This window comes from Oncorhynchus tshawytscha, linkage group LG01 (genome assembly GCF_018296145.1).
Source record: "Oncorhynchus tshawytscha isolate Ot180627B linkage group LG01, Otsh_v2.0, whole genome shotgun sequence".
In the NCBI taxonomy this organism is placed as follows: Eukaryota; Metazoa; Chordata; class Actinopteri; order Salmoniformes; family Salmonidae; genus Oncorhynchus; species Oncorhynchus tshawytscha.
Window position 1 is genome coordinate 44,428,898 of NC_056429.1, and position 288,358 is coordinate 44,717,255.

The window sequence follows — 288,358 nt, forward strand, 5'->3', positions numbered from 1 at the left end:
TCTTCAACGAAAACACAACAAAGGCTGGTCTTCAACGAAAACACAACAAAGGCTGGTCTTGAACAAAAACACAACAAAGGCTGGTCTTCAACGAAAACACAACAAAGGCTGGTCTCCAGCGAAAACACAACGATGACTGGTCTCCAGACCATGCTGGTCTATGCTGTTTCTTTTCTGCAGGGACCCCTGACCTAGACACTAAATCTACTGACATGACAACAATAGGTAGTCAACAACAGTGACATGACAGCCTGACAAACATAAAAGAGACATTACTATTGGAAATATGATCCTTTCCTTATGCAGTATGTTCTCGTGGGAAGAAGGGAGGATGTAATGGTTGCTTTTGTGGAAGAAAGGTAATATTTAAAAATCGTCCTGTGTAGAAGTATTTTGCCCCAGAATCTGTGGTTTTTGGTGGTGTTTTGGATAACATTTGTAAAGAAGGCCCTCTATGGTAGGCATCCATCCATCCATTGTTGGATTGTCATGTCCTTCCTGAGAAGTATTAAGGGCCTGATGGAAATTTAGGTTATCTTTTCTGTTCACTGGGGTTTGTGTAGACTTTGTAACAACAGCATAAAAACAAGAGATCCTAGATGATGCATCCCTTCCAGTGAGTGTATAATGTGTGAGAGCTGGAGGTGGAGGTGGTGCCGATATGATACACATGCAGCAACAGTAGTAGGCCTTTTAACCGTCACGCTGTGTAGGCCTAGGCTTTCTTCTCTGCATCTGATAAGCACCATCTGACACGGGGAGGGAAACATGTCACAAAACCGCCCACGCAGCACAGCCCTTCACTTCCTGTTTGTCATCAGGGTTATTCTGAGATCAGTTAGCTCCTTTTGAAGAAAAAAGGTCCGTTTTGGTCTGTTAGCGGTGAGTGACAGAAATAAACACATTGGCGTTTGGATACCATCCTCATAAAAACATGAAATAAAGTGACAGGGGTATGTATTTAAATAAAAATATGAGGATAGTGGACCCTACGGTCTTGTGAGGGGGGTGCGAAGCATCAGGAGTCAGGTGCAAAATTGTGGTCTTTATTTACAGGTGCAGAAGGTGAATAAAGCTGGATCCAAAATATGTTGATGAACAACACAGAAATAGACTTTCAAAATAGTAACCAAATAAACTAAATGTCCAATTAAGGCAAAGCAACTTTAAAATAGGCAGAGCACCTAGCCTATAACTTTTTACAGTGTCAATCATTCCTCATGCAGATGAGTCTAATAGAGCACGAGGACAATATGTCACTCCTGCCTAAGCTCTCCTGAACATCCGCATAGACTAGAGCAAGGCTGTTCAATTCCGGTCCCGGAGGGCCGAAACGCTTCTGTTCTTTTTCTTCAAGCTGGTAGTTAATTGCACTCATTTGATGTCCCAGGTCAGAATTAGTCCCTTATTAGAAGGAGAGGATGAAAACCAGAAATGTTTTGGCCCTCCAGGACCGACATTGAACAGCCCTGGACTAGAGCAACCTGAACGAAAAAAAGCCCAACCCCTAAAACTGTGATAATCCAAAATCCACTTAAACAGGTATTTCATCATAATATTCCACTCAATAATCAATCAATTTACTCATTTCAATATCAATGGCCAATACATAATACACTACATGGCCACAAGTATGTAAACACCTGCTCATCGAAAATCTCATTCCAAAATCAAATATGTAGTTGGTCCCCCGTTTGCTGCTTTAACATCCTCCACTCTTCCGGGAAGGCTTTCCACTAGATGTTGGAACATTGCTGTAAGGACTTGTTTCCATTCAGCCACAAGAGCATTAGTGAGGTCGGGCACTGATGTTGGGCGATTAGGCCTGGCTCGCAGTCGGCGTTCCAATTCATTCTAAAGGTGTTCGATGGGGTTGAGGTCAGGGCTCTATGCAGGCCAGTCAAGTTCTTCCACACCGATCACAACAAACCATTTCTGTATGGAACTCGCTTTGTGCAATGGGTTATTGTCATGCTGAAACAGGTAAGGGCCTTCCCCAAACTGTTGCCACAAAGTTGGAAGCACAGAATTGTCTATAATGTCATTGCATGCTGTAGCGTTCAGATTTCCCTTCACTGGAGCTAAGGGGCCTTGCCCGAACCATGAAAAACAGCCACCGACCTCATCCACCAAACTTTACAGTTGGCACTATGCATTCGGGCAGGTGACATTCTCCTTGCATCCGCCAAACCCAGATTTGTCCGTCGGACTGCCAGATGGTGAAGCGTGATTCAGAGAACACGTTTACACTGCTCCAGAGTACAAAGGCGACAAGCTTTACACCACTCCAGCTGACGCTTGGCATTGCGCGTGGTGATCTTAGGCATGTGTGCGGCTGCTCGGCCATGGAAACCCATTTCATGAAGCTCCTGACAAACAATTATTGTGCTGATGGTGCTTCCAGAGGGAGTTTGGAACTCGGCAGTGAGTGTTGCAACCGAGGACAGATGCTTTTTACACGCTATGCGCTTCAACACTCGGCATACCCATTCTGTGAGCTTGTGTGGCCTACCACTTGGCAGCTGAGCCGCTGTTGCTCCTAGACATTTCCACTTTACAACAGCAGTACTTACAGTTGACCAGGGCAGCTCTATTAGGCCAGAAATTTGACAAACTGACTTGTTGGAAAGGTGGCATGCTATGGTGGTGCCACGTTGAAAGTCACTGAGCTCTTCAGAATGGGCCATTCTACTGTTAATGTTTGTCTAGGGAGATTGCATGGCTATGTGCTCTGTCAGCAACAGGTATGGCTGAAATAGCTGAATCCACTAATTTCAAGGGGTGTCCACATGCTTTGTTGCATATTCAGGCAGGTAACCTCGAGGTTAGAGCGTTGGGCCAGTAACTGAAAGGTCACTGGTTCAAAATCCCAGAGCTGACAAAGTGATGAACTGTTGCTGGGCCCTTGAGCAAGGCACTTCACCACAATTGCGCTAGGAGTGCTGTAATTGTTGACCCTGGCCATGACCCCACTCCCTGCGGGTGTCTAAGGGGAAGTTGGGATATGCAAAAACACATTTCAATTACATACGTGTGTAACAGGACAAATATAATCACCCACCCAAATTAATATTATTTATACATCATATAATCCAGAATATCAGGTCATAATCGAAACATAAAGATATTAAGAAAACACAAACACCCCTCTTCAACATAGAAGATTTTCATTACTATGCTCACTCACCTGCTGGATGTCTATGGACATGACCGGCGCTCCCTTATCAGTCCACAAGCAATCCACTGCGGTGAGTACAGGTCGGCGACACAAAGTAACTTTCAACTATACACAATGTTACAATTTTGTATCGCCTGTGATCTTTTATGCAACAACTGTAATGCATGTTAAGGCTCTAACAACAGAATTATGCTTATACACACTAGCAAATGACTCACAGAAATGTTAGCAAACATTTTCAATATGTGTTTGGCACCAATGAGGGGTTAGCAATGGAGTGAAATGTCCCACGTGACAAGCACTCTTCAGTCAAGTCTGACTGTTACAGTAATCATCATTAGGCCTGGGATTAAATACACCCACTCTCACTGATCAGAAGACTTTTATAGAGATGTTTTGTTGTTTCTTACTTAGAGTAAGTCCATGTGTGCAGTGCACACATGGAATGACCTGTCCTAGTGTAGAACATAAAAAAATACTATTGTAATGCTCATAAGTGTTATTTAGATCCAGTCCTCTTTAGCAGTGTCATTATAGCCCTGGTCAAACTGGCACATTCACTATGAGGAACACAAAATAAATGAGAAAGGTGTGTGTGTGTGTGTGTGTGTGCATAACTGCATCTATGTGTTTGAGAGTGCGTGTTTGTGTGTCACATGGAAGGACATGAGAAAGGTAGAAAGGAGTGAATCATAATTTGACAGGTCCTTTGTGACTAGAGACTTGGCCTCTAGGTTGAAAAGAGAAAAGAGGAGGGTCGTCTAAGCTTTCCATTCAAAGACAGAGGCTGACATATGACTGGACTGAATAGTCTTGAGATTTCTGTATGCCTCTTAAGCGGTTGCAAAGGTGTACAATACTGTGTCACATTGACTGGCAGCTCTCTCTCTGAAAGGTGTTGCGTGATGTGTTTCTGTCACCATGTGCAAACAACATGTAAACATGTTTTCAATATGGATCAGATGATGGGGATTGGAAGTGTTCACTATGCTTATATAGGTGGGTTTGTCGTGTTCTGTGGTGTTGTGACTATGCTGTTATGGGTTATATTATGTCATGCATTTATATCAATGTTTGTGTGATGGCCTGCCCTGGATCCCTGCCAAGGGATATAGTGTTTAATTAACTCTAATAACTGAGCTCTGCATAGCTAAACTCAGGCTAGTTGTCTGGGAAAACCTTGGCTCTGTCCACAGTCTTGGCTCTGTCATATTGTTGGTTTTACTGGCATTTGTCTCCCTCTTGTGGTCAATAGTATGTTTCAGTGAAACTTATGATCAGTCACAGTCCATAAACTGTCTATTCAATCAGCTAATACACAGCTCTGACAGACATATGTACCTCACCAGGCATGCTACGCCTCTTCCCTTACTGACCTAAATAACTTGTAGATGTTGTGTATGTGTGTAGCTGGTGGGGACTGCTGGGTGTGAATGTGGTGTAGGGGAATGAAAATGGAAATGTAAGACAAGTTGATGAGGTAGAACCATTAAGTTTCAACCATTAAGTTGAAACTTTAGCAGGAGGAAACTCGACACGATTCAAGGTTGCTGCGTTCACGTTAAGGGAATCTAACGGGAGTGATAGACCTACTTCGGTGCAGCTCCATATGATTCAAGGCAAGGGTGAATTTGTGGTGTAGATATTGGGAGGACAAACAGTAGACAGGGTACATTTTTGGGGGACATTTTCAAATGCATTTCCTGCAATTCTACACGGTTTGACATGACTTATTATTCCTCTCTTAATGGGTATTTTAAGGGGTACAGTTGAAGTCGGAAGTTTACATATTCTAAGGTAGGAGTCATTAAAACTTGTTTTTCAACCACTCAACAAATTTCTTGTTAACAAACTATAGTTTTGGCAAGTCGGTTAGGACATCTACTTCACAGACCAGCATCACTGACATGTTTTAGAAACCATTTCAACTGACTCTAGTTTGTGGATTTCTTAACCATTCGTGACATCCGGCTTACCGTGGCTCTCTTTGGCATGAAATGTACATTTTGTCATGAGTGGTTTTATACACTTTTGGGAGAAGAGGCGGTTCATGATGCTGAGGTAATGTCTGTGCTCACGTGGGCGTGGCCACTGACTTAGTTAAGGCTTCATATGAACACAATTTTCTCATTTAGAAGGTTAACATCACATTACATCTTTTCACAAATAGTTTCATATTTAATCATATGCGTTTCACAAAATGTAGATGTAAACACCATAATTGAGAAGTGTACACAATGAAAGACACAGTGATGCGTGTTTCCTGTCCTTCATGAGATCACCAAATGAAACAAACTCGACATGACTTAAATGTCCACGAAGCATTTCAACTGCTTGGTATACAGAAATATGTTCAATTATTCAACCTTTTAATGTCCAAGTGTCTTTCTGTGTTCCACAGTTACATTCTAATCTCAAACACTACAGAGCAAAGAGGCAGTGTATTTTATGACCACAATAAAGTGGCCCCCTCCCCCTCTCCCTCTGTGGGAGAGAGAGAGGGCGCTGTGGAGTGGACCCACTGCAACCCGATCCTTCCGATCTTCACAGGAGAGTTATGACAGTAGGGGTGCGGGTACAGCGGAGGTAAGCCCAGGCAGTGATGATAAGAGAGGTTGTATCTCTGGATAAGCTGGTTATAATGGGTGAGGTCACCGCATGTGTGGGAGGTATCAGAGGTATAATGAGTGGAACTAGGGGCTCCATTGTAAACTTAAACAATGATAACTAACCTAAAGGGGGCAGCAATAGATGGAACAGGGAAGCCGCGGAGTAGTTGCTACTATGATAGCACGCGGGCGACACAGCGTTTAAAGTTAGTAGCCCGGGGCTAGTAGAAGCGGATGCTCCAACGGAGGCCGGTTGAAGGCACAGTGGATGGAGTATACAGATGTCTCTTACTATATGCTTCACATTCTCACCCTGGTCCTCGGGGACACCGTAAAGCCGTAGCCCCCACCTTCTCTGGTATCGCTCTGCTTCCAGATCACCCGCTAGAGGAACCCCAGTCCTAGACAGGTATTAAGCATTTTGAAGTTTGGTCATTTTTTTGTTGATACTATTAGAACTCTGTTAAAATGGTGGCAATAGCTGTATCAAACTCTGTCATGATTTGGAAAACTATTTAGAGTCATTAATGCATATACAAAACAAAATGTCAAAGAAATGTATTCCCTACATGTCTGTATTTGAATTGAAATAATATGGATTCAGGCTTTTTTTTGGGGGGTTCTCCTCTTATTTCTTTGTGGAATCCCTCTGGCTGTTCTGTTTAATGTTTTGGATGTTACTGCTTCATAAAAAATAAAAACAAATAACAAAACATCTGCATGGCACCAATCGTGTCAAGCCTGCCCTATCTGCCACAAAGCTGTCCACTGTTGCTTTGGAAGTGTTAAATGATGACATAAAGGAAGCAGTACAATTTTATTTTCCAGATGAGACTTGTTCAGATGGCAAACACACTTTACTGCAATGATACCAACTCCTCGGTTGGAATGATCCTAACCTACGTATCCACTGGAGGTCTACCAGACAGTGTTGAAATACTCCTAATGATTGTTGTTCATGGTGAATTTGCTTTTACTTCCAAGTGTCAGAATGCTTGGTATAATGAGCACCTCACAGGGTTTGAGCTGTAATCCACACAGAAGCTTAACGTCATTGAGCGAAAGGAATTGGCAGACATCTACCCACTAACAGCATACGCTGTAGGCCAAAAGCACATGGTAACCCTGACACATCATATTTGCCTGCAATATTAGGTAAATATATTTTTTAATTAAATCATTTTAAATGTGGTGATGCTCCAAATACTCAACTAGTCTGAAGAAGGCCAGTTGTATTGCTTCTTTATTTAGCTCAACAGTTTTCAGCTGTGCTAACATAATTGCAAAAGGGTTTTCTAATGATCAATTAGCCTTTAAAACAGTTGTGCACTGGGGCCTTCCACTCCTCTTCCTATTCTGGTTAGAGCCTGTTTGCGCTGTTCTGTGAAGGGAGTAGAACACAGCGTTGTACGAGATCTTCAGTTTCTTGGCAATTTCTCGCATGGAATAGCCTTCATTTCTCAGAACAAGAATAGACTCACAAGTTTCAGAAGAAGGTCCTTTGTTTCTGGCCATTTTGAGCCTGTAATTGAACCCACAAATGCTGATGCTCCAGATACTCAACTAGTCTAAAGAACGGCAGTTTTAATTTTTCTTTAAACAGCACAACAGTTTTCAGCTGTGCTAACATAATTACAAAAGGGTTTTCTAATGATCAATTAGTCTTTTAAAACGATGAACTTGGATTAGCTAACACAACGTGCCATTGGAACACAGGAGTGATGGTTGCTGATAATGTGCCTCTATACGCCTATGTATATAAAAAAAACTGCCGTTTCCAGCTACAAAAGTCATTTACAACATTAACAATGTCTACACTGTATTTGTGATCAATTGTCAATTCCTGTTTAAAAAACAGCTTTGTTTAAAATTTTACTCCATATACATTACTGGATATCTGAGGTTATTTGTCAGATGCAAGCTATCTGGATGTCACTTTACCTAAAGAGGCAAGGTGGAGTTATACCCAGAATGTTTATACCTGTCAAAATAATATGTCCATACGGGCTTCACTAGTGCATATGGAGTCAGGTTTAAGGGACAATTTGGCATATATTTTACAACAATATGTGCAATATATGTTTTGAAAATGTTTTTATTATTTTAAAACAGTTTGAATGAGGTTATATTTTGCAAGACAGTCTACAGAGGTGAGAGCTCTGGGTGTGTAGTGCCTGGAAAACAACCTCTCACTCAACGTCAACAAAACAAAGGAGATGATCGTGGACTTCAGGAAACAGCAAAAGGTGCACCCCCTATCGACATCGACGGAGTACAGTGGAGAAGGTGGAAAGCTTGAAGTTCCTTGGCGTACACATCACTGACAAACTGAAATGGACCACCCACACAGACAGTGTGGTGAAGAAGGCGCAACAGAGCCTGAAGAAGGCGCAACAGAGCCTCTTCAACCTCAGGAGGCTAAAGAAATGTGGCTTGTCACCTAAAACCCTCACAAACATTTACAGAGGCACAATTGAAAGCATCATGTTGGGCTGTATCCCCACCTGGTACGTTCAACTGCACCTCCCGCAACGGCAACTGCACCGCCCACAACCGCAAGGCCCTCCAGAGGGTGGTGCGGTCTTCCCAACACATTACCGGGGGCAAGCTACCCACCCTCCAGGACACCTACAGCACCCGATGTCACAGGAAGGCCAAAAAGATCATCAAGGACATCAACCAGCCGAGCCACTGCCTGTTCACCCCGCTATCATCCAGAAGGCGAGGTCAGTACAGGTGCATCAAAGCAGGGACCGAGAGACTGAAAAACAGCTTCTATCTCAAGGCCATCAGACTGTTAAACAGCCATCACTAGCACATTAGAGGCTGCTGCCTATAGGCATAGACTATAAATCACTCGCCACTTTAAGGAATGGAACACTAATCACTTTAATAATGTTTACATATCTTGCATTACTCATCTCATATGTACATACTGTATTCTATACTATTCTACGATATCTTAGTCCCTTAATGTTTACATATCTTGCATTACTCATCTGATATGTATATACTGTTTTCTATACTATTCCACTGTATCTTAGTCCGTTCCGCTCTGACATCGCTCGTCCATATGTATATAGTCTTAATTCATTCCTACTTAGATTTGTGTGTATTGGGTATATCTTGTATAACTTGTTAGAAATTACTTGTTATTACTGCACTGTCGGAGCTAGAAGCACAAGCATTCGCTACTTCCGCAATTATATCTGCTTATCACGTGTATGTGATAGTTATAGTTAGTTTGTAGTTATACCCAGAATGCTTACAGACTACAAAATAATGAGCTCTCCACAAATGCATAAGGAGTAGGGTTTAAGGGGCAATTTTAGATTGAAGTTTGAAAAAATGATAAAATGCTAACATTTATTTTATTCAATATAAAGGTGTTGAAGTTTGAAGTTGAACACTGTTGTTTCTTTTTGTATATTCCCTTGTATAGAAACAATACTTTTTAGTAAAGTATCCCAAGTATATTGAGGTGACTATTTGCATCAGCTTTTTAAGTATAGTTGTGCGTATATATTTGAGTAGTAGGAACCCAATTTAAATACATTTTACTCACCTGAGTACCATAAGTAACTGAGCAAAAAACATTTGTAGATAAAACATAGAATATCAATTATGATACTGAGTAAATTCAGCAAATTAAACTTACAATATTAGTTCTGTAACTGATTACATTAAGTATATCAAACATATAACATTAGTTCTGGGACTTGAAGGACTTAAGCAGGTAAAAAGAAAAATAAACTGTTCTGAACCTGATAAAATTAAGTTGAATGAAAGGAATTTTTGCGATCCAGTTAATTGTTTGCACATATTATATTTGAGTTTGTAATACACTCAAAGTTAAGTATATTATACTTAAAAGATCCTCCTTGTCGGATTTACTTTGCTGATGCAAAAAGTTACCAAAATGCTTTTATGCTGGAGGAGGTTAGGTACACTGTGCATGGGTCCCGACAAAAGTTCGACTTAACCTTGTCCCCATTAATACAATACGTGGAGAGTCGGTCTTTTACTTAGTGTAACTTGCATGGTTTGGTAAGCAGTCATGTCTGTTTCTAGTGGCCATTTCATCTAATAAGAATTTTTATTGAATTTTTATTTCCATTGTTTTTGTTTCTATTACTGTTTGTTTCTGTTTTTCATTCCTATTTAACTTACTTTTATAGATTCTTTGGAGGTGGGTGGTTTGGGGGGAGGGAGGGAGGGGATGGACAGATGGATGGGAGAATGAGGGTTGGGGTTGTTCTGTTTTTGTTGTTATATCTGAAAATCTATAAGGTGAAAAAAAATAAGAAATAATAATCTTTATCCCAAATACAGATAACTGCTAAAATAAAGGAAACACCATCATAACGTGTCTTAATAGGGCGTTGGGCCACCACAAGCCACCAGAACAGCTTCAATGCACCCTGGCATAGATTCTACATTCAAATGTCTGGAACTCTATTGGAGGGATGCGACACCACTCTACCACATGAAATTCCATAATTTGGTGTTTTGTTAATGATGGTGGAAAACGCTGTCCCAGACGCCGCCCCAGAATCTCTCATAAGTGTTGAATTGGGTTGAGATCTGGTGACTGACACACACACACACACTCACACACCCTTCAAACACCTTATGCTCTTATTACACCGGCCAAACCCTAACCCGGGTGACGCTGGGCCAATTGTGCGCCACCCTATGGGACTCCAAATCATGGCCGATTGTCATACAGCCTGGAAACAAACCAGGGTCTGTAGTTATCCCTCTGCACAGAGATGCAGTGCCTTAGACCGCTGTGTCACTAGGGAAGCAATGCTTTCAATGGACTTTGTATCCCTCATTTAATCAAGTGTGTATTTGGGCATTTACCTGTAGATTGTGATTTGACTGTTTCACTACACTGCTTTCTGTAATGTGTACTATCTTCCAGTAGATGTCAGCACATTATTTACTGTTAGCCAGTACACACAGCAAATGACAACTCAAGTTTGTGTGCATGTGTTCTACTCAGGGCCGGCTCTAACCTTATGGGGGTCCTAAGTGCGATTTGTTTGGTTGGGGGTGGGGGGTGGGTGGGGGGCCTCAAAGCCTCTTGGCTTTCCAAGAGGTGTTGAGTGTTCCTGAATGGTCCAATCTCCATCCTGATTTAAATCTGCAAAACAAAATCAAATGTTATCCCTTTTTAGATGTAATTTTAAGGAAGCAAAATGTGTAGACATTGTGTGTAGACATTCAATAGCACCTGTGTGTAGGTTACAGTATAATGTGTTGTGGGCTGTTGGGTCAGGAAGCTTACAGTGGCTGCTGATCTTAGATTCCCCCAAAGCACACTTCACTGTAAGTAGCTCAGTGTCAAAGAGCACTGCCTGAGAGAGACCACTTTATCTGACATTCTATAGTGACACACATGTGTGTGCGCACGCACACACAAACACACACTAAAGGCTTTGGATTAGGTTACTTTATACAACTGTCTCATTGTAAATGCATGGGGAAGTTTGGAACTGTAGGATTATAGATTAATCCTTTATTGTCTGTTCCCTAATCCCATCACCTTCTCTTCCTCTCTGCCATCTGATTACTCTAATAGCTCTATAATAAGCTCTAAATAAAGCTTTGTGATGGTGAATAATAGTGGTCTAATTCCATTCACTATATGTATTTTCACTTCACCACATGGCTTTGTGTTTGTGCTTCTCTCAGAGGAAGCGGAGGTGTTGTAGTTGGCTGGTTCTCCTCTCTGCTCTGCTCTCTCAGTGGTTATAAGGCTGTGTTGTAAAGGCTGATATTGTTCTGACTAGAGGTCGACCGATTATGATTTTTCAAAGCCGATACCGATGTCGATTATTGGAGGGCCAAAAAAGCCGATACCGATGAACTTCTTAAGGTATAGGGGGCAGCATTTTCACTTTTGGATAAATAGCGTGTCCAATTTCAACTTCCTGCTACTCATGCCAAGAATATAAGATATGCATATTATTAGTAGATGTGGATAGAAAACACTCTGAAGTTTCTAAAACTGTTTGAATCATGTCTGTGAGAATAACAGAACTTATGTAGCAGGCAAAACCCCGATGACTAACCGTTCAGAATTTTTTTTTTTTGAGGTCTCTGTCTGTTCAATGAGGAGGTCTCATTGGGAAACGATATTTCTTAGGCACTTGTTTTCAGTTCCTACCGCTTCCACTGGATGTCACCAGTCTTTGGCATTTGGTTGAGGTTATTCCTCTGTGCAATGAAGAAGTAGGGCCATCTTGGAAAAAGGTAACGCTATTGAGAGCAGGTCATTCACTAGGTCCCCCCGTGTGGTTCTGGGATTTTTGGAGTGGAGGACAGAGGAGCCTCTTAAAGAAGAAGTTACAGGTCTGTGAGAGCCAGACCTCTTGCTTGTTTGACCAAATCCTTATTTTCCACCATAATTTGCAAATAAATTCATTAAAAATCCTATAATGTGATTTTCTGGATTTCTTTCCTCATTTTGTCTGTCATAGTTTAAGTGTACCTATGATGAAAATTACAGGCCTCTCTCATCTTTTTAAGTGGGAGAACTTGCACAATTGGTGGCTGACTAAATACTTTTTTGCCCCACTGTATATGGACGGAATTAATCGAACAAAAGGACCAATTGTGATGTTTATGGGACATATTGGAGTGCCAACAAAAGAAGCTCGTCAAAGGTAAGGCATGTTTTATTTCTGCGTTTTGTGTAGCGCCTGCTGGGTTGAAATATGCTACTCTCTTTGTTTACTGTTGTACCATCATCAGATAATAGCTTCTTATGCTTTCGCCAAAAATACTTTTTAAAATCTGACATGTTGGCTGGATTCACAACCAGTGTAGCTTTAATTTAGTATCTTACATGTGTGATTTAATGAAAGTTAGATTTTTATATCATTTTGTTTGAATTTGCCTGGCTTTTGGCCAAGTGGGACGCAAGCGTCCCCTATACCATAAGAAGTTAATCGGACGATTTAATTTTTAAAATTTGTAATTGTAATGATTGTCATTGGGAGAAGGAGAAGAAGACCAAAGAGCAGCGTTGTACGTATTCATGATGATTTTAATAAAGATGAATACTGGAACAAAAACAACAAACTGACAAACAAACAGTTCTGCAAGGTGCAACAAAAACACTAAACAGAAAATTACTACCCACAAATCATAGTGGGAAAACAGGCTGCCTAAGTATGGTTCTCAATCAGAGACAATGATAAACAGCTGCTTCTGATTGGGAACCATTCCAGGCCAAACACAGAAATACAAAAGCTTCGAACAACACATAGATTGCCCACCCCAACTCACACCCTGAGACATAAAAAAGGAACTAAGGTCAGGACGTGACAGTAATAATGACAATTACAACAATACTGAATTAACACTTTTTTAAAGTTAATATAATACATAAATAAAATCAGTTTAGCCTCAAATAAATAATGAAACATGTTCAATTTGGTTTAAATAATGCAAAAACAAAGTGTTGGAGAAGAAAGTAAAAGTGCAATATGTGCCATGTAAGAAAGCTAACGTTTAAGTTCCTTGCTCAGAACATGAGAACATATGAAAGCTGGTGGTTCCTTTTAACATGAGTCTTCAATATTCCCAGGTAAGAAGTTTTAGGTTGTAGTTATTATAGGAATTATAGGACTATTTCTCTCTATACGATTTGTATATCATATACCTTTGACTATTGGATGTTCTTATAGGCACTTTAGTATTGCCAGTGTAACAGTATAGCTTCCATCTCCCTCCTCGCTCCTACCTGGGCTCGAACCAGGAACACATCGACAACAGCCACCCTTGAAGCAGCGGTACCCATGCAGAGCAAGGGGAACAACTACTCCAGAGCGAGTGACGTTTGAAACGTTATTAGCGTGCACCCCGCTAACTAGCTAGCCATTTCACATCGGTTACACCAGCCTAATCTCGGGAGTTGATACTGTAAGCTTGAAGTCATAAACAGCACAATGCTTGAAGCATTGTGAAGAGCTGCTGGCAAAACACACGAAATTGCTGTTTGAATGAATGCTTACTAGCCTGCTGCTGCCTACCATCGCTCAGTCAGACTGCTCTATCATATTGTAGACTTAATTATAACATAATAACACACAGAAATACGAGCCTTTGGTTTATTAATATGGTCTATTCCAGGAAACTATCATCTCGAAAACAAAACTATTATCCTTTCAGTGAAATACGGAACATTTCCGTAATTTATCTAACGGGTGGCATCCATAAGTCTAAATATTCCTGTTACATTGCACAGCCTTCAATGTTATGTCATAATTACGTAAAATTCCGGCAAATTAGTTCGCAATGAGCCAGGCTGCCCAAACTGTTGCATATACCCTGACTCTACGTGCAATGAACGCAAGAGAAGTTACACAATTTCACCTAGTTAACTTCTTGATGCACCCATCCCGTTAGCGGGATCATTTTCGTCAACATCGGGCTGAATTGCAGAGCGCCAAATTCAAATTAAATTACAAAATTCTTTAATTTTCATGAAATCACAAGTGCAATATAGCAAAACACAGCTTAGCTTGTTGTTAATCCACCTGGGTGTCAGATTTCAAAAAAGCTTTTCGGTGAAAGCATACCAAGCGTTTATGTAAGGACATAAACAGACAAAACATTACAAACAGCTAGCAGCCAAGTAGATTGGTCACGAAAGTCAGAAAAGCAATAAAATGAATCGCTTACCTTTGAAGATCTTCGGATGTTTGCACTCACGAGACTCCCAGTTACACAATAAATGTTCCTTTTGTTCCACAAAGATTATTTTTATATCCAAAATACCTCCATTTGGTTGGCGCGTTATGTTCAGAAATCCATAGGCTCGTGCGGTCACGACCGGGCAGACGAAAATTCCAAATAGTATCCGTAAAGTTCGTAGAAACACGTCAAACGTTTTTTTTTAATAATCAATCCTCAGGTTGTTTTTAGAATATATAATCGATAATATTTCAACGGGACTATAGCTTCTTCAATAGGAGAGAGAGAAAATGTCTGCTCCACTCTGTTGGCGCATGCAACACCTTGCTGGCACCCAGCCATCCAATGACGCGATGTGTTCTTTCTCGCTCATTTTTCAAAATGAAAGCCTGAAACTATGTCTAAAGACTGTTCACAACATATGGAAGCCATAGGAAAAGGAATCTGGTTGATATCCCTTTAAATAGAGCGAAGGCAGGCAATGGAACAGAGCGCTTTCAGGAAAAACAGCATTCTGGGCCTGAGAAATAGGCAGTTTCATTTGGGTACATTTTTCATCCAAACATCAAAATACTTCCCCCTACACTCAACAGGTTAATATTGCCTGCAAACCTGAATTTCTTTTAGCTAAATATGCAGGTTCAAAAATATATACTTAAAAAAAAAAGTTTTATTTTTTAAGTTTACACCCTTTTTTCTCCCCAATTTCGTGGTATCCAATTGTTAGTAGTTACAATCTTGTCTCATCGCTACAAGTCCCGTACCGGCTCGGGAGAGACGAAGGTCGAAAGCCATGCATCCTCCGAAACACAACCCAACCAAGCCGCACTGCTTCTTAACAGAATGCGCATCCAACCCTCCCTAACCCGGATGATGCTAGGCCGATTGTGCATTGCCCCATGGACCTCCCGGTCGCGGGCGGCTGGAACAGAGCCTGGGCTCGAACCCAGAGTCTCTGGTGGCACAGCTAGCACTGCGATGCTGCGCCACTCGGGAGGCCCTTCAAAAATTAATATATACTTCTGTGTATTGATTTTAAGTAAGGCATTTATGTTTATGGTTAGGTACACTTTGGAGCAACGACAGTCCTTTTTCGCGAATGCGCACCGCATCGATTATATGCAATGCAGGACACGCTAGATAAACTAGTAATATCATCAACCATGTGTAGTTATAACTAGTGATTATGATTGATTGATTGTTTTCATAAGATAAGTTTAATGCTAGCTAGAAACTTACCTTGGCTTCTTACTGCATTCGCGTAACAGGCAGGCTCCACGTGAGGCAGGTGGTTAGAGCGTTGGACTAGTTAACCAAAAGGTTGCAAGATTGAATCCCTGAGCTGACAAGGTAAAAATCTGTTGTTCTGCCCCTGAACAAGGCAGTTAACCCACCGTTCCTAGGCCGTCATTGAAAATAAGAATGTGTTCTTAACTGACTTGCCAAGTTATTTTTTTTTTTAAATCGGCATCCAAAAATACTGATTTCTGATTGTTTTGAAAACTTGAAATCGGCCCTAATTGGCCATTCCGATTAATTGGTCGACCTCTAGTTCTGACTGTCAAGTAGCACCCACCAGCAACACTACTGTGTGTTTTAGACCTTGACTACAGTGTTAGTGTGTGTGTGTGTGTGCATGCATGCATGTGTGTGTGTGTGCTTGGAAATGAGTGCGCTCTTCCCCACCCTCTTGTAAGCCCAGCACTGTGGCCATAGAGTCCTCGGAGGGATTGAGTGCTGTGTTGTGCTGGTGTCTGTTGATTGGAGCCTTCTAGACTGTGCATTAGGGTGGGATGGGAACAAAAGACACAAGAGCAGATCAGAACAAGGTGGAGCCATTCACCAGGCTATTACCACATCATAAATTATTAATTTATATCATCATGTAAGTCAGTGATTCTCAACTGGGGGGTCGTGACGCCCATGGGGGTCTCGGGAGGATTTTATGGGGTCGCTGGACTTATTTTGAAAGGATACAGCTGCACTGTTTATTGTTGCTGACTTTACATGTGCAGTGCGTCCACATTGGTGAAATTTCAGACTCCAAGGCTTTTCGCGCTTCACTCACTCACTGACCAATACAATATTCCCCCTTCACTGCCCATCATAGAATATCACAGGGTGGTAATGAGAGCAGGATGATATTTTAGAAAGCAGCGGAAGGTCTATAGTTCCTGAGAGGCTTGAATTTTGCCGTGGTCTCTGGGAGGTTAGAGAACCGTTGAAGATCCCATGATCCAGCTGGGAGTATGTTTGGAGAGCTGCTTCGTAGCTGTGAAGTCCTTGAAAAAACAAATGGAATGGTTGTCGTCAGTACCTAAGGATTTCTTATGTTTTATAAGGATTCTGTGAAGATATGAAAATATGATGAATTGTATGTGTGTATAATCAATTACTAGAGATTTGATTGGGAATATTGTAATATTGGGAATATAATTAGATACAATTTAAACCACCCATACGTAGCCATACGTAGGTTTTGAGTTGATATCTTTAATGGATCATTTTTATAAAGGTGAGGTTTAAGTAACCCTTCACTCATGCTGCCAAACATACCCTCGTAAAACTGACTATCCTAACGATTCTTGACTTCGGCGATGTCATTTATAAAATAGCCTCCAACACTTTACTTAGCAAATTGGATGTGGTCTATCACAGTGCCATCCGTTTTGTCACCAGAGCCCCATATACCACCCACCATTGCGACCTGTATGCTCTCGTTGGCTGGCTTTCGCACATATTCGTCGCCAAACCCATTGGCTCCAGGTCATCTATAAGTCTTTGCTAGGTAAAGCACCGCCTTATCTCAGCTCACTGATCCCCATAGCAACACCCACCCGTAGCACACACTCCAGCAGGTATATTTCACTGGTCATCCCCAAAGCCAACACCTCTTTGGCCGGCTTTCCTACCAGTTCTCAGCTGCCAATGACTGGAACGAATTGCAAAAATTGCTGAAGTTGGAGACATTCTTAACCTTGTTTGAACTCAGTAGTTCACATGACCAAGGAGGTATTGACATTTTTAAGTTTGAAAAATTCAAATAAAAACGTGTGAGATGAAAATGGACAAACTAAAGGGTGTGCAATATAGATGGGTATTCAGTGGACATTCTGAACCTTGTTTGAAGTCAGTAGGTCACATGACCAATGAGCTATTGAAATGTTTAATTTTGAAAAATGTATGTAAAATTCAGTGAGATGAAAATGGACAAACTAAAGGATGTGCAATGTCTAGGCCCACTGAGTGGACATTCTGAAACGTGTTTTAAGTCAGTAAGTCATATGACCAAAGAGCTTTCAAATTCAAAAATGTAAATAAATAGTTTAAAATAGTGTGAGATGTAAATCGACAAAAAAAATATGTGCAATATGGGTCTATGCCATCGGGTTAGCCCCAACCAGTTTTGAAAGTTTTAGGAGTAATTGTTAAAGAGCAGGACAAGCCGAGCAGGACACCTTCTTGTGAAACTGAATTCAAAAAAACAATCATAAAAATTATGGATATTAAACATTTAGGTACATATACAGTATATCACAAAAGTGAGTACATCCCTCACATTTTTGTAAATATTTGAGTATATCTTTTCATGTGACAACACTGAAGAAAGGACACTTTGCTACAATATAATGTAGTGAGTGTACAGCTTGTATAACAGTGTAAATTTGCTGTCCCCTCAAAATAACTCCACACACAGCCATTAATGTCTAAACCGCTGGCATTTACAGTAGCTATTACAATCATGCGATTGTTTGAGGACGGCGCCCCACATTATAATATTTTTCCACCAGCACAGGTTTTATAAATTCACAAATAGCGATTAAATATTACATAATTTTTTGAAAATCTAAAACTGATATTTCTTAATAATTTTGTTAGTTGCATGCCTGAAACCTTGAAAATAGACTGCTGACACCCTGTGGAAGCCATAGGAATTGCATCCTGGGAGCTAATTTTCAGTATGCCCTTATACTTGCCTTTGTAAGAGCATGGTCTCTCCCCCAAAAAAATTATGTTTGGTGTTTCTTTGGATTTTCTCCTACCATATCTATTGTGTTATACTCTCCTACATTTTAATTGTTTTCTTTCCAATGGCCAACGGTACCAATTACAGTGGGGCAAAAAAGTATTTAGTCAGCCACCAATTGTGCAAGTTGTCCCACTTAAAAAGATGAGAGAGGCCTGTAATTTTCATCATAGGTACACTTCAACTATGACAGACAAAATGAGAAAATAACCCAGAAAATCACATTGTAGGATTTTTTATGAATTTATTTGCAAATTATGGTGGAAAACAAGTATTTGGTCACCTACAAACAAGCAAGATTTCTGGCTCTCACAGACCTGTAACTTCTTCTTTAAGAGGGTCCTCTGTCCTCCACTCATTACCTGTATTAATGGCACCTGTTTGAACTTGTTATCAGTATAAAAGACACCTGTCCACAACCTCAAACAGTCACACTCCAAACTCCACTATGGCCAAGACCAAAGAGCTGTCAGAGGACACCAGAAAGAAAATTGTAGAGCTGCACCAGTCTGGGAAGAGTGAATCTGCAATAGGTACGCAGCTTGGTTTGAAGAAATCAACTGTGGGAGCAATTATTAGGAAATGGAAGACATACAAGACCACTGATAATCTCCCTCGATCTGGGGCTCCACGCAAGATCTCACCCCGTGGGGTCAAAATTATCACAAGAACGGTGAGCAAAAATCCCAGAACCACACGGGGGGACCTAGTGAATGACCTGCAGAGAGCTGGGACCAAAGTAACAAAGCCTACCATCAGTAACACACTACGCCGCCAGGGACTCAAATCCTGCAGTGCCAGACGTGTCCCCCTGCTTAAGCCAGTACATGTCCAGGCCCGTCTGAAGTTTGCTAGAGAGCATTGGGATGATCCAGAAGAAGATTGGGAGAATGTCATATGGTCAGATGAAACCAAAATATAACTTTTTGGTAAAAACTCAACTCGTCGTGTTTGGAGGACAAAGAATGCTGAGTTGCATCCAAAGAACACCATACCTACTGTGAAGCATGGGGGTGGAAACATCATGCTTTGGGGCTGTTTTTCTGCAAAGGGACCAGGACGACTGATCCGTGGAAAGGAAAGAATGAATGGGGCCATGTATCGTGAGATTTTGAGTGAAAACCTCCTTCCATCAGCAAGGGCATTGAAGATGAAACGTGGCTGGGTCTTTCAGCATGACAATGATCCCAAACACACCGCCCAGGCAACGAAGGAGTGGCTTCATAAGAAGCATTTCAAGGTCCTGGAGTGGCCTAGCCAGTCTCCAGATCTCAACCCCATACAACATCTTTGGAGGGAGTTGAAAGTCCGTGTTGCCCAGCAACAGCCCCAAAACATCACTGCTCTAGAGGAGATCTGCATGGAGGAATGGGCCAAAATACCAGCAACAGTGTGTGAAAACCTTGTGAAGACTTACAGAAAACATTTGACCTCTGTCATTGCCAACAAAGGGTATATAACAAAGTATTGAGATAAACTTTTGTTATTGACCAAATACTTATTTTCCACCATAATTTGCAAATAAATTCATTAAAAATCCTGGGAATGTGATGAAAGAAATAAAGAAATAAAAGCCGAAATATATAATTCTCTCAACTATTATTCTGACATTTCACATTCTCAAAATAAAGTGGTGATCCTAACTGACCTAAGACAGGGAATTGTTACTTTGATTAAATATCAGGAATTGTGAAAAACTGAGTTTAAATGTATTTGGCTGAGGTGTATGTAAACTTTCGACTTCAACTGAATAATCAACCTCCTCCATATCCTGTAGTTTGAAGAAACTAAATTGAATTAAATAATATCCTAAAAATGCTCACCCAGCTGTCACTTTTCATGTCAATCTCAATCTATCCAACAATGTCACCAACTCACCAAGATTCTGAATCCCACATGCGTTGTATTAGGTTCATTCTCTGATCCTTTGATGTCAGTTCATACTGCAAAAGCTTTGATTGGTTGGAGAACGTCCTCTGGAAGTCACCACAATTACATTGTAGGTTTATGGAAGGGGGTGAGGAGCACGAGCCTCCTAAGCTTTGTATTGAAGTCAATGTAGTCAGAGGATGGGAAAATAGCTGTCCTCCCGCTATACCGTGGTGATACCCTAGAGGTGCTGTTGAGACTACTGTAGAACATTGCAAAACAGTGTGTTTTAATCAGGTTTTTGGTGATGTGAATGTATTTTGTATAGTTTTATCTAAAAAGGATAATTTTTTAAATGTTTTTTATTATTTTTTTATTTTTCTGAAATTCATTGAGTAGGATGGTCCTCCACTTCCTTCTCTGAGGCTTCCACTGACCAACCACACACAGACACCACACTCACTCACAGCAGTAAATGGATAGGAGAGTGATCTAGAATGACTTCTCATTCACTCAGTCACTCGCCCACTGAGGGAGGGGAGATAAGAGGGAAATTAAGTGGCAGGAGAGAAGAGAAGAAAAGGAGAGAAGAAAAGAGGGAACGAGAGGTCTTTGTTACACCCATTTCTCTTCCACTGGGTAATTCATAATTCAAATGCTATGTAGGATAAAACTGCATAATTTAAAATAATTCTATATATTCAAGTCTTCACAATACAGCCATAGAAAGGCAATGATCAAAGTTCTGCTTGATGAACTTACATGCTAAATGTATGGAACTCTTGACTAATGTGTGGCTTTTTCACTAAACCATTTAGTACTCAACATTTTATAGATTTGTCAAAGTGAACCATGTCCTCGATTATATGGAATTTTACAGCCAGGCATTAAGCAACCTTGACAAACTTTCTGTCCATCCTATGCTTTCCTTCTGCATGTGGAAATAGACAAACTTCACAAGGGACACTTCTGCCAAGTAAGAAGATTATAAACCCTGTGAGGTACAGGAGAGGAAGTTGTGCTGAGATGGACTGAACTAACTCCTTCCTATTTTTCTGAGATGGTGGAAGATTTCTCTGAGATGTATCTCTTTGAGATGTTATTTCTCCTTCTCTCTCTCTAATTTTATATATCTTTCTCTCTATTTCTCTCTCTCTCTCCCTGGCTGTGTATCTGTGGTGGCATCAATGTGGCTCAGCACTCTGTGATCTAGATAGAAGCTGATTGGTTGACAGGTCCAGAGCAGCGATTGGGATCTCCCCACACCTGCTTCCTATCTTCTAGCACTGTCATCAGAAAGAGGAGGACTGTATACTGTGTATGTCTGTAATTTTTTTAAAGTGCTGAATACACAAACACACACACACACACACACACCCCTCTGAATATAGCTTTGCCTTGTAACTTTCATTTTCCCCTCACTCAATATCCAAACTTATACATACATACAAACAACAACTTACAGGATGCACACAAACAATGACTACAACGCATCTGCCTAGACCCGCATGCTCACACCCCCATCCCCAGTGCCAGCATTGTTGTTTTCCACTTTTTGCCCATGGTATTTCAATAAGAAATCATTAGATTGTTCCATTGTGTTAATGATGCCTGATTCATTGATTTCCACGTTTTTAGTTTATGTTTTGTCAGGACATGGCCCTTTTTGGGTATAGCTAGTGGCTTCCCCCTCCCCTCTCTCTCTCCTACACCCAGGTTCTGTTATCTCAGGTCATACATTCCTGGAGGAGACTCTCTCCCCCTGGCCATGCAGAAAGAGACAGAGAGAACAAAGGATTTCTAATTTGAACTCCAATATCACCAAAATAATTATTTGATACTCTATGTCCACTCATGAGAAGGTGGGAATGGTCTGTGGACACTTAAGGGACAGGGTATGATGAGTGTGTTTCCTTTGGTGACCTCAGAGAGGACAGGAAACACACATGACTATATCGCTGAATATGTACATTTCTCAATTAGGGGTTTGCATCTACTTGTATAAAATGAATGAGTAAAGATAAAACTATTTGTGAAATGATGTTACATCATGGAAATGATCTGGCATCATGGAACAGCCCTTTTCTACTGTTACAAATAAAAAACCCTCCTGAAGAAATCCTCTTCAGAACATGCTTACTTCGGTCAGCTAAGGGGGCAAAAGTTTGAGTAGAGACCAAAAAAACCTCAGTGTCTGCTAAGGTTACCATGGTTGTTGAATTCCTAACCATACCATGTGGAGCATTGGCTACACAGGTGGAAATGGTTCAACTCTGAGACTATCATTCCCGACAGAATAAGAGAAAATCTTTGATACTTATTACTAGTTTGCAGCTAGAAATTATGTCAACCTGGGATGCGAAGACCAACAACCGCCGAAACAACTATTTTATGAGAACATTTCTGAATGATACTCTGAAGGATACATTCTAACCACCTAAGACTTCAGGGAAGCAGCGAGAGACACGCTCTGATGAACGGACTCTTCGCAGACTGCCGATTCCAACAGAGATCACGACGACACACTGGGCGTAAATATATATTGATTGTAGTTATTCCCGAATGAGTGAGCGTTCATGTGCAAAGGATTAGCATTTCAATGAATATAATGATCAACTGTGTAGTGACTCCTTTTGTCTTTCCCGCCCTTTTCAGTCCACACCCACTTCTCTTTTGTCCGCCAAGCCGTCATATCGGTTTAGCCCACTAGGGAACCTCCCCTATCATTTCCTTGTAATCATATCTACTGTGTTGTTTGTTTATGCATTTCTGTGATTATTTAGTTAGTTAGTAAATAAATGATTAAGACAAATGGTGTATGGATGATTCATAGTAAAGGCTGGGTTCGTGCAGATAACCAACAATTTACGACATTTGGAATAAGACTAACGTGAGGTAAAGAATAATTCATTCATTAGAAGACTAATTTATCAAATATTAAAATATCTGATGAGTTATATTAGGAAAATTATAACTTTGTAATCTGAAGATTTTCGTTGGTGCCCCGACTTCCTAGTTAATTACATTTACATGATTAGTTTAATCACATAATAATAATTACAGAGAATTTATTTGATAAAATAACAGTCTTCACTTTACTGATGCCAAAGACAGGACAGTTTTTTTCAAGATGAGTGATGAGAAGAGAATCGTCCAGCCCATTCGATATCACCCCCATATGCCTTGAAATATGCATTGAGGTGTATTAAAAGTAAGTTTACATTATAATACTTCTAACAGCCAACGCTCTAGCTCCGCCCACAACTTCTGGAGTTTACAGCATTCCCAGAAAGCGTGGATTATTGAGTCATTATTCGTTTTACAATAAAGACAAGACATACCGTTGTATTGTATGATTTGTGGATTTTTTTCTCTTGTATAATATATTCTATACATTAGTTTATCCTGGACTAAACATGCATTTTTTTTTACTGTAATTTCGTTAGTTATGCTCCAACTTTTCCTCCATCTTGTGCCAACCTCAGTCATTTTTAAGTATTTGTTCTAATAGTTAATATTTGTTTCTAAGAGATTGTGAGTTGGATATGCTCTCAACAAGGTTTTGTACAGTTGAAGTCGGAAGTTTACATACACTTAAGGTTGGAGTCATTAAAACTCGTTTTTCAACCACTCCACAAATGTCTTGTCAACAAACTATAGTTTTGGCAAGTCGGTTAGGACATCTACTTTGTGCATGACACAAGTCATTTTTCCAACAATTGTTTACAGACAGATTATTTCACTTATAATTCACTGTATCACAATTCCAGTGGGTCAGAAGTTTACATACACTAAGTTGACTGTGCCTTAAAACAGCTTGGAAAATTCCAGAAAATGAGGTCATGGCTTTAGAAGCTTCTGATAGGCTAATTGAAATCATTTGAATCAATTGGAGGTGTACCTGTGGATGTATTTCAAGCCCTACCTTCAAACTCAGTGCCTATTTGCTTGACATCCCCAAGCATACTTCCAAAGTTGTGGCAAAATGGCTTAAGGACAACAAAGTCAAAGTATTGGAGTGGCCATCACAAAGCCCTGACCTCAATCCGATAGAAAATGTGTGGGCAGAACTGGAAAAGTGTGTGCAAGCAAGGCCTACAAACCTGACTCAGTTACACCAGCTCTGTCAGGAGGAATGGGCCAAAATTCACCCAACTTATTGTGGGAAGCATGTGGAAGGCTACCTGAAACGTTTGACTCAAGTTAAACAATTCAAAGGCAATGCTACCAAATACTAATTGAGTGAATATAAACTTCTGACCCACTGGGAATATGAAGAAATAAATAAAAGCTGAAATAAATCATTCTCTCATCTATTATTCTGACATTTCACATTCTTAAAATAACTGACCCAAGACAAGGAATTTTTACTATGATTAAATGTCAGGAATTGTGAAAAACTGAGTTTAAATGTCTTTGGCTGAGGTGTATGTAAACTTCCAACTCAACTCAAATCCTGCAGTGCCAGACGTGTCCACCTGCTTAAGCGAGTACATGTCCAGGCCCGTCTGAAGTTTGCTAGAGAGCATTTGGATGATCGAGAAGAAGATTGGGAGAATGTCATATGGTCAGATGAAACCAAAATATAACTTTTTGGTAACAACTCAACTCGTCGTGTTTGGAGGACAAAGAATGCTGAGTTGCATCCAAATAACACCATATCTACTGTGCACATGGGGGTGGAAACATCATGCTTTGGGGCTGTTTTTCTGCAAAGGGACCAGGACGACTGATCCATGTAAAGGAAAGTATGAATGGGGCCATGTATCGTGAGATTTTGAGTGAAAACCTCCTTCCATCAGCAAGAGCATTGAAGATGAAACGTGGCTGGGTCTTTCAGCATGACAATGATCCCAAACACACCGCCCGGGCAACGAAGGAGTGGCTTCGTAAGAAGCATTTCAAGGTGCTGGAGAGGCCTAGCCAGTCTCCAGATCTCAACCCCATACAAATTCTTTGGAGGGAGTTGAAAGTCCGTGTTGCCCAGCAACAGCCCCAAAACATCACTGCTCTGGAGGAGATCTGCATGGAGGAATGGGCCAAAATACCAGCAACAGTGTGGGGAAACCTTGTGAAGACTTACAGAAAACGTTTGACCTCTGTCATTGCCAACAAAGGGTATATAACAAAGTTTTGAAATAAACTTTTGTTATTGACCAAATACTTATTTTCCACCATAATTTGCAAATAAATTCATAAAAAATCCTACAATGTGATTTTCTGGATTTTTTTTCTCATTTTGTCTGTCATAGTTGAAGTGTACCTATGATGAAAATTACAGGCCTCTCTCATCTTTTTAAGTGGGAGAACTTGCACAATTGGTGGCTGACTAAATACTTTTTTGCCCCACTGTACATGAAGCTAATCATTATACTAGATTTTGTACATGCTGACATTACATGCTTGGGTGCAAATCCCACCCTTGTAATCTAGGGGGTGAAATGTCTGAAAGCGGGAGATGGGATCCTAAGCTTAAACTTCTTTGGGACTTGGCGGCAGTATTGAGTAGCTTGGATGAATAAGGTGCCCAGGGTAAACTGCCTGCTACTCAGGCCCAGTTGCTAATGTATGCATATTATAATTAGATTTGGATAGAAAACACTCTGAAGTTTCTAAAACTGTTTGAATGATGTCTGTGAGTATAACAGAACTCATATGGCAGGCAAAAACCTGAGAAAAAAATCCAACCAGGAATTGGGAAATCTGAGGTTTGTAGTTTTAAAATCATTGCCTATCGAATATACAGTGTCTATGGGGTCATATTGCACTTCCTAAGGCTTCCACCAGATGTCAACACTCTTTAGAACGTTGTTTGAGGCTTCTACTGTGAGGTGGGGGCTAATGAGAGCTGAATGAGTCAGAGGTCTGGCAGAGTGGCATGAGGTGATCATGCACGCTCATGTGAGTGTTAGCTGCATTCCATCCCATTTCTACTGACAAAGGAATTCTCCGGTTGAAACATTATTGAAGATTTATCATAAAAACATCCCAAAGATTGATTCTATACCTCATCTGACATGTTTCTATAAACTGTAATATGACTTTTTGTCTGAACTTTCGCCTGGACTTGCCCACGCACCGTGAGTTTGGATTGTGTACTAAACACGCAAACAAAAAGGAGGTATTTGGACATAAATTATGGACTTTATCGAACAAATCCAACAATTATTTTCAAACAGGGATTCCTTGGAGTGCATTCTGATGAAGATCATCAAAGGTAAGTGAATATTTACAATGCTATTTCTGACCTCTGTTGACTCCACAACTTGGCGGGTATCTGTATGGCTTGTTTTTGTGTCCGAGCGCTGTACTCGGATTATTGCATGGTGTGCTTTTTCCGTAAGGTTTAAAAGAAAATCTGACACAGCGGTTGCATTAAGGAGAAGTGGATCTAAAATTCCATGCATAACAGTTGTGTCTTTTATCAATGTTTATTTTGAGCATTTCTGTAAATTGATGTGGCTCTCTGCAAAATCACCGGATGTTTTGGAACTACTGAACATAACGGGCCAATGTAAACTTAGATTTGTGGATATAAATATGAACTCTATCGAACAAAACATACATGTATTGTGTAACATGAAGTCCTATGAGTGCCATCTGATGAAGATCATCAAAGGTTAGTGATTCATTTTAACTCTATTTCTGCTTTTTATGACCCCTCTCTTTGGGTGAAAAAATGGCTGTGTTTTTCTGTGACAAGGTACTGACCTAACATAATCATATGGTGTGCTTTCGTCGTAAAACCTTTTTGAAATCGGCTGGAATTACAACAAGTTTATCTTGTTTGAGGAATTTTAATTATGGGATTTCTGTTGTTTTGAATTTGGCGCCCTGCAATATCCCAGAGAGATTAAAACATACTATTGCCAAGTTCAATGCCAGAAACCTTTCTCCAAGAGGGTCTAAGTGGCACTTGGAGGTGCCAATGTGAAAATGAAGAAGGTTTGCCTAAGACTGCCACAACAATTACATTGCCTATGCTAATTGTGTTTAAAATAGTTGGGCTATAAGAAATACGTTTTATTCAATAGGGCTAGAGAAAGCAGAATGACAATATACTTCTCATTTCACCCATACAACAATATAGCTTATTTTTCAAGTACAGTATGTTTACAATATCGTAAACAATAGTCTTTACACGTTCCAAATGACATTTTATATATTCATACGGTTTAAGGGGGCACTTTTGTCATGACGACAAGGTGAAGATGCTCTACACAAATGGCACAACAGAATCGTTCAGATTGACCGAAGCACAGCATATAGCAACCATCTCATATAATTGAGGGATGGTCTCCATTCCTATCTGGAAAAGGACAAAGTAGTAAAGGAGAAATGGATGCTGCTGCAGCATTGCTTCTCTTCATAGTGGGAATCCAGTTGACATGAGTGTCTTGATAAGAGGTCAGCTGGTGAACCTACAGTAGTTCATAAACAAATGAAAAGCAAACCTGATGTTAGAATATCACTTCTTCAGGTCACCTATACCATCAGGGCTCTTAATTATTTGGTTCTGTTTAGTTCATTCAGGTGTCATATAAAGATCACATCTATTGCTGGGGTTGAACAACCAACATAGCAGGTTGTCATATCCCATCGAGACTTTTTTCCTATGCTGTAATGTCCATGCATAACTTTATTCATAAGAGCAGGGAAAATGTATAATTTAGTTATCAATGATAATTAGGGTTTCCTGAAATGCACAAAACCTTATGAATATATGATAACCACTGGAGTCTTTGGGGAAAATAATGTCCTCCGGGCTACATGGACATCACATTGTACCATTTGCGTCTCCCCTTTCATGGTCATGGCTAGAAGCCATCCAGCTTTTGTCAAGTTAACGTCATATTTGACATTTCGTAGCAGATTAGGAGAATTTAGGCAGCAGGTTAGGAGAATTAGGTTATGGTTAGGAAAAGGGTTAGGGTTAGCTAAAATGCACAAAAATGACTTTTGACAATTTGACAAACGCTGGATACCTTTTAGCCAGGAAGCCTTATTCAAGGTCATTTTTATTGATCTGTTGTCAGTGTGAGTAGAGTAGGCCTAGGCTACCATCTTATTAAAAAAGATTCTGCTAATTTCTCTGGTCATATAAAGTGCAGGTAGAATTGCATGAAATGTTTATCTCACGCCACATTTTTCCAGTGCAAAGGAGACGTCCCTGATATAGCCTATAAACCTATGCCACCAAGCACTTACTAATAGCCTAAATTATCACTATCCAATCTACTCATAACATTAGGAATAGTATGATTACATTTGTCTGCAATTGTGATAATAGAGGCGTGCAATCCTTTGTCATAAAGACTAATTTTGATGGTGAAATCATAGCTTCCCCAAAACTTTAAACTCACGCGACACATGCTAATTGCTAGACTACAAGCTATCTAGATAGGTAATTTTGGCTAACGTAGTGTTGTTATTAACACCTGGTTAACTTAAGAGCTAATCTAAACTCGAAATCGATCAGACTTGACTTACCAGTGATGAAATGATCGTAGCAGACCCGTTACTGACAGCTGTCAGGGTTCAGGACTTGACAGGCAAAAAGGTTTATTCGCTTTTTTGACAGTTCTTGAGTCTTATCTCGATGTCACCAATGATGTTTCATGATTGAGGGTAATCTGTACACATCTTGTTTTTCTGTTGTCTTTCCTGCCTTGTTAAAGAAGCCAAATACTCTACAGAAAATGACCGTGGTGACGAATCAACTAGTTTTAGGCAATGTTGTCATGCAGTTTGGGGTAGCCACTTGGTTGCTGTTGTCAGAAGAATTAATGTGGTGGTCTTCCAACATGGCCGCCAGGACGCATTGTACGTCAACTGCAAGCCCTCGATTCCTCTTTGATTTAGAAGATACTGTTGCACAAACAACATGAAGATTTAAGTCTACACCATCACTGGTATTACCAGGCTGTTAGCCAGGTAACTAGCGATTAGCATTAGTGGCTAACCTAGATTTAGGCCAAACTTTCTAAGAAAAGAGAAACTAGCTGTTTGCAGGTGTAAGAGAAACACAAACTAATGGTGTAATTATAGAACACTAGGGGATTCATATTAAGAAGCAAAGTGAAAACAGCATCATTGTTATCAACATTGTTGCATGTGCTGCATTGACCATGGAGACTGGACTCAAGTGTCTCGTGGTTGAGGGACAACAATACCAGTATATCGTCAATACCAGTATATCGTAAAATACGGTATATCGCCCAGCCCCATGTAGAAATAAAAATGTTCAGACTCTTTGGAGGCTCCTTAAGTCTTGTAACTTTTTGCAGGGTTTAACTCCAAGGTGCTCTGCTGGCATGTACTTGCACATTTCCGTAACTTGAGTTATTCTGGCTATAAGGCTAGGTGTAGGTTTAGCTCCCTAGGGGTAGCTGAACATGTTTAACTACACCAAGGTTGTGTGCACAATTTGTTTGGGTCTACTATATCTTTGCAGTCCTCTCCCTCTCCATCCTTCTCTTTCTCCTTTCTACTCTTCGGGCTTCCAGTGTGTGCTATAGGGAGAGGTTCATTTCACTATGAGTGTGCTGCTTTGATTTGCTCTTGGGCAGCAGCGGGTTGTAGAGTGGATAGGTTTCCCTTGACTGCTGAGATCACATCTCCCTTTCCCGGGTAACTTTCTCCTCTCCTCTCTTGTTCAGTTTGTTTGTTTGGTCAGTCCTGTCCACTGGTCTGTGTAATGAGCCCCTTCCCCTCATCTACCCTCTCTCCTCTCCTCTATGTTCCTCTCATCTGTTGTTCAGTGTGTTTGTTTGGTCAGTCCTGTCCACTGGGCTGTGTAATAAGCCCCTCCTCCTCATATACAGTCTCTCTCTCTCTCTTTGCTTGCTGCCCATGTTTGTGTTTTTGTGTGCGTGTGTGTGTGTGTGTGTGTGTGTGTGTGTGTGTGTGTGTGAATGCACAAGTCATGGCAGAGCCTCCACTGCAGCAGGTGGAGAGGTAGTGATGGAATGAGTGGAAACGCAGGATGAGCAAGAACACACATGGTCCCCCCCTACCTCCTTCAACATCCATCCCCCCGGCCCAGGGCTCTCTTTTGCTCTCCCTCTCTCCGCCACCATGGTTCTTCCCTCTCTCTCTCTCCCTCTGAGCTCATTGATCTGACTGCCTCAACGCAAAGCGCGAGTCAGCTGAGCAGAGAGCGAGGGAACGAGAGAGAAGTAGAGTGAGAGGCACAGACACAGCCTTTGATAGCTGAGCTGTGAGCTGGGCTCACAGAGAGAGAACTGGGACTGCTGTGCTGTGTACTAAGTAAGGAGAGAGACGGGGGAGACGGAAGGACAGAGACTGACGGAGGGAGGGAGAGGACGAGAGACTGCCTCTACCTTTGACTGCCTACAAGGATTATGAGGATGGTGGTTGTGATGAAGAAGAGACAGGGGGAGCAGGCTGGAGGCAGGAAGAGCCAGGACTGACAGACCGAAAGAGTGACAGACTGACAGTTGTACAGAGGGTTCCTGGCTCGGGGGTGGGGAGGGTGGGGGTGGGGGTGTGCAGAGAGAGAGAGAGAGAGAGAAACCATGATGGAGGTGCCCAGGCACTGACAACACTATGACACCCAGCATCAAGCACTCGGATTGTTTTACACCAATGTTGTGCCACTGTAAAGTAGCATGCACCAACAGCACCATCTCGCTTATGTTCGGATGCAAGGTAGGAGACAAGCACACACACACACACACACACACACACACACACACACACACACACACACACACACACACACACACACACACACACACACACACTGTCTGAATACTCTCAGTAATGTAGGGAAGCATGGATGAATGGTGGTCAGTATTTGTTTACATGTGTGTGTGTGAGTAAGAGGGAGTCTCTGTGTAATGTACTGTAATAGTCAGCCAGATGGGATCTGTGTGTAATATTTGCCATGTGTGTAAAAGAGAAGAGAGAAAGAGATAAAAGGAACGAGAGAAAGGGAAAGAGAGAGGGAGAAAAAGATGGTGTGACAGAGGGAGAAAGAGAAATGGAGGAAGAGTTGACCCAAACAGAGCTGTGTTAACCCAAACAGAGCTGACGCACATGCTCCAACAACTCTCGTTAGGCTGCTCAGTCTGTGAGCAGAAGGAATCACCGTGTGTGTGTGTGTGTGTGTCTGTGTGTGCATGTATGTGTGTGTGTGTTAAGACCCTCATAGCTTTTAAGATCACATCAAGCATAAATAATGTTTGTATTTCCTCTCTGTGCCTTCACACACGCACACACTAGTGATGTGCTCACTTTAAGAAGCTCAAATTGTTAATCTGGTTGGAGTTTAGTCATGTTTTTCTGGCCACGCTAGACTGAAGCTGAATCCTGACACACTGACATATGACAGCCTCTGTGTGTGTGTCTGTGTGTGTGTGTGTGTGTGTGTGTGTGTGTGTGTGATTAGCTGTTTTTGAGTCTGCTGCATCAAGTCAAGCAGAAACAGAGAATGTATCACTCCCAATGTCCTCGCCAAACCAAGTACGCATGTACTGTAGGATGCTTGCTGCATCATAATTAACATGTCATAATATTGATGCACATAAAGCATGCTACCATGCCGTCAGTAGCACCTCTTAAAATCATCCAAAACAATTATTCTCCATCTTATATGTTTTGCTGCCTTCCTATCGTTCTGTCTGTCTCCTATTTCTGTACATGTTTGTGCTTTTGTGTGTGTGTCCTCCCTGTGTTGTCTTCCGCTTTAGAAAACTCACACAGTAAACCAAACAGCTACTTCAGCTGATTACGCAACAACCTCTCGCTCTGTTCCTCTCCTCTGGGGGGTTCCCTGCCTCCCCCATCCCTCCTCCTCACCCCTCTCACTGTCTTATGTCATAACACTCCAGCTAAAGCACTCTGGCTAAAGGCATCAGCATGGTTCAGTTCGGCTGGCGCCTAGCCGAACTTGGCTAGGCGAACCAAACGAGTGTGCTCACATACTCCCTTAAAAGACCTTTGCTTGAGAAATGAGAAAAAGCAGCAGTGGTACTGTTTGTCCATTTTGAGATGCTGTTGCCTGTATACACTTCCTTAAAATAGTCAGAAATAATCAAAGATAACTCAAGAAATCGGTCATTAACCTGTTGAGTGTAGGGGGCAGTATTTTGATGTTTGGATGAAACACATACCCAAATGAAACTGCCTATTTCTCAGGCCCAGAATCTAGAATATGCATATAATTGTCAGATTAGGATAGAAAACACTCTAAAGTTTCCCAAAGTGTCAAAATATTGTCTGTGAGTATAACAGAACGGATATTGCAGGCAAAAACCTGAGGAAAATCCAACCAGGAAGTGCCTAAGAGAAACAAATCTCCCTGTTCCATTGCATGCCTTCCCTCTATTTAAAGGGATATCAACCAGATTCCTTTCCCTATGGCTTCCACATGGTGTGAACAGTCCTTAGACATAGTTTCAGGCTTTTATTCTGAAAAATTAGCGAGAACGATCACATCGCGTCAGTGGATGGTTGGGTGCCTACAGAGTTTTGCATGCGCAACAGCTTGGAGGAGACATTTTCTCTCTCTCTCCTATTGAAAAAGCTACAGTCCGGTTGAAATATTATCAACCTGAGGATTGATTATAAAAAAGGTTTGACGTGTTTCTACGTACTTTATGGATACTATTTGGAATTTTCATCTGCCCCGTCGTGACCGCTCGAGCCTGTGGATTTCAGAACATAACGCGCCAACCAAATGGAGGTATTTTGGATATAAAAATAATCTTTATGGAACAAAAGGAACATTTATTGTGTAACTGAGAGTCTCGTGAGTGCAAAAATCCGAAGATCATCATAGGTATTTGATTCATTTTATTGCTTTTCTGACTTTCGTGACCAATCTACTTTGCTGCTAGCTGTTTGTAATGTTTTGTCTACATAAACGCTTGGTATGCTTTTGCCGAAAAGCTTTTTTGAAATCTGACACGCCAGGTGGATTAACAACAAGCTAAACTGTGTTTTGCTATATTGCACTTGTGATTTCATGAAAACATTTTTTTTTTGTAATTTAATTTGAATTTGGCACTCTGCAATTCAGCAGATGTTGACTAAAATGATCCCGCTAAAGGGATGGGTGTGCCCAAGATGTTAATTTGGACTTTTTTGCCAAGGAGATCTTAGTTGCATAATTTTACATCCAACTAATATTGTTGGTGCAGTATTTGTCATTGAAAAAAATTGAAAACGAAGACTTTATTGACAAATCCCTACTATTGACCAATCACAGACGAAGGGGCACAGACCTTTGCTACTGACTTCAGCTTGTCTCAAATAAATGTGCCTGAACTATCGAAAAAACCCTTACTGAAGTCCAAAACAAACAAAAAACATCACAATGTGGTCATAATATATGCACAAACTCTTCTGAACTGTTTCTGCTGGGAAGCATGCGGATGCCTTAATTAACACACTCGCCTCGCTCTACACTGGATAAAATGATCTCTCAGAAGTGTTAGTAGGAAGGCAGGCCAGTACAGTGGACTGGTGGTTTTATTTATGTGAGTCTAACTCTTTGTTTCCCAACTGTTTCAGTGAAGAAAGGACCTCCCATAGCAGAGTGATTACCAGAGCTGTGTGGGTAGGATCAATTCAGTGTTAATCTTGGTCTCTGAAATCTAACTGGTAGGGTAGAGCTGAGCAAGGCAGTGTAGTGCAGACCAGAGTACATGTTCATGTAATGCTCTGTACGTAATTGGCTGCTGGGTTGGCGTATGTATATGGGAAGGCTCAGGCTGGGTTGGTGTATAAGGGAAGGCTCAGGATGGGAGTTTGGCTTTTAGAGGAAACATCAGCCATTGGAGAGGAAGAGACTGTTAGCGGCTGAGGTTCACCTGAATATGGAATTGCTGAAGACAAGTAACTTAATTAATAGATGAGCCGAGAGACGAAACTCTTCTGTCTGGGTGTCCTCTGTCTGCTGCTGGAGGTTTCTAAATAAATCACAATTATTCAGTGACTGCAGGTTTACTCTTCCCTCTTCCTCCTCCTCCCGTCTCATTGCTGTCAGTGTGTAGAGAGATTGGGAGGGGAGCTACTGCTCAGAGCGAACAGAGCTGGAGATGAAGAACAGCTCAGAGAGATGAGACAGTTCGATCCATTGCCCATTTCTTCCGTTCCACCAACTCCTCCATAGCTTCAACTGTACAGCTCTACAGGAAACAGACTGAGGCCATTCACTGAAACCAACTTACTGAACTGGGGTGTATGCAGAAAAAAGCTGTGTGTGCCTGCGTCCGTGCGTATGTGTGTACGTACACATGTATCTACAGAACGTGCATATGCATGTACAGTTGAAGTCTACATACACCTTAGCCACATACACTTAAACTCAGTATTTCACAATTCCTGACATTTACTCCTAGTAAAAATGCACTGTCTTAGAGCTAGTTGGGATCACCACTTTATTTTAAGAATGTGAAATGTCAGAATAATAGTATAGAGAATTATTTATTTCAGCTTTTATTTCATCACATTCCCAGTGGGTCAGAATTTGACATACACTCAATTAGTATGTGGTAGCATTGCCTTTAAATTGTTTAATTTGGGTCAAACGTTTTGGTTACCCTTCCACAAGCTTCCCACAATAAGTTGGTTGAATATTGGCCCATTCCTCCTGACAGAGCTGGTGTAACTGAGTCAGGTTTGTAGGCCTCCTTGCTCGCACACGCTTTTCCAGTTCTGCCCACACATTTTCTATAGGATTGAGGTCAGGGCCACTTATTTTTTTTTCAATTTTCGCCTAAAATGACATACCCACATCTAACTGCCTGTAGCTCAGGACCTGAAGCAAGGCTATGCATATTCTTGATACCATTTGAAAGGAAACACTTTGAAGTTTGTGGAAATGTGAAATTAATGTAGGAGAATATAATACATTATATCTGGTAAGAGATAATACAAAGAAAAAAACAACTGTGGCTTTTTTTGTTCCATCATCTTTGAAATGCAAGAGATAGGCAATTATCTGATTTAGGACTAGGCACAATTTAGATGTTGGCCACTAGGTGACAGCAGTGTATGGGCAAAGTTTTAGACTGATCCAATGAACCATTGTATTTCTGATCAAAATGTTGTATCAAGTCTTTTTTTCACCTTTATTTAACTAGGCAAGTCAGTTAAGAACAAATTCTTATTTTCAATGATGGCCTAGGAACAGTGGGTTAACTGCCTGTTCAGGGGCAGAACGCTTTGTATCTTGTCAGCTCGGGGATATGAACTTGCAACCTTTTGTTTACTAGTCCAACGCTCTAACCACTAGGCTACCCTGCCACCCCAGTCTGCCCAAATATGCCTAATTAGTCAATATATACATGTTTCAAGTATATAAATGTGCACTCTCCTCAAACAATAGCATGGCATGTTTTCACTGTAATAGCTATTGTAAATTGGACAGTGCAGTTAGATTAACAAAAAATGTAAGCTTTCGGCCCATATAAGATATGTCTATGTCCTAGGAAATGTTCTTCTTACTTACAACGTCATGCTATTCATATTAGCGCACATTAGCTCAATCGTCTTGAAGGTGGGACACCGATCTGTAGAGATCTTTAAGAGCTTGAGGCCATTCTACTGCCAATGTTTGTCTATGAAGATTGCATGGCTGTATGCTCAATTTTATATACCTGTCAGCAACGGGTGTGGCTGAAATAGTTGAATTTGAAGGAGTGTATAGTGTAGCTGCCATCTGATGGGCCTACCTACCGTACTGTACAGATCCCCCAGCATGTGTGTGCAATGGCAGAGTGGTACAACCTGCCATGTGGCATCCTGTCAAACAGCTAACCACCCACTCAGATGCTCTCAGGTTGTAGCTATAGCAAACCATGATACAAACTGAGCAGGCTACAAACAGACGTACCACTTCTATTCTGTCCTTTGTGAGTCTAGCTGGGCTTGTTATGCCAGGCTATGTGACTGTGTGTGAGAGGCAGGGGCAGAAATAGGCAGGGTTTGCACGTGTGTGTGTGTGTGTATGAGAGAGAGAGAGAGAGATCTGAGGGGGGCGTCCCATAGCCAGAAGGGTACTGAAGGCCTCTCTCTCCTCTCCCTCAATCTCCAGTCACGCAGCCCAAACCAGCCCTGGCACAATGACTCAAAACCTCACACATCATGTCTGCTCCAGTCCTTACACTCTACTGCATGACACTAATTTACATAAGAGCCTGAGCCTCCCACTCAAACATAGGTATATATATGGCTTGTTTCCCCGGTCCTCGAGGTACAGCACACAATACAAGTGAGTGAGTGAGACAAATCCGGAGAGAGGAGTGAGAGGAGAGGAGGAAAAGTGAAAATGGATAGAGAAGGAGAAGATAAGAGAATGAGATGATTAGCAGCATCTGATGTGAGGCTCATTACGGAAGCCAAGAGACAAGGGGTTTTGCTCGCCTGAGATAGAGTATCTCATGATAAGCTGTAGATCACACTATTTACCAAGAGTTTTCATCTTTATTTTTCGTAACTGTCGACATATTACCACAAATGGATGCTGGCACTAAGACCGCACTCAATGAGCTTCATATGGCCATAAGCAAACAGGAAAATGCTCATGCAGAGGTTGGCGCTCCTAGTGGTCGGGGACTTTAATGCAGGGAAACTCAAATCTGTTTTACATCATTTCTACCAGCATGTTAAATGTGCAATCAGAAGGAAAAACAACTCTAGACCACTTTTACTCCACACACAGAGACATGTACAAAGCTCTCCCTCACCCTCCATTTGGCATATCTGACCATACAGTAGTTCTATATTCCTGATTCCTGCTTACAAAGAAAAACGAAAGCATGAAGCACCAGTGACTCGGTCAATAAGAAAGTGGTCAGATGAAGCAGATGCTAAGCTACAGGACTCTTTTGCTAGCCCAGACTGGAATATGTTCTGGGAATCATCCGATGACATTGAGGAGTACATCACATCACTCACTGGCTTCATCAATAACTGCATTGATGATGTCATCCCCACAGTCACCGTACGTACCCCAACCAGAAGCCATGGATTACAGACAACATCTGTACTGAGCTAAAGGGTAGAGCTGCCGCTTTCAAGGAGTGGGACTCTAACCAAGTAGCTTATAAGAAATCCTGCTATGCCCTCTGACGAACCATTAAACAGGAAAAGGGTCAATACAGGACTAAGATCGAATAGTACTACACCGACTCCGAACGCTCATCGGATGTAGCAGGGCTTGCAAACTATTACAGACTACAAAGGGAGGCACAGCCGTGAGCTGCTCAGTGACAGGAGCCTACCAGACGAGATAAACTACTTCTATGCTCGCTTCGAGGCATTTAAAACTGAAGCATGCATGAGAGCATCAGCAGTTATGGACGACTGTGTGACCACGCTCTCTGTAGACGATGTGAGTAAGAACTTTAAACAGGTCAACATTCACAAGGCCGCAGGGCCAGACGGATTACCAGGACATGTACTCTGAGCATGCGCTGACCAACCGGCATGTCTTCACTGATATTTTCAAACTGTCCCTAACTGAGTCTGTAATACCAACATGTTTCAAACAGACCACCATAGTCACTGTTGCCGATGACACAACAGCCTGATCACCAACAATGATGAGACAGACTATAGCAGGGGTGTGCAATTCCAGTCCTCGGGGGTCTGATTGGTGTCACACTTTTCTCCATCCATAGCAAACACAGCTGATTAATCAAATTGCATTCTAAACTGAAGATAATGATTAGGTGATTATTGGAGTCAGGTGTGTGTTAGCTGGGGTTGGGGTAAAACTGTGAAACCAATCGGGCCCCAGAGGACTGGAATTGCCCAACACTGGCCTATAGGGAGGAGGTCAGAGACCTGGCTGTGAGGTGCCAGGACAACAACCTCTCCCTCAACATGATCAAGACAAAGGAGATGATTGTGGAAAAGGAGATGATACAGGAAAAGGAGGACCGAGCGTCGACGGGGCAGCAGTGAAGCAGGTTGAGAACTTCAAGTTCCTTGGTGTCCACATCACCAACAAACTATCATGTCGTGAAGAGTCGTGAAGAGGGAAGCTTTTTCCCCCTCAGGAGACTTGGGGGAATTTGGCATGGGTCCTCAGATCCGCAAAAGGTTCTACAGCTGCACCATCGAGAGCATCCTGATGGGTTGTGTCACTGCCTGGTATGGCAACTGCTCGGCCTCCAAACGCGAGGCACTACAGAGGGTAGTGCATATGGGCCAGTACATCACTGGGGACAAGCTTCCCGCCATCCAGGACCTCTATTCCAGGCGGTGTCAGCGTTTATGTAAGGACATCTCTCTCAGCAGACAAAACATTACAAACACCTAGCAGCAAAGTAGATTGGTCACGAAATTCAGAAAAGCAATAAAATGAATTGCTTACCTTTGATGATCTTCGGATGTTTGCACTCACAAGACTGCCAGTTACACAATAAATGTTCCTTTTGTTCCATAAAGATGATTTTATATCCAATATGGTCCATTTGGTTGGCGCGTTATGTTCAGAATTCCACAGCTCGAGGGGTCACGACGGGGCAGACAAAAATTCCAAATAGTATCCGGAAAATTCGTAGAAACATGTCAAATGTTTTTTATAATCAATCCTCAGGTTGTTTTTACAATATATAATCGATAATATTTCAACCGGACTGTAGCTTCTTCAATAGGAGAGAGAGAGAAAATGTCTGCTCCACTCTGTTGGTGCATGCAAAACGCTGCTGGCACCCAGCCATCCAATGATGCGATGTCATCTTTCTCGCTCATTTTTCAGAATAAAAGCCTGAAACTATGTCTAAAGACTTCACACCATGAGGAAGCCATAGGAAAAGGAATCTGGTTGATATCCCTTTAAATGGAGGGAAAGCATGCAATGGAACAGAGAGCTTTCAGGAAAAATAGCACTTCCTGGTTGGATTTTCCTCAGGTTTTTGCCTGCAATATCAGTTCTGTTATACTCACAGACAATATTTTGACAGTTTTGGAAACTTTAGAGTGTTTTCTATCCTAATCTGACAATTATATGCATATTCTAGATTATGGCCTGAGAAATAGGCAGTTTCATTTGGGTACGATTTTCATCAAAACATCAAAATACTGCCCCCTACACTCAACAAATAAACAGGGATTCAAGCAAATTTGCGCACAACATTTGAGATAAATAAGCTTTTGATGCATATGGAACATTTCTAGGATCTTTTATTTCAGCTCATGAAACATGGGACCAACACTTTACATGTTAAGTTTATATTTTGGTTCAGTATATATATTTCTGAACGACTCTTCAGGTTTGTTTGAGTGCCTTGTCAAAGAAGTCTCTCTTTTCTCTCTTGTTCTTCGAGCACATATTCATTAGGCCTAGTTGATAAGTGAGCGTAGTTTACGACCAATGTTTTATATTAATACACTAGATGACTAACAGGGGGTGCTGTTTTTAAACCCCCATGCCTCCATCTTGGGACTCTCCCACCATTGTAAAGAATTATTTTGTAAGCTATAGAAATGTATTTATTAAAGGGATACTTTGGGATTTTGGCAATTAAGCCCTTTATCTAATTCCATAGAGTCAATGAACTCATGGATACCATTTTTATGTCTGCATCCAGTATGAAGGATGTTATAGGTAGTTTTGCAAGCCAATGCTAATTAGCATGCTAGCAGTTACCATAGACTTCCAATCTTTGCACTAATGCTATATATGTATATAGAAAAATATTTCCTTTAAAGTATAATTTTTTTAAAGGTCTAACGTTACTGTCCCCACTACAACAACAACATGTTTAAATACATGTAATTTTTATTTAATTGAAGTACTGTATAATTCCATTAATTCCTATGGAGGACTGCTCCTTCTGAGGAGTGCCAATACGTCCGACCAGTGGCTTCAAAGCCTCTCATTGGCAAATACATAGCATCAGCAAGCCAGGGTTCGTGTACATCATTGTTTGCAACTCATCAATTAATTCATTCATTCAGTCATGAGAATGCATGTTTAGGCCTATGCCAGGCAGTGTGATAGCTTTATAAATCAACTCCAGCACCCCTGATGAATAGAAGCGTGAGAACTTTCCATTCTCTCTCATCTAATCCTTAAGGCATTCGCATGCTTCCCATCTTCCCATCGGTCTTCAGCAGAGGGGTTTTTCGGCTGTTCGTGCACATCTTTTTTTCTTGAAGCAAGTCAAAGTTCGGTATTTGGAGTCTTTGCCCATTTGTCGGTGATTGGTCAACTGTAGGAATTCTTCAATTAAGTGTTTATTGTCATTCAACGAGAGATCGTTTTCATGCATATTTTTCGACTAAGATCTCCTCTGCAAAAAAATAAAAAATTCATGACAGATTTCTTAAGTTATCTTTGACTAATTTGGACTATTTTGAGGAAGTGTATACTAGCTACAACGTCTGACAATGGACAAACAGCACTATTTTGTCTCATTTTTCAAAGTGAAGATATTTTAAGGAAGTATGTGAGCACACTTGATCGGTTCGGGCTAGGTGCCAGCCAAACTGAAGGCTTTAGTCTGGCTAACACGTAATGCTCAGCTTCTGGCTCTGCTCCTGACTTCAGTCTGCAATGAGTCGGCACAATGCATCGATAATGAAGGGGGCTGTGCTTTTACTGTTTGGCTCTCCGCTGTCATTCTCACTCAAACACCCACAGCAACATACAGCCCCTGAGTCCCACCCCTTTACATTTCAACGGTTGAATTTTCAAATCCAAACAAATCTAAAAATTACATTTTTTTCCAGCTAGGTTATGCACACACTCTTTCACACACAGATGTTACAGTCTAACACAGTGGTATTTCCACTTTTTCAGCGGGGACATACCACCCCATATCTCTTCCACACAACCACACCTTTTTACATCAACAAATAACCTTCAATTAATTACATTTTCATCTCTCTATTCAAAATGAAGAGAACCAATGAATACATTTACTCAATAGCATTTTATTTTTCAATGTTTTTTGATATGATACTTTTTTATGTGCAGAACCCACTGCAATTGCCAGCGACTCCAACTTTGAATGCAGCTGCTCTAACAATGGAATGAACATTATCTCACAAAGCTACAGTATCAGGAGCACCAGTCTGCTTGTGATAATGATGAAGCAGAATGTAAACAGCTCAACTGAGCATACACATTCCCATTCGAACATTAAGTAATTTAGCAGTAGTACACATCCCAGACCTGATGTACTGTATCTTTGTGGGGTGTGTGAATATACCAGGGCATAGTACTGCTGTTTGGGCCCTCTGCTCTAAACCAGATTAGTACTGTGAGCTCACTGAGTCTTATTTTTAGGTGATTGACAGGGCTGGGAGGAGGGGAGAAGAGGAAACTGGAATGGGTTGACCCAGGAAGCAAATACAATACATCTACTTAGTATCCTCTACCATTTGTATACGCTTTTCCTTAATGGCATGCTACATAAGTGTATTTTTAAATGTTTTGGAATGGCCATGTTCCCGTGGCATTTTGAATGTTCTCACAATCAAATGGGAGCCAGCCAAAATGGTTCTGATTGGGTTGTTTCTTATTAGCTGGCATAGCTAATCTGCATAGTAAATTGCATGTCTGTTGTCCATCTAAGCACAAATGGTGTAGTCTTTGGTTAGAGTGCCTTCTATTGACCCCATGAAGCCAGAGTAGCCTTCTGAGGGGTCAGTTAGTTAAAGGTCAGACAGAGTGGATAAATTGCAGTATGGCTAGAGGAGAGGGATGGGATGGCACATACTTCCTGAGGCTGGCAGCTGAGTTGACACCGCAGCCGTAAACGGACTGCATTAAGAGTGTGTTTGAGTGTGTATGTTAGGGCATTTTAAATCATTTCACTATTTTAAATAATTTCCTAAGATGTTTTGGGATATCCGGATAGTTGACAGCGTGTTTTTTGTACCTTTGTTTATACTTGGACACTTGTTTGATGCGCAGCCTGCGCAACTCGAGAGAGACGGTGTGTGCTCCAGAATGGTGGGGGATGGGCAGGGGGCAGTGGTGTGTGTGACACTGGAGGGAGAGAGAGAAGAAATAGCCACTGACTTCCGCTACAAACTTGTAAATGCAACAGGTTATCTCCACTACATGACCAAAAGTTTGTGTACACCTGCTTATCGAACATCTCATTCAAAAATCATGGGCATTCATTTCGAGTTGGTCCCCCGTTTTTTGCGATAACAGGCTCCACTCTTCTGGGAAGACTTTCCACTAGATGTTGGAACATTGCTGTGTGGGCTTGCTTTCATTCAGCCACCAGAGCACTGGTGAGGTCGGGAACTGATGTTGGGCGATTAGGCCTGGATTGCAGTCGGCATTCCAATTCATCCCAAAGGTGTTCAACGGGGTTTGAGGTTAGGGCTCTGTTCAAGCCAGTCAACTTATTCCACACTGATCTCGACAAACCATTTCTCTATGGACCTCACTTTGTGCACACTGGCATTGTCAAGCTGAAGCAGGAACGGGCCTTCCCCAAACTGTTACTACAAGTTGGAAGCAGAGAATCGTCTAGAATGTCATTGTATGTTGTAGCATTAAGATTTCCCGTCATTGGAACTAAGGGGCCTACCACGAACCACGAAAAACAGCCCAAAACCATTATTCCTCCTTCACCAAACTTTACAGTTGGCACTTCATTAGGGCAGGTAGCGTTCTCCTAGCATCCAGCAAACCCAAATTAGTCTGTCGGACTGTCAGATGGGGAAGCGTGATTCATCACTCCAGAGAATGCGTTTCCACTGCTCCAGAGTCCAATGGCGGTGAGCTTTACACCACTCCAGCCGACACTTGGCATTTAGCATGGTGATTTTAGGCTTGTGTGTGGCTGCTCGGCCATGGAAACCCATTTCATGAAGCTCCCAACGAACAGTTCTTGTGGTGACGTTGATTCCAGAGTCAGTTTGGAACTCGGTAGTGAGTGTTGCAAATTAAGAAAACACAATTTTGACGCTCTATGCACTTCAGCACTCAGCAGTCTCGTTCTGTGTGACGAACTGACTTGTTGGAAATTCTACTTGTTGCCATTCTATGACGGTGCCACGTTGAAAGACACTGAGCTCTTCTACTGACAATGTTTGTCTATAGAGATTGTATGGCTTTAGGCTCAATTTTATACACCTGTCAGCAACAGGTGTGGCTCAAATAGCCAAATCCACTAATTTGAAGGAGGGTTAACATACAATACTTTTGTGTATATATAGTATATCATCCACACACACACACACACACACACACACACACACACACACACACACACACACACACACACACACACACACACACACACCTCACACACACACACACACACACACACACACACACACCTCACACACACACACACCTCACACAGCGTGTATGCTCAGCGTGATGGAACAAAGTCTGTTTGATCTTCATACAGTTCTAGCTGAGTGACATTAAGCCCATTTAGAAGTGCTTAGTCCTCTTCCACTGTGACCTGAAAACTAACAGAAACCTGTCCCTCTCCCCTCTTTCCCCTTCACTTCTCTATTTTATCTTTGCCTCTCACTCCCTTTTTATCTCTTCCTTTCCTCTCACTATCCCATCTCTTGCCCTCTTCTCTCTGTCTCCCCCCTCTCTCTCCCCCCTTCATCTACCACTCTGCAGAAGTACAGGATTCAGGATGAAGATAGTTCCACCCCCCATCAGGACCAAGGTCAGTCCCAGGCCTGTCCTCAGCACCCCTACCCTGGCTTGGAGGGCAGAGAGAGGGAGCTGCCGTGTAGCCACCACGGGACCCTCCGCAGCCACCATGGAACCCTGGACAGGCACCACCACAACAGGGGGGAGAGAGAAGGCACGGAGGGCAGGGGAGAGGGACTGCCAGAGCTGGCCCAGGTAGCAGAGAAGAAACTGTCCCGAATAGAGAACGTTCACGGAAACGTCTCCCATGCACACATCTCTCCTACGAAGGTAGGACACAGCTATGTACTGTACATGTGTGAATTGTTAACACAGAGAAACATGCAATACATTATTGCATGCAACATGAAAGTGAAACGTAGCCTTTGTTGATGTACTGTATGACCCTGCTCCCCCTCCGTCCTCTTCTTCTTTCTCTTTATCTGGTCTTCACTTTCCTATTTACACACACTGTACCTTATCCCACACTCTTAGCACACACTCATACACAATATCCCCCTGCAGTGCTTGCATCAACACACAAAGCATAAGAGGAATGAGAAATTCTTCCATGACTGTTTAAACACATCCCAATGTTTGCATAGACTCCCCCCAGCAAACTGGGAACATTCCCAGAACATTAGCTAAGATTATAGTTAAGGTTTTATCAGATAATGGTTTTGACAAAAATATATATTTTTATGTTTTAATTTAAATATTCTCTTTTTTAGTTGTTGAATTTTACACCTTTTTCTCCCCAATTTCGGGGTATCCAATTGTTTTAGTAGCTACTATCTTGTCTCATCGCTACAACTTCCGTACAGGCTCGGGAGAGACAAAGGTTGAAAGTCATGTGTCCTCTGATACACACCCTAACCAAGCTGCACTGCTTCTTAACACAGCGTGCATCCAACCCGGAAGCCAGCCGCACCAATGTGTTGGAGGAAACACCGTGCACCTGGCAACCTTGGTTAGCGCGCACTGCGCCCGGCCCGCCACAGGAGTCTCTGGTGCGCGATGAGACAAGGACATCCCTACCGGCCAAGACCTCCCTAACCCAGACGACGCTAGGCCAATTGTGCATCGCCCCACGGACCTCCCGGTAATGGCCGGTTATGACAGAGCCTGGGCGCGAACCCAGAGTCTCTGATGGCACAGCTGGCGCTGCAGTACCCTTAACCCTTAACCACTGCCCCACCCGGGAGGCCCCCTAATTTAAATAGTCTCTATAACAACCACCACAGAATATTCTAAAAAAAGTTAATTAGGTTTCCAGGTAATGTAATAGCACAATGTACCAGTAATGTTTTCCCAGCAAACCAAAATTGGTTCTGTGAAAGCTCCCACATTTTGTCATATCACAAAAACTGTCCAGTTGTGAAGAACAGCCTTTCAGAGTTCTTTAAATGTTCCCAGAACATGAATTAGGTTGTGGGAATAGTATGAGCGATTGGTTCCCAAAACACAAAATATGCTCAGTTACATTCATACAACGTTTAAGTTAGCTTGCACAGGACATTCCATTAATGTTGCAATAATATTATTGGGATATTGAGACAGGTTGCACAAAACATTCCCACAATGTTGCATACTGTTCCACAATTTCCAAATAAGTAAGTTTTTATGAGATTCATATCATTTTTGTTTTAGGTTTAACATAATATTCCATTGATGTTCACGCTATATACATTTTACTTGTCGTGGAGGTCCTCCAAACATTTCTAGAACATTTAGAAAATGTTTTACCTAACATTCTTAGCATGCATATTTGTAGCTCCTTTTAAAGCAGATTGGGATACATCCCCATTATGTTTCTCTCCAGATTGAATGGCAATTCACATTTGAGGACTGTATTGAAGTCCCACTAGAAGGTGTGAAAGATACACATGGCATTTTAATTTCATTCATATGATACTGAAAAGCATTTAATCATACAAACACAAGTTTTACCATTAATTTGTTGACAAACTGCACATTATTTCATTCATAGAACATTTAATCATACACACAAAACTGTGTTTTTTACACATTATATGTTGACAATATGCACATGTTGGGTTTGAACCTGCACTGTTTGGTTCCCAAGACAGGTCTTTTGTCCTTCACCTGGGAAGCTCTCTTATTTACATTTTTCGGAATATGGCCATAGCAGTATGGACAATCAGGAACTCCATGCTTCTGTTTTAGTCTTCTTAGACATAATTAACCCATGGACATACTGGTAACTGGGTTATTCGTCATCGCTTCACCCATCCTCTCTATACAGTATTCTACATATTTCTGGGCCCATATTTCCAAGGTATCTTGACTGAGTGCTGATCTAGGATAAGTTTTGCTTCTCAGATCGTGAAAAATAAAAGATCTGGCTTAGGAGCCAAACATTGCAGGCTAAAACCCACATGTGCAGATTCTCAAATTATGAAGGGTAAAACATATGGTTGTGTCTGTATGATTAAAATGCTGTTCAAACGTCCTATGAATCAGTGACGTGTGGTGAAATCTGAGGTCAGAGGTCAGACGTGATGACGTGAAATAAATTGGTGCCAAAAAGTGAAAAACATTGTGCCACCAGGGGAAAATGTTAGTCTGGAGCCCTGCTACAAGGGGAATGTTTTAATACTGTAGTGGACAAAGATGAGAAGAATGTTTGTGCGGCCAAATGCAGGCTAATGTGCATTTCGCTATTCAGGTAGGAGGCAATTTTGCTAACATTCATTTATAAATGTTTTCGTATTCATAATTTGTTTTATCATTATTATTATACTGTATATCATTGTTATTATTGTAGGCAAATTTATTAAAACGTAACTACCAAAAAGCGACAAATTACGTGTGATGTCCATAGGCAGGAGCGAGCTCTGCCTATCGTCCTGCCTATCGTCCTGCCTATCTGATTACTTTTTTCACGCCAATACACATGCACATTTATTATTTGAGTGCAAGGTCAGCATCCCAGAGTCGCCTCTTCACTGTTGATGTTGATACTGGTGTTTTGAAGGCACTATTTAATGCAGCTGCCAGTTGAGGACTTGTGAGGCGTCTGTTTCTCAAACTTGACACTCTGATGTACTTGTCCTCTTGCTCAGTTGTGCACCAGGCCTCCCACTCCTCTTTCTATTCTGGTTAGTGCCAGTTGGCGCTGTTCTGTGACGGGAGTAGTACACAGCTTTGTATGAGATCTTCAGTTTCTTGGCAATTTCTCACATGGAATAGCCTTAATTTCTCTGAACAAGAATAGAGTGTCGAGTTTCAGAAGAAAGGTCTTTGTTTCTGGACATTTTGAGCCTGTAATCGAACCCACAAATTCTGATGCTCCAGATACTCAACTAGTCCAAAGAAGGACAGTTTTTTGCTTCTTTAATCTGCACAACCGTTTTCAGCTGTGCTAACATAATTGCAAAAAGGTTTTCTAATGATCAATTAGCCTTTTAAAATTATAAACTTGGAATAGCTAACACAACATGCCATTGGAATACAGGAGTGATGGTTGCTGATAATGGGCCTCTGTACGCCTATGTAGACATTCCAGAAAAAATCTGACATTTCCAGGTACAATAGTAATTTACAACATTAACAATGTCTACACTGTATTTCTGATCAATTTGATGTTATTTTAATGGAAAAATAAATAGCTTTTCTTTCAAAAACAAGGACATTTCTAAGTGACCCCAAACTTTTGAATGGTAGTGTACACAGCAAGGCTACCTTTCCCCTGGCCTCTTTGCACATTTTTACCAGAAATTGGGGAGTAGTAGTTCACAAATCGATTTTATCATGCAGAAAAACATGAAGATGACAAAATTAAAATTAAATAATGTGCAGATTGTCAACATATGTGTAAAAAATATGGTTGTGCTTGTGTGATAAAATGCTGTTCAAATGTCCTATGAATGCGAATTGCCATTAAATCTGGAGAGAAACATAATAGGGATGTATTCCAACCTGCTTTGCTATGCTTTAAGGAGCTACAAATTTGCATGCTGAGAATGTTGTTGTAATATTTGGTAAAACGTATGTTCTTGCAATGTTCTGAGGACCTCCATGTCACGCCCTGGTCTTAGTATTTTGTATTGTCTTTATTATTTTGGTCAGGCCAGGGTGTGACATGGGTATTTATGTGGTGTGTTTTGTCTAGGGTTTTTTTGTAGGTTATGAGATTGTGGTGTAGTATAGTAGTCTAGGAAAGTCTATGGTTGCCTGGAGTGATTCTCAATCAGAGGCAGGTGTTTATCGTTGTCTCTGATTGGGAAGCATATTTAGGCAGCCATATTCTTTGAGTGTGTCGTGTCTGATTGTTCCTGTCTCTGTGTTTGTTTGCACCAGATAGGGCTGTTTCGGTTTTTCACGTTACGTTTATTGTTTTTGTATTGTTCGTCATTATCTTTATTAAAGCTGTATGAAGATAACCACGCTGCATTTTGGTCCTCCGATCCTTCTCGCCTCTCCTCTTCAGATGAAGAGGAGGAAAACCCGAACACAAAGTATAATGTATATTGCATGAACATCAATCAAATATGCTATGAACATCATAAAAACTGACTTATTTGGAAATTGTGCAACATTGTGGGAATGTTCTGTGCAATGATGTGAATGTCACAATAATATTCTTGCAACATCCCAGACAACTCCCATAACTTAATTAACCTTAACCTTTAAAGAACCTAGACCAGGTGTTATGTCAACATTCTTACAGCATTATAGGAATGTCCTGAGCAACATAACTTAAACATTTTATGAACGTCATCACAACTGAGCATATTTTGTGTTTCGTGAACCTATCTCTTGTAATATACCCACACTGTTCCCACAACCAAATTACATGATATGGGAACATTTTAAAAACTCAGTAAGGCTGTTCTGTCAACATTCTTGCAACATCAAAGGAATGTTTTGTGCAACCTGATACAAACATTATCTGAATGTCAGCACAACTGGACAGTTTTAGTGTTGTGGGAACCTATCTCTTGTCATATCCCAACAATGTTGACATATCCTAAAGAAACGTTCTGGGACCTGTTAAAGAACCGCCAAAATGTGTTCTGGGAATGTTCTTGTAACATCAGGTGAATGTTTTTTTTACACCCTAAACGAAACATTGTAGAATCATCCGCACAACTGAAATGTTTTGTATTGGTATTTGTATTTATTAAAGATCCCCATTAGCTGCTGCCAAGGCAGTTATTTAAACAACTGATTATGGCTGCAATCCCGTTAACGGGATTGATATGACAACAGCCAGTGAAAGTGCAGGGCGTCAAATTCAAAACAACAGAAATCTCATAATTAAAATTCCTCAAACATACATGTATTTTATACCGTTTTAAAGGTAATCTTGTTGTTAATCCCACCACAGTGTCCGATTTCAAATAGGCTTTACAGCGAAAGCACCACAAACGATTATGTTAGGTCACCACCAACTCACAGAAAAACACAGCCATTTTTCCAGCCAAAGAGAGGAGTCACAGAAAGCACAAATAGAGAGAAAATGAATCACTAACCTTTAATGATCTTCATCAGATGACACTCATAGGACTTCATGTTACACAATACATGTATGTTTTGTTTGATAAAGTTCATATTTATATTTTAAAAAATCTGAGTATACATTGGCGCGTTACGTTCACTAGTTCCAAAAACATCCAGTGATTTTGCATAGCCACATCAATTCAACAGAAATACTCATCATAAATGTTGACACACAAGTTTTACACGTGGAATTTATGGAAAAAGCAAACCATGCAATAATCTGAGACGGCACTCAGAATTTTTACAATTTTATTCGCCATGTTGGAGTCAACAGAAATCAGAAATAACATTATAAATATTCCCATACCTTTGATGATCTTCATCAGAATGCACTCCCAAGAATCCTAGTTCCACAATAAATGCTTGATTTGTTCGATAATGTCCATTATTTATGTCCAAGTAGCTACTTTTGTTCGGACTTAGGTATACAAATCCAAACGCTCGTGCAGGTCGAGCATAATGTCGGACAAAAACTTCAAAACGTTTTTGGGGGCTGGGTTGAAAGGGGCTGGGGCTGGGTTGAAAATCGACCAACCTCAGATTTCTCACTTCCTGTTTGAATTTCTTCTCAGGTTTTTGCCTGCCATATGAGTTCTGTTATACTCACAGACACCATTCAAACCGTTTTAGAAACTTCAGAGTGTTTCCTATCCAATACTAATAATAATGCATATATTAGCAACTGGGACTGAGGAGCAGGCCGTTTACTCTGGACACCTCTGGGCACCTTTCATCCAAGCTACTCAATACTGGCCCTGCAGCCATAAGAAGTAACATTTTAAGGCAGTTATATACACTTAAAAATATTACATGACATTACATTTCATAACACTTTTCACAACACATTAAATGTGTTCACTCAGGCCACTACTCTACTACCACATATCTACAATGCAAAATCCATTTGTAAGTGTGTGTAGAGTGCATGTATTATCATGTGTATGTGTAAGCGTGTGTCTGTGCCTGTGTGTGTCTCTTTACAGTCCCCGCTTATCCATAAGGTGTATTTTTATCTGTTTAAAAAAAAATCTGATTCAACTGCTTGCATCAGTTATGAAGAGACCTCTAATGGCATGTCTTGTGGGGTATACATGGGTGTCAGAGCCGTGTGCTAGTTGTTTAAACAGATACCTCGTGCATTCAGCATGTCAACACTTCTTATAAAAACAAGTTGTGTTGAAGTCAATCACTCCTCCACTTTGAGCCATGAGCGATTTGCAGGCATATGCACATTTAAGGGCCAGCCGTGCTGCCCTGTTCTGAGCCAATTTTACGAGGTCCCTCTTTGTGACTGAACAGTATTCCAGGTGCGAGAAAACTAGGGCCTGTAGGACCTGCCTTGTTGATAGTGTTGTTATAAAGGCAGTACAGCGCTTTATTCTAGACAGACTTCTCCCTATCTTAGCTACTATACTATTATCTACATGTTTTGACCATGACAGTTTACAATCCAGGGCTACTCCAGGCAGTGTAATCACCTCAACTTGCTCAATTTCCACATTATTTATTACAATATTTAGCTGGGGTTTAATGAATGATTTGTCACAAATAAAATGGTTTTAGTTTTGGAAATATTTAGGACTAACTTATTACTTGTCACCCATTCTGAAACTAACAGCAGCTCTTTGTTAAGTGTTGCAGTGATTCCAGTCGCTGTAGTAGCTGATGTGTATAGTGTTGAATCATCTGCATACATAGACACACTGGCTTTACTCAAAGCCATTGGCATATCATTAGTGTTGATTGAAAAGAGTAAGGGGCCTAGACAGGTGCCCTGGGGAATTCCTGATTATACCTGTATTATGTTTGAGAGGCTTCCATTAAAGAACACCCTCTGTGTTCTGTTAGACAGGTAACTGTTTGTCCACAATATAGCCAGGGGTATAAAGCCATAACACATACTTTTTTTCCAGTAGCAGACTATGATCGATAATGTCAAAATCCACACTGAAGTCTAACAAAACAGCTCCCACAATCTTTTCATCATAAATTTCTCTGTCAATCATCAGTCATTTGTGTAATTGCCGTGCTTTTTGAATGTCCAAATGTTCAAATCCAGGCTGTATCACAACCAGCTGTGATTGGGAGTCCCATAGGGCGGCCCACAATTGTCCCAGGTTTGGCCGGTGTAGGCTGTCATTGTAATATATATATATAAGCATGCTGGATGTTGTCAATTTATGTTGTCAATTTATTTACTGTAAAATACCATTGTATCTGGTCAAACACCATTTTTTCCAAAGGTTTACTAAGGGTTGGTAACAGGCTGATTGGTCGGCTATTTGAGCCAATAAAGGGGCCTTTAAGCTGTCATTGTAAATAAGAATTTGTTCTTAAATGACTTGCCTAGTTAAATAAAGGTTAAATAAAAAAATACATGTTGATGATTTCATTCCTGTGCTGTAAGTACCCTGGTAGGATGACTGATAACCTGAACCAGGTTGCAGGCACAGTTGAAAGTTTTTTCATAAGTGGGCAGCTTGATTAAAGCCAGTCAATATTTAAAATCACCCAGAAAATAAACCTCTATGTTGATATCACATACATTATCAAGCATTTCACACGTTATCCAGATACGGACTGTTAGCACTTGGTGGTCTATAGCAGCTTCCCACAAGAACGGGCTTTAGGTGAGGCAGATTTTCCTGTAGCCATGTTACAACAGTATTTAACATTTTGTGATGTACCCACAATGTTCCCAACAAACCGTTCCCACAACCTAAAGAAATATTCTGGGAACCTTTGAAAAACACATTAAATAATGTTCTAGGAACGTTCTTGCAACATCAGGTGAATGTTTTATACAAATATGATATAATCACAGCATGACTAGACAGTTTTTGTGTAAAGAGAACATTTGCCTTGACCTAACGAATCTTATGGGAACTATCAAAAATACAGTTTTGGTAAGCTGGGCAGGTATTACACATCGTAGACAGCCATGGTAAGAACCAGAGATAGGAACAAGCATTAGCGTATATGTATTCACTTGTTTGTGTGTTTACCATAGACTGTATTGTGTTTACATACTCTGTTGACTATGGTCTCTCTGGAAACATTTAGTCTTCAAGCCAAACCCTTTTAGATTCCAGGTAGAACCCTTTCGGTGTCCATGTAGCTGGAACCAAAAAGGGTTCTTCAAAGGGTTCTCCTATGGGGACGGCCAGAGAACCTATTTAGGTTCTAGATAGCACCTTTCTTTCTGAGTGTAGTGTTGTGTGAGGTTCATTGTCAATAATGGATGCCTTCTCCCACCTAGTGGATCATTCCCGTCACTGCAGCTGTGTGGACAATACTTATATGCAAGTGAAATACTTTGCTGAATCCCATATCGACCACTAGCACCTTGGCACATGTAGTAGCTCAGTCAAGGTTGGATAGGTAAAAGAAATATAATCATAGCTGCACCTAGCCTTTTGAATTCTGGTTATATTTATTAAACTATTGACACAGACACTAAACATTGAAGTTCTGTACTAGATTTTAGCCATAAAGCTAATTTAGTAAACATACTGTCAGTGTTTTTATCAAGTAAACTATTCAATGATGCCTTTGACTCTTTTTAAAGATTCATTGTGACTAGTGTTTTGTTCAGTCTGTGGTCTGTGTGTCTCTCTGTTGGGTTATTTTGGTGGGGCCGCAGCTGGTGTGTTTGTGTTTGTGTGTCACAATATCATCACAGTGGTCTGCTTGGCTCTGTAGGCCCTAACAGATGGAGCAGCCATCTTGTTTCTCTCCAGGACTCTGGTACTGCAGGGCTCATGTACTGGCCAACACAACACACACACAGAGAAGCATAGGAACAACTCTGTCATTTGGGACACACATTTTGCTATGGGGGTCAGGGGACATACCCCCAAATTTTAAATGCTAATTTCTAGTGACTTTTGAGAAAAGGATACAGACAAATATTAACTTACAAATGGGCAAATTTACAAGGCTAAGGGTGGCATTGCAGAGGGTAACTTACTCTGGTACAGTCCAATCAGTCTTAGGGGCCATGGCCATTCATATTGTACTGAATATCAGTGTGACTGTGAATGTGGATATATTCAATTAACCTTTTCACATGTGAGTTCCAAATACACTACCATTCAAAAGTTTGGGGTCACTTAGAAATGTCCTTGCTTTTGAAAGAAAATAACGTTTTTTTGTCCTTTAATATATCATTAATAACATGGAATTGTTTGGTTAGATTACTCGTTGGTTATTACTGCATTGTCGGAACTAGAAGCTCAAGCATTTCACTACACTCGCATTAACATCTGCTAACCATGTGTATGTGACAAATAACATTTGATTTGATTTATATTTGAAGCATGCTATGCTAATGTAAGGCGAGGATTAGCTAGATGAGCCAGACAAATGTCTCTCTTCGATGAGAGCCCAAGGTCAAGTAAGCAGACATTTGCGCATCTCCAGTCAGAACAGAACCTGGCCGAAGATTTTCCCTCTGGCATATTTTCCAGGTGGTGCCCACATTGCCTTCATTGTTGTTTTCCTTACTAATAATTACTTTAGACTTGTGTGCGTTCCTATCAAAGTAAGCGCCTTATTACATTATAATATTAGTTTCTGTGTTGTCGTTTCTACTGTAGCACACGGTATGTATTTATTTATGGAGCACAATGTATTGTACACTCCTTTACAGTTTTACTGAAGGAACAAACAGCAAGAAAAGACATGCCTATATGTGGTTGTCTATTTTATTGAATTAGTAATAGTGGTTGAGCAACAAAAACACGTTTTACTAGAGAATAGAAAACAGCAAGAAAAGACTGACAACTTATAAATATGCATAACCCATATTTCAATATGTAATGATTAAACAACAAAAACTAAATTCCCACCCCTTAAGGCATTTGCATCATGGCAGGTCACCTGTCAAGTCTGTCAGTCATTAATTGCTGCAGATGTGCTCAATAGTGCTTGAGCATTTGGTACTCCCCAAAGCATGGCGAAACACACAAGGGTGTGTCATAAGCTAAACACCTGTACTTTGTCAACCTCCTCTGCTTCCTGGTGCTGGACAGGCAGACTTTGCAGTGCCTCCGTGTGTGATTGTTTGGAGCAGCAGTTTGAGGGACTTCTGGGGGAAAATGCTGTGCATTGAGATGTAGGGGATTGTCCGCAGCAGGACTGCCCCCAGTGGATGGACGCCGAGGGGTGTGGTGCTCCTCCAGCAGCTCTCTCATGAGCTTCTCTCTGTACTTTTGGTAAGTAATCACCTCACCTATGGGGGAGAGGGGAGGATGAGGGAGTGGTAAGGATGATGAGGGAGTGGTTTAGGTGGGTAAGATATTGTCAATATAAATACATAATGGTACTGTATGTGAACTGTATGTCCAATTTTAAAAAACATTGTTCAGTAATCATTTCACCTATTAGCTGGCAGTGGTGAACTATGTGGCCATTGAGGACAGCAGTGTAGATCACATGGGGAAAAAAATCTTATTCCAGTTGTGTGGGCGCATTCCACAAAACTGTTTATCATGTCCACCTTATTTACTGCCCCCATTTGGAGTTAATAGTCAAGCACAAAGTCCGGTTTGATCTTTCTCTCTCTTGTCAGGTGGTTCACCTTCCATGTGACCAACATGGTTGCTGTATGGACAGTGGAGAGGATATGGACATCTAGTTTGCCATGCCATTTTACTGCCAGCTGTTGACCGTTCTCCTTGAACTCCACATCCTCTCTCTGTATCTTCTTGCTTCCAAATTCTAGCATCCCATTCCTTTTTCGGCTAGACTGTGCCACAGGCCCCTGTGCTGTTGGAGAGCAGATGCTGGAAAAGTGTGGGACTGCTGTACCAATTTTCCACATACAAAGTGTGTCCCTTCACGAGACGAGGAGCCAGTAAGCTCATCACCAAGCCCCTCATAATGTTGGATGTCAGTGGTGGACCCTGTGTAGACTAGACTATAATGACCTGGACAGATCCTGTTTTCACAAGACACATAACAAAGAACTAACAAACCTGGCCTTTTGGAGGGAATGTATAGATGGAACTCCAGCAAACCCTTCCATAACATGAGGGACTTGTCAATGAATAGGTCCTTGTATAGCACAAAGGGGCGGCAGCGTAGCCTAGTGGTTAGTGTTGGACTAGTAACCGGAGGGTTGCAAGTTCAAACCCCCGAGTTGACAAGGTACAAATCTGTCGTTCTGCCCATGAACAGGCAGTTAACCCACTGTTCCTAGGCCGTCATTGAAAATAAGAATTAGTTCTTAACTGACTTGCCTAGTTTAATAAAGGTAAAAAAGACGACCAAATGCTTTCCATGAGAAGGACTGTTACCAGGAAGTTATACATTTTGCTGATTGTGGTTGTCACCCATTTAGCAAGCTTCCCCCTCATTCCTGACTCTCTCTTCTCCTGTAGCTACAAAGCATAGCGATTGGTCTCCTCCACTATTTCTCCCACCAGCTCCTCTGTCAGAAACAGTTTGAAGCACTCTGCCTCAACGGGCGATGACAAGGGGTTTGCACTCCAGACTGGGACTCCTCAAAGCCAACAGCAGGGCCAGGAGGGGTGAAATGACTAGCGGCCTTCCAGCTACCTCCGTTCCCTGTATTTCACCCACTGTTGGTCTGCCTCCATCACCAGCATTTTCAGAGAGACCTGGGACTTTGTTGGTGGGCAAGGGGTCCTCCGATTCAGGGTTCTCAATGGCCACAAGGTTTGGGGGGGCAGTTCTTCACTGTCACTGTCAGAATCTGATTCCTCACTTTCATACCCAGAATTTCAGCATTTGTGAGTTGTCTCCTTTTCGAAACATTGCTAATGATACAGCTTAGGCCATTAGCTACATACATAAAACAACAACACTCGCGTAACCTCTGACCCTCACTCGGAGCCATTCAGTGTTGTTGTTATACGTATGTAGCTAATTGTCACGCCCTGGTCTTAGTATTTTGTGTTTTCTTTATTTATTTGGTCAGGCCAGGATGTGACATGGGTTTATTTTGTGTTGTGTTTATGTATGGGGGTTTTTCGTAGGTTTTGGGATTGTGGCTTAGTGGGGTTTTCTAGCATAGTCTATGGTTGCCTGAGGCGGTTCTCAATCAGAGGCAGGTGATTCTCGTTGTCTCTGATTGGGAACCATATTTAGGCAGCCATATTCTTTGAGTGTTCCGTGGGTGATTGTTCATGTCTCTGTGTTAGTTTGCACAAGTTTAGGCTGTTTCGGTTTTCACGTTACGTTTTTGTTTTGTTCTGTTCGTGTTTCATCATCATTAAAGATGTATCGAATTAACCACGCTGCATTTTGGTCCGACTCTCCTTCGACGGAAGAAAACCGTTAAACTAATGGGCTAAGCTGTATCATTGACTGCCGGCACGTGCCAATTGTATCAATAAACGATCAGAAAATGGTTTGTGTGGTAATCATTTATTTATTTACTGTTTTATTCACATGTTTTCAAGTACTGGTGTTGACAAATAATGCATTCTGATTCTTAGATAGATTGTAATGGACACATACTGTATGATGTGTGTAAAACATTTTTTTAAGGTTGTACTGATTATGATGAGTTAATGCTAAGGTAATTGCCAACTATGTGTGGAGCCATGTTTGTTGAGATTATACAAAGATGTTGTAGCAAAACGAGGTGAAGGGAAGGTTCACTCGTCTTTTGAGTAAGAAGTGAATGATTCCACAAGTGAATGATTGTACACGACACACCCCCTTTAACATGCATACTGCAAACAGCCCCAACTCATTTTGTCGCCTCTTCTTTGGTTGAAGCGGAAAAAAAATAACAAGGCGGATTGCACAAACTCTGGGATTACTTTAGACTTTTAGAAAGTGTTTTACTCAATTATTTTGTTCACTGGTGAGCTCACCCGTAATGTGATGAATTGTAAATAGTTATTGCTATTAGCGAATTCATATTATGGTTTCTGTCAGTAGAGAGTTAGCTAACTATGACCGCTTGTGTTATTGCACTCTTTCCTCAATTAGCACTTGGACTAATGTAGCCTGCATGTTCCGATTTGGATGAGAATTGTGTTAAGCTGGTCCAACTTCTGTGAATGTCTGAACATTGTATCCCAAAATAAACTGATCACATTGAGGACATAAAGTTGTCCTCAATATACTAAGTACTGCAGTCCATCTCCTCCTCATGGACTGCACCAGATTTGCCAGTTCTTGCTGTGAGATGTTACTCCACTCTTCCACCAAGGCACAGGCAAGTTCCTGGACATTTCTGGGGGGAATGGCCCTAGCCCTCACGCTCCGATCCAACAGGTCCCAGACGTGCTCAATAGGATTGAGATCTGGACTTTTCGCTGGCCATGGCTGAACACTGGACATTCCTGCCTTGCAGGAAATCATGCACAGAATGAGCAGAATGGCTCGTGGCATTGTCATGCTGGAGGGTCATGTCAGGATGAGCCTGCAGGAAGGGTACCACATGAGGGAGGAGGACATCTTCCCTGTAACGCACAGCGTTGAGATTGGCTGCAATGACAACAAGCTCAGTCCGATGATGCTGTGACACACCGCCCCAGACCATGATGGACCATCCACTTCCAAATCGATCCCGCTCCAGAGTACAGGCCTCGGTGTAATGCTCATTACTTCGACGATAAACACGAATCCAACCATCACCCTTAGTGAGACAAAACCGCGACTCGTCAGTGAAGAGCACTTTTTGCCAGTCCTGTCTGGTCCAGCGACGGTGGGTTTGTGCCCATAGGCAACATTGTGCCAGTGATGTTGGGTGAGAACCTGCCTTACAACAGGCCTACAAGCCCTCAGTCCAGCCTCTCTCAGCCTATTGCGGACAGTCTGAGCACTGATGGAGGGATTGTGCATTCCTGGTGTAACTCAGGTAGTTGTTGTTGCCATCCTGTACCTGTCCACAGGTGTGATGTTCGGATGTACCGATGCTGTTCAGGTGTTGTTACAAGTGGTCTGCCACTGCAAGGATGATCAGCTGTCCATCCTGTCTCCCTGTAGTGTTGGCTTAGGCGTCTCACAGTGCGGACATTGCAATTTATTGCCCTGGCCACATCTGCAGTCCTCATGCCTCCTTGCAGCATGCCTAAGGCACGTTCATGCAGATGCGCAGGGACCCTGGGCATCTTTCTTTTGGTGTTTTTCAGAGTCAGTAGAAAAGCCTCTTTAGTGTCCTAAGTTTTCATAACTGTGACCTTAATTGCCTACCGTCTGTAAGCTGTTAGTGTCTTAATGAACATGCACCTGTGGAACGTTATTAATTGTTTATGGTTCATTGAACAAGCGTAGGAAACAGTGTTTAAACGCTTTACAATGAAGATCTGTGAAATTATTTTGATTTTTCTTTTTTTGCTGAGTTTATGTGAACAGACATTTTCAGTGATAAAATATAACATGTCAAGGCACAGATCAAATCTTACTGACTCTCACCTCTCAGCAATCCTGCGCATAGCAACGTCAGGAACTATACCTGACTTCTCCGCTCTAGTCAATGCCCATCAGAGACTTCACTCCTCACACTGATTGAGTAGTTTTAAATGTAATATTGAACTCTCTCTTTCTTGTGTTTTTGTGCATACCTGTTAACAAGAGTTCTGTCCACGGTGCTGAATGCACAGTGTACTTTTCCCTCCGTGTAGTTCATTGCATGTTTAATAATGAAAATACCTACCAAAAGGAGAACATGGATGTGGTTTATTTCTGTGCATGTTAAAAAAAGTTAAATAAGTAGCATATCTGGACGTGATTTGCAGTTGATATATCTGTCAACATAGTCATACACATGATGTATAATCCTGTAATATGATTCTGGCCCGCAATGGCAAAAATATACTCTTTAGTGGCCTTCCATGGAAAATAATTGCCCAGGCATGGCCTACAGTATCCATCTGAGCAATGAACTCAAAGCAGAGCAGGCAGCATCCTGGCTCATGTCGATTTCATCTCATCATACTGGTCTTCATACTGGCTGGCTGCTCTATGCATGTGGCCCTCTTTCAGTTGTCTCTGTATGTACGTGTAGACTCATTGCAGTAACAGGTTGAGTCCCTGTCCTCTGTACTGTAGATAGTGTCGTTGGAGTGTGTCTTCGACGCTGGGTCACCTGTAGGCTATGAGGTGGTCCCTTTTCCTGACTTCTCTACACTACCAACTACGCCCTTCTACAGGTAACACCCACCGACCAACCACACTGTTAGTTCGCCCCGGAATGATAGCATCACTGTCAATTATGCTTCTCCATTTTGCTTTGTTTTTCTATTCAGTTTGTTCTTTCATTCGTTAATGATGACATTTCTACTGTAGCTCTTCTATTCTCAGTATTCCTGCAAAATGTTGCTGTAACATTTTGAAAGCTCTAGGTGGCACGGTTGCCATAGAGAGTTTGCCAGCTTTCAGATAGATAGAGCAATGTTATTTCTATTTACATGGATGTTCTGGCTTTGGATTGCTCATTTGTGTGGCTTTGTCATCATGTAGCTGGCTGTGCTGTCAGCTACATCCCACCACAAGGAGTCACTAGAGCGCGATGAGCAAGTAAAGCCCCCCCCCCCGGCCAAACCTTCCCCTAACCCAGACGACGCTGGGCCAATGGTGTGCCGCCCTATGGTACTCCCGGTCAAGGCCAGTTGTGACACAGCCTGGGATCAAAACTCGGGCCTGTATTGATGCAGTGCTTTAGACTGCTGCCCCGCTTGGGAGGCCTTCAACTTCATTTTCATCCAGGAAGTAGCCTAAGCTTTGTGTCATGAAAAATGTCCTCCTTGGAAATAGACCGATAAACTGTTTGGCTGATGGTTTCAGCGAACCGGTCATTTTTTGTACGATTTGTATTGCGTGTTCCCTTCCCCTACCCATCAGTAGCCATCTCCTGTCCAGTGAGCCTAGTATATGTAATAGTAGAGGAGTCAGAGCTGTGATAATAGGACTGATGGCTCGTTCAGGTCAATAAGTACATTAATTCTCTTCAACTGCTCCATGTAATGCAGACTGGTGGAGGACACATTTCAGCAGCGCACCACCCTGAATTCCAACGAATTGCTATTCAACAGCCCTCTCTCTCTCTTTTTGCCCTCTCTCTCTCTCTCTCTCTCTCTCTCTCTCTCTATCTCGTTCTATGTTGTATTGTGCTGTGCTCTGGGTCTGAGCCTATTAGGAGATGGTCCTGATGGGCTGGGTGCTATGCAGAGTACAGAGAGAGCACTTAGTGATCCCAGCACCTCTCTCTGTGTCATTAAGCTAAGCTATTAGGAACGCCAAAAAGATGGGCCGGGGCCTAATCAAGACCATAAGGAGAACCAAGGGACTGCAGCGGACCTTACTGGTAGGTAGAGGGGGGATGTATCTGCTGTATTATTGGTAGGTAAGGAGTGTGTCTGTGTCGTAGTGAGACTAACAGCTTGTCATTGACTGACACTCTTAGCTGATGAACTGTCCAGTGTTCACTGCCCACTTACTCTATATGCATGCAGTGAACACGTGGTTTCCAGGCCAGACCTCTTTGTTTTTTTTTTTAACCACTGTGAATGAGCAAACCACAGTGGTGTTTGTAGCTGGGGTTGTTGACTGCTGTATGGAGGTTTGTTGAGTGTTTATGTGCTAGAACTGCTTTTAAAAGTCTGTTTTCTGCTCTAAAAGACTACTTCTATGAAGCAGGCATGTTTGGTTTTGGAAACCACATTGTTATATTCTTATAGGAATGGTCATGCTTTTGCTAAATGTTTAGCAGATTTGTTTTGGCGTCATGACGATGCATTGGTTTAGCTCCCTGTCCTGCTCTCACAACATGAGAACGCTCTCTCTGCTTTTCTAACAACACACACCCACACTATACGCCAGGAGTACCACACACACACACACACATCCCAATCCTTCCACAGTAACACAATGCTCCCATAGCACACAGACCTCAGCCCACTACCGTGGGTGTGATGCTGCTGCTGGACAGACAGACCGAGACAGATAGACAGAGCTGTGCTGCAATGCTACGTGAGCTGAGCTGCAGTAAGTAGCCCTCTGAATGAATTCTAGAGAGCTAAATAAACCCAGTTCAGTGTGCCTATCTGTCTCTGAGGTATGCATGTTGATGGTGAAGAACCAGTAATAGCAGCAGGAAGTGAGGCTTGACTGGGTGATGGATACTGTTCCCGTGCTTCAGTGGCGATGACGTGATGCTTCAGCTAGTGATTGATTAGAAGCGAGAGAGAGAGAGAGAGAGAGATAGATGTTATAGAGCCACTATTTTTTACATGCTCAATTTACACTGAGTGTACAAAACTTTAGGAATACCTGCTCTTTCCATGACGTAGCGCAGGGGAATCCAGGTCAAAGCTATGTTCCCTTATTAATGTCACTTGTTAAATCCACTTCAATCTGTGTAGATGAAAGGGAGGAGACAGGTTAAAGAAGGATTTTTTTTAGAAGGATCTTGAGACATGGAATGTGTATGTGTGCCATTCAGACGGTGAATGGGCAAGACAAAAGATGTGTGCCTTTGAACGGGGTATGGTAGTAGGTGCCATGTGCACAGGTTTGTGTGTTAAGAGAAATGCAACGCTGCTGGGTTTTTCACGCTCAATAGTTGTTTCCCGTGTGCATAAAGAATGGTCCACCACCCAGAGTATATTTACGGTATTATTGTTTTCACTCATAGAATTCCAACATTTTATTCACACTCCAAGTATTTGTATTCATTCAAATGTACTTGCTTCATTAAAATGAGAGCTTTGTCTTGAAGCGAAACCATTTCAGCACCCTGCAATATTATCAGTGAATAAGTGCATGGTGCAACCCATAAAGTGCATAAATAAGTGCAACCCATAAAGTGCATAAATAAGTGCAACCCATAAAGTGCATAAATAAGTGCAACCCATAAAGTGCATAAATAAGTGCAACCCATAAAGTGCATAAATAAGTGCAACCCATAAATCCTTCCATGAACCCATAAATCATTATTAATACAGTAATCCCACCACCATAGCATGGACCCAATGCTTTTCCCAAGTCATCTAACTGAGCATCCACCTTTGATTTATATTCATGTTTGCGAGGTGAGAGACAAATGATTGGTGTGAACAAGAGCTCTGATGTTGACTGACATTAGCTAATAAGGTGACAACGATGTACGCTGGGTGAAGCGGAGTAGCGGTTATGATAAGGTTAGGCTTGGAAAGGTTTTTTCACCTGGTCAGACAGCTGTCGTGTACTGAAGTCCACAAGCGAAGGGAAAAGATGACGGGAGGAGACTGCGTAGTTGCGAGAAGGAATTATACAACTAACAAAGTGATGATGCTGTTTTTATGTGGCTGCTATGAAAGTGAACTGTGTGTGCGGGTGATCAGAGGTGTATTTATTCCGCTGATTCTGTTTCTTAAACATTTCTTAAATGAAAGCAAACAGGGCTAAACCTACCTGAATCTGTTTAATAGAAATTCTTGTTTGCAAATCTTTGGACTAATAATTACACGCTAGATGAGCTAGATGTAAGTAAGAGTGTTCAAGGCAGTGTTGAATGTGTCACTGTCTGCCACCTTGATTACTCCAATTTGTCTCTCGACCTGAGCACCTACTTCATAAACTAGAATTCATAGGCTAGGTTGAAGCAACCTCATGATGAGTAAAGGGAAAATGTTAGTATCATGTAGTATCCTAAACCTATCAATGTTACATTGAGCTGGGTGAATTGAATATAAGAGACAGTCACCCAATATGCTGTAAAAGAAACGAGGCCATGCTCATAAAAAAATAATTGTCCTCCCTAATCTTAAACAACCCCGACTGCCACTGCTCTCGAGGAAGGCTCACCTCCGGAGGTCGCGGTCGAGACGTAAGCAATGTGGACGTTTACATTACAGTGATGTCACTCGTGAATATCTTGTGAATCTCCTTATTAACACTCGTCAGTGTGAAAAGAGCCTAAGGCTGTAGACTGTTGAGCAGACCGTTCACCAGGCAGGCTGTATTGCAGTGTTGGGCTGGGTTACATGGAACAGGAGATTGGAAGGTTCAACCTTACTGTTGTACTGTACCGGAGTACACGTTTCTCTGTTGGGATCACCTTGGAAATCTGACCAATTCGTATGCTAAAGCAATGGGTTACAGTCAAAACATGTTCATTTAATTATGTTGCACCTCCTTGGTTGCGCAGATACAATGTAGTTACACAGTTTACGTGGGGTACTTACACCGTGAACATAATTTGGCCAGCTTCCTTATTATTGTGCTGTATCTGCAACATGGATCAACTCAAAAAACATTCTGGAAAATGTGCATGATGTAAGATCTTAATTTAAACCAGTTTGCTATGTTGGGAAAAAAAATCCTGCAGTACCAGGAAATATGAATTATTCGTGGATATTTTTGTAGCGGTTGATACATGTCAAATATGACATGTCCAAAGTGGAAATTCCAAAAATCAGAAGCCTTTTTAACATGTACTAACACACAGGCGTGATCTTTCTACAGTAGCCCCTGCACCGTACGCTCAAACCGGTGTGAATAGAACGTCCAGTTTCGATTGACGCAACATCCTTTCTCTTGCATCTCAAACATGGTACAAAAGAACGCTTTTTCTTTTTATATTATCTTTTACCAGTTCTAGTGTGTTATATTCTACTAGATTCCTTTCACATGGTACCAAGAATATGCATTTCCTTGCTTCAGTGCCTGAGCTACAGGCAGTTTGATTTATTTGGATATTTCATTTTAGGCAAGAATTGAAAAAAGGGGCTAATCCTTAAGATGTTTTAATGTGAGCTTAGCTAAATGCCTGTGCTTCTAGTTCCTGACAGTGCAGTAATATCTAACAATTCCCCAACAACTACCTAATACACACAAATCTATAGGGATGGAATAAGAATATGTACATAAATATATGGATGAGCGGCATAGGCAAGGTGCAATAGATGGTATATAGATATGAGATGAGAAAATGTAAGAGATGTTAACATTATTAAAGTGGCATTATGTAAAGTGACTAGTGATCCATTTATTAAAAAGTGGCCAGTTATTTGAGTTTCTGTAGACAGAAGCTTCTCTGAGTTAGTGATTTGTGTTTAGCAGTCTGATGGCCTTGAGATAGCTGTTTTTCAGTCTCTCTGCCCCAGCTTTGATGCACCTCGCCTTCTGGATGGTGGAGGGGTGAAAAGGAAGTGGCTCGGGCGTTTGTTGTCCTTCATGATCTTACTCAAAAGATGAGTGAATCATCCCTCACCTCATTTTGTTATAACATCTTTGGTCTGACAGACATTTTCACTCAGAATGCATTGTATAATGTCAACAACATGGCGCCACACATAGCTGGCAAATAGTTTAGCATTAGCTCATCATAATCAGTACATACAACCTTCAAAAAAGTATTTTACACAGATAATGTATGTCCATTCCAATCAATGCAAGAATCAGAATGCATAATTTGTCGTGAATAAAACAATAAATTAAAAAATACTGCATACATACGGTATGCTACAGGAGAAACGACCACACGATATACAGAAATAAGGCACTTACTTTTGATTGGAACACACACACACACATGTCCAAAGTTGCCAGGGGGAAAATGTTTGTGCTAGACTGTGCAAATATCTGCATACCTGATCTGGGAAAACACTGGGGAGGTGCTTAGGCTCTCATCGAAGAGAGATGTTTGTATGGTTTAGTAAAGCCTCTAACATAAATTGTTTGCAACAGTGAAATGGGCTACTTCTATGTGAATTAATGAGGAGGCGCAACACACCTCAATTCAAACTGTTGTTAGAAAATAAAACTTGTTAGAAAATAATTTCAAAACGACAAGTTGAAATATAGCATAGATAATTAGCAGGGAGGGCAGCATGGGTTAACTGTCCTGTTGAGTAACAATCACATTTTGGAACAATCACATTCTGTAACAGGGAGATACAATTTTACTTTGCATAGACACTGAGTATACCAAACAATAGGAACACCTTCCTAATATTGAGTTGTAAATACCCCCATTTTGCCACAAGAACAACCTCAATTTGTCGTGGCATGGACTCTACAAGGTGCCGAAAGCATTCGTCAGGGATGCTGGCCCATGTTGACTCCAATGCTTTCCACAGTTGTCAAGTTGGCTGGATGTCCTTTGGGTGATGGACAATTCTTGATACACACGGGAAACTGCTGAGCTTGAAAAACCCAGCAGTGTTGCAGTTCTTGACAGAAATCGGTGCGCCTGGCACCTACTACCATACCCCGTTCAAAGGCACTTACATTTTTTTGTCTTGCCCATTCACACTCTGAATGGCACACATACACAATCCATGTCTCAAGGCTTAACAATCATTCTTTAACCCGTCTCCTCCCCTTCATCTACACCTGATTGAAGTGGATTTAACAAGTGACATCAATAAGGGATCATAGCTTTCACCTGGTCAGTCTATGTCTTAATGTTTTGTATACTCAGTGTATATCTCTGTCAGTGCTTACAGTGGAGAGCTGAGCTGAGATAACTACTTTTTACTCAGTCGGAAACACTCAGCGGTCTACAGCATCACTCTCATCAAATAAACATGCCCTGTGTACTTATTTAATTGGCAACGCATTATTTAACGGCTCCTATGTTTATAAGGTCAAGTAAGGAGGATGCAGAGACAGACTGTGTGTCAGAGTTTTGACAGCTGTGCTGTCTGCCTGAGTACAGTATGTAACTGATCATTTAGGTACAGGAAAGTGTAACGGCTTGTATGCCTGTGTGTCATTCACATGTATTGTGCACTGGGCACAGATGGTCATGCATACTGTGTGTAAAAGGTCTCAAGAAAAGCCTCCTGTATCATAGCGGGAAGGACTGGGAGGTAGACTCCAATGACACCACCTGTAGCTGTGGTTATCAATGTGCTAGTAACATTCTTTGAGAACACATTCATCTAGCAACATTTTACCTCATATCCATGTACTGTAGCAGTGTATGGACCCAATCAGTGGTGATTTAGCATGTCAATATAGATGGGGCAAACCCCCCCCAAAAAAAAAAAAAAAAAATATGTGATGTACTAAACAATGCATTGGTAAAATAAATACAAAAGTAAAAATGGTACCCACAAACTGTTAGGGCCTACATAAACCTGTCCCAACACCTTACCACTGCTACACCTGGCCATCAGCTGAGCCTTGTCTGACAGCGAAACAGTTATTTCAGCCTCATTTGCTGCCTTTGAAAAAATCATAGCTGATATGGCTGATTTGCTTAAACAAATGTGGTTTCTACTGACAATTGAGATGTACAAACTATGGCATAAGGGGAAGACGAGCTTTTGATTAAGACATTAATGAGCGAATTAGGACGGACGTAGTCAATATATCTATTTGATCAGCACATTTGAAATGTACAGCGACAGAATTCAGAACATGGGTCATTCTTATGGTATTCTCTCTGTACACCCAAGTCAGAACCATAGTATAAATAAAGCGGACATATACAGTGCATTCGGAAAGTATTCAAACCCCTGGACTTTTCCACATTTTGTTATGTTACAGTCTTATTCTATAATGGATTAAATTATTATTTTTCCTCATCAATCTACACACAATACCCCATAATGACAAAGTTAAAAAATCAATTTTGCAAATGTATTAAAAAAATAAAAAATATAATGGATATATTGGAATTAGTGGAACAAGCTTAAATATCCTGACCAAGTGAGATATATACAGTGGGGCAAAAAAATATTTAGTCAGCCACCAATTGTGCAAGTTCTCCCACTTAAAAAGATGAGAGAGGCCTGTAATTTTCATCATAGGTACACTTCAACTATGACAGAAAAAAATGAGAAAAAAATTCCAGAAAATCACATTGTAGGATTTTTAATGAATTTATTTGCAAATTATGGTGGAAAATAAGTATTTGTTCACCTACAAACAAGCAAGATTTCTGGCTCTCACAGACCTGTAACTTCTTCTTTAAGAGGCTCCCCTGTCCTCCACTCGTTACCTTTATTAATGGCACCTGTTTGAACTTGTTATCAGTATAAAAGACACCTGTCCACAACCTCAAACAGTCACACTCCAAACTCCACTATGGCCAAGACCAAAGAGCTGTCAAAGGACACCAGAAACAAAATTGTAGATCTGCACCAGTCTGGGAAGACTGAATCTGCAATAGGTAAGCAGCTTGGTTTGAAGAAACCAACTGTGGGAGCAATTATTAGGAAATTAAAGACATACAAGGCCATTGATAATCTCCCTCGATCTGGGGCTCAACCCGTGGGGTCAAAATGATCACAAGAACCGTGAGCAAAAATCCCAGAACCACACGGGGGGACCTAGTGAATGACCTGCAGAGAGCTGGGACCAAAGTAACAAAGCCTAAAAATTCAACTTGTCGTGTTTGGAGGACAAAGAATGCTGAGTTGCATCCAAAGAACACCATACCTACTGTGAAGCATGGGGGTGAAAACATCATGCTTTGGGGCTGTTTTTCTGCAAAGGGACCAGGACGACTGATCCGTGTAAAAGAAAGAATGAATGGGGACATGTATCGTGAGATTTTGAGTGAAAACCTCCTTCCATCAGCAAGGGCATTGAAGATTAAACGTGGCTGGGTCTTTCAGCATGACAATGATCCCAAACACACCGCCCGGGCAACGAAGGAGTGGCCCAGCAACAGCCCCAAAACATCACTGCTCTAGAGGAGATCTGCATGGAGGAATGGGCCAAAATACCAGCAACAGTGTGTGAAAACCTTGTGAAGACTTAGAGAAAATGTTTGACCTCTGTCATTGCCAACAAAGGGTATATAACAAAGTATTGAGATAAACTTTTGTTATTGACCAAATACTTATTTTCCACCATAATTTGCAAATAAATTCATTAATAATGTACCTATGATGAAAATTACAGGCCTCTCTCATCTTTTTAAGTGGGAGACCTTGCACAATTGGTGGCTGACTAAATACTTTTTTTGCCCCACTGTACATGGTGTAGGGCTCAATCAAGCTAGTCGTCTTGACTACTTTCTTATGTCATTCTTGTTGGCACCAAAAGTTTAAAAGATTTTGATAGGGGATAGAATGCAGTCGTACCACCAGATTAACTGTCCATAAAAGCCCAGAGATCATCTTCAAATGTATGTGTGTGTGGCAAGGTTATTATAGTAAATGAAAACTGAAACTAAGATAAAAACAAAAGTTAACAACTATTTAGTAAATTGAAATAAAAAAATATGATTAGTTTTAGTCTTTTTCTTCTAATCTCTTTTCAAAAATCGAATGGGGTTTTCAAGTAAAACATTTTCTAATGGGTTTTTCGAGCTTTGAATCTGGTGGGTAAATGCTGCCAGTAGATGCCGATGTTTCAAATAGGCCTAGCTTGTGCATCACTATCACTAGCTAACAGGGAAGAAATCTGAGGGCGAGCACAGAGAGGGACTGGGCCAAGCTGAACAGCTTGTGAAGTTCCTAGTGCCATTCGCAATCCATACCGAACAACTTGCTGACCAGTGACTGGACCAAGCTAGAGCAGCTTGTGAAGTTGATGGAGGCGTTCGCAATCCACACCGGACTTCAAACTGACAGCCAGTTCATGTCTGACGTGGTACCGTGCCTTCTCAACTTTGAGGCACACTTACAGTCAACTACTGTTGCAAAACAGTTTGCACAGGTCCTCCCGAAGTCACTGCGTGAGCACTTTGCATGTATACTGAATCCTCTGGTAGCCACCTTCAATCCAACCCCTGCATCAGCTTGCCTGATGGATCCAAGTGTGTCTCTGGCACTTTGCTGAACAGAGATGGAGCCACTGATGAGGGAAGCAAATCAGAGAGTACATACGTGAAACAGCAGGACCCCTGGAAGATGCCAACCCGATGAATCCAGCAAGCATCTCGATCACAGTGCTTCAGAAATATAGTTCTTGCATCGAAGATTGTGTTCCTCCGGTCAACCTGGCGGTGCCCTGTGTGAGCTACAGAAATTCATGGAAGAGGTAGAGGGGGGCATGGTTACAGCGTCACCTCTCCTGTTCTGGCAGGCAAAGATAGCCGTTTATCCAAAGCTGTGCCCTGTGGCACTGGATCTGGTTTCTGCCCTTGTATCCAAGAGTTTGTGGAGAGAATATTCTCTGTCGGTGGGCAACTCTCATCATGCTTGAGAAACCGAATGAACACCCCTCTGGAAGCAGAGTTTTCTTGAAGATCAAACAAGATTTTCTGGTTTGGTAATTAAACAGATTTCTTGTGTTTTTATTAACCCTATTTGAAGGGGTTAGTCAGTGACACAAAATATTACATAACATGTCAAATGTGCCATGACTTCATTTGTTGTTTCCTCTTTTTCTGTCAGATAAAAGTAAATGTACTTGATTCTTCCTCCATCTACTACTAAAGTTAAAAAGCATTGGATTGGTGTAAACATGGGCAAGAGAGTTTCCTTCCGCCATATTTGTTGCACCCGTTTAGGAACTTGTCCTTTAAATCCAAGTCATATTCGGACTGATTTATAATTTAAACCTAACCAAACTATGTCCTGGCCACCTTTAGTGGCCAAAAGCCTGTGTTAGCATAGGCAGTGCCATTGAGGACTTTAGCCATTTTGATTTAGCCAATGGGCGAGACTTCCAACTTCATGGCTGATCCTGGCCCGTCACCATATGTATTACTGGCCCCCAGTGGCAAGAAGTGACATCCCCCCAAAAATAACTATAGGCCTACAACCCAGGCTACTTTCTGTCCCTAACACTAAAACTAAAACAAAATAATATAAAAACAAAATATAAATGTTTTATCAAACTGAAACTAAATAAAAACGAGTAAATCTAGTCTGAAAACGAACTTAAACTAAACTGATTTTCAAATAAAAATCTAAAAACAAATAGAAATAAAAACAAATATTGAATCATATTATCATCCTACCCACAATCCATAGGAATATAAAGAAATATGTAGGACATGACCTGCAGGACGTTTTGCCATATTCCACATAAAAAACTCCACACACAGGCCAATTATGTGTCTAAAGGCAAGTCTGTTTGTGACACCACTTTCACAGACTTTCTTTTACAACCAGACAACCTACACAGAACTGTATAAATGGAAATTGATCACCCCACAACCCCAATACCCCACCAGTCATACAGGAAGGATATTGACATTTTCACTGCAACTTGCCCAGAATGACCAGTTAGCTGTGCAAACTGGTCAGGCCCCAGAACTACAACCACCAGTCTCCTCACCCTGTTAAGATACACTAATTTCCCGGTCACCTCAAATACTTATAATCAATATTGCACACTTAGTTTTAGTGTGAAGAAGAGGGCTGTACATACAGTATACACTCCTAGAGAAGCAGACTGTTGTATTACGGTTGCTTTCCTATAACTTGGTTACGCTACTGTGGGCTCATGTTGTAAGACGCCTGTTATTATATTTTGTGGAATTGCCCGTTGTTGATAAGTGTGTGAATGAGATTAAAACATGAACACACATTGAAAAGCTAGTTGGCTTAGGCAATTCAAACACAACAGAGGCATGGCAGTGCAACATCCTAGATATACCAAGAACCTTATGAAACCCTTTTAAATACAGAATAACACAATACAAAATGAACATGGGCTACTTATATACAGGCAAAGGTGTTTGAGTGTAATCATGTTGGCCATATTGGATTCAGAATACAATTGATTTACGCTAAAAGTCTTTATAGGCATGAGTGTTTTACACAATTCATTTTTACAAGTGATTTAACCTCCATCAAATGTTATTATGGTAGCCGTACTGGATTTTAGGCTAAATATAAAGATAATTGGCCCCCTGACTTAATTGCAAGACTAGGGTCTAAATATACAAAATCATTTAAAAAACCTTGGACCACTAACATTTGTATTTCGATGCTGGAGCCCACTTGTTTTTCTTAGAGTGTATTACAATAGCCACAACATAAAATTTTTTTTTTTAATTGTATGCATTTTTGTCAGGCAAAATGCATCAACAGCACTGAATGAGAGTTGTCTATTGAACAGTAACCAAAAACAAAAGTTAACATTCATTATAGATATTCATAGTTGATATTTCAGTCAATTGTATGTGTTTACAAGTCTATATTTTACAAAAAATGCAATATTAGATTTTAGCAATACCAGAGCTTGCAATATTGGCTTCTATGAGTTTATGAAGGCTCTTACAATATTTAATGATTACATTTCTCTAACACAGGTTACAGGCTACAGTACATGCCTGCATCACCAAGCTAGAACATTAGGCAAAATTAAGAGTTGAAAATAGACCAAATTATTGAACACCGTTTGGGTCTTTGCATGTCAAAAAAGATGCACGTCATATAACACTATTTGACGCGTTAAATAAGCTTTTAATTTGATACGTAAAATAACACAATTCTATTATAGAATGTTGTGTGTTCTGAATTTGCACGTGCAAGCCAAGCACCAACGCTACTATCAGTAGCACTGTCTTGTGAAGGTGGCGTGGTGGTCCTTTGTGGGAAAATTTCGTCATCAAAGTCTGGCATTCTCTGGATTTATGGTGGGGACAAAAAAAACACACAGCCACTCCATTGAATAGCAGGCTAACATTAGTGGTTGCTTTGCAATGATTTCAGTTAGCCACTGATTCCTTCCAAACGACTCATTTTTGAATTTGTTGTGTAATATTTATGTCCAATGGCCGATGAGCACCGATAAGTTTTATCTATAATTTATCTTAATTATTTATCTTCATATGGAAAGGAATAAAAAGGATTTACCAGTAGATTGTCGACTTGATTCATGATGACAGCTAGCTAGGACTTTGAAGTAAAATGTTGACATGATCAGTCCAATCAAAGCTACTGTACATATAACGCGATTTGACGTAATTTTATCTGTGGCCAATGACCTTGAGTCTTCTTGGAAGGGCTCTTGTAATATAACTCTATGGCATGACCCAAAGGGCTGACATTTTTTATGTCTACCCTTACTAAGGACTTAAACTTGCCGATGATGTACTGTCCCCATGAGTGACAAAACACTGAGTCGTTCACGGCTCAATGCTCCTATTTTCTACTGGCTCGTCCCACCAGCACAGAAAGCACTGAGCTAGGCTTAAACACCTGCATTTTGGAGCTGCCTTACTCAAGAAAACAAAAAAGAGACCATGTGTGTATGCAGCTTTATTAGCTTAATGATATATATATATATATTTTACATTGTTTGCAAACAGATATGTGAAAAATATTAATGCCAAAATAACATGCAAATGTAATCAGGTAGTAACCAAAAAACTGTTAAACAAATCTAAATACAGTATATTTTATATTTGACATTCTTCAAATAGCCACCCTTTGCCTTGATGACAGCTTTGCACACTTTTGGCATTCTCTCAACTAGCTTCACCTGGAAAGCTCTTCCAACAGTCTTGAAAGAGTTCGTACATATGCTGAGCACTTGTTGGCTGCTTTTCCATCCAAAACATCTACATTTGGTTGAACTCGGGGGATTGTGGTGGCCAGGTCAACTGATACAGCACTCAATCACTCCTCTTCTTGGTAAAATAGCCCTTACACAGCCTGGAGGTGTGTTGGGTCATTGTCCTGTTGAAAAAGAAATGATGGGTCCCACTAAGCCCAAACCAGATGGGATGGTGTATCGCTGCAGAATGCTGTGGTTAAGTGTGCCTTAATGTAAATAAATCACAGACAGTGTCACCAGCAAAGCACCCCTACACCATGCTTAAGGTGGGAAATACACATGCAGAGATCATCTGTTCACCCACACCATGTCTCACAAAGACACGGCGGTTGGAACCAAAAATCTCAGATTTGGACTCCTGACGAAAGAAAACAATTCCACAGTTCTAATGTCCATTGCTCGTGTTTCTTGGCCCAAGCAAGTCTCTTCTTCTTATTGGTGTCCTTTAGTAGTCGTTTCTTTGCAGCAATTCGACCATGAAGGCCTGATTCACACAGTCTCTTCTGAACAGTTGATGTTGAGATGTGTCTGTTGCTTGAACTCTGTGAAGCATTTATTTGGGCTGCAATTTCTGAGGCTTGTAACTCTAATGAACTTGTCCTCTGCAGCAGAGGTAACTCTGGGTCTACCATTCCTGTGGCAGTCCTCATGAGAGCCAGTTTCATTATAGCGCTTGATGTTTTTTGTGACTGCACTTGAAGAAACTTTAAAAGTTCTTGAAATGTTCCATATTGACTGACCTTCATGTCTTAAACTAATGATGGACTGTCGTTTCTCTTTTCTTATTTAAGCTGTTCTTGCCATAAAATGGACTTGGCCTTTTACCAAATAGGGCTATCTTCTGTTTTACCCCCCTACCTTTTCACAACACAACTGATTGGCTCAAACGCATTAAGAAGGAAAATTGTTCCACAAATGAACTTTTAAGATGGCACACCTGTTCATTTAAATGCATTCCGGATGACTACCTCATGAAGCTGGTTGGAAAATGCCAAGAGTGTGCAAAGCTGTTATCAAGGCAAAGGGTGGCTATTTGAAGAATCTCAAATATAAAATATATTTTGATTTGATTAACACTTTTTTGGTTACTACCTGATTCCACATGTGTTATTTCACGATTTCACTACTGCATATGTGTTATGTCTTCACTATTATTCTACAATGTAGAAAATCGTAAAAATAAACAAAAACCCTTGAATGAGTAGGTGTTCTAAAACTTTTGACCGGTAGTGTATATATTTCAGTGTTCTGTAACTCATGGGGACAGTATGTACACGCCAAGTTTAAGTCCTTAGTAAGGGTAGAAATTCAAAATGTCAGCCCTTTGGCTTATGCTATAGAGTTATATTATAAGTGCCCTTCCAAGAAGGCTCAATAAATAAATAGGTAAAATGACGTCAAATCACATTATACTGTAGCTTTGATTGGACTGATCATTATCCTTTTTGGGGGGGGGCTAAAACTGTGGGGCTCAAAACAGGTGGGTCTCTGCCCCACCTGCCTTGAATGACGGGTCGCCACTGTGCTTTCTTCTACCTCGGGTAGGGGTATCTCAAAAGTTTGGGAGACTTGCCACTATCATAAAGTAACTCCCATGCTGTCAAGATCTCCCCTGGAAACGTGATATGTTAGCCTAACAAATAGATAAACATGTCTTAGTTAGCTAGCTACATTGATAGGAAATGGCCCATTTTAGCCATTTGATCCCTGGTTAATTGAATGAGGGAAATATTTTAGAAAGACATAAGTATTTGGTTATTATTGTAATATTGCCGGGTGCCAACCTTCCTCTAGGAGAGCTACTTGGTGTATAGGCTTTTGCTCCATAGTATTTTAAGTGCCTTGCTCAATGCCACAATGGTAGGAGATATAATACATGGGATCAGCAGCAGGTTTCCATTGTCAATACCAGTGATAATAATGCATTTTATTTTGAAGTGTTTCCTTGCATCATACAACACCATTTTCAGTAACTTTTTTGACTTATGATGTTACAGAACATTGTTAATTTTTGGACAAGTGACTTGAGCTATGTCCTAAGAACAAGTGGCTAAAAAAGTTAATGTCAAGCCCTGAGATGCATTTATTTCTCCTAGTTACAGTACAGCTACAGCGAGGCTGATCTGATAATCCAGACCTGACTGTAGGTGTCTGTACATGTGAATACAGACAGCACAGTGATATGTGGAAGAGGAGTCCTATTTATACTCTCTCCCCCTCTTTGCTGTGCTCTGGATAATATATTTAGAGCAGGAGGAGCAGGAAAGGAGGCAGGAGCTTTGTTGGTGAGGTTGCGGCTCTATTTGATGTGAAAGCTGATTTGCCATGGAGCTGGTCCCCAGGGAGTAGGAGCACAAGCTGTGACAATAGCTCTTACCACATTTGACACCTGTGGTGCAGGCTCCGGCTCTGAATGGAGAAGCAGAAGGATGCTTCTACTAATTCAGTGTGAGAAGAGTAAGAGGAGAAGAAGATAGGGAATCAACAGGCTTTCGCACAGACGTGGATCGTGAGTGTGTCTCTCCTTTTTCTATCTCATATTGGCACAGCCTGTTGTTTTTCCATTCTGGAACGGCAGCAGTGTGTGTGTGTGGGAGACCAGGGAGCCGCAGTGTCTGAAAACACCTAGACTCACCATCACGCAGGACCAAAAGTCAACATTTACCACACTGGACTGGCTAACGGCTTATACTTCCTTCCTGAATGAAACACACTCACCTGGAACATGTCCGCGGCATCTCACTGACTCTCTTCTTCTTATCTTCTCCATCTGTCTCCCCCTTCTGGACCTGCTAGCATGTTTAGAAAGAGGTGTTGGGTTTCAGCGTTATGCAATTGGTCTGCTGGCAGGGGCGTCAACAGCTACCGTAATCATGTCTGGTGAAGCGAGGCTTGGGTTCTACGCCTGGACAATGGACCTGGAGTGGGCCCAATCAATGACTGCTCTCTGTGAAAGCTTTCCTGTGGCCACAAAGGTTTCTGATGAGTTGCAATAGAGTTAAACTCTTCTGGGACTAAGTTAGGGGAAGGAGAGTGGTGAGTAGAGGAGGAAGAGGAGAGGAGTAGAAAACCCAGCCTTCAGATCAGAGCTCGGGATGGACCTCTCTGTCTCTCTCTCTCTTCCCTCCCTCTATCTATATTTAATGTAAGTGTGTAGGTTTAAAGGGGGGAGTTTCAGAGATGTTCTTCTGCTCCTAAGGAGGTGCTGTGATTGAGTCCTGGTCATTTGACTGCACTTTACTGGAGGTCCACTTACAACCAGGAAGCAAGGGAGAGGGAAGGAAATAGAGTGAGAGGAAGAAATACAGAGAGAGCTCCCTACTCTGTCTCCAAGACTTGTCAGGTAATCAAGCCTATTTCCTGACTTTTCGACCGGCCCACTCTCTTGTGCTGTCATTCTTGAAAGGGAAGAAGACTCTATTTCTGGGGAGTTTTTGGGGGGTGCGATCTGTCTTTTTTGGTCCAAACTGCCTTCCCAGCTACTGACAATGTGGCGTCTGGTGTGTCCCCCTGTTTAGGGAAGGAAAGATGCCAACGGGGCTGTTTGTCTGTCTGTAGGTTGCAAACTAATGGATTACCCTTTGGACGTTTACTCTCTCTTATTGCTCAATAGGATGCAGTGAGTAATCTTATCCTTGCCTTCACAGCCCCCCACCTCCTCCTCCTCTTGTTCTTTCTCTCCTCTCTGTGGCTGCCGGTTCAATCGTTCCATAGGCCAGCTGTTCTCTTGTTCCTGGCCCTGAGGGAAGAGAAGAAAAGAGGGGATTGTTATTCCTCTTCTTCCTTCCCTCCTCTGCTCGCTCACTCCAAAGATGAATTTCATCTTCGGTAACAACACGCAGTTCCCGCGGGGTGGGCGAAGCAGTGGGGGCGGGGGCCAGGGAGGGCCCAAGAAACAGGAGCAGGGGCCCAAGAGATGCTCCTCAGAAGAACTGCACTCAGGACACAATACGGGCTCACCTTCCTCCTCCTCCTTTTCCTCATCTCGCTGGCAGCAGCTCATCACCTTCATCTCAAAGAGAAACGCCTTCAGTGAATGCATCACGGCTGGAGGCACACAGGTAATACCAGCTCACATACCTGTACATGTACACCTGTAGTACCAACATTGATACTGTAAATGTGAACGCAATGTGGAATCCCTGCTTTTATTGACTGGTAATACTCAGTGTTGTGGACAAGGCAAGGAACGATTCTGGTGTGTTCAATTGTTTGGGCTTGATATTTGCTGTGTAGACTGTGGTCTTTGCTACTTGTGTGGCAAACAATGTGTCTATTTCTATTCCTCAAAGTTACTATGGTATCTACTGATGCTCTAAGAACTCTCAAAGCATGTAGACCAAAAATGCAGAACTTTTCCGAAAGCTGTAAGCTCTACGCTGAAAGTGTAAAATAAGATATCTGTTTCCTCAGTCTTCGAGAGAGGGATGTAGTAGAGCTGTCAGTGCTGGGAGCAGTGGCGAGAGCCCCACCCTTGATTGTCCACAAGGGTTCCAACAAGTCTTCTACTGTTGTTCTCCTCTGCCATTGTTCGGTATCCGGTGACTTGTCATGTAGTCCTGAACAGAACTACAGAGTTGATTTTCCTTTCATTCATTCTGGAAGATGCCTCTTTGAAGATAGGCTAGCCAACCGTGTCGATGGTTCCCAGTTGTGTGATGAGAATAGCATAATACAATGGTTTGAGTAGAGTAGTAGAACGGCTAATCAGCCATACCAGTGATTGTCCGGGAGGTGAGTTTGTCTCTACCACATGTTGAGAGTCAGAGGTCAGACCACTTTAAATGTATTTTCCGGTCTTATATGCTCATTGTTAACCCATCATTTGATACAGTTTGTTGAAAAGGGCGGTTCCGTCAGGCTAACACGCTCTCTTACCTCACTCAGGGGAGTGACTTGTCAGTGTGCAACGTTAATGTAAAACAATGATCTTTTATGGCTTTTAAAATCATGTCCCTCTATTAACAAAAACACTTTAATAATTGTTCATACTTCATGCACAACGCATGGGATGGACACTTCACACATGTCATTATACTTTCCAAATTACAGTTGTCATGTCTCCAGTATAATTAAATTAGATGGCATTCTATTTTATCAAATTGATTACCTAACGTTTAATTGATTACGCGATTGAATTAAACCATGCAACAACTAAACCATTAATAACCTGGGGCACCACAGAAGCATTAGTTTATATAGAGCAGCTATGTCCTATATCCACTCTTAAAGATCTGAAGGTCTTTTATATCAATAGCAGTCAATCATGAATTATTCTTTACCTTCTATCAGTCTCATCTCAATTTCAGAAATTCTTGGTTATCTGCACGAAGCCTAGCATAAATTATGAATCAGCAATATAACAATTGGCTTAATTATTTATTTACTAACTAATCAAATCACAGAAATACATAACAAACAGTAGATATTATTACTAACAATGGTACAGTGCCCTGCAAAAGTATCCATCCCCCTTGGTATTTTTCCTATTTTGTTGCATTACAACCTGTAATTTAAATGGATTTTTAATTGGATTTCATGTACTGGACAGTCACAAAAAAGTCCAAATTGGTGAAGTGAAAAAAAAAGAAGTTTTTTTTAAACTGAAAATTGGTATGTGCATATGTATTCACCCCCTTTGCTATGAAGCCCCTAAATGATATCTGGTGCAACCAATTACCTCCAGAAGTCACAGAATTAGTTAAATAAAGTCCACCTGTGTGCAATCTAATTGTCACATGATCTGTCACATGATCTCAGTAAATATACACCTGTTCTGAAAGGCCCCAGAGTCTGCAACACCACAAAGCAAGGGTCACCACCAAGCAAGCGGCACCATGAAGACCAAAGAGACCAAAGTACAGATCAGGGTTGGGTTATAAAAAAATATCCAAAACTTTGAACATCCCACGGAGCACCATTAAATCCATTATTAAAATTTTTTAAAGAATATGGCATCACAACAAACCTGCCCACCAAGAGAGGGCCGCCCACCAAAACTCATGGATCAGGCAAGGAGGGCATTAATCAGAGAGCCAACAAAGAGACCAAAGATAACCCCGAAGGAGCTGCAAAACTCCACAGCAGAGATTGGAGAATCTGTCCATAATACCACTTTAAGCCATACACTCCACACAGCTGGGCTTTAAAGAAGAGTGACCAGAAACAAAAGCCATTGCTTAAAGTAAAAAATAAGCAAACACATTTGGTGTTTGCCAAAAGGCATGTGGGAGACTCCCCAAACATATGGAAGAAGGTACTCTGGTCAGCTGAGATTAAAATTGACCTTTTTGGCCATCAAGGAAAATGCTATGTCTGGCACAAACCAAACACCTCCCATCACCCAGAGAACACTGTCCCCACAGTGAAGCATGGTGGTGGCAGCATCATGCTGTGGGAATGTTTTTCATCGGCAGGGTGTGTGAAAAGGGACAGAATTGAAGGAATGATGGCCCTAAATACAGGGAAATTCTCAAGGCAGACCTGTTTCAGTCTTCCAGAGATTTGAGACTGGGACGGAGGTTCACCTTCCAGCAGGACAATGACCTTAAGCATACTGCTAAAGTAACACTTGAGTAGTTTAATTGGAACATTTAAATGTCTTGGAATGGCTTAGTCTAAGCCCAGACCTCAATCCAATTGAGAATCCGTGGTGTGACTTAGAGTGCTGTACACCAGCTGAACCCATCCAACTTGAAGGAGCTGGAGCAGTTTTGCCTTGAAGAATGGGCAAAAATCCCAGTGGCTAGATGTGCAAAGCTTACAGAGACATTCCCCAAGAGACTTGTAGATGTAATTGCTGCAAAAGGTGGCTCTGCAAAGTATTGACTTTGTAGGGGTGGATAGTTATGCTCGCTCATGTTCAGTTTTTTTGTCTTGTTTCTTGTTTGTTACACAATAAAACATATTTTTATCTTCAAAGTGGCATGTTGTGTAAATCAAATTATACAACCCCCCCCAAAATCCATTTTAATTCCAGGTTGTAAGGCGACAAAATAGGAAAAATGCCAAGGGGGGTGAATACTTTCGCAAGCCACTGTATGTTAGAAATATTATTACAGTATTCGCTTTAGAATGTGTTCGAGTTTCTACGGGAAAAGCCTGTTGAAACAAGACATTCCTCTGGTGAGCATTGGAGAGGGAGAGCTGGATGTCAGTGCTTTCTGTGGTGGTGGTGTAGGGGTTGGTAACGTTCTCTAGTTGCGCCATGATTGGCTCAGTGTTCTGTCACTCATGGGGACATTACATCACCGCAAAATCTACGGGGAGCGCTGATTGGACTGATCATGTCAACATCATACTTTCAAAATCTTTGCTAACAAGCTAGCAGTCAGCATCATGAATCAAGTCGACAATCTACTGGCAAATTCTTTTCAATCCTTGTCATATGAAGAGACATTTTTAAGAGAAAATATAGATAAAATGTATCGGTGCTCATTGGCCATTGGACATGAACATTACACAACAATTTGGAAATCGCAAATTCAACAATGAGTTGTTTGGAAGGAATTGGTGGCAGTGGCTAACCGCACGCATTGCAACTGGGATGTCAGACTGGGAGAATACGTTTTAAATGATCATCCAACTCGGAATTGTAAACCTTTTTATTTGATGGCAAAATTTGCAGTAAACGAGGTTTGGCTGCAAGACAATGCTCCGCTGATAGCTATGTGTAGCGGTGGTAAGGATCTCCATTGGATCTCACATCTCCATTGTGCTGGAAATAAAGCTCTGCTGTTGGGACAGCTTTATGTTGGCCCAAACAGTTTGGGCCAACATAAAGACAAGTGCATTTTGGAGCTGCCTGTTGGTATGCAGCTTTATTAACTCAATGATATATATATATATTTTGATTGTGTCCCACTTGTTGTTGATTCTTCACAAAAAAATACAGTTTTATATCTTTATGTTTGAAGCCTGAAATGTGGCAAAAGGTCGCAAAGTTCAAGGGGGCCGAATACTTTCGCAAGGCACTGTATGTATTAGGATCTTAATTTGAGCCAATTTGATACAGCAGGGAAATAATCTTGCAGCAACAGAAAATGTGATATGTGGATTATAATTAATGCCATTTTTTGTATGGGTTGAATACATTTTTTGTTAGGGAAAATCAAGTGACATTTAGAAGCCTTTTTAAACCTTGAATATTTTTTAACATTAATAGACAAGAACAACTCAAGGACAGAATTACATATATTTTTTTTAAAGGCACACGTAGCCTAAATGTCAATGCATACACACAAACTATCTAGATCAAATAGGGGAGAAGCGTTGTGCCATGATGTGTTGCTTTATCTGTTTAAAAAAAAAACAGGTTTACTGTTTGTTTGAGCAATATGAGATGGATGGAGTTCCATGCAATAATGGCTCTATGTAAAACTGTACATTTTCTTGAATTTGTTCTGGATTTGGGGACTGTGAAAATACCCCTGGTGTGGGGGGAAGCTTGTACTTCCCGCTGTGCAGGAAAATTCTCAGCAACAAAATTGTGATCAAATTAATATCCGACATCTGTATGTAGTAAGGTATGTATGTGTCTAAGTCTGTAATGTTTAGGGTAGTGTTTGTAAAATGTATGCAAAGTATTTTTGTCAGTAATGTATTTTTCATTATATGTTGGAGCCCAGAAGACTAGCTGTCGCCATTGCCGTCGCATAACGGGGATCCCAATAAAATCTCAATTGTCTTCCATTACACACTGATGGACAGAGATTCTCTTCACACAGATAGCAGATGAATTGACTGACTGTTTGCGTTGACTTTTCACCTGGACAAGACAAGACCAGGAGTAACTACAAGCTTGATTTGTCTTTTAATGTTTCGGCAAACTCATTGTCATCAAGATCTGTTGAGCAAAATGTTGGTGTAAAGATGCTTGAGGGTGTTCAAGAATATGCCTACTAGTGAGCTGAAGGGGCTGCTGCCTGTGTGCTGATGTACTGATACACAGGGCCTGCTGTCTGTATGCTGATTTCCTGATGCCATGGCCTGCTGTCTGTGCATGTGGTAGTCAGTGCTAGCAGCACTCAGTGCTCTTTTATCCTCTGAGAAAAGCTGTAATCTTAATGGACTGGGCCTGGTGCTTCATCCCAAGGTGTTATACAGGGCACTTAGCATAAACATAAATTCATCCTCACAGTCTTTTACTGAGGGAGGAAAGATGGAGAGGGATGGATGGAGACTTTTGAGAGGGAAGGATGGAGAAGGGTACAGGGAAGAAGAGTTTACTGTAGTGCTCACGTGTGTGTCTGTGTGTGTGTGTGCAGGTTGGTGCATGCAGTGTGTGAGTGTGTGTGTGTCTGCATGGAGCATGCTCTATACTTCTAGATCTCCTGTAAATCAATTATTTGTACAGGACTACATAATGTACAGAGCTGTATGGTCATGCAGAATTGAATGATATGTCCATTGTGTAGAAAACTTGAAACTATAGTACTTTTTAATGTAATATTTAGTGCATCTCTTCTAGTGTGGTCGGGTGTTCGAAAGCTTTCTCAGGTAACATGGACTGGTGTGTTGGAGATTTATGTCTCTCTATAAGTGGTGGACTGGAGTGGACTAATGGTAAATAGCAGAGAGGTAAATGGCTCTCTGTATCATGGTTGGGCACTGTAATAATGCGTGAGGGCATGAACATCTCTGGGGAGGAAACGTGTACACAAACTACAGAGTGTTTCTTAACAGACTATCGTTTAAAACGGAGGGAAAACACAGGCAAATTGCTTTGGTGGATCCTTCCCCAAACATGGAAGCGTCTTGAATATTAGGGATATAGGGATCCTTTCATATGAACCTGGTGGAGAGAAAGTCGTTTATTCTAGTGAAACTCTGCTCTCTCTCTATCCCAGAAGGAATCCCCTTTACACCCCTGTATCTGTCTCAGGCGATGGGTCTAGTGTGTAGCCTACCTGAGGGAATATATTACCTTCTGTGTGCACGTGTGCGCACGTGGGTGTGTTGGTGTTTGTGTATAAGCATTTTCATCCATAGCTACTTTTCATGACCATATCTCTCCACTGTCAGGGCTAGTGTATTTCCAGAGGCCCTGTGAATGGTGGCAGCTTAGTCTTTGTGAGCTCCTTTCAGCAACACATCCATTATGTTCCAATGCATGCTCTAGTTACAACAGCTCTTTATCACTCTCTCACTCAGGTTCATATTCAAGGATCCAGTGGTTGGAACCGGTTCAGGGAACAGAAATGGAACCTGGAACGAAAGCAATCCATACTGTTCCGGAACAGAACCGTTATTTTAAAAGCATGGGAACTGCGTAATAACATTATTTTACGTTCCAGGCATTTTTCTAGTCCCACAAAAAAATGCCTCCTCAATCCTCTCTATCTCTCTCCCCACTCGCAAAATGTCAGTCGCATCTTGCGCCATAGGCTACACTTGTCTGTCCATCACGCATGTAAAAACTAGCTTGCCTGCTCTATCTGCACTAATTTGTGAAGTAATTGAATGAGCAAAATGTAACTGTTGATTTCACAGGTTACAAAATGAACAGAAAGGAACCATATAAACCTGGAAATAATTGTGGTTCTGTTCAGAATTTTGGTTCTGTTCAGAATTTTGGTTCCAACCCATGTCCCTCACAGACCTTCTTTCTCTCTCTTTCTTCCTCCTCTCTCAATTGGCCAATTTGTCTGTCAACTGTATATAGCCCTTCGTACATCAGCTGATATCTCAAAGTGCTGTACAGAAACCCAGCCTAAAACCCCAAACAGCAAGCAATGCAGGTGTAGAAGCACGCTGGCTAGGAAAAACTTCATAGAAAGGCCAAAACCTAGGAAGAAACCTAGAGAGGAACGAGGATATGTGGGGTGGCCAGTTCTCTTCTGGCTGTGCCGGGTGGAGATTATAACAGAACATGGCCAAGATGTTCAAATGTTCATAAATGACGAGCATGGTCAAATAATAATAATCACAGGCAGAACAGTTGAAACTGGAGCAGCAGCACGGCCAGGTGGACTGGGGACAGCAAAGAGTCATCATGCCAGGTAGTCCTGAGGCATGGTCCTAGGGCTCAGGTCCTCCGAGAGAAAGAAAGAGAGAATTAGAGAATTAGAGAGAGCCTACTTAAATTCACACAGGACACCGGATAGGACAGGAGAAGTACTCCAGATAGAGGCAGAGAATCCCAGTGGAAAGAGGGGAATCGGCCAGGCAGAGACAGCAAGAGCGGTTCGTTGCTCCAGAGCCTTTCCATTCACCTTCACACTCCTGGGCCAGACTACAGAGTCTTCAGTAAAGACTTAAAAGTTGAGACCGAGTTTGCGTCTCTGACATGGGTAGGCAGACCATTCCATAAAAATGGAGCTCTATAGGAGAAAGCCCTGCCTCCAGCTGTTTGCTTAGAAATTCGAGGGACAATTAGGAGGCCTGCGTTTTGTGACCGTAGCGTACGTGTAGGCATGTACGGCAGGACCAAATCAGAGAGATAGGTAGGAGCAAGCCCATGTAATGCTTTGTAGGTTAGCAGTAAAACCTTGAAATCAGCCCTTGCCTTGACAGAATGCCAGTGTAGGGAGGCTAGCACTGGAGTAATATGATCAAATGTTTTGGTTCTAGTCAGGATTCTAGCAGCCGTATTTAGCACTAACTGAAGTTTATTTAGTGCTTTATCCGGGTAGCCGGAAAGTAGAGCATTGCAGTAGTCTAACCTAGAAGTGACAAAAGCATGGATACATTTTTCTGCATAATTTTTGGACAGAAAGTTTCTGATTTCAAATCTAATCAAATCAAAATCAAATCAAATCAAATGTTATTTGTCACATACACATGGTTAGCAGATGTTAATGCGAGTGTAGCGAAATGCTTGTGCTTCTAGTTCCGACAATGCAGTAATAACCAACAAGTAATCTAACTAACAATTCCAAAACTGCTGTCTTACACTTGTGTGTATAAGGGGATAAAGAATATGTACATAAAGATATATGAATGAGTGATGGTACAGAGCGGCATAGGCAAGATACAGTAGATGGTATCGAGTACAGTATATACATATGAGATGAGTATGTAAACAAAGTGGCATAGTTAAAGTGGCTAGTGATACATGTATTACATAAAGATGCAGTAGATGATATAGAGTACAGTATATACGTATACATATGAGATGAATAATGTAGGGTATGTAAACATTATATTAGGTAGCATTGTTTAAAGTGGCTAGTGATATATTTTACATCATTTCCCATCAATTCCCATTATTAAAGTGGCTGGAGTTGAGTCAGTGTGTTGGCAGCAGCCACTCAATGTTAGTGGTGGCTGTTTAACAGTCTGATGGCCTTGAGATAGAAGCTGTTTTTCAGTCTCTCGGTCCCAGCTTTGATGCACCTGTACTGACCTCGCCTTCTGGATGATAGCGGGGTGAACAGGCAGTGGCTCGGGTGGTTGATGTCCTTGATGATCTTTATGGCCTTCCTGTAACATTGGGTGGTGTAGTTGTCCTGGAGAGCAGGTAGTTTGCCCCCGGTGATGCGTTGTGCAGACCTCACTACCCTCTGGAGAGCCTTACGGTTGTGGGCGGAGCAGTTGCCGTACCAGGCCAGGATGCTCTCGATTGTGCATCTGTAGAAGTTTGTGAGTGCTTTTGGTGACAAGCCGAATTTCTTCAGCCTCCTGAGGTTGAAGAGGCGCTGCTGCGCCTTCTTCACGATGCTGTCTGTGTGGGTGGACCAATTCAGTTTGTCTGTGATGTGTATGCCGAGGAACTTAACTTGCTACCCTCTCCACTACTGTTCCATCGATGTGGATAGGGGGGTGTTCCCTCTGCTGTTTCCTGAAGTCCACAATCATCTCCTTAGTTTTGTTGACGTTGAGTGTGAGGTTATTTTCCTGACACCACACTCAGAGGGCCCTCACCTCCTCCCTGTAGGCCGCCTCGTCGTTGTTGGTAATCAAGCCTACCACTGTTGTGTCGTCCGCAAACTTGATGATTGAGTTGGAGGCGTGCGTGGCCACACAGTCGTGGGTGAACAGGGAGTACAGGAGAGGGCTCAGAACGCACCCTTGTGGGGCCCCAGTGTTGAGGATCAGCGGGGTGGAGATGTTGTTGCCTACCCTCACCCCCTGGTGGCGGCCCGTCAGGAAGTACAGTACCCAGTTGCACAGGGCGGGGTCGAGACCCAGGGTCTGGAGCTTGATGACGAGCTTGGAGGGTACTATGGTGTTAAATGCCAAGCTGTAGTCGATGAACAGCATTCTCACATAGGTATTCCTCTTGTCCAGATGGGTTAGGGCCGTGTGCAGTGTGGTTGAGATTGCATCGTCTGTGGACCTATTTGGGCGGTAAGCAAATTGGAGTGGGTCTAGGGTGTCAGGTAGGGTGGAGGTGATATGGTCCTTGACTAGTCTCTCAAAGCACTTCATGATGAAGGAAGTGAGTGCTCCGGGTCGGTAGTCGTTTAGCTCAGTTACCTTAGCTTTCTTGGGAACAGGAACAATGGTGGCCCTCTTGAAGCATGTGGGAACAGCAGACTGGGATAGGGATTGATTGAATATGTCCGTAAACACACCGGCCAGCTGGTCTGCGCATGCTCTGAGGACGCGGCTGGGGATGCCGTCTGGGCCTGCAACCTTGCGAGGGTTAACACGTTTTACTCACCTCGGCTGCAGTGAAGGAGAGGCCGCAAGTTTTGGTTGCAGGCCGTGTCAGTGGCACTGTATTGTCCTCAAAGCGGGCAAAAAAGTTACTTAGTCTGCCTGGGAGCAAGACATCCTGGTCCGTGACGGGACTGGTTTTGTTTTTGTAATCCGTGATTGACTGTTGACCCTGCCATATACCTCTTGTGTCTGAGCCGTTGAATTGAGATTCTACTTTGTCTCTATACTGACGCTTAGCTTGTTTGATTGCCTTGCGGAGGGAATAGCTACACTGTTTGTATTCGGTCATGTTACCGGTCACCTTGCCCTGATTAAAAGCAGTGGTTCGGGCTTTCAGTTCCACGCGAATGCTGCCATCAATCCACGGTTTCTGGTTTGGGAATGTTTTAATCGTTGCTATGGGAACGACATCTTCAACGCACGTTCTAATGAACTCGCACACCGAATCAGCGTATTCGTCAATGTTGTTGTCTGACGCAATATGAAACATATCCCAGTCCACGTGATGGAAGCAGTCTTGGAGTGTGGAATCAGCTTGGTCGGACCAGCGTTGAACAGACCTCAGCGTGGGAGCTTCTTGTTTTAGTTTCTGTCTGTAGGCAGGGATCAACAAAATGGAGTCGTGGTCAGCTTTTCCAAAAGGAGGGCGGGGCAGGGCCTTATATGCGTCGCGGAAGTTAGAATAGCAGTGATCCAAGGTTTTGCCAGCCCTGGTTGCGCAATCGATATGCTGATACAATTTAGGGAGTCTTGTTTTCAGATTAGCCTTGTTAAAATCCCCAGCTACAATGAATGCAGCCTCAGGATGTATGGATTCCAGTTTGCAAAGAGTCAAATAAAGTTCGTTCAGAGCCATCGTTGTGTCTGCTTAGGGGGGAATATATACGGCTGTGATTATAATCGAAGAGAATTCCCTTGGTAGATAATGCGGTCGACATTTGATTGTGAGGAATTCTAAATCAGGTGAACAGAAGGACTTGAGTTCTTGTATGCTTTTGTGACCACACCACGTCTCATTAGCCATAAGGCATACGCCCCCGCCCCTCTTCTTACCAGAAAGATGTTTGTTTCTGTCGGTGCGATGCATGGAGAAACCAGCTGGCTGCACCAACTCCGATAGCGTCTCTCCAGTGAGCCATGTTTCCGTGAAGCAAAGAAAGTTACAGTCTCTGATGTCCCTCTGGAATGCTACCCTTGCGCGGATTTCATCAACCGTGTTGTCAAGAGACTGGACATTGGCGAGAAGTATACTGGGGAGTGGTGCACAACGTTGCGTAGATGGAAAAAAGCTGTCCTTGAAACATTCTTGATATGTTCTTCAAAAGAGAGATCGGGGTCCAGAGTAACGCCAAGGCCCTTCACAGTTTTATTTGAGACGACTGTACAACCATTAAGATTAACTGTCAGATTCAACAGAAGATCTCTTTGTTTCTTGGGACCTAGAACAAGCATCTCTGTTTTGTCCGAGTTTAAAAGTAGAACGTTTACAGCCATCCACTTCCTTATGTCTGAAACACATGCTGAAACACTTATGTCTGAAACACAAGCGAGGGCAATTTTGGGGCTTCACCATGTTTCATTGAAATGTACAGCTGTGTGTCATCCGCATAGCAGTGAAAGTTAACATTATGTTTTCGAATGACATCCCCAAGAGGTAAAATATATAGTGAAAACAATAGTGGTCCTGAAACGGAACATTGAGGAACACCAAAATTTACAATTGATATGTCAGAGGACAAACCATTCACAGAGACAAACTGATATCTTTCCGACAGATAAGATCTAAACCAGGCCAGAACTTGTCCGTGTAGACCAATTTGGGTTTCCAATCTCTCCAAATGAATGTGGTGATCGATGGTATCAAAAGCAGCACTAATGTCTAGGAGCACGAGGACAGATGCAGAGCCTCGGTCTGATGCCATTTACCACCTTCACAAGTGCAGTCTCAGTGATATGATGGGGTCTAAAACCAGACTGAAGCAGTTCGTATAAATTGTTTGTCTTCAGGAAGGCAGTGAGTTGCTGCGCAACAGCCTTTTCTAAAAATGTTGAGAGGAATGGAAGATTCAAGGTTTAGCTTTTTCAAGAGAGGCTTTATTACTGCCACTTTTAGTGAGTTTGGTACACATCCGGTGGATAGAGAGCCGTTTATTATGTGTCAACATAGGAGGGCCAAGCACAGGAAGCAGCTCTTTCAGTAGTTTAGTTGGAATAGGGTCCAGTATGCAGCTTGAAGGTTTAGAGGCCATGAATATTTTCATCATTGTGTCAAGAGATATAGTACTAAAACACTTGAGTGTCTCTCTTGATCCTGGGTCCTGGCAGAGTTTTGCAGACTCAGGACAACTGAGCTTTGAAGGAATACGCAGATTTAAAGAGGAGTCCGTAATTTGCTTTCTAATAATCATGATATTTTCCTCAAAGAAGTTCATGAATTTATTACTGCTGAAGTGAAAGCCATCCTCTCTTGGGGAATGCTGCTTTTTAGTTAGCTTTGCGACAAAAAGGAATTTCGGATTGTTCTTATTTTCCTCAATTAAATTGGAAAAATAGGATGATCGATACTGCACGGTACTGTCTTTCCAAGCTAGTCGGAAGACTTCCAGTTTGGTGTGGCGCCATTTCCGTTCCAATTTTCAGGAAGCTTGCTTCAGAGCTCGGGTATTTTCTGTGTACCAGGGAGCTAGTTTCTTATGAGAAATGTTTTTAGTTTTTAGGGGTGCAACTGCATCTAGGGTATTGCGCAAGGTTAAATTGAGTTCCTCAGTTAGGTGGTTAACTGATTTTTGTCCTCTGGCATCCTTGGGTAGACAGAGGGAGTCTGGAAGGACATCAAGGAATCTTTGTGTTGTCTGTGAATTTAATAGCACGACTTTTGATGCTCCTTGGTTGGGGTCTGAGCAGATTATTTGTTGCGATTGCAAACAGAAGAAAATGGTGGTCCGATAGTCCAGGATTATGAGGAAAAACATTAAGATCCACAACATTTATTCCATGGGACAAAACTAGGTCCAGAGTATGACTGTGACAGTGAGTAGGTCCAGAGACATGTGGGACAAAACCCACTGAGTCGATGATGGCTCCGAATGCCTTTTGGTGTGGGTCTGTGGACTTTTCCATGTGAATATTTAAGTCACCAAAGATTAGAATATTATCTGCTATGACTACAAGGTCCGATAGGAATTCAGGGAAATCAATGAGGAACGCTGTATATGGCCCAGGAGGCCTGTAAACAGTAGCTATAAAATGTGATTGAGTAGGCTGCATAGATTTCATGACTAGAAGCTCAAAAGACGAAAACGTCTTTTTTTTTGTAAATTGAAATGTGCTATCGTAAATGTTAGCAACACCTCCGCCTTTGTGGGATGCACGGGGGATATGGTCACTAGTGTAGCCAGGAGGCGAGGCCTAATTTAACACAGTAAATTCACCAGGCTTAAGCCATGTTTCAGTTTCAATCACATCAAGATTATGAGCAGTGATTAGTTCATTGACTATAATTGCCTTTGAAGTAAGGGATCTAACATTAATAAGTAGCCCTATTTTGAGATGTGAGGTATCATGATCTCTTTCAATAATGACAGGAATGGAGGAGGTCTTTATCCTAGTGAGATTGCTAAGGCGAACACCGCCATGTTTAGTTTTGCCCAACCTAGGTCGAGGCACAGACACGGTCTCAATGGGGATAGCTGAAATGACTACACTAACTGTGCTAGTGGCAGACTCCACTGTGCTGGCAGGCTGGCTAACAGCCTGCTGCCTGGCCTGCACCCTATTTCATTGTGGAGCTAGAGGAGTTAGAGCCCTGTCTATGTTGGTAGATAAGATGAGAGCACCCCTCCAGCTAGGATGTAGTCCGTCACTCCTCAGCAGGTCAGGCTTGGTCCTGTTTGTGGGTGAGTCCCAGAAAGAGGGCCAATTATCTACAAATTCTATCTTTTGGGAGGGACAGAAAACAGTTTTAAACCAGCGATTGAGTTGTGAGACTCTGCTGTAGAGCTCATCACTCCCCCTAACTGGGAGGGAGCCAGAGACAATTACTCGATGCCGACATCTTTCTAGCTGATTTACAGGCTGAAGCTATGTTGCACTTGGTGACCTCTGACTGTTTCATCTTAACATCGTTGGTGCCGACATGGATAACAATATCTCTACACTCACCAGTTTTAGCTTTAGCCAGCACCATTTTCAGATTAGCCTTAATGTCGGTAGCCCTACCCCCTGGTAAACAGTGTATGATAGCTGGATGATTCGTTTTAAGTCTAATAATGTGGGTAATGGAAAATATCAACAACAACTAAAAAGGGAGGAAGGGTCAGTGCAGAACGGACAGTTTGTGGTTGTATCACTGTGTCACTCTCACTGTGTGGGACGGAGACTCACTCTACCTCGCACTTCAACTCTCTCACACGCACCACATACACATGCTCTCTGTCTTTCCCATGTAATCTCCTTGAATTCTCAGTACCAAGTTATTTCCACCAAGGCATTGCCATACTCTCAGAGAACTACCTCATGCCCAAAGGAGAGTACCTTTGCCCTTACCTAGGCAGGCCTAGATACCGTTGCCTCCAGTTTACTGTACATTGGATATATTACATTTACTGTGACAGCGCAATCCTACTCTGTGCAAACCTAGAACCCTGAGCAGAATTGAGTTACAGTTGGCTCTCGATAAAGTTACAATATCACTTCTCCCAGTCAATCAGGGCATTGGAACTGGAGTAAGTGATGTATATGAAAGCTCTTCAGATTATGTGGAGATTCCCCTGGATCTATCAAAGGCTGATAACGAAAGTCATCAGGTAGTAGAAGTGGCCTAGCCCTAGTTGATCGTCTTGACTCAGATGGTAATGTACCTGTAATGTAATATTGTAGTAATCTCATTCATTTCCATATACACTGAAACAGGCAGGGGGGAGAAAGAGGGGGGTGGCAGGTAGCCTAGTGGTTAGAGAGTTAGCCTGGTAACCGAAAGGTTGCTATATTGAATCCCCGAGCTGACAAAGTAAAACATCTGTCGTTCTGCCCCTGAACAATGCAGTTAACCCACTGTTCCTAGGCTGTCATTGTAAATAAGAATTTGTTCTTAACTGACCTTTTGGTTACTAGCCCACTGTTCAACCTTTTGGTTACTAGCCCAACGCTCTAACCACTAGGCTACCTGCCGCACGCACTGGGTAGAAGTTGCCTATAGGCATAGATCTCGGATTAGTTTAGCCTTTCTGAATCTTAATCTTAACCATTCGGCAAGGGAAGCACAAAACTGATCTTAGATCAGTGTCTCTGAGAAGCTTCATCCATATAGGCTAGTGTGAGTGCAGGTCCTTGTGGGACTGAAGAGCCCCCTGGTGTTTAGTCTTGGTATGCTTTCTCCAGTGACTGCTAATGGGAGAGCCATTACTACAGTGGTTCGTTCCCAAAGAGAGAGTCCCAGCACATTTATTTGTATTTTTTAAATTTCACCTTTATTTATCCAGGTAGGCTAGTTGAGAACAAGTTCTCATTTACAACTAACTGCGAACTGGCCAAGATAAAGCATAGCAGTGTGAACAGACAACACAGAGTTACACATGGAGTAAACAATTAACATACAGCGTAATGCTACATTGTGGGCAGTAATATTGGATTGGTCACAAGACAATCTGAAAGGCCTCAGATGGTTCCCAGTGCATGGAAGTTTGAAACCCATAAGCCATACAACCCCCTGTACATGACGTCACAAAGTGCTACAGAAACCATCCAGCGGGGGTGGTTGGGTTGGGTTATCCCAATATTTTACAAGGTGCTTTGAGACCTTGGGTGAAAATGCTGTATAAATGCAGTCCATTATTTGTTATTACCAATTCCTGTAGTAAGAGTATCTCTCCCTCGCTTGCCGTGCCTTTGTGTTACGTTAATAATTACACATTTTACACAGATTCACATGAAGATGTTCTTTTCAGTCATTGTATTTGAAGGGTTCCTGTACAGTACTTCCAGTATATCTGACACACTTTGTCCATTTCTTTCTCTTACCCCCCCTCCCTTTCTTTTTAATGCAATTACTGGTCTTTCAGGGCTGTCCTTTGTCAGAGTGGTGTTTTTAGCGGTGAGATGCTAAGCTATTCTTCGTAGCCACTTTAACTGGCAGAATAAAATAGCCTATAGGGTTAGTGCTTCACATACAGTAGAGACCTCTTGCTCTTCCCCTTCTCTCTCTCTCTTACCCTGATTTGCAGTCCTCCCCTTTGTCTCTCTGTTTCACTCACTCTCATCTCTCTTTCTCACTCAGTCTTATTCTTTCTTACTCTGGGTTACAGTCCTCATTTCTTTCTCAGTGCCCTCAGCACTAGTGTTAGCTCTTTATAAAGACTCATGTACTAGCCTGTCTATGTGTCTCTCTGTGCATTACAATGGAACAAGTGAACAGTTCAAATTGCTCTGGTGAGGGCTAGCCATGATACACATTAATGCCACCTGCCTTGGAACCCTATAGTGGCTTGCGAAAGTATTCACCCCATTGGAATTTTGTTGCCTTTACAACCTGGAAATACACCTTTTGCAGCAATTACAGCTGCATGTCTCTTGGGGAATGTCTTCATAAGCTTGGCACATCTAGCCACTGGGATTTATGCCCATTCTTCAAGGCAAAGCTGCTCCAACTCCTTCAAGTTGGATGGGTTCCGCTGGTGTACAGCAATCTTTAAGTCATACCACAGATTCTCAATTGGATTGAGGTTTGGGCTTTGACTAAGCCATTCCAAGACATTTAAATGTTTCCCCTTAAACCACTCGAGTGTTGCTTTAGCAGTATGCTTAGGGTCATTGTCCTGCTGGAAGGTGAACCTCCATCCCAGTCTCAAATCTCTGGAAGACTGTGAAACAGGTTTCCCTCAAGAATTTCCCTGTATTTAGCACCATCCATCATTCCTTCAATTCTGACCAGTTTCCCAGTCCCTGTCGATGAAAAACATCCCCACGGCATGATGCTGCCACCACCATACTTCACTGTGGGGATGGTGTTCTATGGTTTGTGCCAGACATAGTGTTTTCCTTGATGGCCAAAAAAGTCAATTTTAGTCTCATCTGACCAGAGTACCTTCTTCCATATGCTTGGGAACTCTCCCACATGCCTATTGTCGAACACCAAACATGTTTGCTTATTTTGTTCTTTAAGCAATGTCTTTTTTATGGCCAGTCTTCCGTAAATCCCAGCTCTGTGGAGTGCACTGCTTAAAGTGGTCCTATGGACAGATACACAAATCTCCGCTGTGGAGCTTTGCAGTTCCTTCAGGGTCATCTTTGGTCTCTTTGATGCCTCTCTGATTAATGCCCTCTTTGCCTGGTCTGTGAGCTTTGGTGGGTGGCATTCTCTTGGCAGGTTTGTTGTAGTGCCATATTCTTTCCATTTTTTAATAATGGATTTATTAATGGTGCTCCGTGGGATGTTCAAAGTTTCTGATGTTTTTTTTATAACCCAGCCCTGATCTGTACTTCTCCATAACTTTGTCCCTGACCTGTTCGGAGAGCTCCTTGGTCTTCATGGTGCCGCTTGCTTGGTGGTGTTGCAGACTCTGGGGCCTTTCAGAAAAGGTGTATATGTACTGAGATCATGTTACACTTAAATAAAGTCCACCTGTGTGCAATCTAACTAATTATGTGACTTCTGATGGTAACTGGTTGCACCAGATCTTATGTAGGGGCTTCATAGCAAAGGGGTGAATATGCACGCATAACTTTTCAGTGTTTTATTTCTTTGGATTTTTTTAAACACTTTAAAAAAAAAATCACTTCAACAATTTGGAATATTTTGTGCATGTCCATTACATGAACTCCAAAGAAATATTCATTTAAATTACAGTTTGTAATGCAACAAAAGAGGAAAAACACCAAGGGGGATGAATACTTTTGCAAGGCACTGTAGAGTTTTAGTATAAGACTGCTAGAAGGGCACAATGCTATATATCATTTTAATAAACATGAATACCAAGTCTTTGCTTTGGTCATATGACCCGAGGTATTGTTTGTCCCATAGATGCTTGAGATTTACAAATATTAAACGCACATTGAGGAAATGTACCACATCGTGTATCTAATGTTTCTCTATATCGAATGGTGTACCCTTTATAGATATGTGACCCAATATATGCAGAATTAGGACAGAGTGTAGGTCAGGAATAACTTATAGAGTTTCATTCTCTGTACAGTATGTACGGTACCACATCCATGATGACACACTTCTGTGCTCTTAGCGCCCGCTGTAGCGTGTAGTCTCTGTGTCGTCATACAGGGTAGACCCACAGCTGGTCATGACTGGTCACCTGTTGCCTTCCCATCCTGTTAAACACTATTGTATCTAGCTAAATAAACCTCTCTCTTAAGGATGGACGTCAGGAGGACAGACACACTGGAGAAACTGTGGGCTCTTCTTCTTCACACATCCAAAATGCGCACACACACACACACACTGTTAAACTTCCCGTACTTTATAAGCGTTCACTGGTCCGCATTTTCTATTTTATTATATTTAGTATCGGCAATAGCACAGTCTCCACTGCTTCAAAATGAATATAGGGGAAACACTGCTAATGCTTTCATGAAAAGATAAACAAAAGCCTGCGAATGTAGATGTGAGTTTGACAGGTAACTATCACACTCCTTCTCCCATTGTAGGGAGCATGGAGGGTCAGCCACTGTCCACCGACGAGTCCTGATCCCCATATCACAGTCCCGGCTCCACATTGATTATTCATGCCTGTGTGCTGTCATGTGCAGTGCCCACTGGATCTCATTAATTGGTGAGAGAGGGAGAGGGAAAGAGGGGTGAGAGGCAGGGAGATAGAGCAAGAGAGATGGAGAGGCAGAGATGCTGAGCGATCTGAGAGGGAAGCAGTGCAGAAGAGAAAGAGAGAGAGAGAGAGAGAGAGAGAGAGAGAGAGAGAGAGAGAGAGAGAGAGAGAGAGAGAGAGAGAGAGAGAGTGGAGAGATGGGGCTGTAGCCAGAAGATAAGACTGTAGACTGGATATATCTGTGTTGTAGCCAGAGGATAAGACTGGAGACTGGATATCTCTGCTGTGCTGCTGTGCTGTGGTCTCTCTCACCGGTAGCACGCTATACACCGCTAGCTAGCCTGCTATGTGAGACCGAAGAGGAAGATCAGGCTTTCACCTGTACCTACTCCTCATCTCCATCTCCAACTCTACCATTGCTACATCTTTTCTTGGACCTACCTTGGACCTTCGCCTAAGCCACAGCCATGACCACCTACTATCATAATCACGAGTACTGCTGCGGAAGCCCTGAGGGTTGCAGTCCCAGCCCAGGAAAGGTGGTCTCTGGGCGGGGTAGGTCACCTGGGAACCAGGCCCTGGGGAACCAGAACCAGCCCCGGGTCCAACACACCCAACAGAGGCTCCAGCAGACCCAGAGCCAGCTGGGTCTAATTCACAGACAGCAACAACACCTCCAACAACAGCAGATCCTGCTCCAACAGCAGCTCCAACAACCACAGATGCAGATTCAACACCTCCAACAGCTACAGCACCAACAACAGCCACAGATTCATCACCACCAGCAGCTCCAACAGCAGGCACTACAACACGACCAAAAACAACAACAGATACACCACCATCAACTACAACAACAACAGCAGCAGCTACAGCATCAGCAGCATCATTATCAACACTACCACCATCATCCTCACCAGATGGAGCAGACGCCCAACAGCCCTCCGTTGAACCTCCACCCGCTGCTCTTGCAACCGCTCCCCCTACAGAGCCCCCAGAGAAACTATAGCTCCTGCACGCTGCCCGCCTCCATGTCTAAGAGCCGGGGCAAGTTCACCAACCTGAGGGACAGCGTAAGGAAGAGTCCTACCAAGAGCACGGCCAAGGTCCGGGCCACACACAGGCAGAGTGGCTGGTGGTCCGATGACACCCCATGGGCCACACTGTCACTGGAGAAACCACCCCAGGTAGGTGTGCACAGGGGACCAACGTGGGAGAAGCCCTGTAGGTACACTTACCGTTCAGAAGTTTGGGGTTACTTAGAAATGTCCTTGTTTTTAAAAGAAAAGCACATTTTTTGTCCATTAAAATAACATCAAATTGATCAGAAATACAGTGCAAATATTGTTAATGTTGAAAATGACTATCGTAGCTGGAAATGGCAGATTTTTTTATGGAATATCTACATAGGCGTACAGAGGCCCATTATCAGCAACCATCACTCCTGTATTCCAATGAAACGCTGTGTTAGCTAATCCAAGTTTATCACTTTAAAAGGCTAATTGATCATTGGAAAACCCTTTTGTCCTTCTTTAGACTAGTTGAGTATCTGGAGCATCAGCATTTGTGGGTTCGATTACAGGCTCAAAATGGCCAGAAACAAAGAACTTTCTTCTGAAACTCGGCAGTCTATTCTTGTTCAGAGAAATGAAGGCTATTCTATGCGAGAAATTGCCAAGAAATGGAAGATCTCGTACAACGCTGTGTACTACTCCCTTCACAGAACAGCGCAAACGGGCACTAACCAGAATAGGAAGAGGAGATGGAGGTCCCGGTGCACAACTGAGCAAGATGGCAAGTACATTAGTGTCTAGTTTGAGAAACAGAAGCCTCACAACTGGCAGCTTCATTAAATAGTACCTGCAAAACACCAGTGAAGAGGCGACTCCGGGATGCTGGCCTTCTAGGCAGAGTTGCAAAGAAATTGCCATATCTCAGACTGGCCAATAAAAATAAAATATTAAGATGGGCAAAATAACACAGACACTGGGCAGAGGAACGCTCCTCAGATCAGCCTCCATTTGCCGGGGCAAGGACTCCACAGGGATGATGGCCCACGTTGACTCCAATGCTTTCCACAATTGTGTTAAGTTCGTTGGGTGTCCTTTGGGTGGTGAACCATACTTGATACACATGGGAAACTGTTGAGGGTGAAAAACCCAGCAGCGTTGCAGTTCTTGACACAAACCGGTGCGCATGGCACCTACTACTATACCCCGTTCATAGGCACTTACATTTTTTGTCTTGCCCATTCACCCTCTGAATGGCACACATACACAATCCATTTCTCATGTTTCATGTCACAACCACATAGTTAGCAGATGTTAATGTGAGTGTAGCGAAATGCTTGTGCTTCTAGTCCCGACCTTGCAGTAATATCTAACAAGTAATCTTACCATTTCACAACATCTACCTTATACACACAAGTGTAAAGGAATTAATAAGAATATGTACATAAAAATAGATGGCTGAGCGATGGCCAAACGGCATAGGCAAGATGCAGTAGATGGTATAGAGTACAGTATATACATATGAGATGAGTAATGTAGGTTATGTAAACATTATATAAAGTGGCATTGTTTAAAGTGGCTAGTGATACATTTATTACAGCCAATTTTTTATTATTAAAGTGGCTAGAGATTTGAGTCAGTATGTTGGCAGCAGTCACTCAATGTTAGTGATGGCTGTTTAATTCTCCCGGATCCGGGAGAATTGTCATTACTACACTAATTAGCATAGCGCAACAGTCAAAAAATATTACTAGAAAATATTCATATTCATGAAATCACAAGTGAAATATAGTGAAACACAGCTTAGCCTTTTGTTAATCACCCTGTCATCTCAGATTTTGAAATTATGCTTTACACTCAAAGCAAGTCAAGCGTTTGTGCAAGTTTATCGATAGCCTAGCATAGCATTATGTCCAGCTAGCAGCAGGTCCCGAAAATCCAAAAAGCAATCAAATGAATCGGTTACCTTTGATGATCTTCGGATGTTTTCACTCACGAGACTCCCAGTTAGACAGCAAATGTTCCTTTTGTTCCATAAAGATTATTTTTATACCCAAAATACCTCCGTTTGTTGGTCACGTTATGTTGAGAAATCCACCGGAAATAGCGGTCACGACAACGCCAGAAAAAAATCAAAATTATATACAGAAATTATATACAGAAACATGGCAAACGTTTTTTATAATCAATCCTCAAGGTGTTTTTCAAATATCTATTCGATAATATATCAACCGGGACAATTGGCTTTTCAGTAGGAGCGAGAGTAAAAATGACTACCTCTGTCTTCAACGCAAGAATCACTCTGAGAGCCCTCAGCTGGCCACTTCCGCAATGTAGTCGTTTACGCTCATTCTTCAACATAAAGACGTGAAACTATGTCAAAATGCTCTAGACACCTTAGGGAATACATAGAAAAGGGAATCTGGTTGATATCCCTTTCAATGGCCAATAGGGGTGCATAGGAACACAACGGTTTCAAAATAAGAGGCACTTCCTGATTGGATTTACCTCAGGGTTTCGCCTGTAATATCAGTTCTGTTATACTCACAGACAATATTTTGACAGTTTTGGAAACTTTAGAGTGTTTTCTATCCTAAGCTGTCAATTATATGCATATTCTAGCATCTGGTCCTGAGAAATAGGCGGTTTACTTTGGGAACGTTATTTTTCCAAAAATAAAATAGTGCCCGCTAGTTTCAAGAGGTTAACAGTCTGATGGCCTTGAGGTAGAAGCTGTTATTCAGTCTCTCGGTCCCAGCTTTGATGCACCTGTACTGACCTCGCCTTCTGGATGATAGCGGGGTGAACAGGCAGTGGCTCGGGTGGTTGATGTCCTTGATGATCTTTTTGGCCTTCCTGTGACATCGGGGGTGTAGGTGTCCTGGAGGGCAGGTAGTTGGCCCCGGTGATGCGTTGTGCAGACCTCACTACCCTCTGGAGAGCCTTACGGTTGTGGGCGGAGCAGTTGCCATACCAGGCGGTGATACAGCCCGACAGGATGCTCTCAATTTTGCATCTGTGAAAGTCTGTGTGTTTTTGGTGACCAGCCAAATTTCTTCAGCCTCCTGAGGTTGAAGAGGCGCTGCTGCGCCTTCTTCACCTCTCTATCTGCGTGGGTTGACCATTTCATTTTGTCCGTGATGTGTACACCGAGGAACTTAAAACGTTCCACCTTCCCCACTACTGTCCCGTCGATGTGGATAGGGGGATGCTCCCTCTGCTGTTTCCTGAAGTCCACGATCATCTCCTTTGTTTTGTTGACATTGAGTGTGAGGTTATTTTCCTGACACCACACTCCGAAGGCCCTCACCTCCTCCCTGTAGGCCGTCTTGTCGTTGTTGGTAATCAAGCCTTCCACTGTTGTTTCGTCTGCAAACTTGATGATTGAGTTGGAGGCGTGCATGGCCACGCAGTCATGGGTGAACAGGGCTGTACAGGAGAGGGCTGAGAACACACCCTTGTGGGTCCCCAGTGTTGGGATACGGAAAGGTAGGAAAGTCATGTTGAAGACGCAGAATCAGGAGACAGGAGGGGGAATGATTCAGCAGAAGGGAGAGATGATAGGATAGAAGAGGAGAGAGTAGTGGGGGAGAGAGAACAAAGATTGTGACAGCGCACATAACCATCTGGGTAGGGGCTGATTGGCTAGGGTTGGAGGAGAGGGAGACAGAATAGGAAACAAAGTAGTGATCAGAGACCTGGAAGGGGGTTGTAGTGAGATTAGTAGAAGAACAGCCTCCAGCAAAGATGAGGTCAATTGTATTGCCTGCCTTGTGAGTGGGAGGAGACTGGAAAACGGTGAGGTCAGAAGAGGCAAGGATGTTCACATCGTTCTTAGTACTCGGTCAGTAACACAGTAGTAAATACTGACTGCATCCTCAGTTGCGAAGAACAACATACCAAATCCCCAAACTCTTATCAATGGATGCCCTTTGACATTCTCTCTGATGCTAGGTGGTTCAGCCCATTCTTCTCTCTCCATTTTCTCCTCTCATCCCCCTCTCCATAATCTACGCACACATTTGAGCCCTCAGCAGCTGCCACTAGACAATCCAGACAATCCTCCCTCACTACCACATTATCATCACTCAGAACATTATCATATTTTCTCTCTTTCAACTTCTCTCACCTGTTTTCTCTCTCTCTCTCTCTCTCTCTCACAAACACCCTATCTATCTCTTCCTCCCTCCCTTCTTGCCCTTCATCATGTGATGTGTTGTGTGTAGTTGTGTATTGTGTGTATTCTGCCTGTGTGTCTATGTGTTGTACCCTGACCCTCAACCTCCATTGCCATTGTTTAGCAGCCAGATGTGGTGGTCCCGCCCCCTGCCCCCCGTACCCATAATCCCTGTGATCCTTATACCAGCTGAGACCATTCCTGCCATCACTCCACCCTTCTCTCCACCCGCACCCTGGTCACCCATGTCACAGGTCATACTCTCTTCTTTTTTTCTCTCCTCTTATCTGTTACTGTTTTTTTTTTACACCCCTCCCATTTGGATTCTGTTTTGGTGGGGGTGGTGGAGTTTGAAGGATGAGTGTTTCTGGAGAGATATTCAGCTTCGGGTGGTTGTTTTTACCTCCAGATCTGTAGGAGAGATCAGCCCAGTGAAGCGCCAGAAGGAGTTGTCTGTTATTAAGGCTGTAGTTGGGGGTGTTTGGGTCGACGCCATAGCTGTAGGCTTCAAGCTTCAGGAGTTCGGCACAACAGAACACCATGTCATGTCGCATATGGACCCATTCTGCCGTGATAATCTCTAGCCGATGCTTTCAAAATGTTCTACCAAAACATGCGGAGAGTAAGTGATAATTTTGTCTCACAAGTTTTGGGGGGGGCTTTGCCAAATGTATTTATTTTTTGTTGTTGTGTGAAGTTTTTGCAACATACTACCAGGGTAATCGCGAGGTGAAAAAATAGAAGTATTTTCTCACTAAATATTTTGAAAACCAAAACTGAGTTAATTTTGTTTTCTGTTGCAGGCAAACCCACCTCCAGTGGTGGTCAACACAGACAGTTTGGACACCCCCCCATACGTAAGTCTACATTTCTTTACACATGCACAGAAAAACACTGAACTGAAATTAGCCACAAATAAATGTATGTAGTTCTATCCTTGAGCTGTTCTTGTCTATTGATGTTCTGTATTATGTCATTCTCTATTATGTTTTGTGTGGACCCCAGGAAGAGTAGCTGCTGCTTTTGCAACAGCTAATGGGGATCCTAATAAAATGCAAAACCAAATGGTTATTAGAGAACTGTTATTCAATTACCATGTTACCATGTAATGTCGACGATGTAGGCTATGTACCAGGAAATAATGGACTAGAGTGTAACCATCCTGTCCTTTGTTTATGAAGCACAACGTAGTTGCTGTTAACCTCTAGCGACGAGCAATCCCGTATCCGGGAGCGTAATCATAGCCTCAAGCGCATTACCATAACGCAACTTTTCCTATTCATGAAAATCGCAAATGAAATTAAATAAATATATTCAAACACAAGCTTAGCCTTTTGTTAACCTCTTGATCCTACTTGAGACGCAGACGTCCCAACTAGAGCTCTGGAAATGCAAATGCGCTACGCTAAACGCTAATAGTATTAGTTAAAACGCAAACGTTCATTAAAATACACATGCTTGGTATTGAATTAAAGCTACACTCGTTGTGAATCCAGGCACCAAGTCAGATTTTTAAAATGCTTTTCGGCGAAAGCATGAAAAGTTATTATCTGATAGCATGTAACACCCCAAAAGACCCGTAGGGGATGTAAACAAAAGAATTAGCATAGTCGGCGCTACACAAACCGCACAATAAAATATAAAACATTCATTACCTTTGACCATCTTCTTTGTTGGCACTCCTTGATGTCCCATAATCAATACTGGGTCTTTTTTCGATTAAATCGGTCCATATATAGCCTAGATATCGATCTATGAAAACTGTGTGATAAACGGAAAAAAATAGCGTTTCATAACGTAACGTCATTTTTTAAAGTTAAAAAGTCGACGATAAACTTTCACAAAACACTTCGAAATACCTTTCTAATGCAACTTTAGGTATTACTACACGTTAATAAGCTATAAAAATCATCAGGAGGCGATGTAAATTCGATAGCTGGTCGTCTGGAAAAAATGTCCGGAAAAACACCGAGCCGATGCATCAAGTTGGTGGTCGGAGGGAATCGGTTCCCTTTGGTCGGATCTACCAAGAATCAAATCAGAATCAAATGAGAAGACTCTATACATCCTGTGGAAGCTGTAGGTACTGCAACCTCGGCCTCATTTAATACGGTTCACCTTTAACAATGGGTTGAAGTGGCGCATGGATATTTTTTTCCATCTCCAGTGATCAGATTTTCCTGCGCTTTTCGATGAAACAGACGTTCTGTTATAGTCACAGCCGTGATTTAACCAGTTTTAGAAACGTCTGAGTGTTTTCTATCCACACATACTAATCATATGCATATACTATATTCCTGGCATGAGTAGCAGGACGCCAAAATGTTGCGCGATTTTTAACAGAATGTTCGAAAAAGTAGGGGGTCGGCTTAAGAGGTTTTAACAACACTGTCATCTCAGATTTTCAAAATATGCGTTACAGCCAACGCTAGACAAGCATTTGTGTAAGTTTATCATGGCATAATGCTATGCTAGGCTCTGCTGGCAGCAGGCAACATTTTCACAAAAATAAGAAAAGCAACCAAATTAAATCATTTACCTTTGAAGAAATTCAGATGCTTTCACTCAGGAGATTCCCAGTTAGATAGCAAATGTTCCTTTTTTCCAAAAATAATATTTTTGTAGGCGAAAAACGTCCCGTTTGTTCATCAGTTTTGGCTGAGAAATCGACCGAAAAATACTTAAACTATAATGCATTAGCATAACGCAACTTTTTCTATTCATGAAAATCGCAAACGAAATGAAATAAATATATTCAAACACAAGCTTAGCCTTTTGTTAACAACACTGTCATCTCAGATTTTCAAAATATGCGTTACAGCCAACGCTAGACAAGCATTTGTGTAAGTTTATCATGGCATAATGCTATGCTAGGCTCTGCTGGCAGCAGGCAACATTTTCACAAAAATCAGAAAAGCAACCAAATTAAATAATTTACCTTTGAAGAACTTCAGATGCTTTCACTCAGGAGACTCCCAGTTAGATAGCAAATGTTCCTTTTTTCCAAAAATAATATTTTTGTAGGCTTGGCTGAGAGATCGACCCGAAAATACTTCAACTATAACGCCAAACTTTTTTCAAAATTTGCTCCATAATATCGACAGAAACACGGAAAACGTTGTTTAGGATCCACCCTCAAGGTGTTTTTAACATATGTTTTCGATAATATATCCGTTGAGGCAGTTGGTTTCTCATAAGAAACGATTGGAAAAATGGCTACCTCAGTATTTTACGCAAGGTTTTCTCCGGGAGACACCATGCGACCACTTGCCCTATATGGTCTCTTACAGCCATTCTCCAATGGAAACGCCTAAAAAGACGTCAAAATGCTGTAGACACCTTGGGGAAAACGTGGAAAATGTAAGCTGACTCCTAGCTCCTTCACAGCCATATAAGGAGTCATTGGCATGAGGCGGTTTCAAAAAATGCGGCACTTCCTGATTGGATTTTTATCTGGGTTTCGCCTGTAACATCAGTTCTGTGGCACTCACAGACAATATCTTTGCAGTTTTGGAAACGTCAGAGTGTTTTCTTTCGAAAGCTGTCAATTATATGCATAGTCGAGCATCTTTTCGTGACAAAATATCTTGTTTAAAACGGGAACGTTTTTCATCCAAAAATTAAAATAGCGCCCCCTATATCCAATTAAATCGAAATACCATGTCAAAGTTCTAATCTATAATTGTTACCAGCCAGAGCTAGAAATCAAAGATGCAAGCTACAAACGTTGACTATTATGTCTGGTTTATCTACTGGGTGATTTGAACCTCTCTTTGTACAGTATGCAGCAACAAGATTGTACTGTACATTTTACATTATAATTACTTTCTTTCTATAATTACCTAGTATTCTTTCTATTGCCAGGCAAACTGAGCCTCCCGAATGTTTAGAATAGTGTATTTATCTGGGCTGGGGAAATGCCTTCCATTGAGATTGTTTATTGAGATTACAAGCCAAATAAGGATGTGTGGTCTAGTCTCTGTGCATAATTCTGCTGAGGGGAATATAGAATGTATACTCATCCCCTGTAAATCCGCTGCTCAATCTAATGGTCAATGAATAGCACGTATATTACAGTAACTGCAATTCCCAATGGAAATTGCTGGTGATGTGACGATTGCATAAGAACAGGTCCTCGCCATAGCAGCATTATGAGTGTTGCATAATGAATATTAATAAAGAGAGGCCGTACTTTTGAGGGATACGGTTGAGGTGTGAATTACAATAACCAGGATGCCAGTTTTACACAGAGAAGATCAATAAGGTGTGTGTGTCTGTGCGTGCGTGCGTGTGTGTGCGCGTGCATTTGTGCCATATGACAAGATGCTTCTAAGACACCAGGGGAGTTATTGTAGCTATTGTTCTCTTCTGAGCAGGTATTAGAGAGAGAAGGCAACTTCACTCTACTGTAGTTCAGCCATCAAACTGGCCACTGGCTACTGATAGTTTTTCTAACTAAATGTTGAGTTTGCTGCTACCTCCTCACAGGGAAACAGTGGAGAGTGCAGACCAGCCTATGATAATAGATGTAAAACCCTTGGGTGGGTTGGATGCAATACATTGCATGTCAAACTGATTCTCTCTGGTGTTACTCCTACCTGCTGGAGAATAGTTCTTTGCTCTGAGGGTCTTACTATAGTCCTGTGCCCAGAGATTCCATTCTGTCTCAGTGCTTGGGTATATCCAGTGTTGAATGCTTGACTTCGTCTCAGCAGCCTAGAGAGTGACTGTTTGAGTTCAGTAGTGTTGCTTGCACTGACTGCCTTGTGCATCTGTTTCCCTAGGACTCTGATGACAGCATCAGAGGCCTCATTTAAAAACGTTGAGTACGTACAAAATATACCCCAAAACATGCCAGTGTTCATGCAAAAGTTGGCATTTATAAAAACTGAACTTGAACAGAGAATTTGCTGAGCTTCCCACAAACTTCAGACCATGCATATACGCACGGTTTCTAGTGGTTCAAGTATTGCATTGCAAGCAGGTAAGTAGCCTAGTATTTTGTGCAAATAGACAGGAATGCATTTGGTATATAAAGGCCTTAGAGTCACATCAGGGAGCTTAAAGCCTGGGTTACAGGATCACACCCAAACAGCCCAAATCATGGACAGAGCCTTGTGTAACACTGGCATGCTGGGGTTGGTTGGGAGATTAATTGTTGGGTGTTTATTTATTTTCCTTTTGCAACTTTAATGTAGGAACTCTAAACCTCTAATCCCTCCCCTGCACCGTCTGTGTATTATTTTATCCCTAACATTGTTATTCAACCAAACTGATTGAAAGAAAAAGTGGAAAAGGAAGTTTCTACTACACCAAATGTCTTTAATTGGTCCTAATTTGGAGCCTATATGGCTACCCTGGCAGAGAGAGAGGGAGCAAGAGAGTGAGAGAGAAAAACAGAGCGATGTTTCTGAGATTTACCCTAATTTGGGGCCTGTATGGCTACCCTGGGAGAGAGCGAGCGAGAGAGGAAGGCCTTAGAGAAGGGGGGATTGTAAAAGGGAAGGGGGTACCTAATCAGTTGTCCAACTGAATGTATTCAACTGAGATGTGTCTTCTGCATTTAACCCAACCCCTCTGAATCAGCTGCCTTAATCGACATGCACATCTTCAGTGCCCTGGGACAGTGGATTAACTGCCTTGCTCAGGGGAAGAACGACAGATTTTTACTTTGTCAGCTTGGGAGTTCGATCCAGCAACCTTCCGGTTAGTGGCCCAAAGCTCGAAAGACACTAAACATAAAGGTGCATCTGGGTCTATAAGGGCACAGGGCGAGACCCAGATGCAGACACGGGAGGCAGATGGTTAGAGTCTCTGATATTTATTATAATCCAAGGGGCAGGCAAGAGAATGGTCGTGGACAGGCGAAAGATCATAACAAGGTCAGAGTCCAGGAGGTACAGAGTGGCAGGCAGGCTCGAGGTCAGGGCAGGCAGTATGGTCAGGCAGGTGGGTTCAGAGTCAAGGCAGGCAAGGGTCAAAACTGGGAGGACTAGCAAAAGTGAGATAAGAAAAAGCAGGGAATTCACCGGAATAAATACCCAGGGACTAATGGGGAAAATGGGTTATACCTGGAGGTGACAATCACAAAGACAGGTGAAACAGATCAGGGCGTGACAGGATCATTCTCACAAATTCTCAAGTGTAGTTTTTAATACATTTCCTTTTGGATCACTGAGATTAGGATCTGTACTTATCTATTTCTTAATTATTTATGTTTTTGATGAGATATTATGCATGTTAACACAATTTCTTCAACTACCCACTCAAAAATGATCTTTGCCGCATCAATTTTCAACAACATAATGAACAAATAAATGGTTGACATTGCGCCCCTAATGAATTTCTTTTATATTTATTTCATAATTTATCTCATTACCATAACACAACCTTTGTCACATTCACTTGTGTATACATCTTATCTATTTGATTTGTCTATACATAAAGAACAAAGGTCACACTACCAGATTAAGCCCAAATGCGTTTTCTTTTAATATTTCTTAAATATTGGTGCATTACGGTAATGATAAACAGGTTTCGGAGATGAGCCTGCATGTTTCGGTAATGAGTGTTGCATAGTTTGCCATTGAAAAACTGTACTGATCTCAGAGATTCAGTATCCCAACAAATCATCAAAGTGTGCAATTAATTAATCCCAAATTATATGTGGCTTGAAGTAAGTTAAATGGGGTTTATAGACCCCATATTTCACTATTTTACAAAAAATCTATACAATAAGTTTAAGAAATGTTCTTAGTAATTAAATAAAGTTACCAGCACAGCACACCCATTGACTATATATTAGAATTATCGTATTATCCTTGCCAAAATGAACGCTCTCATTACCGAAATTGACCTAAAAAGAACATAGTAATGAGAAATGTGTGTTTCAGTAATGAGAGGCCATTAGCTCAATCTGCAGACAGCCATTATACTCTAGGTGATCGTTTTAATACTCATCATTGCATCCTGTATCAAAAGGTTGGCTGGTCCTCATTAAAGTCCTGTTGATCACTTCACTATTCCCTTTTTGTTTACAAAGCTCTACTACACAAGCTTCCGACTTACCTAAGTTCATTGTTGAAGATTAAAAACATAACTTACCAAACCTCGGGTCTCCACCGGTTCCTCGGGTTCCTCGGATCTCCACCGAATTAGCTAAATCTGTTTTTAATTTTAATGAGCCTCACTGCTGGAACAATTTGCAGAACTCATCACAATTAGATGTTGTGGTGCCGCTTAGGCAGTTTAGGGTGTTAATTAAGGACCTATAGTAGTAGCTGAGGACTATAACTGTTTTTTTATGTTGTGTTTTGTGTTGATTGCTGTTTAACATTGTGTTGGTTGTTGTATTGTTGTGATCAGGGCAACCTTGAGAATGGGACCATGGTCTTAATGGGGTTTCCCCTGAAAAAATAAACAATAATATGAGTCAGCAAACAATTGACCACATCACTAAAGCCCATTCATGCCTCCATGTTATTGTTCTCTGACTTTTTTTCCAAATTGAGCTTTTTAGACATTTAGACATCAACACAAGGAGGTGTTGAGAATAAGAACCTCATTCTGAAGGCATATAAGCGAATACATTAACTGGTGGTCATCTAAGAACTACTATTCTAGATGATGCATTGCATGATGGGTGAATAAAACTCAATTTAATTACTTATTTTTACGTAATACATGTAATACTTTAATGTAAACTTCAACTAGAATTTAAAAAAATATATGATTTATGGACAAACTGCAACAACATATTTATATATGTTTATATAAATATTTATATAAAATACATATATGTGTTTTTTACAAACAGGTTTTTCTAATTTATTAAAGTAAAATTGTGTAACGTGACCAGAGAATTTAATCCGGACACATTTCGGTAATGAGAATTTGGGGTAAAAATGTACAAGAATACTATTTCACACATCAGATGGGAGCCCCCACCACCGAGAGGTCTAAGGTTTCCATGGTTATTTCTCTGCTGACTGGGCGGGCATTGGAATGGGAGAGAGGAGAGGAGGAGCTCGAGTCTTATGAGGGGTTCATGGATCTGTTTAAATGTATTTTCGATCATCCTGCGAAGGGAAGAGAGGGAGGTGAGCATCTGCTTCAGCTCTAGCACAGGAATCAGACACCTGCTGAGTATTTGCATACCTTCTGGACCACTGGATCCACTGGAAGCTGCTACTTTCCAGTGGATGGAATGAGTCGGCGCTAAGCACGTTATTTAGAAGAGGTCTGGAAAACCTCCTCCGGGAGCGTCGGCATCTTCATCGCTTTTCTCCCTCCTTCGGCGAGTGTTCGGGATCAGAGGCTGAACCCATGGAGGTAGGGGTGAGATAACTTCCCGCGGCGGAATGACGCAGACGGATACAGCTGGGTCTCTGTCTGTACTGTGGCCAGGGAAGGCACAAGTGCCAGCGGTGTTGCAGAGGGACGATCACGGGATGTTAGATCCCCTGGACCAAGAGTGAGTATTCCATCTACTGCTCTTCCTGTTAGACTCTGTGTAGTACCCATCACTTTGGCTGACTGTCCCTCATGCCCTGTGTCTACAGCTCTATTGGATTCAAGGTCTCTACTGTCGGCCTTTAGGATCTGGAACTATCACACACATCACCCAACCACTCACCCTCACCGTGAAGCCCAATCACCAGGAAAACATCCCCTTCTTCATCACCAGTGCACCAGTTCACAAGATCAGCCTCGGAGTACCTTAGTTTCAGCGCCATAACCCTACCATCTCATGGTCGAGGATGAGAATCACCGACTGGTCACCTGAATACCGGAGGACCTGCCTCAGAATGGTTCCACGTCGGTTGAGAGTCCCGTGGTTGCCCTCCAGCCCAACAGTCCCAGAGGAATAGCAGAATCTAAGGGTGGTATTCTCAAGACCCGTGCTACCTGTTTCCCTCTTCATCGCCCCTGTGACTGTGCATTGACCTGTTTTCCGGTGCTTACACCTCCATGCAGACGTGTCTACCCTCTGTCGGTGGCTGAGACCCAGACGATGGAGAAGTACAGTTTAAGTCTGAAGTTTACCTACACCTTAGCCAAATACATTTAAACTCAGTTTTTCACAATTCCTGACTTTTAATCCTAGTAAAAATTCCCTGTTTTAGGTCAGTTAGGACACCACTTTATTTTAAGAATGTGAAATGTCAGAAAAATAGTAGAGAGAATGATTTATTTCAGCTTTTATTTCTTTCATCACATTCCCAGTGGATCAGTTTACATACACTCAATTAGCATTTGGTAGCATTGCCTTTAAATTGTCAAAAGTTTTGTCAAACTTGGGTCAAACGTTTAGGGTAGCTTCCACAAGCTTCCCACAATAAGTTGGGTGAATTTTACCCCATTCCTCCTGACAGAGCTGGGGTAACTGAGTCAGGTTTGTAGGCCTCCTTGCTTGTACACACTTTTTCAGTTCTGCCCACAAATGTTCTATAGGATTGAGGTCAGGGCTTTGTGATGGCCACTCCAACACCTTGACTTTGTTGTCCTTAAGCCATTTTGCCACAAGTTTGGAAGTATGCTTGGGGTCCATTTGGAAGACCCATGTGCGACCAAGCTTTAACTGATGTCTTGAGATGTTGCTTCAATATATCCACCTAATTTTTGTTCCTCATGATGTCATCTATTTTGTGAAGTGCACCAGTCCCTGCTGCAGCAAAGTACCCCCCCACAACATGACCCTGCCAACCCCATGCTTCACGGTTGGGATGGTGTTCTTCGGCTTGCAAGCCTCCCCCTTTTTCCTCCAAACATAACAATGGTCATTATTGCCAAACAGTTCTATTTTTGTTTCTTCTGACCATTTTAGACATTTCTCCAAAAAGTACGATCTTTGTTCCCATGTGCAGTTGCAAGCCGTAGTCTGGCTTTTTTATGGGAGTTATGGAGCAGTGGCTTCTTTCTTGCTGAGCGGCCTTTCAGGTTATGTCAATATAGGACCTGTTTTACTGTGGATATAGATACTTTTACTTGTGTCATGCACAAAGTAGATGTCTTTACCGACTTGCCGAAACTATAATTTGTTGACAAGAAATTTGTGGAGTGGTTGAAAAACAAGTTTTAATGACTACAACCTTAGTGTATGTAAACTTCCCGACAACTTCAACAGGGTTTCATCCGCAGGTCCCCGTCCTCTGCGTTGGCTGGTTTCTTCTTCGTTGCCAAGGATTACGCCCTTGTATCGATTACCGTAGACTCAATGACATCACCACGAAGTATCGGTACCCTCTCCCGCTGGTGCCGTCAGCCATTGAGCAGCTCCGCGGGGCCTGGTTCTTCACCAAACTGGACCTGTGGAATGCCTACAATCACATTCACTTCCGGGAGGGGGATGAGTGGAAGACGCCTTTTGACCTAGCAAATGTTCCGTCAGTGTTCCAGGCATTCGTCAACGAGGTGTTCAGGGACATGCTCGGACGTCAGGTGATTGTGTACATCGATGACATCCTGATCTTCCCGACCAACCTGGAAGATCACATCACTCACGTTTGAGCAGTCCACGAACGCCTCTTGGCTAACCACCTGATCGTAAAGGTGGAGAAGTGCCAATTCCACCAGAGGGCTGTCTTCTTCTTGGGCTACCAAATCAGCCCGCAGGGAGTGAGGATGGAGGACAAGAAGGTAGATGCGGTAAGGTCATGGCCAGTCCCAATCGCCATCAAGGTGTTACAATGGTTTTTGGGGTTTGCCAACTTTTACCGCCGCTTCATCAGGAACTTCAGTGCCCTCGCTGCCCCTCTCACCTCCCTCCTCAAGAGTGGGCCTCGTAGGTTGGTTTGGTCTCCAGCAGCCAATGAGGCCTTTCGTGAGAATTGTCCTCTCACGTGCATCTACATTCCCTCAGGGATAAGGGATTGGCAGGGTGAGTGGGCACGTTTCCTTCCTTGGGCCGAGTACATCCAGAATTCTCTACGTAACTCCTCCACTGGGTTGAACCCCTTCCAGTGTGTTTTGGGTTTACAGACGGCCCTGGCCCCATGGACACCAGGCCAGACCATGTCTCTTGTGGTAGATGAGTGGTGCCAGCGCGTGGAGGAGGTGTGGAAGAATGTGCATGTGAGACTCCAGAGTGCCGTCAATCATCAGAAGGAACAGGCAGACCGTCACAGCAGTGAGACCCCTGTGTTCCATTCTGGGGATCATGTTTGGCTCCCACTCCGCCTGCCCTGCAAGAAACTGAGCCCCTCGTTTGTGGGGCCATTCAATGTTTTCCGGAGGGTCAATGAGGTGACATTCATATCCTCTTTTCATGTTTATTTTTATTTTACCTAATTTAACCAGGCAGGCCAATTGAGAGCAAGTTCTCATTTACAACTGCGACCTGGCCAAGATAGAGCAAAGCAGTGCGACACAAACAACACAGTTACACATGGGATAAACAAACGTACAGTCAATAAAACAATAGAAAAGTCTATATACACAGTGTGGAAATGTAGTAAGATTAGGGAGGTATGGCAATAAATAGGCCATAGTTGTGAAATAATTATAATTTAGCATTAACACTGGAAGTGATAGATGTGCAGAAGATGAATGTGCAAGTAGAGACACAGGGGTGCACAGGAGCAAAAAAAACAAATAACAATATGGGGATGAGGTAGTTGGGTGGATTATTTACAGATGGGCTATGTACAGGTGCAATGATCTGTAAGCTGCTCTGACAGCTGATGCTTAAAGTTGGTGAGGGTGATATACATTTCGTTCCAGTCATTGGTAGCAGAGAACTGGAAGGAAATGCGGCCAAAGTAGGAGTTGGCTTTGGGGGTGACTAGTGCAATATACCTGCTTGAGCACGTGCTACGTGTGAGTGCTGCTATGGTGACCAGTGAGCTGAGATAATGCGGGGCTTTACCTAGAAAGGACTTATAGATGACCTGGAGCCAGTGGATTTGGCGACGAATATGAAGCGAGGGCCAGCCAACGAGAGCATACAGGTCACAGTGGTGGGTAGTATATGGGGCTTTAGTGACAAAACGGATGGGACTGTGATAGACTACATCCAATTTGCTGAGTAGAGTTTTGGAGGTTATTTTGTAAATTACATCGCCGAAGTCAAGGATCGGTAGGATAGTCAGCTTTACGAGGGTATGTTTGGCAGCATGAGTGAAGGATGCTTTTTGCGAAATAGGAAGCCGATTCTAGATTTAATTTTGGATTGCAGATGTGTAATGTGAGCTTTGAAGAAGAGTTTACAGTCCAACCAGACACCTAGGTATTTGTAGTTGTCCACATATTCTAAGTCAGAACTGTCCAGAGTAGTGATGCTAGATGGGTGAGCAGGTGCGGGCAGCGATGGGTTGAAGAGCATGCATTTAGTTTGCTTGCATTTAAGAGCAGTTGGAGGCCACGAAATGAGTGTTGTATGGCATTGAAGCTCATCTGGAGGGTTGTGTCCAGAGAAGGGCCAGAAGTATACCGAATGGTGTGGTCTGCTTAGAGGTGGATCAGAGAATCACCAATACAGAGAATCACCAATTCGGCTGCACAGTATTGTCTTTTATCAATGACGGTTATGATATCGTGTAGGACATTGAGCGTTGCTGAGGTGCACCCATGACCAGCTCGGGAAACCAGATTGCATAGCGGAGAAGGTACGGTGGGATTCGAAATGGTCAGTGATCTGTTTGTTAAAACCTCTTGTAACTACCCATCCCGGATTCAGGAGTATTGTCATCAACTGACACTAAGTAGCATAACGCAAAGTACAAAAAATCTTACTAGAAAATATTCATATTCATGAAATCACAAGTGAAATATATTTAAACACAGCTTAGCCTTTTGTTAATCACCCTGTCATTTCAGATTTTGAAAATATGCTTTACAGCCAAAGCAAGACAAGTATTTGTGTCAGTTTATCGATAGCCTAGCATAGCATTATGCCTAGCTAGCAGCAGGCATTCTGGTCACGAAAATCAGAAAAGCAATCAAATTAAATCGTTTACCTTTGATGAGCTTCAGAAGTTTTCACTCACGAGACTCCCAGTTAGATGGCAAATGTTCCTTTTTTCCAGAAAAATTATTTTTGTAGCCAAAAATTTGTTCACTTCACGTTTGGCTGAGAAAACGACCGGAAATTGCGGTCACGACAACGCCGAAAAATATTCAGAATTAGCTCCATAATATCGACAGAAACATGGCAAACGTTGTTTATAATCAATCCTCAAGGTGTTTTTCAAATATCTATTCGATAATATATCAACCGGGACAGAGCTTTTTTCAGTAAGACCGGGTGGAAAAATGGCTACCTTTTTTCAAAATAAAAGCCTGAAACTATGTCTTGTGATACTAGACACATTAAGGAAGCCATAGAAAAAGGAATTTCGTTGATATCCCATTCACTGCTCAATAGGGAAGCATAGGAAGGGACTCTTATTTAGAAACCGCTGCGTTCCTGATTTTTCTCATTCTTTTGCCTGCAATATCAGTTCTGTTATACTCACAAACAATATCTTTACAGTTTTGGAAACTTTTGAGTGTTTTCTATCCTAAGCTGTCAATTATATGCATATTCTATTTTCTGGTCCTGAAAAATAGCCCATTTACGTTGGGAACGTTATTAAAAATTGTTTTTTAAAAAGACCCCTAGATTCAACAGGTTAACTTGGCTTTCGAAGACTTTAGAAAGGCAGGTTAGGATAGATATACGTCTGTAACAGTTTGGGTCTAGAATATCACCCCCTTTGAAGAGGGGGATGACTCCGGCAGCTTTCCAATCTTTAGAGATCTCAGACGATACGAAAGAGAGGTTGAACAGGCTAGAAAAAGGGGTTGCAACAATTGTGGCAGATAACTTTAGAAAGAGAGGGTCCAGATTGTCTAGCACAGCTGATTTGTAGGGGTCCAAATTTTGCAGCTCTTTCAGAACATCAGCTATCTGGATTTGGGGGAAGGAGAAATGGGGGAGGATTGGGCAAGTTGCAGTGGGGGGTGCAGAGCTGTTTACCAGGGTAGGGGTAGCCAGGTGGAAAGCATGGACAGCTGTAGAAAAATGCTTATTGAAATTCTTGATTATCGTAGATTTATTGGTGGTGACAGTGTTTCCTATCCTCAGTGCAGTGGGCAGCTGGGAGGAGGTGCTCTTATTCTACATGGACTTTACAGTGTCCCAGACATTTTTGGAGTTTGTGCTACAGGATGCAAATTTCTGTTTGAAAATGCTAGCCTTTGTTTTCCTAACTGCATGTGTATATTTGTTCCTTTCTTCCCTGAAGAGTTGCATATCGCGGGGACTATTCGATGCTAATGCAATACGCCACAGGATGTTTTTGTGCTGGTCAAGGGCAGTCAGGTCTGGAGTGAACCAAGGGCTATATCTGTTCTTAGTTCATTCATTTTTTTGAACGGGGCATGCTTATTTAATATGGTGAGGAAAGAACTTTGAAAGAATAACAAGGCATCCTCTACTGATGGAATGAGGTCAATATCCTTCCAGGATACCCGGGCCAGATTGATTAGAAAGGTCTGATCGCTGAAGTGTTTTAGGGAGTGTTTGGCAGTGATGAGGGGTGGTCGTTTGACCACGGACCCATTACAGATGCAGGCAATGAGGCAGTGATGGCTGTGATCCTGGTTGAAGACAGCAGAGGTGTATTTAGAGAGCAGGTTGGTCAGGATGATAATCTATGAGGGTGCCCATGTTAACAGATTTAGGGTTGTACGTGGTAGGTTCCATGATAATTTGTGTGAGATTGAGGGCATCTATCTTAGATTGTAGGACGGCCGGGGTGTCCCAGTTTAGATCACCTAACAGTACAAACTCTGAAGATAAATGGGGGGCAATTAATTCACATATGGTGTCCAGGGCACAGCTGGGGGCTGAGGGGGGTTCTATAACAAGCAGCAACAGTGAGAGACTTGTTTCTGGAAAGGTGGATTTTTAAAAGTAGAAGCTTGAATTGTTTGGGCACGGACCTGGATAGCATGACAGAACTCTGCAAGCTATCTCTGCAGTAGATTGCAACTCCTCCCTCTTTGGCAGTTCTGTTTTGGCGGAAAATGTTGTAGTTGGGGATGGAAATGTCAGAATTGTTGGTGGCCTTCCTAAGCCAGGATTTAGACCCGGCTAGGACATCAGGGTTTGCGGAGTGTGCTAAAGCAGGGAATAAAACAAACTTAGGGAGGAGGCTTCTAATGTTAACATGCATGAAACCACGGCTTTTACGGTTAGAAGTCAGCAAATGATAGCTCCTGGGGAATAGAAGTGGAACTTGGGGCTACCGGGTCTGGGTTAACCTCTACATCCCCAGAGGAAGAGAGGAGGAGAAGGATGAGGGTACGGCTAAAGGCTATAAGAACTGGTAGTCTAGCGCGTTCGGGGGCAGTGAATAAAAGGAGCAGAATTTTGGGTGTGGTAGAAAAGATTCCAGGCTTAATGTACAGACAATGGTATGGTAGGATGTGAGTACAGTGGAGGTAAACCTAGGCATTGAGTGACGATGAGAGAGGTTTCATCTCTGTAGGGACAAGTTAAGCCAGGTGAGGTCTCTGCATTTCTGTGGGGTGGGACGAAAGAGCTATCTAAGGCATTTTGAGTGAGACAGTGAAATAAAACAGTAAAAACTAGCCAAGACAGCAGTAGACAAGCAATCACAGGTGTTGATCAGGAGAGCAAAGACAATAACGGGTAAATGGTGATGAATGGGCAGAGTGGGTCAGTTGGGTACATACAGGTAAACAGAATGAGGTACCGTGTTATTCAAACAGTCCAGTTATCCCCCCCCCTCCAGGGGGGCCGGGCGTATGCTGTCAGATCCCTATTGGATTCCCAACGTCGTGGGGTTAGTATCTGGTGGATTGGGAGGGGTATGGCCCAGAGGAGCGGTGTTGGGTTATGGTGGAGTACATTCTGGACCTCAACTTCATCTGTGATTTCCACCATCGCCACCCGGACCGACTGGCTCCTCATCCTCAGGGTCGTCCCCCTGGTCGGCGTTGTCCTACGGCTGGAGCCGCACGTCAGAGGGGGGGTACTGTCAGGTCTGCTCCTGCTCCTCCTCTCCGGCGTACGACTTCACCAGAGTACTAACCACCGGTCATGGGATTCATCATTACGCACACCTGTTAATCACGATTCACACCTAGACTACATTACCTACATAATCTCCTCCCCTTTATATGTCACTCTCCCATGTTCACTCACCAGTTGGTATTGTTCTTGTGTATCGGTGACCTGCCTCATGTTAGTGGCATGTTTTATTAAAACATTGCACCTGCTTCCGACTCAACGCCCCATCATTACACATAAGGACAAATCCGACTCCGACTCCTCCTTGCAGGGGCGGTTCCTCCTGCAGGCAGAGGAGGGTCGTTAGTGATTGGAGTCACCTGGGATCAGAGTATTTAAACTGTCACTAATCACCTCTCTCTCCCCGCTCTCCGTTTTGCATAGTTTTCACTCAGTCATTCACACACACAGATTCATGCATCCATGCACTTTACATACACCTTACATTATGATACTTCCACACCTCATTCATTTTTCTTAGTTTAAAGTTAATAGTTTTGCTTACAATAAATAACATTTTTTACTTGGCCTCTACCTGTTGTTCGCGTCCCCTCATTTTTGCCACAGGCTATGAGCCGGCCTGTGACAGTATGCTATAATTTTTTCTGAAATAGACTACATTTTTATCATGCTTCTTTAGACCTGTCTAAAATAAATAATGGATTTATTGTGAAGCTGTAGGCTATATTACATGCATTTATTTTACGTTTTTGTGTTGAAGCCAGGAGATGATAAATGTTTTATGTTAATTAACGGTCAATTATCGTGAGACCTACAGTTAGTTGTTTGACAATCCCTGGCTGAAATGTCGTGACCGCAACAGCCCTAGTGGTGTATAGTTGGGTTAGGGCAAGGACAGAGGCAGAGCAGTCGTAGTGATGATGGTACTGTAGTTAGGCAGGGACAAAGCAGCCCTTCTGTGATCCTCTCTTTCCCAAACATGGCTATCACCTCTAATCCCATGGAGATTATCCCCCCCGTGCCACACAGGAAGACAGCATTAGTGCTGTGCACTGCTCAGAAAGCCCTGCCGCCTCCCTGCCTGCCTGCTACAGAACGCTGCAGTATTCCCCACTGAGCAGAGGGGATTTCACATGGATAGCCAGCCTGCGCTGCCCTTTATTAAGCTGCTACTGAAGGGTCAGCTCTGCTCTGCTCTTCTCTCACCCACCCGTTGTTTGTTATAGCTAAAGTACTGCTACATACAGTACCAGTCAAAAGTTTGGACATACTTACTCATTCATGTTTTTTTTTCAAATGTTTCTATTTTATTTTTTACTATTTTCTACATTGTAGAATAATAGTGAAGACATCAAAACTATGAAATAACACATATGGAATAATGTAGTAATCAAAATACATTTTAGATCCTTCAAAGTAGCCACCCTTTGCCTTGATGACAGCTTTGCACACTCTTGGCAATCTCTCAACCAGCTTCATGAGGTAGTCACCTGGAGTGCATTTCAATTAACGGGTGTGCCTTGTTAAAAGTTAATTTGTGTTATTTATTGCAAACCTAATGAGTTTCAGCCAATTAGTTGTGTTATGACAAGGTAGGGTTGGTATAGAGAAGATGGTCTTTTAACAAATAAGGCTAAATCCATATTATGGCTAGAACAGCTCAAATAAGCAAAGCGAAACAACAGTCCATCAACACTTTAAGACATGGTCAGTCAATACCGAAAATATCAAGTACTTTGAAAGTTTCATCAAGTGCAGCAGCAAAAAACTGGTTCTCATGAGGACCGCCACAGGTAAGGAAGACTCAGAGTTACTACTGCTGCAGAGGATACGTTCATTAGAGTTACCAGCCTTAGAAATCGGCAATTAACCTCTCTGGGACAGGCGGGACGCAAATGTCCCTCTTGGCCAATTGGCAGGTAAAATGCCAAATTAAAATAAAATAAAACCTTCATTAAATCACACATGTAAGATACCAAATGAAAGCTACACTCGTTGTGAATCCAGCCAACATGTCAGATCTCAAAAAGACTTTTCGGCGAAAGCATAAGAAGCTATTATCTGATGATAGCACAACAGTAAACAAAGAGAGAATAGCATATTTCAACCATGCAGGCACCACACAAAACGCAGAAATAAAATATAAATCATGCCTTACCTTTGACGAGCTTCTTTTGTTGGCACTCCAATATGTCCCATAAACATCACAAATGGTCCTTTTGTTCGATTAATTCCGTCGATATATATCCAAAATGTCCATTTATTTGCCGCGTTTGATCCAGAACAAAAACAGCTTCCAATTTGCGCAACGCCACGACAAAATATCTCAAAAGTTACCTGTAAACTTTGCCAAAACATTTCAACCTACTTTTGTAATACAACTTTAGGTATTTTTAAACATTAATAATCGATCAAATTGAAGACGGGTCTATCTGTTTTCAATACAGGAGGATCACAAACTAATGCTACTTTTTTAGTCTTGCGCAACTCTCAAACAGTACACATAACGTTACCCTGATCCAAGATCGCAATACTTCTTCATTACACAAAGGAATAACCCCAACCAATTTCCAAAGACTGGTGACATCCAGTGGAAGCGGTAGGAACTGCAAACAAGTGCCTTAGAAATCTCGTTTCCCAATGAAAACTCATTGAATAGACAGTGACCTAAAAAAAAAAATCTGTATGGTTAGTCCTTCGTGCCTGCTACATAAGTTCTGTTATACTCACAGACATGATTCAAACCGTTTTAGAATCTTCAGAGTATTTTCTATCCAAATCTACTAAAAATATGCATATCTTATATTCTTGGAATAGTAGCAGGAAGTTGAAATTAGATACGCTATTTATCCAAAAGTGAAAATGCTGCCCCCTATCCACCTCAGAGTGCAGCCCAAATAAATGATTCACTGAATTCAAGCAACAGACACATCTCAACATCAACTGTTCAGAGGAGACTGCATGAATCAGGCCTTAATGGTCGAATTGTTGCAAAGAAACCACTACTAAAGGACACCACTAAGAAGAAGAGACTTGCTTGTGCCAAGAAACACGAACAAAGGACATTATATCGGTGGAAATCTGTCCTTTGGTCTGATGAATCCAAATTTGAGATTTTTGGAGGAGGAGGTGTGATGGTGTGGGGCTGCTTTGCTGGTGACAGTCTGATTTATTTAGAATTCAACGCACACTTAACCAGCATGGCTACCACAGCATTCTGCAGCAATACGTCATCCCATCTGGTTTGCACTGTCCTGTTGAAAAACAAATGATAGTGAGACTATGACACAAAACACACCTCCAGGCTGTGTAAGGGCTATTTGACCTAGAAGGAGAGTGATGGAGTGCTGCATCAGATGACCTGGCCTCCACAATCACCGGACATCAACCCAATTGAGATGGTTTGGGATGAGTTGGACTGCAGAGTGAAGGAAAAGCAGCCAACAAGTGCTCAGTAATTGTGGGAACGCCTACAAACCTGACTCAGTTACACCAGCTCTGTCAGGAGGAATGGGCCAAAATTCACCCAACTTATTGTGGGAAGCTTGTGAAAGGCTACCCAAAACGTTTGACCCAAGTTAAACAATTTAAAGGCAATGCTACCAAATACTAATTGAGTGTATGTAAACTCCTGACCCACTGGGAATGTGATGAAAAAAATAAAAGCTGAAATAAATCATTCTCTCTACTATTATTCTGACATTTCACATTCTTAAAATAAAGTAGTGATCGTAACTGACCTAAGACAGGGAATTGTTACTTGGATTAAATGTCAGGAATTGTGAAACTGAGTTTAAATGTATTTGACTAAGGTGTATGTAACTTCGACTGTACCTAGTCCCTCACACCTCTTTCTTTAACACCTCCAGTTTGGGTTTTGAGGAATAGTGTGCCATCAAAATGAGACGTGCAGTGGGAAAGACGTTTGATCCATAGGCACCCTCTCCTGGGCCAATGGAGACAGCTCTCTTATGATCCCCACGATACTGATTGGCTGATGTCTTGTCTTTCAGGTGAATGGAACAGAAGCAGATTATGAGTATGAGGAGATCACCCTGGAACGGGTAAGTAGGAGGAACATCACATCGTAGTTGTTACTTTAAACTCATCATCCATGGCTAACGTTTTCATAAAATAGATGTCTCTTAAATTAAAGAGCCAATCAACAGTTGAAACAATAACAAAGTGAATTCCCTGCCACTGTTTTGGTAAAAAGCTGAGGGATGTGGCTGGAGAAATGTAGTCACTCTCAACTTCAAAGACAGAGCTAGGGATGACCATTCATGATATCACAATTATAGGTTTAACCATGTTTTAAGGCTATACATTGTATGTTTACATTTAATTTGTTTCCAAAGAAATTGAAATTGGCGTAAAACAAGCTTATATTTTGGGTTCTGATGGGATATGATAAAGCTCATGAGGCATTTGTAAGTTATATTCTTTAAGAATCAATGTGTACATATCATTAATTTGTAAGTCCAAAAATGGATGTAGCAACTGCTGATTGTCCCTTTAAGGTTTTAATGTAAATTAAAGGTTTAAAATAAATTGAGGGTCTATATTTAAAGGTTTAAATTTGAATGAAAATTAATTTAAAAGGTAAGATATGCAAGATATGTCATTTATATTTACATAGTTTCCAGGGATCTCAGTCTTACTATATCATGAAAATGCTGTGTGTCAGGGAGCAGGGAGAGGAGAGAGAGAGAAGGGAGAGGGGGGAGAGGAGCAGGGAGCTGTTTCTGTGTCTGCCTGTAAGGCCTCAGGGCTCTCTTTTCTTTCTGCTGTGACCTGATTCAGCCACGATCTGCGCTTGCATCATTAACTCTACATCAACTTCACTGTTAAAGACGGTGAGACACACATCAGAGACGCGCACACCACTCCTAACCACAACCACACACTAAGCCTTAGTGTAGGCAATAGAGTCAGGCCCTATACTACTGCTCTTAAATGTCACCGACCTCCTTGATTCAGTCTTATGTAGAAACATTTGAAATTGTGTTTTTTTTACATTGGATAAAAGCATAGACAGAGCTATAAAATGGTATATCATATACTGCATTTGAGGAACAATTGGAAAGTAATTCTGCTTTGAAAGTTGATAAACTTGTCATTTCACTTTTGAGAAAATGGCCTTTGAATGTTTTGGTACCAACTGGAGAGCTCTTCTTCGTCTACACCCATTCAACATTGTTCACACCCTCTTAAGCTTTATCCCCACCCATCTCTTTAAGGGTTGATCTGAGCCTTCTGTACAAACAATAGCAGTCAAGCTCATAAGCTAACTGGCCAACTTGCTAGCTACTTCCAGACACATGAGAGAACAGCTCACTGAACATTACTCACCCTAGCAGAGCTGGTTAGGCTGTTTTATGTTATACAGAGTGTTTGCTACTGCAACTGTGCTGTCAGATTGTCCGTCGTAAATTCAGAGCATTTCGCTTTCGGAACGTTCAGAGCTCTGGAAGAGGAGTAGGGTTGATCCGCGCATTCTGACCTCACAATGGCAGTCAAGCACCCAAGCAAACTGGGTAATATTGGCTAGCTCGCTAGCTACTTCTAGACACAAATGAGAGAACACCCCCCTCTGACCATTTTACTCACCCTAGCAGAGCTGGTTAGGCTTTTTTCATGTTATCCAGAGTGTTGGTGACTGTAACTGGGCTGCTGGCAACAATTTAATTATACTTTTCTGACAACGTTTACTGACACCGGCCATATTCAACGTGGGTTGAGCGTTCGTAAATTCATCAGTTATTCTCTGGCACACTCAAACGAGAGTGCTCTGAAATCGAAGTAGAGGGCCAGACTGAATTTACAATCACAATCAAAAAGGTTACTTGCATAGTGGAGTCTTTTGTTAAAACATGTAGCTAGCTAGGTAAACAATGAACTATAATCCCAACTCATGACATTACTACCCTGCATGAATCTGCAGGTAGCTAACCAACCAGGATCAATGTTAGCTAGCTAACATTAGGCTATAACTAGCCAAGCAAATGGCTCTGAGATATGAATAATAAGATCATCCATGTAACGTTAGCTAGCGAGCCAGCCAGCTAACGTTAGCTAGCTAGCTAAAATTACACTAACTTGGAATGAAAACAATTTTCTGTCAACATTAGAAATGTGTAATATCTGAAAATGTAGCTAGCTAGACTATCTTACCCTTATACATCATGGTTGGACGCTTCTCCCTGTCACGGATGCCATGCATGGTTGCCCTTAGTTTGAAGATGTAACCCGGAGACAGGTGTTTTCGCCATCTCCTTAGCTATCATACTCTAATTCCACTGATTTCAAAACTCTGTCCTCCAGAAAGTGGGAAGCAAGACTTATGGCGTTCCACTAAGCAATGAAAAAAAATGTAAAGCCACTTTAGACAGGATTACCTATACATACTGACCAGCTCTAATAGACAGAAGTGTGCTATATGGCAGACCAATCTGAACTCATCTCTCGGCATGTCCAGCCCACTCATTATCTCAGCCAATCATGGCCAGCGGGAAGGTTGCCTGGCTTTTTCTGTGGCTAAACCAACTAGGCTCGGAATTTAACAATTTTATTCGTATTATAATGAAACAGCAGAGACCAGGTCTCGAACCCTCGACCTTCGAGCCCGAGGTCTGGCGCGCTATCGACTGTGCCGCAAAAGCATGCTCGTGCGGCAGGGTCGATTTCCACGCTTATAAACCCAGGGTCGTTACGCTACTCCCTCCTTTCAAAGAGTGCTTCCTCGCGCTAGCTTGTGACTCTACGTCTTACAGGAACGCGCTCACCAGCCAAGCACACGCACTGTCGTGGATGCAAGGTCCGATCATTTCTGACACCAATGTAATGAAACAGGCAGGGAGCCAGGTCTCGAACCCTCGACCTTCTAGCCCGAGGTCTGGCGCGCTATCGACTGTGCCGCAAAAGCATGCTCGTGCGGCAGGGTCGATTTCCACGCTTATAAACCCAGGGTCGTTACAGTATTTACAGATGGCATACAAGTTTGTTATAAAAGCACATGAAAATTCAAATGTTCCAGAAGGCATTTCTGCCAAAAAAATGCATTTTGATAAAAACAAAAAAGATTACATTCAAATTGCTCTTGTGTGAAGTAGTGACCTTCGACATAGGGCTAGTTTCCTGAAACGTTCACAAATACACACTATACTACACTGCCACTTTGAAAAATGCCCATTCATTGTTAAGGAGGGTCCATCACCATGCCCAAGTATTAAATTGTTGATGGTTTCACCAACAAAATGTTTTTTTGCCACTACATAAGTCAGGATGATATTTTTGTGTATTGATGACAATAAATCAAATTAATTTGATAAATAAATGATATTAATAGTTTCAATATCATGTTAAGATAATGAAATGCATTCTGGGATTCATTGTGCAAATACTCTCCAAAGAGTTGCTGTTTCTGTCATGTTTTAAGCGACAATTGAGCTAGCTGTCAAGAGACAATGGCCAAGAAAAACAAATAAAGAGAGAAAGTCGAGAATAGAAAATCACAGATTTAAAAAGCAACAATGTATCAACACAAAAGTGGAGGCCAAAAGAGGAAGGCCAAAAATTAGAAAGCTAAGGAGGTGTCAAAATGTGTTAAATTAGATTCAAGTGCAGCCATTGCTAGCACAAGCAATGTAGCGGGACCAGAATAGGATGTAGGTTTATCATCGCCAGCATCAGCTTTTAGCGGGTCAAGAGAGCCAAGGCCAAGCTGTTCCATTATGCCAGAAGAAGCAACTTTGATACAGGTTGTCAGGTATCAGCGGATATGACCCTGAGCACAAGCCAGGCTGGACAAGCTATCCCTGGGCCGGACCGGGAGGAAGAGGTGCGGGGCGAAGCTAGAATCGTGGCGTTTGAGGAAACAGTTGTAAGTGGGACAGACGGCCTTTTTACCTATCCAACTGACAGGGGGCATTATGCAACAAATATGGATGCAAAAGTTATATGGGACATTATTGCATTAGGTTCATGTAAGCCTACTGGCCGATTCCCAAGAGATGACGAAAGGCAATGTTTTTCAGAGTTGTATTGCACCATTACAACCAAGGCTGGAATCAAATTACAATGTACTATGTTATTCGACCAAGCTAAATTGCGAGTAGTGTGAGCCTTGCTGGCTGTTCAGAGATAGGAGTGCCCCTTGTCTGATGCGTGGGTGAATGGGGTGAGAGATTGGCGCCATCTAACATCCAAAATAGCATGTCACGAGACATCCCAGATTCACATGGGCGTCTGTTTGGTATATGACCAATGGAAGCCCAATGGCACTATTGACGCAGAGATGGAGAGAGGCATGCGTACGCAGCAAATTTCTGGCGACAGGTGTTGGAGCGCATAGTTAACTTCTTGCGTCGAGCCATCCCGGATCCGGGATCGTGAATACAGCCTCAAGCTCATTACCATAACGCAACGTTAACTATTCATGAAAATCGCAAATGAAATGAAATTAATATGCTAGCTCTCAAGCTTAGCCTTTTGTTAACAACACTGTCATCTCAGATTTTCAAAATATGCTTCTCAACCATAGCAAAACAAGCATTTGTGTAACAGCTAGCGCAGCTAGCGTAGCATTTAGCGTTAGCATCAGCAGGCAACATTTTCACAAAAACCAGAAAATCATTCAAATAAAATCATTTACCTTTGAAGAACTTCAGATGTTTTCAATGAGGAGACTCTCAGTTAGATAGCAAATGCTCAGTTTTTCCTGAAAGATGATTTGTTTAGGAGAAATCGCTCCGTTTGGTGCGTCACGTTTAGCTACGAAAAAAACCTGTATCCAGGAGTGTAATTATCCCCGCAGCTCATTAGCATAACACAACGTTAACTATTCATGAAAATCGCAAATTAAATTAAATTAATATGCTAGCTCTCAAGCTTAGCCTTTTGTTAACAACACTGTCATCTTAGATTTTCAAAATATGCTTCTCAACCATAGCAAAACAAGCATTTGTGTAACAGCTAGCGCAGCTAGCGTAGCATTTAGCGTCAGCATCAGCAGGCAACATTTTCACAAAAACCAGAAAATCATTCAAATAAAATCATTACCTTTGAAGAACTTCAGATGTTTTCAATGAGGAGACTCTCAGTTAGATAGCAAATGCTCAGTTTTTCCTGAAAGATTATTTGTTTAGGAGAAATTGCTCCGTTTGGTGCGTCACGTTTGGCTACCAAAACAACCTGAAAATTCAGTCTTCAAAACGCCGAACTTTTTTCCAAATTAACTCCATAATATTGACTGAAACATGGTAAACGTTGTTTAGAATCAATCCTCAAGGTGTTTCTCACATATCTCTTCATGATATATTGTTCGTTGAAAGCCTCCTCTCTCCTCTCAATCACTGGATGACTGCGTGCAGCTTGTAGATTACGCACCAATTTAGACAAAGGACACCGGGCGGACCCCTGGTAAATGTAGTCTCTTATGGCCAATCTTCCAATGATATGCCTACAAATACGTCACAATGCTGCAGACACCTTGGAGAAATGATAGAAAGGGCAGGCTCATTCCCGGCGCATTCACAGCCATATAAGGAGACAATGGAAAACAGAGCTTCAAAATTCTGCCCATTTCCTGGTTGAAGTTTCATCTTGGTTTCGCCTGTAGCATGAGTTCTGTGGCACTCACAGATAATATCTTTGCAGTTTTGGAAACCTTAGAGTGTTTTCTTTCCAAAGCTGCCAATTATATGCATAGTCGAGCATCTTTTCGTGACAAAATATTGTGCTTAAAACGGGCACGTTTTTTAATCCATAAATTAAAAGAGCGCCCCCTATATCCAAGAAGTTAACTCACACTTGCATCATGTAATTTGGCTTTCAGAGGGCACCGTGAAAGCTGGGGCAGTCCAACAGTGGGAATTTCCTCAGTGTAATTGACCTGCTGTCATTTTACGACCCAGTTCTGATATAACTTTTAGAACACCCGCACGATCCTTTAACTATCTCAGTCCTCAAATCCAAAATGAGCTGATTGATATTTAAGCCGAGCGAGTGAAGTGTGACATTCAGGGAGAGATGCAGGAAGCCCCATTTTTAAATATGATATATCCAAAGTAGACCAGTTAAGAAGTCAAGTTTATCGCTATGTGAGAGTGATAAGGGATGCAAATAATGTCGCCACAGATCTGACCATCACAGAGTCGTTTTTGGGATTTCTGGAGCCTGCTGACACATCAGCAGCTGAGCTTCAACATAAAATCCAGGGCAGCATAAAGGAAATTGGGCTGAATTTTTCAAAGTGCCGAGAGCAGGGGTATGATGGAGCTACTAACATGAGCAGGGTCTATTCGGGTGTGCAGGCCAGAATATCAGAACAAGAGCCGCTTGCTGTTTATGTGCATTGCACAGCGTACAATCTTAACCTGGCTCTCAACGACTCTGTCAAAAATGTGCCAGATATTAAATCGCTTTATGATACTTTTGAACTGTTACACACCTTCTTCTGGTATAGCATGAAGAGATGGTCAATGTTGAGTGGTACATTTTTATTTTGCATCAGAAAAAGAAAGTGTAACTCTAAAACGACTGTCCCACCCGCTGGTCATCTAGATATGATGACCGCCCTGAGATACAGATATGTGGACGTAACGAAGGCCCTCACCAAGATTGTGCTTTGACGTGACGAGAAGGACGAGAGGGATGATGCAGCAGCACTGAAAAAGAAAAGGTTTTTAGACTTAAGGTTTTAGAAAATGTGAACGTCGTCTCAGCCTACTCAAGGACATGATGGAGGTCCTGTCCGGATTCCGACAGGATTTCGAGAAGGCCACAGTCACTGCAAAGACCCTAGCCGATAAAATGGGGAGCTCAGAACGCATTTGAAGACACACTGAGAAGGAAGGCGAGGCATAATTTTGATGAGCTATGCGAGGACGAGCGACTGTCTGATGGGAGAGAAGTTTTAGAGTCAACGTCTTTAATGCAAACCTTGACAGCGTTATCCACCAGCTGTCAAACAGATGTAAATGTCTGCGGGCAACATGAAGTCTGTTTGACTCCATGCACCCCACTACCCTGGCCAACGCAGATCATGATGAGCTCTGCGAGACAGCCAGCCGGCTGGCAGAACATTACAGCAAATATATAAAAATAGCAAAGCATACTACAGTGAGAGACCTGGCCAAGATGATCATTGTAGATTAAAATTCAGTCACTGCTACATTTGGGGAAGTAGTTACAGCGATGCTCCTTTTTATGACTGCATGTAACGGTAGCCAGTGCCGAGCGCCCCTTTTCTAAACTGAAAATAATTAAATCATACCTGAGAAGCAGCATGGGACAGGAGAGACTGAGTGGGTTGGCCATTCTGTCCATTGAAAACACCAGGGCCAGGACCATGGATTTGAATGCCATAGTCAACGACTTTGCAGAGAGCAAGATCTGTCGAATGCCAATCAAATGAGTGAGTAAGCTTATATTTTTACAGGGCAGGCTACCCAGACAGTCTATATAAATCAATCTTTATTGAGATTAGTTTACATTACTTGTCAATCTACGACTATGCACGATCTGTCTTTGGAAACCATGTTCTGGTGCACGGCCGCTGAGCCATTTCAATGTCATCAAAGCCTATACGTTTAACTGGGCTATAAGAATAATAGTAAGCACATACGCATCACATACTGTTAAAATACATGCTGCCATTTAAGCAATCTGTTTGAATGCTCCACTTGATTGATTTGCTGGTATTTTTGCTATAGGCCTCTGTGGGAGGAAGACCATTTGAAATACAGTCAGTTTTGCCGCCATGCATGACTTCAGCGAGCATGTACTGGGTCATTAGCTGTGTTTCCGTGTTTCTGTCAAGAGATTCATCTACATATGTATGTTTTATAATATAGGCTATTGCCTATTATTTGCAGATAAAATAGGATGTTTTTTGACCGTTTTGTGCTCTCCGTGGTGCTGATCGATTTATACGGGTTTATACGATTTATACAGATTTATTTCCATGGTGCTGAATGTATTGGCTATATTGCGGCCTCTCTGGTAACGGTGTCAAATGTGCCCTTAGATTAGGTTCTGCTCTGCTGTTACAATGCTTAGTAATATTAACAGACAGACTTACCAACACAATTATTTACATTTTAAGGGAAATATGGGGGGTGATAGGGGCCCATATTTTTTTGGGGCACCTCTGGCCCATCATGATATTAAGCTACGCTACTGGTCCTAGCTATGGAGTTTAATATAATACCGTATAAGTAATATAGCCTGTATTTTTCCTTATTTGAAGTAGACGTGGATATACATGTATATACTTACAGTATATACCTCAGGTCAAATTATGAAATACAAATGATGGAATAGAAATGTTTTATAATTGTATTTTAAATTAACAGAACAGTATACTCAATGTTGTACTTGAATGACTTCATTATAACATTGCAGTGCATTTACATACAGTACTGTTCAAAAGTTTGGGGTCACTTAGAAATGTCCATGTTTTTGAAAGAAAAAAAAAGGTCCATTAAAATAACATCAAATTGATCAGAAATACAGTGTAGACATTGTTAATGTTGTAATTGACTATGGTAGCTAGAAACGGCTGACTACATAGACGTACAGATGCCCATTATCAGCAACCATCACTACTTTGTTCCAGTGGCATGTTGTGTTAGCTAATCCAAGTTTATAATTTTAAAAGGCTAATTGATCATTAGAAAACCCATTTGCAATTGTTAGCACAGCTGAAAACTGTTGTTCTGATTAAAGAAGCAATAAAACTGGCCTTCTTTAGAGAAGTTGAGTATCTGGAGTATCAGAATTTGTGGGTTCGATTACAGGCTCAAAATGTCCAGAATTACAGGCTCAAAATGGCCAGAAACAAAGACTCTTCTTCTGAAACTCGTCAGTCTATTCTTGTTCTGAGAAATGAAGTCTATTCCATGCGAGTAAATGTTAAGAAACTGAAGATCTCGTACAACGTGTACTACTCCCTTCAGAGAACAGCGCAAACTGGCGCTAACCAGAATAAAAAGAGGAGTGGGAGGCCCCGGTGCACAACTGAGCAAGAGGACAAGTACATTAGAGTGTCTAGTTTGAGAAACAGATGCCTCACAAATCCTCAAATGGCAGCTTCATTAAATAGTACCCGCAAAACACCAGTCTCAACGTCAACAGTGAAGAGGCGACTCCGGAATGCTGGCCTTCTGGGCAGAGTTGCAAAGAAAAAGCCATATGTCAGACTGGCCAATTAAAAGAAAATTTAAAAATTGGCAAAAGAACACAGACACTGGACAGAGGAACTCTGCCTATGACATGTAACAGTTGATTTGAACCAAACCCATTTCTCTCTTCTGCCCCTCTATGTAGGGTAACTCGGGGTTGGGCTTCAGTATTGCGGGGGGGACAGATAACCCCCACATTGGAGAAGATCCCAGTATCTTCATCACCAAGATCATCCCTGGAGGAGCTGCAGCTCAGGACGGATGCCTCAGGTTGGTAACACCACAGTATATGGTTACATGATCCCAATCGCATTTCAGCCTATGAACTGAATCACATTGCAGCTTATGGGTCCATGGTGTGAATCACATTAACTGACTCCTGTTGATTCTCCCTGTGGAGTAAATGACTAATATATTTGATTCTCCTGGGTAAAGAATGAATGACTGATGTATTTGAGTCTCCTGGCTGCAGAGTGAATAACTGATGTTTTTGACTAACCTGGCTTGCTGAGTGAAAGATTTATGTATTTGACTCTTCCTGCAGAGTTAATGACTGATGTATCTGACCAAGGTGAATGTAGAATTCATGTATTCCTTGTATGCGACCTCCTATGTGTGCGTGCGGATGCACCCAAAAAATGTACTGGCATAACAGGCCCTGCCCTGGATGTTCTGCCGTCCATGCGAGACAAAACATTGCCACCCCCCTCCTATCCGTAACATATTTTCACTGATTGCACTGATTAAATCACAAATGTCTATATTAAATTCGTTTTTTTTATTTCTTTGTGCGCTGAATGGGGCTTGCAATCAAAACTGCTTGCAATCAAGAGAAAAAGTCTCTCAGAAAAGTCTCACTAGAAAGGTGGACAATGAAAATAGAATTTTCAGGGAAGAATGGACTGAGAAATAGGCATACCAGAGTGTGTTGTTTGCAACAAAACGGTTGTTGTTTGCAAATAATGAAATATTATGAATTTAAACATGGCAACTTCAAAGGTTACCTTTTCATCCAATTGTAAGCTTCAACGGCTGGCTACTCGTCCGTTGCTTAACCCAACAACAGAAGTGCCCATTAACCTGCTCATTAACATTGGCGGGGCTGCGGTGGAGTGAGTCGAGAGTTTCAAGTTCCTTGGTGTCCACATCACCAACAAACTATCATGGTCTAAAACACACAAAGATAGTCGTGAAGAGGGCAGGGCAACCCCTTTTCCCCCTCAGGAGACTAAAACGATTTGGCATGGGTCCCCAGATCCTCAAAAAGTTCTACAGCAGCACCATCGAGAGCATCTTGACCAGTTGCATCACCACCCGGTATGGAAACCACTCGGCATCCGACAGTAAGGCACTACAGAGGGTAGTGCTTACGGCCCAGTAAATAACTGGGGCCAAGCTTCCTGCCATCCCGGACTTATATACTAGGCGGTGTCAGAGAAAGCCCCCCAAAAATTGTTAAAGACTCCAGTTACCCAAGTCATAGACTGTTCTCTCTTCTACCGCACCACTGCGACCTGTATACTCTCGTTGGCTGGTCCTCACTACATATTTGTTGCCAAACACACTGGCTCCAGGTCATCTAAGTATTTGCTAGGTAAAGCTCCGCCTTATCTCAGCTCACTGATCACCATAGCAATTGTGCAAGTTCTCCCATTTAAAAAGATGAGAGAGGCCTGTAATTTTCATCATATGTACACTTCAACTATGACAGACAAAATGAGAAAAAAAATCCAGAAAATCACATTGTAGGATTTTTAATGAATTTATTTGCAAATTATGGTGGAAAATAAGTATTTGGTCAATAACAAAAGTTTATCTCAATACTTTGTTATATACCCTTTGTTGGCAATGACAGAGGTCAAACATTTTCTGTAAGTCTTCACAAGGTTTTCACACACTGTTGCTGGTATTTTGGCCCATTCCTCCATGCAGATCTCCTCTAGAGCAATGATGTTTTGGGGCTGTTGCTGGGCAACACGAACTTTCAACTCCCTCCAAAAATTTTCTATGGGGTTGAGATCTGGAGACTGGCTAGGCCACTCCAGGACCTTGAAATGCTTCTTACGAAGCCACTCCTTCATTGCCCGGGCGGTGTGTTTGGGATCATTGTCATGCTGAAAGACCCAGCCACGTTTCATCTTCAATGCCCTTGCTGATGGAAGGAGATTTTCACTCAACATCTCACGATACATGGCCCCATTCATTCTTTCCTTTACACGGATCAGTCGTCCTGGTCCCTTTGCAGAAAAACAGCCCCAAAGCATGATGTTTCCACCCCCATGCTTCACAGTAGGTATGGTGTTCTTTGGATGCAAAGCATTCTTTGTCCTCCAAACACGACAAGTTGAGTTTTTACCAAAAAGTTATATTTTGGTTTCATCTGACCATATGACATTCTCCCAATCTTCTTCTGGATCATCCAAATGCTCTCTAGCAAACTTCAGACCGGCCTGGACATGTACTGGCTTAAGCAGGGGGACACGTCTGGCACTGCAGGATTTGAGTCCCTGGCGGCGTAGTGTGTTACTGGTGGTAGGCTTTGTTACTTTGGTCCCAGCTCTCTGCAGGTCATTCACTAGGTCCCCCCGTGTGGTTCTGGGATTTTTGCTCACCGTTCTTGTGATCATTTTGACCCCACGGGGTGAGATCTTGCGTGGAGCCCCAGATCGAAGGAGATTATCAGTGGTCTTGTATGTCTTCCATTTCCTAATAATTGCTCCCCACAGTTGATTTCTTCAAACCAAGCTGCATACCTATTGCAGATTCAGTCTTCCTAGCCTGGTGCAGGTCTACAATTTTGTTTCTGGTGTCCTTTGACAGCTCTTTGGTCTTGGCCATAGTGGAGTTTGGAGTGTGACTGAGGTTGTGGACATGTATCTTTTATACTGATATCAAGTTCAAACAGGTGCCATTAATACAGGTAACGAGTGGAGGACAGAGGAGCCTCTTAAAGAAGAAGTTACAGGCCTGTGAGAGCCAGAAATCTTGCTTGTTTGTAGGTGACCAAATACTTATTTTCCACCATAATTTGCAAATAAATTCATTAAAAATCCTACAATGTGATTTTCTGGATTTTTCCCCCTAATTTTGTCTGTCATAGTTGAAGTGTACCTATGATGAAAATTACAGGCCTCTCTCATCTTTTTAAGTGGGAGAACTTGCACAATTGGTGGCTGACTAAATACTTTTTTGCCCCACTGTATATCTCCCTCACTAACTTTAAGAGTCAGCTGTCAGAGCAACTTACCAATCGCTGCAGCTGTACATAGCCCATCTGTAAATAGCCCATCCAACCAATTACCCCAATTACCTCATCCCCAAATTTGTTTGAGTTTTTCTGTTCTTTTGCACACCAGTATTTCTATTTGCATGTCCTCATCTGCACATATGTCACTCCAGTGTATTTGCTGAATTGTAATTACTCTGCCACTTTTGGCCTATTTATTGCCTTACCTCCTTACTTCATTTTGCACACACTTTATACAGATTTTTCTATTGTTTTATTGATGTATGTTTGTTTATCCCATCTGTAACTCTGTGTTGTTTTTGTCGCACTGCTTTGCTTTATCTTGGCGAGGTCGCAGTTGTAAATGAGAACTTGTTCTCAACTGGCCTACCTGGTAAAATTAAGGTGAAAAAAAAAGTACAAATAAATAATGATAAAGTATTTTCTTGACTCTATTTGAACTGCATTGTTGGTTAAGGGCTTGTAAGTAAGCATTTCACGGTAATGTCTACACACCTGTTATAGTTGGCGCATGTGACAAATACGATTTGATTTGATTTTGATTTGAATTGAACGCTTTATCCGGATACTTTTTATGTATTTCTAAATATAAAGCTAGCAAGAAGTATCCTTTTTGCCCTTTTCTTTAACAAAAGGTATGGCATACCTTCACTCAATTTGAGCCCTGTTTTTAAACGAACACACCAAGTTCTTCCCAGACACGGAGGTATTTAAGGAGTGCATGGCGAAAGTATTGGAGGATTTGGCTATACCGACAAAATCTATGCATTGCATAATTGCGTCCATCAAACAGGTAAACCAACCTCTTATTTTTATAGGAAAGAGTAGTCTTCAACAAAGGCATCTTGTTGCTAGTGAAGTCGAATTAAAATAAAGACAGTTGTTGAAATGAATTACTTTCAGCACCATTTGCTGTCCACGTCTGTTTGATTATGCCTCAGCCACTCAAAAGCAGATGTCTTCTCCTGCACACTCTCTCCTCAATAATAAGTTAATGATTGAAAAAGTGTCTCATGAAATTGTAATACATTTGGTCTCCAGTCTATGGGCTTCAGAAAAACCACATAGGCTACTATTCTTTCTACCGTAGGCTATATAATTTTGTTAAATTAATTTGATGGAGCGTGGTGGAGCGCCTCAGCGCTGAGTCTCTCCAATGGCACGCTGGGCATGGATAAGCTAAATATTTTGCACCCCTGCCTTTGGCAAAGTGGGCTCTGCTTATAATAGGGCGGCATCAACACTCACCTACTGTAAATAGTCCTCATGCCACTGAGTGAGAGAAGTTATCATTGTTTTTGGGCAGAATAACACGCGGTGTTATGTGTTGTTGGAGGTCTTGGTCAGTTTAGCTCGGAAAATGCCTCCTTGGACTGCCTAATCCTGCCCAATGGGCAGGCAGCCCGTGGGGCCTAATCATGTAATTATAGTTAGAATCCATATTAATTCAATAGCATTTCTGTGGGCCTAGTCATAAAGATGTTTCAACTTGTATTGTGGCATAAACACAATCAGTCATGACTGTTAAACAATCACTTCAAATGGCTCCTTTACTAGGCTACCCGCATACATTCATCCACTCGCAACATATTTCCAGCCTCCAAATAGTTGTTCATGGAAAGAGACATCTGTTACCCAAAACACCAAAAAGTGAAATGACATTTGGTGATTGTCATTAGGCCAGAATGAATGCCTCCACTGCTGTCCACATGCATTTCTGCCTTGGTAAATTTCAGTGTTCTCGTCTAACCACATCGCATTTTGGAGCATAGGATATACTCTAGGCCGACCACCTGTATTCAAGTCCATTCACTCATATTAATGCTTCTGCCATATGGTAATAATAAATAATGTTGTAATAGCCTACAGTTTTCTTAACATTTTGTTTTCATTAGTGTGATATGCTTTACCGGTACAGCATAACCCCACTATTTATTTTACCGTGATGCTGTACAGGACCATACCGCCTTACTTTCACCCCTGTATCTGACTCTTCTGGCTGCAAAGTTAATGACTGGTGTGTTTGACACTTCCTGCAGAGTGAATGACTGCATCTTGAGAGTAAACGAGGAAGACGTGAGGGATGTGACCCACAGTAAGGCCGTGGAGGCCCTAAAAGTGGCCGGCTGCATCGTCAGGCTCTACGTCCGCAGGAGAAAAGTCCTCTCAGAGAAGATCATGGAGCTCAAACTAGTCAAAGGTCCTAAAGGTAAGAAAACCACGGAGCTCAAACTTGTCAAAGGTCCTGAAGGTAAGAAAACCATGGAGCTCAAACTTGCCAAATGTCCTAAAGGTAAGAAAACCACGGAGCTCAAACTTGTCAAAGGTCCTGAAGGTAAGAAAACCATGGATCTCAAACTTGCCAAAGGTCCTAAAGGTAAGAAAACCACGGAGCTCAAACTTGTCAAAGGTCCTGAAGGTAAGAAAACCATGGAGCTCAAACTTGCCAAAGGTCCTGAAGGTAAGAAAACCATGGTGCTCAAACTAGTCAAAGGTCCTAAAGGTTAGATAACCATGGAGCTCAAACTAGTAAAAGGTCCTAAAATTTAGAATACCATAGAGCTCAAAGTAATTAAAAGGACCAAAAGTTTAGAAAACCATAGACCTCAAAGTAATTAAAAGGTCCTAAAGGTAAGGGAGATTAAAGCTAGACACAGTGATATGATATCATCATACATCGCAGGGTGACTTCCTATACATAAGTCTACCTTAAAATGTGTTGAACTGATGGATACCTTTATGATGCTTGTTGTTGACTCTCTGACTCTCTGTGCTCATAGTGATACCCTCTGAATGACACCCTGAGAGGATTAATATAGTTCCAATACGGTTTTATTGTTGTAATACACTCCCCTCACTCCCCTTCTCTCTCTCCCTCTCTCTACCCTTCTCTTTTCCCTTTCTCTCTCTTACTCTTTTCCTCCCTCCCCTTCTGTTTCCAGGGCTAGGGTTCAGTATTGCGGGGGGAGTATGGAACCAACACATTCCAGGCGACAACAGCATCTATGTCACCAAGATCATTGAGGGAGGGGCTGCACACAAAGACGGGAGGTTGCAAATAGGAGACAAACTATTGGCTGTAAGGCCCTGTAACTTCATCTTCTCCTTACTGAAAGACAGTACCCACTGGGCACAGACGTCAGTTCAATGTCTAGTTTTTCAGGGGAACTGCTTGGACTCTGACTGGCCGTAGAACTATCACCAGCTCTAACCTCTGCTACCCGGAATGGTACCGTAGTGTCGAACAACATACCAAAACCAACATACCATAACCCAAGATCCTCTTTCTTTACATTTTTAATGGTATTTCGTACCTTTATGCAATACAGCCCTTGCTCCGGATTACAGTCAAAAACCCTCACCTTTACTATACTCCATCTGTTTCCATATTGGGAGTGTGTATTTACATAGCCTTCTCTCTCTGGGAGCTATGACCTGATTCCATGAATTACATGGGGACCTGCACAGATATCTTCCATAAAGGCCCATAGTTCTAGACTGCCAAGGGGTCAGACACCCCATTTGGTCTACATAGAACTCAACTGAGACATCCTTCCCTAGCTCTACTCTCACTTCCTTTCCCAGACAAAAGTGACCTTTTGTACTTTGGTAATACAAAATCCTCATCTTCTACACTATGGGTCAAGTTACCACCTTCTGCCTTCTCAGGTGGGTCATGGTGTATTGGGAATATGGCTCCCACAATCAGACAGCTCAGACCAACCAGCACTCCTGTAAAGCCCCACCCCTTTCCGGAGAACATATGACTGGCTAGAGGCCAACCCATACTTCCACTGCTATTGAACGCACACAGTGAGGATCGGGCGGGTTACGGAATCTTCGTTAGAGAGGTGACCCCGAACCCTATTGGTATTCGGTTCTTCTCCTAACTCTGTGTTTGTTCGACAGTGTCAGTGTGTCTTACCCTCCCGCAGTGTGTAATATGGACACAGGTGGCTCTTTCCGCTATTTGTACTGCAAAGGCTGTCACCAGTAGCACCTACCAGGTGGTCCTTTCCACCGTGGCTGTTTCGTCTTTTTTCTTGAGGGATTGGACCCAGACCCAGTCTCCTGGTTGGATTGAGTGAATCACCTTCTCCTGTAATTCACCTGTTGGGCACAAAATCTTGGCCATACGGGTTTGGTTAACAAACAGTCTTCTCATGTGTGCTGCTAGTATATCTTAAACTTCTATGTCTACCTGTTCTGGTCTCTCTAACTCTGGCATTTCTTTATGGTCTACCTGATTAGCTGAAATGTAATCCATTGTTTAAAGAAATAGATCCTAGTAAACCAACTCTAGGGATAATATCTTGACCTAATTTGTTAGCTACCATAATCGTGTCCGCCAACAAAGTTGGGAACGCTTCTACCCATTTACTATATTTATCTATTATTAAAAAAATGTTTTAAGTAGTTCGTTATCTCATAGGCCACAACGTCTTTCCTAACCTGCAGTGTTTCCTAACCTGCTCTACCATCCTTGCTCCCTGTTGACACCTGGCTCCGCCCATGTGTCAATATTGCTGCATATCTAAACAGTGACTTAGGTAGGCTGATACTGATCAATAGTAGCCAATTTGAAGTGCATATCTCTTCACCTCTCCTAGCTCTGCTAGAGCCCACCCTACCAGGTTCTGTTTGATGGTACGGCTTATCCTGGGACGCAACACAGGGGCCCCACAGGTGTGTGTGTTTAGACCCTTCTTGTACTTCCTGTTCACCCACGACTGCGTGGCCATGCACAACTCCAACACAGTGGCGGTAGGCTTGATCACCAATGGTGATGAGACAGCATAAAGGGAGGAGGTCAGATGTCAGTAAGACCAAGGGCTGTAGTGGAGCGGGTCAATAGCTTCAAGTTCCTTGGGGTCCACATCACTAAGGACTTAATATGGTCCACACACAACCGCACAGTTGTGAAGAGGTCACAATAGGTCCTCTTCCACCCCAGGAGGCTGAAGAGACTTGGCATGGGCCCTCGGATCCACAAAAAGTTCTACAACTGCACCATCGAGAACATGTTGACCTTCTGCACCACCGCTTGATATGGCAAATGCACTGCCCTCGATCGAAAACCGCTACAGAGAGTGGTCTGGACAGCCCAGTACATCACCTCTATATCAGCAGAAAGGCCCAAATAAGTTACCCTTCTGCTACCGTCCGGCAAGCGGTATCGGAGCATCGGCTCTAGGACCAACAGGCTTCAAGACAACTTCTACCCCCAACCCATAAGACTGATAAATAGTTAATTAAATGGTTACACAGACTATCTGCATTGACCCTAACCCTAACCCTAACCCTATCTCAAATCAAATCAAATTTTATTTGTCACATACAGATGGTTAGCAGATGTTAATGTGAGTGTAGCGAAATGCTTGTGCTTCTAGTTCCGACAATGCAGTAATAACCAACGAGTAATCTAACCTAACAATTTCACAACAGCTACCTTACACACACAAGTGTAAAGGGATGAAGAATATGTACATAAAGATATATGAATGAGTGATGGTACAGAACGGCATAGGCAAGATGCAGTAGGTGGTATAGAGTACAGTACATACATATGACATGAGTAATGTAGGGTATGTAAACATTATATTAAGTGGCATTGTTTAAAGTGGCTAGTGATACATTTTTTACATGTATGGCAGCAGCTACTCAGTGTTAGTGGTGGCTGTTTAACAGTCTGATGGCCTTGAGGTAGAAGCTGTTTTTCAGTCTCTCGGTCCCTGCTTTGATACACCTGTACTGACCTCGCCTTCTGGATGATAGCAGAGTGAACAAGCAATGGCTCGGGTGGTTGTTGTCCTTGATGATCTTTATGGCCTTCCTGTGACATCGGGTGGTGTAGGTGTCCTGTGTGTGTGTGCCATTCAAAGGGTGAATAGGCAAGACAAAAAGATTTAAGTGCCTTTGAAATGGATATGTTTCAGGTGCACCGGCTTGAGTCTGGACAGCCCAGTACATCACTGCAACACTGCTTGGTTTTTCATGTTCAACAGTTTACCGTGTATGAAGAATGGTCCACCACCCAATGGACATCCGTCCAACTTGACAGAACTATGAGTAGCTTTGGAGTCAACATGGGCCAGCATCCTTGTGGAACGATTTTGACATCTTGTAGAGTCCATGGCCCAATGAATTGAGGCTGGTCTGAGTGGAAAGAAGTGGTGCAACTCAATATTTGAAGGTGTTCCTAATGTTTTCTACACTCAGTGTATATACAGTTGAAAATTTATTGAAAATTAAATACAGAAATATCTAATTTATCAGACCCCTGAGTAAATACAGTTGAAGTCAGAAGTTTACATACACCTTAGCCAAATACATTTAATCAACATTTTTCACAATTCCTGACATTTAATCCTAGTTAAAATTCCTTGTCTTATGTCAGTTAGGATCACCACTTTATTTTAAGAATGTGAAATGTCAGAATAATAGTAGAGAGAATGATTTATTTCAGTTTTTATTTATTTCATCACATTCCCAGTGGGTCAGAAGTTTACATACACTCAATTAGTATTTGGTAGCATTGCCATTAAATTGTTTAACTTGGGTCAAACGTTTCGGGTAGCCTCCCACAAACTTCTCACAATAAGTTGAGTGAATTTTGTCCCATTCCTCCTGACAGAGCTGGTCAGGTTTGTAGGCCTCCTTGCTCGCACACACTTTTTCAGTTCTGCACACACATTTTCTATAGGATTGAGGTGATGGCCACTCCAATACCTTGACTTTGTTGTCCTTAAGCCATTTTGACACAACTTTGGAAGTATGCTTGGGGTCATTGTCCATTTGGATGACCCATTTGTGACCAAGCTTTAACTGATGTCTTGAGATGTTGCTTCAATATTTCCACATACTTTTCCTTCCTCATGACGCTGTCTATTTTGTGTAGTGCACCAGTCCCTCCTGCAGCAAAGCACCCCCACAACATGATGCTGCCACCCCCGTGCTTCACGGTTGGGATGGTGTTCTTCGGCTTGCTAGCCTCCCCCTTTTTCCTCCAAACATAACGATGGTCATTATGACCAAACAGTTATATTTTTGTTTCCGCAGACCTAATGTTCTGGCTGTGCCGGGTGGAGATTATAACAGTGCCGGGTGGAGATTATAACAGAACATGGCCAAGATGTTCAAATGTTCATAAATTACCAGCATGGTCAAATAATAATAATCACAGTAGTTGTCGAGGGTGCAGCAAGTCAGCACCTCAGGAGTAAATGTCAGTTGGCTTTTCATAGCCGATCATTAAGAGTATCTCAACCGCTCCTGCTGTCTCTAGAGAGTTGAAAACAGCAGGTCTGGGACAGGTAGCACGTCCGGTAAACAGGTCAGGGTTCCATAGCAGCAGGCAGAACAGTTGAAACTGGAGCAGCAGCACGGCCAGGTGGACTGGGGACAGTAAGGAGTCATCATGCCAGGTAGTCCTGAGGCATGGTCCTAGGGCTCAGGTCCTCCGAGAGAAAGAAAGAGAGAATTATTAGAGAGCATACTTAAATTCACACAGGACACCGGATAAGACAGGAGAAGTACTCCAGATATAACAAACTGACCCTTGCCCCCTGACACAAACTACTGCAGCATAAATACTGGAGGCTGAGACAGGAGGGGTCAGGAGACACTATGGCCCCATCCGATGATAACCCACGGACAGGGCCAAACAGGAAGGATATAAGCAAGCATTTCACTGTGAAGTCGATACCTGTTGTATTCGGTGCATGTGACAAATACAACTTGATTTGATTCTTTAAGGGACTTAGATTAAGTTTTGTTGTGGCTTGTTAAAAATGCCAGCCTGTTTGCCTGCTATGTCAGCTACTGTATGTAACTACATGCTAAATCAACTGAAAAGCCAAATGACCACCTCTCTCTCCTTCCAGGTAAACAGCGCTTGTCTTGAGGAGGTGAGTCACGAGGATGCCGTGGAGGCCTTGAAAAACACCCCCGATGTGGTTTACTTGAAAGTGGCGAAACCCACCAGTGTCTTCATGAACGACAGCTTCGCTCCGCCCGACATCACCAACTGTGAGTGCACACGCATACATATATGCATACAGACACACACACACGCACACATGGTGATCACAATCTTTTCACTCATCTCAGGGCAGCTGTGACAGACAGCAGGTTATTTGAAAGGAGCCATGTGGTGTGGACCAAACCACATGACTGGCTGCTGTTGCTGGCTGCTGTCCCCCATAGCTACAGTAGTAATCCAGTAGTCACAGTGAGGGAATAGGCCTATATCTTGACCAATTACTGATCATCAGAATTGGGCTTACAGTAGTCGGTATAATGTGAGCCAAATTAATTATCGCTGAATATACTCCCATGGATGTCCCCCGGTCTGCACTGCACACTAAGAACTGAAATCAATCAATGACCAGTAGTGGTTTGATAGTAGCCTACATAGCAATATCAACCAACAAGGATGGCAGAGCAGAGCGTTGGTATTATTCACTTAAAACAATGCCTCCTGTCTCACAGTACTGGACTGATGAGGTTGTAGTTTGACTTTGACCAAACATAATGGGAAATATGACATTGGTGGAAAACATTGGTTTAATCACTGTTCAGGTCACATTCAAATAGGCTCTTTAAAACATGTCACCTATAAACACCTTTATCATAGATATTGGTCACTTTTCTCATTCAAGAAACTACAAGCATTGCTTTTAGTTAATATACCTATGCTTATATTAAAAGATCCTTTATTTTTTAGTAGCTCACTTCAGTTTTGCATTGTTGCCTAAGGCAACTCCCATATTGTAACTCCCATATTTTACCTGGACAACATTATTGAGAGTTCTGTTCTGGTGCTTATGCCATTATTGAAGATTGTGTTCATTTAAGGAGATGACCTACCCCTGCCAGCCATGTGTTTTATAGTTTCCTGATCTACCTCTCTGTCTACACCAGGGAAGGCTCAAGTAGAAAGTGAGTTATTAGCCTAGTGTAGCCTAGCTCCTCCCTCACTAAGCAGCATTTTATTACAGTTTATCATAGCATTAGCCGTTAATGCTAACTTGCTATCTAACACACTGAGGCCTGTTGTGTGTGTATTTTTTCATCAGCATATTCCCCTCACAAGGACAACCATATCAGCCCGTCCAACTACCATAGCCAGCCCCATACCCCCGACACACCCGGACGCTACTCACCCATCCCCAAGAGCATATTGGGAGACGACGAGATCACAAGGTAAGCTGTGTGATAATGAACACACGCCATTTGACCACTTTTGCAAAGGGTTTCAAATCAAATACTGTATGTACATGAAGGTAGAGTTATTAAAGTGACTATGGATAGATGATAACAACAGAGAGTAGCAGCGGTGTAAAGGGGGGGGGCAATGCAAATAGTCTGGATAACCTTTTGATTAGGTGTTCAGGAGCCTTATGGCTTGGGGGGGTAGAAGCTGTTTAGAAGCCTCTTGCACCTAGACTTGGTGCTCCGGTACGAACAGTCTATGACTAGGGTGGCTGGAGTCTGACAATTTTAAGGGCCTTCCTCTGACACTGCTTGGTATACAGGTCTTGGATGGCAGAAAGCTTGGCCCCAGTGATGTACTGGGCCGGTCGCACTACCCTCTGTAGTGCCTTGCGGTTGGAGACCGAGCAGTTGCCTTGATGGTGCAGCTGTAGAACCTTTTGAGGATCTGAGGACCCATGCCAAATCTTTTCAGTCTCACGACTTAGTTTTTGCTCTACAATGCACTGTCAACTGTGGGACCTTACATAGACAGGCGTGTGCCTTTCCAAATCATGTCCAATCAATTGAATTTACCACAGGTGGACTCCAAATAAGTTGTAAAAACATCTCAAGGATGGAAACAAGATGCACCTGAGTTCAATTTCGAGTCTCATAGCAAAGGGTCTGAATACTTACGTAAATAAGGTACCTGTTTTTTATATTTAATACATTTGCAAAAATTTGCAAAAATCTTGCTTTGATTATGGGGTATTGTGTGTAGATTGATGAGGGGAAACAAATAATTTAATACAATTTGGAAAAAGGGTGTAACGTAACAGAATGGGGAAAAAAGGAAGGGGTCTGAATACTTTCCAAATGCACTGTACATGGGGCAGCAGCCTCTAAGGTGCAGGGTTGAGTAACCGGGTGGTAGCCAGCTAATGACGGTGACTGAGTTCAGGTCAGGGTACTGGGTAGAGGCCGGCTAGTGATGGCTATTTAACAGTCTGATGGCCTTGAGATAGAAGCTGTTTTTCAGTCTTACGGTCCCAGCTTTGATGCAGCTGTACTGACCTCGCCTTCTGGATGATAGCGGGGTGAGCAGGCCGTGGCTCAAGTGGTTGATGAGCTTTTTGACCATTCTGTGACATTGGGTACTGTAGATGTCCTTGAGTGCAGTCAGGGTACCCTCTCGAGAGCCGTGCGGTTGCGGGCAGTGCAATGCCATACCAGGCGTTGATACAGCCCGACAGAATGCTCTCAATTTTGCATTTGTAAACGTTTTTGAGGGTCTTAGGAGCCAAGCCAAATTTCTTCATCCCTCTGAGGTTGAGAAGGCGCTGTTGCGCCTTCTTCACCACACTGTCTGTGTGGAGTGGACCATTTCAGATTGTCAGTGATGTGAATGCGCTCTGGAATAATGTCGGGTCCCGCAGCCTTGCGGGTGTTGACCTGATTAAAGACCTTTTTCACGTCGGCCTCGGAGAGCAAGATCACCCAATCCTCTGGGTCGGTAACCGCCCTCACACCCCGCACGATGTTGTCAAAGCTTGCATAAAATGAATTGAGTTCGTCTGGTAGAGAGGCATTGTTGGGCAGATCACGGTTGGGTATACTTGCTTGTGGGTAGAATAACAGTGGTCTAAGACTTTATCGCCCCTGGACTGGTGCACTTAACAAAGTAGATGGCATCATGAGGAACGAAAATTATGTGGATATATTGAAGCAACATCTCAAGGCGTCAGTCAGGAAGTTAAAGCTTGGTTGCAAATGGGTCTTCCAAATGGACAATGACCTCAAGCATACTTCCAAAGTTGTGGCAAAATGGCTTAAGGACAACAAAGTCAAGGTATTGGAGTGGCCATCACAAAGCCCTGACCTCAATCCTATAGAACATTTGTGGGCTGAACTGAAAAAGCGTGTGCGAGCATGGAGGCCTACAAACCCGACTCAGTTACACCAGCTCTGTGAGGAGGAATGGCCCAACATTCACTCAACTTATTGTGGGAAGCTAGTGGAAGGCTACTCAAAACATTTGACCCAAGTTAAACAATGCTACCAAATACTAATTGAGTGTATGTAAACGTCTGACCCACTGGGAATGTGATGAAAGAAATGAAAGCTGAAATAAATCATTCTCTCAACTATTATTCTGACATTTCACATTATTAAAATAAAGTGGTGATCCTAACTGACCTAAGACAGGGAATTTTTACTAGGATTAAATGCCAGGAATTGTGAAAAACTGAGTAAATGTATTTGGCTAAGGTGTATGTAAACTTCTGACTTCAACTGTATTTACTCAGGGGTGTGGTAAATTAGATATATCTGTATTTCATTTTCAATAAATTAGCAAAAATGTTTCAAAACATGTTTCACAATTGTCGCTATGGGGTTGTGTGTGTAGATGGGTGAAAAAAAATATTTCATCCATTTTGAATTCAGGCTGTAACAACAAAATGTAACATCAATCAAGGGGTATGAATACTTTCTGAAGGCTTCTTGTTGATTTAGTATAATCCCTCAGATTTGGATGTGTGGGTTTAGTAATCAACTGAGCGAGGTTTAGGTTATTACAAAAAGCCTTTAAACAGTCTGTTTTGGGTTCCCCAGGACAGGTTAAAGTCACCTACGACCACCTCCCACCTATCCTAACCCATCTCAGAAGTAGAAAAGGAAGCTATTAAATCAGTTAACAAACATTTCTTAGTGGAGGAATGGCAGTAGACTTCCAGAACAGTTACTTTAGAATTATAACCTAGTTGAAGACTTAAAGCTATAAATTCAAATTGTTTAGGACTGGACAAAGCCTTTAAAAGAGACACAGAAAGGTTACTTTTTGTATAGATAGAATGGTGTGTTGTTGAAATCAGCCCTGAAAACTAAACCACCAATAGTAAACTCAGAATCCACAATTTTCTAAGATGTTTCCATGTTTCTGATCAAAATTAAAATATCTGGATCTGCCTGAGAAGCCCAGATCTTGGGTGAATTCCATCATCCCTGAAAAGTGTTTTCTGTTTCCAAATGGTATCAAAATTGTCGATAAAAGTAATGCCTGCAGATCGACAGACTTTCAGCCAGTCATGGCTGCGCTAGCGGTCTACTGAATAAGCCACTTCTATGACCCAGTGGAGGAAGAGGGCCAGAGGTGAACGGACACTTCTTTAAGTCTTTCATCTTGTGAACAAGGTCTATCAAATATTTTTAAGCTGCTCCGATCTGGCCAACTTAATGTTATCCAACCCCACATTAACTATGACACACAGCTTCGTGAAGCAACCTGGTGATATCCTGATCTTTTCCCCAGGTACAGTCTTTGCCCCAGGTACAGTCTTTGCCCCAGGTACAGATGTGTGCCTCACCATCGAACTCAACACAATCGCCGGAATGATCCGGCCTCTGTCGTGGCTCCAATCAGATTGCTAGGCCAGAGCCACAGATCTCACCTGAGAAGAGGGCTGAGACACAGGCTGCGTGCAGGCCGCACCAGCCAACAGCTCTGATCCAGAGAGCACGGCCTAGGGGAGGGGAGGGGGGCCGCGGTGGTCCAGGTCTTGCCCAGGCAGTTGCTTGACTAGGACAGGGAGGGGTAGCTGGATTGGTATCCACAGCCATGGAGTGAACATCTAAGTCCCCGGCTGAAGAAAGCGGGGACGGGCTCAAAGAGATTTGAGAGTCTTAAATCCGGACACGAACAATTCTTCTCCTTCTTTCTGGTTCCAATGCGCATCCATTCACGCTCACCTGGAGACGAACAATGCGCAGCCATTTTCTGGTTCAAGCCTCGAACGATTCTTCTCCTTCTTTCTGGTTCCAATGCGCATCCATTCACGCTCACCTGGAGTCGAACAATGCGCAGCCATTTTCTGGTTCAAGCTAATATAGGGGTGCAATGGTGGAAATGTATCATAGTCGAGGAAGGTCCCATTATGATTCTCTTGGATGTTTTGATAGGAAGCATTTCAAGATGGCAATAGTCTCCAAGAATCTTTATTCCATTCAAGGTGCTCGGTCAAATGTTTTACTTCTTCATGAAGAGTAATAATCCTTTCTTTAGCTGCATGAAGTTCAATACATTTTTCACAAATAAAGGTATCCATCGGACCTTTCCCCGTGACAACTACGAACATGTCGCAGATTACATTTGTTTTCATTGCCGACAGTCCAAGGAAACAAACATTTCCTGTTTCCTCCACCATGAATCAATGAATGGGATGACGCTATAGCACAAAATCATTTTGTTGAAATATTTCAGTTTTGTTGAAATATATGACTTCTATCTCATTACTTCAGTGATGTGAGAAACGTTGTTGTTTGACGAGCAGGTGTCCACATACAAAGGTATGCTTGGCTTCAGCAAGGGAGGTTTTTTAGGATCAAATCTAACTGAATAGGCCCAGGCAAAATCCTAGAGGAAATCCTGGTTCAGTCTGCTTTCCAATAGACACTGGGAGACAAATTCACCTTTCAGCAGGACAATAAGCCTAAAACACAAGGCCAAATATACACTGGAGTTGCGTACTAAGACGACATTGAGTGTTCGTAATGTCAAATGGACTCGGGATAGTGAAGTAATGATGGTGAATATAAAGACGCAGCATAGCAGTGTCCTCTGCTGTCTTTGTCTATGCTGCCTTTCTGAGGAAATAATGGACCAGGGGTACTCATTTGAGAAGGTCCAGTCATACAACTTTCCTAGGTGGCAATAGACCGGATGTATATTGTCATGTATCGGTGTTGTTAGAAAATCCCAACCTCGCAACCCATGTGACCCCAGACTGAAATTGTTCACACACATCTTGTAGGTAGTTGTAAAGATAATTTCCTGCAATTGTATACATTATTCCATGGAGCGAAAGGAAAATTTAGCCCGTTTTAAAACTAATTTCCTGAAATTCTACACATTTTCCATGTCTTGTGTGTGTTCATATGATACCAGGAGTCGAATGCCAACCGAGTTCCCCCCCAAAAAGTGGGACCCGCAGTCCGTATTGACCACGTTCTGGGTCCGGATATTGGTCCGCCTTTTGAGAATGGCTGTAACAGACCAGACATACGTGTAATGTTCGCAATCACCACTAGAGGGAATGCTACATCCAAAAATAGGACTGGAGTAACTAAACTTCACCTTTTGGGTCTGGGCTTCGACTTTGTGTGTGTATCAGTTTGTAACAGGGTGTACCGTATGTAACATAGGTGTGTGTGTTCTGATTTAATGGGTTGTACTTGTACTACACGGTGGCTGTATAGTACCAACCTCTAACAGTGTGTGTGTCTAGTGGTTAGAGCTTTGGGCCAGTAACTGAAAGGTTGCTGGATTGAATCCCAGAGCTGACAATGTAAAAATCTGTCATTCTGCCCCTGAGCAAGGCAGTTAACCCACTGTTCCCCGGGTGCTGTGGATGTTGATTATGGCAGCCCTCTGCACCTCGCTGCTTCAGAGGGGTTGGGTTAAATGCAGAAGACACATTTCAGTTGAAGGCATTCAGTTGTACAACTGACTAGGTATCCCCCTCTCCCTTATATTTGTGTGTGTGTTTCAGGGAGCGCAGGAAGGTGGTGTTACACCGTGGCTCTACAGGCCTGGGTTTTAACATAGTAGGAGGAGAGGATGGAGAGGGAATCTTTATTTCCTTTATCCTGGCTGGTGGACCTGCTGACCTCTGTGGAGAGCTCCGGAAAGGAGACCGCATCATCTCAGTAAGAACACACACACGGAAACGTGATAGTCTCTTATTGATTTCTTGTGATTTATGAGTATTATTGACGAGGTTAAATTGACTGTAGATCTCCATTGACATGCCTTGTTCATTTGCTGTTCATTGATCAAACTGTGTGTGTTTAGGTAAACGGGGTTGAGCTCCACAGTGCAACCCATGAGCAGGCAGCTGCTGCTCTGAAGAACGCTGGACAGACGGTCAACATCGTAGCCCAGTACAGGCCAGAGGGTGAGAAATACTAATACTCCTACAGCACATTTTTTGCCTGAGATCAAACAAAGACAGAAATTGACAAGAGGAGATATTTGCAGATTGATTAAGAGAGAGATCGAATGACAAAATAGAAGCGAAAGAGTGAGAGCCCACTCATGGAGCCTGATGTGAGTGTGATCTGTGATGTGCGTTTGCTGTCCCCCGTGGTAACTGCAGAGTAAAAAAGGTCACAGCTCTGGTAAACAGGTTACACACACTGATTGGGTTATCTACTCTAATGTCATGGCAACAGGACCCTCATGGCAACAGGACCCTGTTGGGGAAAGAGGTGAGAGTGGGCCTCCCTGGCAGAAGTGAAAGCCATAACACACACACTCACCTCACTCAGTGTCATGAGGGTGTGTAATTCCAGGGTTTTTCTTTATTTTTACTATTTTCTACATTGTAGAATAATAGTGAAGACGTCAAAACTATGAAATAACACATGGAATCATGTAGTAGCCAAAATAGTATTAACTATTTAAAATATATTTTATATTTGAGATTGTTTAAAGTAGCCACCCTGTGCCTTAATGACAGCTTTGCACACTCTTGGCATTCTCTCAACCAGCTTCATGGGGTAGTCACCTGGAATGCATTTCAATTAACAGGTGTGCCTTGTTAAAAGTTAATTTGTGGACTTTCTTTCCCTCTTAATGAGTTTGAGCAAATCAGTTGTGTTGTGACAAGGTAGGGGAGGTATACAGAAGATTGCCTTATTTGGTAAAAGACAAAGTCCAAGAACAGCTCAAATAAGCAAAGAGAAATGAAAAAATGTCAAGAACTTTGAACATTTCTTCAAGTGCAGTCGCAAAAAACATCAAGTGCTATAATGAAACTGGCTCTCATGAGGACCGCAACGAGAAAGGAAGACCCAGAGTTACCTCTGCTGCAGAGGATAAGTTTATTAGAGTTAATTAGAGCCTCAGAAATTGCAGCCTATATAAATGCTTCAGAGTTCACGTAACAGACACATCTCAACATCAATTGTTCAGAGGAGACTGCGTGAATCAGACCTTCATGGTCAAATTGCTGCAAAGAAACCATAACTAAAGGACACCAATAAGAAGAGACTTGCTTGGGCCAAGAAACACGAGCAATGGACATCAGTCCAAATGTGAGATTTTTGGTTCCAACCTCCGTGTCTTTGTGACATGCAGAGTAGGTGAACGGATTATCTCTGTGTAGTTCCCTACGTGACGAATGGAGGAGGGGGTGTGGGGGTGCTTTGCTGGTGACACTGTATGATTTATTTAGAATTCAAGGCACACTTAACCAGCATTGCTACCACAGCATTCTGCAGCAATACGCTATCCCATCTGGTTTGCGCTTAGTGGGACTACCATTTGTTTTTCAACAGGACAATGATCCAACACACCTCCAGGCTGTGTAAGGGCTATTTGACCAATAAGGAGAGTGATGGAGTGCTGCATCAGATGACCTGGCCTCAATCCTATTGAGCTGGTATGGGATGAGTTGGACCACAGAGTGAAGGGAAAAAAATATATTTAAAAAAATCAGCCAACAAGTGCTTAGCATCTGTAGGAAAAACATTCCAGGTGAAGCTGCTTGATATTTTATTTTTAAACTAGGCAAGTCAGGTAAGAACACATTATTTACAATGATAGCCTAGGAACAGTAGGTTAACTTCCTTGTTCATGGGCAGAATGACAGATTTTTTTTTGTCAGCTCGGGGATTCGATCTAGCAACCTTTCAGTTGCTAGCCCAATGCTCTAACCACTAGGCTACCTGCCACCCCATTCAATCAATGCCAAGAGTGTGCAAAGGGTTGCTAATTTGGACAATCTAAAATATATTTTGATTTGTTTAACACTTTTTTGCTTGGTACATGATTTCATGTGTGTTTTTTCAGGGGGGGGGGGTTTCTCCAAAAAACCCTTGAATGAGTAGGTGTGTTCAAACTTTTGAGTGATACTGTACCTGAAAGTAAAGGCGTTCATCTCAGTCCAACTACAGGACTATCACATATCAGGTGAAGACCCAGATGCAGACGGTGTCGAAGTCACAAAAGCGTTGGAGTAACAAAACAAAATGGCAGGCCGTCTCGGGGTCAGGGCAGGCAGAGATCAATAATCCAGAGTGGTGTGACAAGGTACAGAACGGCAGGCCGTCTCGGGGTCAGGGCAGGCAGAGATCAATAATCCAGAGTGGTGTGACAAGGTACAGAACAGCAGGCCGTCTCAGGGTCAGGGCAGGCAGAGATCAATAATCCAGAGTGGTGTGACAAGGTACAGAATGGCAGGCCGTCTCGGGGTCAGGGCAGGCAGAGATCAATAATCCAGAGTGGTGTGACCAGAGTGGTCAGGGCAGGCAGAGATCAATAATCCAGAGTGGTGTGACAAGGTACAGAACGGCAGGCCGTCTCGGGGTCAGGGCAGGCAGAGATCAATAATCCAGAGTGGTGTGACAAGGTACAGAACGGCAGGCAGGCTCAGGGCCGGCAGAATGGTCAAAACCAGGAAAACAGAAACTAGAAAGCGACAGGCGCAAGGGGAAAATCCACTGGTAGGCTTGACAAACAAAACAAACTGGCAACAAACGAACAGAGAACACAGGTATAAATACACTGTGGAAGATGGGCGACCCCTGGAGGGGGGTGGAGACGAGCACAAAGACAGGTGAAACAGATCAGTGTGCGACAAGGACAACACTCCCCCTAACCAGGGCTTCTGTGCTACCTGCCACTGACATGAAAGTTCTTTCTCACTTCACTATGATTGGGTTACAGATTGGACACTGCAAGGCATGCTGATATTCCACTTGTCTACGGTACCTCAGCTCAGGTCATGTCTCTCACCTCTGTGGGTGTTCTGTTTGCTCTACATATCATTACCCTTTACTGTTTTTGGTCTGTCCACACTTGTTTTGGGCCCTTCAAAGGTAGAGGGGTTTTAAAGGGGTTCAGTGATTGTCAGATCTGGCCCTGACCAGAGGTTCAACCTTGACCAGGCCTCATTAAATCACCATTACCACTATTACCCTATTTACCACTACTCTCTCTCTCTCTCTCTCTCTCTCTCTCAGTATGGCCCTTATCCTCATCGTGCACTGTTGAGGGGCTGTAGAGTATCCTGCTGGCTGTGTGGCTGGCTGTAGCCCCCCTTGCTGTAGGTTAAGGGTACTGAGGTGTAGCTAGTTAGTTATTTGCACATAGAGGAGTAAGTAAGTAGATAAGAGGCTTTCAACTAAATACTTCAACAGTAAAGAGTGGAGGGAGCTTGGCATTATAATGTGTCAAAGATTCTGGGACTGAATGGGGAGTTGTAAGTACAGCTAGATCCCGATCCCGTTTCAGTTTCTAACGCCCATTTCTCGGCAGCTGAAAACCACGAAGGCAGAAAAGCCACACGGTGAGTGAGAAAACCAACCAGACAACAGAGCAGAGCAGGGAGTGTGTTATCAGTGATGTGATCTATGATGAATGGTGGAGATTGTTTGTTTGATCATGGCAAACGAGACACAAATGTATGCATTTTGTGCATGGTGAGCTGCCATTTTGGAACTACACAGGAGTGAGGGGTTGGGGGATTGTGTGTGTGTGTGTGTGTGTGTGTGTGTGTGTGTGTGTGTGTGTGTGTGTGTGTGTGTGTGTGTGTGTGTGTGTGTGTGTGTGACTAGGGTAAGAGATTGAGATCAGTAGAGTTCAGTATTTTCCAAGTAATATTGATACGTGAATCAGTGAAGTTAGATCAGGCACTTAAGTAAAAAACTACTTTACATTACTATTTATATTTTTGACAACTTTTACTTTTACTTCTCTACATTCTTAACGAAAATATTGTCCTTTTAACTTCAAACATTTTCCCCGAATGCTTAGCAGGACAAGCACATATCAAGAGAACACATGGTCATCCCTACTGCCTCTGGCCTGGTGGACTGACTAAACACAAATGCATATTTTGTAAATAATGAGTGTGGGAGTGTGTCCCTGGCTGTTCATACATTTTAAAAAACAAGAACATGGTACTGTCTGCTTTGCTTAATATAAGGAATGTTCAATTACATTTACTTTTGATACTTAAGTATATTTAATACCAAATACTGTACTTTTAGACTTTTATTCAAGTAGTATTTTACTGGCTTACTTTCAATTTTACTTGAGTAACTTTCTATTAAGTATGACTTTTGTGTACTTTTTCCACATCTGAGATCAGGACAGGTGTGGGTTTATTTATGTTATATATTGTTTTATTTGGACCCCCAATAGATTTAGCAGAAGCAGCAGCTACTCTTCTTGGGTCCACAAAAAAACACAAAACATGACAATAAATTAAACATTGATACACTGATAGACAAGGACAGTCACACAAAATTAAAAAAAACACAACGACATACAACAACAATCCCAAGAAATGATACGAACAGAAAAAGAAAGATTGTGTTTTAGAGTTGTCTGTGTGTTCATGTGTTTGTCCCCTCACAGTCCCTGCCATTCCATGAGTTGCTAGGTCCGTTTTTGAAAGGTAGTTTTGCTGTTTGCTTGAGTACTTGGAGATGGACAGGAGTTCATGTGGTTATGGCTCTGTGTAAAACTGTGTTGCTGTGAATTTGTTTTAGACTTGGGGACTGTGAAGAGGCCACTGGTGGTATGTCTTGTGGGGAATGTATGGGTGTCTGAGCTGAATGTTATTTTATTATGCAGACAATATGGATTTTTCATCACGGTAATATTTCTCATAAAAACTAGAAAGGAAGCAGTTAATCTCTCATCAACCCTCAACCAGGAAAGACCGGCTTGCTTGTTAGTTCTGTAAGTGCAGTTAAGGGCAAGGCGTGCTGCTCTTTTGTAAGGCATCTGCAGCTTTACTAGGTTTTTCTTTGCTGCACTTGACCATATTACCCAAGATGGGACAAGACCAGAGCCTGAACAACTAGTACAGTTGATTTCTGTATCAAAAACAAATAACATATTTTTTTATAACAGATGCAACATCTTCACAACAACTTTGTCAATATGACTTACCCATGATAGTTTACCATCCAATGTTATACCTGGGAGTTTAGCTTCCTGAACTTGCTCAATGGTCACACCCTTTATGACCAACTCCAGTTGAGGTTTAGGTCTTGAAGAATATTTTGAACCAAAGACAATGCTTTTAGTTTTAGATGTATTTAAGACCCGTTTGTTATTAATCACCCATTCTGATTCTGATTGTAACTCCTTATTCAGAATTTCAGTGAGCTCACCGCACTGTACATATATGATGTTAGAGAAAAAGCTTTCATTGAAAACACTCTCTGGGTTCTATTGGATAAATAACTCTCCAACCATGTGATGGCAGGTGATGTAAAGCCATAGCAAGTGAGTTATTTCAATAACAATTTATGATCAATAGCCAGGGTTGGGTAGGTTACTTTCTAAATGTAATCCGTTACAGTTACGAGTTACCTGTCCAAAATTGTAATCAGTAACATAACTTATGGATTACCCAAAACTCGGTAAAGTAATCTGATTACAAATGTATGTTACCAACTGAATTACATATATTGCAGGATAAATCAATGTTAAAGTTTACACAGCTGGCCATATATGGATGTTAAATTGTACTTTATGGGTTGGTTATGTAGGCTTCTTCTAACCCATCGCTTTCTACTAAATATAATAATACGATTAAATTATATCTTTACCTTGAAAACCAAAGTCTAGCAGAATTCCAGTCATTCCAATAAATGTTACACCCCTTGATCATCAAGAATAGGACTCGGAAATATAAAAGTATTGTTTTACCTGAGCATGACCAAATTGTTTTACCTGACCATGACCCCAAAACTAAGGACTTATTAGCCAAAACTAAGGACTTATTAGCCAGCCCTACTCTGTTGTTTATGGTTTTGTTGTCATGGAGGACTGATTATGCTCATTGGTTCGAGTTGAAAAATAAATGCTGCGCTCATGGAATGGCATACTTTGCCAAGAGTTTGCAGAGCTTTCATCAAGGCAAAGGGTGGCTACTTTGAAGGATCTAAAATATGTTTTGATTTGTTTAAACTTTTTTGTTACTCCATGATTCCTTATGTGTTATTTAATAGTTTTAATGTCTTCACTATTATTCTACAATGTAAAAAATAGTACACATAAAGTAGGTGTGTCCAAACTTTTGACTGGCACTGTATATATCATTTATAAATCCAAAAATAGATGTACAGATTACCCCTTTAAGTCTATCAAAAGTGTGCGAGTTTGAGCATGTGTCCATTAGGCCTATGGATTCATTTATTTGATCAGAATGAATTAGATTGAGCAATGAAAGACCCACTTTTATTCCATAGGCTTGGATCCATTTGCAGCTGTTGCAAGAGCACATTTTTCACTGGCTGTCCACTGGTTTCAAAAACAATGATTGATAGGCAACTTAAAAACTTCTTGAATTCAACCATTATTGGGTTCAAATACACATTTAAATTTGTGAACAGCCATCCACAACAACCACAATCCGTACGGTACAAACAACTAAATGAGAGAGCAGCAGTGTGATTCACATCAATGTAGATGTCAATAATAAGTTATATCCGTAGTATTGCCGTAGACTACACCACTACTGTCATTCTTTCCTCCAAGCGTTTATTCAAGTTGGATAATCTTTGGATGCCGACAACAGTCACACCATTAGAAGACATAGCTTGGACTGTAGCCTACAAAAGCCTATTCCTGCTCTTTTCCCGCGATCCGTCAAACACATTTGGTGTGTCATCATAGTGGTCTCAGACTTGTGGTCAGACTCGCTCAGGTGGAACAAACTTCAACTTGCGCCTTTTTTTCAATGCTGATTTGAATGTCATTGAGAAAACCGAGAAGTGTCAAAGATTTAAAGTGATCCTGGAAGTAATCATCTAGTTTTTCAAAAGTACCGGAAATCTGATTACAATATTTTTGCTGGTAGCGTAACCACAGTTACCGTTTTAAAAAAAATCCCTTACATGTAACAGATTACATGTAATCAATCTGTTACTCCCCAACTCTGTCAATAACATCAAAGGCTGCACTGAAATCTAACAATACAGCTCCAGCTATCATCTTATTATCCATTTCTTTTAACCAATCGTCAGTCACCTGAGTCAGTGCAGTACAAGTTGAGTAAACATCAATCGATCATGTAATTTCAGATATGTGAGTTTAGCCCATCCATTTGGCATAGAGTTAGATAGCTAGCTTGCTTCATCAGGGATTAGGCTTTTGGAAAGAGCTTGACATCACGTTTCAAGGTAAGACCCAGATTCAGACAACGTCAAATTAACAACAGTTTATTAATCCAACAGGCGCAGGCAAAGACAGATCAAGGGCAGGCAGGGGTCAATAATCCAGATAGGTGGGGCAAAGGTACAGGACGACAGGCAGGGTCAGGGTAGGTAGAGGTCAGTAATCCAGATAGGTGGGGCAAAGGTACAGGACGACAGGCAGGGTCAGGGTAGGTAGAGGTCAGTAATCCAGATAGGTGGGGCAAAGGTACAGAATGACAGGCAGGGTCAGGGTAGGTAGAAGTCAGTAATCCAGATAGGTGGGGCAAAGGTACAGGACGACAGGCAGGGTCAGGGTAGGTAGAGGTCAGTAATCCAGATAGGTGGGGCAAAGGTACAGGACGACAGGCAGGCTCAGGGTAGGTAGAGTTCAGTAATCCAGATAGGTGGGGCAAAGGTACAGGACGACAAGCAGGGTCAGGGTAGGCAGAGGTCAGTATTCCAAATAGGTGGGGCAAAGGTACAGGACGACAGGCAGGGTCAGGGTAGGTAGAGGTCAGTAATCCAGATAGGTGGGGCAAAGGTACAGAACGACAGGCAGGGTCAGGGTAGGTAGAAGTCAGTAATCCAGATAGGTGGGGCAAAGGTACAGGTCGACAGGCAGGGTCAGGGTAGGTAGAAGTCAGTAATCCAGATAGGTGGGACAAAGGTACAGGACGACAGGCAGGGTCAGGGTAGGTAGAGGTCAGTATTCCAAATAGGTGGGGCAAAGGTACAGGACGACAGGCAGGGTCAGGGTAGGTAGAAGTCATTAATCCAGATAGGTGGGGCAAAGGTACAGGACGACAGGCAGGGTCAGGGTAGGTAGAGGTCAGTAATCCAGATAGGTGGGGCAAAGGTACAGGACGACAGGCAGGCTCAGGGTCAGGGTAGGCAGAGGTCAGTATTCCAAATAGGTGGGGCAAAGGTACAGGACGACAGGCAGGGTCAGGGTAGGTAGAGGTCAGTAATCCAGATAGGTGGGGCAAAGGTACAAGACGACAGGCAGGGTCAGGGTAGGTAGAAGTCAGTCATCCAGATAGGTGGGGCAAAGGTACAGGACGACAGGCAGGCTCAGGGTCAGGGTAGGCAGAGGTCAGTATTCCAAATAGGTGGGGCAAAGGTACAGGACGACAGGCAGGGTCAGGGTAGGTAGAAGTCAGTAATCCAGATAGGTGGGGTAAAGGTACAGGACGACAGGCAGGGTCAGGGTAGGTAGAGGTCAGTAATCCAGATAGGTGGGGCAAAGGTACAAGACGACAGGCAGGGTCAGGGTAGGTAGAAGTCAGTAATCCAGATAGGTGGGGCAAAGGTACAGGACGACAGGCAAGGTCAGGGTAGGTAGAGGTCAGTAATCCAGATAGGTGGGGCAAAGGTACAGGACGACAGGCAGGCTCAGGGTCAGGGTAGGCAGAGGTCAGTATTCCAAATAGGTGGGGCAAAGGTACAGGACGACAGGCAGGGTCAGGGTAGGTAGAGGTCAGTAATCCAGATAGGTGGGGCAAAGGTACAGGACGACAGGCAGGGTCAGGGTAGGTAGAGGTCAGTAATCCAGATAGGTGGGGCAAAGGTACAGGACGACAGGCAGGGTCAGGGTAGGTAGAGGTCAGTAATCCAGATAGGTGGGGCAAAGGTACAGAATGACAGGCAGGGTCAGGGTAGGTAGAAGTCAGTAATCCAGATAGGTGGGGCAAAGGTACAGGACGACAGGCAGGGTCAGGGTAGGTAGAGGTCAGTAATCCAGATAGGTGGGGCAAAGGTACAGGACGACAGGCAGGCTCAGGGTAGGTAGAGGTCAGTAATCCAGATAGGTGGGGCAAAGGTACAAGACGACAGGCAGGGTCAGGGTAGGCAGAGGTCAGTATTCCAAATAGGTGGGGCAAAGGTACAGGACGACAGGCAGGGTCAGGGTAGGTAGAGGTCAGTAATCCAGATAGGTGGGGCAAAGGTACAGAACGACAGGCAGGGTCAGGGTAGGTAGAAGTCAGTAATCCAGATAGGTGGGCAAAGGTACAGGACGACAGGCAGGGTCAGGGTAGGTAGAAGTCAGTAATCCAGATAGGTGGGGCAAAGGTACAGGACGACAGGCAGGGTCAGGGTAGGTAGAGGTCAGTAATCCAGATAGGTGGGGCAAAGGTACAAGACGACAGGCAGGGTCAGGGTAGGTAGAAGTCATTAATCCAGATAGGTGGGGCAAAGGTACAGGACGACAGGCAGGGTCAGGGTAGGTAGAGGTCAGTAATCCAGATAGGTGGGGCAAAGGTACAGGACGACAGGCAGGCTCAGGGTCAGGGTAGGCAGAGGTCAGTATTCCAAATAGGTGGGGCAAAGGTACAGGACGACAGGCAGGGTCAGGGTAGGTAGAAGTCAGTAATCCAGATAGGTGGGGCAAAGGTACAGGACGACAGGCAGGGTCAGGGTAGGTAGAGGTCAGTAATCCAGATAGGTGGAGCAAAGGTACAAGACGACAGGCAGGGTCAGGGTAGGTAGAAGTCAGTAATCCAGATAGGTGGGGCAAAGGTACAGGACGACAGGCAAGGTCAGGGTAGGTAGAGGTCAGTAATCCAGATAGGTGGGGCAAAGGTACAGGACGACAGGCAGGCTCAGGGTCAGGGTAGGCAGAGGTCAGTATTCCAAATAGGTGGGGCAAAGGTACAGGACGACAGGCAGGGTCAGGGTAGGTAGAGGTCAGTAATCCAGATAGGTGCGGCAAAGGTACAGGACAACAGGCAGGGTCAGGGTAGGTAGAGGTCAGTAATCCAGATAGGTTGGGCAAAGGTACAGGACGACAGGCAGGCTCAGGGTCAGGGTAGGCAGAGGTCAATATTCCAGATAGGTGGGGCAAAGGTACAGGATGACAGGCAGGTTCAGGGTCAGGGCAGGCAGAAAACGGTCAAAATCAGAAAAACTAGAAACCAGGAACAATCGAGAGACAGGAACAGAGGGAAAAACACTGGTAGGCTTAACCAAACAAAACAAACTGGAAACAGGAGATAAAGGACTGTGGGTTTAACTCTGGACACATGAAAGGTGGGGTGTCGACGAAGGGTACGGGGCAACAGAAGCCGAACAGCAGAGGGGCCAATAATTTTAGAAATGGGACGATAAACCTGGGGGGGAGTTCGCGAGATTCCACCCGGAGGGGCAGATCCCGGGTGGATAGCCATACCTTCTGCCCGAGACGATACCGGGGAGCCGGGGTCCGATGGTGATCCGCTTGTCCAGAGCATTCAGGACCTCAGACTAGGGTGAAGGTTAAGCACACTCCAAGAAGACTAGATGCTGTAATCACTGCCTAAGGTGCTTCAACCAAGTACTGAATAAAGGGTCTGAATACTTATGTAAATGTGATATTTCCGTTTTTTTATACATTTGCAAAAATGTTTGTTTTGCTTTGTTATTATGGGGCATTATGTATAGATTGAGGTCATTTAAAAAATATATGTATTTTAGAATAAGGCTGTAATATATGAGCTATTCTTAACCTTTTCCATGGTAGTTTATAAGAAATATAATATGGAATATGATGCTTTAATTATACAACCACTTTCCTCACTTTCTTAGTCTACTTCTAGCATGTTTTCATCTGTCTGTTTTTCATCTTGCACTCCTCTTTTTGTTTATTCTGCATGCACAAGCAGGCCCACGTCATGTGGGACTGGAGATGCATCCCCAAGGCCTCATTTGGTTCAATTTTCACTCTGACACAAAATGTCACAGACACAAACCGTAGCTGGTAGTACAGATCTCCCACACAGCACACAGGCAGCTCATTAAGGTAGTGTTTCCCAACTCCAGTCCTCGAGAAGCCCCAACAGCACACATTTTTTGTTGTAGCCCCGAAAAGCATACCTGATTCAACTTGTCTACTAATCATCAAGCCATAAATGAGTTGAATCACCTGTGTGAGTCTTTTTTGCTCATTTTTATGAAGTGTGCCAATAATTTTTTACCTGAATGTACGTATACCATAGTAGCCCTATATAAGGAGACTAAGAGAGAGAGAGAGAGAACTTTGTTTTTAAACTGGGCCCCAGTCCCCAGGCCTCTGGGTGTTACTCACTGGTCTAACTGACATGGATGCTAAATTGCACCGTCCTCAATGAAAATGCAAATTAAAGATTTAATTCATTAACGAGCTTCCTGGGCATTATATGCAATTAAATGACATGCCGTCGGTGCAGCAGTGCCATCACAGCCGATATAGAGCCATTTAACTGTAGTGAGTTATGTATGAACAGTTGTATGTGTATGATTTGTCTGCTGTTTGTCCTTATCATTAATGTGGCAATCAGCAGTTGAAACAATAACAACGCTTCTCCCTGCCCCTGTTCAGTAAAAAGCTGAGGGATGGAGCTGGCAAAATGTTCAAATTCATAGACAGAGCTATGGCTGCAAGGACTAACCACCCATGATATCAACATTATAGTTTAAACTATGTTTTGAGGCTATATGGCATTTGTTTACATTTGCATTATTTACAAACATTTAAATAAAACAAGCTTATATTCGGGGTTCGGATGGGGTAAGACAGTTCAACTAAGCTCAAGAGGCATATAAATTATATTCTTCAAGAATCAATGGGTGCATATCATTAATACAAATACAAAAAAATGGATGCCTTAACTGCATATTGCCCCTTTAACTACAGTGCATTCGGAAAGTATTCAGACCCCTTCCCTTTTTCTACATTTTGTAACATTAGTCTTATTCTAAAATGGATTCAATGAATTTTACACACAATACTCCATAACGACAAAGCGAAAACCGGTGTAGGGATATTTTAGCAAATGTATGAAATGAAAAAATAGAACAGAAATACCTTATTTATGGTCACTGGTCACCCAATGGTCACTCTGACAGAGCTCCAAAGTTCCTCTGTGGGGACAGGAGAACCTTCGTGAAGGAAAACCATCTCTGCAGCACTCTACCAATCAGGCCTTTACGGTAGAGTGGCCAGACGGAAGACACTCTTCAGTAAAAGGCACATGACAGCCCACTTGGAGTTTGCCAAAAGGCACCTAAAGGACTCTGACCATGGCGCTTGGCCTGAATGGCAAGCGCCACGTCTGGAGGAAACCTGGCACCATCCCTACGGTGAAGCATGGTTGTGGCAGCATCATGCAGTGGGGATGTTTGTCAGTGGCAGGGCCTGGGAGACTAGTCAGGATCAAGGGAAAGATGAACTGAGCAAAGTACAGAGAGAACCTTGATGAAAACCTGCTCCAGAGTGCTCAGACTGGGGTGAAGGTTCACCTTCCAACAGGACAACGACCCTAAGCACCCAGCCAAGACAACACAGGAGTGGCTTCGGGACAAGTCTCTGAATGTCCTTGAGTGGCCCAGCCAGAACCCAGACTTGAACCCGATCGAACATCTCTGGAGAGTCCTGAAAATAGCTGTGCAGTGACGCTCCCCATGCAACCTGACAGAGCTTGAGAGGATCTGCAGAGAAGAATGGGAGAAACTCCCCAAATACAGGTGTGCCAAACTTGTAGCGTCACACCCAAGAAGGCTTGAGGCTGTAATCTCTGCCAAAGGTGCTTCAACAAAGATCTGAGTAAAGAGTCTGAATACTTATGTAAATGTCATATTTCAGTTTTTTTGTTTCAATACATTTTTGGGTATTGTGTGTAGCTTGATGAGGGGAAAAAAATATTTAATCCATTTTAGAATAAGGCCAAACAAAATGTTGAACAATTCGGAATACTTTCCGAATGAACTGTATGTCTGCTGTTTACTTTTTTCCTCTCACCTCGACACCATCACTTTGAAAGTACAAGGACGTGTCCAAATCCATATCAAGAACCGACATAGATACAGTCTCTTTCACAGTGTAAAGTCATGGCCACTTCGGCTCCGTCATTTTAAGGGGTTTAGTGCTTTTTTTAATTTTAAAAGTCAAATGACAGCATTCCCTGTTTCCGGTTTCTGGTTGATGACAACAGCTACACAAATACGACAACAGGTTGAATTAATTTTACGATGTTGACATAGATATTATTTTGAGAAAAACAAGGCCGTTTGAGGCCGCTATAGTAATTAGAAAAAAGGCCATTGACGGCCGCTATGGGTTCGAAAGGGTTAAACCAGAATACACCATTTCCACATCCCCTATTATATTTCAAGGCTGTGCCAGCCCAAATGATACAGGCTGGGGTGGCTGGGGAATGGTAATGCGTTAGCAGACTAGAGAGTTCTCCAGCCCCACACCCGTCACTAGTCATACCCAGCCAAGTGATTTGGAAGTAAAATACCAGGCAGCCTGTGCATATGTTGTGGCTGTAATGCCTAATTCCCTGCATTTATTAGCAGTCAGATGTGAGGGAATAATGGGGACTTAATGCTGGGCTGTGTTTGGCTGAGGCGGTTGTACTCACTCTCTCCTTCCCTGGCACTTAGCTAAAGGGCCCTACCTTTTGTCTGGGAGGGCTGTTGTGTGTGTTAAAGTGTGCGTGCTTGCGTACATGTGTAGGTTGAGGGTGTTTATAGATCATGCTGGAGTTTGGTCAGAGAGAGTGTCTCTTCATCTAGTTGACCAGAGGACCAGTGGGTTCCCAGTCCTGGTACAGTCTTGCTATAGTTACTTAGTCTGGTACACAGAGAACAGCACCGCACATGCCATGCCTGATGATCCACAGAGACTTGTTCTGTGGCCCAGCTGAAACAGCAGATGTGCTTAATGACTGTGTGTGCAGGGGTGGGCAATTCCAGTGCTGAAGGGCCTGATTGGTGTCACAGTTTTGCCCCAGCCCCAGCTAACACACCTGACTCCAATAATCACCTAATCATGATCTTCAGTTTAGAATGCAATTTGATTAAATCAGCTGTGTTTGCTAGGGACGGAGAAAAAGTGTGACACCAATCAGGCCCTCGAGGGCTGGAGTTGTCCACCCCTCCATGTGTGTGTCTGACTGAGACTGCCGTGCTAAGTCAGGGGAACCAGGTATAGACTTCCTACATAGAGGATGTGTCCCAATCCAAAGGCATCTGCCTTGTCGATTACCTCTCATTCTACCTTCCCTTCAGCCAAATTGAAATGAGATGAATCGCCACAATGTTGGATAGTACTGTTTTGCTAAGTGCTCTTTCTAATAAAAGGACAACGATTTGACCTACAACTGGATCGTATGGTTGGAAGTTGGTTGTGTCAGTCAGACAGACAGTTAAATCACTGTGCCACTTACAGTTCCTGTTGATCCACTCCAAAACAGCACACTTTGATCAGCACGCCTTAAGTGAGCTCAGGGATCTGTGCCTAATGGTTGGAGGTGTGTGTGTGTGTGTGTGTGTGTGTGTGTGTGTGTGTGTGTGTGTGTGTGTGTGTGTGTGTGTGTGTGTGTGTGTGTGTGTGTTAACACCCTAATGGGATGGCTGCGGTATTAGTCAGTGTTATGTACACTGCACTGGAAGAGCTTAAAAGCAGACAGACATACACAAAGACAGGCTGAGTGTTAGTCTTTCAGGAGCTGGGCTTAGGTGTTGCTGTAAGAGATTAAACATGAGATCTGCCTGCCTGCTCATGGTACAATAATTGCTAAACTCTTAGTTGATTTTGTCGCAAATCTGAGAGTGTTGATACTATACTCTCCTATATGGGGTTGCTTTCTCTCTCTCCTAGGCCGTTTGAACACAATGCTGCCTTTATTCTCTATTGTCCGATTTCCTTTCTCCCTAGAACATTACATGAAATGTAATTTCATTCAATTGTTATACTATACATCATTAAGCGGCAGCACTAATGGAGTCAATGGTCTGGATGTGAAACTGAATGATGATTGATGGTAAAGAGGAAACTGGAGACCTGAGAAACAATCAATGTTTCACAGATCCTTTTGCCCTCTATTGATGTGCACAGAAGGAGCACAGACAGTACTTAAAGGGATACAGCCAGGCTAGTATAAGCATTGATAACCCTAAAGCAATGCCGTCCAATGTCACTCACTTCACGCTGTCTAAATTGTAGGCCAAAATCATTAACTCATAATAACTTTGCCCATCGCTTTCGCTAAATATAAGACAGTGTTGTAAAAATACTTGAAAGTACTACTTCAGTACTTTACTATTTATATTTTTACTTTTATTTCACTACATTCCTAAAGACAATAATTAACTTTTTACTCCATACATTTACCCTGAAAAGTACTCGTTACATTTTGAATGCTTAGCAGGACAGGAAAATGGTTTAATTCACACACTTATCAAGTGAACATCCCTGGTCATCCCTACTGCCTCTGATCTGGCGGACTTACTTAACAGGGTGAGTGTTGGAGCGTGCTCCTGCCCATCCATAAATAAAGTAAAATAGTGCCTTCTGGTTTGCTTAATATACGGAATTTGAAATGATTTATACTTTTAGTATTATTTACGATTACTTTTGATTATTAAGTATATTTTTGCAATTTTACTGGGTGATTTTCACTTTTACTTCTATTAAGGTGCTTTTACTCAATTATGACAATTGGGTACTTTTTCCACCACTGGACTTTGATATTCTGTGTATCAGAAACCCATACTAAGCAGCGGGGGGAGAAATGCAGTGAAGACACTCTGAGATAGAACGTGTTGTCAGCCATGTTAGGAACCAGGCCGTCTACCCATCAGAAGGCTTCAGCCGCAGCTGGCCCAGAATAGCTCAGGAGAGAATGGGTGTAAGACAACCAGAAGTGTTTTTTAGCAATTACAGTTGATATCATCATTGTACCATGCTTGAGTTGGCATCAGTGTCGCTGCTGAGACATTGTAAGACAACCAGTTTGTGGCATAAAAGCTTTCCCCCAGAGAGTAATATTGTTACTGCACGATCTTGTTTAAGACTGAGCTGGCCATTTATCCAGATGGGTGACACTTCCTTCACAAAAACAACAACATTGAACTGTGCAAAAAATACCATAAAACTCGGTATGTACTGCAGCATGATTTATGCAGTAGATTTTCTGTAACAATGTCCATGAGAGGGAGATTTTAGATTGTCTGTCAGTTTGTGGTGTTTGTAGACAAGGAGGGATTGGAACCAGATCATAGTATTAATAAAACCATTGATCCAAACTATTGTCAGCCTGACCTGGAAGACATTAAGTATGAGTTGTTTTGTCAGGATAGCCTTCCGTCTTCCCTGTTAATGTGTGGTGGGGAACTTGTTGACTGCTTTTCCTTCACTCTGTGGTCCAACTCATCCCAAACCATCTCAATTGTGTTGAGGTTGGATGATTGTGGAGGCCAGGTCATCTGATGCAGCCCTCCATCACTCTCCTTCTTGGTCAAATAGCCCTTACACAGCCTGGAGGTGTGTTGGATCATTGTCCTGTTGAAAAACAAATGGTAGTCCCACTGAGCGCAAACCAGATGGGATGGCGTCTTGCTGCAGAAAGCTTTGGCAGCCAAGCTGGTTAAGTGTGCCTTGAATTCTTAATAATTCAGACAGTGTCACCAGCAAAGCACCATCACACCTCCTCCTCCATGCTTCACAGTGGGAACCACACATGCAGAGATCATCCGTTCACCTACTCTGCATCTCAGAAAGACACGGAGGTTGAAACCAAAAAGCTCAAATTTGGACTCGTCAGACCAAACAACAGATTTCCAGCGGTCTAATATCCATTGCTCATGTTTCTTGGCCCAAGCAAGTCATTTCTTCTTATTGGTAGTGGTTTCTTTGCAGCAGATCGACCATGAAGTCCTGATTCACGCAGTCTCCTCTGAACAGTTGATGTTGAGATGTGTCTGTTACTTGAACTCTGAAGCTTTTATTTGGGATGCAATTTCTGAGGCTGCTAACTCTAATGAACTTATCCTCTGCAGCAGAGGTAACTCTGGGTCTTCCTTTCCTGTGACGGTCCTCATGAGAGCCAGTTTCATCATAGCGCTTAATGGTTTATGTGACTGCACTTGAAGAAACTTTCAAAGTTCTTAAAATTGTCTGTATTGCCTGACCTTCATGTCTTAAAGTACTGATGGACTTTTGTTTTGCTTTGCTTATTTGGGCTGTTCTTGCCATAATATGGACTTGGTCATTTAACAAATAGGGCTATATTCTGTATACCACCCCTACCTTGTCACAACACAACTGATTGACTCAAACACATTAAGAAGGAAAGAATTTCCACAAATGAACTTTTAACAAGGCACACCTGTTCATTGAAATGCATTCCAGATGACTAACTCATGAATGTGGTTGAGAGTATGCCAAGAGTGTGCAAAGCTGTCATCAAGGTAAAGTGTGGCTACTTTGAGGATTTTAAAATATTACACATTTAGATTTTTTTAACACTTTTTTGGTTACTACATGATTTGATGTGTTATTTCATCGTTTTGATGTCTTCACTATTATTCTTATTCTTAACTGATGCACAGCCAGGACACTTCAATTGTAACCTACCTCTATTAGAAACAATAATTTATTTGATCATTTTTGCTTTCATATAGGCCATTTCTGCTCTGATCACATCAGAAGTTCTATTTTACCATGTGCACTGGGCAAATGCAAGTTGTGATTTTTTTTTCTGATTATTATTATTTATTATTTATTAACCCCCTCCGACAGTTATAGAGGGGTGAAAATTAGAGTTGTAAATTGTTTAACCTATAGCCAAGGCCTTATAGCCTAAATGATTAATTATGGCTGACATTGGTTACTATCTGCCACTATAGCCATGTTGCCAGCTAAGTTATAAGAGGGGACAATAGGCCTAGTTGGACAAGGCTAAGAGGTACATACAGTATTATGTGATTATAATGACTGTGACTAAAACTAGACTAAAATTGTCCAGAGTTTTAGTTGACTGATAACAACTAAAACTAATGAAGGATGAAATTACTAAAAGACGGCTAAAAGACTAAAAGGCATTTTAAGACAAATTAAATCTGAAATAGCTGTGAAAATAAACACTGGTGTGTGCATGCGTGTGCATGTGTGGGTGCATATGTCTTGGGTAGGGGAAGTCATACTCAATTAAGCGTGGGGGGGATCTTCTCTGCATACTCTATGGTTTGGGTGAAAAGATTATGACCATCTGTGCAAAATAGTATTGTCTAATAACAGTATAGAGGCCTTTGGAAGGGTGTGTGTACTAGGCAGCATACAGGTCGAAAAGCCTGTGTAAATGTGTGTGTAAGCTACGTTACACAGAGCAGAAAATGTGTGTATGTGTACAGTGCATTCGGAAAGTATTCAGACCCCTTGACTTTTTCCATATTTTGTAAAGTTACAGCCTTATTCTAAAATTGATAAAAATGTTTATTTTCCTCATAAAATCGACACACCCCCCCATAATGACAAAGCAAAAACAGGTTTTTAGAAATGTTAGCAAATGTATAATTTAAAAAACCCAGGAAATATTGCATTTACATAAGTATTCAGAACCTTTACTCAGTGCCGTTGAAGCACTTTAGGCACTTGAGTCTTCTTGTGTCTGACACTACAAGCTTGGCACACCTGTATTTGGGGAATTTCTCCCATTCTTCTCTGCAGATCCTCTCACGCTCTGTCAGGTTGGATGGTGAAGTATTTTCAGGTCTCTCCAGAGATGTTCAATTGGGTTCAAGTCTGGGCTCTGGCTGGGCCATCCAAGGACATTCAGATACTTGTCCCAAAGCCACTCCTGCATTGTGTTGGCTGTGTGTTTAGGGTTGTTGTCCTGTTGGAAGGTGAACCGTCACCTCAGTCTGAGGTTCTGAGCTCTCTCGACCAGGTTTTCATCAAGGATTTCTCTGTACTTTGCGCCGTTCTCTTTCCCTCGGTCCTGACTAGTCTCCTAGTCTGTTCAGCTAAAAAACATCCGTAGGGATGCTTCACCATAGGGATGGTGCCAGGTTTCCTCCAGACGTGATTCTTGGCATTCAGGCCAAAGAGTTCAATCTTGGTTTCATCAGACCATCATGGTCTGAGAGGCCTTTTGGCAAACTCCAAGCGGGCTGTCATGTGCCTTTTACTGAGGAGTGGCTTACATCTGGCCACTCTACCATAAAGGCCTGATTGGTGGAGTGCTGCAGAGATGGTTGTCCTTCTGGACGGTTCTCCCATCTCCATAGAGGAACTCTGGAGCTCCGTCAGAGTGACTATCCGGTTCTTGGTCACCTCCTGACCAAGGGCCTTCTCCCCTGATTACTCAGTTTGGCCAGGTAGCCAGCTCTAGGAAGAGTCTTAGTGGTTCCAAACTTCTTCCATTTAAGAGCGGAGGTCACTGGGGACCTTCAATGCTGCAGAAATGTTTTGGTACACTTCTGTGCCTCGACACAGATCTGTGCCTCGACACAATCCTGACTTGGAGTTTGGCTTGGTTTTTGCTCTGACATGCATTATCAACTCTGGGACCTCTTGTAATGGTGCCGGAGGGGATGGCTGCTGTTGTATGGGCTCTTAACCAACCGTGCCGTTGTGTTTGTTTTTTCACATTGTTTGTAACTTCTTTTGTACATAATGTTGCTGCTACCATCTCTTATGACCGAAAAGAGCTTCTGGATATCAGAACAGCCATTACTCACCCTGAAATGGACGAAGAATATTTCTTTAATGAGTCGGATGAAAGGGATTTACTCCAGACACCCGAACAGGCCCTCATCCCCGTCAGGCCCTCATCCCCGCAGGAGAAAAAGACAGATTTCACAGAAGGAGATCAGGGTGCCTTGTAAGGATCCAGCGACAAGTGGCTAATCTGCCTTTTCAATCGGTACTATTGGCCAATGTACCATCTCTGGACAGTAAAGTGGATGAACTACAAGCACGTATATCCTACCAACGGGACATTAAAAACTAAAATCTTATTTTCACCGAGTTGTGGCTGAATGACGTACATCTGGCGGGTTACACACTGTATCGCCAGGATGGAACAGCAGCCTCTGGTCAGACAAGGGCTAGTTGTCTATGTATATTTGTAAACAACAGCTGGTGCACGATACCTAAGGAAGTCTCGAGGTTTTGCATGCCTGAGGTAGAGTATCTCATGATAAGCTGTTTCTACCAAGAGAGTTTATCTATATTCTTCGTAGCTGTCTATTTACCACCACAAACTGATGCTGGCACTAGGACAACACTCAATGAGCTGTATACAGCCATAAGCAAACAGGAAAATGTTTATCCAGAAGTGGCTGGGGACTTTAATGCAGGGAAACTTAAATCTGTTTTATCTCATTTCTACCAGCATGTTAAATGTGCAATCAGAGGGGGGAAAAATAACTCTAGTCCATCTTTACTCCACACACATAGAAGCGTACAAAGCTCTCCCTCGCCCTCCATTTGGTCATTCCGACCATAATTCTATCCTCCTGATTCCTGCTTACAAGCAAAAACTAAAGCAGGAAGCACTAGTGACTTGGTCAATAACAAAGTGGTCAGATGAAGCACATTTTTTAAATTTATTTTATTTCACCTTTATTTAACCAGGTAAGCTAGTTGAGAACAAGTTCTCATTTGCAACTGCGACCTGGCCAAGATAAAGCATAGCAGTTCGACACATACAACACAGAGTTACACATGGAATGACCAAAACATACAGTCAATAATACAGTAGAAAAAAAAGTATGTGTACAGTGAGTGCAAATAAGGTCAAATTAGGAAGTTAAGGCAATAAATAGGCTATGGTGGCGAAGTAATTACAATATGGCAATTAAACACTGGAATGGTAGATGTGCAAAAGATGGATGTGCAAGTAGAGATACTGTGGTGCAAAAGGAGCAAAATAAATAAATACAGTATGGGAATGAGGTAGATAGATGGGCTTTATACAGATGGGCTATGAACAGGTGCAGTGATCTGTGAGCTGCTCTGACAGCTGGTTCTTAAAGCTAGTGATGGGAGATGGGAATCTCCAGCTTCAGTGATTTTTGCAGTTCGTTCCAGTCAGTGGCAGCAGAGAACTGGAAGGAAAGGCAACCAAAGGAGGAATTGGCTTTGGGGGTGACCAGTGAGATATACCTGCTGGAGCGTGTGCTACGAGTGGGTGCTGCTATGGTGAGAGTTGTCCGGGATAAATGACCGCTAGCAAAGGATAGCTGACTGCTAGCTAGTGGCTTCGGAATGTATTCGATGGGCCTCGTAAACCAACAGTCCGTTGTGCTCTAGACAGCTAGCATTCAGGGGACGTTAGCTGCAAAGGTCGGAAGGTAGGAATAGGGGATATGGATAGGAATCCGGGGATATGGAGCGAAAAATAGGTCCGGTATGCTCTGGTTGAATCGTGTTGTACAAACTGGCGAGAGCTTTCCGAGCTAGAGGTTAGCTGGCTAGTTTATGTTGGAGAGATTCCAGTAAGAAGCAAAGAAAAATACGTTAGAGAAAAAGCAGGTCCACACCACATTGGGTGAGGCGGGTTGCAGGAGAGTATTTTGAAGTAAGGGTTTAGAAAAATATAAAAAGATATGCGAATAAAAATATATATACATGGGACACGACAAGACAAAGGACAAATATGTCTGACTGCTACGCCATCTTGGATAGTGAAGAAGATGCTAAGCTCCAGGACTGTTTTGCTAGCACAGACTGGAATATGTTCCGGAATTCTTCTGCTGTCATTGAGGAGTATAACACATCAGTCACTGGCTACATCAATAAGTGCATTGATGACTTCGTCCCCACAGTGACTGTACGTACATACCCCAACCAGAAGCCATGAATTACAGGCAACATCCGCACTGCGCTAAAGGGAAAAGCTGCTGCTTTTAAGGAGCGGGACTATAACCCCCAAGTTTACAAGAAATCCTGCTATGCCCTCCGTCGTACTTTCAAACAGGCTAAGCATCAATACAGGACTAAGGTCGAATCGTGCCACAGTGGCTCCAACACTTCGGATGTGGCAGGGCTTGCAAAATATTACAGACTACAAAGGGAAGTACAGCCGAGAGCTGCCAAGTGACACGAGCCTACCAGACGAGCTAAATTACTTCTATGCTCGCTTCGAGGCAAGAAACACTGAAACATGCATGAGAGCATCAGCTGTTCTGGACGACTGAGTGATCACACTCTCCGTAGCCGATGTGAGTAAGAACTTTAAATGGGTCAACATTCACAAGGCTGCAGGACCAGATGGATTACCAGGACGTGTACTCCGAGCATGCACTGACCAACTGGCAAGTGTCTTCACTGACATTTTCAACCTCTCCCTGTCTGAGTCTGTAATACCAACATGTTTCAAGAACACTAACATAACCTGCCTAAATGACTACTGACCCGTAGCACTCAAGTCTGTAGCCATCAAGTGCTTTGAAAGGCTGGTCATGGCTCACATCAATAACATTATCACAGAAACCCTAGACTCACTCCAATTTGCATATCACCCCAACAGATCCACAGATGATGTAATCTCTATTGCACTCCACACTGCCCATTCTCACCTGGACAAAAGGAACACCTAAAGTTGAAGTCAGAAGTTTACATACACCTAGGTTGGGGTCCTTTAAACTTGTTTTTCAACCACTCCATGCATTTCTTGTTAATTAACAAACTATAGTTTTGGCATGTCCGTTACGACATCTACTTTGTAGATGACACAAGTCGTTTTTCCAACAATTGGACAGATTATATCACTTATAATTCACTGTATCACAATTCCAGTGGGTCAGAAGTTTACATACACTAAGTTGACTGTGCCTTTAAACAGCTTGGAAACTTACAGAAAATGATGTCATGGCTTTAGAAGCTTCTGATAGGCCAATTGACATCATTTGAATCAATTGGAGGTGTACCTGTGGATATATTTCAAGGCCTACCTTCAAACTCAGTGCCTCTTTGCTTGACATCATGGGAAAATCAAAAGAAATCAGCCAAGACCTCAGAAAAAATTGTAGACCTCCACAAGTCTGGTTCATGTTTGGGAGCAATTTCCAAATGCCTGAAGGTAACACATTCATCTGTACTAATAATAGTACGCAAGTATAAACACCATTGGACCATGCAGCCGTCATACCGCTCAGGAAGGAGACGCGTTCTGTCTCCATGAGATGAACATACTTTGGTGCGAAAAGTGCATATAAAACCCAGAACAACAGCCAATGACCATGTGAAAATGCTGGAGGAAACAGACACAAATGCATCTATATCCACAGTAAAACGAGTCCAATATTGACGTAACCTGAAAGGCCGCTCAGCAAGGGAGAAGCCACTGCTCCAAAACCACCATAAAAAAGCCACACTACGGGTTGTAACTGCACATGGGGACAAAGATCATACTTTTTGGAGAAATGTCCTCTGGTCTGATGAAACAAAAATAGAACTGTTCGGCCATAATGACCATCATTATGTTTGGAGGAAAAAGGGGAATGCTTGCAAGCCGAAGAACACCATCCCAACTGTGAAGCACGGGGGTGGCAGCATCATGTTGTGAGGGTGCTTTGCTGCAGGAGGGACTGGTGCACTTCACAAAATAGATGGCATCACGAGAATTATGTGGATATATTGAAGCAACATCTCAAGACATCAGTCAGGAAGTTAAAGCTTGGTCTCAAATGGGTCTACAAACCAGGAGGCCTACAAACCTGACCAGCTCTGTGAGAAGGAATGGGCCAAAATTCACCCAATTTATTGTGGAAAGCTTGTGGAAGCCTACCTGAAACATTTGACCCAAGTTTAAATTGTTTAAGGCAATGCTACGAAATACTAATTGAGCGTGTAAACTTCTGACCCACTGGGAATGTGATGAAAGAAATAAAATATGAAATAAATCATTCTCTCTACTATTATTCAGACATTTCACATTCTTAAAATAAAGTGGTGATTCTAACTGACCTAAGACAGGGAGTTTTTACGAGGATTAAATGTCAGGAATTGTGAACAACTGAGTTTAAATGTATTTGGCTAAGGTGTATGTAATCTTCCGACTTCAACTGTATGTAAGAATGCTATTCATTGACTACAGCTCTGTGTTCAACACCATAGTGCCATCAAAGCTCATCACTAAGCTAAAACCCTGTGACTAAACACCTCCCTCTGCAACTGGATCCTGGACTTCCTGACTGGCTGCCCCCAGGTGGTAAGGGTAAGTAACAACACATGCTCAGCATGCTCAGTCCTCTCCTGAACTCCCTGGACAGGCATGACTCCAACACTGTCATTAAGTTTGCAGATGACACAGTGTCAATGGCCTGATCACCGACAAGACATCCTGTAGGGAGGAGGTCAGAGACCTGGCCGTGTGGTGCCAGGAAAACAACCTTTCCCTCAATGTGATAAGGACAAAGGAGATGATTGTGGACTAGAGGAAAATGAGGACCGAGCACGCCCCCATTCTCATCGACAGGTTGAGAGTTTCAAGTTCCTTGGTGTCCACATCACCAACAAACTAACATGGTCCAATCACACCAAGACAGTTGTGAAGATGGCACGACAAAACCTATTCCCTCTCAGGAGACTGAAAAGATTTGGCATGGGTCCTCAGATCCTCAAAAGGTTCTACAGCAGCACCATTGAGAGCATCCTGACTGGTTGCGTCACTGCCTGGTATGGCAACTTCTCGTCTTCCGTCCGCAAGGCACTACAAAGGGTAGTGCGTACGTTCCAGTACATCACTGGGGCCAAGCTTCCTGCCAACCAGGACCTCTATACCAGACGGTGTCAGAGGAAGGCCCTAAAAATTGTCAAAGACTCCAGCCACCCTAGGCATAGACTGTTCTCTCTGCTAACGCATGGTAAGCGGTACCGGAGCACCAAGTCTAGGTCCAAGAGGCTTCGAAATAGCTTCTACCCCCAAGCCATAAGACTCCTGAACATCTAATCAAATGGGTACCTAGACTATTTGCATTTCCCCCCCTTTTACACTGCTGCTACTCTACTAACCGGTGTCCCCGCACATTGGCTCTGTACCGGTACCCCCTGTACATAGCCTTTGCTATTGTTATTTTACTGCTGCTCTTTAATTATTTTTCTTAAATCTGCATTGTTGGTTAAGGGCTTGTAAGTAAGCATTTCACTGTAAGGTCTACCTGTTGTATTCGGCGCATGTGACAAATACATTTTGATTTGGTTTGATATATAGACAGGTGTGTGCTTTTCCAAATCAAGTTTTTTATACATTTGCAAAACATTTCTAAAAATCTGTTTTCGCTTTGTCATTATGGGTTATTGTGTGTAGATTGATGAGGAAAATAAACAATTTAATACATTTTAGAATAAGTCTGGAACGTAACAAAATGTGGAAACAGGGAAGGGGTCTGAATACTTTCCAAATGCACTGTATACGTATGTTGCACAGGGCAGAGGGCTGCTATGACTATGTCAGCCCTGAAGCAAGTTGCCTTGAACAAGGGGGAGGGGTGAGCGCAGGAGTGATAGGAGGATGGAGAGAGGGAGAAATGCAGTGGGAGAAAAAGAGGAGGTGGGAGAGTGTGTTAGCATCTGTTGGTTTTTAGTTCTGGCTGACAAAAGCTGGAAGACAGACAGAGCGTAGTATCTCTACACAGACACACACATGCACGGGAGCCAACGTGGAGCAGACGCTAGAGAGAGCTCGTCTTCACTACCACACACTCACACGCCGGCACTGGAACACACACTCAGAGAGTAGCGACCAGGCGCTAATCCAGAGACAAAAACAGTATTTTCACTCTTTCGCTCTCACCAGTGAGAAGCTATTCCTCAGCAGAGCAGCATGTAAGTACAGCCTTGTCTTTCAGAGAGAAAACAATAGACATAGTACATTGGGCAGCTTGATTCCTTCCGTGTGTGTGTGTGTGTGTGTGTGTGTGTGTGTGTGTGTGTGTGTGTGTGTGTGCGTGTGTGCGCGGAGCCCCAGTACGATTGGATTACTCAGCCTTAATTAGATTCTGTGTACAGTAATGGCTTGGGGATGGGTAGTACGATACGGTACACGGCTACGCACAGACAGCAAAGTGCTCTGCTCAGCTCCTTTCTGCTGCCTGCCGCTATGTCTGAGATGAAAGAGGAGACAAACACACATGCTTTAGCACGCAACACAGCAGTTTTCTGTTTCGAAAAAGGCATTTTTAAGACTTGTTAGGAATTCAGCAGAATTCTCCTCTTCTGGTGTTTCTATGTGACTGTTGTTTCAAACTGGATTTGCCCCATAGGGTTTTAGGGGGGTTGTGCTCGCCTTAGTTTCACCTTTTAATACAACTGCCTGTGTTTGTGTGTGTGTGTGTGTGTGTGTGTGTGTGTGTGTGTGTGTGTGTGTGTGTGTGTGTGTGTGTGTGTGTGTGCGAACCTTTTATATAATCTAGGAAGGATTTTTAGAGTAAGTGTTTTTCTGCCTCCTATGTTTTAATGTTTGTTGCTGTAATAATCCAGGGCGTTTCTCTTGACAGTTGTTTAAAATATTACTGCACTGAAGACGGCTAGGAAACAAGACACGGTAATAGATTTGCAACCTTGGAAATTACGTCTGTGGGATTTCTAGGTCAGTGAGATGTGTTTCACACATATTTGGCCACAAAGAGGGCCGGACTGGGCAGAGCGATGCACCCTATGACAACTTCCAGTGTTTTTTTTGTTTTTTTTGGGTGGGGGGGGGTCTTAAAATAAATGGATATATTCCTGTTTTGTGGCATTTCGCAAAGCCTCTATGTTATACCGATCACACTATACATTTTTGTTGTGTGTAGACGTAGTTGTCCTTGTTTGATAGAGCCATCAGACGTCTTTCAGTGATTTTCCTATCAGCAGGTTCATTGCTAAATGTACAACATGACACATTTTTTTCCAGTTTCTGAAAGACTACAACCCAAGATGGGCTTTTTTTGAAAGGGATGCAGACAAAACACACATTCCTCTGGTCAAAACTGAAAGAACTGACCAGACCACAATGGCTTCAAATGATTCCTCTCATCAACACAAGTTCGGTATACAGTGCCTTAGGAAAGTATTCAGACCCCTTGACTTTTTCCACATTTTGTTACTTTACAGTCTTATTCTAAAATGTATTAAATTGTTTATTTTCCTCATCAATCTACACACAATACCCCATAATGACAAAGCGAAAATCGTTTTTAAATTTTTGCAAATGTATTACAAATGAAAAAACGAACATTTACATAAGTATTCAGACCCTTTACTCAGTACTTTGTTGAAGCACCTTTGGCAGCATTTACAGCATCGAGTCGTCTTGGGTATGGCGCTACAAGCTTGGCACACCTGTATTTGTGCTTGGGGTCGTTGTCCTTTTGGAAGGTGAACCTTCACCCCAGTCTGAGGATCTGAGCGCTCTGGAGTAGATTTTCATCAAGGATCTCTTTGTACTTTGCTCCGTTCATCTTTGTCTGGATCATGACTAGTCTTCCAGTCCCTGCAACTGAAAAACATCCCCACAGCATGATGCTGCCACCACCATGCTTTGCTGTAGTGATGGTGCAAAGTTTCCTCCAGACGTGACACTTGGCATTCAGGTCAAAGGGTTCAATTTCATCAGACCAGAGAATCTTGTTTCTCATGGTCTGAGAGTCTTGAAGTGCCTTTTGGCAAACTCCAACCGGGCTGTCATGTGCCTTTTACAGAGGAGTGGCCCGATTGGTGAAGTGCTGCAGAGATAGTTTTCCTTCTGGAAGTTTCCCCCATCTCCACAGAGGAACTTTGGAACTCTGTCAGAGTGACCATTGGATTCTTGGTCACCTCCCTGACCAAACCCTTCTTCCCCGATTGCTCAGTTTGGCTGGGTGACCAACTCTTGGAAGAGCCTTGGTGTTTCCAAATTTCTTCTATTTAAGAATGATGGAGGCCACTGTGTTCTTAGGGACCTTCAGTGCTGCAAAAAAAAACATACAGTCAATAATACAGTATAAACAAGTTTATATACGATGTGAGCAAATGAGGTCAATTGCATTTACCACAGGTTAACTCCAATCAAATTGTAGAAACTTCTCAAGGATGATCAATGGAAACAGGACACACCTGAGCTCAATTTCTAGTCTCATAGAAAAGGATCCTAATACTTACGTAAATAAAGTATTTCGGTTTTTAATATTTATATATTTATCAAATGTAAAACAAACTGTTTTTGCCTTGTAATTATGTGGTATTGTGTGTAGATTGCTGAGGATTTTTTTTATTTGATACATTTTAGAATAAGGGTGTTATGGAACAAAATGTAGTAAAAGTCAAGGGGTCTGAATACTTTCCTTAGGCACTGTAAAGCGAAGAGGATTCAAATCAGCGTTGGATTTAAGTAGAAGCTCTTCTACAACAAATGCCAGCACGAAGATGCAGGCAAATACAGTAGCTTGGTGAGTTATTTTTCATGCAAGCCACCTAGCTGGCTAGCTTTTAGTTTATCTACTGAAACTGATATTGTGGGGGAAATATATACATTTTTATGTTTGCTAACTCAGGTAGCTAGCTAAAATGATTGGAGTCCTATCTTGCATGATGCCTAACAGTTGTGAATAACAATTATTGGCAATTCAGAAAACTAGCTTGCTAAGTTTACTAACAGTGAGGACAAACAATACAACAATTTACAGTTTTTACATTTCTAAAACTGATAAACTGGCTTTACTAGAAACATTTCTGGCTGTACTATCTGCCTACCTAGGTATATTTGTAGGGTTTGGTCACTGCAACGGTTGAGGGTTATGCCATATTTTGTTCTATTAGGCTATATGTTGTCCCAAATGTAATCTCTGCCTCTGCACATGCAGTCACATTGTATAGTGATTGGAGACAGGCGCAGGAATACGTAATAGTTTTTTAAAATGTTCTACACCCAAACAAAAGAGCAACGTGTAAACCTCTAAATAATACACGGGACGAAACACGTAAAACAAGTGCACAATAACACGTAGCATGAAAGCCGATACAATAGCACAGGTACTCACGCGACCAACGTACATGATAACGATAACAATAACCGACAATGAGAATGGGGAACAGAGGGCACTTACATATATTCATAAAAATCAGGCGTAATGGGAAGCGTGCGTAATGAGACAAGACAGTCCGGGGGTTGGTGGTAATGAATCCAGTTCAGTGATGCCTAGAAGGCCGATGATGTAGACCTCCGGAGCTGGTTAACGGAATAGGAAGCAATACCTTGGGGATCCGTGACAGTACCCCTTCCCCCCGACGCGCTGCACCACCAGCGGGACACCTCGGGGACGACCACAGGGACGCGGTGCGGGTCAGTCAGGGCACCAAAGCTGAAAATCCCTGGTCAGCGAAGGGTCCAGGATGTCAACCGCAGAAACCCAGCACTGCTCCTCTGGGCTGTACCCCTTCCAGTCGATAAGGTACTGGAGACAACCCCGCTCGACACCTCAAATCCTGGACTTCATGGACCGAGTACGCTGGACCTCCCTTGATGTCCAGAGGAGGAGGCAGGGCAACACTGGGTCCAGCCTCAGCGAGGGGACCAGGCACCACTGGCCTGAGGAGAGACGCATGAAAAGTCGGGTTAATGCGGTAATCAGCAGAGAGTTGCAAATGGTACGTTATCTCATTAACCCTCCTCAAAACAACCCAAAATAACCGCGGGCTCAGCTTCCGGCAGGGCAGGTGGAGGGTTAGGTTCCGGGTGAAGAGCCGACGCATGGCCCACTGGAGATGAGTGTGCACAGCGTTCTAGGTCTCCTCTGTGCCGACGAAACCACTCGTCTACCGCAGGGGCCTCGATCTGCCTCGGATGCCAAGGTGCCAGGGCACGAGGAAGGAGGCGACAAGCTTTGGAAAACTGGTCCACAACTACGAGAACGGTGGTGTTACCCTTGGAGGGAGGAAGGTCAGTGACAAAGTCCACCAGGTGGTGAGACCAGGGTCATTGTGAAACCGGCAGGGGAAGGAGCTTTCCATAAGGGAGATGTATGGGTGTTTTAGACTGGGCAAAGATGGAGCAGGAAGAGACGTAAACACGGATGTCCCTCGCCAAGTTTGGTCACCAGTACTTCTCTGTCAGGCAGGCGATGGTACAGCCTATCCCAGGATGACTCGACACAGGCGCCCAGGTGAGGAGGCGGTCCCGCACAGGCGTGGTTCTCCGGACACTGTGCAGGTGCGGGTTCCATAATGCAGAGCTTGCATGATGTCGGGGTCCACTTCCCACATCACTGGCGCGATGATACAGGACGTCATGGAGGTGAGACAGGGTGTCCACCCTTGGCGAACCCCAGGAATCGCTGGACTGCTTTCACAGAGTTGGGGATGGGCCATGACCTGACTGCACTGAAGCGTTGCTCCTCCATCTCCACTCCCTCCGTGGATATGAGGTAGCCCAAAAAGGACACGGACTGCTGGAAAAACAAACACTTCTCTTGTTTGACATACAGATCATGCTCCAACAGTCTTCCCAGCACAGACCTGACAAAGGAGAGAATAGAGCAAAATGTTGTCTATATAAAACACTATGCCCCGTCCCAGCATGTCCCGAAACACTTCGTTAAAGGCCTGGAAGACTGATGGCGCATTAGACAGGCCAAAAGGCATTACAAGTTACCCGTAATGGCCCGTGGTTGTGGAAAAGGCCATTTTCCATTTGTCACCTGCACAGACGCGAACCAGAATGTAGGCGCTCCTCATGTCCAGTTTCGTGAAGTACTGCGCCCGTGCATTTATTTGATAACTGTTGGGATGAGGGGTGAAGGATAGCTGAAATTAACGGTGGCTTTATTCAGAGTTCGATAATCAATAACAAAAAAGAAGCTTGAGGAGGCTGGTGACAAAAAGGGGAAGATAAAACCCTGTTGAAGGCTCTCCTGTGCGTAAGTCTCCATGGCCTCGGTCTCCACATAGGAGAGGGGATAGACCTGTCCTCTTGGGAGGGCTGCGTCAGACCGCAGGTCAATGGCACAGTCCCAGGGGCGATGAGGAGTCAGGCGTGTAGCCTGGGTCTTAGAGAAAACCCAGTGCAGATCCTGGTATTTCTCCGGTAACTCCACTTGAGGGTGTGGTCCGGACTTTCCACCATAGTGGTGTTGACAGACACCACGAGACACCACCCCTGACACTCCTTCGACAACCCAGCTATCTCCCCTTTGACCAGGAAATAACAGGGTTATGCCAACTCAACCAGGGGAGACCTAAAACAACAGGGTGCGTGGGGGTGTCTATAATCAAAAGGTGATCTATTCTAAATGAGTGTCATGGGTCAGCAGAGAAACAGGAACAGTGATGTGATGTACGAGCTCTGTCCCTATTGGATGATTATCCAGGACTCGAACCGGAATGGGAGACAGTAGGGGAACCAAAGGAATGCATAATGCAGTGAACAGTGGGCTATCTAAAAGATTCCCGGCAGCTCCGGAATCAGAGCTAACGGAAGTGAGGGGCTAGGGTATTTAAATGGGAAAACACACTGGTTGAGGTGACAGAAAAAGGAGGGAAATCTTGCATCCTACCTGGGTTGGAGCAGGATAATTCCCTGGCTTGTCACCTCCTCGCCTATTAGTGGATAGAGGGCAGGTCAGGGAGAAATGACCCCTTTCTCCACAATAGGAGCAGAGGCCCAGATTCCTCCTTTTCCTATGCTCTGCCTCAGGCAAACGTGCAGAGCCCACCTCCATCAGTTCTGGCCATGGAGCAGGTGTAGCCATGGGCTCCGGATTCCGCACAGGTCTTCGTCGGGACCGCATGAGGTTGTCCAAACGAATCGACATGCTGATGAGCTGGTCAAGTGACAGGTTGTCATCACGGCAGGCTAACTCCAGCTGTGCCTCCTCCCGCAGTCCGCTGCAGAACACGGTGGCCAGGGCCACCTCGTTCCATCCTGTGGAGACCACGATGGTCCGGAACTCCAGAGCGAACTCCAAGTCCTAGCTCTCTGGTGTAGTCGGAGTAGGAGCGCGGTCAAAGCGCTCCAGGAGGCACAAGGGTATGCCGCGGTCCGGCTCAGATGAGATGGAAGCAGGTAGTGGTGTGGGGGCTGGTGCCGGAAACGGTGCTGGAGACTGGATGGACTGCACATTCCCCTCCAAACGCAGAGTGGTTGCCAGCATGCTGTCCATGGCGCTGCCAAGTCGGGAGAGACAGTCCTCTTGATGCTGGACTGTCTCTGCAATGTTTGACAGCTCAGTCTTTCCTGCTGTCTGCATTTAGTGGGTCGGGTATTCTGTCACATTGTATAATGATTGGAGACAGGCACAGGAATACGTAATAGGAGGTTTTATTTTCTCCACCCAAACAAAAGAGCGAGATGTAAAACTTCTAAATAATACACGGGACGAGACCCGTAAAACAAGTGCACAATAAAAGTAATTTTTCCAACAATTGTTTACAGATAGATTATTTCACTTAAAATTCAGTATATCACAATTCTAGTGGGTCAGAAGTTTACATAAACTAAGTTGACTGTGACTTTAAACAGCTTAGAAAATTCCAGAAAAAGTAATGGCTTTAGAAGCTTCTGATAGGCTAATTGACATCATTTGAGTTAATTGGAGGTGAACCCGTGGATGTATTTCAAAGCCTACCTTCCAGCTCTTTGCCTCTTTGGTTGACATCATGGGAAAATCAAAAGAAATCGCCCAAGACCTCAGATAATACAATTGTAGACCTCCGCAAGTCTGGTTCGTCCTTGGGAGCAATTTCCAAACGCCTGAAGGTACCACATTCATCTGTAGTAACAATAGTACGCAAGTATAAACACCATGGGACCGCTCAGCCATCATACTGCTCAGGAAGGAGACGCGTTCTGTCTCCAAGAGACGCACGTACTTTGGTGCGAAAAGTGCAAATCAATCCCAGAACAACAGCAAAGGACCATGTGAAGATGCTGGAGGAAACAGGTACAAGAGTTTTACTGTGGATATAAATACAAGTCCTATTATCGACAAAACCTGAAAGGCAGCTCAGCAAGGAAGAAGCCACTGCTCCAAAATCATCATAAAAAAGCCAGACTATGGTTAACAACTGCACATGGGGACAAATATTGTACTTTTTGGAGAAATGTCCTCTAGTCTGATGAAACAAAAATATAACTGTTTGACCATAATGACCATCATTATGTTTGGAGGAAAAAGAGGGATGCTTGCAAGCCAAAGAACACCATCCCAACTGTGAAGCACGGGGGCGGCGGCATCATGCTGTGGGGGTGCTTTGCTGCAGGATGGAATGGTGCACTTCACAAAGTAGATGGCATCATGAGGGAGGAGATATTATGTGGATATATTGAAGAAACATCTCAAGACACCAGTCAGGAAGTTAAAGCTTGGTCGCAAATGGGTCTTGCAAATGGACAATGACCCCAAGCATACTTCCAAAGTTGTGGGAAAAGGGCTTAAGGACAACAAAGTCAAGGTATTGGAGTGGCCATCACAAAGCCCTGACCTCAATCCTATAGAAAATTTGTGGGCAGAACTGGAAAAGTGTGTGCGAGCAAGGAGGCCTACAAACCTGACTCAGTTACACCAGCTCTGTCAGGAAGAATGGGCCAAAATTCACCCAACTTTTTGTGGGAAGCTTGTGGGCTGCTACCTGAAACATTTGACCCAAGTTAAACAACTTAAAGGCAATGTTACCAAATACTAATTGAGTGTGTCAACTTTTGACCCACTGGGAATGTGATGAAAGAAAAAGAATGCTAAAATAATTAATTTTCTACTATTATTCAGACATTTCACATTCTTAAAATAAAGTGGTGATCCTAACTGACCTAAGACAGGGAATTTTTAAGAGGATTAAATGTCAGGAATTGTGAAAAACCGAGTTTAAATGTATTTGGTGCATGTAAGTGTAGGTGCATGTAAGTGTAGGTGCATGTAAACCTCCGACTTCAACTGTATATACACAACCATTTAAAAGTTTGGGGTGACTTAGAAATGTCCTTGTTTTTGTCAATTAAAATTACATACATTTAATCAGAAATAAAGTGTAGACATTGTTAATGTTGTAAATTACTATTGTAGCTAGAAGCAGCTGCTTTTTAATGGAATATGAACATAGGTGTACAGGTGCCCATTATCAGCAACCATCTCTCCTGTGTTCCAATGGCACGTTGTGCACGTTGTAATCCAAGTTTATCATTTTAAAAGGCTAATTGATCATTAGAAAAAACTTTTGCAATTATGTTAGCACAACTAAAAACTGTTGTCCACCTTAAAGAAGCAATAAAACTGGCCTTCTTTAGACTAGTTGGCTATCTGGAGTATCAGCATTTATCGCTTCAATTACAGGCTTGAAATGGCCAGAAGCAAGTTAATTTCTTCTGAAACTCGTCAGTCTATTCTTGTTCTGAGAAATGAAGGCTATTCCATGCGAGAAATTGCCAAGAAACTGAAGTTCTCGTACAACGCTGTGTCCTACTCCCTTCACAGAACAGCGCAAACTGGCCCTAACCAGAATATAAAGAGATTTGGGAGACCCCATTGCACAACTGGCAGCTTCATTAAATAGTACCCGCAAAACACGAGTCTCAACGTCAACAGTGAAGATACGACTCCGGGATGCCGTCCTTCTAGTCAGAGTTCCTCTGTCCAGTGTCTGTGTTCTTTTGCCCATCTTAATATTTTAAGCAATATGGCTTTCTCTTTGCAACTCTGCCTTGGTTATAGACACAGCTGTGACTATAACCAAGGGAATTCTCTTTGGAGGTAATATGGTCGGCATTTGATTGTGAGGTATTCTTGGTCGGGTGAACAAAAGGACTTGGGTTTCTGTATGTTATCACAATCACACCATGAGTAGTCAATCATGAAACATATACCCCTGCCTTTGTTCTTCCCGGAGAGTTATTAATTCTTGTCTGCGCAATGTACTGAGAACCCAGCTGGCTGTATGGACGGGCACAGTATATCACAAGAGATCCATGTTTCCATGAAACAGAGCATGTTACAATCCCTGATGTCTCTCTGGAAGGAGATTCTCACTCAGAGCTCATCTACTTTATTATCCAGAAATTGAACATTAGTGAGTATTATACTCGGAAGAGGTGGATGGTGTGCACGCCTCCTGAGTCGGACTAGAAGTCCACTCCGAATACCTCTTCTCCACCGGCGTTGTTTTGGAGCAGCCTCTGGAATAAGTTCAATTGCCCCGGGGGGTACGAACAAAGGATCCAAATCGGGAATGTCATATTCCTGGTCGTAATGCTGGTGAGTTACCGCCGATCTGATATCTTAAAGTTATTTCCGGCTGTATGTAATAACACACAAAAAAATTGGGCTAATAATGTAAGAAATAACACACAAACAAAATACTGCAAAATTGCTTCGGAGCTAGAAGCCGAGCTTATGATGCTCTTAATTATCTATTATAGATGTGTTTTAATTTTGCTCAAAGCATTACAGAACTTCTACCAAGCCCTAAATCAGTTTATAACTCTCTCACTTAGACATGTCTGCATGGGATAACTGATTTCAGTCTTAATAACCTGTTGGGGTAGGGGGCATCATTGTCGCTTGCCCAAACTGAACTGCCTCCTACTCTGTCCCAGATGCTAATATATGCATATTATTGTTAATTTCGGATAGAAAACACTAAAGTTTCTAAAACTGTTTGAATGATGTCTGTGAGTATAACAGAACTCATATGGCAAGCAAAAACCTGAGAAGAAATCCAAACAGGAAGTGAGAAGTCGAATTTCAAAACACTTGCCTATTCAAATCCCTGATAGTTATGGATGTGCATGCACTTCCCAGGGCTCATGAGACCTATTTTAGTGAGTGGTCTAACAGAGCGCCTCGGTCTCATGAAGCACGCTCCCGAGAGAGTTAGCTCCCGTTCCAAAGCTTTTATTCAGACAATGAAGTTCTCCATGTGGACCCTTATTGATGATATATGTTTAAAAACATCCTAAAGATTGATTGCAGCCATGTTTTGACTTGTTTCTACGACCTGTACCTGAACCTTTTGAGTTTTTGTCATGGAGGAAATGGTCGCTCCTCCATGAAGATGGATTACTGGGCTGAACACGCTAACAACAAATGGGTAAATGATGGACTTTATGGAACAAATCAGTGATTTATGGTCGAACTGGGATTCCTGGGACTGCCTTCTGATGAAGATCATCAAAGGTAAGTGAATATTTATAGTGTTTTTTCTAACTAATGTTGACTCCAAGATGGCGGAATTGTCTAATTGTTTATAAGCAGGTACTGAGCGCCGTTCTCAGATTATGCTTTTTCCGTAAAGTTTTTTTTTTTTAAATCTGGCACAGCGGTTGCATAGAGGATAACTCCATCTTTAATTCTGTGAATAACACTTGCATCTTTTATCAATGTTTATTATGAGTATTTCTGGGAAATTCACCGGATGTTTCGGAATCAAAACATTACTGCACGTAACGTGCCAATGTAAACTGAGATTTTTGGATATATATATGCACATTATCGAACAAAACATACATGTATTGTGTAACATGATGTCCTATGAGTGTCATCTGATGAAGATCATCAAAGGTTAGTGATTAATTTGATCTATATTTCTGCTTTTTGTGACTGATATCTTTTACAGGGAAAATGGCTATATGTTGTGCTTTCGCTGTAAATCATTTTTGAAATCGGACACCATTTACAAGATGTTTATCTTTCATTTGCTGTATTGGACTTGTTAATGTGTGAAAGTTACATATTTCCAAAAAATATTTCGCGGCTGCCTTTTCAGCGGAATGTTGAGGTGGCACGCCCGTCCTAGACAGGTTTTAACCAGAGTAAAAGCTACTGGTAGTCCTCTCCTATTCTCCTCTCCTGGTAGTCCTCTCCTATTCTCAGAATTCCTCTTATCTTCTCAGAAAAGATGAGAGATTTGGTCAGACGTTGCAGCCAGAGAGACATAACCCGTGGCCTTTCTCTCTCTCTCTCTCTCTCACTCTTAGCCAGTCTCTCTGGAACACAGACTCAGCCACAGAACAGCAACTACACTAAAACCCTTTATATCTACTCTGCACAGCAGGCATGTTGACGCAAGGACGCTCTCTTGCTCTCTTCTGCATTCTCTCATATTTACAGTGGCAAAGCAAGTGGAATAGATCAACTAACGTTAAATAAACAAATCAGAAATTAACAGTAAACATTATACTAACAAAAATGTAATTTCTCTCTTCATCCCATTGTCTCTCTCTCCCTTTAACTCAGAGTACAGTAGTTACATCTCTCTGCCGTAATGCATTACTCACGAGAAAATAATAAGATCTGCTGTATACCCAAAACAGTCATACACTATATATATATATATATATACACACACAAAAGTATGTGAACAACCCTTTCAAATTAGTGGATTCGACTATTTCAGCCACACCCGTTGCTTACAGGTGTATAAAATTGATCTCACAGCCATGCAATCTCCATAGACAAACATTGGCAGTAAAATGGCCTAACTTTCAATATGGCACCATCATAGGATACCTCCTTTCTAACAAGTCAGTTCATTACATTTCTGCCCTGCTAGAACTGCTCGGTTAACTCTAAGTGCTGTTATAAGTGGAAACGTCTAGGAACAACAACGGCTGAGCCGTGAGGTGATAGGCCACATAAGCTCACAGAACCGAGTGTTGAAGCGCATAGCGCGTAAAAATCGTCTGTCCGCGGACTACCGGGTTCCAAACTACCTCTGGAAGCTACGGCAGCACAAGAACTGTTCGTCGGGAGCTTCATGAAATGGGTTTCCATGGCCGAACAGCCGCACAAAAGCTTAAGATAACCATGTGCAATGCCAAGCGTCGACTGGAGTGAGTAGTGTAAAGTTCATCGCCATTGGACTTTGGAGCAGTGGAAACGCGTTTTATGGAATGATGAATGACTCTTCACCATCTGGCAATCCGACGGACGAATCTGGGTTTTGGCGGATACCAGGAGAACGCTACCTGCCCCAATGCATAGTGCCAACTGTAAAGTTTGGTGGAGGAGGATTAATGGGCTGTGGCTATTTTTCATGGTTCAGGCTAGGCTCCTTCGTTCCAGTGAAGGGAAATTTTAATGCTACCCCATACAATGACATTCTAGACGATTCTGTGCTACCAACTTTGTGGCAAAAGTTTGGGGAAGGCCCTTCCGTGTTTCAGCGGGCAAAGTCCATGTATAAATGGTTTGTCAAGATTTGTATGGGAGAACTTGACTGGCCTGAACAGAGCCATGACCTCAACCCCACCAAACACCTTTGGGATGAATTGGAGCGTCGACTGAGAGCCAGGCCAAATCGCCCAACATCAGTGCCCGACCTCACTAATGCTCTTGGAAGCAAGTCCCTGAATGGAAGCAAGTCCCCGCAGCAATGTTCCAATATCTAGTGGAAAGCCTTCCCAGAGGAGAGGAGGCTGTTATAGCAGCAAAGGAGGGACCAACTCCATATTCATGCCCATGATTTTGGAATGAGATGTTTGATGAGCAGGGGTCCAAATACCATTGGTCATTCATTGTAACCTTCCTCTGCAGAACAGAGTGGAATCAGTCTTCTTTCCGTACAACAGATTTTCTCCGTCACTTATTTTCCAGACTATTGCCAGTTTTCAAATGTTCATGTTGTTATTAATTTCCTCTTTTTCCCTGTTTTACAGAATACAGTCAGTTTGAAGCCAAAATTCATGATCTTCGGGAGCAGATGATGAACAGTAGAATCAGCTCAGGCTCTGGCTCTCTACGGCCCAGCCAGAAAAGAACGCTCTACGTCAGGTAATTACTACTCTATAAAACCTTTATAATTTCTTTGTCAGGTACAACTACTTGATAAACCCTTATGATCACGTCTATGACTTCATCTGTTAATGTCCTTCTCTTCATCTGCACTGATCCAACAAGATGACGCTGCAGTGGAGAGCAGCGGTTTTATGGGCTCCTGACCAATTCTTCTTTTTTGCGTGTTTTTTTAATGCTGATCTTAACTTTTTTTGTACAAAATGTCTCCACTATCATTTCCTATGACCGAAAGCCGCTTCTGGAAATCAGAACAGCCTCGATCACTAACCTCAATTTGGATGACAAGTTCTCCTTCAACGAGTCCGCAGCTCTGGACGTTCTGCATACTCCAGACCAGGCCCTAATCCCCAGGATTCGAAAGAGGAAGTGACGGCACAAAAGAGGCAGACGAGCCGGCATCCTAACGAGACTACGTTGGCGAGCAAATAAACCGCCTCTACCCTCCATTCTGTTAGTGAAAAAAAAAACTGGACGAGTTCCGTTCAACACTATCCTATCAGCAGGACCAAAGAACTGTAATATTCTCTGTTTAACGGCTGAACAAGGACATCGATAATATACATCTCACTGGCTTTTCGGCAGCTTGAGGGGGGAGGGGTGTGTCTCTTTGTTAACAACAGCTGGTGTACGATTTCTAATGTTAAGTAAGTCTCAAGTTTTTGCTTGCCTAAGTTAGAATACCTCATTATAAGTTAAGGATCATACTATTTACAAAGAGTTTTTGTCAATTTTTTTTCATAGCTGTCTATTTACCACCTCAAACCCGATGGTGGTACTAAGACTACACAGGGCCAATTGTAAAATGACACCCCCCAGAAGCGGCACTTTCGTGGCTGGTGATTTTAATGCAGTGAAACTGAAATCCGTTTTACAAAAATTTTACCAGCAATGTTACCTTTACTCCACACACAGAAATGCATGCAAGGCTCTCCCTTGCCCTCCCTTTGGAAAATCTGACCATAACTATATCCTCCTGATTCCTGCTTACAAGCAAAAACGAAGTAAGGAAGTGGTCCAACACAAGTTTGTTCATTTGCACAATTTCTCTCGTTCACTTTTGCTGGGGAAATGTCCACACTCACTGAAAATGACATTCGGTAGCTACTAGCTATGCTTGGATAGCTTTATGAGCTGAATTTGCCTGTATTTGCAATTAGTTTGTTTTCGCTCATTAGCATTTAGCTAAGAGTGCCTATGGGATAACCCTATTAGGTTGTGCTAATTATGTTAGCATTCTGGTTATAGAGGCTTAAGGGGGATTTCTTGCATTTTTGGTGCCCCCTTGTGTGCTATGCCGGTAATCCCGTACATCCCCAGATGAGAGAAGGATGGTACGATACTGCCCAAACCTAATTAGAAGGCAATATCCTCACTGAGCTAAAGGCTTGAGCTGCTGCTTTCAAGGACCAGGACACTATTCTGGACACTTTAAAAATCCCTCTACGACCTCCGCCAGCCATAAAACAGGCAAAGCATCAATGCAGGACTAAAATCAAATCCTACTGCGCCGGCTCTGACACTCATCGCATGTGGCAAGGTTTACCAACTATCACAGATTACAAAGGGAAACTCAGCCGTGAACTGCCCGAGCCTACCAGACAAGCTAAATTACTTTTATGCTCGCTTCAGGGCAAGCAACACTGAACCATGCAAGAGAGCACCAGCTGTTCCATATGACTGTGTGATCTCATTCTCCGTAGGCGATGTGAGTAAGAAAACAGGTTAACATTCACAAGGCCGCGGTGCCAGAGGAATTACCAGACACGTACCCAGAGCATGCGCTGACCAGCTAGCAAGTGTCTTCACTGACATTTTAACCTCTCCCTGATCCAGTCTGTAATGTGTTTCAAGTAGACTGCCATAGTCCCTGTGCCCAAGAACGCCAAGGTAACCTGTCTAATTGACTATAACCCTGTAGCACTTACATCTGTAGTCATGAAATGCTTTGAAAGGCTGGTCATGACTCAACACCATCATCCCACCACACTGGACTCACTCCAATTTGCATACCACCCCAACAGATCCACAGAAGACATAGTGCCCTGCAAGTTCATCACTAAGTAGGACCCTGGGACTAAACACCTCCCTCTGCAACTGGATCCTGGACTTCCAGACAAGCCGCCCCCAGGTGGTAGGCAACAACACATCCACCATGCTGACACAACACGGGGGCTCGTCAGGGCTGCGTGCTTAGTCTCCTCCTGTATTCTCTGTTCACCCATGACTGCGCACAACTCCAAAACCATCATTAAGTTTGCTGATGACACGACTGTGGTAGGCCTGATCACCGACATGGATGAGACAGCCTATAAGGAGGAGGTCAGTAACGTGCCAAGACAACAACGTCTCCATCAACATCAGTAAGACAAAGGACCTGATCGTGGACTACAGGAAATTGAGGGCAGAGCACGCCTACATCCACATTGACAGGGCAGTAGTGGAGCGGGTCGAGAGGTTCAAGTTCCTTGTTGTCTGCATCACTAAGGAATTAACATGGTCCACACACACACACAGTCGTGAAGAAGGCAGGACAATGCCTCTTCCCCCTCATGAGGCTGAAAAGATTTTGCATGGGCCCTCAGATCTTTAAAAGGATATTATACAGCTGCACCATTGAGAGCATCTTGACTGGCTGCATCACCTCTTGGTATGGCAACTGCTTGGCATCCGACCGCAAGGCGCTACAGAGTGTAGTGTGAATGGCCCAGTACATCACTGGGGCCTAGCTCCCTGCCATCCAGGACCTATGTACCAGGCGGTGTCAGAGGAAGGCCCAAAGGATTATCAAAGACTCCCGTCACCCAAATCATGTACTGTTCTCTCTGCTACCGCACAGCAAACAATACCGATGCACCAAGCCTGGAACCAACAGGACCCTGAACAGCTTTTACCCCCAAGCCAAAAGACTGCTAAATGGCTAATAACTAAATAGCTGCCGGACTATCTGCATTGCCCCTTTTTGCACTCTTGACTCATCACATACGCTGCTGCTTATGTTTGTTATCTATCCTGTTGCCTAGTCACTTTATCCCTACCTGTATGTACATACTGTATCTACCTAAATGACATCGTACCCCTACACATCGACTTGGTACTGGTACCTTCATGTTGTTCATGGTGCAGTGCAATGTTTTAGTTGGTGATGTTGGTGATGTGGACACCAAGGAACTTGAAACTCTCGACCCGCTCCACTACAGCCTACCACTGTTGTGTCGACAGCAAACTTAATGGTGTTAGAGTCGTGTTTGGCCACACAGTCGTAGGTGAACAGGGAGTACTGGAGGGGACTAAGTATACACCCGAGGGTCCCCAGTGTTGAGGATCAGCGTGCCAGACGTGTTATTGCCTACCCTTACTACCTGGGGGTGGCCTGTCAGGACTCCAGGATCCAGTTGCAGAGGGAGGTGTTTAGCCGCAGGGTCCTTAGCTTAGTGATGAGCTTCGTGGGCACTATGGTGTTGAACGCTGAGCTGTAGTCAATGAACAGAATTCTCACATAGGTATTCCTTTTGTCCAGGTGGAAAAGGGCAGTGTGGAGTGCGATTGAGATTGCGTCATCTGTGGATCAGCACTACAGCACCACACCTCTGCCCATGTATAAAGCTAAGTTATCGTTAGTCATTGTGTATTTATTTCTCTTGTTATAATTGTTTCTATTATTTTTCTGTCTCTCTGCATTGTTGGGAAGGGCCCGTAAAGTAAGCATTTCACTGTTAGACTACACCTGTTGTTTACGAAGCATGTGACAAATAGCATTTGTTTTGATATGAAGGAACTTGACAGGTGAAAAAGCAGACCCCTGATAGACATGCACCATACTGCTTCCATCTGTCTCGTCAGATCAGCAAAGAGGAAGTTACAGAGATGAGCAACTTTAGATTATATGTGCTATATAGAATATATCAAATTGTCTGGAGGCTGTCGTCTATACTCTTTGGGTACTTCGACCACCTCATTTACCTGCATGACGCTGTGCACTTTACCACCACTGTGGCTTTCAGTCCGAGGAGGATAGAAAAAGGAAACATTTATTGTCCACAAAATGACATAGTCAATATTCAACCCATGTGGATGGAGCACAGGAGCACTGACCCTGAGATTGATTGAGTCTTCTCTGCATCTCTGTCTGTGTTGACGCAGGCACACGGACAACAATACACACACTCAGGCCTTTTCACCACCATCTGAAATGACCTGATCTGCTGCACTGTTGATTAGTGGCAGAGAACCCATTGTCCTTTAAGTTGACTGGAGCCCCGATATGGCTGGCCTTCCTCCACTATTATGCAGATAGCATGATAATAGAGACTAGGTGTATCAGGGCTAGTTTGACTGGGCCATTCAGGCCTTATCTGCATCTGCCCAGCCTGCCTCCTGTACACAGCAGGCCCAGGAGAAGGGAGAATGTCACTGTTACATGCCCTACCCTGGTCCACAGGGAGAACGGTGGTGTATAAGGACCAGAGATAGAGAATGACACCCAGATCTTTAACCTCGTGTCACAATAAGACATTAAATCAGCTGTCACAAGACCTTTATCACACAGACTCAGGCAAAGCCGTGTGTCTCCAAACACTGATTTTATATGAGTAGTAATTTTGGACATGGAGTTCAAATATCATTGTGGAGTAAGCAGATCCAATCTGTTGTAACATTGTGTATTTCCGGTGTTATACAGTACATAACGTACAAAATTGTTTACTGCAAGAAGCCACACTGAATTTCTTCAACAGTATGTACACAGCATACCACATTTTGTACCCTACCCTGTCTTTGCCAGTGGGCTCTGATGCAGTCTTAAGTTATCTCTTGTGTGTTCAACAGTGCACACTTGAACAGTTTCATCCTCCCCTGGGTGCTAGCCAGTGCACACTGATGCACTCCTCCCACACTCTTGACCTCTCTGGAGCACATGTGCAGTCTTATTATTGGCCCTGAGAGGGCTGGAGGTTGACTCATTGACCCAGACCGTACTGTAGTGAAGACTTCACAGTTTTCTCCCAACCTGAGGAGCTCCTGTCAATCAGACCCACATGACCTGCTCTACTGGAGGAGAGTTTAGGGGTTAGAGGTCAGGGACAATGAAGCGTCCTGGGACTACAGTATATACTGGTTAAAACAAACTGGCTCCAGACTAGAGAAACTCTGTGACAGCAGTCGTTATACCTGCAGTACAAAGATACACTCTGGAAATGCATATGATTTGATTATATACAGTTGAATTCACCAGATACAGTAATCATTATTCCTATTTGCCAAAGCGAATGCACATCTGTGAATCAGAATGTTGACGGTGTATTGTCGAGAATCTTGGGTTGGCCGAGGTTTGTTAGAAAACAGAGCAGTGGTACCAGACAGGAGATCAGCAGACTGGGTGTGACATATTGGGGCTTAGTGAGGCCCCTGGGCAGTAGGCAGCAGGCTGAGAAGAACTGTGGAGAGGACAGATGAAGAGACTGGCCATGACATCAGCGCTGTGTTAGGCCACTATAACCTTTACAAAGAGGCAATGTCTTGTGCTTGCTGGAGCAGGGCATTGGAAGGGCAGTGTGTTGAGTGTTCAGTGTGTGTGAGTGTTGGGCTGCCCTTTGGGTTCAGAGCTGGCAGCACTTGATTTGAAGGTCTGCTTACAAAGACGATTGTGACATGGCTTTTCAGTGGTGTCAGTTTCACTCAATGCGATGGTTTTGGTAGGCATGCACTCCATAAAAGGCCTCGCTCACAGTATGCCAGAGAAGGATATATAGAGGGATACGTGGAGAAGGATGTAGTCCCAGTGGTTTTGATTCCCAGTTTCCCGAACAGGATTAGTCTCTCTGCTGGTGGATCTTTAGGAGATTGAAACCGGAACCAGTCCCTAAAACCCTCCTTACTTTTGCAATTGACACATACTTCCAGAAACAGAATATCTACTGCATTATGGAAATCCAAGCTTTGCAGAATTATCTCCTTTACAGCCGTCTAGAACTGCATGCAGGAAGTCATAACACAGATGGACAACAGATGACATGCAGAGAATGGCTAGCATTCCACTGCTCAAACATCTACCCTGAGTTCTAAGTTATTGTGGGTTTTATTAACAACACCTCCCACTCCACATTAGAATAGCTCAATCAGTGATCCGTTTAGCTAGAACTATAGCTCAGGGGCTGAGGTACACTATAGTATCCCCTAGGGGGCAGCCCTAAATTATACTCAAGGGGCTGTGGTTCCCACGGGGCTCTACAAAGGCCAGGATTAGCAAAAAATGACAGCAGTATAATTTTGGCCAATTTGCCGTTAGGCAGCCCTGTGGATCTGGTGTATTGTAGCTTTTAGCATCCTCTCTAATTGGTGCTGCCTTCCATCTCATTACAGCAGAGGAGAATCATTCTCTCTACTATTATTCGGACATTTCACATTCTTAAAATAAAGTGGTGATCCTAACTGACCTAAGACAGGGAATGTTTACTAGGATTAAATGTCAGGAATTGTGAAAAACTGAGTTTAAATGTATTTGGCTAAGGTTTATGTAAACTTCCGACTTCAACTTTACCTGTCTCAAGACATTTATTTCACACAGAGTGCAAGTGTTTGTGCTCAGTACAAAGGTGTGACACACTTGAGAAATTCTTATTATCAGACTAAAACTTCTTCAGGCTAGGGTCTATTTTTCTCCACTTCCTGTCTGACTGACGTGCCCAAAGTAAACTGCCTGTTACTCGGGCCCAGAAGCCAGGATATGCATATAATTGGTACCATTGGATGGAAAACACTTGTTTGTAGAAATGTTAAAATAATGCCCATGCTCTTACCAGAGTTTTTTTTTGAGAGAGAGCCCATGCTCTTACAATGGAAAGTATAGGGGCATTCTAGCTCTCAGGATGCAATTTCTATGGCTTCCACTAGATGTCAACCATCTTTGTTACAACGTTTCAGGCTTGTTTCTTCCCAAACGAGGAAGAATTTTGAGTTTTAGTACTGGGATACAGACTTGGAAATCAGTCTGTGCACGCACAACGAAGAGGATGCGCACCTGCTAATATTGTTTTCCTATTGAACATACTTCTTTCCGTATGAAATATTATAGTTTAATTACATTTTTGGGTACCTGAGAAACGTATTTTGACTTGCTTTAACAAAGTTTAGCGGTAGCTTTTTGGATTCCTTTCTCTGCATGTTGAATGAGTGAATTACTCAAATCGATGGCATCAACTAAAATGACTTTTTGGGATATAAAGTAGGATGTTATCTAACAAAACGACACGACATATTTTAGCTGGGACCCTTTGGATTGCAAATCAGAGAGATTTTCAAAAAGTGAATATTTAAATCTCTATTTGTGATTTTATGAAGCCTGTGCCGGTGGAAAAATATGTTGATGTGGGGCGCTGTCCTGAAACAATCGCATGGCATGCTTTCGCTGTAAAGCCTATTATAAATCAGACAATGCAGTTAGATGAAGAAGAATTTAAGCTTTAAACCGATATAAGACACTTGTATGTACCTAAATGTTTAATATCCATAATTGTTATGTTTATTTATTTGAATTGCGCGCCCTCCAATTTCACCGGAAGTTGTCGTCTAGCCCTAAGAAGTACATTAAAAGTATGTAACATTGGCAGGCACATTACTGGTTATTGCTGCTCATTGTTCTCAGTGCTCGATTATTTCATTTGTTTTTAACCTGCCATGCATATCTTTAATAAATACAAATATTATACCATAATTTAATTACGGCTGTTACTATAGGATTATTACACTAGAAAAACACTGTACAGTAAGTGTGATCGCTTCTGTTTTTCCTACAGTACCTAGACTATGTGGACCTGTAGTAGACACTGTCTAATGTTTTTCCTCTTTTAGTATCCTAGTATTCCCATTTCTCAGTGCTGGAGTACAGCCCTGTTTTATTGATGAAGGAAAGGCATGGGGATGATGCAGCCTGGACACTAGGGGATGGCTGTTACTTCAGCTCCAGTTCCTAAGCAGGCAGGCAGACACACACACACACACACACACACACACACACGTTCGTGCCCTACTCAACATCCTGGATCTCTGTGGGCTGATTTGTCTCAGGAAAGCCACGGTTGCTTAGTCAGAACACACACAATGTAAAGGTTATGCGGTTGGAAAATCTCTCCTGAGCTGTCTATAGTGTGCTGCATATGTTTATTATTGCATCTATTCAGATATGGATCACATATTCCATGCACACTTGCTCAGTGCTCAGTCATTGTGATCTGTATCTGTATCTTTTTCCATCCATATTTATCACATCACATCCTTTTTCCGTCTCTCGTAGACAAAAATAGTAGCTACAGACTCTCTGACCAGGGCTTTTTGGACCTGTAAAACAATCACATTTTTGCTAACTTTAACAGCCGACTAATTAGCTTGCTGCCAGTTCTTAGCAAACTTATGGAAGTTATTGTGTTTGACCAGATACAATGCTATTTCTTTGTGAATAATTTAAGAACTGACTGTCATCATGCTTATAGGGAAGGACACTCAACATGTACTGCACTGACACAAATTACATAATTGTCTGAAAGAAATTGACAAGATTGTGGAAGCTGTATTGTTAAATTTAATTTAGTTACATTTAATTTAGTTACATTTCAGTGCAGCCTTTGATATTATTGACCATATTTGTTATTGGGAAAAAAAGTGTTGTGGCTTTATGTGGGAACTCCTTCAAGACTGTTGGTAAAGCTGGTTGAGAAAATGCCAAGAGTGTGCAAAGCTGTCAAGGCAATTGGTGACTACTTTGAAGAATCTCAAATATAACATATATTTTGATTTGTTTAGCACTTTTTTGGTTACTACATGATTCCATATGTGTTATTTCATAGTTTGGATGTCTTTGCTATTATTCTGTTATGTAGAAAATAGTAAAAAATAAAAGAAAACCCTGGAATGAGTAGGTGTGTCTAAACGTTTGACATGTATTTTAAATTGAAGTTCAATAGAAATTCAAATGAAATTGTATTTCATCTTTTCAATAATTTGAATGATCTTCTGTTTTTATTTCTTCAGTTTTTGTACTGAAGAGAAAAAATATCCAATCATGATTTTTCTTTGGCGGTCTCTGGGTCTAAAAAAAAATGTAGTTAGCTCAGTCAACCATTGCCTAGGCCTTCAGAAGGTAGACAGGAGGCCTCTGCCATTCAACTGTATTAAAGTAGAATTTTGGAGTGACCAATCACATTTTTACTTGGAATAGGTGGGACCTAGCCTGGGTACCAGTCACTTTAGCTAATTTGTACTCCATGTCATATTCAAATATGAACATTATATCATTAATGAGCAAGGAGAACAGAGGATTTTATCCTGATTCGATCACCCTCACAGATATCACAACGATTGTGCAAATATTGGACTATCACTAGAAGAGGTGTTTTATGTTTGTCCAGATGAAACCAGTCTTTCAAAAGTTGCGAGCTCGTGTCTAAATTCTCAAACTAAATATATACTGCCATTCCAACCATAAAACGTCTAAGTCTCAAAATGTCTTAGCCTAAAAATACAACAACTTGCCTAGCTAAATAGTAATTCTATTTTCGAGGCTCCACGTGTTGTCGTGGAAAATATTAGGTTATTTCCAACAACCAATGAACAACTCCGCCCTAAATCCAGTGCATATTGAACGTTGAGATTGCCGAAAATCCAGTCTCTCTGGCAATGACAAGGAGTGGCAAGGAGTGGAATATTAGCTAAAGAGACTGGTACTCAGAATAAGGCAGGGACCATAGCTTAGTGTGTGGCACTAAGGTCTAGATATGTCACTGACAAGCCTAGTTTTCCCATGCTTTTGTTGTAGTGCAGGGTTCCCCAACAATATTACCCCCTCCCCCCAAGCCCCTCAAATTAATTAGGAATAATATTTGTTTCATTAAACAAACAAATCAAGGACCCGAGATGCAAAAACTCACAAATGCAATGTCTCAAGAAGGATGTTACCCTACCTAAATAACTTCATGAGGAGAGAGAATGCAGGAGACAGTCAACTAACAAAGCAGGCAGCGGACCATTTTGTGGTGCTGAAATGTAAAGCTGTAACTGCAGTGCAATCAATAGGAGGGGAACAGCGCCTGGTGCTGAAAATATAGCTAACTTGTTATGCAAGTCTTCCACAGCAACAGATGGAGAAAACCTACACCAGTCGAGTAATTCATTTTAACAATAATCTTAATTTTAATTTGACTTTACAAAACAATAAGAGTGCTTAATTGGAGTCTATTTCCTCTGATCCTAGGCCTATATAAAATAACTTAACTGGCTGAGGTAGGCTGAGGCTTTACAGCATATTTCACAATAACAAAAACATATGGCCTAATAGAAGTCAGATTTTTTTTATTAGGCCTACTTACAGTTGCAACTGGCCAAAAATGTAGCATCCTACATAAAACAATCATTTAAAGAAAAAAAAGGTGATGTCTGTATCGGGATTGCGTGCTTCTTTAACGACAGAACAGAACAGCTTGAGACCTAAATATCCATAGATAAGCACTCACAATAATGTTAGTATTTACTAAATACAGTCATATAGGCCACTAAGTGACTTACTCAATGGGAAAAGTTTATTTTCTCCTCGGACACGATCTTGTGGATGTCGCATGAGATGGATGTGATTTTGATGCGCAGGCTGTCCTCGATTGAAAGCCAGTTCCTGTCGTGAGTCTATTGCGTTCATAGAGGAAAATGAGTACTTGCAGGTGTAAGTCGATCCTAACATTGTTAGCACATACTGTATAATGCAAGTTCCTTTATTGTGCTGTAGTCCTCTGAGAATTACACCCAAAACGCACACAAGGATTCGGCACTCCTGAGCTCATCCTTGATTTGGCTCGATGTCTGGAATTCAATCAGCTGAGATTGAATTGCAGTCTCATCCAGCGAGGGTAACATTTTCTTAGCAAGGGAGGAGAATTCTCCACCTGGGTGGACTGTGAGAGGTTCACGTACAAACGCAATGATATCCTTGCGCATGTTGTAGTCTTCAGATCTGGTGGAGAAGTTGTGCCTCAGCTGCTTGATGAAATCTTCCATCAGCTCTGTGACAATGCTGCGGCCTGGTCACTCTGCCTGTCATTTCTTCAGTTTGCTGAAGTGCAGTAGCCTTCCAGATGGCAAGTCCAAATCGAACAACTCAGGCTTCCTCGTAATGGCCTCAAATTTTTCCACCATGTCCACAACTGTTTTCACTCTTCCTTGTAACTGGAGATTTAACCCGTTTAAGTGACAGAATATGTCAGCCAAAAAAAGCAGTGTTTGTAGCTTGCAGTTAACTCTTCAATGATTTCTGCGTCGAGCCTGTCTGGGGCGGGAAGGCCACTTTGAAAGTTCCATGGTTAGATTTAAAATGACGTCTGAGATTGAATCCCTTGCAAACGGCGACATTTTCATTGCAAATAAGACACACTGGCTTGGCATTGGGAATTGATGGTAAGATGAACGCATATTTCTCTGTACATTCTTCCCTGAAACATTAGAGTGTCTAGTTTGAGAAACAGACGCCTCACAAGTCTTCAACTGGCAGCTTCATTAAATAGTATGCGCAACATGCCAGTCTCAACGTCAACAGTGAAGAGGGGACTTCGGGATGCTGGCCTCCCAGCATACCCCAGTGTCCCGAGAACCCCGCAGGGAGATGGGAAAACATGCTGGTAAGACAAGACAAAATGGCAACAGACAGAGTACACAGGTTTAAATTCACTGGGGATAATGAGGAAGATGGGTGACACCTGGAGGGGGTGGAGACAAGCACAAAGACATGTGGAACAGATCAAGGTGTGACACTTTTTAACATCACATGCAACCAAACAAGTCCTGCAAGCTCTGTTTTTGCCACGTCTTGAGTATTGCCTAGTTGTATGGCCAGGTGTGGAAATAAAGACAGAGAAAAGCTGCAGCTGGCTCAGAACAGAGCAGCATGTCTGGGCCTCAAATGTACACAGTGGGACTGGTTCTGAATGGAGGAGAGATTGACAGCATCACTGCTGGTCTTTGTAAGAAGTAGTGATGTGCTGAAAGTACCGAATTGTCTGTTCAACCAGTTAACCTTTTACTGCAGTGGGCTAAATTAGGGTCACACAATGTGTGTTTCTTGGTAGTCTTAAACAAATCTACTTTGAAACAAAAGTGTACACCTCACTCACTGTTATGGGCTTAAAAAAGAAGACACATGTACCATGTCAGATATAGAGTTGAAATGTATTCAATGGAGTTTGCGTTCCAATATTATATATAACCATCACAGAGACTGAAATCTAGCAAAACCGTTTGACATAGAAAAACCGGATTTTCAGCAGTTTTTTCGTAATGTTTATTAATTATTCAATTATGGAAAATATAACATTCCGCCCATGAGGCCACTAGAAGGTGATTTGGTCATTTGACTGTAGGAAAGGGGTATCACACAGCTGAAAAGCCCATACATACCCCACAAGACAAACAATCAGGGGTCTTTTCACAGTCCCAAGTCCAGAAAAGAGGCTGGGAGACGCACAGAACTGTATAGAGCAATGACTACATGGAATTCTCTTCTACCTCAGATAATTCAGGTAAGCAATACATCAGTTTTAAAAACAGATAAAACACCACCTCAAAGAGCAACACGGACTGTGAAGACACACACACACACATTACTCTGAGTATTTTTCATTTGTTATTTTTCTTTATTTTAAATAGTCGTATTGTTCTTTAGTCGTAGTGTTCTTAGTTTACATTTGTGTTGCTGTTTCCTGTCCATTAGTGTTCTGTATTTCGTCATGTTCAATGTTTTGTTTGGATCCCAGGAAGAATAGCTGCTACTTCTTCAACAGCTAATGGGGACCCGAATAAAAATCATAAAATCATCACTCAATGTCGGGTGTAAAATCATGCTCACTCACTTTGACTTCCCTTCCCTGTGTGTTGTATATATATTTAAATATAAAAAATACCTACACTCACCTGATGCAGACAGTTTCTTATGAAGCTTAATGCAATCCTTGTCTTTCACACAAGGCTCCTCCTTGACTAATACAGTGCCTTCCAAAAGTATTCACCCCCTTGGTGTTTTTCGTTTTTTTTGTTGTATTACAACCTGTAATTTAACGTTTTTTTATTTATTTGGATTTTATGTAATGGACATACACAAAATAGTCAAATTGGTGAAGTGAAATGAAAATGAAAAGTGCAAAGAAATATTTTACTGAAAAGTGGTGCGTGCATATGTATTCACCCCCTTTGCTATGAAGTCCCTAAATAAGATCTGGTGCAACCAATTACTTTCAGAATTCACATAATTGGTTAAATAAAGTCCACCTGTCTGCAAACTAATTGTCACATGATCTGTCACATGATCTCATCATATATACACCTGTTCTGAAAGGCCCTAGAGTCTGTAACATCACTAAGCAAGGGGCACCACCAAGCAAGCGACACTATGAAGACCAAGGAGCTCGCCAAACAGGTCAGGGACAAAGTTATGGATAAGTACAGATCAGGGTTGGGTTACAAAAGAAATATCCAAAACTTTGAACATCCCAAGGAGCACCATTACATCCATTATTAAAAAATTGAAAGAATATGGCACCACAACAAACCTACCAAGAGTGGGCCGCCCACCAAAACTCACAGACCAGGCAAGGAGGGCATTAGTCAGAGAGGCAACAAAGCGACCAAAGATAACCCTGAAGGAACTGCAAAGTTCCACAGCAGAGAGGGAAGTATCTGTCCATAGAACCACTTTAAGCCGTACACTCCACAGAGCACAGAAGAGTGGTCAGAAAAAAGCCATTGCTTAAAGAAAAAAATAAGCAAACACGTTTGTCATTCGCCAAAAGGCATGTGGTTGACTCCCAAAACATATGGAAGAAGGTATTCTGGTCAGGTGAGACTAAAATTGAGCTTTTTAGCCATCAAGGAAAATGCTATGTCTGGTGCAAACCCAACTCCTCTCATCACCCCGAGAACCCCATCCCCAAAGTGAAGCATGGTGGTGGCAGCATCATTCTGTGGGGATGTTTTTCATTGGCAGGGAGTGGGAAACTGGTCAGAATTGAAGGAATGATGGATGGTGCTAAATACAGGGAAGTTCTTGAGGGAAACCTGTTTCAGTCTTCCAGAGATTTGAGAGGGGATGGAGGTTCACCTCCCAGCAGGACAATGACCCTAAGCATACTGCTAAAGCAACACTTGAGTGGTTTAAGGGGACACATTTAAATGTCTTGGAATGGCCTAGTCAAAGCCCAGATCTTAATCCAATTGAGAATCTGTGGTATGACTTAGATTGCTGTACACCAGCGGAACCCATCCAACTTGAAGGAGCTGGAGCAGTTTTGCCTTGAAGAATGGGCGAAAATACCGGTGGCCAGATGTGCCAAGCTTATGGAGAGATACCCCAAGAGACTTGCAGTTGTAATTGCTGCAAAATGTGGCATTGGCATTGGGGGGGATGAATAGTTATGCACGCTCAAGTTCAGATTTTTTGGGTCTTATTTCTTGTTTGTTTCACACAAAATATTTTGCATCTACCAAGTGGTAGGCATGATGTGTAAATGAAATGATACAAACCCCCCAAAAAATCTATTTTTATTCCAGCTTGTAAGGCAACAAAATAGGACAAATGCCAAAGGGGGTGAATACTTTCGCAAGCCACTGTAGCTCCCTAATAATGTGAAAAATGTATTTTATACAGTACTGTGATTTTTCTCTCTCTGCAGGGTCGATTTGACTATGCCAAGACAAACGAGACAGTTCCACCCTCATCTATTGTAGTTGTTTGTCTGCAGGGCGTTGTTTGATGTAATGTTGGTTCTCCTCCAGGGCCCTGTTTGACTATAACAGGACAAAGGACTCTGGGATGCCCAGCCAGGGGCTTAACTTCCACTTTGGAGACATCCTTCACGTGGTGAACGCCTCCGATGACGAGTGGTGGCAGGCGAGGCACATGACCCACGAAGAAGAGGTAGATGAGGTCGGAGTCATCCCCAGCAGGAGGAGGTGAGGGGTCAGGGTTGCTCAGGTTAGAAGCTGCCGACAGGCACAGATCTAGGGATGGGTAACATGCCGGTCCCTGATCAACACTAGAGTTCTCAAACTTAAATCTTATTTTAGTTTGAATTAGTAGGCATCTTGTCAGTTAGCATGGCATTACTTTAAATAAGCCCTCTTACTCACCAGACTCAGCCGTTTGGGGAATTCAGTTTTAAAACCCTATTGCATGTCCTGTGCTTGCTCAAAGTGCTCAGTGTATGCGTGTGCGTGTCAGCACAGCCCAGTGCTGGTCTTATCCCTGGACACAGCATGGTGCCACTGCAACTGGCAATGCACCGTAAGGCCATTATGGGGGCAGAGAGTATGTTAACATACAACCACTATTTTTTTTTGTTTAGCCAAGAATTGTACTGGGGGTTTTTACAAGTCTTTCAATTAAATTTTTTTTTTTTTTTTAAAAGGTCCAGTTGAAACAAACACACCTATTAGCCTTACACTTCCTATGTTAAATCAGATGTTTCATTATAGACTTGAGTCTCTCTCTGTATTTCTCTCTTACTCTGTCACGCTTCACCTCTATTTCCTCCCTCTGTCGCTCTCACCTGGAAGTGAGGAGTGATGGACAGATAATTGACTTCTCACCTGACTCTGTTTCATCTGTCTCCTTGGAAGCTGGATATGATGAGATGGCAGCAGTTGCAGGGTGTTTTGTAGAAAGTTGAATATCATGAGAGTGGGAGTCTATGTCAAAGCATGAGTCATTGTGAGGATAGGCCAACAGGATTGTAGATTCATACGATAGGGTTGCAGTGTGAGCCTATTTACCTTGAGCATGGCAATGTAAAACTGTTTCCGATACTTGCTATTGTAAAGGAAATTAAGATGAATATAACCTGTCAAAAAATATATATATATAAAGGAAAAGAGAGCCCGTAGCAGACATTGAACATCCGTGCTTTGGAGAGTAGCTTGTGGCAGCTGTTAACCCACGTGAAGGCTTAAAGGAAAGCTGTGCTACACTAGCTGTTGAGGGCAGAGCAGAAAACAGTTAGCTTTTCTTATCTGGAGCTCTGAGTTCTTTTACTCTTCTCCCTCCTGCTCTCCAAGGCGTTGACACATTCTCCCGTGATGTCCTCGTTTAATAAAGGGAACTAGGAAGTAGGAGGGAAATTATTTACATTCTAAACTTAAGCTTTATAGAGCTCTGTAGAATTGCCTTGTAGGATGAAATAAAAAAAAGAAAAGGCCATGCAAAGAGTCTCATTGTTTTCTAAACGTCTTTAAGAACGATTTTGGATTCTGGAAACATTTCCTTCGGGTGTCTCATTTAAGTGAAATGAAAATGTAGCGGGGACTTAATTACTGGTAAGAGAGATTAAAGGAGACGGCACGCGTCAAAATGATTGATTGATGACCCTACGTCATGACGACGCGTGCATGTTTAAATATGGGCCCCCGCCCCGTCCCCCCTGTTCGTGTGGTCATGTGTTAGAGGGTGTTTGTTATTTTATATCTATATGTCAGGCTTTGAAGTAGTCCAGGTGATTGATGAGTAGGGGTCTGGTGGAACTGGGGGGTTTGAGTGTTTGATCTTTTGGGACCGTGTATGACCCCCACACCCAGCTTTATCTCCCTTATGTTTGTTATCGGATGAAGTAGGAATGTCCGGGGCTATAGAGCTGTGGCATATGCATTATAAATGTCCAGAACAAGCCATTTTTACGACCTGAATATTAAACATCTAAAGTATGTCTACAAGGGCAATTCTCAGAGTGCTTTGCAGCTCATGTCATGAATCCAACGACAAAAGCCTGGAGGATGTTTTGCGTGAGGCTCCAGAATGTTTTAAAGGATTTTTGTGTACAAGCGAGGGACATATTTCGTACATATTCAACCCTGAGGAATCTACGGTTAAGATATTCACAGACAGCGTGTCCCAACCCTTTTATCGGGCAGAACCCGAGACTTTTTCTCCAGCGCTAAGGATGCGAGAATGGCTTAAAATAAGACTAGCGCTGTGTCAAATGGAACGCGCCCTGAGTGCTTCAAGGCTGCCCGGATATGCGTTGGAAGAACAAGTCTGTGGACGAAATTATCTGATGGCCCTAAGAGTCACTTCAATGGCGTATACCCCGGACTCCAGAGTGACAATTTTAGCATGTGAACAATTTGATAGTGCAAATGCTACGAAAACGGTCAGTTCATATGTATCATCCAAAGCATGCAAGGATGTAAATTTCTTTCAAATAATGTTCAGTTTTAAATGGCGCGATTACCACATTTTCCGAACCCTGATGAATAAGCTGGACAGTCTTTTTGAAAATCGTGAACAATTACGGCGATGGCCGAGGTTATCGTTGAGACATACCCAGGACCAACAAGGTCGAAGGCGGATCTTTCCCTGGAGTGAAAATGGACAGAGCTTCGATGGAGCGGGGAAAAGACTTTGCGATGGGGAATTGGAAACGGATAATGTTCAGGGCTAACAGGACCCTATATCTGTAAGAAATAGTAAAAAATGTTGAATTATAACATGTGTTAAAATGTAGGTGTTAAATATTTAGAATTAAATCATTGGTTTTGAAAATGTATCGCACCCATTTAACTAAGGGGAAGCGCTCTTTTCTCTCACGCTAGAGTCTGGCGCAAACAACTGTAAGATCTGAAAAAAAACATGTATTATTTTATAGTCTATATCTACAATGGTATGTTATTAAAGTTTGTAATAATGTACAACGGCAGGCCTCCAAGGTTTTTTTACATAAAACACGTGTGATGCATGTTTAAATATTATTCAAATGTGTTACTTAATTCAAACATGTCTTAAAGGTTGTACGAAATATTTTGGAATTCAATAAAAGGAATTTAAAAAACTGTATCTCACCCGTAACTATGGCAAAGAGTATTTCACATCATCCCCCAGCTCTGTCTCGAAGAAAAAGACATGGGAAATAGGGGTGCGTGCATGAGTGGGCGTGTGACGGAGCAGCAGGAGTGTGTGTGTGTGCGTTTCAAGGGTTTGTGTGTGTGGGTTCAACATGGGGTCCCATCGCTCTATCTGTAGAGCATCGTTTGAAACCAAGGTTTGCACTATCGGCCATATGGCATGTCAAGATATCGGCCGACCGCCCGGGGTTAAACACTGATATCTAATCAACGCACCAGGACCCCCAACCAAACCGTATGCCGACAGAAAGGCTCTATGAATTCACAGCCTTTTGGCCTCTAAACCAAAACATACAGGGGTGGTTGCCTATAGGATATCTCTCGGAACTCATTCCGTACTTTAACAAATTGGGGCCAGAACGGGGAGCATCTATTTTAACACGGTTAGCACTGCTTTAGCGCAAACCCAAAGGCCCAAATATTTAGCTGCCCGGACAGATTAAAAAAATATATTCTGAATAAGTGAATCTCTCATAATGGATATTTCTGGAGGTGAGTAAATGAAAAATATATTTTAAGATTTGTTTGAATAATATTGTAATATTAAACCCTAGTTATTTGGGTATTTCAGGCCAAAGGCCAATATACGTTAAAAAGTGTATATATATAGCGTATAACATTTAATATTGTCTAACGGTGGATAGAATCCAAAACATTTACACAGCTTTTACACGATTTACCGGATCTGGAGCAACATGAGGAGGCTCAAAAGTCAGGCAGTCAGTCGCCATCAGCCTTTTTTCGTTGTAAGTCCTTATAATTAAACACATACCCAAGAATATTTATATATAAAAATAAAAAAAATTGTGTGTGCTATTTTAAAAACTATTTTATGTATTTACAGCTGACATACAGCCAAGAATGATAAAGGATTCGTTATGGACATCTGACACTGGGGACTTAGATGCAATTCTACCGTTCTGTACGAGCCATTTTTCAAACTCACTGAGAATACAGGGAACGTCGACCCCCTCCCGACATATTCCCGACCCCAACAGGCAACGAACAACTGTGGCCCAAGTACATTGCTCAGATTCAACGCCACCCGAAAACTACTGTTGGGCAGGGAACTTGCTGCTTCAAGATCCGGCGCTCCAGGGACACGGTATGAGACCATTATACATTTTGTTATTAGTTATAAGCCTTTTTATTAGTTATACCTCTGTTGATAGCATATGTTAAAACAAGGACAAATAATGTTTTTTCAGACTGCCCGGAGACAGCCCCTACAGAATCTGGAACGCTAGAGGAAAAAAGTCTAGAGCCCTCAGGATCCTTAATTCGTCAGAACAAGCGCCAAAAAAGCCGAGGTATTTTAAATACGTATTGTTAATATATATTATTGTACCGGAAAGTTATTTGACATTTTATGTATCTAACATATTTTTTTAAATATTTAATAACGGAATTTTGTATGTATTATTTTCATTCAGACTCCACCCCGGCAAAAAATGGCACAGACGGACACATACATCTAGAGCTGGGGGATTCCGGCGCACCGAACATTCCCGATGAAACACCCGAGAGACCTGTTTTTAATGACATGTCAGATGTTGACGACCAGCTATTCTGTGATGCGGCCAACCTTATCGACCCCGTCAATTCTACGGCCTCAGTACCTGCAGCCGAACAAGAAAGGTTTTTCACATTATTTTCCAGGGCTTTGAAATCGAGGAATGTTTTGCTATACAAACGACTGGGGGATTTAATCGAGAGACAGTACAGAGACGATATGTTATTCTGGCATAGAACAATTCCACGCATGTTAAACAGCAACCCCATTAAAAAACGCAAATACAGACGCTAAAATCATACATGTAACACCAACCATTCCAGAAAGACCCAAAAAACGAACACCCTTAATTATCCAAAAATGGCAGAACTACCGCAACAAGGGGAGACAGTTGAAAGCATATTATCCCAGATTCCTGCCGAACTCTTAGAAATGATTAATCGCATGAACGAGTCAGGGGCGCCTGATGAAAACATGTTATCCCAGATTCCCGAAGCCCTCATAACCTTAATTAATCGGATGAACGAGAGTCAGACAATTTCGGCCCCTGCCACCCCAACAAAGATAGAACAACCAGTAACGCCCAGGTCCGTAGAGTCTGAAACGCCACAAGATGTTTTTGGGGAATTGGAAAATTGTCTAATAAATCTTGCGGCAGATGGTCTTGATAGACGTGTCAGGGTTGTGTACAGGAATAAATTCAGCAATACAGAGATTCGACAGTTTTTCAATTTCCTATGGGTGAATCAGAATCTTGACTATGCGGTATTTTACATGATGATAATGGACACTCTAAACGATCTGTTAGAGACGGCAAGAGATTATGGCGAACCACGTGATGTCTTACAGTTGGAAATTTGTGGAGATAGCCTGCATAACACAGTATCTCTTATTTTACCCAATGGCGAAGCAGATCTTGAACAATTTACCGCGCTGCTAGAACGCCTTGTTCAGTCAAATTTATACCGGCTACACCCGAAAGGGGGGGCACTCGTGCCGTTATAACTGTTCGGTATGTCAGGATGCAGAGTGCCCTATGCAACCCCTAAACTTGACACCCTGTGAGGATTGCCACCGCACATGTCGTTCGACCTACTGTTACGATAAACACAAAATTGAAACATGGCACCCTAAGGCCTGTAAATCTGTAAGCATTTGTGCCATTAACAAGAAATTCCCAAAATGTCATTGCAATTACAGCCTTAAAATAGATAGCCCTAAACCGCATGTGTGTGGAATCATACATTGTCCAATCTGTAAAGGGCCTTTGAAAAGCAGAAACGCTGAAGTGGTTCAAGAAGTGCCACACGAGTGTTATATTCAGCCCTTGGCTGAAGATGAATATTCAGAGAAATATGTGTTCTATGATTTTGAGACAAATCAGCAATCGGGGGATTATTTGCCTATTTTTGTATCTACCATGACATTCAAGGGGGAAAAGTGGTCTACAGAAGGATCCAATTGTGCACTACTCTTTCTAAAACATTTTAGAAAGACACAGTACCGAAACTTTACGTTTATAGCCCACAATGCTAGAGCCTACGATTCTTACCTGCTTCTGAATCCATTGATACAGCAAGGCGTGGCACCCTGGGTCATAGCTCAAGGTAGTAAAATCTTGTGTTTTGTAGACCCCGCCTTCAACCAGAGATACATTGACAGCCTAAGCTTTTTACCAATGCGATTGGCGCAAATGCCAGAGGCCTTGGGTTTTGAAAACTCTGTGAAAGGCTGGTTCCCCCACTTCTTCACATCTGAGGAGAATCTAAATTATGTCGGATCATATCCCAGCCCTGAAATGTACGGGTGTGATCAAATGTCTCCCAAAGAGCGTGAGAGATTCATGACGTGGTACGAGACAGTAAGACATGGCACCTTTCATTTCCATAAAGAGATGGAATCATACTGTGACAATGATGTGGTTATACTTCGTGAAGGATGCCTCAGATTCAGAGAAGAGGTAATCAAAGATGCAGGCATTGACCCCTGGAGTTGTACAACTATTGCATCGGCATGTATGAAAACCTACCGTACACACTATCTGCCTACAGCCTCTATAGCTATCCCCTCGCCTGACAACTACCGACGCCAATTCAAGTCATACTCTAGTGGGTCCATTCAATGGTTAGAGTATATGGCCCAGGATAAAGACATTTTTATTCAACATGCTTTGAATCGAGGGGAGAAGGCGTTTGGCTCTTACCATGTAGATGGCTACACCCAGATTGACGGGGTTGAGACCGTGTATGAGTACAACGGTTGTTTCTTCCATGGTTGCAAATCTTGCTTTGTGCCCCAGAACATGTGTGTCCTAACCCAAAAGACTTTTGGGGAAATGTACCAAGAGTTTCAAGACAAAGTTGATTCTTTACAGGCTACTTACGGTCTAAAAGTGGTTGTTTTGTGGGAGCACGAATGGCCTTCCTTTCCAGCTTTGACACCCCAGAACCTCTGGAACCAAGACAGGCCTTGTATGGCGGCCGTACCAATGCTTTGACATTGAGGTATGTAGCGCAACCCGACGAGACAATAGGCTATGTAGATTTTACATCCCTTTATCCGCATGTAATGAGTTCCTCATGCTATCCTATAGGGCATCCGGAAATTATTCATCGTGATTTTGACTTACCTCAAAACTATTTTGGTCTGATCAAAGCAACAGTCTACCCTCCAAGGGGTTTGTTTATACCTGTGTTGCCTTACAGGGGCCCTCAAGGAAAACTTTTCTTTCCCCTTTGTCGCACCTGCAGTGAAAACATACAACAAAACCCATGTGATCACACCGATCAAGAAAGAGCCCTGACAGGTGTATGGGTCACAGCTGAATTCTCTAAGGCTTTAGAGATGGGGTATCGTGTGGCCAAAATCTTTGAAGTATGGAACTTTTCAAAGAAATCAGACACTTTTTAAAGAGTACATCAAGACCTTCTTGAGATGTAAGCAAATGGCTTCAGGCTATCCTGCATCGGTCACAGATCAAGAGAGTAAAGACAGGTACATTCAAGACTATCATGACAGAGAAGGCATCCTTCTTGACCCTGACAGAATAGAGGTCAACAAAACCAAACGAAATGTGTCGAAATTGTACTTAAATTCACTTTGGGGCAAATTAGCGCAGAGGTGTAATATGCTAACAACGTCGATTATTAAAGACCCTGAAGAATTTTTGGAATTTGTTTTTTCGGACCAATACGAAATTTCACATTTTTCATTCTTGAGTCAAGACATTGCCTTGGTGCAATGGCGACGTAACAAGAAGTGGGTTCTACCCCCGGGTAATGTAAATGTGTTTCTTGCAGCATTTACCACGGCCTATGGCCGACTTGAACTGTACATGCTCATGGAGCAGCTTCAGAGGCGGGTTCTTTACCATGACACAGACTCTGTGGTCTATGTAAGCAAACCGGGGGATTGGAGCCCCCCACTCAGCAACTATCTGGGTGGCTTAACGAGTGAACTCGCAGAGGGTGACCATATCACAGAATGGTCCTCCTGTGGTCCCAAAAGCTATGCTTTTAGAACTCTAAAGAATCACGTGGTGTTGAAAGCCAAAGGCGTGACTCAAAACTGAAAATACCCAGCGTGTAAACTTGGAATCAATCACACGCTTGGTCGAGGGGTTCCTAAATGACAGGAATAGTGACTTGGAGATTTTGAGCTCCTACAAAAATATTGTTAGGGATAAAAAGGGCTTCCATCTGAGGAATGCCCCACTCACTAAAAGATTCAGGGTAGTCTATGACAAGAGAGTGCTTTTGCCTGACGGGACCACATTGCCCTATGGCTACTGACTTATGCTACATGCCGCAGTGTGTCAGGCGTGACTCAAAACTATGAAAATACCCCGCGTGTAAAACTAGGAATCAATCACACGCTTGTTCGAGGGGGTTCCTAAATGACAGGAATAGTGACTTTGAGATTTAGGAGCTCCTACAAAAAGATTGTTGGGTATAAAAAAGGGCTTCCATCTGAGGAAGGCCCCACTTACTAAAAAGATTCAGGGTTGTCTATGACAAGAGACTGCTTTTGCCTGACTGGACCACATTGTCCCTTTTGGCTACTGACTTATGCTACAAGCTACAGGGTGTCTTAAATCTTAAGACATAATGACTGCTGTAGAAGGTTTTGACCCCCGGTTGCAACTACCATTTTCGGCCTTAATCGCAGGGCCTTCGAATAGTGGTAAAACTTGTTTTGTAAAAAGTATTTTAGAGAATTCTGAACATGTGTTATCTCAAAAGCCTGATAATGTTGTGTGGTGTTATTCTTGTTATCAACCTCTGTATGATGAATTGTTGAAGACAATAAAAATCAAGTTTGTTGAAGGAATACCTGATTCCCTGTCTGATGATGAACTTTTACCTCCTCATAAAAACAATCTGCTGGTTTTGGATGATATGCTATTTGCAGGTAGCGAACATCCCGAAATTGCCCGAGCGTTTACCCAATATACTCATCATAGAAACCTGTCCGTGCTTTACTTGGTGCAGAATGTGTTTCACCAAGGTAAAAATAGCCGCACCATCAGTTTGAACGCCAATTACATGGTTCAAAAATCCTAGAGACAAACTACAAATTAACACTCTAGCTCAGCAGATGTACCCGGGAAGGAAATCCTACTTTATGGAGAGCTACGAGGACGCTACCAAAGCGGCATTTTCTTATTTAATCGTGGATTTAAAAGCAAATACTCCAGAACACCTGAGGCTACGAACCGGTCTGTTCCCGTGGGAGTGGCCGACTGCGCACATTCCTAAAAAGTAGCCGCTATGTCTCTGCGTTTAAAAAGAAACTTGCCCCTCTTGAGAAGCCTAGTTGGGGCTACATCTAATGAACGGAAGGCCATCTTGGGTTACTGTTCTTCAGATCTCATATTATCCCTATGTGAGATTGCTTTGAATTTTCTCAAAGGACGCATTCCACTCACCCTGACACAATTGAAAAAATTAAAGAGACAAAATACCGCGATCAAGCTCTTTGCCAATAAAAGGGTCAGTCTTCAAAAGAAACGACATAGCATACAACAGTCTGGCGGTTTTATTCTACCTTTACTAAGTATAGCCGTGTCCTTCATCACCAGCCTTATTGCAGCCCGACGTGGTGATTGAACACATAGGGTGATGGCCAATAAAATGTATCTGGTACCACAACAAGAGTTGGATAGACTTAAAAAACAAGTGCAGGGTCCCGAAAATATCAGACAAACAGCGGAAAATGATTTGGATACGGCCATGAAGGATATTTTGAATCAAAAAGGATTGAACCCCTATGATAAGGTCCAAAAATACACAAACCTCTTGCAAAGGTATTTGTCCTTGGTGAAACAAGGGGAGAGAGAGACAGGCCATTTAACTATTTCCCTACAGGACCCTTTAAAAGATGACGAGCCTAGCGAGAGCCACGCCCCTGTAATGCCTGTACCTGCGAGCTTACCGTCTGAAGATCAAATGCCTGTTGAAGATAAAGTTATGCATGACTTGTTAACCCATGTTCCGGCACGTAACAGGAAAAGTGTTAGCTACATTATGAACAAGCTAAAAGACTCAAATGGGGCAGCTACTTGGAACGACAAAGGAGAGTTTATCCTTCAGGGTTCGGTTGTCAAGGGTTCACATATACTTGACTTGCTTAAAAGTACCACATCTGCCCACAAGGATGACAGAAGACCTCCAGGGTGGCTTCAGTTTCTTAAGGCCCTGACCATCCTCAACATACCCCTCTCGGGTGTACCCAACTATAAGATTCGTCAACAGATTCACTCTTTAAAACACAAACCTTCAACGAGATACAGCACCCCTAAAGATGCCCCAAAACCCTCGCATCCTTATGAAATGAATGACGATAACCCATTTACCCCCCTGAACACCTCCGGACCTTTCCCTAATCCCGATCTCTCTGGGTGGTTAGACTTTTGAATGACTTTTGAATGACTATGATTAAATTCAATAAATTTTATTTGAAAAAATAAGCAATTTAACATTTGTGGCATTCTTGAAACATTTGGCGTGAGCATACGCCTTGATTACACGTTCTTAAAGGATACACATTTGAACACTTTTGATATTTCCGAACAAAACAGGCTACAACGTTATTATTACTTCTTAAATCATCCTTATAAAGAGACATAACATCTTCAAAAGAAACTCCCGGGGCTCTTTGGCATAGGTAGAATACACAGTGTTGACCGCATGTAGTTGAAAGGTTATCTTGCACCTGTTTGATGTTGTAGTATATCTTTGAGCAGTTTTTGGTCAGAAATTCTTTAATAAATTTGGGGAAATGTGAAAAACCGGGGGGAAAGCCATAGGAATCAAAAAAAGTTGAGATTTTTCTTCCTCCTTCCTCTTCTAATGTCACAGCTAGCCAATGTTCACCCGGCATGTTTTTAGGATGGGTATTGACAATAAACATGGCAGGCCGCACCTTCCATTTCTCCATAGGTAATTCATCACAAGCCAACACTCCGCAAAATTGTTTTCCAATCAGTCGGCTCATGAGCCCTTCCAACTCTTGGGTATTCATGTCTTTGCTCAACGATCCTTAATAATAATCTACTAAAACCTGTCTTCGGCTATTCACCTCCAAGATTGAATCAGAGCAGGCATAAACAATCATGCTAACGGTACAGGCTAAAGGTGTACGGAAACGCATTTCCAGCCTGAGGTTACCTTGGGACACCACAGAAAGATTTCCTGAGGTGTCATCATCAGGGGATAAATTGAAAGCATACATTGTGTAACCCTCTGCAAAATCATTTCTGTCAATAGGTAAAGAGAGATCTTTTAGATGCCTCCCGGTAGCCAGGAATAGATTGTAAAATTCTCGCACAGATATGTTGTTATTAAATTGCGGTTGGAAAGCCTTAGCAGGGACCTGACGTCCGTCCTGACACAGAGCTACATACTCTGCATTGAAGTGTTGAAAATTAAATGGGTTTTTATTTAAGCTGCCCGTATTGGAGGCGTGATCAACCAAACCTATAACCACGTATCGCGGTAAAGGGCCTAGAAATAGGTTTTCTTGACTGCAGATTCTGCTGCCCACAGGTATGCTAAAGGTTTTCATGGTAATTCTTTGGAGAGGGTAAAGGGCATTTCCTTTCAGCAAAGCCTGTGAGTGACCCAGACGAACTGCCGGAGATACCGACACTTTTTTAATAAAAAGCATGGCCCCCAACACTTTTAAGCTAAAGTCCCCATCCGTTGCAGACATTAGGCAAAACTCATCCTTGGCCCTGGTTAATTTTAGTCTTAAATCAACCGCATTTAAGAGTAAACGTTCTTGAAAGAAAATGTCAGAGTGTATAGGGCCTAGCAGATGAAACTCTCGAGATTCTGCACAGTAGCGAGCCCTTGCCTCCAGTCCTTTATTTGCACCGGTGGATGGGTCTGTCGATTCCAGAGACTCCTGCAGTATCCTTGCTAAAAAGCCCTGTGCTGAATTGGGTCTTGAGAGTGTCTTCAGAGTAGTTGAGTAAGCATTCCATGATGGCCCGGTATGGGTATGTGGCACTGCTTTGACTGATTAGACGTTCCCCCAAAGTCACATCCACTTGGGCGAAGATGGTGGCCACTGGGTAATTAATGAGACTCACTTTGGCATCGTTTGCAATATCAGTACCATCTCTTTTGGTCACTTTTAGACGCAAATGCACCAAGGTATTGTTGAGGTCCAGATAGTTGTCACCGTGGCCTGGTATGAAAAACTCTATGGGGCCATTGTCTGTAATGGCTGAGAGTGGGGCTATCTCCACATAACTGGACCTCTCTACTGAATGTTGGGTTAAGGGGGCAGTGAAAAGATCGAGCTCTGTCTTTATAGCTTCAGAGGACATGCGGTGTAAAAGAGCCATGGTGCTTGTTCTTTTAGAAAATACTTCAGAGTATTCTTTTTACCGTTTTTGGTCCAGACCTCCTCACTTTACCCCGTCTTTGACTAACTGAGTTTCTTTTAACCGTTAACCTCCGTTTTTTAGGCGCAAGCCTTCGCCTTATACCCGGAGGTCTCTTTTTCGGTCTTCGAGACAACATCATCAACCCCGAGCCTTCTTGACTCTCGACATCTGGTGACGCCCTTCTGGTCATAGCATTGGCGACAACCTCACTTACTATATTTTTTGCTGCTGATTTTAAATGCGGTTTGGCTATGCTGAAGCCTCTCTTCATAAACGGTAAAACCATCCTAAAGAGGTTACGAAATATACCTCCTATCCCCGAACCATACATGGTGAGGGACCCATAATAGCCGGGTAACCCATTACCCACTTGATCCACATAGTATGTGACATACCGGTTAGGGTCGAGATGTCGGTGTTCCATAATTTTAATTTAGATGTATTATGTATATAAATATATAAATATATAATACTAATATTATATGTAGAGAGGTTTTGGTGGGTCTAAAGTGGAGTTTTACAATCGTTTTACCATAAGTAAATTCAATGTTTTCGTTCTGATCCGTTTTAAGCTCAACAAGAATGCTTTCAATATATTTCTTGCTTACAGGTACGTAGTGTGGCTTGTCGTAGGTGACAGTGACTATGTCCCCATCCTTTCCGTCTATATGAACCGTTCTCAGGAGTGGCACACAGCTGTCTCCGACCCTTTGATAGGATATGATGTCGGTATACACAAATATGTTGTAAAATCCTGCATGTATATCCGCGGGGAATGGGAATAATTTATCTCTCACATACGTCCATTTATTGGGACCCATCCCCAACATGTATGCTAAATTACCGCCGGTCTTTATCCCCCCGGAAGCATCTCCTGAGATTTGTACCCTTTTATGTATAGGGTTGTACATCAGGAATATTTCCATACTGTTCTGCGATAGACGTTCATTCAACTCGGAGACGAGCCTGTCGACGGTTCTATAGAACCCTTTTTTAACCTTAATAAATTTTGCAGGTTCCGATAACTTTTTGAAATAAAATTCCCGGTCCTTATCTTTGATATTATACCAGCTATGGGGGTATGTAATCTCGCTGAGACCTACTTCCCAGGCCTCTTTTAACTCTATAGGCTTTGGAAAATTGGTTGTATAATTAGAACTCTGATTATTACGATATATATGTGCGGACGCATTACTGGGGAGAGTCAGGTAGAAGCCGCTGTGTTCCATTATGCACTCCGGTGTACACCCGAATGAGGATGTATTTTATCATGCATGGGGGTTTAAATTAACCCCAGATGCCTCCACCACATCCTTCTCTAATACCCAGCTGTTGAATTTTAGGGGCCAGTTTTTCCAGCGGACCAGCACCCATTTTTGACCTTTCTCTCTCTTTTGATCTAGAATCTCCTCTACGTGAAACACTTTGTCTTTACCCACCTTTACCTTCTGTAATTCCTGCTCATAAAAAGATCCCTCTATAAGTTCCCCGTCATAATCTTTTAATATGTAGACCGGGGGTATGCGCGGCAGACATTCTGTAACCGTGAAAAGCTTGTCACTGTATCCTTGCACGTATTTTTTATCGAAAACACCCCTCAACTTGGATATACGAACCAAGTCCCCCACAATGAATTTAAAATGTATTTTTTTCTTACGGCGAAGGGGGAGCAAACCATACAGATTTTTAAAGACTTGAAAAGAGTTTTCCGAAGAGACCTCGGAGGGTTTCATCCTTATACTCTTATGATAACTATTGTTATACCCAATTACTAAATCTTGAACTATATCGATATATCTATGCGTGTTGTGAGCTGTAAAATAGCGCCACATCCGCTCCTTCAAATCCGAGCCTGTAGCAAAATGTACTATATTGTGCTTTTTCATGAGTTTCTGAAAAGTCTTATTAAAAAATTATTTTCCGCCATCAGTCTGCACGTTCTTGGGGGCGCCTCCTTCCTTCAAGATAGAGGCAAATGTCCGGGTCACCTCAGCGCCACTCTTATTTTTTAAGACCCAGACAAAAGCTATTTTAGAGAAAATATCTATAACCGTTAGCATGTAGCGATTTCCATCATTTTTATCTGCAAGGGCCTGCATGTCACATAGATCTGCCTGAAATTGGGACAATGGGTGGGTAGAAAAAAACTCTATTTCTCGGAAAATGTTTTCTTACGGGTTTATGTAGAGTGTGCGCATCCTGCTCTGATAGCCACTCATTCACTTTAGCCTCGCTTAACCTGTGACCTGTTTCTTCGGCTATAGCTCTCTGTAAACGTTCCTTGCCCCCATAAGACCCCGGGTTAGAGGGATTATAATAAATGTTTTTCAAAATCTGCTCTGCCATCCTTCTTGCCTCTCTGAGGTACAATAACGTTAATGAGCCACTTTCAAATAACAACAACATTTCATTTTTTGGGGGTTTTATTTTCAAGAAAACATTATGCATTACGTATACAGACAATTCAGAATTCGTTGCAGGATACATGTCCCCCCTTTCTCAATGATCGAATCATGCAAAACCTTGTATATTTGGTTTAGATTAACAGGTTTGTTTCGCTGAATTTTTACAACACACACATCAGCTATAAAAGTATATAAACAACAAATATGATACATGTTACAATTAAATGGTGTGTCAAACAAATAAAGTAAAATCTTAGACAAGGTTGTTTCTAGTTCTTCAGAATCACCACCAAGCCGGGTTACCATTTGTGTCCATTGTAGACACTCGCCCGCATGTCGTACATGATTCATGATTTGGTCCATTTTCAACACACGCTCTACATTAGTCCCGGAATTGTGGGTTGTGTAGAACGAGACATTGTTCACTTTATTTTCAATAATTTGATGCTTAACACTTGTAAGTTCTCTCAAAAGAAAACATTTATTTATTCTCTCTAACATCGTATACACATAGTTACCCATTGCTCTACATCTAAATAACAAAAATGTCACTCGGTCTCTTGGGGTTTATTGAGCCAGAAAGTAATCACATCAGCCACCACAGCCTCCCGGTATTTGTTATCGTCCACCAGGGTGTGTCGTATTTCTTTGAGTTTCTCGTGGATGTGGATCGCCTCCTTCTGTTCATGTAGGAATGCCTCGGTTACCCCGTAAACTCTGGGGATAGACGGCACAAGGCCCATAGCCTCCAGGGCTCTGACCAGCGATGGTATAAACCGGCAGGACCAAAGTCTTTTCACCAGCGCCTCAAAATTGTTGAAGAAGTAGTATCTTGGGGGGTCGTATAGGCATGGATGCCTGCGCTGGCTGGGGTGATTAATCTCACAACCGATGCATTTTTCTCGTATATATTCTCCAATCACCACGTCTAAAAGCGTGGCTACTGAGGCCTTGATTGTGTCCACAAAAATAGTGCTGACCACCCCATCAAACACGTCCTCGGGCTGTGTACATGTAGGGGGTGTCGAGGGTCTTGCCATGGGGGAGTAGAATGTAGGGCTGCGAGGCATACAGTCCTTCGTGTCTGGCCCCCATGACGTTTCGGAGTTCTGGTATGCGTTAGGATTATCCATGGTTAATGTGTAGGTTAAGAACTGTAGGTTTTAAGGACCCTCCTTTTATTGTTGAACCAGCCCTCGGGGTATCTGGGCGTGGTTAACAACGCAGTTTACCTCGTTTTCTTTGGGGGCTGCCTCTCCTGACGTTGTACCTTCTTGGGGCTGCTTTGCGTCGTAATCCTCCGGATTCGTATATATTATGCACTTCTTTAGCCGAACAATGCTCTGGCGCTTTTGGCTCTGTACAAACAGAGCGTCCAACATCTCCAACATTTTCAATTCCATTAAAGGCCAACTTTTAAAGGGTATAAGCATTTGAAGCCTAAAATCACCGTCCGAACCGCCATCCCTGATGTTTTGGTTTCGGATTTCCTCTGTGCTGATATAGAACTCCACGCAGCCACAGGGAAGTCCATTCTTTCTCTGTATTTTCACCCGGTGAAATACTCTTCCGGAGGTGTCCGGGGTACCTTCCCAACGGGTCTCGTAGCCTGTGAACAAGCTGTAACCCTTGGTGATACGGCTCAGTTCGGGACACAAAACCTGGCGAAAAACCGTCCAGTCTTCAACCCCATAGGCCACTCCTAATTTCTGGTCGGTATATTCTTCTCCTTCGGCTAACGTATAGAGTTTCACGCTACAGGCCAAGTAATCAAACAGATTGCTGTCCGTTAGACATCGACACTTCATCTTTCAGCGCAGTTGCGGGCGTTATCTGGGTTCTATACACATTTAGAAAACGCTTTTTTGGTGCATCGTATATTGCGGCTGTATACTTTGCCCTTTCTCTATGTTTCAGACGTGGTCCTGCTTCCGTTGCTACAGTCATCACAGCTTTGCCACTGATCGCAAAATCCATGTTTAAAAATAGCGTTTACGGTTCTGGGTTTGCAAGCCTGGTTCTGGACATTTATAATGCCTATGCCACAGCTCTATAACACCCGGACATTCCTGCTTCATCAGATAACAAACATAAGGGAGATAAAGCTGGGGGTGGGGGACATACACGGTCCCAAAAGTTCAAACACGCAAACCCCCCCAGTTCAACCAGACCCCCCTACTCAGCAATCACCTGGACTACTTCAAAGCCTGACATATAGATATAAAATAACAAACACCCTCTAACACATGACCACACGAACAGGGGAGACGGGGCGGGGGCCCATATTTAAACATGCACGCGTCATCATGACGTAGGGTCAGTCCGGGGTATACGCCATTGAAGTGACTCTTAGGGCCATCAGATCATTTCGTCCACAGACTTGTTCTTCCAACGCATATCCGGGCAGCCTTGAAGCACTCAGGGCGCGTTCCATTTGACACAGCGCTAGTCTTATTTTAAGCCATTCTCGCATCCTTAGCGCTGGAGAAAAAGTCTCGGGTTCTGCCCGATAAAAGGGTTGGGACACGCTGTCTGTGAATATCTTAACCGTAGATTCCTCAGGGTTGAATATGTACGAAATATGTCCCTCGTTGTACACAAAAATCCTTTAAAACATTCTGGAGCCTCACGCAAAACATCCTCCAGGCTTTTGTCGTTGGATTCATGACATGAGCTGCAAAGCACTCTGAGAATTGCCCTTGTAGACATACTTTAGATGTTTAATATTCAGGTCTTAAAAATGGCTTGTTCTGGACATTTATAATGCATATGCCACAGCTCTATAGCCCCGGACATTCCTACTTCATCCGATAACAAACATAAGGGAGATAAAGCTGGGGGTGGGGGACATACACGGTCCCAAAAGTTCAAACACTCAAACCCCCCCAGTTCCACCAGACCCCTACTCATCAATCACCTGGACTACTTCAAAGCCTGACATATAGATATAAAATAACAAACACCCTCTAACACATGACCACACGAACAGGGGGGGACGGGGCGGGGGCCCATATTTAAACATGCACGCGTCATCATGACGTAGGGTCATCAATCAATCATTTTGACGCGTGCCGTCTCCTTTAATCTCTCTCTGGTAGATAAAGTCTCTTCGGGTGCTGTGTTGTAATGTTGCATCCAAGGCTCACTTAGCGGGAAATAAAAAAGGTTGCCCTCAAGGCAACTGTTTTTATTCTTCTGATTACTGAATCACCCCTTTCCTCTCTACTCATCAATCTCAGCAGGGTACTGTGAAAGTTACTATAGAGATGGAACCGGGATTTGAGTCTTCACACACAAGCAATATCCCGTTTCAAGGCACGATTATGTTAAATGTTTCATCAGTGACCCCATGGGTGTAGCCCTCACTCCCTCGCTTTTCAGCCCCTCTCTCTCTCTTCTCTCCTGCAGGGTAGACAGAGCGCGGTTAAAGACTGTCAAATTCAATGCCAGGTCTCAAGACAAAGGGGTGAGTTGATCTCTGTTACATTATCAGTGTTGTTATTGAAATATTGTTTACAATGTAGCAGACGGGGGGCTGGGCTGGCCCACAAGTGACGAAAGTGTGAAGTAAAGATGGACCTTTCTCCAAGGAAACAACCCAGGACTTTTATTCAGGAAATGAAACAGAATGCTCCACAGAGCTGGGTAACAATAAAACCAAACCAAAAACCTAGCTCCTCTTTGAGCCAGGTTAAACAGCCACCACCCAACCTCCAAGCTAATGATATTCAGGTGTGTGTAATTAAGCTCTTACCCTTCAATGCCATCCTCTATTCTGGCAAGCAGATGTAGCCAACGAGCAAGAATATACTGGCCATCACACACCCGCACTCTCACTCCATCACAACAATAACATACTCTTCAAGATAGTTAGGTTTGGAAACATTTTTAAGTTAGTTTAAGCTTTGTTAAAATCCATAAACAGTTCAGTAAATATGGTCCTAAAACTAAATCTCACATCATTACAAACTTCATCCCATCTAATATTATCCCAGGTGTTGTTCAGAGCAGCATAATTATATCTTCATTCCTTCCCTATATAGATCTAATTAATATGTTACCTGCTCAGAAACCATAGTCACAGTTCGGGGCATAATCACTATCATCAGAAAGAACACTGCCCTCTCAAAACTGAACATGCAAGTATTCTTCTGACTTAATTTTGTATGTTTTTAATATGGGCAGAGTACTAAACTTGACATACACACAGATTTCAAGTCAGTGTTCTATCCATCATTTTTGTATAATTTTTTTACATTTTATTTCACCTTTATTTAACCAGGTAGGCTAGTTGAGAACAAGTTCTCATTTGCAACTGCGAGCTGGCCAAGATAAAGCATAGCAGTGTGAACAGACAACAGAGTTACACATGGAGTAAACAATAAACAATAAACAAGTCAATAACATAGTAGAAAAAAAGAATCTATATATATTGTGTGCAAAAAGGCATGAGGAGGTAGGCAATAAATAGGCCATAGGAGTGAATAATTACAAGTTAGCAGATTAACACTGGAGTGATAAATGATCAGATGAACATGTGCAGGTAGAGATACTGGTGTGCAAAAGAGTAGAAAAGTAAATAAAATAAAAACAGTATGGGGATGAGGTAGATAAATTGGGTGGGCTATATACCGATGGACTATGTACAGCTGCAGCGATCGTTTAGCTGCTCCGATAGCAGATGTTTAAAGTTGGTGAGGGAGATAAAAGTCTCCAACTTCAGTGATTTTTGCCATTCATTCCAGTTGCAGGCACCAGAGAACTGGAAGGAAAGGCGGCCAAATTAGGTTTTGGCTTTAGGGATGATCAGTGAGATACACCTGCTGGAGCCCGTGCTACGGGTGGGTGTTGCCATCGTGATCAGTTCACTGGTCACGATGGCAACACCCACCCGTAGCACGGGCTCCAGCAGGCGGAGCTTTCCCTAGCATAGACTTGTAGATGATCTGGAGCCAGTGGGTCTGGCGACGAACATGTAGCGAGGGCCAGCCGACTAGAGCATACAGGTCGCAGTGGTGGGTGGTATAAGGTGCTTTAGTAACAAAATGGATGGCACTGTGATAAACTGTATCCAGTTTGCTGAGTAGAGTATTGGAAGCTATTTTGTAGATGACATCGCCGAAGTCGGGGATCGGTAGGATAGTCAGTTTTACTAGGGTAAGTTTTGCGGCGTGAGTGAAGGAGGCTTTGTTGCGAAATAGAAAGCCGACTCTAGATTTGATTTTGGATTGGATATGTTTAAAATGAGTCTGGAAGGAGAGTTTGCAGGCTAGCCAGACACCTAGGTACTTATAGACGTCCACATATTCTAGGTCGGAACCATCCAGGGTGGTGATGCTATTCGGGCGTGCGGGTGTAGGCAGCGAACGGTTGAAAAGCACGCATTTGGTTTTACTAGCCTTTAAGAGCAGTTGGAGGCCACGGAAGGAGTGTTGTATGGCATTGAAGCTTGTTTGGAGGTTAGATAGCACAGTGTCCAAGGAAGGGCCAGAAGTATACAGAATGGTGTCGTCTGCGTAGAGGTGGATCAGGGAATCGCCCGCAGCAAGAGCAACATAATTGATATATACAGAGAAAAGAGTCGGCCCGAGAATTGAACCCTGTGGTACCCCCATAGAGACTGCCAGAGGAAGCTATTATTTTCTATCCATATAACCTAAATGAATGTACTAATATCTGACTGTCTGAGGCTGTCTGTGTAGGAGTCTGAGGCTGCATGTCTACCGTGATCACTGTTCAGTTCTCCTAGCCACAACACTTTTGTTATATTTCCCACCTGACTCAGTGAATCTCCCAGAGGAAAACTGCACTGCGTTGCAACAGTGGTGGCTTCCAGCACAAATTCTGTACAGCTCTAATCAGTGTCCAAATTCACAAAGAGTCTCAGAGTAGAATTGCTCATGAAGGATCAGATGTTTTTTCCTATTCATCGTGATCTAAAAAGCAAAACTGATTATAGATCAGCACTCCTACTCTGATTGCTCTAAATTCAGGTGGTGCAAGTGTCAATCGCAGGTAAATTGCACTTTCGCCATATAAAAACTTGGGCACTGGCATTTTCCACCCATTAGGCCAGGTTCGGCAATTTGCCTGTCTAATATCAGCTCGCTTGGCTGAGGTGGGAGGGGAGGAAATGTTTGCCCATACATAACCTCACCTCCACCATGGGGCTCTCTGTTCACAACATTGACATCAGCAACTGCTCGCCCACACGACGCCATACATCTGACATCTGCCCGGTACAGTTGAAAACGGGATTCATCCGTGAAAAGCACACTTCTCCAGCATGCAGGTGGTCATCGAAGGTGAGCATTTGCCCACTGAAGTCGGTTCCGATGTCAAACTGCAGTCAGGTCAAGACCCTGGTGAGGACAACGAGCATGCAGATTTGCTTACCTGAGACGGTTTCTGACAGTTTGTGCAGAAATTCTTTGGTTGTGCAAACTCAGTTTCATCAGTTGTCCGGTGGCTGGTCTCAGACGATTCTGCAGGAGAAGAAGCCGTATGTGGAGGTCCTGGGCTGGCATGGTTATACTTGGTCTGCGGTTGTGAGGCCGGTTGGACGTACTGCCAAATTCTCTCAAATGACGGAGGCGGCTTATGCTAGAGAAATGAACATTCAGTTCTCTGGCAACAGGTCTGGTTGACATTCCTGCAGTCAGCATGCCAATTGTATGCTCCCTCAACTTGAGACATTTGTGGCATTGTGTTGCGTGACAAAACTGCACATTTTACTGGCCTTTTATTGTCCCCATCACAAGGTGCACCTGTGTAATGATCATGTCATTTAATTAGCTTCTTGATATGCCACACCTGTTAGGTGGATGGATTATCTTGGCAAAGTAGAAATGATCACTAACAGGGATACTAAATTTGTTCTCCAAATTTGAGAGAAATACACTTTGTGTGTATGGAACATTTCTGGGATCTTTTATTTCAGTTAATGAAACTTTACTTTTACATGTTGCGTTTTATATTTTTGTTCAGTGTACATCACCAATGTATTTATTAAAATATCACCAGCTGATAAACCGTCAACAGACATTCCCCTTTGTTTATATTACACATTATTTTTGTCCAGCTTCTGTGACCGGTTTGGACACATTATGTGCAATGCCCATTGCATGAAAGGTGTAATTGACTGTAGGAAGCCTGTTTAGCAACATTAACTTTGTCGAGCAACATCATTTTGTCAAATACATCTTCCACTTCACTCTGTTGGACCAAACTGTCAAAATCGTGAGAATTCCGATCACTGTCTGTGGTGCTGAACAATGTTACTTCTAAGCTGATGGTGCCGCAGTAGCCCTGAGACTGTCCCAGGACAGCCGCACAGAACAAATATTAGCCAATTTCCCTTTTAATACTGTCAACGTTTCCCTTTACTGTGGCAATTGTGATTGAATCAACGTAATATTAGCCGCTTTAAATGCAACATACCGAAACAAAACCAACTATGCAAGACTCAGTATGCCAAACTATGCAATAGTTTCTGCAACGGAATCGGAGTAGGATTCTGTTGCATTGACACACAGGATTCAGCCCGTACTCTACACAGACCTGTGCAGCACAACTAATCAGAGCTGCAGTAGGCCTATGTGCAACTAGACCATTGCTATACAGTGCCTTGCGAAAGTATTCGGCCCCCTTGAACTTTGCGACCTTTTGCCACATTTCAGGCTTCAAACATAAAGATATAAAACTGTATTTTTTGTGAAGAATCAACAACAAGTGGGACACAATCATGAAGTGGAACGACATTTATTGGATATTTCAAACTTTTTTAACAAATCAAAAACTGAAAAATTGGGCGTGCAAAATTATTCAGCCCCTTTACTTTCAGTGCAGCAAACTCTCTCCAGAAGTTCAGTGAGGATCTCTGAATGATCCAATGTTGACCTAAATGACTAATGATGATAAATACAATCCACCTGTGTGTAATCAAGTCTCCGTATAAATGCACCTGCACTGTGATAGTCTCAGAGGTCCGTTAAAAGCGCAGAGAGCATCATGAAGAACAAGGAACAAACCAGGCAGGTCCGAGATACTGTTGTGAAGAAGTTTAAAGCCGGATTTGGATACAAAAAGATTTCCCAAGCTTTAAACATCCCAAGGAGCACTGTGCAAGCGATAATATTGAAATGGAAGGAGTATCAGACCACTGCAAATCTACCAAGACCTGGCCGTCCCTCTAAACTTTCAGCTCATACAAGGAGAAGACTGATCAGAGATGCAGCCAAGAGGCCCATGATCACTCTGGATGAACTGCAGAGATCTACAGCTGAGGTGGGAGACTCTGTCCATAGGACAACAATCAGTCGTATATTGCACAAATCTGGCCTTTATGGAAGAGTGGCAAGAAGAAAGCCATTTCTAAAAGATATCCATAAAAAGTGTCGTTTAAAGTTTGCCACAAGCCACCTGGGAGACACACCAAACATGTGGAAGAAGGTGCTCTGGTCAGATGAAACCAAAATTGAACTTTTTGGCAACAATGCAAAATGTTATGTTTGGCGTAAAAGCAACACCGCTCATCACCCCGAACACACCATCCCCACTGTCAAACATGGTGGTGGCAGCATCATGGTTTGGGCCTGCTTTTCTTCAGCAGGGACAGGGAAGATGGTTAAAATTGATGGGAAGATGGATGGAGCCAAATACAGGACCATTCTGGAAGAAAACCTGATGGAGTCTGCAAAAGCCCTGAGACTGGGACGGAGATTTGTCTTCCAACAAGACAATGATCCAAAACATAAAGCAAAATCTACAATGGAATGGTTCAAAAATAAACATATCCAGATGTTAGAATGGCCAAGTCATAGTCCAGACCTGAATCCAATCGAGAATCTGTGGAAAGAACTGAAAACTGCTGTTCACAAATGCTCTCCATCCAACCTCACTGAGCTCGAGCTGTTTTGCAAGGAGGAATGGGAAAAAATTTCAGTCTCTCGATGTGCAAAACTGATAGAGACATACCCCAAGCGACTTACAGCTGTAATCGCAGCAAAAGGTGGCGCTACAAAGTATTAACTTAAGGGGGCTGAATAATTTTGCACACCCAATTTTTCAGTTTTTGATTTGTTAAAAAAGTTTGAAATATCCAATAAATGTCGTTCCACTTCATGATTGTGTCCCACTTGTTGTTGATTCTTCACAAAAAAATACAGTTTTATATCTTTATGTTTGAAGCCTGAAATGTGGCAAAAGGTCGCAAAGTTCAAGGGGGCCGAATACTTTCGCAAGGCACTGTATATGGATCTGTGCCCTTTTACTTTGAACTGGACTGTTAACAGCATGAGCAGTCGTGAGTAGATGTGCGTGATTCAGAGGGGTTGGGTTAAATGCAGAGTACACCTTTCAGCCCTTCTGTTTTGAGATCTAAGGGAGAGCTTCATGTAGCCACGTGCAGATTTTGTTCTTATCCTTTGCTAGTTAGTGAGTTATTAGCCCAGTTATAGATTATTTGTAGTCAGCAATAGGGGATTGATTGATTCCTACAAGAGCACAATACGCCTACATTTCTAGGCAGCATTGAAAAGCGAGTCAGGTAAAGAGCTTTTCTTTTGTCTTAATGGGGAAGATTAGTGTTTTGAGACAGGCTTGAATAAGCGAAGTAGGCAGAGGGTAGCATCATTTGACCGATTCTCTGTAATAATGGTATGGGAATAAAAATGCAGTTTATTTTGTAAAGTGGGGTTTCAAACACAACATTTTTAGTCACTTCCTTGTCTAAAGGACATGTCAAGCATGTTTTTTTTAAAGTACTATGGAATGTAGGCCTACATTGAACACCACATTGAACACCACATTGACTGCTAGTGTAGGCTGATAAAACAACTATTTCCATGTTAAAATGTTATGATGCATTTTCTCTTTTTTGTTGTTGATGGTAGGCCTACATTATGATCAAATAGCCACAGTAGCCTATTTGGACTTAGTTTTAACAAACTTAAAGCTGGTACAGGCTTAGTGTTCACAGTAAATGTGTGCTGGAAGTTGCATAGAATTTCATTTGCGCTCAGCAGACCTGAAAGTGGAGCGACTACTAAATTATTTCATACTAAAATATTTTGTTTACCAAGTAATATTTTTTTTCTCAGGTTGGGGGTCAAAATGATTGATACCCCTAAAAAATGATCTACATTAATGTGGACGCTACCATGTGGATGATACAAATGATTACGGATAATCCTGAATGATTTGTGGAAGTTACGGAGGTCAAAGATCATACCCCCAAGACATGCTAACCTCCCCTGTTATTGGTAAGAGGTTAGCATGCCTTGGGGGTATGATCTTTGATCTTTGTAGCTAGCTAAGTAAATAATGAATCCCAACACATGATGTAACGTTAGTTAGCGAGCCAGCCAGCTAGCATTAACTAGCTAACAGTACACTTGAACTTGAAATGAAAATACTTTGTCAAAATTAGACAAGTCTTCTGTAAAACAGGTAGCTAGCTAAACAATGGACCATAATCACAACTCATGATGTTACTACCCTGCATGAATCTGCAGGTAGCTAACCAACCAGGTTCTATGGCTATAACTAGTCAAGTAAATGTGTGATACGAAGAATAAGATCATACACATAACATTAGCTAGCGACCCAGCCAGCTAATGTTAGCTAGCTAACAGTACACTTGAAATGAAACCACTTTCTGTCAAACTGAAAGTAGCTAGCTAGACTATCTTACCAGTATACATCATGGTTGGATGCGTCTCCAGTCTGATGCCATGCATGGTTGCCCTTAGTTTGACGATGTACTTCAGACTGGTGTTTTCTCCATCTCCTTAGCTATTGTTAGGTTCTTATTTTTCAAATGACTCACAGACACTAGAGAAGCTTTAACCAAGTTTAATCATCCCCAAAGGTTCTGTACAGCTGTGATCAGACAACAAAAGATTTCAGACTTCACAGTTTATACGCATCCTACTTAAGACACTCCCCTTTCTCTCCAAGCCTTACATTTTATGATTCTACAGGAAGCTAATAAAGAGGGTAACAGGATTCCAAACATTTATTACTCTTAAGAGAATCTGTCCTCACCTCCTGACCTCAACCCCTCTTTCATCTAATACACAGATGCCCATCGGTCTCCCCTGTATCAACACATCGCTCTCCTCTTCTCCATCAAACACATTCCAAAGCCTTCTTCTTTCTTCTGAGAACCATTAACTTCTAACATAACCCAGTCTCTTTCATTTCATATCATTCATTTAATATCTCAATGTTCAAAGTTTAGCCGATTCCAACACTATCATACTCGAATTCCACAGATTTTTCAGAACTCGGTCCTCCAGAAATCGGAAAGCATACACAAAAGCTAGCTAACAGTACACTTTAACTTGACATTAGGTTTAAGCAGTTTTACTACGCACTACATTTTCTTAAAAGCCGCATTCAACACGATTTCCTAGACATACTGACCAGTTCAATAGACAGACCAATTCAAACTCATCTATCGGCATGTCCAGCCCAATCATTATCTCAGCCCATCATGGCTAGCGGGAAGGTTGTTCACTTTTTCTGTGGCTTAACCAACAAGGCTCGTAATGTAACAATTGTATTTGTATTTACAGATGGCACATACAAGTTTGATATAAAGGCACATGAAAGTTCACATGTTCAAGAAGGCATTTCTGCCCCCCAAAACCTTTTTTATTTTTTTATTTTTTTATTTTGCGTTCAAACGGCTCTCCTGTGAAGTGTCATACGCCTAGTTTCCTGAATCGGGTTACGAATGCATCCAACAAGTTTGTAGAGTCACAAGCTTGTTGCAGTCATTGCATGCTAGAAATATGGGACCAAATACTAAACTTTTGACTACTTTATTTATAAGAATTTTTAGGGGTGTCAAATCACCCCACTCCTCTGCACACTCCACTGGCTTCCAGTCGAAGCTCGTATCAAGACCCTGGTGCTTGCCTACGGAGAAGCAAGGGAAACTACAACTTCTTACCTTCAAGCTTTGCTCAAAGCCTACATCCCAACCCGAGCACTCCGTTCTGTCACCTCTGGTCTCTTGGCCCTACCACCCCTACGGGAGGTCTGTGGACTGAGCCTGCGTCTCCAGTAGCTTTGCTCATTGGTTTATCAGTTAGTCAGTTTGACCATTTGGCTTCAGTGCAGCACTGCGGTTGTGCATGACGGTTGAACAGCATGATGTGTTCCAGTAATGAATATCTCTCTTGTGGTTGTGTCTCCTGTTGCTTTGCTCTCTGACGACTACTTCACAGGTCCCTGACAACAAAGCACTGAGTAAGTCACAAGGATTTCACTGTCACACAACCATCTGAAGCTTGTAATAAATTGTATAAATTGTCATTTAAGCCTTAGCTATGACATCCAATGCATTGTCATCAAAATCTCTCTCTGGCACCCAGCCTCTATTTTGACCATCGGCTTAGTTTGATTACATAAAAACATTTATACAAAACAGTGTGCTTTATTTCTATTCCGTTCAAAGCCCAAACAGTACCTCTAAACATACATTGCATCCATGTAACACGACCCAACACTCATATTTCTAACAGATCATCTTGACATCGACCTCTGTACACTGATCAGCAATTACACTGTGGTTGGCATTACATTATGACCAGCACACTGAGTCAGTGTGATGTCACTAAATCAATGGTGACTCGTCGGTGGGTATTGTACTGCAGATCATGTATGCTGCTTTAGCATTGTTACAGCAGGCTCCTCAACACTATTGGTATTTGTATCCCCTTACTCAGCATAGATAGGCCAGTTTAGAGACACAGTCTGTCGAATAATGTACTGTAGGGGACATAACTCCTATGTAGTCCTGACTCCTATGTAGTCCAGAAGTCTTAACTCTGATGATCCAAAGTTTTAATCTTAAAACTAATATAATTTTTTTTTAAAGAATATAAAATCACAAAACTACAATAATGTGTGTTTGTTACAGAGGTGTCAGAATCACCTTTTTGTTGGGGATCTTTTCTGTTGAAAATATCCCTATTCTACCCCCTTGGCATTGTTAAGACCCTTCAGTATGGTTTCAACCGTAACTTAAAACATATATTTTTAGTTCACCTTTATTTCTTCACGGTATAATATTTTACAAGAGACCTGTTCCGAGATAGCCACAGTGTTGGAAGGAAAAACACACATTAGCATGGTGTATGAAGCTCTATGACCTTGACATGGCCATGACATGCACCTTGACGTGATTTGATAGGATGACCTGCTCTGATCAAATTTTAGGATGAAAGAGGAAGGTCTCACAGATTATACCGTCACGCTGCCCTTCACAAAACCTAACTTGAGAGGGTATCGTTTTTAGAAAGTACAATATTCACACCTCCATCTTCAAAACGTTCCTAGCACTGCCCTCTCCTGGTGATCCTGTGTGTCTTCATGTTGTGACCTTGTATTACATGAACTCAATAGACATCAGTGGGAGCGGGCATCTGTATCTACATGTTTCTGTGATGCTGACATTCCCTTTGTTATACTTTCAGAGCATGCAACCTCTAATGCCAGCGATAGTGAAAGTAATTACCATATGTCCCTCTCCTTCCCTCCCTCAATCCCTACCTCTGCCGATGGGCTGCCTGTATTCTTTCATTTGTTTTGCATGTCTCCATCGTCTGTTTTATGATCTCTTCTGTTTGTTTGGTCTGAGCAGCATACTCCGAGGATCACACATGTTAGAGTCCCCAAGCTACTTCAGGGATGCATGTTGAAGTAGCAGTCGTGAACAGTGGTTCTCAATAAGACTCATGAGACCATAGGCTTACTGGTAAAATTCCCATGCAGGGTTCTTCAGGGGTACTCTGGACAGAGCTACTGTAAATGTATTTGGTGGTACAGCAACCAAAAAAGGTTGAGAACCACTGTATTAGGACAGCTACTGGATTGATATGAAAACAATGTAGAGCTTTACCCGTGTATTTGTGTGAGAGGAACAGAGTCTGCTGTTGTGACTATACAGCTCGTGTTCTGCTTTCTCTACTGCAATTAAATACTTTTTAAGAAAAGCAAATCTGCTCATGCATATTCACAAGCTTTGTGGCATGCATGCATATTAGCTACTCTTTTAATGTTCTGTACAGATGGAGCGAATGGGGTCATTATGTTAACTCCATTTTGATAGGCACACTTATAAGAGGGACAATGAGAATACTGACCCACACACACACACACACACACACACACAGCTTGCCAACAGCTGGTCTGACTCCTAACCATAATCACAGTATCTACTACATCGTCACTATCTGTCTAAACATGGCCGCCTGTTCTGTCCGTCCTATCAGGTGGCCAGGAGGAGTACGTCCTGTCCTATGAGCCGGTCACACAGCAGGAAGGTAAGACGCAGCTTACATTATCATCTCTGTCACACATCTGACAGCAGCAGTATCACAGGATAGCTCAGCTCTCACTGCCCCATTAGAGTTAGTTATCTCACTTGGTTACGGTATCTTAGTTGGTTTGTTATCATAGTTAGTTATCTTAGAATTAGTTACAGTGGCTTGCGAAAGTATTCACCCCCTTGGCATTTGTCCTATTTTGTTGCCTTACAACCTGGAATTAAAATAGATTTTTGGGGGGTTTGTATCATTTCATTTACACAACATGCCTACCACATTGAAGATGCAAAATATTTTGGGGGTGAAACAAACAACAAATAAGACAAAAAATCAGAACTTGAGCGTGCATAACTATTCATCCCCCCAATGCCAATACTTTGTGGAGCCCCTTTTTGCAGCAATTACAGCTGCAGGTCTCTTGGGGTATGTCTCTATGAGCTTGGCACATCTAGCCACTGGGATTTTTGCCCATTCTACAAGGCAAAACTGCTCCAGCTCCTTCAAGTTGGATGAGTTCCGCGGGTGTACAGCAATCTTTAAGTTATACCACAGATTCTCATTTGGATTGAGGTCGGAGCTTTGACTAGGCCTTTCCAAAATATTTAAATGTTTCCCCTTAAACCACTCAAGTTTTGCTTTAGTAGTATGCTTAGGGTCATTGTCCTGCTGGAAGGTGAACCTCCAGAGATTTGAGACTGGGATGGAGGACTGAAACAGGTTTCCCTCAAGAATTTCCCTGTATTTAGCACCATCCATCATCCCTTCAATTCTGACCAGTTTCCCACTCCCTGTCGATGGTGTTCTCAGGTTTGTGCCAGACATAGTGTTTTCCTTGATGGCCAAAAAGCAACATTTTTGTCATCTGACCAGAGTACCTTCCATATGTTTGGGGACTCTATTACATGCCTTTTGGCGAACACCAAACATGTTTGCTTTTTTTTTCTTTAAGCAATGGCTTTTTTCTGACCACTCTTCAGCAAAGCCCAGCTGTGGAGTGTAAGGCTTAATGTGGTCCTATGGACAGATACTCCAATCTCCGCTGTGGAGCTTTGCAGCTACGTGTGTACAGTTGAAGTCTGAAGTTTACATACACTTAGGTTGGAGTCATTAAAAATCGTTTTTCAACCACTCCACAAAATTCTTGTTAACAAACTATTGTTTTGGCAAGTCGGTTAGGACATCTACTTTGTGCATGACACAAGTAATTTTTCGAACAATTGTTTACAGACAGATTACTTCAGTGTATCACAATTCCAGTGGGTCAGAAGTTTACAATACACTAAGTTGACTGTGCCTTTAAACAGCTTGGAAAATTCCAGAAAATGATGTAATGCCTTTAGAAGCTTCTGATAGGCTAATTGACTCAAATGGTATCAATTGGAGGTGTACCTGTGGATGTATTTCAAGGTCTACCTTCAAACTCACTGCCTCTTTTGCTTGACATCATTGGAAAATCAAAAGAAATCAGCCAAGACCTCAGAAAAAATATTGTAGACCTCCAAGTCTGGTTCATCCTTTGGAGCAATTTCCAAACACCTGAAGGTACCACGTTCATCTGTACAAACAATCGTACGCAACTATAAACACCATGGGACAACGCAGCCGTCATACCGTTCAGGAAGGAGACTCGTTCTGTCTCATAGAGATTAACGTAATTTAGTGCGAAAAGTGCAAATCAATCCCAGAACAACAGCAAAGGACCTTGTGAAGATGCTGGAGAAAACGGGTACAAAAGTATCTATATCCACAATAAAACAAGTCGTATATCGACATAACCTGAAAGGCAGCTCAGCAAGGAAGAAGCCACTGCTCCAAAACTGCCATAAAAAAGCCAGACTACGGTTTGCAACTGCACATGGGGACAAAGATCGTATTTTTTTGAGAAATGTCCTCTGGTCTGATGAAACAAAAATAGAACTGTTTGGCCATAATGACCATTGTTATGTTTGGAGGGAAAAGGGGAAGGCTTGCACGCCAAAGAACACCAACCCAACTGTGAAGCACAGGGGTGCCAGCATCATGTTGTGGGGGTGCTCTGCTGCATGAGGGACTGGTGCACTTTACAAAATAGATGGCATCATGAGGAGGGACAATTATGTGGATATATTGAAGCAACATCTCAACACATCAGTTAAAGCTTAGTCGCAAATGGGTCTTCCAAATGGACAAGCGAACTTCCAAAGTTGTGGCAAAATGGCTTAAGGACCACAAAGTCAAGGTATTGGAGTGGCCATCACAAAGCCCTGACCTCAATCCTGTTGTGGGCAGATCTGAAAAAGCATGTGCGAGCATGGAGGCCTACCAACCTGACTCAGTTACACCAGCTCTGTCAGGAGGAATGGGCCAAAATTCACCCAACTTATTGTGGGAAGCTTGTGGAAGGTTACCCAAAACGTTTGACCCAAGTTGAACAATTTAAAGGCAATACACTCGATTAGTATTTGGTAGCATGTAAACTTCTGACCCACTGGGAATGTGATGAAAGAAATAATATCTGAAATAAATAATTCTCTTCTATTATTCTGACATTTCACATTCTTAAATAAAGTGGTGATCCTAACTGACCTAAGACAGGGCATTTTTACTAGGGTTAAATGTCAGGAATTGTGAAACTGAATTTAAATATATTTGACTACGGTGTATGTAAACTTCCGGCTTGTGTACTGAGACAATTAGATTGCACACAGATGTGGACTTTATGTAACTTCTGAGGGTAACTGGTTGCACCAGATCTTATTTAGGGGATTCATAGGAAATGGGGTGAATGCATATGCACCTACTTCTTTTCAGTTAAATTTTTTTGCACTTTTGAAACAAGTTCTTTTTTTCACTTCACCAATTTGGACTATTTTGTATATGTCCGTTACATGAAATCCAAATAAAAATCGAATTAAATTACAGATTGTAATGCAAGGGGGTGAATACTTTTGCTTATTCAAGGGCAATATTGATACAGTAGATCCGTCTTGTCTGTCCAGTGAACTACACACGACCCGTCATCATCCTGGGGCCAATGAAGGACCGTATCAACGATGACCTCATCTCAGAGTTCCCTGACAAATTTGGATCCTGTGTCCCACGTGAGAACCAACATTTTTGTTACCAACACAATTTTATGTTTTTATTTACATTTTAGTCATTTATCAGACACTCGTATCCAGAGCAGGTTACAGTAGCAATTAAGGTTAAATACCTTGCTCAAGGGCATATTGACAGATTTTTCACCTCGTCAGCTCAGAGTAATGAACCAGCAACCTTTTGATTACTGGCCCAACGTTCTTAACCACTAGGCTACCTGCCATCCTATGTTGACCCTTGTCTTGTACCTAGAGGTGTGATAACGAGTTTGCAAGAGTTGTCAATAATTAAATGTATCAAACAAAGATGACTACATTTCCATGAAACAATCAGTTGTGTTTTCCAGACACGACCAGACTAAAACGGGATTACGAGGTGGATGCCAGAGACTACCATTTTGTGGTGTCCAGGGAGCAGATGGAGAAAGACATCCAGGATCACAAGTTCATCGAGGCAGGCCAGTACAACAACCACCTGTATGGAACCAGCATCCAGTCTGTACGGGAGGTCGCTGAGAAGGTGAGGAGAGGAGGATGTGTCAGCATATGGCTGTTGTGATGTGATGAGTTGTCTTATCTATTGCTCTTTATGTCCAGGGGAAGCATTGCATCCTGGATGTTTCAGGCAACGCCATCAAACGACTACAGTCGACCATGCTCTACCCCATCGCTATTTTCGTCAAGCCCAAGTCTGTGGAGAACATCCTGTAAGTTGTTTTGATTCAACATGTCATTTTAATATTAAGAGGCCAAAGCAATGGCAATTCAGAGTTCAGACTCAGTTTTATTCAGTCACCTATTAGCTGTACATAGGGCAATGTCTTAGTCATTCTTTCTCGCGCTCTCTCTCCTCCCTATAGAGAGATAAATAAGAGGCTAACAGAGGACCAGGGGAGGAAGACGTTTGACAGAGCCATAAAACTGGAGCAGGAGTTCACTGAGCACTTCACTGGTGAGTCCAGCCCCCCACACCAGTCCATTCTCATCCTGCTTCATACACTACATCTATTTCTGCACTTAGCATGATGACACGTGTCTGTAGCAGATCCCTGAATTAAATAATGGGCAAAATACGGCAAAGCCTGTCCTTCCTATAATATATACTGAGTATACAAAACATTAAGATCACCTCTTTCCATGACAGACTGATTCGATGAAGCTGTGATCCCTTATTGATGTCACTTGTTAAATCCACTTCAATCAGTGTAAATGAAGGAGGCAGGTTAAAGAAGGATTTTTAAGCATTGAGACATAGACATGGATTGTGTATTTGTGCCATTGAGATGGTGAATGGACACGACAAAAGTGCCTTTGAGCGGGATACGGTAGTAGGTGCCATGCGCACCGGTTTGTGTCAAGAACTGCAACACTGCTGGGTTTTTTTACGCTCCGCTTTTTCCTGTGTGTATCAAAGGTCTGTCACCCAAAGGGCATCCAGACAACTTGACACAACTGTGGGAAGCATTGGAGTCAACAACGGACAGCATTCATGTGGAACGCTATCAACACTGTGTAGAGTCCATTCCCCGTGAATTGAATTTGTTCTTAGGGCATAATGGGGTGGTGCAACTCAATGTTAGGAAGTTATTCCTAATGTTTTGTGTACTCAGTGTATGCATTTAGTATCTTTGAGATGTAGTAAGTAGCCTTGCTCGAGCCTTGGTTTGTACGAGACGGAACGGCTCATACGATCAGGAGCCTATATCCTGTTTCTGTAGCATGAGGCAGCTTAATCCTAAATTCCTAGACCGAATGCTAGTCTATCACTGCGATGTAGTGATGTGTTTAATGTATATCCCCTCTGTGTCGCTGCAGCTATAGTCCAGGGGGACTCTCTGGAGGAGATCTACAACACGGTGAAAATCATCATCGAGGAGCAGTCAGGACCCTTCATCTGGGTGCCTGCCAAGGAGAAATTGTGAAAGGAGTGAAAGGAGGACAGAAGAGAGTACCCTTATTTTCTTTAAGTGGTCTTCATGTCTTCTCTGATTTTACGTCTTTTTATTTTTACCATCCTGGCCTGCTGTGACCGCTGGCCCTCTTGCCCGGAGCTTAGCACCCCCCTACACATACATGCATGCATACATATATACACACACGCCTCCATCTTTCTCTCACACACAAACACCACCCTGCTCCCCTCTGTCACACTGGCTAGAGAGCTGATCACGCGTTGGAGTTTGATGATCTATCTTTCTCTCTCTCTCACACACACACACAAAATAATTTAATGCTGTCTTTCTCTCACACACAAACATACACTCTCTGGGGTTTTCTTGGGCTGTCTCTGACTGGTGTCTGGACCTTGTCTCTGGATGTTTTTCATGCTTATGGGGGGATTTGTTTTTGGTACAATTCCTTAATGTTTAAGGAACATGATTTTAGATGCAATATTAATTATATATTTTTTCCTTTTTTTCATGTATAGGTTCGTCAAAGGAAATGACATGAGGCAAAACTTAGCACGTTATAGCTTTAAAGAGCATGTTTCGGACATGTTTTCTTGTCACGTTTTTGTTCTTTATTTCTCATTTGGACTTGTATCTGAACTGCATTACTCATCGCCATTATTTTTCACATGTTGTATATCCATGCACACCGACATACGTCTCTGCTCATCTGAAGCAGCCATGCATACCTGTTTTAGTCTTTTCGAATTGCGCAGAGGTAACTAGGTGAGTAGTTTATCATTAGCCGCCTTCGTTCACTACGATCCATGATGGTTTTAATCTATTCATGTCACTAAGCTTTTGGGGGGGGGTCTACTTCCCGACCAGAAATAGAGTGAATGAATGAATGGCTGTTTTTGAACTGACTCCAGGTGTCCATGTATTAATATTAGGAGCAAAACACTGATGCAAAATAATGAATTGTACACTGAGATTTTAACTGATATTTCACCTTCAGTCTACTGCCTATTTTGTTATAATAAAATGTCTATATTGAGCTTTACTTAAACTCTTACAGATATGGGGAATTATTTTCTTTGTTGTTGAAGGTACAGTTTATGAATATTAATATATAACAGTACCAGTCAGAAGTTTGGACACCTACTCAATCCATGGTTTGTTTTATTTTTTAATATTTTCTACATTGTAGAATAATAGTGAAGGCATCAAAACTATGAAATAACACATTGAATCATGCAGTAACATAAAGTGTTAAACAAATCTATATATATTTGAGATTCTTCAAAGTAGCCACCCTTTGCCGTGATGACAGCTTTGCACACTCTTGACATTCTCTCAACCAGCTTCATGAGGTAGTTACCTGGAATGAATTTCAATTAACAAGGTAGGGGTGGTATACAGAGGATAGTCTTTTACCCAATAAGGCTAAGTCCATATTATGGCAAGAACAGCTCAAATAAGCAAAGAGAAACAACAGTCCAATACTTTAAGGCATGAAGGTCAGTCAATCTGGAAAATTTCAAGAACTTTGAACATTTCTTCAAGCGCAGTCACAAAAACCATCACGTGCTATGATGAAATTGGCTCTCATGAGGACCGTCACAGGAATGGAAGACCCAGAGTTACCTCTGCTGCAGAGGATAAATTCATTAGAGTTACCAGCCTCAGATTACAGCCCAAATAAATGCTTCAGAGTTCAAGTAACCGACACATCTCAACATCAACTGTTCAGATACGATTGTATGAATCAGGCCTTCATGTTCAAATTGCTGCAAAGAAACCACTACTAAAGGACACCAATAATAAGAAGAGACTTGCTTGGGGCCAAGAAACACAAGCAATGGACATTATTAGACCGGTGGAAATCTCTCCTTTGGTCTGATGAGTCCAAATTTGACATTTTTGGTTCGAACCGCTGTGAGACGCAGAGTAGGTGAACGGATGATCTCTGCATATGTGGTTCCCACCGTGAAGCATGGAGGAGGTGTGATGGTGTGGGGGTGCTTTGCTGGTGACACTGCCAATGATTTATTTAGAATTCAATGCACACCTAACCAGCATGGCTACCACAGCATTCTGCAGCAATACACCATCCCATCTGGATTCTGCTTAGTCCCACACCTCCAGGCAGTGTAAGTCCCATCTGACCAAGAAGTAGAGTGATGGAGCGCTACGTCAGATGACCTTGCCTCCACAATCACCCGACCTCAACCCAATTGAGATGGTTTGGGATGAATTGGACCGCAGAGTGAAGGAAAATCAGCCAACACAAGTTCTCAGCATATGTGGGAACTCCTTCAAGACTGTTGGGAAAGCATTCCAGGTGAAGCTGGTTGAGAGAATGCCAAGCGTGTGCAAAGTTGTCATCAAGGCAAAGGGTGGCTACTTTGAAGAATCTCACTTTGAAGAATCTCAAATATAAAATATAGAATAGGAATATGGGTTAAGTTTGGTAACCAGACACTTGTAAACCCTGACTCTGAACTCCAGTGACTGGCTGAGGTGTAAACTGTGTGTTGGTGAAGCAGTGTAAACTAACCAATGTTGTGGCAGCTGGTTCTTTCCCCCTGTCCATTCCACTTCCCCGTTAGTTTTCTTTTTCATGTGATGTGCATGGTTTTTAAAAGCAATGGTCTTTATTAAATAAAAAGACAAGGAGGAAAAAAACCAAAAAAAGGAGCCTGTTCACCAAGGATTGTGACAAGGTCATATCTTCAAGCTCTGTGTGGGGATCATCCAGACAAACACAGCAGAATTGTGTACACACACAGCAGTAGACAGTCCTCAAGTGTGTTCTTATCTGAATAGAAAAGAGCTGACAGCGCTCTCCAAAGCGCAATGCCTTTACATGTCCTCCGGACGGCGCCGTGCTGGAATCTTCCCTCCTGCTTCCACAAAGATGATTGTTTCCTATACAACTTCTTCTTCTTCATCAGCTCACCACAGCTTTCTATCTCACTTTTGGATTCGAGTCTGTAAATAATCCCCTTCCTGATTCATTCCATTTGTTATGAAAAGAACTGCCAATAAACCCTTTCTCCTAATTTGCAGTGTTGTGTGACTACATTGCGGTGTGATGTGTCTCTCTCTGCCTCTACTGATACTCTTAAGCTAATGGTGTCCTGTTTTTTATTTGAGTTAACTCTACTCAGACAGAAACAATATTGTCAGTGTAATTCAGAGGTTCCAGGATACACAAAAGCATTAGCATAAACCAAAAGTGACAAATTAAAAGCGATAATACTTTTTCCCATGTCTACTTTGGGTCCTTTGTGGAGATAAAAAATACTTGCTATCGTATGTGCTTAATATATTCTTGGAATTCATTCATCGCAGGCATTTTATCCACCATTTCATAATCTCCTAGGGAAAATGTATAACGTGTAATCTATTTTTATTTTGTGGGTGTGTGACATGAACATGCCTGGTGTGTGTCTGCTGTTTTAAGAAATGTCTCGGTCTGCTAGTGTGATTGGCTACAAAATATAATCAATGAGAACTTGGCACACAGACTCTCTCAGGATGTTAACGGGTTCATGTCCTAACTGTAGGGTAAGCAACATTTATTTCCTGTTATGAACAACTGAAGTTTGATGGGGCAATAAAGTACAGGAATCTGTAAGAGGTCAAAGCTTGTGCAAGGCTACTTACTTATCTGTAAGTGGATGTAGATGGATGGAAATAAGTCAGGTAGTTGATATGTAGTACCACCGGACAGGAGACATCTGATTATTTCATGATGTAGTCTGTTGTTGTCACGTTCTGACCTTTATTTCCTTTGTTTTGTCTTTATGGTCAGGGCGTGAGTTGGGGTGGGCAGTCTATTTGTGTTTCTATGTTTTTTCTATTTCTGTGTTTGGCCTGATATGGTTCTCAATCAGAGGCAGCTGTTTATCGTTGTCCCTGATTGAGAAGCATATTTAGGTAGCCTGGGTTTCACTGTTAGTTTGTGGGTGTTTGTTTCCTGTGTCAGTGTTTGTGCCACACGGGACTGTTTCGGTTCGTTTATATTCAATTTATTGTTTTTGTATTTCATAGTGTTCCGTCTTTTCTATTAAAACATGGACACTTACCACACTGCGTATTGGTCCGATCCTTGCTACACCTCTTCAGACGAAGAGGAAATCTGCCGTTACAGTTGAGTACACCATGTTCAGTCCCAACATTCAGACCAAGAGGATTATTGAACAAGACAAATAATAAAAAATAAAGTGTCATTTTAAAAGGTTCAGTAACTTTTTGTTCAGCTCACTGTGCAGAACATCTGGGGTTTCTCCTTGTTCCCTGAAGGGACTGCCGATCCCACTTTTGGAACACCAGCTCTGAACTGATCTCTATGTCCCCAAAATACAGTGCCTTGCAAAAGTATTCAGACCCCTTGGATTTCTTCACATTTTATTGTGTTACAAGGTGGGATTAACATTTATTTAATTGTCAGTTTTGTCAATAATTTACACAATACTCAAAGTGGAAAATTATTTTTTTATATATATTTTTTAGATTAATACAAATAAAATAGTCATTGCAAAATGATTCAGCTCCCTGAGTCCATATATGTTACAAACACCTTTGGCAGTAATAATAAGCTGTGAGTCTTCTTGGGTATGTCTCTAAGGATTGTGCAATATTTTCCTATTATTATTTTCAAAACTCTTCAAGCTCTGTCAAGATGTTAAGAATCATGGCTACTGTATTTTCAAGTCTTGCCATAGTATTTCAAAGCTGTAACTTGTTATCTTGGTAAGCAACTCCAGTGTAGAATTGGCCTTGTGTTTTACAGTTGAAGTCCAAAGTTTACATACACTTAGGTTGGAGTCATTAAAACTAATTTTTCAACCGCTCCTCAAATTTCTTGTTAACAAACTATAGTTTTGGCAAGTCGGTTAGGACATCTACTTTGTACATGACACATGTCATTTTTCCAACAATTGTTTACAGACAGATTATTTCACTTCATTCACTGTATCACAATTCTAGTGGGTCAGAAGTTTACAATACACTAAGTTTACTGTGCCTTTAAACAGCTTGGAAAATTCAAGAAAATGATGTCATGGCTTTAGAAGCTTCTGATAGGCTAATTGACATCATTTGAGTCAATTGGAAGTGTACCTGTGGATGTATTTCAAGGCCGACCTTCAAACTCAGTGTCTCTGCTTGACATCATGGGAAAATCTAAAGAAATAAGCCAAGACCTCAGAAATAAAATTGTAGACCTCCACAAGTCTGGTTCATCTTTGGGAGCAATTCCCAAACACCTGAAGGTACCACGTTCATCTGTACAAACAATCATACGCAAGTATAAACACCATGGGACCACGCAGCCGTCATACCGCTCAGGAAGGAGACGCGTTCAGTCTCCTAGAGATTAACGTAATTTAGTGCGAAAAGTGCAACTCAATCCCAGAACAACAGCAAAGGACCTTGTGAAGATGCTTGAGGAAACAGGTACAAAAGTATCTATATCCACAATAAAAACAAGTCATATATCAACATAACCTGAAAGGCAGCTCAGCAAGGAAGAAGCCACTGCTCCAAAACTGTCATTAAAAAAACAGACTACGGTTTGCAATTGCACATGGGGACAAAGATCGTACTTTTTGGAGAAGTGTCCTCTGGTCTGATGAAACACAAATAGAACTGTTTGGCCATAATGACCATTGTTATGTTTGGAGGAAAAAGGGGAGGCTTGCAAGCCGAAGAACACCATTCCAACCGTGAAGCACGGGGGTGGCAGCATCATGTTGTGTGGGCGCTTTGCTGCAGCAGAGACTGGTGCACTTTACAAAATAGATGGCATCATGAGGGAGATAAATTATGTGGATATATTGAAGCAACATCTCAAGACATCAGTCAGCAAGTTAAAGCTTGGTTGCAAATGGATCTTCCAAATGGACAATGATCCCAAGCATGCTTCCAAAGTTGTGGCAAAATGGCTTAAGGACAACAAAGTCAAGGTATTGGAGTGGCCATCACAAAGTCCTGACCTCAATCCTATAGAAAATCCATGGGCAGGACTGAAAAAGTGTGTGCGAGCAAGGAGGCCTACAAACCTGACTCAGGAGGAATGGTCCAAAATTCACCCAACTTATTGTGGGAAGCTTGTGGAAGGCTACCTAAAACGTTTGACCCAAGTTAAACAATATAAAGGCAATGCTACCAAATACTAATTCAGTGTATGTAAACTTCTGACACTCTGGGAATGTGATGAGAGAAATAAAAGCTGAAATAAATCATTTTCTCTACTATTATTCTGACATTTCACATTCTTAAAATAAAGTGGTGATCCTAACTGACCTAAAACAGGGATTTTTACTAGGATTAAATTACAGGAATTGTGAAAAACGGAGTTTAAATGTATTTGGCTAAGGTGTATGTAAACGTCCAACTTCAACTGTAGGTTACAGTCCTGTTGAAAGATGAATTCCTCTCCCAGTGTCTGGTGTAAAGCAGACTGAAGCAGGTTTTGCTCTAGGATTTGCCTGTGTTTAGCTCTATACATTCATTTGTATCCTAAAAAACTCCCCAGTATTTTCTGATGCCAAGCAATACCCATAACATGATGCAGCCACCACCATGCAAAAATAATGAGGCAGTTACTCAGTGGATTTCCTCCAACATGGGGCTTTGCATTTAGGCCAAATGGTGTATTCCTTTGTCATGTTTTTTTTGCAGTTTTACTTTAGTGCCTTGCTGCATATAAGATGCATGTATTTCGTTAATTTGTGTTACCCTTTGCCATTTAGGTCATTGTTGTGGAGTCACTACAATATTATTGATCCATCCTCAGTTCTCTCCCATCACAGCCATTACACTGTGTAGCTGTTAATAAATCCTCCAACAGTTTGATTCCTGTCCTGCAGCTCATTCAGAAGGATGACTGTACCATTTAGGTGTCTGGGTGGTTTAATACATAATGATGTCTTCACTATTATTCTACAATGTAGAAAATAGTAAAAAATAAATGAGTAGGTGTATTGAAACTTTTGACTGGTACTGTGAAAATCTTTCTCTTCTCTGGGTTACTCAGGTGAGTTGTGGGAAATTGACCTACAGTCTAAAGACTTCCAGCTCCTATGCCCCCAGAGCGCCAGGGTGGAGGTGACCCAGTATGGCCACTGTAACCTGGCCCGGGTCCCCTCCCACGTCGTCATGGTACGGCCGACACCAACATCTACACACTCTAGGGCCTGCTAGACAAAGCACATGTAAGACAGACTGGGCCATTGTTTGGTTGACTGACTGTACACATGTAGCATAACATATAGAATCAAATAAATACCCCAACGCAGCTTTCCCCGTTTCTAGTGAATAAAATAATCAACTAAATCAGTGCTAAGAGGCTAGCAAGCACCTCATACAACACTGTTGCACGGGGCATTTGCACCGCCTTGTCATTATTTTTATGTATTTTTTTTATTTAACCTTTATTTAACGGTGACGGCCTAGGAACAGTGGGTTGCCATGTTCAGGGGCAGAAGAATAGATTTTTACCTTGTCAGCTTGTGGATTATGTTAGCTAATTGCCATGTCAGGGTGCCATCCAGATGGTAACCAATACTACAAGTTACTTATCCTCGCCCATTGGAATAAACATTGTCGTGGGAATATTGGTTCAATAATATCTCTCAGGTACCGGAGCCTGTGAATTCAAATAGACTTTATTACAAAGTAACAAGCCGAGCTGGTCCATGGAGCAACTCACAGGCTCCGGAGCCAAATCAGAGCAAAATCAGAATATCACTGCACAATGCAGGATGACCCCAACCAAGACCATTTATTAGAACAACTTTGGATAATAAATGCCAATGGAAAATCAGTACCAATTGTCTCAGTACATAATTATAGGGAAACAGGGGGCGCCAATGGGTGTAATGGACAGGGATGGTTCAGACTTTGGTGGACAGATTTGATAATATTTCTGATTCCGTTCCACACATTACATTGCTAGTAAAATAAGGGAGCTATATCAAAGGATTTACATCCCATGATGAAACAAGCAAAAAATAATCAAGTGGAACAAAACAGACAATCTGTTATCACTCTAAAGATAAGGCTTTTATTCAAATACTGGCCACAACAGTAATGAATGGGGACCAAAATGAGGTAGAAGTTACAGCTAACCAGCAAGTACAATTAGGAGAAGGGATAGCACCAGACAACCAGCAAAGGCAGGAAATGGAAGAAAGTGTACCGAATGAGGCATGGTCACAACATGATACTGATGTTGAATTGGTAAAATCAGCAAGTCATGTCTGCATTAAAGTAAAACCAGATGCTAAACCCCCCTGGAAAGCCCAATTCTATATGAAACCAGAAGAAGGTATAAGCATGACTATTGAAGGGCTAATATAAGCAGGGGTATTAATAGAAACACAGAGCTGCTGTGATACACCTCTATTGCCAGTCCTTAAAGTAGATGGAAAGAAATGGAGACTGGTACATGACTTTAGAGCTGTAAATAACATAGCACAGGACTAGCTTGCGGAAGTTCCAACCCTCACACGCTGCTGACCAATGTTCCTTACAGTACCTTACAGTGATTGATTTATGTGGAACATTTTTTAGTGTGCCCCTGGCGGAGGAGTGCATATCTCTGTTTGCATTTATGTACTAAGGAACAGTAAACATATATACTGACTCAGAAAAGTGATGGAACACACAAATTGTAAAAATGAATGATGGCATTGATATATCCTAAAAGGTTAGTGATAATAAAATACCAAGCACATAAAAAACAGAATGACTTCATTGTTAAAGGAGATAACGCAGCAGATGAGGCAGCAAAAATCACATCTAAATGCACAATTTCAATATTAACAGCCCCAATGGTTATCATTGAATCTATACCTCAGCCAGATTACATAATTAGAATACAGGAACAAGCTGGGCTCTGTGAGCAATCCATGTGGCACCAAAGGGGGGCAACCAAAGATGGCAAGGGACTATGGAGATCCCATGAAGGAATCAAAATAGCACCCACTATTTTGCTTAATTTTGACCATTGTGCAAGGGGGGAAGTGATAGAAGAGATAAGAAAAAGAAAAAAACAAGGATACTGGTCACCATATCTACACGCAATGGTAGATGATGCACTAATGAGATGTGAAGTATGTGCGCAAAACAATGCACGAAAAGGGATAACCACACCCCTAGACACATACCGGGACCCAGAAGGACCATTCCGACATAGTCTATTACTCTATGTGGATATGATAAAGAAGGTAAAAGATACACGTTGGTTATAATAGATAGATTTAGAAGATGGGTAGAAGCAGTACCATCAGCAGATCAGGAACAGTGATACCATTTTTTACCAGAGAAGTAATATCCAGAATAAATGGAACCCTCAAGGCTAAACTGAATAAAAATCTGTGCTAGCGCAAAGCTTAATTGTGGATGCACTAACACTTGCTCTAATGAGTTACTGCACGCAAACTAACAGAAATATGCATCTAACCCAGCATGAAATGCTTACGGGTCGACCCATACCAGTGCCAGTTCTAAGAGGGCCCTATAAAGGTCCCTCATTAGAGTGATTAGAAATGGAGTTGAAAGCATATGTGAGACAACTTCTATACATGAAGTTATTTATCTCCATGAAAAAGAGCGAGAACCTACACCAGGACCAGAGGTTCCCGGTCCGATGATCCCAGGAGATCGGGTCTACAGCCGAGTGTTCCGGAGGAAGTGTAACGTGCCAAGGCGATAGGGTCCCTACAAGGTGGTCCTAGCGACACCAACAGCCATCCAGGTGGAAGGAAGCACTACGTGGTACCATCTAAACCACTGCACCAGAATTCTGGAGGGAATCGGCACACCAGCGAGCCATGAGGAAGCTGAGGATATTGATACACCAGGCAGAAGCCAGGAAGAATCAGAGGGAGAAGAGGACCAAAATGCAATTACCGAGAGTCAACAGGCACACTTTCCTGAACACCCAGAGAATCAGAGGGAGGAGAGTGACATGTGCACTGTTATTGATGGGATATCTACTCTGGCAGACTCCCCAAACACAGGCGATGATGCAGGAGAAGGAAAAACAGGAAATGGGTGGGATTTCCCCACCATCGACTTCTCTGCCCTCTCACGGTCCTCCTAACAGGGATCTGGTAAAAGAACAAATATGGAGGGAAGTAGAAGAAAACGACTGGTATGAATGGGCTCAATATACAGCATCTAAATTAAGAGACAAATTGCTTACTGTATGCGCCTTCTCCACTGAAAGAATAAGCGGTCGTACCTAATCCTTATGATTATAGGGACTGTGCTGACCTTAATCAAAACCTTTGCTATTTGAGAAGATCATAAAGGCGTCATTGTCCAGTTGAATGTGTGTCATATTTGGGTAATCCACACTATCAGAGATACGACAACCAAACAGGCTAGGGAAAATGGTGTCAAGAATTGGATGTACAGGTGGAAGCACAGAAGTTAGAGACCCCACGTGAATATTGAATAGATTATAAACAACCTTATGAATGTTTTAACAGCACAGAAGGACAGCATGAGATGGGGAAGTTTAGAGGCACGTGGCACTTGACTAAATAACACCAATTGGAATGCAAACACAACAAAAAGGGCTACGTATCAAGCAGCCGGAAGTTGGGTGGGAAGAGTAATTACTCACGATAATTGTCAAAATCATACTCTAGCACGACCATTAATTGCACCATATGAAGAACAGACTGTGGTAGTGGCAGATTTCTTCTGGGTATGCAGAGGGAAAAGATGAAGGGCAACATTACCGAAGGGATGAACAGGCCTTTGTGCAAGGGTTAGGTTGATTCAACAGATAACTGGCACTGAATGGAATTCTAGTGATACTAAGCAACAAACTACAAAACATAGAGTAAGGAGAGAATATAAGTCTGACCACAAGGTCTATTTAGATGCAATAGGACAACCTAGAGGAATCCCCAAGCAATACAAAGCAAGAAATGATGTTAAGTCAGGATTTGAATCAATATTTCTCTGGATAGCATCAAAGGAAATCTGGAATGGAATAATTATATTTACTATAACCAGCAAAGATTCATTAATTATACCGACTCTGCATTGACAGCTTTGGGAGAACAAGTACAGGCCACAAGCAGAATGACATGGCAGAACAGGCAGGCAGGCCTTGAATTGGCTTTTAGCAGAAAAAGGTGGAGTTTGTGTTATGTTTGGAGATGAATGCTGCAACTTCACCCCCAATAACACCGCCCCAGATGGTTAATTTACTAAGGCAATGACAAAGCTGAAAGGACTACGACAGGAAGTAAAGGACAATGATGGACATGATTCCCATGCCTGCGACTGGTTGGACTCAATCCTGGGAAAATGGGGAGCAATGTTTGCAAAAATGTCAATCATGATTGTCATAGTGGTGATGGAGAGTGGTATTCTGTTGTGTTTGACCTTTTCTGAAATCTCTCCTGATCTGAACCCCAGTAAAACAGATGACTGTACAGACAGTCATTACCAACCCACCTGTGGAGGTGTGCCCTGTCCCTGGAGCTCCAGGACAATACACCAACAAAAAGGGAAAACTGTGTAATGCTAAAGGAGGACCATTGGACTGTCCATTTGGAAGTCCTGAATGCATATGGTGAGTAGCTCCAGGTGGGGGATGGGCTTGTCGTGTCTATCAGGAACAACAACAGTTGCTGGAAACTGACAGAGATGGTGATCTTCTGGACACATACCTAGTACCCGAACTATATCAAAGATGATGAGGACCCTAACCCTGATCACAGGTTCTGATCAAATGTAGGAGTACATCTAGAGCGTAAACCATGGCCAAAAAGAGGGTATTGTAAGTGGTGCTCAAAGGGATGCAAAGAAAGAGATGGACATCATCATCCTCTTGAACCATTGGATTGTGCAATGTGTCAAAGGGGTGATTTCCCCATTGTGTTGTGATGAAGAGTGTGTTTAGTGAATATACATCTATTCAGTATATCAATTGTTGAATGATACTATAAATGATGTTAGACCTTCTGAGTATTTGCTTTGTCTAAACATGTATGTAACATAGGCTTTTTCCGGCTACAAGAGTCCACGGACCATGCCCTTAATCCTCCGACAGGTTTAACACTTATGCTAAAATGGTTGTTGGAGAGGTGTTCGTGAGGGAGGGCCACATGTGTAGGTGTCATATTGAGAATGATATTATAAGGATTTGCGAGGTTGAGATTATTGTTTTTATTGTATTCTACATAAATGAGAAAACCTCTGGCAAAGCAATGCATGCACATGCTTATACACTGTATGATAAAGGACAATTGTCTGGTGGATGGATCTTTTACTTCTTTCTAGCTATTTGTTTTTTATTTTTTTATTTTTTTTTATTTCACCTTTATTTAACCAGGTAGGCCAGTTGAGAACAAGTTCTCATTTGCAACTGCGACCTGGCCAAGATAAAGCATAGCAGTGTGAGCAGACAACACAGTTACACATAGAGAATTTAACCCTGTGGCACCCCCATAGAGACTGCCAGAGGACCGGACAGCATGCCCTCCGATTTGACACACTGAACTCTGTCTGCAAAGTAATTGATGAACCAGGCAAGGCAGTCATCCGAAAACCGAGGCTACTGAGTCTGAAAACCGAGGCTACTGAGTCTGCCGATAAAAATATGGTGATTGACAGAGTCGAAAGCCTTGGCAAGGTCAATGAAGACGGCTGCACAGTACTGTCTTTTATCGATGGCGGTTATGATATCGTTTAGTACCTTGAGTGTTGCTGAGGTGCACCCGTGACCGGCTCGGAAACCAGATTGCACAGCGGAGAAGGTACGGTGGGATTCGAGATGGTCAGTGACCTGTTTGTTGACTTGGCTTTCGAAGACCTTAGATAGGCAGGGCAGGATGGATATAGGTCTGTAACAGTTTGGGTCCAGGGTGTCTCCCCCTTTGAAGAGGGGATGACTGCGGCAGCTTTCCAATCCTTGGGGATCTCAGACGATATGAAAGAGAGGTTGAACAGGCTGGTAATAGGGGTTGCGACAATGGCGGCGGAAAGTTTCAGAAATAGGGGTTCCAGATTGTCAAGCCCAGCTGATTTGTACGGGTCCAGGTTTTGCAGCTCTTTCAGAACATCTGCTATCTGGATTTGGGTAAAGGAGAACCTGGAGAGGCTTGGGCGAGGAGCTGCCGGGGGGGCAGAGCTGTTGGCCGAGGTTGGAGTAGCCAGGCGGAAGGCATGGCCAGCCGTTGAGAAATGCTTATTGAAGTTTTCGATAATCATGGATTTATCGGTGGTGACCGTGTTACCTAGCCTCAGTGCAGTGGGCAGCTGGGAGGAGGTGCTCTTGTTCTCCATGGACTTCACAGTGTCCCAGAACTTTTTGGAGTTGGAGCTACAGGATGCAAACTTCTTCCTGACTGACTGCGTGTATTGGTTCCGGACTTCCCTGAACAGTTGCATATCCCGGGGACTATTCGATGCTATTGCAGTCCGCGTGAAAGGAGAGGTTTGGTCCTGATTCCCCAGTATGGATGAGGAAGAGGAGCAACGGTTGATAAGGAGAAAGGGAGGCAGATTGTCTCCATAGCAATACATACAGAAGGTGCTTCTCCTTCTCACTTGTACTGGATCAACTTTAAAGGTTTTACTTAGTACGTCCCAAAGGGGAGGAACATATGGGTGTTTTCTGTTAAGAGAATGTGTTTCTTGTTAAGGCTGAACAGCAAAAAAGGGAGTAATCAAAGGCACTATGTGTAATCTGATTAAGGGTTTTATTGGTATAATTCTATAATGGCCTATAGTTATCTGTACTTAATCCTATAATGGCTCGAAGTAATATTATAGTCCGATAATGGCATGTAAGCAATCTTAGAATTGCCTATAGTAATCTGTAGTTATTATTTGTTGGAAATAATGTATAGGCGCACCACCAATATAACTGGAGAGGAGGGGAAACCCCGCCAAGTGAAACTTAAATTTGGAAACAATGGTGGAGTAAAGCCGAGGGGAAATGGTTATTAGCATAAAGTGGAGGGACTATGAAACTTGAATAAAGCATGAATCTGCATAAAAGGAGTGGACTGAGACTGAGTCCGGCAGTTGCTCCATGGACCAACTTGACTTGTTACTTCGTAATAAAGTCGATTTGATTTCACAGGCTCCAGTATCGGAGAGATATTATTGTACCAATATTTCCACAATAACATCACTTTCTTTTACAAGTAAACTAGTGCCATGCTGATGTTGTTGCCAGCTAGTCACCATAAACTAGAGTGCCTTGCAAAAGCATTCATCCCCCTTGGCGTTGCATTACAACCTGTAATTTAAATGGTTTAGTTCAGTTCATTTCTAAACATGTCAAAGAGAGTAACAAAACATTAGGTAGATGTATTTTTTTTAAATTGGCTCTGTTTTCTTCCGTCTAAGGAGAGGAGGACCAAAATGCAGCGTGGTTATCTTTATACATCTTTAATGAAGATGATAAATTAACAATATACAAAAACAATAAACGTGAAAAACCAAACCAGCCCTATCTGGTGCGTGCAAACAAACACAGAGACAGGAACAATCACCCACGAAACACTCAAAGAATATGGCTGCCTAAATATGGTTCCCAATCAGAGACAATGATAAACACCTGCCTCTGATTGAGAACCACTCCAGGCAAGCATAGACTTTTCTAGACAACTCCACTAGCCACAATCCCATGACCTACAAAAAAACCCTAGACAAAACCAACACATAATTCACCCATGTCACACCCTGGTCTGACCAAAATAATAAAGACAACACAAAATACTAAGACCAGGGCGTGACAGGCTCAAACTCCCCATCACACTGTCAACTTCATCACAGTGTCAAGGGATCAGGAAGTTAGACCTCTAACCCATCGGGAGAAATCCCAGTAATCCAGCAGACCCAATCTGGTGAGATTTGTAACGAAACAGAACAAAACAAGCAACACAACAGTACACTCCTACATGTATCACTCGATACACTCCTTCATATCACTATTCCCCCATGTTAGACACAAAACTCACAATGTGAGTAATGTGTTAAAATAACAAAACACCACTACTGGTTAAAAATAAAACAAAACACCTTCAAATAACAAAATCGAATTAGAATCACTGCCCATAATAACTCCATAAAGACATGGCATTAGTAGTCTATCCAAAAACCACCAATTACTAATTGTTATAATCTCCACCCGGCACAGCCAGAAGAGGACTGGCCACCCCACATAGCCTGGTTCCTCTCTAGGTTTCTTCTTAGGTTTTGGCCTTTCTAGGGAGATTTTCCTAGCCACCGTGCTTCTACACCTGCATTGCTTGCTGTTTGGGGTTTTAGGCTGGGTTTCTGTACAGCACTTTGAGATATCAGCTGATGTACGAAGGGCTATATAAATCAATTTGATTTGATTTGATTAATAACATATGTCCATTCAAATTATTAAAAGCCAATGTCTTCATTTCAGTCTACCCAAACACTATTACTCTATATTATTAATAACAACCTCTTTCACACTTATTAAACATCCATGACTTTGAAATTAACATGTAATGCCCAAATAAAATCCATCCGTCAATTCATAAAGGGAAAAAAAGACATCTAATAGTTCACAATGATAGAGCCTCTTTCTGTCCACAACATCAATCCATTGCTGTTGTAGCCTTGTTATCATGCAATAATTAATACCCATACTTAGTTATCAACTATGATCATTGTCACAGATCCATAGCAATTTCCCATCTGCTATTATTACAATTAATTTGATTTAGTAACTGTCCCTTCTGATTTGACTACAGGTAATAAAACAAACCCTTGTTAAAACCTTTTATGGCTGCTGTCCCTGTACAGGGATCAACATCAGCGGAAATTTCAGAGTGACAACTAATAGTACTCGATAAAACTCAAACTTTCATTAAAGCACACATGCAGGGTACTCAATTAAAGCTACACTCGTTGTGAATCTAGCCAACATGTCAGATTTTTTAAATGCTTTTCGGCGAAAGTATGAGAAGCTATTATCTGATAGCATGCAACCCCCGAAATACCTGAAGGGGACGTAAACAAAAGAATTAGCGTAGCCGGCGCTACACAAAGTGCAGAAATAAAATATAAAACATTCATTACCTTTGACGAGCTTCTTTGTTGGCACTCCTATATGTCCCATAAACATCACAATTGGGTCTTTTTTTTTTCGATTAAATCCGTCCATGTATACCCAAAATGTCCATTCATGAAGCCCGTCTGATCCAGGAAAAAACAGCTTTCCAAAACGCAACGTCATTTTTTAAAATTAAAAAAGTTGCCTATAAACTTTGACAAAACACTTCAAACTACTTTTGTAATCCAACTTTATGTATTAGTAAACGTTAATAATCGATCAAATTGATCACGGGGCGATCTGTATTCAATAGAAGCAAGTCTTGAAATCATGGTCCATATTCTCTTTCATAACTTCCCCCGGTGTACTCGATGACAGGAAGTGCCTATTTCTCATTTCACCAAGGATTATAACTTCAACCCAATTGCCAAGACTGGCGACATCGTGTGGAAGCTGTAGGAACTGTAAACTTGGCCCCATCTATTTTCCCTTGCCATAGACAATACAGAGACTGGCGGAGGGATATTTTTTGTGTGTTTTTTGTGAACAGTTTTCCTTGAGGTTTTGCCGTTTTAGAAACTTCAGAGTGTTTTCTATCCACAAATACTAATCATATGCATATACTATATTCCTGGCATGAGTAGCAGGACGTTGAAATTTTGCGCGATTTTTAACAAAAAGCTGAAACATTCACAGCCTCTCTGTCATTATTTGATTCAGTGATTTAAATTACGACATCATTCCTCGGAGCCTATTATGTCAGGCGATTAAAGAGTCGTTCAAAATCGAACTAAGCAAGCTGTAAAATTGTCCAGTTTATATCTTAAAACAAAACACTGGCTGCTATAACTTTCTAAAGAAAAAACATATCCATTAAATCAAAACCAGATCTTGCACCTTCTAATAAAAGCAAATGATATTTTCTCATGCAACATATTTAAATTAATTTACTGCGTCACATTAGCTCTGCAAAGATAATTAGCTTAATGGAAATGACACGGTCTTCCTCTTCTTCATCTGAAGAGGCGAGAAGGATCGGAGGACCAAAATGCGGCGTGGTATGTGTTCATGGTGAATATTTAATTAAAGAAAGTACTGAACACTGAATACAAAAATGATAAAGCAATAAATCAAATCAAATCAAATTTTATTTGTCACATACACATGGTTAGCAGATGTTAATGCGAGTGTAGCGAAATGCTTGTGCTTCTAGTTCCGACAATGCAGTAATAACCAACAAGTAATCTAACTAACAATTCCAAAACTACTGTCTTATACACAGTGTAAGAGGATAAAGAATATGTACGTAAGGATATATGAATGAGTGATGGTACAGAGGAGCATAGGCAAGATACAGTAGCTGATATCGAGTACAGTATATACATATGAGATGAGTATGTAAACAAAGTGGCATAGTTAAAGTGGCTAGTGATACATGTATTACATAAGGATGCAGTCGATGATATAGAGTACAGTATATACGTATGCATATGAGATGAATAATGTACGGTATGTAAACATTATATAAGGTAGCATTGTTTAAAGTGGCTAGTGATATATTTACATCATTTCCCATCAATTCCCATTATTAAAGTGGCTGGAGTTGAGTCAGTGTCAGTGTGTTGGCAGCAGCCACTCAATGTTAGTGGTGGCTGTTTAACAGTCTGATGGCCTTGAAGATAGAAGCTGTTTTTCAGTCTCTCGGTCCCAGCTTTGATGCACCTGTACTGACCTCGCCTTCTGGATGATAGCGGGGTGAACAGGCAGTGGCTCGGGTGGTTGATGTCCTTGATGATCTTTATGGCCTTCCTGTAACATCGGGTGGTGTAGGTGTCCTGGAGGGCAGGTAGTTTGCCCCCGGTGATGCGTTGTGCAGACCTCACTACCCTCTGGAGAGCCTTATGGTTGAGGGCGGAGCAGTTGCCGTACCAGGCGGTGATACAGCCCGCCAGGATGCTCTCGATTGTGCATCTGTAGAAGTTTGTGAGTGCTTTTGGTGACAAGCCAAATTTCTTCAGCCTCCTGAGGTTGAAGAGGCGCTGCTGCGCCTTCTTCACGATGCTGTCTGTGTGAGTGGACCAATTCAGTTTGTCTGTGATGTGTATGTCGAGGAACTTAAAACTTGCTACCCTCTCCACTACTGTTCCATCGATGTGGAAAGGGGGTGTTCCCTCTGCTGTTTCCTGAAGTCCACAATCATCTCCTTAGTTTTGTTGACGTTGAGTGTGAGGTTATTTTCCTGACACCACACTCCGAGAGCCCTCACCTCCTCCCTGTAGGCCGTCTCGTCGTTGTTGGTAATCAAGCCTACCACTGTTGTGTCGTCCGCAAACTTGATGATTGAGTTGGAGGCGTGCGTGGCCACGCAGTCGTGGGTGAACAGGGAGTACAGGAGAGGGCTCAGAACGCACCCTTGTGGGGCCCCAGTGTTGAGGATCAGCGGGGAGGAGATGTTGTTGCCTACCCTCACCACCTGGGGCGGCCCGTCAGGAAGTCCAGTACCCAGTTGCACAGGGCGGGGTCGAGACCCAGGGTCTCGAGCTTGATGACGAGCTTGGAGGGTACTATGGTGTTGAATGCCGAGCTGTAGTCGATGAACAGCATTCTCACATAGGTATTCCTCTTGTCCAGATGGGTTAGGGCAGTGTGCAGTGTGGTTGAGATTGCATCGTCTGTGGACCTATTTGGGCGATAAGCAAATTGGAGTGGGTCTAGGGTGTCAGGTAGGGTGGAGGTGATATGGTCCTTGACTAGTCTCTCAAAGCACTTCATGATGACGGATGTGAGTGCTACGGGCGGTAGTCGTTTAGCTCAGTTACCTTAGCTTTCTTGGGAACAGGAACAATGGTGGCCCTCTTGAAGCATGTGGGAACAGCAGACTGGTATAGGGATTGATTGAATATGTCCGTAAACACACCGGCCAGCTGGTCTGCGCATGCTCTGAGGGCGCGGCTGGGGATGCCGTCTGGGCCTGCAGCCTTGCGAGGGTTAACACGTTTAAATGTCTTACTCACCTCGGCTGCAGTGAAGGAGAGACCGCATGTTTTCATTGCAGGCCGTGTCAGTGGCACTGTATTGTCCTCAAAGCGGGCAAAAAAGTTATTTAGTCTGCCTGGGAGCAAGACATCCTGGTCCGTGACTGGGCTGAATTTCTTCCTGTTGTCCGTGATTGACTGTAGACCCTGCCACATGCCTCTTGTGTCTGAGCCGTTGAATTGAGATTCTACTTTGTCTCTGTACTGACGCTTAGCTTGTTTAATAGCCTTGCGGAGGGAATAGCTGCACTGTTTGTATTCAGTCATGTCACCAGACACCTTGCCCTGATTAAAAGCAGTGGTTTGCGCTTTCAGTTTCACACGAATGCTGCCATCAATCCACGGTTTCTGGTTAAGGAATGTTTTAATCGTTGCTATGGGAACGACATCTTCAACGCACGTTCTAATGAACTCGTACACCGAATCAGCGTATTCGTCAATGTTGTTGTCTGACGCAATACGAAACATCTCCCAGTCCACGTGATGGAAGCAGTCTTGGAGTGTGGAGTCAGCTTGGTCGGACCAGCGTTGGACAGACCTCAGCGTGGGAGCTTCTTGTTTTAGTTTCTGTCTGTAGGCAGGGATCAACAAAATGGAGTCGTGGTCAGCTTTTCCGAAAGGGGGACGGGGCAGGGCCTTATATGCGTCACGGAAGTTAGAGTAACAATGATCCAAGGTCTTTCCACCCCTGGTTGCGCAATCGATATGCTGATAAAATTTAGGGAGTCTTGTTTTCAGATTAGCCTTGTTAAAATCCCCAGCTACAATGAATGCAGCCTCCGGATAAATCGTTTCCAGTTTGCAGAGAGTTAAAATAAAGTTTGTTCAGAGCCATCGATGTGTCTGCTTGGGGGGGGATATATACGGCTGTGATTATAATCGAAGAGAATTCTCTTGGTAGATAATGCAGTCTACATTTGATTGTGAGGAATTCTAAATCAGGTGAACAGAAGGATTTGAGTTCCTGTATGTTTCTTTCATCACACCATGTCACGTTGGCCATAAGGCATACGCCCCCGCCCCTCTTCTTACCAGAAAGATGTTTGTCTCTGTCGGCGCGATGCGTGGAGAAACCCGCTGGCTGCACCGCTTCGGATAGCGTCGTTCCAGTGAGCCATGTTTCCGTGAAACAAAGAACGTTACAGTCTCTGATGTCCCTCTGGAATGCTACCCTTGCTCGGATTTCATCAACCTTGTTGTCAAGAGACTGGACATTGGCAAGAAGAATGCTAGGGAGTGGTGCACGGTGTGCCCGTCTCCGGAGTCTGACCAGAAGACCGCCTCGTTTCCCTCTTTTTCGGAGTCGTCTTTTGGGTCGCTGCATGGAATCCACTCCGTTGTCCTGTTTGTAAGGCAGAACACAGGATCCGCGTCGCGAAAAACATATTCTTGGTCGTACTGATGGTGAGTTGACGCTGATCTTATATTCAGTAGTTCTTCTCGACTGTATGTAATGAAACCTAAGATGACCTGGGGTACTAATGTAAGAAATAACACGTAAAAAAACAAAAACCTGCATAGTTTCCTAGGAACGCGAAGCGAGGCGGCCATCTCTGTCGGCGCCGGAACGACCGTGAAGCTATAAATGAGACCTGTGCTGACACAAGCAACTAGCATAGACAATCACCCACAAACAAACAGCGCAACCCAGGCTACCCAAGTATGATTCTCAATCAGAGACAACTAATGACACCTGCCTCTGATTGAGAACCATACTAGGCTGAAACATACAAATCCCCAAATCATAGAAAAACAAACAGACTGCCCACCCCAACTCACGCCCTGACCATACTAAATACATACAAAACAAAGGAAATAAAGGTCAGAACGTGACAGTACCCCCAAAGGTGCGGACTCCGGCCGCAAAACCTTAACCTATAGGGGAGGGTCTGGGTGGGCATCTGTCCGCGGTGGCGGCTCTGGCGCGGGACGTGGACCCCACTTCACCATAGTCTTAGTCCGCCTCCGTGGCTTCCTGACCACGGCGACCCTTCTAAATGACCCCACTGGACAGAGGGGCAGCTCGGGACAGAGGGGCGCCTCTGGGCTGAGGGGCTCGGGACAGAGGGGCGCCTCTGGGCTGAGGAGCTCCGGACAGGCGGGAGGCTCCGGCGGCGCCGGACAGGCTCCGGACAGACAGGAACACCTGTAGGGAGGAGACAGAGAGACAGCCTGGTGCGTGGGGCTGCCACAGGACCCACCAGGCTGGGGAGACCTCCAGGAGGCTTGGTGTTAGGAGGAGGCACCTGAAGGACCGGGCTGTGGGGGAGCACTGGAGCTCTGGTGTGCAGCCTTAGCACCACTCCCCCAGGCTGGATCACTACTCTAGCCCGGACCCTCCAGAGTGCAGGCACAGGTTGAACTGGGCTGTGGGTAAGCACAGGAGATCTAGTGCCTACTATGCGCACCTCTCCCTTAGGCTCCACTCCCACATTTGCCCGGCACAAACAGAGCACAGGCATAGGACGCACTGCACCCTCCCAGCGCCCCGGAGACACAGCACGCAGAGCCGACGCAGGATACCCTGGCCCGAAAAGGCGTACCGGCGACCAGACACGCTGAGCAGGCACCATACGCCCTGGCTGGATGCCCACACTCGCATGACACTCTCGGGGGGCTGCCCTATAGCGCACCGGGCTATGGGCACGTACTGGCGACACCGTGCGCTTAACCGCATACCACGGTGCCTGACCAGTAACGCGCTGCTTATAATAAGCACGAGGAGTGAGCTCAGGTCTGCTATATGACTTAGCCCCACACCTCGTGTGCCTCCCCCAAAATAAATTTGGGGGGCTGCCTCTCGTACCTGTCGCGCTGCCGTGCTGCCTCCTCATATCGCCGCCGCTCAGCTTTCGCTGCCTCCAGCTCTGCTTTGGGGCGGCGATATTCCCCAGCCTGTGCCCAGGGTCCCTCTCCGTTCAATATCTCCTCCCATGTCCAGGAGTCCTGTGATTCTGGCCGCTGTTGTTGCTGCTGCCGCTGCTGTCGTCGCTGTCCTTTACGACGCCACTTGGTCCTTGGTTGGTGGGTGATTCTGTCACGGTCTTCCTCCTCTTCATCTGAAGAGGAGAGGCGAGATGGATCAGAGGACCAAAATGCGGCGTGGTATGTGTTCATGGTGAATATATACCTATAAGTTACGTCAAGATTCCATCTTAATTCACTGTAACTGTAAGGGAAAAGCATCTATTCAATAAATATAGCAACTCATCTCTTACTGCAAAAAAAAGGCAGTGGTGTAAAAAGTACTCAATTGTCATACTTGAGTAAAAGTAAAGATACCTCAAGTAAAAGTGAAAGTTACCCAGTAAAATATTACTTGAGTAAAAATAATTTGGTGTTAAATATACTTAAGTATCCAAAGTAAATGGAATTGCTTAAATGTACTTAATTAATCTTGATACTACCCATCCCGGGTCCGGGAGCGTAATCATCAACTGACACTAATTAGCATAACGCAACGGACATAAATATTACTAGAAAATATTCCTATTCATGAAATCACAAGTGAAATATATTGAAACAAAGCTTAGCCTTTTGTTAATCACCCTGTCATCTCAGATTTTGAAAATATGTTTTACAGCCAAAGCAAGACAAGCATTTGTGTAAGTTTATCAATAGCCTAGCATAGCATTATGACTAGCTAGCAGCAGGCAACCTGGTCAGGAAAATCAGAAAAGCAATCAAATTAAATCGTTTACCTTTGATGAGCTTCGGATGTTTTCACTCACGAGACTCTCAGTTAGATAGCAAATGTTCCTTTTTTCCAAAAATATTATTTTTGTAGGCAAAATAGCTCAGTTTGTTCTTCATTGTTTGGCTGAGAAATCGACCGGAAATTGCGGTCACTACAACTCCGAAAAAATATTCCAAATTAGCTCCATAATATCGACAGAAACATGGAAAACGTTGTTTATAATCGATCCTCAAGGTGTTTTTCAAATATCTATTCGATAATATATCAACCGGGACTGGTGGCTTCTTAGTAGGATAGAGAGAAACAATGGCCGCATTTGTCCTTTACGCACAAAACACTCTGAGAGACTTCAGCTGACCACTGACACAATGTTGACGTTCAGGTTCGTTTTTCAAAATAAAAGCCTGAAACTATGTATTGTGACACTAGACACATTAGGGAAGCCATAGAAAAAGGAATCTGGTTGATATCTCATTCACTGCTCAATAGGGACGCATAGGAACGCAGAGCTTTCTAAATAAGAGTCCCTTATACTTATACTCACAGACAATATTTTTGCAGTTTTGGAAACTTTAGAGTGTTTTCTATCCTAAACTGTCAATTATATACATATTCTAGCATCTTGTCCTGACAAAATAGCTGTTTACTTTGGGGACGTTATTTTTCCAAATATGAAAATAGTGCCCCCTAGATCAAAAGTAAAAGTACAAACCATTTCAAATTCCTTATATTAAGGAAGAATTTTATATTTTTATGTTTAATTGACAGATAGCCAGGGGGACACTCCAACACTCAGACATAATTTACAAACTAAGCATTTGTGTTTTGTGAGTCCACCAGATCAGAGGCAGTAGGGATGACCAGGGATGCTCTCTTGATGTGTGTTTCGAACTGGCCAATTTTCTGGTCAAAATGTAGCAAATACTTTGGCAGTCAAGGAAAATGTATAGAGTAAAAAGTACATTATTTTCTTTCGGAATGTAGTGAAGTAAAAGTAAAAGTTGGCAAAAATATAAATAGTAAAGTACAGATACCACAAAAAACTATTTAAGTAGTACTTTAATGTATTTTTACTGAAGTACTTTACACCACTGTGGTTAGGCATGAAGTTAGCAGTGTGGTTAAGGTTAGGTTTAAAATAAAATTTTAAGAAGAGAAATTGTAGAATTCAGTGGAGGCTTCTGAGGGGAGTACGGCTCATAATAATGGCTGGAATGGAGTCAATGGAATGGTATCAACCACATGGAAATCACATGTTTGATACCATTCCAATGACTCTATTTGAGCCGTTATTATGAGCCGTCCTCCCCTGAGCGGCCACCACCGGTATAAATATGCAGGGTTAATTACTTTGTGGATGTGGTAACTAGTGACGATCCACTCCCCACTAAATTAGCAACACTGGCTGGCACCATAACGTTGGATGCCAATCGCCGATAAACCTCACAGAAGAAGACACCACGTTGCGTGTTGACGTTTCCTATCTGGTTCTACCAAATATATTTATAAATAACCCAAGATTGTTCATCTGTGTCGTTTACAGTGGGAGAAAATGAAGCATAGTGGGCAGAAAAAGCTAAGAAGTGGGCAAAGCCAAGCACACACTAGCGAGATCTTATTGGCACGTTGTAGCATTCCTTGCATATTTCCGCTAGGGAACGCCTCTACTGTGAAGTCTGGGTGTGCACAAACTCAATTCGACTTTGCACTCCTATATAACGCAATTAAAAAAACAAATACTTTGGCAAAGCATCAAGTCTATAAAACTTAGTGCACTGTGTTCGTCAATTTTTTAGTTTTGGGAATAGAAAAATGTATTACGATCAGATGTTTACTCGATGACAAAATTAGCAGAATGTCGGCCAAATTTCAACTAGTTCCATCTTCTCCCACTGGACTGGACTTCCTCTCACTAGCATATTTGGTGGTGAGAAAATGGATACTTCATCTTTATAGCCCTAGTGACGTGTCTGGGTTACCCCTTCTCTCTGTGGTTTTAATGTTGTTAGCATTGGAGCCATCATTGTTAGCAAGAACAGTTTACATTTCTCCATTTCATCTTTGAAACACGATGTCTATTAAATTAAATGCGTTAATCAGTGATGTAAGTCGCTACGTTGATGTAAGTCAATATAGACCACCATTATAAGGTAAGAATGGTGAAATCAAGAATCGACTGTATACTTTTGCCAGTTAACTATCGTTTGTTAGCTAGCTAACGTTAGCCCATGATCATGACTCTTAGTTCCATTACATTACACATAAGTCATTGGACGAAGGCGTCTTCTGTATGGGGGTGATTTCTTAGGGCTAGGCCCCTTTTTCTCCACTTCCTGCATGAATGACGTGCCCAAAGTAAACTGCCTGTAGCTCAGACCATAAAGCCAGGATATGCATAGAATTGGTAACATTGGAAAGAAAACACTTTGAAGGTTGTAGAAATGTTAAAATAATGTCGGAGAATATAACACAATAGATATGGTAGGATAAAATCCAAAGACAAACCAACCAGAATTTATTTGAAAGACCATCCTGTTAGAAAGGCAAGAGAAAGGTCATATTGAAAATTAGCTCCCTGGATGCAATTCCTATGCCTTCCACAGGGTGTCAGCAGTCTATGTTCAAGGTTTCAGGCTTGTAACTTCAAAAACGAATAAAAAAATAAGTTTTAGTAGAGGGACACCGTCTTAACATTACGCACCTGCTAAAATCGGTTTCCTATTGAACATGCTTCTTTCCGAAATAAATATTATAGTTTGATTACATTTTAGGGTATCTATCTATCCTCTGATCATCAAGGCGAGAATGGAGTTGCCTGCGCGTGCAATTACAAACAAGGAATTGTGGTCCAACCCCAAACCATTATATACTGGCGTTTACCTCAGCTCATTGGCTATCTACCCAGCTAGATTTCAAGAAGATCAGTGGTCATTGGGCAGAAATATAGTCAATCAATGAAGCTTCACTATAATTATTGGTGTGTAAAGTAGTCATTTATCGTTGTCTTCAAATCAGCTCACTTCGGTCAGTACTCCCTGCAAAAAAAACAATGACGTTTGGCTGTGTTGCAAACATCCAGAGGAATGCACTAAAGCCCACCATGACTAGATAAATGATTGTTTACAGGGGCGCATCACGCCGAATGCTCCGTAAAAAAATTGATGGAGATGGAATTCACGGCACAAACCGTTTACAAAATGTTTAGATTTATGCTATAAAAATGGATTTTATCAAATAAAACGGCACTTCATTTGATCAATGGGACACTCAGGGAGAGAAATAAGAGCAAGATATCAGAATGTAAGTCATAATTTTACCTTCAAATGTGAATGTGTAAAAACTCATGGCGGAAAATGTTTCTGTTCTTGATTGCTCTTCTCAAACAAAAGCATGGGATTTGTTCTCTGTAATAGCGTTTTTAAATTGGAAAACATAGTTTGATTACCAAGATTCTAATCTTTTGAAGGGTGTAAGACACTTGCATTTTCAAGAATGTTTAATGTTACGAAGTTGTATTTTTAGTTGTCACTCTGAAATTTCCCCTGATGTTGGTCCCTGTACGGGGATCGCAGACATAACAGGTTCTGTATTGACGCTTTGCTTGTTTGATGGTTGGTCTGAGGGCATAGCAGGATTTCTTATAAGCGTCTGGATTAGTCTCCCACTCCTTGAATGCGGCAGTTCTAGCCTTTAGCTCCATGCGGATGTTGTCTGTAATCCATGGCTTCTGGTTGGGATATGTACATTCGGTCACTGTGGGAATGACGTCGTTGATGCACTTATTGATGAAGCTGATGACTGAGGTGGTGTACTCCTCAACGCCATTGGATGAATCCCGGAACATATTCCAGTCTGTGCTAGAAAAACAGTCATGCAGTCTAGCATCTGCGTCATCTGACCACTTCCTTATTGACCAAGTCACTGGTACTTCCTGCTTTAGTTTTTGCTTGTAAGCAGTAATCAGGAGGATATAATTATGGTCCAATTTGTCAAATGGAGGGCGGTGGAGAGCTTTGTATGCATCTCTGTGTGTGGAGTAAAGGTGGTCTAGGATTTTTTCTTCCTCTGGTTGTACATGTGACATGCTGGTAGAAATTAGGTAAAACTGATTGAAATTTTCCTGCATTAAAGTCCCCAGCCACTAAAGAGTGCCGCTTATGGCCTTATAGAGTTGGTTGAGAGCGAGTGCAAGCTTCGTTCTGTGGTGGTAAATAGACGGCTACAAATAATATAGATGAGAAGTCTCCTGGTAGATAGTGTGGTCTACAGCTTATCATAAGGTACTCTACATCAGGTGAGCAATACCTCAAGACTTCTTTAATATTAGACATAGCGCAACATGCTAGAAACATGATGTCATGTTGCTAGCTAAACGGTTAGCATAACTGGCTAATTAATTCCTACCTTGCTTGCCATGGCTTTAGCTAACCAAGCAAAACAGACGACAGGTTTGGTATGATGTAGCTAGCTAGCTAGCTTTCAATACGACCTGACCAGCTAAAATTCCTGCTAGCTATCTAGTTTAAACTCTACTTAGCATTCGAGGGCTGACTGTTCTCATACAGGTTTGTGTAGTGCAAAAATGAATGAAGGATCCAACTATGGTGGTATGTAATTAATGTCATGTCTGACTACTGCAGTACTGCTTGTCCATGTGCTAGCTAATAGCAACAAACCCAGGCGGGCTGTCTAAATGTTGTGTTAACATCCAACAGAGATCAGCTTGGTGGTTGCATAGTAACGGCATCTCCAGGCATAATTCTAATCGAGCTGGCACCAGTTGTGAAACTGGGATGCTCTGTCCCGGGTTTCCCTTGACCTAGCTCAAATTTGAGAATTCCATTTGAGCCAGCTTTAATTTGGGTCTAATTTTAAGTGCCAGTGGAAACTGAGCTTTATTGTCCCCAGCACAACGTACACCTGTGAAATGATCATGCTGTTTAATCAGCTTCTTGATATACCACACCTGTCAGGTGGATGGATTATCTTGGCAAAGGAGAAATGCTCACCAACAGGGATGTAAACAGATGTGATCAAAATCTGAAATATGCTTTTTGTGCATATGGAACATTTCTGGGATATTTTATTTCAGTTCCTGAAACATGGGACCAACACTTTACATGTTGTGTTTATTTTTGTTCAGTGTAATTAGCATAGGTGTCACGTTCTGACCTTTATTTCCTTTGTTTTGTCATTATTTAGTATGGTCAGGGCGTGAGTTGGGGTGGGCAGTCTGTTTGTTTTTCTATGATTTTGGGATTTCTATGTTTCGGCCTAGTATGGTTCTCAATCAGAGGCAGGTGTCATTAGTTGTCTCTGATTGAGAATCATACTTAGGTAGCCTGGGTTTCACTGTTTGTTTGTGGGTGATTGTCTATGTTAGTTGCTTGTGTCAGCACAGTTCTCATTATAGCATCACGGTCGTTATTCATTTATTGTTTTGTATAGTTTGTATTCAGTGTTCAGTGCTTTCTTTAATTAAAAACTTCATCATGAACACATACCACGCTGCATTTTGGTCCGTTCCTTACGACGATCGTGACAGAATCACCCACCAACCAAGGACCAAGTGGCGTGGTAAACAGAGGCAGCAGCAAAAGCAGCAGCAGGAGAAGCAACAGGCGCAGCAGGAGAAGCAGGAGCAATAGCAGAAGCAATGGGAGAGGCAGCACTATTTGGAGAAGTGGACTTGGGAGGAGATCCTAGACGGGAAGGGACCCTGGGCAGAGCCAGGGGAATATTGCCGCCCCAAAGCCGAGCTGGAGGCAGCGAAAGCAGAGAGGCGGCATTATGAGGAGCTGACATGGCAGAGCGGCTGGAAGCCTGAGAGGCAGCCCCAAAAATTGGGGGGGGGGCACAGGGAGAGTGTGGCAGAGTCAGGAGCCAGACCTGAGCCAACTCCCCCTGTTTACCGTAAGGAGCCATGGATGTTATCGGAGCTGTCGGCGAAGCTGAGGGCTGAGTCTGAGAGGGTCGAGGAGTTATTGGACAGAATGGAGGAGAGTGAACGGATGGGAGATGAGGAGACACTTGAGGTGTTAATAGAATTGGGGGAGTGTGAAGAGAGAGAGCAGTTGATTTGGTGTAGTATGCAAGGCATTCGCCCTGAGGTGCGTGTCCCCAGCCCGGTACCACCAGTGCCGGCACCCCGCACCAGGCTGTCTCTCTGTCCCATCAATACAGGTGCTCCCGCCTGTCCGGCGCTACCAGAGCTTCCGCCCCTCAGTCCAGAGGCGCCAGAGCCCCTCATTCCAGAGGCGCCAGAGCTTCTCTGTCCAGCGCTGCCAGAGCCTTCCTCCTCTCCAGCGCAGCCGGAGTCTTCCGCTTGTCCGGCGCTGCCAGAACTTCCGTCCCTCAGTCCAGAGGCGCCAGAGCCCCTCAGTCCAGAGGCGCCAGAGCCCCTCAGTCCAGAGGCGCCAAAGCTTCTCTGTCCAGCGCTGCCAGAGCCTTCGCCCTCTCCAGCGCAGCCGGAGTCTCCCGCCTGTCCGGCGCTGCCAGAACTTCCGTCCCTCAGTCCAGAGGTGCCAGAGCTTCTCTGTCCAGCGATGCCAGAGCCTTCCTCCTCTCCGGCACATCCGGAGTCTCCTGCCTGTCCGGCACTGCCAGAGCTTCTGCACCTCAGTCCCGAGGCGCCAGAACCGCTCAGTCCGGCGATGCCGGAGCCTCCCGCCTGTCCGGCGGGATGGCAATTTAAGTGCACAGAGATACCGTGGTGAGATCCTGAGGCCCATTGTCGTGCCATTCATCCGCCGTCATCACCTCATGTTTCAGCATGATAATGCACGGCCCCATGTCGCAAGGATCTGTACACAATTTCTGGAAGCTGAACATTTCTGCTTACTCACCAGACATGTCACCCATTGAGCATGGATGGGATTGCTGACAGGTGTATACAATCAAGCACACACCCATACAATCTCCATAGACAAACATTGGCCTTTTCTGAAGAGCTCAGTGACTTTCAACATGGTACCGTAATAGGATGCCTCCTTTCCAACAAGTCAGTTTGTCAAATGTCTGTCCTGCTAGTGCTGCCCCGGTCAACAGTAAGTGCTGTTATTGTGAAGTGGAAACTTGTAGGAGCAACAACGGCTCGAAGTGGTAGGGCACATAAGCTCACAGAATGGGGCAGCCGAGTGCTGAAGCGTGTAGCGCATTAAAATCCTTGGTCTTTGGTTGCAACATTCACTACAGTTCCAAACTGCCTCTGGAAGCAATGTCAGCACAAGAACTGTTCGTCTGGAGCTTCATAAAATAGGTTTCCATGGCTGAGCATCTGCACACAATCCTAAGATCACCAATGCCAAGTGCAATGCCAAGTGTCGGCTGGAGTGGTGTAAAGCTCACCACCATTGGACTCTGGAGCAGTGGAAATGCGTTTTCTGGAGTGATGAGACTTCACCACCTGTCAGTCTGACGGACTAATCTGAGTTCAGCGGATGCCAGGAGAACGCTACCTGCCCGCCCCAATGCATAGTGACAACTGTCAAGTTTGGTGGAGGAGGAATAATGGTCTGGGGCTGTTATTCATGGTTCGGGCTAGGCCCCTTAGTTCCAGTGAAGGGAAATCTTAATGCTACAGCAAACAATGACATTCTAGAGAATTCTGTGCTTACAACTTTGTAGTAACAGTTTGGGGGAAGGCCCTTTCCTCTTTCAGCATAACAATGCACCTGTTAGCAGTTGATGTTATTCTTTAATAACACAAAGCCCAAAGCAAATCAGGGGGAGGAAAATAGGTTTATTCAAAGAGGATAAATCATAGATGTTATGCTGAGAGGTAGATGGTCTTTCCTTTCCTGTCCTCAGTGATTCTCTCCACAGAACAAAGAACAGGATGTCCTTTATAACCCAGCCCTAGCCTGTGGTTGACCAATTACAATTCCTCGCAATAAAACTGGGCCAACGGCCTAAATAACAAGTATCCTATTTCAGACTCACTGTATAGACAAATTCCTCCCATAACTCTAACCCATTGCTCATTAATCCCCTATTACAGAAAAAACAATATTTACATTGATCAAAAGTACTCTTGACTTTGTCCTCTTGACCTCTCATTTTTTTATTTCACCTTTATTTAACCAGGTAAGCTAGTTGAGAACAAGTTCTCATTTGCAACTTCAACCTGGCCAAGATAAAGCATAGCAGTTCGACACATACAACAACAGAGTTACACATGTAATGAACAAAACATACAGTCAATAATACAGTAGAAAAAATAAAATTCTATATACAGTGAGTGCAAATTAGGTCAAATAAGGGAGTTAAGGCAATAAATAGGCCATGGTGGCGAAGTAATTACAATATGGCAATTAAACACTGGAATGGTAGATGTGCAAAAGATGGATGTGCAAGTAGAGATACTGTGGTGCAAAAGGAGAAAAATAAATAAATACAGTATGGGGATGAGGTAGATAGATGGGCTGTATACAGATGGGCTATGAACAGGTGCAGTGATCTGTGAGCTGCTCTGACAGCTGGTTCTTAAAGATAGTGAGGGAGATGGGAATCTCCAGCTTCAGTGATTTTTGCAGTTCGTTCCAGTCAGTGGCAGCAGAGAACTGGAAGGAAAGGCAACCAAAGGAGGAATTGGCTTTGGGGGTGACCAGTGAGATATACCTGCTGGAGTGGGTGCTACTATGGTGACCAGCAAGCTGAGATAGGGCGGGGCTTTACCTAGCAGAGACTTGTAGATAACCTGTAGCCAGTGGGTTTGGCGACGAGTATGAAGCGAGGGCCAGCCAACAAGAGCATATAGGTCGCAGTGGTGAGTAGTGTATGGGGCTTTGGTGGCAAAACGGATGGCACTGTGATAGCAAACTGGATGCAGTCTGAGTAGAGTGTTGGTGGCTATTTTATAGATAACATCGCCGAAGTCAAGGATCGGTAGGATGGTCAGTTTTACGAGGGTATGTTTGGCAGCATGAGTGAAGGAAGCTTTGTTGCGAAATAGGAAGCCGATTCTAGATTAGGCTACCCTGGGGCGGCAGCGTAGCCTAGTGGTTAGAGTTGCAAGGTAGGTTGGAAGGTAGGAAGGTTGCAAGTTCAAATCCCCGAGCTGACAAGGTACAAATCTGTTGTTCTGCCCCTGAACAGGCAGCTAACCCACTGTTCCTAGGCCGCCATTGAAAATAAGAATTTGTTCTTAACTGACTTGCCTGGTTAAATAAAGGTTAAAAAAAAGATAAAGATTTAATTTTTGATTGGAGATGCCTAATGTGAGTCTGGAAGGAGAGTTTACAGTCTATCCAGACACCTAGGTATTTGTGGTTATCCACGTATTTTAAGTCAGAGCCGGCCAGAGTAGTGATGCTGGATGGGCGGGCAGGTGCGGGCAATGATCGGTTGAATAGCATGCATTTAGTTTTATTTGCGTTTAAGAGCAGTTGGAGGCCACGGAAGGAGAGTTGTATGGCATTGAAGCTCGTCTGGACATTAGCTAACAGTGTTCAAAGAAGGGCCAGAAGTATAAAGAATGGTGTCATCTGCGTAGAGGTGGATCAGAGAATCACCAGCAGCAAGAGCGACATCATTGATGTCGAGAAGAGAGTCGGCCCGAGAATTGAACCCTGTGGCACCCCCATAGAGACTGCCAGAGGTCCGGCCACATGCCCTCTAATTTGACACACTGAGCTCTATCAGAGAAGTAGCTGGTGAACCAGGCGAGGCAATCATTTGAGAAACCAAGGCTGTTGAGTCTGCCAATAAGAATGTGGTGATTGACAGAGTCGAAAGCCTTGGCCAGGTCGATGAATAGAGCTGCACAATAATGTCTCTTATCGATGGCGGTTATGATATCGTTAAGGACCTTGAGCATGGCTGAGGTGCACCCATGCTCGGAAACCAGATTGCGTAGCAGAGAAGGTACGATGTGATTCAAAATGGTCAGTAATCTGTTTGATAACTTGGCTTTCGAAGACCTTAGAGATGCAGGGTAGGATAGATACAGGTCTGTAGCAGTTTGAGTCTAGAGTGTCTCCCCCTTTGAAGAGGGGGATGACCGCAGCAGCTTTCCAATCTTTGGGAATCTCAGACGATACAAAAGAGAGGTTGAACAGGCTAGTAATAGGGGTTGCAACAATTTTGGCAGATCATTTTAGAAAGAGAGGGTCCAGATTGTCTAGCCCGGCTGATTTGTAGGGGTCCAGATTTTGCAGCTCTTTCAGAACATCAGCTATCTGGATATGGGTGAAGGAGAAATGGTGGGGGCTTGGGCGGTTTGCTGTGGAGTGTGCCGGGCAGTTGACCGGGGTAGGTGTAGCCAGATGGAAAGCATGGCCAGCCGTAGAGAAATGCTTATTGAAATTCTCAATTATAGTGGATTTGTCGGTTGTAACAGTGTTTCCTAGCCTCAGAGCAGTGGGTAGCTGGGAGGAGGTGCTCTTATTCTAAATGGATTTTACAGTGTCCCAGAACTTTGAGTTTGTACTGCAGGATGCACATTTCTGTTTAAAAAAGCTAGCCTTAGCTTTCCTAACTGCCTCATACTCTACGTTGAGTATTAATCTTCAAAATATTCTTACTCCCCCCAAGACCAGATTAAAAATAAATACATTAAGTATATTTTTAGAAAACAATAGAAAACATGAAAAAATAAACAGTATGAAAAACATTAGCAGTAAGCATAAAATCATTCACATTAAACACCTTGCATTTCTATAAAACACAAAGGGCATATTGTACTTCCTGTTACAATAAGAAATAGATTTTAAAAAACGTTAGAGAAAATAAATATTAACAGGTGTGATGATGATGTCCCTTACAATTCCTACCAAATCCTGTATTAGGAGGAAACTCACAAAAAAAATGTTTGTCTACTAGACAATAATATTCAATCATCCTATTGGCAAGGTCATCATTCACCAAGTCCTTTAAAAGTGACCAGCTCTTCCACACTGTTATCAGTCCCACATAGATAACTATTAGAAATTATGTTCTGACAGTCTGCCGGTAGTGAGGAATTCTTCTTCTATTCTTGGGTCAAGGGATATTGCTTCAGCTTTAGACTGTAGATTCTCATAACCTGCAACAAAGAAAACAAAAAAGTGAAAGTAACATGTCCTTATTTCAAGAGAAATTGATATTTCACAAATATTTCCCTAAGTAAGCATGTCCAGATTTTCAGGAAAACTGACATTTCACCTAGATATCCCTAATATGATGACTGTGGTGTACAACATAGAAGCTTATCAGGTTCTGACCATCTTACTATGCTTCTTCACCTGAGACTGGCCTAATCAATCAGTTCTTTATTCTCCAGGCTCCGCTTTGTCATCAAAATGGACAACCTTGCAATGAGTGACATGTATCCATTATGATTTTCCCTGGACCTTTATTGCCGACCTCATTATGAGCAAAACTTTATAAGGACCTTCCCATTTTGGCCCTAATGTCTCTGTTAAAATATTGTTACCATCACCCACTGTTCTGGTACTACATCATGTCCCCCCTCGGGACTTATTCCCCACGCCTCTTTTACTGGTCTCTCTGCTTCCCCTACTGCATTAGAGAGTTGTATGCAATAGTTAAGCATTATGTCACTCATAAAGTGAACGTCTGCTTTTCTCAAATGTAACGTGTCTGTCACTATCACATTGTCCATTGCAGTAACTGCCCATTCCTGTTGCTCTCATCTTCTTGCCCGTGTACTGAGGGCAGATATGTTTTGCATAAGATATGAGCAATACAGTGACTTCAGCACCCATATTTCCAAAATAATAGTTGTTAACCATCATGTTCACATATATTCCATCCAATTTCATATGTACACCAGCTGAGATGGGACATAAAGAGGAGTTCTATTACTTTCCCTCCACAGCATCCAGCAAACTCTGCTGCTGAGTCGGAGAGAACATTCTGCATCAGCATTGTATCGCTGGGGCTGGTCTCCTGTTTCAATTTACCCTTAGACAGACCCTGCTTCTCCTGGCCATTCCTCATACGAACACGTTTTCTTGTCCAACATTCTCATTGCCATTGACCAGAAATCCCGCAATAATGACATTCACCAGGTTTCTCTTGTGCTGAACGAACAATGTTGTGTTTCACTCGGAACCTGCACAACTCTGATAACAGCCGGTTAATTATGTTGATTGATGTCTCTGTCCGGTCGTGACAACCTGTTGATGATGTCACCGTAGTTTTGTCTCTCCCAGTCATTACCGGTGGAAACTAACGTTTTTCGCAAATGTAATGGATTGCATCAGCTGATGAGTGATTGCCACATTTTTGGAGGAATTGAGTGCATCTTCATTTTCCATGTCAGGTAACCCACCTCTGCTCTAAACCTTTCTTCAAATTCAACAAACAGTTATTTCGGTTTCTGAACACATTTGGTTCTCTCTCCCAGTTGGTGGTTGCATTGGTCAAACCTTTAAGGAAAACATGTATGGCTCTCCATTCATCAGCCACATCTTGCGCTACACCACCCACAAAGCTCTATAAACCTTTTCTTCAAGTACACCATGTTCACAGTTGTTCAAAAAAAGGCTATTAACTTTAACCCATCATAGGGATGAAGATTGTAGTTTCTTATAATGCTTCAAATGGTCCCATGTTATCATACTCACTTCTCGCGGATGTTTCACTGTTTTTGACTATTCATCCAACTGTTTTGGAGATGCCGATTTGTGCGTGATTACTGTCAGAAGAGGTTTGTCTTTACTACCTTTTACAGCCTGTGTTCTGGTTGGCCTAAGACATCGTTCGTCAACGCATTCAGTATCTGTTGACTCAAAGTCAGGCAATGCTGACCAGATGCTTGAAACCTGATCTGCCTTGCGCAAATCAGTGTGAGGATACATTGTTCCCTCAAAGGGTCTACTTGTTGGAGCCAAGTCTGTTTTTATGACCCTTGCCTGTAATTGTTGAATTTCTTCTTTCAAGGTTTTAATCTGTTCACCAAGAGCTTTCAAACTATCATTACCTCTCTGCAATGTCCTGTCATGATTCTTCAGAAATCATTTCTCATCCCGTTTTCTTACTTCAGCTAAAACAGTTAAAGATCATTGTGTCTTTGTCAAGGAATTAGACATTCTGTATTTTTCTCCAAGCTTTTTGTACAGTAAAGGAATAACGTATTTGATCCCCTGCTGATTTTGTACGTTTTCCCACTGACAAAGAAATGATCCGTCTGTAATTTTAATGGTAGGTTTATTTGAACAGTGAGCGACAGAATAACAACAAAAATATCCAGAAAAACACATGTCAAAAATGTTATAAATTGATTTGCATTTTAAAGAGGGAAATAAGTATTGGTCTAGACTCACCCAGCAATTATGCCATCAGTCAGGAGATTAAGAGTTGACTCTCCCAAAGTGGGTTGCTCTCAGCCTTCTCTCTTTCTTCTGGATCAACACACAGTTGATACGTTTTTCTTGTTGTTCAGACCAATTCATCCGGGTCACAGCACCAAATTTTAGCAGTTGATGTTATTCTTTAATAACACAGACCCCAAAACAAATCAGGGGGAGAAAAATAGGTTAACTCAAAGAGGATAAACCGTGCGGGGAGGTAGATGGTAATCTATACAGAAATGGTTTGTGGAGATCGGTGTGGAAGAACTTGACTGGCCTGCACAGAGCCTTGACCTCAACCCCATCGAACACTTGTGGGAAGAATTGGATAGCCAACTGCGAGCCAGGCCTAATTGCCCAACATCAGTGCCCGACCTCACTAACACTCATGGCTGAATGGAAGCAAGACCTCACAGCAATGTTCCAACATCTAGCGAAAAGCCTTCCCAGAAGAGTGTTGGCTGTTATAGCAGCAAAGAGGGGACCAACTCCATATTAATGCCCATGATTTTGGAATGAGATGTTCGACTAGCAGGTGTCCACATACAGCCTGGATGACCAAAAGTATCACATCCAGCCGTGATTGGGAGTCCCATTGGGCAGCGCACAATTGGCCCAGCGTCGTCCGGATTTGGCCAGGGTAGGCTGTCATTGTAAATAAGAATTTTTCTTAACCGACTTGCCTAGTTAAAAAAAATGTTTAATAAAAGGTTTAATAAAAAATGTAGTGTATGTGACCAACAGATGCATATTGGTATTCCCAGTCATGTGAAATCCATAGATTATGGCCTAATGAATGCATTTCAATTGACTGAAATTGTTGCATGTTGCCTTTATATATTTTTTGTTCAGTGTAGCTATCTCAGTCTCCGAACACCTTCGTGTAACGGAAGAAGGCCACCACAAACGTGTTGTCACTGAAAAATACTGTCGGCTGCAATGGTTAAACCATTGAACAGCGTAAAGTAAGTGTGTATTTTGCATTTGCAAAATTATTTTGATGTGACATGAATAAAGGGATTTGTTTCTAGAACTGTACCGCAATTGAGAGTCGATTCATGTTTAGATTGAGTATTTGGCTTCCAGAGTCAATTCGACTTTTAAACATAACATGTTAGGTCATTGGACGATAGGTTCCTTAAGTCCAATATTGGGCTAGGTCTTTCTCCACACACTCTTTCACCTTGTCCAACCAAGATGCTGGTATTAAAGTTATAACTCTTACATCGGAATTATACCACCATCTTTCACCCATTCCTAGGAGGTAAAAATCCTTGAAATGCAATATTCTTGATTTGCAAGAAACAGGTTTACGTTTGACTGGGAAAAAGACAGCTTTTGCAACATGCTAACGTTTGCTTAGGCCAAGATGTACTCTTAAAAGGAGCCTACCGTTACTCTTTATTTGTATAAACAGACTGTTAACATGGTTACAACATGATAGCAGTCTGAAAGAAGTCGCTGTAAAAAAGACAAATAGTCTCTAGAAGCCAAAATGTTGAATACAGTGATATTTAAACATACGTTATCGGTTATCCATGCTGTTGGTCCTTTTGGCGGTAGGAAGTGGAGATAGGTAAACAACACTTTCGACAGTGAACCTGACTTTTTGCAGAGCCTGTAGGTTCTGTTGCTTGTATTTTCCATCTCCTGACGCATTTCACGTGATGCACAAACGTTGTCAACCAAAGCACGTTCCCTCGCGATCAGCTGGAAGTACTTGTAAAATATGCCAGCTGATTGTGTGGGACAGCGTTTGATCTGTGCTTAGCTTAAACTCAGACATTGTTGGCATATTTTGCATAAGTCTTGAATTCTGTCAGTGTTGGAAATACAAACCAACATACAGACCAGCGTACTGAAATTCGGGTTAATTGCACTACTCTGTGGATATTTTGTCACAGATTACCTCCTGCATAAGGACAACATCAGCAGACAGCAGGTAAAGTATGTTCAAATTAAGTTAAGTTTATTCAACAATCTTACTTGTGATGGGACTGTTCACAAAAAGTGACCCTACATGTTAGAGACGAGGAGTCATCCACACTCGTAGTGGCTAGGTTTGTAGAGGTTAGGATCTTGTTATTTTCAGAGGTAGAATGGCTCTGGCAGCCAACAGCCAAATACTCCTTCAAGACGCAAATTGAGAATTAATTCACGATGCGGTTCTAGAAATATAAGCCCTTTACTTTCATGCCACATACATTTGTGAATTATTTTAAAAACAACACACAGTACATTTGTTTTAAAACTGCTTTACCACAGTTTCAGTGACAACACATTTCTTCCTTCTTCCTTTTCAAATGAAATAAATCAACACTGCAGAGTCTTCTCTGCATTTCTCCCTGTCCTCTGCCGTGCCTTGATTGTATTACTGTCGATGATATCTGGAAATGTGCATGTACACCCTGGCCCATCTACTTGTTGCTAGCCCCAATTCTGACTTGTGCTCCGATATCCGTTTCACTGATTTCCGCTCTCGTAAAAGCTTGGGTTTTCTGCACATTAACACCAGAAGCTTATTACCTAAAATGGATCAATTGAAAGTGTGGGTTCACAGCTCCAATGCAGATGTGTTGGTCATTACTGAGACGTGGTTAAGAAAGAGTATTTTGAATACTGTTTTGAATACCTTTCTGGTTATAACCTTTTTTTTAGGGAAAGACAGATCTTCCAAAAGCAGGGGAGTGGCAATCTTTACCAAGGATCACCTTCAGTGCTCGGTTGTCTCCAGAGTCTGTCCCCTCAAAATTTGATTTGCTGGTTTTAAACTTTCAAATCGCTCTTCGTTGGGGGTACAGCACTAGCATGTACCCTACCTGTCCTAAGCTCTCTCCTGGCCCCTTACACTAAGTCGGAATTCGTCCTACAAGGTGACCTAAACTGGGACATGCTTGAACCACCTGACCAAGTTCTAAAGCAATGGGACTCCCTAAATCTTTCCCAGATTATTACCAATCCCACAAGATGACACATAGAAAAGGCTACTCTCCTCGACATCTCTCTTGTTTTCTGTAATGACCTTCGTGATCACTGTTTTACAGTCCGTGTTCCTAATGCCTGCTCAGTGAAACGACCGGTCCTGATTTGTCATAGACGCTTGCTAAAAAAATTTTTTAATGAGCAAGCCTTCCTTCATGACCTGGCCTCTTTAAATTGGTATAGAATCAGCTTGAGCCCCTCTGTCGAAGACGCTTGGTCCCTATTTTTACATTTTCTCTTGCAGTTACTACATCTCAAGAATGGCATTTGGCGAAAGGCTCGATCCGCGCATACTCAGGCTGACTGGCTCTCATTCAGGCAAATGAGAAATAAGTGCACTCGGGCTATCCGGGGGGGCCAAAGTTAGTTACTTTAAGGAGCAGTTCTTAAAGTTGTGGTTATTACTGACAAGAAGCACATGGCTGAGCTTTTCAATTAAGTTAGGATTTGTATTTCACTCAGTCAACCCTCCTTGCCTGTCCAACATATCCTCATCTCCCACTCCTAATGCGACTAGCACCAATGCTCCTCCATCTTTTTTCTCTGCCCCGCCCTGCAGGCGGTCACTGAGTCCGAAGTGCTAAAGGAGTTCCTTAAACTTGACCCTCAAAAAACATCTGGGTCAGATGGTTTAGACACTTTAATGTTGCTGTCCCTATAAAAATTGCCACGCCTCTCTCTGACCTTTTTAACCGGTCTCTCCTCTCTGGCGAGGTTCCCATTGCTTGGAAAGCAGCCACGGTTCTTTGTTTATTTAAAAGGGGGATATCAAGCTGATCCTAACTGTTATAGGCCTATTTCTATTTTGCCCTGTTTAAAGTGTTGGAAAAACTTGTCAATAATCAACTGACTGGCTTTCTTGACGTCTATAGTATTCTCTCTGGTATGCAATCTGGTTTCCGCTCAGGTTATGGATGTGTCCCTTTCAACCTTAAAGGGCCTCAATGACGTCACCATTGCCCTTGATTGTAAGCAATGTTGTGCTGCTATTTTTATTGACTTGGCCAAAGCTTGATACATTAGCCCATTCCATTCTTGTGGGCCGGCTAAAGAGTATTGGTGTCTCTGAAGGGTCGTTGGCCTGGTTTGCTAACCACCTCTCTCAAAGAGTGCAGTGTATAAAGTCAGAACATCTGCTGTCTCAGCCACTGCCTGTCACCAAGGGTGTACCCCAAGGCTTGATCCTAGGCCCCATGCTCTTCTCAGCTTCCCATTATAGTTCAGGCTTTATCTGTACTACGACGGTGGATATAGCTCATCAGCCTGTCGCTAACTCTAGCAGACTTGTAACTGCGTATGCAGGTCGCACATGGCTAGTCGAACACCGAACTCTTCACTGAGACAATTCTGAAACATCAATCCATGGGCAAGTCAGTGAGTCAAGTGATCCTTGACTAGTCTCTCAAAGCACTTCATGATGACAAAAGTGAGTGCTAAGGGGCGATAGTCATTCCGTTCAGTTACCTTTGCCTTCTTGGGAACAGGAACAATGGTGGCCATCTTGAAGCATGTGGGGATAGGGAGAGATTGAATATGTCTGTAAACACACCAGTCAGCTGATCTATGCATGCTCTGAGGATGTTGCTAGGGATGCCGTCTGGCCCGGCAACACATTTAAATGTATTATTCATGTTGACCACGGAGAAGGAGAGGGAGGGCCTGCTGCATTGGTGGCACCGTTTAATCCTCTAAGCGGACAAAGGTGTCATTTAGTTTGTCTGGAAGCAAGATGTTGGTGTCCGTGACGTGACCAATTTTTGTCTGCAGAGCCTGTCACAATACAGTGGCTTGTAAAAGTATTCACCCCCTTGGCATTTGTCCTATTTTTTTGCTTTACAACCTGGAATTAAAATAGATTTTTGGGGGGTTTGTATCATTTGATTTACACAACATGCCTTCCACTTTGAAGATGCAAAATATTGGGAAACTAAGAAAAAAAATACAGAAAACTTGAGCTTGAATAACTATTCAACTATTATAGGGGCTTCATGGCAAAGGGGGTGAATACATATTCACGCACCACTGTTATTTTGTATAATTTTCTTAAACAAGTCTTTAAGTTTCACTTCACCAATTTGGACTATTTTGTGTATGTCCATTACATGAAATCCAAATAAAAATCCATTTAAATATGACAAAATAGGCAAAACGGTAAGGAGGTGAATACTCTTGCAAGGCACTGTACATCTCGTGTCTGAGCCATTGAATTGCGACTCCACTTTGTCCCTATACGGACATTTCATTTGTTTGATTCCCTTGCGGAGGGAATAACTTCACTGTTTGTATTCCGCCATATGCCCGGTCATCTTTTCATGGTTAAATGCAGTGTCTTGTGCTTTGTTTTGCATGAATTCCACCATCTATCCCCGGTTTCTGGTTAGGGTACGTTTTAATAGTCACAGTGGGTACAACATCTCCCATGCACTTCCTTATAAACTCACACACAGAATCAGCGTATAAATCAATATTATTCTCTGAGGCTACCTGGAACATGCCAGTCAGTGTGATCAAAACTATTTTTAGCAGCGTGGATTCCGATTGGTCAGGCCCGCAATGAATGGTCTGGCCCTTGTCATGGGTACATCCTGTTTGAGTTTCTGCCTATAGGAAAGGAGAAGAAAAATGAAGTCGTGGTCAGATTTGCCGAACAAAGGGCGGGGGAGGGCCTTGTATGCGTCACAGAAGTTAGAGTAGCAGCGATCCAGTGTTTTGCCAGCCCGGTTCCTATAATCAAACGCTAGTCCTCTGGCACCAAATGACCAAATCTGCACAAACCTGATATATGGCATCTATGGATCAAGGTCTGTAAACACACTATATTCCAGGCTAGTACAGCAAACAATACAGTGACCAATAAGCATTCATGTGGGCATGGTCTGTCACAAATGCATATAAAAAAAAAAATAAGTCAAGGATATTCGTATTGTAACCAAATTTGGTACTCATGTTGCAAATAGTCATCACTCAACATATGCAAGCAGTTTCATGTCAACCACACGGTGGCGCTATAAAGCGCACTATTATATCTCGAGCCATTTGTCTCAGTTATTCAATTTGGCACACAGCTAACCTATAAAGTATGGTTGAGTTTGGCCACATTGTGCAAGCTCAGAGGCCATATTGTTTCAGCTTGTCTTGGAAAATATTGTATGTGAAGGTGTGTGTATATAGATGCTATATATCAAATTTGGTGCTGATCGGTCCAGCAGTTCTGGGGAAGACGTTTTAAAGTATTGAAGATCAGTGAAACTGAGCCAATATACATCACAAGCATATTTTATAGCACAATCAGTTTGATTTCAGTTCTGATATTTCGCAAGTGGTAAACACTACAGAAGTAATTTTTCCAAATGGTGGCACAGTGGGCCCATAGCTGAAGCACAGCATTGCGGCTTGCAGCTATATTTGTATATGAATTTCTACAATTTATAGATGGTTTGAGGTTAAGGTCATTGAAATTTAGAGCTATTGGAATTTTTACATATTGCCCCATTTACATTTTGTAATTTGCCAATGGTCCCTATAGCACCATAGGGATATCCAAAGTGAACCCTAATTTACCACAGGCATTACGATTGGGTCACGTGCAGCGGCACTCCAAATTAATGATTACTTGTGTCCGGCCAGCAGTGGGCAGGATTGAAAAAAACCCAACCTTCATTTAGGTGGTGACACAGTCACGACCACAAGTATCAAACTTGTGAACAAGACTGACTTAGACCAAAATTATCCTATTTACACTGTAGTCAACGTTGACAGTAGAATCAAATGTTTGACTCGTATCAATGCCACACAGGCTGTTCTCTAAGTGATAAGTTGTTTTTTGGGGGATAATTGCTTTAAAAAAAGACCATGCCTAACATGCAATCAGATTGAATAACAGCCTGAGTATCATGGTAATCGCCACCCATAGGCTCATCTGTCAGAGAAACAGTTTTGTTACACTTCAAGTAACTTTACAAACCACCCAATCATCATACGTTGATCATTAAACATCCTCACATGGGACACTGTTTGCTAAAGCAGTTAACATTAACAGAGATATTCATCCAGTCACCGATATGCTGAGTTGACAAAGGTCACAATAGTAGTACTACTTTCTTTACAGAATAAAAACACAAAAGAATAAGGCCTTCGCTCCAGACAGCTATCCTACAAATCAGGTTTGAGGAGTTAGGAGTAACTTGTCAACTCCTGATAACTAGTTAGAAAAATGTGGCACACCTTTCAGTCAGGTACATTTCTATGGCAACAAATCCTTCAAAACTAACTTGCTCCAGGGCAGGCAAACTCCATTTATTCTGAATGACGTGTCTGAGCAGCGAGTTGAGGACCAGTGAAATCAAATTCCCTCCCACGCATCATCATCCCCTTCATTTGCGAAAGACTGATTCAATATTTTATTAATCCATTTTTTTGTTAAAAATAGTAACATGTTAAAATACCCTTCAAATTATTTTGTATTTACAGAATGCATTTGAAACTATACACAGTAAAAGTTTAGTATGATAAATAAAATTGATACAATTATTTTAGCAATAGGAGTGGGAAGGAAAAAGGTGCTTATGCATTGAGAAGCACACCAAAGACAGCATTAACAATACAATTAAGCCGGCACTTATAAAAGCCTTTTTCACACCATTGGGATTGAGGCTATAGCTTGCTGAATTTGCAAGAATACATTTAGTCACAAATGAAAATGTGGCACGGACTGAACCATGAATTGATGTTTCAGTGAAGAGTTCGGCATTCGACTAGCCCGCAGTTAGAAGCCTGCTAGAGTTAGTGGCAGGCGGACAAGCAATATCCACCGTCCTAATACAGAAAAAGCCAGACCTGGAATGTGAAGCTAACACAAGCTGGTTAGCTTTAGAAAACCCTGAGTAGATCTAGCTTGTGTCATAGGACATCCCTCTGTTCGGTGTGGCTGGGCCTCTGGGTTGTTGCATCCTCCTGATGCAAACAACTGAGAGTAATCTCTCAAACATGAATTAAAACCAATGTAGAGAAAATGAATGCCTGAGTCATACAAGCTACATCATGGTGTTTGTAGGAATGTATTCAGGAGTCAACTTAGAAAGGATACTGTGCCACCGTTTAGGATGAGACGCATCCATTGGGAACTTCCATTAACATGAAATTGAGGACAGTTCACATTAGAGAATCCCAATTTAACCACTCTGGGTATCTATTTGTAAGTATAACCCTGTATTACATCAAGAAATTGCAATACAATATTTTAGGTTCTACCACAGCAGCTTAAATCAAGAACAATATCAAATAAAAACCAGAAATTCTCTCTCAACGAAGATTAAGCAGATTTAACCCTAGTACAGAGAATGCTGTGAACATGATCTCTAATGTTACCTAGTGTGCTAGAATGAAATGGATGACAGTATAGATGGATTCATTCAGCATGTTCGACAGCAGCGTTTCCCCAACTACACCCAGTCTGTGGACCAGCTCCCTCAGATGGGTAACTGACACCAACTGAGTCAGCTCAAATGCTTGGTGGTCCTCCAATGAGAACCATAGCTCGCCAGCACCTCATACAAAAAAAAGGCATTACTTCTTCCTCAGTACACTATGTCAAGATATGCTGTTCAAAAACAATAAGGTGTACAGTATTTGACAGAAGTAGAAAGAGCAGTGTTTATGAAGCCATTTTCAGTGGAGTAGCATGGCCAATTGTAACTAAATATCCCCCACTTAACTCCTGAAAGAGCAATGTAATGGCGCAATGTAAATGTAATTTCTGATTGAGCCGACACGTGTAATATTTACCGAATGCGGAAACATTGAAATGTAAAAAAGGCAGTCTCCCTATAGTTCGGATCTTCCACATTGAATCTAAGCTCAACTGTCTCAACTGCTGTTTGATGCGAAGGAGTTTCACAAGAACTAAGAGCTGAATTCAATCCCTAGCGGGAAAGATCCACGTTATAGCTCGATTTACATTTCAAGACAATGTTCCTGTGTTCGCAGAGACTGCATTCACGTAAATGCTGCATGTCAGCGCAATTGGAAATTACCTTTAATTTGTCAAAATGTGGATCGTCCGTGATACAGATTGAATCTAGCCCAAGAGAGCGGAAGTAGTAACAAAACAGTACATTCAATTAAAAGCTAGCCTTTGATGAGTCTTCTTGTTCTTTACCGCACTAGTCAGGCAGAGATTACATGATATAAAACAATTTCAAGAACTGAAGTTAGGAAACGGTATCAGCACATATAGGTCTGTCACTGGCATCTGAAACCTTATAGCAGCAGCTTTAGCTCCAGACCCAGGTCAGTCAGTCAACAATGGAAACTTTGTGGACGTCAACTCCCAAAGGAATTCAAAGTCTCAGGTCCCTCACTCCCGTTAAAGATTATTTTTTAAAAACGGGGCATTTAAAAAAAAAAAAAAATTGCAGAATATGCACCGCTGGCCCTCCTCTGAATGAGAGAAAAGACTGTCACCAGTCAAATGTCGTGTCTCTACGGCATTTCCTTCAGTTTCTCCTTGGCTCCAGTAGTTAAAAAAAAAAAAAAAAAGTTTTAAATGGCCCTTGTGCAATAACAGTTGTTAACCCACGGTTCACTGGAGAGGCAGGTGTACTTTCTCAGCTGTGGTCAGTCAGTCACTCAGTTTACAGTCACAGAGCTCTTTGTAAATCCTCTTGCGGACTTTGGGCATGTCGTCCTGTGTGAACTGCAGCGGTTCTTTTAAAGCCAGGCACTTGCAGTACTGTGAGAAGCAGAGAAAAAAAATATAAAAAAATTAATAAAAAAAAACAATAAAAAGGCTCACCAATAGCAGTGTGCGTGTGGGGAATTTGCAGTATGAGGGAAATTCCTCACTCACCTCCAATACAAAGACTCCACAGTCACTGTCGTTCTTCTGTTGAGGAATACCCTGAGGGTGAGAACCAGAGACAGTAGTCAAAAGAGCCAACTGGAAAATGTGAGAGAACAGTCACATGGTGCCATCTGAAACAGTACCTTGTTTATGATCATCTTCCAGCCATTCTGATAGGTAGCTTGTTTCTTCTCCTTCGCCTCGGCCAGGATATATCTCATGATGTTCTGTCGGGCCGATAACAAGAGGAAAACAAGTGTTTAGTTCACAAAAAAAAAGGTTGAGTTACACACGGACTCCTTCGAGGTTCCCAAAATGTGGATTAGGTAGACCAGGAATGAGCAACTGATGGGGGCCACAAAAAACAGGGAACTCATGAGGCCGCAGTGGCTGATGGGTCTGTACCCACAGCAATACAGTCCCCCACCCCCACCTTCTGAGCAAAACATTTTTAGCAGCCAAGAGAAAAATAAATGTTTTGTTAATTTCCTACAATTTTAAACATTTTGCCATGGGGCAGAGAGAAAGTGTAGTTTTACAGCAAATATTATGCAATTCTACACAAAATGCCATTTTTTATGAACTCAGCAAAAAAAAAAAAAAGTCCTCACTCTCAACTGCATTTATTTTCAGCAAACTTAACGTGTAAATATTTGTATGAACAAAAGATTCAACAACAGACAAACTGAACAAGTTCCACAGACATGTGACTGTCAATATCTAGTGTGGCCACCAGCTGCATTAAGTACTGCAGTGCATCTCCTCACGTTACCCCACTCTTCCACTGAGGTACCTGCAAGTTCCTGGACATTTCTGGGGGAGAATGCCCTAGCAATATGATCCAAAAGGTCCCAGGCGTGCTCAATGGGATTGAGATCCGGGCTCTTCGCTGGCCATGGCAGAACACTGACATTCCTGTCTTGCAGGGAATCATGCACAGAACGAGCAATATGGCTGGTGGCATTGCCATGCTGGAGGGTCATGTCAGGATGAGCCTGCAGGAAGGGTACCACATGAGGGAGGAGGATGTCTTCCCTGTAACGCACAGTGTTGAGATTGTCTGCAATGACAACAAGCTCAGTCCTATGATGCTGTGACACACCTCCCCACACCATGACGGACCCTCCACCTCCAAATAAATGCAAATCCGACCATCAACCCTGGTGAGACAAAACTGCGACTCCTCAGTGAAGAGCACTTTTAGCCAGTCCTGTCTGGTCCAGCGACGGTGGGTTAGTGCCCATAGGCAATGTTGTTGCCAGTGATGTCTGGTGAGGACCTGCCTTACAACAGGCCTACAAGCCCTCAGTCCAGCCGCTCTCAGGCTATTGCGGACAGTCTGAGCACTGGAGGGATTGTGCGTTCCTGGTGTAACTCGGGCAGTGGTTGTTGTCATCCTGTACCGCAGATGTGATGTTTGGATGTCTGCCACTGCGAGGACAATCAGCTGTCCATCCTGTCTTAGGTGTCTCACGGTATGGACATTACAATTTATTGCCCTGGCCACATCTGCACTCCTCATGCCTCCTTGCAGCATGCCTAAGGCACAATCACGCAGATGAGCAGGGACCTTGGGCGTCTTTCTTTTGGTGTCAGTAGAAAGGCCTCTTTAGTGTCCTAAGTTTCCATAACTGTGACCTTAATTGCCTTTAATTGGATTTTTACAAATTTTCTTTGAAAGACAGGGTCCTGAAAAAGGGACTCTGTTTTGCTGAGTTTGTGTTAACTGATGATAAATTGGCCCCACCCTGGTTGTAATTCAACCATGCTTACCACGTGTTTATCGCTGGCCACTAGACTAATTTACCAATCCCACCAAACAAATTGGCTGTCATGGGCAAATTGATTGACATTGATGCACAACCAAATGTCTAAATTGTACTCAACAGTAAGTTGAGACCCCGACTGAGCCCCCCCCCCAAAAAAAAGCAATAAGCGTCCTATGTAGACCAATGTTAATATTTTCCATGCTTATCAAATCAATGTTCCTCAAGTCTAGGATGAAACTAGAAGCAAGAGTTTCATTGAGCAGCAGAGGACTGTAAAGTGTGTGTGATCATACCTCTATGGTGTATTTGAAGACAATGCCCTGTGAGTCATAGTAGTGGATGTGGTGGTTGGCCATGTCTACTGTGATCAGGGACCAGTGGATCTCCAGGTGGATAGGAATCAGCAGCAGACTCTTGGAAAACAGATCCACCTGCCAAACAGAGAGAGACCCGAGTGGTATACTACAAAGCAAGCAAGATCTACGCAGGTTTTCTAAAAGCTAGCCAGTTTCACATTCTAGTTCAGGCTTTGTCCATACTGGATGGATACCATGGATATTGCTCCTCTGCCTGCCGCCAATTCTAGCAGGCTTGTAACTGTGCGTGCATGTCGCGTGTGGCTAGTCAAACTTCATTGCAACAATGCTGAAACAAATTAAAATGGGCAGTCAGTGCCACATTTTCATTTGTAATGAAAACAAAATTAAAGAAAAGTTATTGAAAATTCAGCATACTCATGTGAAATAGGCTTTTAGAAGTGCCATCTTCATTTGATTTATTGCCATTTCAGTCTTTGGTGTGCTTATCTGATTCAGAGGGGTTGGGTTAAATGCAGAAGACATTTCAGTTGTACTGCTGACAACACACAAGCACCCCCCACTCCTATCGATAAAATAAGTGTACAGTAGCGACCCTGGTTTATAGATTATTTTTTTGACCCCCTTTTCGCCACAATTTTGTCGTATCCAATTGTTAGTAATTACTATCTTGCCGCTTCGCTACAACTCCCGTACGGGAGAGACGAAGGTCGAAAGCCATGCGTCCTCCGAAACACAACCCAATTAAGCCGCACTGCTTCTTAACACAGCGCGCATCCAACCCGGAAGCCAGCTACACCAAGACCTTGGTTAGCGTGCACTGCGCCCGGCCCGCCACAGGAGTTGCTAGTCCGATGAGACAAGGATATCCCTACCGGCCAAACCCTCCCTAACCCGGACGACGCTAGGCCAATTGTGCGTAGCCCCACGGACCTCCCGGTCGCGGCAGAGCCTGGGCCCGAACCCAGAGTCTCTGGTGGCACAGCTAGCGCTGCGATGCAGTGTCCAAGACCACTGTGCCACCAGGGAGGCCCTACGACCCTGGTTTATAAACTACAGGGCTCAGATCAAAACACAATCACTTGTCTAACTTTATTCAGAGCTTTAATGCTTTTTGAAGTCAGTTCAGCTTCAGATACATCTATTTTAATAATCACGGTTTTCAGTTTTGATAATTATTTAAAAAAGAAATGCATTATGAAATAATTACCTAAAAAAAGCGCTTTTTAAATGGAAATTCCAAAGCCAAAAATTGTAAACATTCGATTGCCAAAACATTGAAAATATTCTATAGTCTCCGTTAGGTATCAATAAAAACATGGGAAATTACTTAAGCAATAATACGAGAGGCCATGCATTTTGACATTTTTATCATGGCTTTTGACAGCCATTCCAGAAAGCACTTCAATACAAACCAACTGGGCAGTGATGTAGCTAGGGTTCTTCATTTCACTCCTTTTCTTTGTCCTCTATAGCAGCGCTAACATTACTGATTTCTGAATGTCTAACGTTAATGCTAGGCTCAGGTTGCTGGTCCACTTGCTCTTCTTGAGAGCAAGTGGACCAAATCAAAAAGTAACTTTAAAAGTCATCCATGACGAGTTACAGGTGTTAAGACTAGTGGTTGTAAAAGTAGTAGTGCGTTGCTAGGTAAAAACAAACAATGCCACTTTATATGAACGTGGCATGTGTGTTGTCTATATCATGGACAGGAGAGGCTCTAACAATGGGAATTCCAAACCACCCGTTGTATAATATGAAATACAATATTTCAGTTGTGTATATCCGTTTTTATTTGAGTAAATGATTTCTCATTCCGTAAAGTCATAATCTCTGCCCAGGCAGTAGCAGCCAGCCAATCCAACGTTCTGTGCTCCCCATACTGTACTGACTTTAGTCATTCTATTCAGCTAGTCTAGCCTGCCTAAGTATGCTGCATAGCAGTCTTCTTCGAATGCATACATTCCACACAGTCTGTATCTAACCTAACGCAGCAAGTGCATCTCTCCAGAGAGGAATTGAAAAGTTTTACTCGCGGCAAAATCTGTCCAAAATAAGCCCAATGCGTTTCTATGGGCTTATTTTGGACCTATACTTGTCGTCCGCCTTCCCACCTTGGGGGCAATGGCTCCCATTGTTAGGGTGGAGACATGAGCATCATTGCATAGACGGGTTGGTTCTTTAGCAACAAAACTGGAGTGTGTGCAACTATGGGGCAAAACAGACTGGGTTGGCTTAGATGGTTGACAACATGTAAACTAGATTTAGTCACCAAATTTGATTGAAAGCAAACATTTGCACAATTGTCTCAAATAATCCGTAACAGATGTTAGCAAGCGAGCAAAGTGTCCCCATAGAAAACACTTCAAAACAAGACATGGTATCAAGAACAAGATAAAACTAGCTGAAACGAGCCAACTATGATTCCTCACATGGCAGCTTCTTGTCATTGTTGCTAGACATCTGGCCATCCAGAATCACAACACAGAAGCGTGTGCACCGTTTGTGACATTGTCAGTTAATTACTCTACAGTATACCGATCTCTGTCCGAGCTAGAAACAGGCACCACGGATTATGGTCATTGTACAGTTGTGGCCAAAATCTTGAGAATGACACAAATATTAATTTTCAAAGTTTGCTGCCTCAGTTTGTATGATGGCAATTTGCATATACTCCAGAATGTTATGAAGAGTGATCAGATGAATTGCTGCAAAGTCCCTCTTTGCCATGCAAATGAACTGAAACCCCCAAAAACATTTCCACTGCATTTCAGTCCTGCCACAAAAGGACCAGCTGACATGTCAGTGATTCTCTCGTTAACACAGGTGCGAGTGTTGACGAGGCTGGAGATCACCCCGTCATGCTGATTGAGTTTGAATAACATACTGGAAGCTTCAAAAGGATGGTGGTGCTTGGAATCATTGTTCTTCCGCTGTCAACCATGGTTACCTACAAGGAAACACGTGCCGTCATCATTGTTTTGCACAAAAAGGCAAGGATATTGCAGGCAAGGATATTGCTGCCAGTAAGCTTGCACCTGAATCAACCATTTATCGGATCATCAAGAACTTCAAGGAGAGTGGTTCAATTGTTGTGAAGGCTTCAGGGCATCCAAGAAAGTCCAGCAAGCACCAGGACTGTCTCCTAAAGTTGATTCAGCTGCAGGATCAGGGCACCACCAGTACAGAGCTTGCTCAGGAATAGCAGCAGGCAGGTGTGAGTGCATCTGTACGTACAGCGAGGCAAAGACTTTGAGGATGGCCTGGTGTCAAGAAGGGCAGCAAAGAAGCCACTTCTCTCCAGGAAAAACATCAGGGACAGACTGATATTCTGCAATAGGTACAGGGATTGGACTGCTGAGGACTGGGGTAAAGTCATTTTCTCTGATGAATCCCCTTTCCGATTGCTTGGGGCATCCGGAAATAAGCTTGTCTGGAAAAGACAAGGTGAGCAGTACCATCATTCTTGTGTCAAGCCAACAATAAAGCATCCTGAGACCATTCATGGTTGGGGTTGCTTCTCAGCCAAGGGAGTGGGCTCACTCACAATTTTGCCCAAGAACACAGCCATGAATAAAGAATGGTACCAACACATCCTCAGAGAGCAACTTCTCCCAACCAGTCAGGAACAGTGTGGTGAGGAACAATGCCTTTTCCAGCATGATGGAGCACCTTGCCATAAGGCAAAAGTGATTACTAAGTGGCTCGGGGGAACAAAAGATCGATATTTTGGGTCCATAGCCAGGAACCTCCACAGATGTCAATCCTCAAGAGGCGGGTGGACAAACAAAAACCCACAAATTCTGACAAACTCCAAGCATTGATTATGCAAGAATGGGCTGCCATCAGTCAGGATGTGGCCCAGAAGTTAATTGACAGCATGCCAGGGCGGATTGCAGAGGTCTTGAAAAGAATGGTCAACACTGCAAATAGTGACTCTGCATCAACTTCATGTGATTGTCAAAAGCCTTTGAGACTTATGAAATGCTTGTAATTATACTTCAGTATTCCATAGTAACATCTGACAAAAATATCTAAAGACACTGAAGCAGCAAACTTTGTGGAAATTAATATTTGTCACTCAACTTTTGGCCATGACAGTACACTGAACAAAACATGCAAAGTGTTTGTCCCATGTTTCATGAACTGAAATAAAAGATGCTCAAAACACTTATTTCTCTCCAATTATGCACAAATTTGTTTACATCCATGTTAGTGAACATTTCTCCTTTGTCAAGATAATCCATCCACCTGACAGGTGTGGCATATAAATAAGACGATTAAACAGCATGATCATTACACAGGTGCACTTTGTGCTGGCCAAAAGGCCACTAACATGTGGAGTTGTCACAATGCCACATTTGTCATAAGTTTTGTAGGGAGCATTGTGAACGGAGTGCCCCATGGTGGCGTTGGGGTTATGGTATGGGCAGGCATAAGCTACAAACGAACACAATTGCATTTTAACAATGGCAATTTGAATGCACAAAAATACTGTGACAAGATCCTGAGGCCCATTTTTATTTTTTTAAGGCATCCAT

At 42.5% G+C, this 288,358-nt stretch overlaps 2 protein-coding genes across 8 annotated transcripts in view; one reads left to right on the top strand and one right to left on the bottom strand.

Annotated features, from left to right (window-relative positions):
* The first annotated feature begins 30,907 nt into the window (after positions 1-30,907).
* On the top strand, positions 30,908-235,979 carry LOC112251094 (discs large homolog 1-like protein). 3 transcript variants are annotated; one of them, XM_024421790.2, is made up of 21 exons: positions 30,908-31,063; positions 43,983-44,288; positions 101,266-101,319; positions 120,455-120,505; positions 129,771-129,895; positions 134,912-135,081; positions 135,815-135,951; positions 140,756-140,900; positions 141,950-142,076; positions 147,614-147,770; positions 147,916-148,018; positions 186,632-186,746; positions 201,567-201,743; positions 219,904-219,961; positions 228,732-228,753; positions 230,781-230,831; positions 233,813-233,914; positions 234,259-234,431; positions 234,509-234,618; positions 234,772-234,863; positions 235,727-235,979. In XM_024421790.2, exons 1-21 carry the CDS (start codon positions 30,962-30,964, stop codon positions 235,831-235,833), a joined length of 2,484 nt encoding a protein of 827 aa, XP_024277558.2. In that variant the 5' UTR covers positions 30,908-30,961; the 3' UTR covers positions 235,834-235,979. The 3 variants fall into 3 exon arrangements, with proteins under 3 accessions (XP_024277558.2, XP_024277567.2, XP_024277575.1); XM_024421807.2 differs by lacking the exons at positions 30,908-31,063; positions 43,983-44,288 and adding an exon at positions 100,925-101,084; XM_024421799.2 differs by lacking the exons at positions 234,772-234,863; positions 235,727-235,979 and having other exon boundaries at positions 234,246-234,431.
* A 43,297-nt stretch (positions 235,980-279,276) lies between these two features.
* Positions 279,277-288,358, bottom strand: part of LOC112251106 (sentrin-specific protease 5) — an 18,135-nt gene continuing 9,053 nt past the window's right edge. For all 5 annotated transcript variants that reach the window (XM_024421829.2, XM_024421848.2, XM_024421822.2 and 2 more), the window contains 4 exons: positions 283,794-283,931; positions 281,875-281,958; positions 281,738-281,788; positions 279,277-281,620 (listed from right to left, as the gene is read on the bottom strand). In XM_024421829.2, coding sequence (XP_024277597.1) covers positions 281,510-281,620; positions 281,738-281,788; positions 281,875-281,958; positions 283,794-283,931 — 384 coding nt within the window. In that variant the 3' untranslated portion in view covers positions 279,277-281,509. The remainder of the gene's footprint in view (positions 281,621-281,737; positions 281,789-281,874; positions 281,959-283,793; positions 283,932-288,358) is intronic.

What these genes read in the sequence shown, in the direction of transcription:
- LOC112251094 (XM_024421790.2), top strand. Translation starts at nt 30,962, where the DNA reads ATGACACCCAGCATCAAGCACTCGGATTGTTTTACACCAATGTTGTGC. An exon ending in ACTAGTCAAAGGTCCTAAAG is followed by an intron (nt 135,082 to 135,814) that starts GTAAGAAAACCA and finishes TTCTGTTTCCAG; the next exon opens with GGCTAGGGTTCAGTATTGCG. An exon ending in GCCGGTCACACAGCAGGAAG is followed by an intron (nt 230,832 to 233,812) that starts GTAAGACGCAGC and finishes TTGTCTGTCCAG; the next exon opens with TGAACTACACACGACCCGTC.